The 288,358-nt window shown below is 40.8% G+C and overlaps 9 protein-coding genes across 11 annotated transcripts; 8 read left to right on the top strand and 1 right to left on the bottom strand.

The window, feature by feature from the left end:
* Positions 1 to 15,625: 15,625 nt before the first annotated feature.
* Positions 15,626 to 27,327, top strand: xpc (xeroderma pigmentosum, complementation group C). Its single transcript, XM_063464681.1, has 14 exons — positions 15,626 to 15,905; positions 17,051 to 17,347; positions 17,482 to 17,578; positions 18,131 to 18,215; positions 18,305 to 18,462; positions 18,647 to 18,767; positions 18,870 to 18,959; positions 20,209 to 21,066; positions 21,355 to 21,515; positions 21,929 to 22,010; positions 23,511 to 23,642; positions 23,767 to 23,936; positions 25,270 to 25,363; positions 25,621 to 27,327. The coding sequence occupies exons 1-14, from the start codon at positions 15,794 to 15,796 to the stop codon at positions 25,951 to 25,953; spliced, it is 2,790 nt and encodes a 929-aa protein (XP_063320751.1). The 5' UTR covers positions 15,626 to 15,793; the 3' UTR covers positions 25,954 to 27,327.
* Positions 27,328 to 29,139: 1,812 nt separating this feature from the next.
* arih2 (ariadne homolog 2 (Drosophila)) lies at positions 29,140 to 46,051 on the top strand. The gene is made up of 15 exons (XM_063464434.1): positions 29,140 to 29,260; positions 34,987 to 35,538; positions 37,758 to 37,825; positions 38,330 to 38,402; positions 38,769 to 38,910; positions 40,195 to 40,316; positions 40,683 to 40,792; positions 41,451 to 41,568; positions 41,773 to 41,823; positions 42,141 to 42,162; positions 42,602 to 42,753; positions 43,047 to 43,190; positions 43,711 to 43,779; positions 43,973 to 44,089; positions 44,488 to 46,051. The coding sequence occupies exons 2-15, from the start codon at positions 35,275 to 35,277 to the stop codon at positions 44,557 to 44,559; spliced, it is 1,524 nt and encodes a 507-aa protein (XP_063320504.1). The 5' UTR covers positions 29,140 to 29,260; positions 34,987 to 35,274; the 3' UTR covers positions 44,560 to 46,051.
* Positions 46,052 to 50,680: 4,629 nt separating this feature from the next.
* Positions 50,681 to 68,546, top strand: impdh2 (IMP (inosine 5'-monophosphate) dehydrogenase 2). The gene is made up of 14 exons (XM_063464537.1): positions 50,681 to 51,152; positions 52,800 to 52,848; positions 55,495 to 55,596; positions 55,685 to 55,759; positions 56,027 to 56,233; positions 56,547 to 56,634; positions 58,921 to 59,120; positions 59,486 to 59,576; positions 59,867 to 59,962; positions 66,060 to 66,203; positions 66,470 to 66,614; positions 66,958 to 67,101; positions 67,808 to 67,891; positions 68,180 to 68,546. Exons 1-14 carry the CDS (start codon positions 51,055 to 51,057, stop codon positions 68,199 to 68,201), a joined length of 1,545 nt encoding a protein of 514 aa, XP_063320607.1. The 5' UTR covers positions 50,681 to 51,054; the 3' UTR covers positions 68,202 to 68,546.
* A 13,326-nt stretch (positions 68,547 to 81,872) lies between these two features.
* dalrd3 (DALR anticodon binding domain containing 3) lies at positions 81,873 to 94,130 on the top strand. The gene is made up of 13 exons (XM_063464196.1): positions 81,873 to 82,302; positions 84,061 to 84,368; positions 84,670 to 84,980; positions 85,609 to 85,667; positions 85,782 to 85,883; positions 85,978 to 86,042; positions 86,374 to 86,432; positions 86,520 to 86,602; positions 86,688 to 86,814; positions 87,908 to 87,966; positions 88,118 to 88,234; positions 88,314 to 88,382; positions 89,126 to 94,130. Exons 1-13 carry the CDS (start codon positions 82,066 to 82,068, stop codon positions 89,243 to 89,245), a joined length of 1,716 nt encoding a protein of 571 aa, XP_063320266.1. The 5' UTR covers positions 81,873 to 82,065; the 3' UTR covers positions 89,246 to 94,130.
* A 34,950-nt stretch (positions 94,131 to 129,080) lies between these two features.
* celsr3 (cadherin, EGF LAG seven-pass G-type receptor 3) lies at positions 129,081 to 248,289 on the top strand. 2 transcript variants are annotated; one of them, XM_063463627.1, is made up of 37 exons: positions 129,081 to 135,122; positions 154,310 to 154,653; positions 157,783 to 158,071; positions 176,024 to 176,246; positions 182,031 to 182,146; positions 182,504 to 182,592; positions 182,914 to 182,928; positions 183,286 to 183,443; positions 186,504 to 186,667; positions 187,757 to 187,882; positions 188,903 to 189,072; positions 194,245 to 194,430; positions 196,916 to 197,026; positions 197,177 to 197,345; positions 208,510 to 208,651; positions 210,657 to 210,777; positions 212,505 to 212,688; positions 213,809 to 213,910; positions 214,013 to 214,107; positions 214,476 to 214,685; positions 219,869 to 220,067; positions 223,793 to 223,981; positions 224,068 to 224,260; positions 225,077 to 225,244; positions 227,465 to 227,591; positions 228,552 to 228,758; positions 233,854 to 234,028; positions 235,822 to 235,934; positions 236,426 to 236,505; positions 236,938 to 237,064; positions 237,195 to 237,314; positions 238,441 to 238,538; positions 239,062 to 239,153; positions 239,317 to 239,490; positions 241,479 to 241,673; positions 243,819 to 244,637; positions 245,268 to 248,289. In XM_063463627.1, coding segments are annotated over exons 1-37 (11,703 nt in total). In that variant the 5' UTR covers positions 129,081 to 129,511; the 3' UTR covers positions 245,270 to 248,289. The 2 variants fall into 2 exon arrangements, with proteins under 2 accessions (XP_063319697.1, XP_063319696.1); XM_063463626.1 differs by having other exon boundaries at positions 243,819 to 244,881.
* An 889-nt stretch (positions 248,290 to 249,178) lies between these two features.
* On the bottom strand, positions 249,179 to 254,334 carry LOC134618290 (uncharacterized). Its single transcript, XM_063463632.1, has 4 exons — positions 254,073 to 254,334; positions 251,906 to 251,949; positions 251,613 to 251,781; positions 249,179 to 250,177 (listed from the first exon to the last, which is right to left on the bottom strand). The coding sequence occupies exons 1-4, from the start codon at positions 254,275 to 254,277 to the stop codon at positions 249,816 to 249,818; spliced, it is 780 nt and encodes a 259-aa protein (XP_063319702.1). The 5' UTR covers positions 254,278 to 254,334; the 3' UTR covers positions 249,179 to 249,815.
* A 500-nt stretch (positions 254,335 to 254,834) lies between these two features.
* Positions 254,835 to 261,369, top strand: wdr6 (WD repeat domain 6). 2 transcript variants are annotated; one of them, XM_063463628.1, is made up of 7 exons: positions 254,835 to 254,935; positions 255,214 to 255,365; positions 255,640 to 255,774; positions 256,114 to 258,862; positions 259,070 to 259,147; positions 259,942 to 260,058; positions 260,288 to 261,369. In XM_063463628.1, exons 2-7 carry the CDS (start codon positions 255,296 to 255,298, stop codon positions 261,237 to 261,239), a joined length of 4,101 nt encoding a protein of 1,366 aa, XP_063319698.1. In that variant the 5' UTR covers positions 254,835 to 254,935; positions 255,214 to 255,295; the 3' UTR covers positions 261,240 to 261,369. The 2 variants fall into 2 exon arrangements, with proteins under 2 accessions (XP_063319698.1, XP_063319699.1); XM_063463629.1 differs by lacking the exons at positions 254,835 to 254,935; positions 255,214 to 255,365 and having other exon boundaries at positions 255,648 to 255,787.
* Positions 261,370 to 265,011: 3,642 nt separating this feature from the next.
* On the top strand, positions 265,012 to 267,302 carry LOC134619288 (AF4/FMR2 family member 1). The gene is made up of 4 exons (XM_063465055.1): positions 265,012 to 265,065; positions 265,417 to 265,483; positions 266,046 to 266,405; positions 267,085 to 267,302. The coding sequence occupies exons 2-4, from the start codon at positions 265,432 to 265,434 to the stop codon at positions 267,300 to 267,302; spliced, it is 630 nt and encodes a 209-aa protein (XP_063321125.1). The 5' UTR covers positions 265,012 to 265,065; positions 265,417 to 265,431.
* A 648-nt stretch (positions 267,303 to 267,950) lies between these two features.
* Positions 267,951 to 282,251, top strand: LOC134618288 (prestin-like). The gene is made up of 19 exons (XM_063463630.1): positions 267,951 to 268,061; positions 268,266 to 268,411; positions 268,510 to 268,649; positions 269,432 to 269,542; positions 269,858 to 269,997; positions 270,160 to 270,324; positions 271,006 to 271,158; positions 271,848 to 271,930; positions 272,550 to 272,697; positions 273,198 to 273,311; positions 273,463 to 273,540; positions 273,948 to 274,043; positions 274,151 to 274,257; positions 274,509 to 274,578; positions 276,347 to 276,436; positions 278,097 to 278,258; positions 279,292 to 279,346; positions 279,744 to 279,868; positions 281,121 to 282,251. Exons 2-19 carry the CDS (start codon positions 268,266 to 268,268, stop codon positions 281,148 to 281,150), a joined length of 2,013 nt encoding a protein of 670 aa, XP_063319700.1. The 5' UTR covers positions 267,951 to 268,061; the 3' UTR covers positions 281,151 to 282,251.
* Positions 282,252 to 288,358: the final 6,107 nt, after the last annotated feature.

Raw genomic sequence — 288,358 nt, 5'->3', positions numbered from 1 at the left:
TAAAATAAAGATCAGAACTTTCAAATATTGTTAAGGAGATATAAAAATTGGAATTTAGAATTTAATTTACATATGTATAATACATATTCTTAGAGAAGGCCTCTACTTCTATATGACCGCCCTGAAGAACTTTATTTATGCTGTTTTGAGCTGCGACACGCCTTACATCTGACACTCACAGTGTTTTAGAGGCTTCTCCATGCTGAATTTTGGGGAGAAGAATGCTGTGCAGGTACTACGAGGATGAGCCTGGATTTTTTACTCAATAAAAATAGCCTGGTCTAAATGCACACAGGATGTTTCTGTGTCACTGGATAAACAGGGGCAAATTGAAAAACATGGCACTATACTGCCTGGCGTAAACTATCACCAAATAATACACCAAAAACCTAAATCACGCTAAAAAACCCAGATCACTAACCTCAGTCACTCACAGATTATACTTTAGCTGGCTGGGGCTGACTATGCACTGTATCCAGAACAAAGCAGGCAGACAGTTAAAAAAAAGAAAGAAAAAGAAGGGCAGAGAGGATAAAAGAGCAAGTGAGAAACCCACAGAGGACGATTAAAAAAAAAAAAGCCTGCTAGTCATCGGCTCTGTGGAGCTGAAATCCCCGCTCTCAGCTTTCTGGCTGGTGAACAAGCAGAGAGCCACAATGGCTAGCAGATTCCCCCGGATTTGGAGCACAAAGGGTGGGCAGTCGTCCACCCAATAACCCTCCATAACCCTCCCCACCATCACTCAGTCACATGCATCCCTCCTCGCATTGCCTCCCTCACTCCATCCACATGGCCGTTCATCCAATTTACTATCACTGGCCATATTTCAGCTTGCAGAATCAGTAGCCATCCGGCTGACACGGGGAATACATGCATTAATGTATGTGCACACTCTCATCTGTGACATCTGTCACTGTCCTGCCAAGCAACAATGTCACAGCTGTAGTAATTGGAGTTTTGCTCCAGGCACACATGGTCATATGTCTTTGTGTTACTGTGGCTGTGAGGAAAATTACAGCAGTTTTATAGTTTCATTAATCCTACTCCTAATTCTGATTTTAGCCAAGTTGAGTCCAAGTTCTAAATCTCAGCTGGGTTTAAATGACCAGAACTTTGTACAAGTGTAATCTGTATCAAATTTGAGGACCGTAGCACGCTCTCACTAACCTTCCATTAACTATGAATATGTGTTTGTAAAGTTTTAAACTGTGAATTCAACTTCAGCCTTGTTGCTGGCTCATTAAAAGTTACCTGCTCTCACCACACATGGACCAGGCAGAGGAGAGCCTGTGACCCATTTCTAGTCCCCTCCCTTAGATTAAGAAACTCTTGGCTTCAGGTTTATAGCAGCCAGGTGTTTAGTGCTCTTGAGCTTGGCATAATCATTAAGTTGGTTTCAGACAATTTAACAATGAGACGATTAAGCTCAATTAATGACTAATGTCTAATGTCTCCAGCACTGTTATCTTCCAGCCTGAAACGAAGGTACGGAGACGGCAGCAGGTGGCTGAGTGGAGCACATCGATGGAGCGTCCGCTAAGCCAAGTTACTGCTACCAACTGTGTGTGTGTATCTGCATTTCCATGAGAGTGTGTGAAAACCTGACTCTAATCACCAGGATTGAGCCACTTGTGTTAGCCATGACAGCGATAGTAATTGCAGCAACATTTGGCTGCGGTGGTAATAGAAGTGTGATGAGCAGCCGGGCAGACTGTGGGACTGATCGCCTCTTCAGAAGCCGACTTTAATAAGAGATCTTTAATAAGGCTGAGCAGAGTGTTTTAAAAAAAAGTGATTGTGGTTTTGATCTTTGATTTTTCTTGTTCGAGTGAAAGTTGTGCATGAAAGAAGCAGAGAAGTACAAGGAGACTACAAAGCTGAGTTAGGAAGTGTATACAGTACAGACTCAATGTGAGTCATCCATAGACTTACTTATTTACTTACTTTGAGCTTTAACTGATCATAAGGATGAGATGATGAACTAGGAGTGTAACTGAAAAGAAGCATTTACTGTTTAATTATTGATCAGATCTGATGTGCGAATCTCTGAGAATCCTTTGAGGAAAAGATGGCGAAACTCTGGATGATGGATGTCTGCAGTAGTTTGCTCCGTTTCCTGATATTGTGGCCTAGTCTATGTTAATGATACGAAATGGAGTAGGTGTAATGCAGGATGATTCCTGTGGTTTTGCATCTTTTAGCTCATTAACTTAGAAATTAGGTATTAACCACATCACTGACAACAATTTCTCAAAGCACAGGTGCTGATCTATTTTGGAGGTAGTCATTTGTTTTAATTAATTTCATTACACTCTCAAAATCAGTTTTTCTGCATTCACAATCTGACACCAACACACAGGCACGTAGACCTGCACTGATACTAAACAACCTGCAGGAAGCCCCATTTCTTTTCTAACTCGACGTCCTCGGAGATGATTGAAGTTTTACATTTACTGAGGTGTCAGAATACCACCTCAGTAAATGTTTTGACCTCTCTTTGCACGCTCTGTGGCCGCAGAGTTTTTCCCGATTATAAATCTTCGATATTTTCAGGACTGCCTCCAACTTCTACAGGCTTGTCAGAGTTAAATTTAAAATTACTCAGCTTGAAGTGAAGCTAGACACTCAAAGGCACTCAAACTGAAATGTGCTCAGACTTGGGCATCAATCAAAGAAAACAGTAGGCTGCTAAGAACCCAAATTTTGATGTAAAGCATTTCAGTGAATCTTAAAACTTTCATGTCTAGCAAATGTGTTAATGCACATTCTTCTGTGGAGAGATTTTGGCTCTTCTAACTCCAGGTTCAGGTCGGCTTTGTGCGTGAAAGTCTTGATGGCTAGCAGCTTGAACAGCAAGTAATTTAGTGCCTTGATCTGCTTTTCATGGTCAGCTCTTGGTTTGCTAAGTTGGAATATCATCAAACGTGCTACAAAAGGTTCCTTTATGCTTTTATACCACAGTAAGACTACAGAAAAGAGTGCTCGGGGGCCAAGACACAACCAAAATTATTGCGACCGTGTGTAATGAACTTGTGATCTTGTTCCATTTGATAGGTCTGCGACTACCCACAGTCAGTTGCCATCTTCAGACCAACTCTACTGCATCAAGATAAAACTGGATCAACTTATAAACTGGATAGAGCAAAGTCTGTTACCAGTCTGAACGAGGTCAAGGTGGTAATTGTGTCCAATCTGTCTGTCATTATGTGGCGATTAACTGTGATAAATCAGTGGAAACCACAAATTTGTTCTGAATCTTGGATCTTTGGATGTGCCAGCAGTTTTCAGTAAACAAAAATTCACATTTAACAGAAATCCACATGAACTACTTACATTCAAAGTCCACATAGATGTTCACAAAATAAATTTAATTGGGCATACTCTAGAGAATGCTTGTTAGTCTGCTGAAGCCTGATTACAGTTACAAGCTGCAAGGCCCTTTGCAACCCACTTTCACCCCCACTCCTCCTATTTATGCTGATTTTGATGTAATCGTGTCATATCTGTTGTCACTGATGCCCTGTGTGTTCTCCAGGGAGGGTCTTTCTTCTGCTCGCTGTCTTTAGCTTTTCATATATGCAAGGAAATAACAGTTTTGCACTGACTGTAGTGGCTTTACTGAGCTGCACATAAATTCCCATCACTCTTTGTTGTTACAACTAACCGTTATCTTATTGCAGATCTAGATCATTCAGGACATCCATCCAGCATTCATTAGCTATTTCAGTCAGAACCACATTGGTGGACTGACAGACAGATATTGCCACCCCTAGAGCGATGCCGCTGGGTTACAGAAAACGAGACAGGCTACATGTTCAGAGTGATGTCTCAAGGACATTTGGAAGTCTGTGGAAGTTGATTTTCTTGCCATACTGAGCATTTAACCCAATATCTTTCTTTAATCAAAAATGTGATGTTACGTGTCAGTGAGATTAATTTCATGAGTCTTTGGACCCCCAAAACCTGATAAAACGTTTCAATAAATGATTTTTTTTTTCCTGGGAATGACACAGCACAAGTTCGGGAAATGGTTCCACTGTGTAGTATTTCCTCACAGATTTTATATACATAATTTTCATGCAGTTCCAAACATTCAATCAATCCTAAACCCACAGGTTAACTTAGAAATGTCACACAATTTGTTATTACTGCAGTATTATCAATCAAAACGCCGAAGGGTAGAAGCTGTTTATGGACATTTTTTACAGTCAATCCCAACTTTCTTTTTTTACAGCTGTTCTTTTCAAGGCTGTGTAAGCAGAGATGAGACTTCCTGGCATCTGATTCTCTGCTGTTGAGAGAGCGACGAGAGGATCACCGGCTCAGCTGACCCACAAAAGGTTAAAAATCTGATTTTCTGCTCTCTTGTAAATGTAACCAATGACTCATACACCACTGCCTTCAAAGCTGGCTCCCACTTCCAAACAGTTTCTGGGCAAATGACCAATGCTATCAAAGAAAAAAGCTTTGATTCCCATGGCATGTTTATTGATCATAACACTGCCTTTTGATATGTGCTGCTAGAAGGGGAGCTCTCCCCTGAATATCAATGAAGTCCCACTGACAGGCAGATAGAGTGGGAATATCATCAAGGGCCTATTCATATTTCATGTTTTTCTATTGCAGTTTATTCTCTTCTGTTGTGTTCAATTCTGCCTTGCACTATTCATTTTCTGTCCTGTTTCCCCCCCTCTATTACCTATTTCAGTCTTTTCTCACTTCTCCTCCTCTCCCGCCTTACCTTCTTTTACCCCACTAATGTTTTGTGTATAATTACAGAGCACGCAGTCACGCAGAAGCACCCAGAGTTTGTGAGGAACGTTAAAACCTAATTCTCCAAGTTCTTTTTTTTCTCTCTCCAAAGGATCAAAAGCCTAAAGCTGTGATCAAAGGATGCATCCTTTTATTTTTTCTTCACTGTGTTTTTTTCTTTGCATTATTCTGCTCTTCCACTAATGATCTTTTGCAACAGTAGATGTGAAAGTAATATATGAAAGCACACAGCCTCACCACCTAAAGATGTTTATTCTCAGTTCATAACCTCACCTGTTAGATAAGGGCATTGAGGGGAAGGTTAAAATAACACCATCTTAGTTAGCATCTTCAAAATACATCCTTCTAATGAGGTGAGCAGACTCTTGCTAGGAAGACTTTTGCAGGACTACTTACCGAGAAAAATCTATACACCATAAAATATTATTGTTCAACTCTGGTAAGACAAGAGGGTGTTTTCCTTTGCAGACGCTGAGAAACTGAAACTCTGAAATTTCCCAATTGATGGCTTTGTGTTTGATCACAGCTGTAGAGCTCAGCTATGTTTTGTTGCTGCTTGTCGCATCATCTGCAAATGCATATTAACAATGAAACACAGCCCTCAGGCTAGTATAATTGTTTTTTATGTTTTATGTTTCCTTCATGGATGTGTGTGTCCAAGTTTTGTTTAGAGACATATACATGCAATATACATTATATTAGCAAAAATATTCACTCTCCCATCCAAATCTTTGAATTCTGGAGTTCCAATTACTTCCGTGGACACAGGTGTATCAAATCGAGCACCTAGGCATGCAAAAAGAATGAATCACTCTCAGGAGCTCAGTGAACTCCAGAGTGGTGCCATGATAGGATGCCACCAATTTCTTCACTTCTAAATATGCCAAAGTCAACTGTTAGTGGTATTATAACAAAGTGGAAGCGATTGGAAATGACAGCAAATCAGCCATGAAGTGGTTGAGTTGCTGACCATCACATACGTGAGTGGTTTTTAGTTTTGAGTGGAATGTCTCTGTAAATTTTAAGCAGATGTAAAATCATCTTTTGATTCAGTAATATAATTGATCAGCATTATGATTTCTTGGTAGTACTTTGGTTTGTGACCAAGTCCTGCATCATCCTCAGTTTCATTTGAGCATCCTCATGTTAGCACTGCTGCTAAACCCCAGAATTTTAATGTGTCTCCTTTAAATTTAGGCAGCTTGTGTTGTGATGTGTATCTGTGACCTACTTCCTGGGATTTTCCTTGTTTCTGTTTTATTTCCGTCCCCCAGTCAGACCTATGTGCTAGTGTTGCTAACAACCCAGTCTGTTAGTGGAAAGGCTGCTCCGTCTTGGTTTCTATGACAAAATAATGCCCAGAAACTCACACAACACACACACACAAAGGACACTAGATGCCTCGACTACAAAGGAAAATTTTGAGGCTGTTTAAATACTTTGACTTTTCTTTACCGTCTAAAAATGAGAGATGGAGGAGACTCTTTGTCATTGTCAACTGCTAAAAGGTTCTGTTGATCCCATAAGATGATGCTTACCTAATAATTAAAATTGTGCTTTTAGAGTTCTTTGCAAAAATCGTGAGTGACCCCTCTTTTCTTCTTCATCAACAGTTTGCCAGACTTTATGAAGGTCTTTCAAAGAATTTTTTTCAACATTGGCTGCTTTTCCTTATACTGGACTGAAAATGTCCAGTCCAGTTCTTTTCGTCCATTCACACCATTTTGTATGCTAAGGTACTTAACAATGTCCTATGAATTATTCAGGCATAAAAAACAACTAACTAAAGGCACGAACTAATGTTATGTGTACACATAAGAGGCAGCTCAATCAGTTTTAAATTGTGTCTTCAGGCACTTTGTTACTAACAGCCTGTTACAAAATGTAGAATTTTTCCCCATTTCTTTTGTTGAATCTACTTTAAAAAAGCCAAACATAACGCAGTTTAACAAGCATAGAATTATATTTTTGCACCAAAAAGCTGATTCATAAAGAGCAATATCTCAGTGTGGTGTGCAGGGTGTCTTCGAAATATTTGAGGACAAAGAAGAAGTGGCAGGCATAAAAAAAACATCTAGAATGAATGAACAGTGTCTAAAAGTCATGTCCTTAAAAAAAGAAAAGAAAAAAACAGACACGACACAGGACCTGAGAGAAGCATCTAGCACTTCAGTTGACCAATTATTGACTGTAAAACTTGTTAGAATTGAACAAACTCTGTTTTTGTCTTATATATATTTGCACATGAGGGAGGGGTCAAGACCTTTGCACAGTACTGTATACTTGTTCTCTACCTGCTTACACTACCATGCATGCAGCAAGATGAATGACATTAAAACTACTTCAGAAAAACTGTGACATCAGAACACATCCAAGCACAGGAATTTAATGGAAACACAGCTGTAATTATATTCACACGGACTTGTATCCTAGTGATGGACAAGTTTTAGCCAGCTTTACTTCCTGACTTTTTTTCTTTGCTTGGGCCTGGATTATGCTTTTCATTTGTGACATATGCTGCTCTAAAGCTAGACGTGCGCATGTTTGTGATTGGTCACATGCAGCAAACACCGCCGTTTTTCACATGAATTCCCTCTTAGTTATTTCAGAAAACCTGAGTTGACTCATTGAGTTGATATCTACTGCCAAGAGGCATTGCAGTTATTAGGCTTAGTGAAGCCAGACAACAAAAAGATGCCTGGGGTATCCTGAACTACAGGCCTCAGGACTTCAGCTGTGAAAGCTTAAATTAGTGATGCTGTGAATAGCCCGTAGCAAAACGGCAACTGTTATCACTACAAACTGCCTGTTTGATGCTACAAATGATCATAATGGACTCCCCTGAATATCAGTGGACTGTTATAGTCCCTCACCTCTTATCTCTGACGGTTTCTTCAATTTGCACTTGATCTATGAAGGGGCGACTGAGCTATTTGTTGTGATGAATCCAAGCAGAGGCCACTTTAAGGTGTCCATTACTGCTCTGAAAAGATGGTCAAAATGTGAGAGAAGTCTGTCTGTGGCCTTTCAGTGATGCAGAATACACTCTTGGTGAAGCATGCATGAATATTTCCGAGCAGCTGTGAAGTTTAAAAAGCGTGCTCACCAATTCAGGTCTGCATACGTCTGAAGTTATCATTTTATTTGAGATAACGTTGGTATTTACACGGCTCCTTAAGATGCACGAACCAATGCAAGTGTTTGAGGTTTAAAATAAGAACTGGATAGTGACATCATTTGACATTTGGAGCTGACTGGTTGTCGTCAACAGGAGGAATCTGATTCTCCTGTCACACCTGCTTCCCCGGGTTTTTTTTTTTTTTACTCTGCTCCTTTTTCTCTGAGGATTTAGTCTCTTGTATTTTCTCTGCTCTTTTTTTAAAGCTTTTAAGCTGAGAACAGAAACGATTTCTAGCAAATGCTTGAATACCCGTCATTGTTTGTGGCGTAATCACGATAAAGATAAATGAGTGAAAGCCCAGATGAGTTGCCCTTTAACCTTAGTCCTCCCCTTGTATAATCCATTCCCCCCCCCACACCCCACCCCCACTCACTCCCACGCACGTGGATCAATAATACCATTTGCAATAATCCTGTTTGCTATAACCCTTCCTGGTGTGTTGGATAGATGGTTTACTATTTTAGGATCCTCGGAAGAAGCACACAGCAGCCATTACTGCTGAATAGTCTGCCCATTGTGGCCATTGTGCTGCCCAAAATTGGTCTCATTATGGTTCACGTCTACTTATGTGCAGAGTGTTTCACTGCAGATGGACACTTTCACACAATCTCGTATTTACTTCCACCAAAAACAACTGGTCTACCTGATTGCATGATATTAGTTGCTTTTGATTCCTGCTTAACATGTAATCAGGGCACATCTTTGGGGACATTTTCATGTTGTCATGTCTTTGTGCCAGATTACTAACCATTAAAGCAGACTTACTTCCATGTAATGCTATTTTTAAGAGACCTATATGTTTCGTGTTTGGGGCACAGCAGGTCAAACGTACCACCAATCTTCACATTTTCATCTGCAGGTGATTTTCCTGCTTGCTTCTTCTGCCCTGCTTAAAGGATTGTTGGCAGTCTTTGGACAGAAAAAAAGACTAACTCTCTGTGACGCGTGGCGAGCCAACCCATAGATCCCTACGAGCAAGCCCTTGCTGCTTAGACTGCCATGTGGAAATTGGCATTTCTATGAAGTCTGTTTTTAAAGCCGCTGCAGTCTGTATTGTTATTTTAAAGATGCCGCCTTAAAAGAAACAACAGGTATCTTTACTCCCACCAAAACACATCCTTGGTGTGTATCCTTGAGCTCTAGCAAAAGTGTGCATTTCTGGTCCTTTTCTCCTAAAGGCTTTGACACTTGCTTTTACCTCAGTGCTTTCTAGCTCACAGTCATCTTTCCCACCCTTCTCAGAGAACTGTTGCATGTCTTGATGTGTTACTGCTACGTTCAGGTCACTGTAATAGCATGGTGTCTTCCTCGTCTGCTTCACAGGTTACGGCTCCACAGCTACGAGAGGGTCAGAGCCTCTGTGGGTTGACATTAATAATCACTCGACCGCTTGTGTCCAAATGGGCTAAATACTGCCCCTTTAGCTCTGTGGAACTTTCAGCTTGTTGTTTTGTTTTGGTTTAGGTCATGTTTTTGTGGATTTAGTTTGCGGTGTTGCCAAACTGCACTGCAACGTTCCCATTTTTTAGACCAGCCTTCCTGGTAAATGAGATGGATGAAAGACGATGTTCCTCCCCATCTGCCGGATGTGCAACCAGCAACTGTTTGCAACGAGTCCGCATTTTTAAAAAGTGATTAACTGTCAGTGTTGCACGCACAGCTTATTTCCACTGCCGTCCAGTGGCCACAAACCCTATTCTAGAGCTCGTTTATTAAATGATACTGTATATATTAGCACGCTTTTAGCTGTCAGGCAGCTGTGCTGTGATCTATGTGCTTCAAAACATTTTCAAAGTGGTTTAAAAAGCGATTAAGACATCTTTTCGTCTTGGGTATTCAACGGAAGCACAATATTCTGCCAGACAGTGTCCAAAAAAGTTTAAAAAATAAAAGGATTAGAGCTGCCTTTAACCGTGTGAACTTTACGTGTGATTTTGATGGGGCAGGATCCCACCTGTCTGCTGGTGCAAGCATTTTAAAACTAACGCCACAACTTTCCAGATGTTACGTCAGCCATGTGCGCTCGTGTCACCGCTCCGTCTTCTTTATTACTCTACCCTTGTCTCCACTTTTCGCTTCTCCTTAACACGAGTTTATTGAACCTTAATAAAGCAGGCAGCCCAGAGCAAACCCATCTGACTTTAATGGCCTCAAGAGGAGCAAATGAGCCTTAACAGTGATTGTCCTTTTTAATTTCAGAATTAGGAAGGAATGCCATGGGGAGGGTGGTAATGTTTCTTTTTTACTTGCTCCTATTTTTTCTCACCTGTCCGACTGACTCCTCTCACCAGCTCCCATTTCCCTTTAATTTTTGATCTTATCTCTACTTCTTTTTTTCTTCTGTCCTCTTCTCATATCCTCTGCCACCTCTTTTGCTTCCTCACACCTTTTCCCTCATCTGTGACTATCCCTAACACCCCCAGCCCCTTCATTTGTTTCCCTCTTCTCCTCTCTTTGCTTTTCTCTTGTATCTATCTTCCTCCTTTTCTTCCTCCCATTGCGTACACTCATTTTCTCATCCATCCTGTCTTACCCTCCCTCTCTGAGGCACCCACCTTCACGTCCTACTCCCTCTTCCTCCTCCTCCTCCTCCTCTGCCCGGCATGACGTGGGACCAGATCAAGGAACTGTGTTGCCGGGAGTAACAGGGATTGAGAGCGACGCGTTGGAATGCAACTCCAGCCGAGTCCCTGAGAACAGGAGGAGGAGGAGGAGGAGGAGGAGGGAAGAGGTCGAGAGCAAGTATTTCTACTTTATCCCCGTACAGTGTTCCCCCAGTTCTTTTTTCTTTCTTTTTCGTTTCTTCTTGACCTTTATTGCCCTGTTTTTTTGTTTTTTATTCTCTAAATGTGTCTCGTCTGTAGACATACTAATTTTCTTCCCTTTCGCTTCCCACTTAATTTCAGGAAAGCAGGTGCCAAGGACTCCTCCTTTGCTGATCGGTCTCTCCCTGTCTGCTCAGTAATGTGTCTCTTCCCTCATCTTTTGCCTTACAGTTTGCTATAGCTTTGATTGTCCTTTGTACCTTTGTACTTTCATTTTATGTATATATAGATATATATATATATATATATATATATATATATACATATCTTCCATGTGAAGTCTGACTTTGGGGGGCTTGTGTTTATCAGGCATCAGTCGGGCTGTACACTCATCTGTCTGTTTGTCTGGCTGTTCGCAGTGTAAATGGCAGTGAAAGAGGCAGAGGGAGAGAGAGAGAGAGAGGGCAAACACACGGAGATGCAAACCCACATATTCACACATTCTCTTGCTCCAGCACACACACACACGCACACACACACACACACACTCTACTTTATCAGCAGAATGAAAGTGCTTTCTGGCAGTATTTGAATGAGACAGAAAAGAGCCCTATTCAGCCCCTCTGCCTGGCTTTTATTAACACTGCGCGTCACTGAGGCGACATAAGCCTCCCCTCCCTTGCACCCTCTCTGTTGCAGACAGACACACTCACACACACAGACATGCGTGCACACACACACACACACACACAGATAAACAGAGGGAGGTCTCCTGTTCAGGTATGATGATGCCTCCTCCTCGCTTTCCCCCCACAATCCCTCTTTTTTTTGTTAGCTCCTCCTCACTTGTGGGCTTTTGTTACCTCACCCCCTCCTCCTACTACTGTCCTTTTCCACCACACCTCCCTCCCTCCCTTCTCTCTCACTCTCTCTCTCCCTGCTCTCTCTCCGTCTGTTTGCCTCTGCCGCTGAATGAAAATACGCACAGATGCGTAAAGGGGCGGTCAAACTCCACATATCCACCGGTGGCAGCGGCAGCATCACTGACCCTATCTCTTTGAGGACGAGAGGACGGGAGCAGGGAACAACTATTCTTTTGGACAATTCTTCAGGCCCTCGAAGAGAAGCCCAAGCGCGACCCCGGAGCCCACCTGTTTGAAGCCGGACACTGTTTGCTCGAATCACAGCTCAAAAGACGCCACAGCAGTAGCAGCAGCCCGAGAGGACACAGGGAACGCGGGTACTGAGTCAGAAGAAGAACCTGCAGGGTCCCGGCTCGGATGCACGGATGCTCGCTTCTTCATCTTCTTCTACCCCCCCACCTTCCCCTTTCTCCTCCTACCTCCTCCTCCCTCAAGCTGCTGTTGCTCGTCTGTGGCGATCCAGAAATAGCAGCAGCTTGTCTGGAGGTTGTATGAGAAAGCGTCTGAGATGTGGGGTTTATTTGCGGTAGTTATGTTTTCAGCTAAGAATTGCCCGTTTTGTGAATTTGTGTTTGTGTGTGTGTCTCTCCCTCTTGTCGCCTCTATTTTGAGTTTCCAGCTTTGATACCACTTAGTGTGCTGGAGTCGTACTAATTAGCGGCCTGATTGACAGCTCGGTAATTGGATTTATTTCATATCCGCTCCTTGAAGTTGCGAAGCCTCTTAAGGCACGAGAGGAATGGTTTCTGGGGCTTTATTTCTTTAGAAATCAATAATAACATACCTACTCCAGACTTGTAGGGATTTTTTTAAGAGGGAGAAGGAGGGATTCTAATTTTAATGCAGTTTCTTGCCAAATTCTCAATCCTTTTGCTAAATCCTTCCTGGGGCTTAGGAGGATATATCAGACAGCAGATATTTCAGCATTAAAACATAAACTCCACTGTAGAAATATGTCTGTTACTGAGACAGATCTCAGTGTTACATGTGTTAGCAGACATTTGTTTATGGGGATAATCCAGAAATGGCCATATGTGGTAGAAAAAGTGGGGGATTCAAAAACTATCAAGTAATACATTGTGTTAAGTGGACTTAAAAAGTACCAAGCTGCTTTAAAACCAAAAGTGTCCAAGCGGACAACAGGTGCTCACTGGAGGAAAATCTGCCCCCTTTATAACTTACTCAAAAAAAAAATCCACATGTAAGAAGCAGCACAGATTAGAGCGTGTGAAGAGAGATCATATGGAGAACGTATGCTCCAATTACGTAAGACCAAACGACCAAAATCTATTAGCAGGCGATGTCGATTTTTATGTTTTTAAACCTATATATGTTAACAAGAAGGTAACTGCCTCATTTAATCAAAGAAAAAAATTCAAATGAACATGCATTGTAAGAATTTTCAAACACTTTCCTGTACTTGTGTTGCAAATTCACATGAATTGCCTTTGGGAAAGCTTTAAGGGGTGAAACAGATGTCCTTGTGATATATACATATATATGGATACATACAGGGTAAGGTAAAGCAAAGACCCCGTGTGGTTACTCAGTATCCAAAAACAAGGTCTTTGCTTTCGAACATGGCGTTTACTACTACTACTTATATTGTTATAAAAATCTTGTACACCATACACCGGGACACCTCGCTCTGATCATCATCAATACAGATCCAGCTGCCGTGGAGACAACACCGTGGACATAAAATAGCCCGTGTCCTTGCATTGTGGATGTCAGACCTGTTGCCACACCTCACCACCACTTGCCTTTGACGAGGCTTCATGTACTCCCCATCTGACTTGCAGGCTGTTTTCTGATTAGTCTCGGTGTGACGCTGTATCTTCAGCATACCTGGAGTGCCGTGCAGAGTCATCTCCTATAAGCTCGTTTTTCTCTCTTGGTTTCTGTGTCCTTCACCTGCTCTTATCCTTTTTCGAGTTTTTCTCGCCCAAGGGGGTTTCAATTGAATCTCTTTCCATCTATCATCCGACTCCATGCGTGTTTGTGAGTGTGTGTGTGCGTGTCCTTGCTCATAGAACTCAGTCTTCTCAATGCCCCGTGCATTGTATGGCTTTTTATTCCTATCTGACTGTACTTATGGTTCATATAGGGATGGAAGCCATGCACTGCGCTGGGAGCAAAGCGCACACGACCATGGACTCCTGCCATGTCACCTCACCCATCTACATGCTAACGACTATATGTATAAGCACACTCTTAGCCTAGCCTGCATGCTCACATATGCATGCACACATCCACATGATGGTCAAGGCAAAGCCTCTAACAGAAGTATGGACGCACACGCGCTCCACACATAAACACGCATTCATTTATGCGTATGCATGCAGTATGTATGCATATGTATGGTGTATGCAGTACCTATGGAAAGGGCCCCCTGGTTTCAGGAGGCTCATACTGCAGTGAGTCAGTCTGAAGCTGTCTGACTGTATCAGCTGACAGATGGCTCTCTGAAGTGAAACACACACACATCTGCCACAGAACCTCAATGGGATCGATACAGATCACAACAGGGCTGAATGAAAATTAAATTGAATTGAAATGAGCCGAATTGATTCAGAACCAAGAGGCAGAACTTGTTTCAGGGGAGTCACGCAGACCCCGGCGCAAAATAACAAGATGAAGAATGCGCTCAGGCATCGTTGTTTACCCACTTAAGTCTTTTTCAGGGCTCCAGTGGGATTAAAAATCCCCCCAAAAAACAGCATCACGCTCGGTGGAAGGCAGTGACACAGTTGACACACAGATGACAAAAAAAAACCCTCCCAAAAAAACCACTGATATCTGCTTGTGTAAAGTTTTAAAAAATAACTGTGAGGAAATCCATGTTCACAATACCTAGAATAGCACAGGATCAGGTGGAAAATAGTATTTGGGGATATACTGAATTGTATCAACCACTAAAAAAAGTGGTAGTAAGTATTAATTTGGACTGATGTACTATTAATTCAGTCTTGGAGTAACACAGTGGAGCAATACACAGAGCTTTGAGTCTGTTGTGTTTACTTCTGCTTCACATGACATGACACCAGCTTTTCTGCTTCTTATTTCTCTAGCCAAGGATTGTTTTTTCTTTTCAAACAAGGTGATTTTGACAGACAGCTGAACGGGCCTGTTAATGGTCTCATGTCCCTGGTGATCTTGCAGAATCTGTTCAGCAGTGTATTAAAGTCCAATCCAAATTCGTGACTGGCTTTTTTCTGTTTTCTTTCCGGTTGTTGCTTCGTCTCAACACATGCTTCCGGGCACACTGGGGTCTGTGGTGAAAAAAAAAAATCAATTTATCAAGGGAAGACCATTTAAAAAGTTCTCATGAATCATATTTGGCTGCTTTTATTGAGTAGAGCTCGGGGTGGTTTGCATTACACAGTGGATAACAGTGTTTTTCATTTTTCAGCCTCTCACTCTCATTCTCAGCACAACCACTGATGACACCGCATGCTCAGTTACAGCCTCTTTGATAACACTGAACATCAGCCCTTTCAAACATGCTTAGTTACCACTAAATCACATCAAACATGTACAGTAGCTAGAGGTTCTTCTGATATTGTGTCTCTACTGTAGCTTTTCTACTGTTGAACACACTGAACATGCTTCTGGCTAAATGCTTCATTATATAACCTAAAAGAGATCATTGGCTGTTAAAAACGAATATGAATATGAAACCTAACTATCAGGAGTATGTGGAGCTGACCTTTGTCGAGGTTGAAAACCTTATGGAAAGCACACACCACCCCTTAGCGCCCAAAAGTGGTATTACACATCCCCAAAACACCACATTATATATATATATATATATATGGTAACATTTGTTTATATAATTTATAAACAAATGTTGGTGTCAGCCTACTTAAAAATACCCAGGTTTTAGCTTGTAATTATAGGGAGCTGAACTGGGTCTATTTAGTGAAGAAGAAGAAGAAGAAGAAGACAGGAGAGCGGATATGACGTCAAGGTCCGGCCTCCAAAACAACCGGGTGCAGTTTCTTGTGTTATGAAAACTCCTGAATGGCAGTGTTGGGTAACTGCTGCTTCCTCGCCCTTATACAGCAGCATGTGGAGCTCTGAAGGACTACTGGTCGTCTAGCTCTGGATATTATTATTCAAAGAAAGTTCTTCCACTGACGGCAGCTAGCATGGCGAGGAGGAGAGAGTGCGCAAACACGGGGGGCGACACAAAGAAACTGAAGCAGGTGCTGAAAGCGAAGAGCAGCGGGGCAAAAACAAGAGCGAAGAAGAAAGATGCTGGTATGAAAAGTCGGAGTTGCCTAAAATGTGTGTCTGTCATTTAAATAAATGGAACCTCTAGCCCCCAATAGTTAGCAAACTAACTGAAGTACAGGGGAGGTTAGCTAAGCGGTCTGTGCACAGTGAGCCTGGGTTCATGAATAAACTTACACACGTTCATCTGAGGAAGAGTTTCACACAGATGACTAACATCAGCATCAGCTGTAGTAAATGAAAAATACTGCTTCACAATATTATAAAATAGTTGAAATGTAAAACACATCCTCTGTCATCCATTCCCTCTTGACTGCTTTGAGAAGCAGTTTTTGCGCAGTTATAACGTGACATAAATATAATTTATGTCACACATCAATACAAAGCTTCGGTTTATTGGAGAGAATGCATAATATCGAGCTATTATAGCCATAACCATAAAGGCACTGTATGAGCATCCAGGTGCACTGCTGAAAGATGTGCATGGTTGCCGAAGTGGATCTGCTGGCCCGGATGCACATCTGTGCTCCACATACCAAAACACCAACCATATTTTGTGCAGATGGTGTAAGTGTGTGTGTTAACTTCTTAATCCTGCTGGTTTGTCTGCAGCTTCTCAGACATGATCTCTGACGTGTATTTGAACAGGAGCATTATCTCTGTGCTGTATGTAGTAGTGATAAACCAATTTTCATATTTTAGGCTAATACAGGCATCTGGTTTAAAATAACCAATATTTTTTCTGTAATTTTTTTTTCATTTTTATTGTTGATTTTTCCTCCGTTGTATTAAAGAATCAAAAATTCATAGTGATTTCTTTATTCTTCAGTGTTAGAGGCATTTAGGTCATCCATCTTATTTACTCATAGGTCAGTATCAGCACGTCCCTTCATGCTTTGCGGTAAAGCATTCATAAACTGTGTTTTTCATTCAGATAAACAATGCTGTTGCACTTCCTACAGTGACACAAAAATGATTCTCCAGACAATTAAGACACTTTTGTCAATTTTCTGTAGCAAAAAAAAGAAAGAAAAAACATCTTCATTCAGAAAATTGGCTCGTAATATAATAAATTTTTAGGGTGGTTGTACTTCTGTTTTGTATTGACGTGTTTTCCTTTATTCTCAGTCAAGCACAGTGGCTTCAAAACATCTTCCAATCTGTTTTACCAGGTAAGGGCATCAAAGATAAAGAGGAAAAGATAGAGAGGAAGGTCATCCCTAAGCCACGTGCACCCTCAAAGCGAGCAACAGGAAATAAGTTGTCTTCCCAATCTGACACCAGCTCTGCTGTCAATACCAGCAAATACTTTGAGTCACCCATTATGGAGGAGAATGATAGCGAAGATGACTTTGATATGGTGACCTCCCCACCACGGCTGCTTAAGGTGAACACCAAGAAACCAGAGAAAGAAGAAGAAGGGGAGGACAGTGAGGAGGAAGATGAGGATGATTGGGAAGAAGTGGAAGGTAAGTGTAAAATCCGTAACATGTGTGATAACGCATTCCAAGTGTTTTGTTTTGTGTTTTTATTCCTATGCTAAGCAGGGAGCAATGGAAAACAAAGGAAATGAATAGTGTGTGTGTGTGTGTGTTTTAATCAGAGCTAGCTGAGCCGCTGGGTCCACTCGAGCCTCTAGAACCTGTCCTGCCCTCTGAGCCTGTGGAGATTGAGATCGAGACCCCAGAAGTCAGAAAGAGGTAAGTGAATATGGAATATGCACATGCTCAACATAAAATTCTAAACTTTTGAAAATAAAATAGCTCTTTAAAAAAGAGTTGCAAAACAGACTTTTTTGTGATATTATTTCTTAAACAGTTGAGGTGTTAATCTGTGTAAAATGAAATGAACACAGGAAGACATCCAAAAATCAGTCAAAATAAATCAACCTCATCATTAAAACTCAGGAATCACTAGCATAATTTAAATTAAGGCTTTTAATTAGTTTCATTGTGTTCAAGCTCTGAGTTTAGTTTGATTTTGTTTAAATAAAAACAATCTGAATGTAGCGCCAGACATTGTTAGCTGGTGTCGCCAAACTCCTGATCCTCTCATTATATTCAGGAAAACATTTTTGGGTCATGGAGTCTTATTCAAATGTACATTAGTATCGATTTTCTCCACAGGTGTCAGGAGAGGGGACCTGTAATTGTGTGTTTATGTGATTAGTTTGTGGAAAATGCGTTATCTATGGGTGTGCAGTTAATGGTATATTTGTTTTAACCCAATAATCATGATTTCTGATTGGCCAGGCGAAAAAAGCAGGCGGAACTTGAGACGTATTTGAGGCGAATGGTGAACCGATATAAGAAGGACCTGCTGATAGACACCCACAAGGTGAAAACACGCTCTTCAGTTCTACCTTTCCTTTCATGGTGCTTCACTAGCTCATCCCTGACGTTCCGAACCTTTGATTGGTCTCTTAGGTCCACCTCATGTGCCTGATTGCCAGCGGCATGTTCTGCAACAGGTTGTGCAGTGAACCAGACCTGCTGGCCGTCACTCTGTCGCTGCTACCTGCCCACTTTACCATGGTAGCTAAGGAGCGCATCGACCAAAACTACCTCTCTGGGCTGCTTAAATGGTATGTACTTATAAATGTGAAGTTCCTGAAACTATTTTATTGCCAGAATGTGTAAAACTGAGAAATTTGTACAATTGGGACAATAGAGCTACTATTCAGAAGCCATCAGTCACTGGTAGCCTTATATAATTAGCACCATATCTTATGATTCCATTTCCATTCATCCGGCTCTCTTCTTTCCCAGGTTTAGAGCAACATTTACCCTCAACTCCAGTCTTCCCTGTGAAGAGCGTCCGGACCCCCAGAGGCTCCTCGAGAGGCGTCTGGCAAGCCTCTCAGCCAGAAACCACGAGGAGATGACTCACGTTAGTAGTTTGGCATGAAACCGGTCCATTTTCTATAAAACAGTCCCCCTAGTTGGACGTACAAATAAAAAATAAATAATTATGCGCCTGTGTTTCCTGCAGCTGTTTCTCTTGGTCCTACGCTCTCTGCAGCTCTTTTGCCGATTGGTCCTTTCTTTGCAGCCGATTCCTTTCAAAGCCCCATCAGCCAAGGTACTGACAGTTTGTTGTTTTTCCTTTAAGAAGACTCTAAGGTATAATTACAACAGTCACATTTGGATTACTGCTGCAGTTTAATGTATAGAACACATTTTTAAAGCCTTCTATTAAAAAATAAACCATTTTGCCAAAAATATTCACTCACACATCCAAATCATTGAATTCAGGTGTTCCAGTCTCTCCCATGGCCACAGGTGTATAAAATCAAGCACCTAGGCATGCAGACTGCTTGTATAAACATTTGTGGAAGAATGGGTCGCTCTCAGGAGCTCACTGAATTCCAGTATGGTGCTGTGATATGATGCCAACTATGCAACAAGTCCAGTCATGAAGTGTACTTGCTACTAAATATTCCACAGGCGATTGTTAATCCCAGCTATGAACTCGCCTGTGAAGTGGTAGGCCACATAAAATCACAGAGCTGGGTCGCTGGTTGCAGTCACTACAGACCTCCAAACTTCATGTGGCCTTCAGATTAGCTCAAGAACACTGTGTAGAGAGCTTCAGTGAATGAGTTTCAACGGCCAAGCGACTTCATACAAGCCTTATATCACCAAGTACAATGCAAAGTGTCGGGTGCAGTGGTGTAAAGCACGCCACCACTGGACTCTAGAACAATGGAAATGCATAAGTGCAAAGCAAGGTCAGCAAAGACATGGATGAGCAAGTTTGGTGTGGAGGAACTGGCCTGCACCGAGTCCTGACCTCAACCCAAAAGAAAACATTTGGGATGAATAAGAGCGGAGATTATGAGCCAGGTGTTCTCGTCCAACATCAGCATCTGACCTCACAGATCTTCTGAAAAAATGGTCAAAAATTTCCATAAACACTCCCAAACCTTATGGAAAACCTTCACAGAAGAGTTGAATCTGTTGTAGCTGGAAAGAGTGGAAAAAAACATTATATGGGGTTTCACTCAAGTTCACCCTACCCTAGTTCATATGCATGTGAAACCCTAACCCTAACCCCCAGTGGAGGTACTTTTGCACTTTACCTAATACTTTAACCTGTAAAAAATGATAATGAAATAATAATAACAAAAGGTACAGCCTAAGCTGTGGTGTCACACTTGTTAAGGTTCTTATTAAAAGGATAAAGCCACCAATTTTATCACACTTACATATGCCTCTTTATACAGTATTTCAACTCATTGCAGTATTGCATATGCAGTAGTATCTGCCATTTGATTTTAAGGTTGTTCTGTTCTTACAAACATGCTGTTGGAAATCTCTCATTTCTGCAGGCCAAAGGGGCTAGAACATCCGCTGGTGCCCCAGAAAAGAGCAACACAAGCAAGGAATCATCCAAGACAAACTCCCCTGAGCCAAAGATTTCTCCTGGCACCAAGAGACCAGCAGGAGGGAGAACGATCAAAGGAGACATAGGAGGAAAGAAAGCAAAGAAGAAGGAAAAGGATGAGGAGGAAGAGAAGAAGGTTGTAGTATCAGGGGGGCAGAGACCAAAGAACTCAAAACGCCGCAGTGTCGCCTCAAAGGTCAGCTACAAGGAGGAGAGCAACAGCGAAGCGGAGGAGGAGGGAGGGCTTAGTGACGAAGATGAATTTCAAGCCACCAGTGAGGATGACAGTGAGGATTCAGAGAGTGGGGTTAAATCTAAAATGGGGAATAAAGGGAAAGGGAAGGCCAAGGGCACACACAGCAGAAATACTGCAGCTCCAAAGAGAAGAAGCAGTGGAGGTAAAAAGACAGTAAAAGATGAGGAGGATGGAGACTTGGAAGAAGAAGAAGGAGGAGAAGGAACAACGAGCAATGGAACAAAAAGGAGGAGTGGGGCAAAGAGAGAAGGCCCAGGTGCAGACGAGTGGTTGGAGGTGTATCTGGAGAAAACATCTTCCTGGGTTTGCGTAGATGTGGATCACGGTGTTGGAGTTCCTCAACTCTGCTACCGGAATGCAACCACACCGGTGACATATGTGGTGTCCGTGGACGGGGACGGGTTTGTGAAAGACCTGGGAAAGAAGTATGACCCCACTTGGATGACATCATCCAGGAAGAGGCGGGTGGATGACGACTGGTGGGAGGAAACGCTTGAGCCATTCTTGGGACCCGAGGACGAGAAAGACATAAAGGAAGACAAGGAGGTGACTCCGATTTTTTTTTTCTATTTTTAATTTTTTTTTACTGTTCTGCACAATTCGTCTTATCAAAACCAGTGGCCACACCATATGTCCTGTATGCATCATATGGATTAGCAGGAAATATTCAATGTACACGTGATTTTACTCTATTTTTAACATTGAATTCTTTCCTCCTAGTCAAGAAATTGCTGTGGCCCATCAGCTACTCCCATCGATAACAATGAAAGCATGGCATGAAAGGAAACAATGTCTTGACCTACTTCAATTTCTTTCTTTGCTCTGCTCTCCCAGCTCCAGAAAACTCTTCTGAACAAACCCCTGCCAGTGTCTGTAGCGGAGTATAAGAACCACCCGCTGTATGCCTTAAAGAGACACCTGCTGAAATATGAGGCCATCTATCCTCCTACAGCCACTGTGCTGGGATACTGCAGAGGGGAGCCAGTATACTCTCGGTAACTAGTTAAACTTTCATCACAGATGCATTTTAGTTCAAGTATGTCTCGAAATCCATCGCACATAATGCTTTTTATACTGTTTGTAGTTTGCACTGCAAATGCTGATATATGCAGGACTGTGAAGGAAAAAAGTTGCAAACCTGATTTCTTCATTTCCATCTGGTGATGCTATTTAATGATTTTAATAGCCTTGCACTGGTAGCTTTGAAACACCTTTGCTGCTCACTCTTAGACACTGTTCACATTAACAATTAAATGGATTTTATAAATAGAATTAGAATTAAGACGTCTGTTGTTAAGACTTATGTCAACCGCTAAACTAATAAGCAAGGAAAACTGGGATTTCAGTGTGAGAGGGAAAAAAGAACTGTCATCATTCATGCCATGTTTAAATCTTTATCCATCTCTAGGGACTGTGTGCACACCCTGCACTCCAGAGACACGTGGCTGAAAGAAGCAAGGACTGTCCGGTTAGGGGAGGAGCCATACAAGGCAAGATCTTTTTTGTTTGCTTCTCTTCCCTTCCTCAAAAGGAACAATTTTGTGGTTAGTTTCTCTGTTACATCAGTTTGTTTTTAACTCAGTCACACTCTGACCTGAAGGCAGTTGTAGCTGAGCAGTGTTCATTAGCATGTTTCATGACTGAGGAGGAGAGTTTATGCTGGTAATGAAAACACAGTTTTTCTAAATGAACCAGCCCTGTGATCAAGCCTGCACTGAGTATTCAATAGAGATGGATAGTTATTCATAAATATGGGAGTTTGAGGGTTCTCGGTATCTTAGCTCTTCCTACGACTTGCACTCTTTTAGATAGAAACCTCTGATGTTATGCCAGAAATCTGCTGAAACCACTTCCCCAGTTTAAGGATTACAGCTCTTAATGTTCCTGCTACCACTTGAACCACTTTTGGACTTTACCTTCCACATCTGCTCCAGCTGTTCCTTCAGCTCCTGGTACTTCTGTGCTTTCCCATGCTCCTTCTTCTTGATGTTCCTGCCTGCTGGGATTGCCACATCTGTCACAACTGTGGTCTTCTGCTTCTTGTCAATCACCACTATGTCTGGTTGGTTTACCACCAGCTGCTTGTCAATCTGGAACTCAAACCCCCACAGAACTTTATCCCTGTTGTTCTCACCCACCTTTGGTTGTGTATGCAGTACAGATGTTCCTGTACACTGTCACATTCACTTGGATGTGCCTCCCATCTGTTGATGGGCTGTGCTCATTCCTTTTCCTTTTCCTCATCACCGTCTGTCTTCAGCTGCCTGAGGTGTTCTTGTCGCAGCTCATCTCAGGGGCCATCTTCGTGATCTATTAGCTGATGCTCCATGGTTTATCTTAGACTGTGGATCTGACAATAAGCCAGGGGTTCAAATCTCGATAAGGGCATGCATGCAGTAAGGGCCCCTAGCTAGGCCCGCCCAAGCCTACCCAAGCCTACTTCAGAACATGAGCGAGAGATATAGAGCCAAAGCCATACTGGCTCAGACATTGCCCAGCTTAACAAGGTCCACATCAGGCATTTAGGAACCAGGACATACTGATGAGAAGTGGGCAACAGGAATAAAGCATACATGGACAAGGACTAATAATATGGAATTGATGGAATGCTACCAATATTGCTCCCAGATACCTGACCCCATGAATAAACTGTTATTGCTACAGATATATTTGTCTTGAAGAATGACTGATGTAATTATGAAATGATATAAGGTGTAAAATCTTGCAAACCTTTCCTTTCCTGTTATTGATGTTCTGCTGAGTGCAGATGTATTGAATTCTTCTTGTAGCACTGATGCTATTAAATCCTAGTTCGGCTTAATTGGATTAATTGGATCAATTGGATCAACGGCATCGTCAAGGTGACAGGAAGGGGGAATCATAACAGACTGAGGCTGCTGCGTACTGAATAGACACACAGATAATGTGGATACACGAAATGCTTTGGTGACTTTATGAGCTCACAATATAAACATGTCTTTTCCTTTCAGATGGTGAAGGGCTTCTCTAATCGTTCCCGTAAGGCCAGGATGATGTCTGAGCTGAAGGATGAGAATGACCTGGCTCTGTTTGGAGAATGGCAAACTGAAGAGTACCAGCCGCCGATAGCCGTGGATGGGAAGGTATATGTGTGTGTGGGATTGAGCATCACATTCAGAAGATTAAGCGAAACAAAGTTTTATGAGCAACATAAGAACCAACAGGATAAAGTGTCAGTGTCATTGTGTTTTTGTATGTTTTCCTCAGGTCCCACGTAATGACTACGGTAATGTCTACCTGTTTAAACCCTGTATGTTGCCGGTGGGCTGTGTTCATATCAGGTTGCCCAACCTGCACCGCGTGGCCAGGAAACTGAACATTGACGCAGCGCCTGCAGTCACAGGTTTCGACTTCCATGGAGGATACTCGCACGCTGTGTAAGATGACTCTGAGGAGCCTTCGGTGGGGTGTAAACACAATTAAGCAGATGGATACGATCATACGGGAGAATCTCAGGATGAACAACTGCACCGAGAGTTAGAATTTCACAATATCGAGGGACTTTCAAACGAACTCATATTGTGACAGGACGTGTCGACTCCTGTGTTTGATGCATTTTTTTGACCCGTGTGCATCATTATCGATTCCTAGACAGACTCATTAAATCGTGATATTTTCCTAAAAATCAGTTTGTGTTTGGCTACGTTCACACTGCAGGTCTTAATGCTCAATTCCGATTTTTTGATCAAATCCGATTTTTTTTGTCTGCTTGTTCACACTACAAATAAAATGTGACAGCAAACGCGCTCTAGTGTGAACCCTCAAAGCGGCCCGCACGCGCAACAGAAGACGTCACACACAACGCGCTCTGTTTAGACCCAGAGCAAACAGTATTGTTTGACTGATGGCCGTTAATATAAAGACTTGTTTCAGACTTTACGTTTCCCAATTTTGCTTTAAGTTATAAAGTTATTTTGTTATTTACATATGGCCTAATAATTATCCTTATTGCTGTTTTAGAGAGGAGCGGTGCTTCAAAGGATAGTTGCAGATTTCTGCAGATTATACAATACAAATAAAATGTTCACGTTTCTCCAACGCTGTCTTCCAAACAGTTTCACTGGATGGCCAGGAAGCGTTCGCGATGTCTTCTCCAGCGCTGATAATTGGTGTCTGTCTTGTGTGAGTGATGTAGAAGACGGATTTAATGCGACATGACCGTTCAAACAGCAGTCGCTTTCTAAAACATCAGATATGTATCGGATTCAGTACCACATACGAAAGTGACCCAGATCGGATTTGAAAATATCAGATTTGTGCCGTTCACACTGTCATACCATGATCGGATATGGGTCGCATAGGGTCAAAAAAGTTGGATTTGATGCGCTTTCGCCTGCAGTGTGAACGTAGCCTTTGTTTTCTACTTACACTCAGTTTTAGTTGTGAAGGCAGATACTGATAACAGTGTCTTCAAATTTCAATCACAACTGTGGGTTGTTTTGTTTTTTTTGGGGGGGGGGGGGTGTTGAAAGCTTAATTAGTTGCTTTCCAAATTTATCCGTATTGTTTCCAGCGAGCTTATTTTCATCTCATTAGTTGGCTTTGGGTAAAATCCCTCTCTGTGAGCATTTGCATGGAAACATTTCAGTGTTTAAAATAAAAAGATCAAAATCAGGATGTTTTTACTCCTAAAGAAAGAAATGAAATAAGTGCACTTGTTACAAACATGTCAAGGCTAAAGGGATATTTGCTTACCTGTGTGTGTTTCAGCACTGACGGCTACATTGCGTGTGAGGAGCACGAGGAGGTCCTCAGAGCTGCGTGGGTGGAAGAACAAGAGCTTCAGAAACAGAAGGAGAAAGAGGTGTGTGTGTGTGTGTGTGTGTGTGTGTGTGTGTGTGTGTGTGTGTGTGTGTGTGTGTGTGTGTGTGTGTGTGTGTGTGTGTGTGTGTGTGTGTTTTCTTTCATATCACTAATTTGACAATTATTGATTACAACCCTGTAAGATTACCAAATTATGTAGTTTAGGTGGGAACTTTAACACAAAGTATCAGCTATTACTTTCAAGTAGAAACCTGTACGTGACAGGCTTAATTTTTTTTCTTTTCTTGCAACATCTAGAAAAAAGAGAAGAGGGCCATCTCCAACTGGACTCTGCTGGTGAAAGGACTCCTGATCAGAGAAAGGCTTAAAAAGCGTTACAATAAGAAGAACCAGGGATTGGGGAGCCTTGCTCATGGAGGTGACGCCGAAGGGTTTTCCTCAGATGAGGAGGCTGCTGAGGGTGAAAGTCCGGGAGCTAAGACGGCATCCGAGACTCTAGCAATGTCCTGGCCTCAGAACAGACAAGCAGATGAGGATGGTGGAAATGCCAGCGGACTGAAGAAGAAGAAGGTAACAAAACGAGAGAAGAAGGGTCAAGAGCAACATTTATTCCCCTTTGAGAAATTGTGATGTTGGAGACCACCTTCAGGTTTTTGTAAAGCAAAGATTGATTCCATTATGCTGTTAAAGAAGCACTTTCACTGACTTCCTGCAACATTTAGTTTGGAAGATGTTCACATCACTTCAAAGCAGGATGCTGCGTGGGTCACTGAAATACCCTGGAGCCTTTGGAAGTAACGCTGGAAGGAAAGGAAAGGAAATACGGGAAGCGAGGAGAAGGTGACGACATAAAGCATCACTGTTCATAGCTCCATTTTGGTGTACACTGTATTGTAAGATTTTTATGTGAGAACTTCATGGACATACAAAATGACAGTAAAAGGGGAAAAAAAAACATGCATATGTACAGCAACAGTATAGGTTGTCATGGAGACTGTGGAAGTGTCCTTACATCTTCATGTGTATTAGGTGAGTATTAGGCACTGATATCAGGTTTAAATATTCAGTGCTTCAAACTTTGACCAGTACAGACAGGTTTGAACCTGCTGGGCACATTAATGTTGGCATTTAGAGCTTATGCTGACATGAATGGATAGCTTGCGTGGCAATTAAACACAATACCTCCTGTGCTAACACTACAAATTATAATGAATGGTAAAAATAAGCACACAGCATCTGTGCTCCTGTCAGCTGCTGCTGTTTTATCACATTCATGTCAGCAGTTTTTTCCCCAACCTGCAGGTCTGACCATATAAGAGCATAGCTTCTGTTACTGGCTCAATGTAAATGTTTTGTTTTTTTAAAAAAGAAAATCATTCCGTTGATTTACTTTTGTCAGCTGATTTTTTTTTAATCTGACAGAGCCATTGTAAGGACCCAACCACTGTGCACATTTAAGTTGATCTATCTGACTCTATGGATATAGACTCCTCATCTAACAAAGTTTATGCAGACTATATGACAGTTTTTAATGAGTGTATAACTTGAAAATCACTAAAACTGTTCTTTCATTTTTGATTTATCTTCAGTGCTTCACGTCCTCTTTGCCTGTTTAGCAGGAGGTTTGCTTATATCTCCTCTTCTCTTTGTCATTGTTTGCATTCAGTATTTCTTTTACACTCATCTGTTTTACATATTTGTCACCATTTTATAACTTTTGGCTGTATATTATTGTTTCCGACACTGAAAAAAAGACAGAAAGAAAATAAATTACCATCCTTAAGTCAAAATTTCATGTTTAAATTTTAGGATCATATTTTCTTCTAAATTTGAGCTGGTAAATAGAAATTTTGAGATGCCTGACTGTAAATTGTGAGATAATAACATAACAATGACAAATTGATGAAAAAACATTTTTTTGTAATTGTTGGAAGATTTTCCGTACTACATGTCTTCAAACCATTTAAAAGTTGCCAATTGTTCTTGTATGAAATGTATTTTTGTAATAAATGTTTAAATATATTGAAATAAAAAAATGCTGTAGATTTCTTATAGATTTTGCTATCTATACTTATTAATTGGACACTTTTAAAGAGCAACAAGATTGCCCCATTAACCACCTTGAAATGGTGAGTAAACACAGGTGTTACTAATGCAATATTAATTATGTTCTTGAAGGTTCAATTGTATTTAGGCACAGAGTCTTGATCACTGTGAACTGCCTGTGTTTACCTACAAAAGGACTGCCAGAAGAGGGCCTGACTTTGGCTTGCTTTTCTCTCAAATTTGGATTTTTCTAATTTTCTTATGAAAAGGTAATGATTGTTTACAAGGTTTTTAGGTAGACTGCAAGGCATTCCTTAAAAGTAAAGACAACATCAGTGTAAACTGCAGAGGTAAAATGTGTCATGTTGCAGCAGTAACAGCTGACTGAACATCAGCTCCATTAGAAGATCCATCTTCCTCCTCAGCAATTCCACCCTATTACCAGACCATTTCCCTCTGGGGATTAGCCCTTGACTTCTCTCAGGCACTGCTGAGAAGCACAGCAGAGGATGATGCATAGTTTATCAAGCCATCACTCCTATACCTTCATAGCAGAAGAACTGTAAGTCTAATGTTTCAGTCTAGCTGAAGAGCTGCATTAGACTGCCTGCAGTTACAGCTTTAGGAGGAATGGAAACAAAAGCAGGAGCAATTTAGAAATGCAGCTTTATGATGCCAGGGTGTATTTGATACCAAAGACTATCAGTTACTGGCATGAAACGATCGAATTTCATAAAGTGACATTCAAGGATCATGATAAACAGAATGCATATGCACATACATTTAAAAAAAAATATATATATACACACTCCTACACTGCCGCTGCACGGCCAGTAGGGGTTGTAGAAGGGCGTAAAGCTAGAATCACGTTTAACACAACGATACTCAATTGAAAACCCATTTGCTAACAGCAGTGGAGGAAGTATTCGAATCCTAAAGTACTCGGGTGCAAGTAAAAGCCTTCTTACAGTTACATAGATAAAAACAACCCGTGTATCATCGCCAAAGTACCACTAATAATAAAAAAAATAAGTACTCCGTGTGGGAAAAGATTTAATTAGATTATTATTGATCGTGCATTAATGTAAAACAGGATTGTGCTGTATAGCTAACAGAGGCAATTTCTAGCTGCAACAAATGGTAACTTGCATTATACATGAATCAGATTTTTAATAAATACTGAGAAATATCACAAGTACTCTGGCTGATAACAAGAGCAGTTGCCAGTTTTCTGTCAACCTGGCTCAATTACGAAGGTAAATATGTTGCACTGTGTGAGAGCTTTAGTCTTGTAAGCGTTTGTTAAACATGAAGTTTCCAAAAGTAACTATTTTTAGATTACTGAACGGGCATAAGGAAACACAGTCCCAGACTATACAGTTACTTATGCAATCTTTATAACCTGGATGGGATTTAGGTGTCACGTTATAAGAGCAATATGCCGGGAGAGAATTTTCTATGTGTGTAAACCATCGACTGTATACAGTGGACATAGGCTACAGTATCCTGAGAAATTTGAATTTAGAATTAAACCTCTTTGCAGCATGAAATCAATAAATCAATCTCTCTGCACAGTGAAGGTCAAACATCCGAGGAAAATTATATTGATCAAAACATGCATTTAACCAGATGCATGTTTGGAACAAAACAAAGCAGATCTTTGGTGCTTGAATACTACCGGACAAAACAAGAAGTGCTGCATCTTTCTTTACAGAGAGAGAGAGCAAGGCTGCGAGAGAAACGCGGACGTGACGTCACTGTTAAGTACCCCTGTAACGGTCTATCTTCCGCCTACCAGCCAAGCAAAAGAGTGTAAATCGCTCTTAGGATTTCCTTACTCCAAACTCGCCTCTGGTTGTCACCGCGGGCTGACTTGACTCTGCACTAAGAGGTAAACCCCACCGACTTTAAACCGTGGAAATTCACGCAGCGGTTGTGTAAATGTGCCTCTTTGCTCCCGAGCTTCTCCAGAGGCCCTTGTTTACATCTCGATCCCCGGACTAGAGTGGATGAGAGGCGGAGGCACAGCGGGAGGGGAATGAGGAGGAGGGGTGGCTACCTGGCTAGCTCTTATGTTGTCAATTCTTGTTGGGGAACACATTAAAAGTGTTCCTTGAAAACTTTTGCAAGTGTGTTATGAAGGTGCTCAACAGTCGTAACTCGTCCGAGTCATGGGTTTGCAATTGCGTGACTTCCTCTGCTCAACAGAAATACCAGCACGCTAGCCAGGGAGCTAATCCGGCTAACGGTAAGTTAGCCAGCTGTTGTGTGGATTTAACTTCAGAGGCGCTTTGAGCCGAAACGCTGAAGTCCAGGCACGACCGGGTGCTTATTTGCGTGATTTAATCTCGACTCCCCGCTACCTTCATCCTCCCACAAGACCTGTTATCAAACCTGTGCTGAGTCGCTGTAATACATTAGCCTAGCAAGATGTGTGTCACCCAGTTTGCTGCCTATTTTTATCCTGGATCGGGCGGAATGCGAGCGTTCGTCTGTCTGCCGGGGCCGACTGGCAGGCTTTCCCAGCTAACCTTGTTTTCTGTCCAGTGGATATTTACAAAGTCACATTTTGAACACCGGTGCCAGCAGTCGTCTTTGATCCCGTGTCTGTTGATCAAATCACATGTCGAAATAAGCCTACTAGGGGGGCCTTTGTGCTGTCACTGTTTTAGTTATCCTCAGTGTATTTTCCGTTCAAAAGTGGGGGGATTACTTTGTATTACACGGCGAAGACACACGTTTTCTCAAGAAGTAAAAAAACGCAGGCTTCTCGCCCATATTTTTAAAAAACGTAAAGTTATGTGCAGCGTTGGTTTTAGAAAGTAAATACAGTTTATATAAAGCATCTGTCTGTGTTAGACCCCAGCCGATATACTGGAGGTCCAATATTACTGGCTAGAATTAAGTAGGAGTTATCTATGCGTATTGGTGTTTATAATATGGAAGCTTGTTTCCAGCACTGATAATGAAACTTTGGGGCATTGTCTCAAAATTTGTAGTTGTTCATATCAGAACTCGAAATTCTGATATGACCTGAAATGATGGCTTAGCTGTGCCAGGCCCTGTGGTGCAAACAAGCTTGCATATTTATGACTCATAAATGAAAATGTAAAAAGTAAAGAAGAGTCTGGTGAAACACCTTTCGCCTGTGTTATGAGTGTTATCGTTGCATACTTTGACCACCTGAAGGGACTTGTTAACTTCACTGTTGGCAACACACATTTTTGGAAACACTAACATCAACAGCTGATGATGTTCAGCAGAGCTGAACAGAGAGTAAACGCAGTTACACTGAACAGATGCTAATGAAATCTATTTCAGGTGTCTGAAAGGTAAAACAAAAATATTGTGTGTATATGTGTATGTATAAATATCAGATAATCAGATTTGTAAATCGACTAATATCTGTATGATATCAGTCGGGCTAGTCTGGGTAAAAAAACAAAACAAAACAACAACCTGGTTTTCTGATATGTTGAATCCAGTTGTACATCACAGCTATACTGTTACGTGCTTGTGATTGTCTGGGTTTAATGGGATCTTTTCGATGTTCAGTAGAATAATATGATGCAAAAGTATTTCAGCATTCAAAGAAACATCAGGAAGGTTCATCCTTGGGAAAGATGTGAGAAGCTGAGTCATGTAAGTGTAACTGAACTATGAACCCTTGAAGTTAGGGACCATGGATTTAATCCAGTCACAGCTGTTCATCTTAACATCATCTTCCTTTTTTTTTTTTTTTTTTTCTAGCTTGTCAGCTATAACAAGATTTAATTTTCTCATTAGACCACATTTTCTTGTAAATGAACCAAATTTGGGAACTAGCAATTGGTCTGCCTGACTTGTTCTGTGGTACGACTCCATTTAAGTGTGTTATTGAGAATTTTTCACAAAAAGTCATTTCAGGCTCTCCTCAGTGTGTGAGCCACCAGGTCCTCTGTTCAGAATGACTTTAATCACGAAGTCAACATTTCATCCACATATAACGGGGACAAATTAATACTAAAATCCACCATCTACCTTCCAGTTAAAGTGTATTTAATCACATCTCACAAAGACTGCTGCCAGCTTGATGCAGTTCACCACACTCTAGGAAAGTCAGTATTGTTAACGGTCAAAAGTAATGGTGGTCAAATTCATTTGATCCAGTATCTCTATGATTCTCATCCATCTGTGTTCCCCCAGGAAGAAGACATGTGATTAGGTTGTTATGTGGTTCATTAGTTCATTCCAGTTTACTTCAGTTTGTCATTAAACTTTGGCACAGGCATTTTTTTTTAATTGTGTTTTTTTTTTTTTTTTTTTTTTTTGTCTTTTGTTTAATTTAGTAACAATCATTTTAAATCAATTGGTTTGTTGGGGAAACATTTTAATCTGTCTTTTATTTTTTCCCTTTTATCAGAACACAATTTTCTAGAGATTATGGGACATTTGCTTTCTACCACATTGAGGATGATAACTGATCATTATATTGTATTTGCTGCCATTCTTTTAAGTACATTTTGACCTTGTGAGCCAGTGTTCCAAGGTATTACTCAGAGATTCCTAGAAAAGATATCATGGTAGTAGATGTTTGACAGCTGTGAAAGCCCTGTTCAACCTTATCTGCAGCTTGTAATCATAAGCTTTTATGTCTTCAAATATGATTTCTATTATTTTATGGTTCCTCCTTTTTTCTTTTTTTTTCCCAACTAGAGTTTATTACTCAGGCTTTTTTAATTTTATTTTTTATCTTTGTTTATCTGTCAATGCGTGTTTTGTTTGTTTGTTTGTTTTGTTGTTTAATTTGGCTTTGCAGTATGTAATATATTTACAGAATTATGTAGTAATAAAAAAATTTGAAGGGATTTATTTACAGTAGTCTGTAAAAATCACGTTTATTTGTCAACACAGTCTGAACTCTCTTAGCCATGCTTTCTTGTAATTTTTTAAAGTAGTCTTCAGGAATAGTTCTCCAGGCTCCTTGAAGACATTCAAAGCTCTTCTTTGGATCTTGGATGCCTTTCATTTTGTTCTCTTGTCAAGATGATCCCACTGTTTCAGTAATGTTGAGGTTCGGGCTCTGGGGAGGCCAGTCCATGACTGACAGTGTTCCGCTGTGTATCAGATACTTTTCATCTGTCATTAATAGTTTTTTAGGCCTGCCACTTCTTCTTTGGTCCTCGAATTGTTTAATTTCCTCATGTTTTTGCCAATCTATGCCAAGTTTTTGGGTTATAGCATTTTGGGAATCACCTAGTTGGGGCAAAATATTATTTCTATGCCTGACAAACTGTTATCTTTAGCATTATTTTTATAAGTGGAAACAAATGATGTGTTTTTGTGACAGGATGCTGGTATCAAAGTGCGTGCAGGTATATTTACAATTATTTTTTGCCAAGTTGTCTGTTATGTATAGACACAACACTGGTTCATATCCTGAGTTAGGCGCCTTCTTTAGTGCTTGAATGATTTGTAGGTCAGTGTTAAGAAGCTTAACAATCAAACAAACAGAAAAGTCTTCTGGAAATAGTCAAGCACAAGGACTGCATTGAAAATAAGTGAAAAGCAGCCAACCCCCCCCCCCCCCCCCCAAAAAAAAAAAAAACATTCTTTGAAAGATCTTCAGAAAACCTGGAGAACTATTGCTCGAGAGCACTTTAAACAATTACAAGAAAGTCTGGCTCCTTCAAATGAAAAAATAAAGAAATGATGGGTGGCTGAATGCTTTTGCACAATACTATAGATTATTTACGTGCTCACTAGGGCAGGGCAATATGGCCAAAAATATTTATCACAATATATATTTGAAAATTTGCCATAATGATACAACTGATGATACAATTGATGCGAGACAAAATACTTTACAACTCCACAACTTTATTAGTGCAAAAAAAACCCCATCAATGTATTTTCACATAAACAAGCAGCTGTGTTTTATGTGCATTAAAGCTATATAAAAATTTAACAGTGCAAATGCAAATTCCTCACTGACAGTTTAACCAAAAGGCATTTCCAGTGGAAATTGGCCGACATATCCTGAGCATAACCATGTATAATAGGGCTGGGTGTCGTCACTGATTTCTAGAATCGATTCGATTCCGATTCACAAGGTCCCGAATCGATTCGATTCGAATCGGGGAAATTTTGACTCAGACAGTCAGAAATATTATAATTCTGATCACACATCAGTACATTTCCATATTTTTTTGTCTATAAAAAGAAAGCTGACACTTGCGAGACTTTATCAAAGGTGTAAGCATCACAGCAGATGCCTTTGTGTCAAAGTAACTGAGGATAAAACACAGAAAAACATGAAGAAGATTTTCCTGGCCTGGGATTTTATAGCAGATGACCTTAAAAATATTCTGCAATAGATCAAAAACAAAAGAAAACCATTAGTCAACATATGAACATTACCTGATGCTGCAGATGTTTTATTAGAGATGCAGCTAAGCGTTTTGCAATTTTGCATAATTTTAAAAAGTTTAAATTTGTTCAGTAGCCTATTGAACGGCAGGAATGAGGCTTTCTTGTCAGAAGTAAGTAAAAGGAAAAAAAACAGCGGCCGACAGCGCTGTAAACAACACTAGACTTTTGCGTAATAAGTAAGCGAATAATGCAGAAAACAGATTTTTAGATGTGAAACTGTTCTTGAAGTACACTGAGAGAGAGAGAGAGAGACAACGAGCTCTGCATGAAGTGTGATTTTTATCGTGGTGGAAGCAAAACAGGAAAAAGAAGAGGGAATTCATGACGATGTTTATGTGAAGCGTAGTTTGGATCTTCTTTTGCTGCTGGTTCAGTTAATATTGTTTGGAGGGAGATCAAACCTGCAGCTTCAGAATCTAGCGCAAAAGGGACGTAAACACAAAGCGCGGACATCAGAATCAGTGAGCTGTCAGCTTTCAGCCCCAACTGTGTCCGTGCCGTCGGGTGAGAAAGGCGACATCTCACTGATTCTGATGCGTCGGCGGGTCCGCGCTTTGTGTTTACGTCTTTGTGCAGAATCCGTGTACCTGCTCTCATTTACTGTTTTAGCTGTTTGGTGGTTGTTGAAATTTTGTTAGGTTTAACCTGAGGGCAAAATAAATTTATATTTAAAAATCGATTCAGGATTTTAATGAATCGATATCACGTTATCCAAGCTATGGCTGGGCTAACATTATACCAGTATTACCGTAAACGGTATGATATGGCCCAGCCATAGTGCTCACTTCATTGTACATTTTTACTTTGTTGAAACGGAGAAAATGGCATTAGAGACTCTCACCAAAATAAGAAAGTCAACATTGAGTGACTTATTGCGTATGTTGTGTCAGTGTATTTTACCATGTGATAATGCAGGCATCGTCTCTAGATTTACTTATGTATTTATTGTCTTTCATGCACACAAATGGTGTTTGGAAATGAAACTTGAAGGGAGAGGGCAGGCGTGGACAAACGGCTTGTTTTGGGTTAAGAAGCTAGAATTGCTCATTCTTAAAAATAAATAAATAAATTGTCTATAATTCCAAAAAACAAATGATCATCAGGAAATGTTATCCACCTTTTATCCACTTTTTTTCTAACTCTGTCTTTTTTTTTTTTCCATTTTCCTTATTCAACTTTCTTTTTCCCCATTCCCCTTTTCTCCAGTCTTTTTCTCCTTTTTTCTCAGATTATCCAAACAAACTTTCCAAATGAGTGACGGGGAGTGTGATTTCTTTTGCTTCTTCCGCTGCTGCTGAGCGCGCTGTGTATGCGCTTCAGGCAGACGGGAAGGCACGGTGTCTCGTAGAGTGAAGTGGCACGAGAAAGTGGAAAGAGGGCGGGGAGAAACGAGGAGGTGGCGCATCAGTCAAGCCATTTCAGCTCATTGGACGAGTAGGATCCGACAGGTAGGCGGGTAGTCTACCTGTCCGGGTTATCAAATCAGTCGACTGGATGTCTGTGGACATGAATAGCCAGGCGTCGGATAGCAACGAGGAAGACTTCGGGGTGAACTCAGAAGAGGAGGATGAGGATGATGGAGGAGAAGAGGAGGATCCGGGTGATATTGCAGGATACTACGACGGAGTGGCCAGTGATGTGGAGCAACAAGGCGCCGACTCCTTCGATCCAGAGGAGTACCAGTTCACCTGTCTGACCTACAAAGAGAGCCAGCGGGTGCTGATGGAGGAGGTTAACACTGTGGCTGCCGCACTGAAGGTGAGTGGAGCTGCACTCTTCTCAAAAACTTTTGTTTAGTATGCGAAATCAAAATCTGAAAGGCAAAAGCAGGGTGCAAGTGTGTTTTTTGTTTGTTTTTTTTGCTCCCCCCCCCCAAAAAAGTTTGATAATTCAGTATGGGTGACCGTCATGCCTCATAAGAACTTATTTCTTGTTTACAAAGTTTCATAAGAAACAGTAAATCGCAGGTACAAAGTTATCATGGATCACCAACAAAATTGCAGTTGGGTAAATTTATCAAATGAAGCAAATTATTATTTATTTATTTTTCAATTGGAGAAGAATCTATTGGAACGGTGGATAAGAGAGAAACAGGAAATGTTGCAGAAGAGTCAAGGAAGGCATGCGGTGGCATGCAGTCTTGCATCCTTCCTCATGCATGCTTTACTCATGCAGCCCCCTTGGCTTTAAAAACAAAAGAAGAAAAAGAAAAAGGCAGTGTTTCCAGTAGTTAGAATTCAGCTGATGCAGACTAGCTTGTGGTGTGTGTTACCTGTGGGAAAACGCACCTTAGAACAATGTTTCGCATGTTCATGTGTGAAAATAGATGGCACAGCATTTTTAGGGGCCATTTACTCTGCTCCTTATGTCATTAAGATGTAGTTTTCAGGAATGGTTGAAGTCTCAAACTCCATGTATAGCATCACTATATAGTCAAGTCAAATCTCCTTTAACCTCCTAAGACCCGAACTCTTTCATGGCATGCATTTTTAATTTCTCTTTGCTATTTGGGCTGATTGGGACCTGATCAATGTAAAAACAAAGACTTATCAGATTTTTTTTATTTTTTTTTTTTTAAACATGATTTTTGTTCTTGAGAAAAATTTGATCCACATATGAGGACATTCGCTTTAAATTTCGATAGAACAGTGGCAATATAATGTTCTCGTAAGTGGATGTCAGGCTCTTGTAGAGCAAAATTTAGTAATTTGGTCTAGACAACCTGAAATGTGATGTCCACATATGTGGACACCAGGTCCTAGGAGGTTAACTGCAAAAGACTTTTTTGAAGGTCTAGTTCACAAAACTTGCTGTCAGAAGGTTCCAGGTGAACATAAAAAACAAATAAATCACCAATACCAGTCTTTTGAACTGATGGAATGTAAAGTAAAACATTTTGACAATGAGTGAAGGTTTGATTGTCGGAAAAAGGGTGACTAATTGAAAACATCTCCCCTGCTGTTAAGTGCAGGGATGGATTTGGGCGTGTGTTGCAGCTAGAGGCAGTGGATTTACTTCAGTCGTATTTCAATAAATTCTTGAAGCAATTATTAGTATGTGTTTAAAAATAAGACAATGGCTTCAACTGCTCTTGTTGTAAAAGTACTTCAAAGTCTAAAAGAGGCAGGGTTGCAGATCAAAAATCAGTGGAGAGACCTGAAAAGTGCAAGAATCTTTCAGAAGGTGTTTGCAGTCAAAAACAGGCAGAAATTCCCTAAACAAGAAGTGAAAACATTTACAAACTGTGATACTTGTCAGTGGGATGTTATAAAGAACGGAGTGAAACTTTTGGTCTGGGCTTTTACCCTTTTTCTCATTTTTACATAATCTGTAAAAGATTTAAAAAAAAAAAAAATCTTTATTTCTTCAGGTCACCTGTTTTGGGTAACATTGCTAAGTCGACAGGTTGTTTTCCATCAACTTTGCTCACAGTTCCACACAGTCAAATTTGACAGCTGCACAGCACAACTGCAGTCCCCTGTTAGCAGAGCTGAGGCATGTGTTTTTCTTGATGGCACTAGGTGAAATAAACAAGTATGTCTCAGTGCTTTTGCTGGAATAAGTCCTAAGGGTACTTTAAGAGTTTAAAACACAAAGACAGCGTTACATTTAAGAAGAGTTGGAGTGTCTTTTCTTTATTATAAAATTGTAATGGCATTTTTTTTATCGTAAGCTCAGTTCATCAAATCTCTACATTCACTACTTTGAACGAACTGTCTACTTTTGTGTTTTGCCACTAAGTCGCTTGTTGTGTAGCAGAGGTATTACTAAGGAGGAAACCTTTGTAGGTCAGGACTATAATGCAGCGTTTTGACCAAATGATCTGAGTCATTTGTAGAATTACACACAGAGCTCAAGTAGCAGTCTTTCAACAAAGGAAGTCACGCACCAATCTTTTAAGCAATCTTTTATTTCTTAGAATTGGACATCATCGAAGCAACATCTCAACATCTCTGTGTCCCTTATTTCTCCCACAGGTTGTACCGTCAGTAGCAAAACTGATCCTAGTGCATTTCCACTGGCAGGTTTCACAGATATTGGACAGGTATGTCTCCACTGCTTCTCATCTTTGCAGAATTTCTTTTACACTATCTGTTCTTCACATCCCTTTCTCAAATTTATTTTCTGCCCTTGCACTTTCTCTTCTTCACTGTTTTTATCTCATCATCTTCCTGTGTAATATCACTCTGCATCTGCCCCCCCCCCCCCCCCCCCCACACACACACATACACACATTTTAGTTCACTCTGACACTCTTTTCTTTTTCATTTTGTGTTTAAACTGCACAGACTACATGGTTTTTGTTTGTTTGTTTGTTGTTGTTTTTTTAAGCCTGTCATTTTTTTAACAACTTACGGCAGACGGTATCAAAAAAGTTAATAAACTTAAATTACAGTTACTTTTAGTACTCATTGATACTTAGTAACACATTCAACTTGATATCTCTTCAGGCATTTAACATCCACTTCTTTGTTGATCAGCTTTAATGTGCTTGTTTGTGCTGTTGAGTTCCTCATTTGACCTCTGCTTCTATCCACGTTTTCCACAGATATAAGTCCAACTCGTCTCTGCTTTTGTCAGACGCTCTGGTCCAGCCCAGCAGCACGTGCAAATCAGTCACTGTGAGTGGGGTATAATCATTTGTTGTCACTGATTCAACTCTGTACTCATATCTGCATCAAAGTAACTGTGATTGTAATGCACCAGATAATCCACTTGTACCAACACAGCTGATCAGAGTACTCTGGCTTTATATTAATACGTGAAATTTGTCTTTATTAAATCTTTATTTAAAAAATAACTTCTACTTACCATTGAGCTAAGAAGTTTATTGTATTTTTATTTTCTTTATTGTCTTTTAATGTGTATTTGTTGTTTTAAACGGACTATATTAATAAAAATGACCTTTGACTGCTCTTGTCAGAAACTTTGAGCTTACCAACAAGCTCTCTGGTTCATCAGGCTGATAATCTCGATTTCTCTTTCAGGCCCCTCAGTCCCTCCAGTGTGGTGTGTGTCTACAGGTCGTACGGAGAGACTCTCTGCTGGCACTGCCCTGCCAGCACTCCTTCTGTAAAGCATGCTGGGAGCAGCACTGCACCGTACTGGTCAAAGATGGCACGGGAGTGGGTGAGTACACAGCAAGCGTGTTTGTAAGCATCTCTCTAGTCATCAGAGTGGTTATTAGAGTGGGAGTGAGTCACAGTTTGTTTGATCAGAGCTCCCAAACGTCTGTTCAAGAATCTGTATGTCTGCACTTTGTATATTTATGCGCTGGTATGTGTATTTGTCCACTAAGGGTTTCATCACAGTTTCAGCCTCTGATCTGCTTTGCTTTACTGCCAAACCAGCGTAGTTTGCAGAGTGGTGTTTAATTTGCGCTACATCAGCCACCCAGCAATACCATGTTTACCAACAGAAAACACTGCACATCCCGGATGTCCATATTTATTTGTGCTTCTACATGTGTGGAAAATTAAAGAATGTCTTTGGACTTGGAAGATAAAGGTGGTGTAATGTGACCTTTTGATGATTTCCATCTGGTGTGGAGTTAAACAGGCAGACATGCTCCTGCAGAAGCCTCATTTATCAGTGTGTGTCTGTGAAAGAGTGTGCTTGTGTCAGCAGGATGGCAGATGGGTGTGTGGGTGTGTACATTGATCGTTTCTAAGTTTTTTGAGCATTATACTGTAGACCTGTGCCAGATACCTTTCTTTTCCATGAGCGGTTACTGCTGCTCCTCACTGTTACTCACTCAGCAGACGAAAAAGAGAAGCAAGCGTAGCCGCAGGACGAGAGGAACACCTTACACTCTGACAAAAAGTTGGTAAATGTAGTTACGAACTTGTGTTAGCAACAACTAGATGAAGTGAAGCCTGACGATCGCTCCTGTGACTGAGAGAGAGGTCAGACACCTAAGCTGAGATCCAAATGATCAGAATAGTCCAATATTTGGGTTCAGCTCTTGTACATTTTATGTGTGATAAAGTGCATAGTTTACCAGGCTCCCTGTAGCTGCATGTGTGTGGGAGTGCAAATGCTTTAGCAGTGAGATGTGTGAGGATGTTTGTGTGCACGTCCCTGTACTGCCTTTAACAGTCTCTCTGATAAAGTCAGTCCATGTAACCAAGCCCTCCTCAGTCAGATAAGTGTCTCTATATCAGCTGCACTAAGGAAGGGTCTGCGGTGACAGATGACCCCAGTCTAGTTGTAGGTCAGTGTAACACAAGAAACCAGCCCACTTAGGCCAAACATGGCTGCAGTGGAACTTTTGGATGGCTGTAATTAAATTTAAAGGGTGGGTTTATTTGTACTATTAAGCACACAGAGATCTCTGTAGTCACTGTCTACATCTTATTTGTCTCACTGTCGGTGATTTAGGACTGTAATAAATGTGCACGTGTTTGTGTTCAGGTATCTCGTGTATGGCTCAGGACTGTTCCCTGCAGATGCCAGAAGACTTTGTCCTGCCACTGCTGCCAGGAGAGGAGCTCAAGGACAAATACAGACGCTACCTCTTCAGAGACTATGTCGAGGTCTGTGACAGTCTCTGTGTTTGCTCAGATACTGTGTCAAAGTCTGCATGTATAGTGAATGAGAAGCATCTGGAGAGGCAGTGAGAACTGAGTTGGCCTATTTGTGTTTGCTTTGAATCAGTGAATGTTCCACACACAGCATGAAATCTGACTTCTTTCCTGTATATATGTCTGTTTCACCAGCTAGGTATCTTTGTTAATGCCAATTCTTATATCTCAATCAGACAGTCATTTCCAGCAATCATTCCCTCAGATGATAAAGAAATACATCATCAGTTGAAATTAATTACCAAGGTTGTCTTATGTCAGATACTTGTGCCTACATTGGAGGTGAATTCATTAATTGTGTCTTTGTGCTTTCTGCAGAGTCACTTCCAATTGCAGCTGTGTCCAGGTGCAGACTGTCCCATGGTCATCAAAGTGCAGGAGCCACGGGCACGTAGAGTGCAGTGTAGCCGCTGCAGTGAAGTCTTCTGGTAAGTGACACATTGAAATTACAGTAACAATTTCACACAAAGTAGATTATTCATAGTCTCATTACTATACTGTTGTTAGTTTGTTTGGGAGGGGGGTGTTGTTGTTTTTTGATATATTTTTTTTTCTTTTTTTCTTTTTTTGTGCTGGCTATAAATCCTGCTAAGTTAGTAGAATAACATGCTGCTAAAAATAAAAATAAGACACAGATTACTATTATTTTCTCTTTATTTTCTCACAGATTTCACCAGCTTTATAACTTGTTTTTAAATATGTTTTTATCTAGGCTCAAAACATTAAAAACTTGCACATTTACAGATATGCACAGAGCTAACATCGTCTTTCATGAATTAGTAAATTGGATCATTGTTTCACATACAGATGTTTAACTAAAAATTATCCTCTGAAGTTTTTCCCCTTATGTCACTTTTTTTTTTAATTATTATTAGAATCTTTATTTTATGAATCCAGAAGCTATGGGGTGAATTATTTGCAGAATCTGTTACTTGTTCAGACTTTATATGGTGGAATTGTGTCACTACTGTAATTGGTTCATATTTTTTTCCTGAGAACTTTACTCAGTTTCAACTTCGGTCTGTTTTTTATGTCACTGTAATCAGGGAAGCTTATCACTGTCTTTGTTTGTTATCTTTTCCTCAGTTTCAAATGCCGTCAGATGTATCATGCACCCACAGACTGTGCAACAATTAGGAAATGGCTGACCAAATGTGCAGACGACTCAGAGACTGCAAACTACATCAGCGCCCACACTAAAGATGTAAGAACATCTGCATGTAAACACACTGATATGCGCATGTACTGTAACTGCTGTTGCTTGCACACACTTGTGCGCCTGCACACCTACTTTCGTTTTGAACTCTCCGTTGGTCACAAATCTTGCACAGTTTGAAAATGTAATTTGTATAAACACTGCAGATTTTCAGCTCGGAGTAGGAAGTTAAGAGCTCTGTTTGTCTTCTAGTGTCCTAAGTGCAATATCTGCATTGAGAAGAATGGAGGGTGCAATCACATGGTGAGTCAGAGCTGAAATTCACACTTTCCCAGAACACAGGAAACACTAAAAATACATTCACATTCTGAAAGCTGCTGTCCTCAACTCTAATCATTTGCCACTTGAGTGAATCATTCCAGAAAGATGTTACTTATTTGTGTTTGCTTTTCATTTATTAAAGTCTCTAAGCTGTATGTGTGACAGCATTGTGTTCATTAGTCTTGTGTGATCTGCCGAATGGCTTTGATTCACGGTCCTAGTGAATCTTAAATTATTGTGTTTTCAGGTTTCTGGTTCACTAATTTGACTTCCTCCTTTTTTTTCTTTCTTTGTTTCAGCAATGCTCCAAGTGCAAACACGGTGAGTTGGCTGTCTCAAAATGTCACACCTCTTCTATGATTCAGAGAAGGATTCTGTGGAGCAATTTGCATCCATCTGGGATAATGATTGCATTTCCAAGAAATTCCCAGTCACAGCTTGCTACTGTGTTCTTGAAAACAAAACGTTAGAAGCTGCGGTTTGGCGGACTAGCAGACATGGCTTCTTCTGAGCTACTCCAATTATCAGTTACACAAAAATGTGGTTAAATCAATCTCTGTGTCATTCATTGACATAACAGTATATTATCCACGACTCTATCACATCATCCTCTTTAGACTACTAGAAATAAGAACTGAAGTTATAATTATGGCTTTTTTCTCTCTCTCTCTTTTTTATTTTGGTTTACTTGTGTGTACTGTGAAGTCAACATGTGCTGTGGAGAGTCCATAAATCTGTTTTGTTTTTTCTCCTGTGAAAGACTTCTGCTGGATGTGTCTTGGAGACTGGAAGACTCATGGCAGTGAATACTACGAGTGCAGTCGCTACAAAGAAAATCCTGATATAGTCAACCAGAGCCAGCAGGCTCAGGCCAGAGAGGCCCTCAAGAAATATCTCTTCTACTTTGAGAGGGTAAGCTGTTTTTCAGTAGAAAGGCTCCAGGTTAAACAAACCTGACTTTTTATGTCCTGTTTCCAAACACTCTGATACAAACCTCTTTTTTTTTTTTTTAAATTTCATTTTCTCTGAAGCTTTACTGGGTTGACAGCTTCTTACACTGTCAACAAACCTACATTTTTAGACAAGAAGGAGCTTAACATTGTATAAAAGCTTTGTGGGACATTGGAAATTAAAAGATTCTGCACCCCATTTAAAAAGTGCCGTACTGCTAGAAACAAACTAATATTTAATTTTTTTCCCACCAGTGGGAGAATCACAACAAATCTCTGCAGTTGGAAGCTCAGACATACCAGAGGATTCAGGAGAAGATCCAGGAGAGAGTAATGAACAATCTGGGAACCTGGATCGACTGGCAGTACCTGCATAACGCTGCAAAGCTACTGGCAAAGGTACTGTGGCTGCATGTATGCGTGGGTAGTGAGTTACAGAGGTGGAAATGCAGAAATGGGGAAGCAGATGCACATAGGGGAAAAAAAACAACAAAAAATATCAACCATGATCTATTTATTCATTTCCTTTGGGCTGAATCATAGTTACAGTCAAGTTTGAGCTGCAAATAACTCAACATCTTTGATTAACTAGAATTCACAAACACACTGAGCATGTGGTCTCCCAGCATGTGGTCAGTGTAAATGTGCAAATACACTTTTAACACTGCACTGATCAACTGGTTCCTTTCTGCTTTTAAAGGATTTCAAAGTGAAAATCTGCTTTGTAACATGTCTATGAAAATGCCTCACATGCAACATATGTGCTGCTTGGGTTGAGTATATACAGATGGTGATAAAGTTTAACTTTGTGATGCTTAAAAATTTTTAAATCAAGTTTTTACAAATTTGAGTTTTTGTATGCAAAGTAAAATAACTCAAGCCTGTGCAGTGTTGTGATTGCATGTTGTCTTGTTCCTAGTGTCGCTACACACTGCAGTATACCTACCCTTACGCCTATTACATGGAGTCAGGCCCGCGCAAGAAACTGGTGAGAGACAAGCTTCAATAAATGATATAATATCAGCTGTGATTTCAGTGTCTTCCTTTTACCTTTTACTGTCCTACCACTGACTTTGTATCTGTTCAACAAACATTATTGTGACTTCAGGCAGATTTCTCTTTAGGTGAGGGAAGTGATTCTTTTGACCTGATGTTTGTGTTCCTCCATGTGTCCTCTGTAGTTTGAGTACCAGCAGGCCCAGCTGGAAGCAGAGATAGAAAACTTGTCGTGGAAGGTCGAGCGAGCCGACAGCTACGAGAGAGGAGGCGAGGGAGAGCTCAGCGCCAGTGACAGAGGGGTGAGAGAGTATACTAAACAATGGGAGGGAGGGGAAATGCATTATGTCTCTAAGACGAGAAAACTACAGGAGGATGACAGCCATGGGAACCTGTTGCTGGTTTCATTACATCCAAGTAATGACAGCACATGAAGCATGGTGGAGTATTTATTTGTTGTTGAGTTGATTTCCAAGTAAAATAGGTGACTTTTTGTTTTAGGCAAGTCCATGGCTCATTAATTTGATAAACATTGGATGTCAGACACAAGGGAATAAGTGATCCTACTGAGATCCATTAGATGGTTCAGTTCACTGATGAGTTTTGGATTTCAGTGTTTCATATGATTTTTATTGACAGAAAAGTATTGTTTTTTTAAATAATAGTGAGTGATTTCTTTTTTCTTTTCTTTTTTGTGCAGGATCTGGAAAATCAGATGCACATTGCTGAGCAGAGGCGACGCACGCTGCTGAAGGATTTCCACGACACCTGAAGCTCCATCGCGACTGCAAAGCACCAGCATCTCCCTCTTTAATTTCTTCCTTCCCTGCCTCCTAACCTTTACTTCCTTCCATGACCACGCCTCGGTGCAGTCATACTTTACCCCCTCCTTTTGCTTCACTGCACTCACTTGTTTGCTTCCATCTTTCCCTCCCCCTCACTCCCATAAGGCTGCAGGGCCACAGAGTGGCACGATTGTATCAGCCGTACCTCTTCATCATCCCCGCCCCGTTTACAGGTTTTTGCCTCAAAGCATCACATTTACCGCGGTTACACTGGTTTCAGCATTTCAGATCTGATCGTGTAGGTCAAAGCTCAGAGGTATTCTGTCAGCTGCTTTGCTTTTTATTTGTCAGTAAACATCGAGACACTGGCACCAGCACCTGAAAGCAGAGTGAAGCCTTATGAAAAGAGAGCAGAGCTGCTTTTTGCAAAAAATTGCTGGTGACCTTTTGTGTCATAATCTCTAGTCAAACTGCCATGAATGGAGAAGCTTGTGTTCTGATAGAGATGAGGAAAAGCTGGGCAGAGGATTTTGTTTCTTTTATTTATTTTTTTCTTTAAGCAGAAGGTGCAGATGGGTGGTGTTACAGCGACCATAATGGCTAGATTTCACTTGATGGTAGTTGCACATGCAAAGCTGAAATTTAGTTTCCTCTCCAGATATTTTTATGGGGGAAGAAAACACTGAGTGTAGAAGTTCTGTTGTTGGGGTTTGTAGTGCATCATCTTCTCGCTGTTGGAGAGTGATATTTTCAATGATGGGTGCCACAGCCCTCTCATAGGATGCAAGAACCTGCATCATGCTGGAGGGAAGGTTTCATTTCTTTAACAAACACTTGTTTGAACATTCAATTCTTTAGATTCAGTCACTAGTGTTTTATAGTAAACACACCTTCCCTCCACTGTTTTGTCTTTTGCTCCAGCAACCGCTGCCAGCAAAGAGTCGTTATGGCCGAAGTAGAACTACCGAATCAGTCCCGTTCTGGTCTCCACATTCTGATGCTGTCGCTCAGTTGTGCTCAGCTAATCTAGATCCAAGCCGGCATGATCCCTTTCTATTGCAAATCTAGCATTAGCACCTCCGCTGATCAGATCATGAAGTTGTTATGAAGCTGTGAGTGTAATCTCTGCCATTTACACACACTACAGCACCTCCCACTGACATGGCATGCACACGCCCACACACTCACGCTCAAACACTCCGCTGCAGAAAACAAACTGTTAATTTTTCTCCTCGTCCCATCTCTCCTCTTTCTTTTCTATCATCCCCCTATACTTTATTTTGCCCTCGTTTTCTCTTTTTCCTTTCCCTGCTGACATTGTTCACTTTTCTTCTGGAAAATGGCTCTTCATAGATAGATTGTTTTAAAAAAAAATTGAAAAAAAAGAAAATACCAAAAAAAAGCTGTAATTTTCAACGGTTGTACATTAATACAGAAATAGAGTTACTGAGAGAGTTTTTAAACCGGATCCTGTCTCTTGTGTGTTAATTACAAACAACACTTCACACAGAATTTCACTTAAAGGTTTAAAGGACAAAAAATCAAGTCATTGTTTTTTCCACATTTATTCAGTTGTTTTGTTTTGTTGTTTTTTTATTTTAAGGAATTTTAATTATTTTAGTTTTTTACTAAATTAAAGGAGAAAATATGATTGAGTTAATGATCCATCCTTAACAAGAAGTTACACTCTGCTTTCTAAAAACAAACAAACAAAACCTCTGAAATGTATAAATACACTTTGTTTTTATAGACACTGCCAGCACATGGTGTCTTGCTGGAAGAAGGCAACTGCCATCAGGGTGTACACTGCAAGCAAGACTTGTTTGTGGTCAGCCACAATGTTGATGTGTGGGGTACGTGTCAACAGTTAGATGAATCCAATCCAGTGACCTTTTTACTTCAAAGCTAGCATCAAGGTTATTTGTGCTACAGTAGCACTCCTGTGGGCCTGGAACGTTTTAGTACCTGCTTCCAAAACATTAGGAACCTCCTGGTCACTTGCTGCCTGTTATATCTCACCCCTGGGTGACACAGCAACCAGGTAATGTTACCTCACCTGCCAGTGATTTCAGTGACACGACTGATCTGTATAGGACTTAAGATCTAAATGTTTTTTTCCTGCACATTGTGCTGTCAATGTGAATTAGAGGAGTCTTGTACACAGCAGGGGGTGGCTGTAACTCTGAAGGTAGAGAATCATCTGCTAACAGGAAGTTTTGATCGACTAATGGTGGTTCAATCCCTAGCTGCTCCAGTCTTCATATCAAATATCCTTGGTCAAGTTCCTAACCCTAAGTTGCTCTCTGATGCATCCGTCAGAGTATTAATGTGTGTGTGAGAATGTTAGATATAAAGCACTTAGGCATACAAAAAAAAAGCTTTGATGAATGGGTGCATGAAGCGTGTTGTATAAAGCACTTTGAGTGCTCTCAGAGAGTAGAAAAGCGCTATATAAGAAAAAGTCCATTTACCAGAGGTCATTCCTACACCTGCAGTGTGTCATTATTTTGTTTCCAACACAGTCATACCGGTAATAAAGCAAAAAAACAACAAAAACCTTTTTAAGGTTCAAAGGTTTTCTGTATTGGTATATTAAAAAAATAATCTGATAAATGCAACCTCAGGTGAACTAATCTTCTAATTATTAGGAAAAATACAGAAGGTAAGTAGGAGTTTGGAGTCCACAGGACATGGACACCTTGCAGTCATTGGTATACAGAGGAGGCAATTGTTGACTCAAAGTATTCTAGTGTAGGATGTGAGGTTAGACACACACAGTGAAAATACAGAGTGCAGCAAACATTCAGTCCATTAACACAAAAACAAATAATGCTGCTAAACAAAAGCTTCAGCTGAGACTGTCGCAGGATCTTGTAACATGACTGATCACAAGCACAGCAGCTAATCTACAACAGAATGACTGACAAAATAATAAAGGTGCCTCATCTGAAACCTCATGACTGCACTGCTGTAGCTGGACCTACAGAGAGTTATGCATACAGTGGCTTGCAAAAGTATTCGGCCCCCTTGAACTTTTCCACATTTTGTCACATTACAGCCACAAACATGAATCAATTTTATTGGAATTCCACGTGAAAGACCAAAACAAAGTGGTGTACACGTGAGAAGTGGAACGAAAATCATACATGATTCCAAACATTTTTTACAAATAAATAACTGAAAAGTGGGGTGTGCGTAATTATTCAGCCCCCTGAGTCAATACTTTGTAGAACCACCTTTTGCTTCAATTACAGCTGCCAGTCTTTTAGGGTATGTCTCTACCAGCTTTGCACATCTACAGACTGAAATCCTTGCCCATTCTTCTTTGCAAAACAGCTCCACAGCTGCCCTGTGACGGCCTTTGAGGTTGTCTAAGAGAATATTGGGAGCAACAACACCATGAAGTCCAAAGAACACACCAGACAGGTCAGGGATAAAGTTATTGAGAAATTTAAAGCGGGCTTAGGCTACAAAAAGATTTCCCAAGCCTTGAACATCCCACGGAGCACTGTTCAAGCGATCATTCAGAAATGGAAGGAGTATGGCACAACTGTAAACCTACCAAGACAAGGCCGTCTACCTAAACTCACAGGCCGAACAAGGAGAGCGCTGATCAGAAATGCAGCCAAGAGGCCCATGGTGACTCTGGACGAGCTGCAGAGATCTACAGCTCAGGTGGGGGAATCTGTCCATAGGACAACTATTAGTCGTGCACTGCACAAAGTTGGCCTTTATGGAAGAGCGGCAAGAAGAAAGCCATTGTTAACAGAAAACCATAAGAAGTCCCGTTTGCGGTTTGCCACAAGCCATGTGGGGGACACAGCAAACATGTGGAAGAAGGTGCTCTGGTTAGATGAGACCAAAATGGAACTTTTTGGCCAAAATGCAAAACGCTATGTGTGGCGGAAAACTAACACTGCACATCACTCTGAACACACCATCCCCACTGTCAAATATGGTGGTGGCAGCATCATGCTCTGGGGGTGCTTCTCTTCAGCAGGGACAGGGAAGCTGGTCAGAGTTGATGGGAAGATGGATGGAGCCAAATACAGGGCAATCTTGGAAGAAAACGTCTTGGAGTCTGCAAAAGACTTGAGACTGGGGCGGAGGTTCACCTTCCAGCAGGACAACGACCCTAAACATGAAGCCAGGGCAACAATGGAATGGTTTAAATCAAAACATATCCATGTGTTAGAATGGCCCAGTCAAAGTCCAGATCTAAATCCAATCGAGAATCTGTGGCAAGATCTGAAAACTGCTGTTCACAAACGCTGTCCATCTAATCTGACTGAGCTGGAGCTGTTTTGCAAAGAAGAATGGGCAAGGATTTCAGTCTCTAGATGTGCAAAGCTAGTAGAGACATACCCTAAAAGACTGGCAGCTGTAATTGAAGCAAAAGGTGGTTCTACAAAGTATTGACTCAGGGGGCTGAATAATTACGCACACCCCACTTTTCAGTTATTTATTTGTAAAAAATGTTTGGAATCATGTATGATTTTCGTTCCACTTCTCACGTGTACACCACTTTGTATTGGTCTTTCACGTGGAATTCCAATGACATTGATTCATGTTTGTGGCTGTAATGTGACAAAATGTGGAAAAGTTCAAGGGGGCCGAATACTTTTGCAAGCCACTGTAAACTAATGCTACCAACCCTCAATGAACTGAATCAACTCTGTAAAAAAAGTAGGCCAAAATTCTTCCACAACAATGTGAGAGAGACTAATAAACCCATAAAGAGAATGAATGCTTCAAGTTTATGGCTGCCAAACTTTCTACGTGCTACTGAATAGCATGCTCCCTTTACACACTGCTGAAGTTAACTCAAACGATTTTATTTTTGTCCTGATACATAAAACTTGACAATTAAGAAATGTTTTGAGAGAGTCTTTCAATGAAGACATACACGTTTTGTTAATAAATATACATATAAACAGGATTAAAATGATATATTCACAATCACTGTAATTTCTTGGGCACTGCATTGTTGACACACAGTGTAGAAACCCTACGCTGACATTATCAGATTGGCACCTTGTTAAGTGCAAGGCCCACAGCGTCTGCTACAGCCTAAAATAGATAAGTGTAGTAGTGGGCCAAGATGATATCCACTGCCCCACTGCTCTGCTTGACCTTGCATGTGTCCTGGTTTCATATTTACACAGTAACATAGCTTGTATAGGGGGAAGAGGGCACCCTCAAGTGTTTACTTGGAGCAGGCACATTTTTCACTTTACAACAGTGTGTGGGGCTGATGATTGAGCTCAGCATATATGGGTAAACTATTTTATTATCTCTGTATGTCAGCAGTGCCCACTAGCTGAAGAAATGTAAGGCAACACTTCCTGAAGAAGAAGGATTTAAAAATAAAAAAATTATTTTAATTAAAAAAAAACCCAGTCATTTATAGACTACTAACTGACCAGCAAGCTCGTTGTATGAGCTGTCAACTTGACGAATAAACTTACCAGATTAAAGAATAAACTTTGTTACTATTGTAATAATTTAAAATATGTAACCACCATAGGTTACAACTTGTAGTCTAAGCATTTATTTAAACATGTCCTTCCCTCCTTAGCAACTCTTGTTTCCACCTGGAACTTTTAAAAGGTGCTCAGGATACCTGGGGACTCTTTTGGTTTGAACACCTTCGGAAAAAAAAAACAACCCCCCCCACCCCCCCCCCAAAAAAAACAAAACAAAAAAAACAAAAAAACAAAGGTTGGAAAAGACGCTATCGCATTTAATGTGTCACTCGTTAACTTGTAAACTCCAGCCTTGTTAGGCATCATTACATTTAAATAATATGAATTGAAATAATTATTTTCTGTTGGGATAACCTTGCCATACTATGTTTTATCTCCCAGTGTACCCTGTAGGCTACAAACTAGAAACACAAACAAACAGAAATCAGTGCAGCTGGATTTAGGCAGCATTGGAGCCCTAAAAATGTCAGAAATCTGTGTGTTATCTTCAAAGGGTCTACAAGTCACCCGTATTCGAGTAAATACAACTTTGTGTGAATACTGAAGAGAAGCTTCATTAAATCCTCCAGCAATTATATATATGAGGGGGCGGGTCTTCCGGATGTGACGCCAGTGTCGGAAACGCTGTCAGACGGGAGTGATGCACGTGCTGGAGTTAGCTGCAGAGAGAACATGAGCACTTGTCTGTTGGGGTTGAAGAGGCTCGAAAAAGCAGCGAATATCTCTCACGGTACCGTTTTCTGGTCCTCTTCTTTTCATTAGCACACGCTCAGACTGCTAAGAGGGCGCACGGAGGAGCCTGACGACGCACTGAAGGGTAACTGAACGAGGAGGAGAGCAGCTCGCGGCGCGAAAGAGGAAAGTTCTCGGTGTCTGAGCCGGTGCGGGTTGAGAGAGTGTTTGTGTGTTTCTGTATGCGCACCTCGGCAGCTTGTTAGGGTGATTTATTTATAGTCGAAGGCTGATAAGAGGACTGGTGAAGGCTGTTTGAACAGCATGGCGGACTACCTGATCAGCGGGCAAACCGGTTACGTCCCCGATGACGGGCTGACGGGACAGCAGCTGTTCAACGGAGGAGACGGACTCACATACAAGTAAGGACCTTATCTCTATACCTGTATCCCTGGTAAGCAGGCCAAGTTAACGCCAATCCTTTTGTATGGCTTTGTGTGCACCTCCCTGTATTAGACGTGTTGCCAAAGTCGGACTGGGCTAGCTAAGTTTGTACGTAAGTGGTTCATGTTTCTCAAAAGACATTCTACTAATATTATCAAGCGAAAACCAGGGTGTTACTTAATTGTAGCATTTATTATCGTGTAATAGGTGCATTATTGCTAGGGCTTACTTTTAGCTCAACGGGGATAGCGCCCCCTCAAAAAAGAGAGGATCCTACATTTCCCAGAATGCAATCAGTTTCAAGAACAAGAATTTGTTTTTGTGTGCCTGTGTTTTGCGTTGTTGTTGGGTTTTTTTGTTTGTTTGTTTTGTTTTCAAGCAAGTCTAGTGGCATTTAAATATGAACTCGCTGTTTAAATTTCGCGCCTTTTGAAAATCTGCGCAGGATTGAACGTTTCACGGTGAATCCACTGCCACTGTGTAACTGTGCAGCTGTATGTATTAGCAGGGAAATCCCAGCAAAATTGTTCAGTGAGGTTTTGAAAGTCTCTATAAATTTTAATTGTTTTCACTTCATAAATCGCGCATTGTGCGTCAAAGAATCACTGGTGCCCTTCTAAGCTAATAATACTGGACCAATCTGAGTTGAAGCCTATTGGAAATTAGAGGGGTGAACAGTCCTTCGGTGCACACACTTGCCCTAAATTTAGGCTCTGGCTCATGCAGTCCTGTGTTGTTATGCTGGATCCTGTGGACCCTGGCTATATTTAGAACGTCGGCCCGGTAGTCCTCTGCACAACAAAAACTGTTTATTCTTTAATGAAATTGCTTTTTACTCAGCAGGAAAAACTAAGAATCTGATTCACTGATTATCAAATCATCTACAAGATGACTCTGAAACTTTTCAGCTTTTTCTGTTTTTCCCCCCCAAAAATCTGAATGTAATTATTTCTGACAACCAACCAGTAACCAAGCAATCCAAAATCCAGTGATGAATTAAAACTATTTTTTAAGCAATTAAAGATTTCAAAACTGTTATATAATACAAACAAAATAAAATGAAAGCAAACACTGTGTTTTAGTGTTTTTTCTTTTTTTTCTAAATGGGTAAGAAAATAAAGCTGTATCAGCGAATCCTTTGACCCACTGGTTTAATCGATTTTAAATGCTGTTCATGCATAATAAAGTGCAGTGGCTTAATGACACACATTTTCTCAGGTCGCATGGATGAACGTGCTTTCATACCCTTAGTCTGTTTCTGGGCCTCTTTGCCTCTACTCTGCTCCATGTATGCTCTGCAGTCTTGTGAACATGACACTCACTGACGATCCCCGTCCAAGAAATTCATGTTATGTCCAGTTTGCAGTTGCATAAGATGTGTTCTTTTCTCAAATGCCATAACTATTTCTGAGCTTAAAAAATCACCTGCTCAATATTTACTCAGTCATGTTCACTATTTACAAAAAATACTTACATTTACAATTAGTGTATTATTCCTTTTAACTCTTGGAGTGAAGCCAGTTTAGTCAGACATCGGGGGTTAAAGTGTTTGACATCTCAAAAGAACTGTAGGCTGAAAAGATCTAAACTTTTTTCTGCCTTAACTGTTTTTGTTTCTCCCCCAGTGACTTCCTGATTCTGCCAGGCTACATTGACTTCACTGGTGATCAAGTGGTGAGTTGAGTCGACAGATGAATAATTGCCAACATGCAAAATCTGGTTAAAGCTGATGTTGTGGTATTATACTAATCCAAGCTGGATAATGTTCAGGGTGGGAGCATATGAGGTGAGAGTGAGGATTATGAGCTGTGTGCCTCCCATCTCTAATGTTATCTCACAGTGCTTCCATAAATCGCACAGTTTGTTTTCACTTTAAAGAGACTCTGTAACTTTTTCTAAATGCTGTCACTGTGACGTTCAGGGGATACCAACTAACTACAAAACTGGCAAACCGAGGTGGGGGCACACCTATCTAAAGTTTACTAACTTTAGCCTTCATGAGCTGCTGGTCATACCAGACCAAGTAAGGTTGTAGCAGAGAAACTCCTGTGTTTATTGCTCTGGAATGTTGTGCTCTGAGAAATGTCACCAAAGGCTGCACCAGCATAAACCCATACAGCACCGTGGCTCACAAGGTTAAAGGCGTCTGGGGGGGCAGGAAAGCTGATAGTGTGTTTGATTGAAATGACCATTCCTCTAAGGTGGTTAAGTTACTTCTACTTCTTTTTATCTTATTACTTCTACTTTTTGTCCTTCTCTCTGTAAACACAATAACTTGAGAAGTATCGAATGAGTTCTTAGTAGAGGTGTAGAGTGGGGTCATGTTATTAGCTTAGTCATTGTCTTAATGATTTGTTGGTTGAAAATTGACAAAAAGCCTTATAACTTAGAAACTATGATTCTTACAAGTGTGGTGTGTATTCTTAACATATAGAAAGTACATTATAAAGATTTAAATTATGTCACCTTTGTCCTTTGACTTCTCATTCAAGGTCAATAGATTGATCTGAAGGTCTAGAGCTACATAAAATGACAGGCAACATTTTGTCGACATGGGATATTTTTGAGTACATTGATTCATTTTATTATGAACTTTTTATGTAGAGTACAATAACAGGTTATAACTGTTTTAATACAAAACAATTCGAATACATGTGCAGCATTCCTGAATACATTTTTCTTTTTTAAGCAAAAACTCGTCATCTAAGCTTTTAATTTGCTCTTTATTATTAAACAGTTAAACTAATTTTACCAAACAGTACAATGAATGTTACAGATGTACTATAGCCACATAAACACAATTATTCTTAAAATTAGGTGAAGTATATTAAAATGGGTTTCAACAGTGCAAAAACCAAAAGCATGCACTTTGCACTTGTTTTTACTGTACTACACACTCCAGTACGTTGAAAAAGAACAAAGGAGAAAAATGAATACATAGAAAACACAATACTAGTCCTAAAGTAAATACTGGCTAGAGACTGAGCTGCCTTGGTGGAGGTTTGCGCTCTTGGAGTCTGTCTTGTTCATCTTAGACTTAGTTCATGCAACATCATAACCACATTTGTGTCAGAGCTGCAGTTCCCTTTTGTCATTGACATAGAAAGCAACAGTCCGACCAAATATATGTGTAACTTGGTTAATATGCATCCTTTTTACAATGCACATTTAAACAATAGCTCTGAACTATTTTCCTTTTTTTTTTTTTTTTTTTCTTTTTAGCTAGTTTTGGTGTGTTCATGTTTGGACTGGACTGTTGTAACGAAGGAATTTCTTCTATGGTGATTTTAGGTGGCTCAGCATGTTGAGATATGCTGTATAAGCATTCCTTATGTTCTTTTAGTTTTAGGGTGACTGATGCATTGCTCTTGCATTTCACTGAGCAAGCATTCACTAGGACTGTTAGAGTTTGGAGGCCTATCACCATGACCCCACAAAACAGGTTTTTGGGTATAATTCAAGAGTTTTGCACAAATGTCTATTAAAATAAAAGTAAATAATAGACAATGTATTTCAAAAAGGATAAAAGTCACTTGCATCTCTCATGTGGCTTTGAATTGAAACTGAGCATTTAGTCCACTTTGTCAAAAATAGTTTGTATCAGAAGATGTAAAATAAAAAAAATTGTCTGGTCCTTTTCCACCATAAGAACATGTTAAATTTACTCCACAGTCACACGGATTAAAAACAGTATGTTGTGTCCTACTGACATATACTATTGAAGCATAGCTGTAAGTATAAGTACTTCTCTCAGCTGGAAAACAGTCAGATGGCGGTAAAACACCTCAGACGACATGATTGTCCTGTAAGTTGAAAGAAATGTCAGTGCCATTCAAAAATCTGTTTAGTTGCCTTTCTTCGCTTCAAATATTTAACTATCTAAACCAGGGGTCCCCAATCCCAGTCTGCGAGGGCCGGTGTCCCTGCAGGTTTTAGATCTCACCCTGGGTCAACACACCTAAATCACATGATTAGTTCATTACCAGGCCTCTGGAGAACTTCAAGACATGTTGAGAAGGTAATTTATCCATTTAAATCAGCTGTGATGGATCAAGGACACATCTAAAACCTCCAGGGACACCGGCCCTTGTGGACTGAGATTGGGGACCCCTGATCTAAACACGCACAGAACATGACATGACATGTTTTGTGCTGGTATGTTGTAACAAACTGATACATAGCGTCAAGTGTTTTAATGTCCAAAAAATGTGATGATGTAATGCCACAACCATTAAACTGAAACTGGTTAAATATTTCCACCTCTGCTTACCCCACTGTGTGAGGCTTGAAAGGTTAAACTGAGTGTTTCTATGTATGTAGGACCTGACATCAGCGCTCACCAAAAAAATCACCATGAAGACCCCCTTCGTCTCCTCTCCTATGGACACTGTCACTGAAGCCAACATGGCCATCGCTATGGCAGTGAGTATAACAACCAAAGGCATTTATTGTTCTGCCATCACATCTGGCCATCCTCAGGCACACACGCATGTGTTATCTCTCCTTGCAGCTAACAGGTGGTATAGGCTTCATTCACCACAACTGCACTCCAGAGTTCCAGGCTAATGAAGTCCGCAAAGTCAAGGTAGTGATTCTGTGTTCAGTCTCTCTCTCGTCTTTTTTTTTTTTTTTTTTTTGCATGTTTATTTTCATCTTTCTTGACTCATGTGTCTTTTTTTGTGTGCACGTGTAGAGCAGTGTATTTGTCAGCTTCCCAGCTTATAGAGTATAGGCAGTGATTCCTTTATGTTCCCTTCACTGCTCCTTTTTTTTTTTTGCTCCCTCTTTATTTTTCCACATCCCCATCCTGTTTTTTCCCCTCCTCATTTCCTTCCTTCCCTTCCTCCTCCAGCGATATGAGCAGGGCTTCATCACAGATCCTGTGGTGATGAGCCCCAACGAGCGAGTAAGGGATGTCTTCCAGGCCAAGGCACGCCATGGGTTCTGTGGCATCCCTGTCACAGATAACGGCAAAATGGGCAGCAAGTTGGTGGGCATCATCTCATCCAGAGACATCGATTTTCTGAAGGTGGAGGACCACGACCTTCCACTGAGTGAGGTGGGCATGCAAAAAAATTGGCCTTGATGAACCAACATTTTCATGACGTTGTGAGACTTCCGAGTCTTTAATGTTTTTTTTGCATTGTTGCACTCTAAGTACATTAAAGTGGAACGAGCAGAGGAACCCATTCTCCAATTTCCATTTAATTTTCATAATCATGCTGACAGAGTGGCAAACACATGGCACTTAAAGCATACACAGCTACAAATATATCTGCAAGATTTTTTTTTTTTTCTTGATCTTGAAATTTTACATCTCAAACTGCTCTAGAGACACTTTCTTAGAAACCTTTGTAATATTTTTCTCACAGGTGATGACAAAGCGAGAGGATCTGGTGGTCGCCCCCGCTGGAGTGACTCTGAAAGAAGCCAATGAAATCCTCCAGAGGAGTAAGAAAGGTGTGTAGGTTGTTTCGTGTAAGACCTGATAATATGACGATTAAGTCGGGCCAGTTGATCAGATTTTGTCCTTGATCATAATTTTGGCTTTCCACAATTGCGGGAACATGATTGACTGATAATGTGAATGTGTGCCCTGCTGGTTGAACACAAAGCAGTCCCTAAATCACTGCCTGACGGTGTGCCAGCACATACCAGTCACCGCTGTTTCCTGCATGCTGCAGCTTGAAGTTTCCTGGATGTACTCTGAATGAGTGACACTACAAAGACAGATAAACAACAGATATCAAACAGTCATAACAAATAGCAAAAGGCAAAGAGGTTGTTATTCTAAACAGATCTTCATCCATTGTTTGGAAATACTTTGGATTTAGTGCGATCTGCAAAGCAACAAACTTCTTCAACCACCTGAAAACACTTCACTAACTGTTAGGGCTGGACCATATCATACCGTTCACGGTAATACCGGTGTAATGTTGGGCAACGATAAGAAAATGAAAAATCACGATAGAATATGGGTAAAACGCGCACGCGCAGTGCCTTTGATTTCATACGCACACGGCGGAAAAAGCATGGCGGCGACGGAGAATGAGAAGGGCGAAGCGGATCGTTGAATGAAACAGATGAACCAGAATTGGTTTGTAAAAATGCTGCAACTTCAGTGGTGTGGAACTGGTTTAGCTTTCGTCCGTCAGATACACAACAAAGCACTATTTTTGGTAGAGCATGCTAGCGGGCCGTCGTTATTACCGTGTTTTTTGGAAACTACGGCACACTTAAAATCAATCGTTTGATTTTTCTGAAAATCGAAGTGCCCCTTATAATCCCGTGTGCCTTATGTATGAATTCTGGTTGTGTTTACTGACCTCGAAACGATTTTATGTGGTACACGGCGCTCGAAAATCTGTCAAATGTTTTAGTATGACTTTGCTAAGCACAAACCCCCACCGCTTGATGGATTGTCGGAGCATTACGGCTATTGTAGGCAGGCGCCTCGCGGAGTGATACGTACTGTGCTTCAACATAATATTACCGTATTGTGTGTGTATAACCTCTTTTTAAGTTTTGTGGATGTTATACATGATTATGCTGAGGATATGTCAGCCAATTTCCACTGGAAATGCCTTTTGGTTAAACTGTCAGCAAGGAATTTGCATTTGCACTGACTCATCCAGTGTCAGCGCAGACATCCATAAAGGGTGAACCTGAGGAGTCCATCAGCACATCTATCCGGGTTACAAAGACTCAATGAAATCACCAATACAACTGCATCGTCCAGTCAATGTAGGGGACAAAAGATATGTTATCCCCTCATGAAATTATTTTCCCAATGTGGGGTAGACCTGCACTGTAAACAAACTGTGGAAGGGGAAACAAATGGGATCTCACAGCCACTGTGTTCTGCTAGAGCTCCACCGATATATCAGCTGGCTGATGGATGAAATCGTAAAAACTAAAAAACAACTTTCAGCCATGTTAATGTTAATGTTGCACTGTTTGTCCACCAGAGGGCACTTTGTAACATCCCTGTTGGGGGCACCTAAGATCAAGCTGATCTAAGCAGAATTTTGCAGAGTGTAAATGAGTAACCCATGACTTGTAGTGACAGTAAAACAAGATCATTTTTAAACTGCTTTGTCATTATTTTCTCAGTAAGGATAAACTATGATCATAACTACACATAATAATTGTTATGGGAATCAGTTTCATGTGTCTGAAAGGGGAAAACCAAAATCAGCCAATGTTGGTTTTTAAATCGCCAAATATAGAGTAGAAATATTGTTATTGCTCTTAAAATCTTGTATCTGTTGGGCTCTCTTTGCTGAATTTTATTCACATATGTCATGCTGGTACAGTGAATAGAATGAGACTATTTTGCTTTGTGGAGATGTCTTTAGGTGAGATGAATGAACGTCTTATTGTTTTGCAAAGATTCTTAATAGGAATATAATGCAGTGTAAAAGTGACAGCAGTATTCTGTTTTTAAAATGATTTATTTTTCTTCCAAGAGATGCCATGACTCTAGTTGATGAGGATCAGTTTTATTTTTCTGTAATGATTTGTACATTAGCTGGAATGTAGCACAACACTGGATGTTAAAGCAGTGCTTTGTTTACATTACAGTGCAATAAGTTTTTGGCACAAAAATCTGTGAATAATCATGATTATAATTTTGGCTATCATCACGAAGCCCTATGATGGGGAAAAAATGTACCAAGGAACAGGGTAAGCTGCTTCTAAGTGCACAGCATGAGCATGCTTTCATGCCTTTGGTTCCTCCTGCAGGTAAATTGCCCATAGTGAATGAAGAGGGGTCCCTGGTGTCCATCATCGCTCGCACAGACTTGAAGAAGAACAGAGACTTCCCCTTAGCTTCCAAAGATTCTCGGAAACAGCTGCTGTGTGGTGCAGCCATCGGCACACACGATGACGACAAGTACCGGCTGGACCTGTTGGTGCAGAGCGGAGTGGATGTGGTTGTACTAGTAAGGACTTCTAATGTGCTTTTTAAAGGCGTGGAATGTTTGTAGTGCAAAGTTTGGGGGTAAATTAAGTCGTGTTGAAACTGGGGACGGGGCTTAAACTGGGACCAATTTTTGGTTTTGTCATGCAGGTAAGAGAGCTGCCTTGGTCCCCTGACAAATATTTAACTAAAACCACTTAATGAAACAGTGCATAACCATGGAATCAGAAAAGAAAATGCAGTCGCTTGGATGAAGGACAGAGTAGACCTGCCAATTACTGTTTAGAATACACTGTTTTTTGTTGTTAAGGGGTTATCTTCGATCTGGGTGAGTCTTCATGTCTTTGAATGGGAAGATCATGTTATGTTTCATCTCTCTACCTCCAGGACTCATCTCAGGGCAACTCGATCTTCCAGATCAATATGATCAAATATATTAAAGAAAAGTACCCCAACCTGCAGGTCATCGGTGGCAATGGTAACTTCACTTTACACACACTAACATTTTCATATGTAAAATATTCAGAGAAGGTGTTTTCTTTAATCACTATAGAATGGATGCTGTTTTCTATGTATGCACTTGTCAGAATGGTCTATGATAAAGGCATATTGTGGAAAGGGGGAGCGACACATCCTACATTTGTTCACAGTCAGTGGGCTTGAGTGTTGAAAACTCATGTCTTTGATTGTAATCGATGCTCATTGATCTGTTGCTTGTGGTGAAAATTACTGTTTTTTCTCCTCTGTGTCTCACCCTGTCTGTGGCAGTCGTGACTGCAGCTCAGGCCAAGAATCTGATTGATGCAGGAGTGGATGCACTGAGAGTGGGGATGGGCAGCGGCTCCATCTGCATCACGCAGGAAGGTGAGTGACTGAAGGCAAAACTGTACAGACAACAGGCACATCACTTCCTGCTTCCTTTTATAAAACGGCTCTCAGCCAGTCTGAAGCCTTTGATCTGTATGGTATAGCAGCTTCTGCTACAAAACAGCAGCAGTAAAGTTCTTCTGCAGCAAAAAACAATACTTAAAGTCTGCTTTGCTCGATGAATCCTAAAGCATGGACCAAACCAAGAATGGAAACCTAAACTTTCACCCTGTGTAGTATATCGTATTGAAGGACAATCAATTCTGTATTTTTGTGTACTTTATGAAATTCCTGATGGAAACGTGAGCATTTCCAGTTGCTTAGTTTGTTGACATTGTTTTGTTGCATTCAGGGGTAACTGTTGTTGACAGTTCTGACCCTTTCTACTATCTAATGTCTGATCATCTTTGTACATCATAGGCTGTGAAACATTTATGCTGCAGCTTCATTTTATTATAGAAAATATTGATCAATTATTATGGTTTCTGCATTGATTACTCAAATTGGGCATAAAGCTGCAGTGCTAGTGGACTTGAAGTCATCCTTTGTGAACTTGTCCTCTAAGTTAGACAATGTACAGCCTGCGGTACATGATTATGATTTTAAACTAATGTTCATTGAGATGTTTTATTTACACTGGGACATCTATTTAGTACTTAAGTTATGGTTCTGTGGAGCTGCTATTACTGTGTAGCAGGAGTTTGGGTTAGGAAGTTGAAGTTGTTGGTGGATATACTGCGGTCACTTTTTTGGGGGGAATGGGGCCTAGTGGGTGGGGGTGAGAGGTACTCCTCAGTTTGTTTGTTTTGCTTTTTGTATTTGTTTTATTTTTAATTTATTTCTTTAATCATGATACTGAATCTAGCCTGCTTTTCATACACTCCTTTTTTATTGATTTGGTGAAGAGTATCAGCATTACCCCATTAGCATCAGTTTTGTACTAATACTGAGATTCTTTTACTTAAAACTTGGTACACGTCAGGCTTTCCCACTCTCACCTTTACTTTTCGCTTTAGCAATAGAGCCTCTCGCAGCCACCTCTGTTCCAAGGGGTGACTTGTAGTGGCATAGTGCACAGGATTGCCTTATGTGCAGATGATTTATTATTATTATTATTTATTATTATTATGTTACAAATCCAACGATTCACCTATCTGCTATTAAGGAATCACTTTTGTGTCTTTCTCCCATAAACCTTGATACACAGGAGCTTAAACAAAACTGAGCTACCTTTCCGTCTAACTTTTTCTGGCTTTAAGTATTTAGGAGTGCATATCAAGCTCTGCAAGCTGCAAAGTTTAATCCTTTGTTGTAATAACCCTGTTGTAATTTCCTCTGGGGGGGTGGTATCAATTCCAGTGCCACCTTAATTCTGTCTCTGCCTTTGCTCTGGCCCCAGTCTGTAATAATCAGCCCCCCTCTTCCTTTCATATATGTGCAAGAAAATGAGTCAATGTTTCCATTATAATTTATTTTTTTTTTTTTTTTTGGAAAGACAACAATGTTCTCGGTTTTTAGTGATATGTCTTTTGTACAATTTGCCCTCATATTTATTCAGCTATTTTCAAATAACTGCAATTCACTGCATCCTCTGCTTCCCCAGAGTTTCCATGTCAGCCCCCCAAGCATTTGTGGGAGGACTTATTTGAGTTGAAATCTCACAGTAAGGCTCTTATCTCATGAATATATACTTTCATTACTGCACTGGGCAATTACTCAACCAAAAAGATCACTTCCAGTTGAGAAAAGGAACTGGGTCTTAAATTTGGGGAAGATTACTTGGAAAAAGTAATTGATAGTATTCATACCTCATCCTCATGTGCAAGACTCTTCCTTACTTAGTTTAAGACAGTAAATAGTCTTGATTTTGACAAATACAATCTAAAGTATATTCTGACAACCTCGACCTGTGCGGCAGATGTATTACCCCTCTGTGATTTAACTCGCCTGCCTTACACTTCAATCATACTGGACTTTTTGTTGGCACATCGTAGAATTTAGTGTTCCTCGAAAGCTCTTCACCCTCCAGCTACATCACTTTGGCTGAAAGATCCAATTCAGACTCAGAGGGTATGCTAGTGAGGTTTTATAGATGCAGCAGCCTTTTATCATTTATTTTAATTCCTTGAAAACCTTTGCACCTGGCTAATTGTGAGTATCACATTTTTATTTTATTTTTTTAAATATTAGGTCAGACTTTGGGATGAGGATTGGTTATAAGGTGTTTAGTTTGGTTTCCACAAAAGCTTCACAATGTTAATGGCTTGAACTGTATTGATTTATACCTTTTTATATCGCTTGTTTTTGTTGAGCCTGATATGTCAAACTAGATTAGATAAGAAAATTCTATAATTGGTATTTAAAAAACAAAACAAAACAAAAACGTACGAGCTGATCAGCAAACTCCAATGTAAACTTTGTGTAAAACAAACAGCGGTGCTACAATGAAAATCTACAGTAAAGCTACAGAAGTTAAAAAGCGTACGTGTGCAGACTGTGACTGAACCTGGTATGTTTAAATAAGGCAGCTTGTGGAAGGCTGACAGCAGCTGTCCTACTTTATATGGCAGCGATACCTGCAACAACAGGGGTGCGTCTAAAGGGGGGTATGGGGTGTACTAGAGCATATTTATTTCAAGACTAAAGTGACGTTATACTGCAGATTTAGATTAATATAAAATGTAAATTATGACTTAAATTGTACCAATATTTATGAATACAAATGAAAGCTTTTTCTTAATATATAGGCCACTAAGAATATACAAACCACTAAAACTCTCAGCCACTGACCTGGCATTGTTAGCTTGGACACTGAATTATAAGTAGTTGTTGTTATTATTGTTATTATTATTATTAACGTCACTCATCTGAAGGTCTGCTTTCTGCAGCAGAAAAAGTATCAAAGCACGGGGCCTCAGAAGATCTGAGAATTTTTATATGCTCGTGTTTCTTCATTGCACACAGCACATGCTCCTATAGAGGCTTACACACAGGCTCACACATCTACCTACATACATACATACATATTGCTATGTTTCTAATGATTTATTTTTGTAAATAAATAATTACAAAATATTTTTGTTAATGAGACAATACTTGGTTGAATTGGTTGAATGATTGATAGAATATGGAGAATATAAAATAATTGCTAGCTGCAGCTCTAATCCTGACTGTTTGCCTTTTGGAAATGAGGAAAGCTTTTCATTTAAACTCGGTTTAAATGTTGAAACTGAATCAGTCTGTCACTTTTATGAGTTTTGTTTGTCTGGTGTAGTGAAGCTCTGTCTCTGCTCCTTGTTTCTGACTGCACTTGTCTCTATGTTGACTATGATTCTTGTGATATCATTAGGCATTTCTTGTTCATTTCCTTTTGCTTGTATTCTGTTTTGCTATCATCTCCATCTTGCCATCTTCTTACCTTCTGCCTTCCTTTCTGTCTGCTTCCTGTTCTCTCCCCTACTTCTCACCCTGGTGTGTGTGGGTGTGTGCGTGTGTGCGTGTGTGTGTGCGTGCGTCAGCTCCCCTCAGTGTACCACCAGCTATAAAGCTCCACAGCCCCAAAACCCCAACCACTGTTACGGGATACTCCAGTAAGTTCCCCTGCTGGTGTGCACTAGGCTCGGTTTGGCTCCATCATCACAGTGTGTCTTTTCCCCCCACCCACCCCCACAGCCTGCTGCATTAATTGGGGTTCAGCTTTGCATCTGTAGGTGTAGTAGGGTTTTAGAAGTTGGCCTTTGGGGTTTTGGGGTTTTTGCTTGTTCGTGTGTCCACACTAATTTGTCGATCATGCTGAGTGAATGTTGCTCTTCTTCCACCCACTTTCCTGACCTTTTGATTTCTGTTTGAAGCCATCAGATCGAGACACAAATGTAAAGATACTATTGGTGAGATAGTGGCTGGGTTCAAAGGCCACTGCTTATTGTGTTAGGCGTCTCATCCATGTCTAACACACATTCCTAACATTGGAACAAAATCAAAAGCAGAGGATTACTAGATGGTGTGACTAGCTACCACAGGGTGTCTCTGTTCAGCACTTGTGGTCATGTTTGTGGGCTGGTTGGGACAGACTTTGCTTAAGGACATAAATGATAAGAATTAATCACCTTTGTCTACAATGTGTGGAAAGATGTTAAAGAAGTCGCTGCCACTGTTTTTGGCTGAAAATTAATCTGCACTCACCTGCTTTGTGGGCTCATTTCTGCTTTGACCCTGCTTTTCATGAGTCAAAACAGAGTAGAATAGTAAAGATTTGTAGCTTGAACCTGTTGAGCTTCATTGTTTTAGAGTACGGCCATTGCACATGATAACAGGTCCCTCTGAAACGTTTTTGGTTTTTTCACTTAATAGAAGCAGAGTAGAAAATAAATAGGGATCCAGTATTTCCCCACATAATCAGATTAAAGAACTGCCACTTTATTGAGCACTAGATTTTGACTCGTCTTGGTCTTAAGCTGGGGACACGAGTCCTTCCGCTCCGCAGCCTTGGTGAGCTTGGCAGTTTTTCTAGTTGTTCACCTGCTGGAGGCTGTGGTTTTGGTGGTTCTCCAGCTTGCAGCAGAAGCACTCTCTTCGCCAGCTGCAGTCCAAGATAGAGTCCGAGATCCTCTGTAGAGGGAGGCAGCTGATTGATATCAAGGGCTGCAACAACGACAACCCGGAAAGATTGAACAGCCAAAACCTGGTTGGCAGTAAATATACCTTGCTGGCCCACTCATCTAAAGTCTGTGTGGGGAAACACTGGAATCATTAGTGCTGGTAAGTACCTTGCAGTCCTGAGTTGGAAGGAAATGACGAGTTCAGCGGTTTAATAAAAGGAATTGGGATGTTGGGATATTTGTGTTTTGGCACTTTACTACTGTTGCTAAATATTAGAGTAGTTGATCTTTTGAAAAATGGCTTTGAAATCCACTGAAGAGTCCTCTGCAGCTACAGGCAGCGTGTATTATGAGAGTTTGATTCTTAGAGCAGTGTGGTATTTCTCTGCTGATGTGACAAATTTAACTTCCTCATTTTCACATTTAACAAACATAACAGACATGTTCCCAGTTTGTCTGCTCATTCACTTTGTTTCTTTTTTCTAAACGTTGAACAGTTTGTCCTATTATTAGTCAGTGGAGATTTTTTTCCTCTTGCCTACTCAAACTGTCAGACATATGAAAGAACAATGGTTAAATGATGGAAAAGCTGAATTTTCCAAACTGAGGCCAGTTCTTTAGCTAAATCTGTCATTGCGTGGTGTTATCGGCTGATTTTTAAGCAACTTAAACCACTTAAGCTTAAAGCTAGTTCTCCATACAACATGTGAAGAGCAGGTGTAAAGTAAAAATGTTGGCCATCACACAGCCTCTGTCACTGAAGACAACATTCTGCGTTTTCAAATAACAGACTGAAGCAATTCCCTGCATTGTTTACAGTTTGAATTCAATTCAGTTTTATTTATATAGCGCCAAATCCTAACAACAGTCACCTCAAGTCGCTTTATATTGTAAGGTAGACCCTAATACATTCAGAGAAAAAACCCAACAATCATATGACCCCCTATGAGCAAGCACTTCAGCGACAGTGGGAAGGAAAAACTCCCTTTTAACGGGAAGAAACCTCCAGCAGAACCAGGCTCAGGGAGGGGCGGTCATCTGCTGCAACTTGTTGGGGTCGCAGCAGATGGCCGCTGCGACCCCAACCGGTCGCATTGATGGACTGTTTTCTTCTGCTGGCTGTAAAGCTTGATTGATTTTTATTTTGATTAGAGTTTTTATTTTAATGACAAAATTACTTTTCATAAGGTTTTATCAGCCTGAGCTTGCTGCTAAAGGACACATTAGCAAGATGACGCATACTGCTAGGCTTACTCACAATTACATTAATGTGGATAGCTGAGTTGTGCTTGGTTTGGTGGTTTCAAGCTGCATAAGATTTTTAAAAGGCTCATATTAGCTAAAACCTCAGGATCAAGCTTAGTGAAGACCAGTTGGTGCATCTGGTTCCAGTTGTGTATTTACAGTAGTTGGAGGTTCTTTACAGGGCACCTTCCTCAGTTGTACCTGTTTAATCCACCTTCATCTGTTTTTTTTTCCTCCTCTCGCCTCGTCAGTGCTGGCATGTGGCAGACCCCAAGCCACAGCTGTCTATAAGGTTTCAGAGTATGCCAGGCGTTTTGGCATTCCGGTCATCGCTGACGGCGGCATCCAGACCGTTGGCCACATTGCAAAGGCCGTAGCACTTGGAGCATCCACAGGTATGGATTTGATCGTCAGGTGAACATGCACTGAAGCCATGTCGAACGAGAAAGAAAAACTTGATTTTTATCTTCTCGTTTTAACACTGAAGAACTGATTAAAGAATTTTAAGATGCTGATCCTGACTGTGGAAAGAGCAAATTTAAAAAACCCATCACCTCATTGTTGTAATCTCGGCACAAAATTTTATCTTTGACTTTTTTTTTTTTTTTTTTAATATGATAGAGTTAAATGTTTCAGTAACTTTCTTTTTCTGTGTGTCCAGTGATGATGGGTTCTCTGCTGGCTGCTACTAGTGAAGCTCCTGGTGAATATTTCTTCTCTGATGGCATCAGGCTGAAGAAATACCGTGGCATGGGCTCCCTGGACGCCATGGACAAAAACCTGGGCTCCCAGACCAGATACTTCAGGTATCAGTAATATAATAAGGGGCTGTCCAACTTACACAGCCAGTCTGCCTGTCACGTTGTTGGGCCTTTCTTTGCCAGTTTTCCCCAGCAGACAACACTTCCTCATTTCATTTTCAGTGGTTTGCAGAACACAGCTGTTGTACTGCTATGTGGTGGTAAAGAATGATGAGCCTGCTAGAAAAGTATGGCGCTGGCAACCCCAAACAAGCTTACAAAGATGTTCACTGAACAAACTGGTCTAAACAGGCTGTTGAAGTTGATATGCTATCAGTGAGCAGTAGGTTGCCTAACAAGGGGTTCTCTCTACACTACTCACTCCTTTCTCCCTCCTCTCCCCTCACAGTGAGAACGATAACATTAAAGTCGCTCAGGGTGTTTCCGGAGCTGTGCAGGACAAAGGCTCCATCCACAAGTTTGTTCCTTACCTGCTCGCTGGCATTCAGCACTCCTGCCAGGACATCGGAGCCAAAAGCCTAACCCAACTCAGGTAAAAACACAAACACGGATCTGTCAGTGTTAACGCTGCACTCTGAGAGCACTCAAACAGCCACACGAGAAGAAAAATGAATGTTTAAATACTCAGAAGCAAGCCAATAAAGCAAGTGATTAAATGTCCAGTGATATTTGAAGCACAAATCATGATCGATCAATCAATTATAATGGCTGTCTGGGCTTTCCCTGCAGTATGAATTTTACTGTGTCTAAATACACTGCTGTAAATGAACACTTTAATTTGTACATCATACAGAAAGAAGGTTTTTGAACTTTTTGTTGTTGTTGTTGCTTTTATCAGATAGCACAGCGGGGAGTAGACAGGAAAGCTGGGAGAGAATGTGGGGGAAGATGGGGGGCCAAACTGGTGCTCAACAAAAATCTTTGTTGTAGTTTTATTTTTATTTTTTTGCAGAAATGTTTTTGACGACAAATACATTCACAGTTATAGGAAAAAAAGAATTCATTATGAAGATTGAATCTGATGTGCTTGACACATTTTGTAAATCACATTCGTGTGATGTGGCTAACTAAGTACAGTCAGGTCTATTACAAATTGTATAACTTGACCATTAACTTGTATTTCACAGAAATTTGATGTCCAGCTTTATTCTTATTTCCTTAAGCTTTATATTGTACTTAATTTCTTACCACTGATATCTGCTGTCATCTAACAGCTGTTTTCTTTTTTCCTTCTCCAGAGCCATGATGTACTCTGGAGACCTGAAATTTGAAAAGAGAACAACATCAGCTCAGAAAGAAGGCGGAGTCCACAGCTTGCACAGGTACACACACACACACACACACACACACACACACACACACACACACACACACACACACACACACACACACACACACACACACACACACGGGTTTTGCTTAGTTTCATATTTCATGGTCTTCAAATTTCCTAGTTTCATGTCTTACCACAACCATACAAGCCTTCAGTTAAACTTCCTCTTTAGCGCCTGCATTCAGGCCACTGCTGCGTCTGTCTTAACAGGAAACCTCAGGGAGTATCGTGGATAAGTCGTGTGATCTTTTCTTCTCACACTCTCTTTCTCCCACAGTTACGAGAAACGTCTCTTTTAAGGAGAAGCTTGTCTTCTGATGGAGAATCCTTCCAACAGACATTATGCAAAAACACTACTTGCCAGATCATCTGATAGCTGTATTTGACGCACACCCACAACTACACTTCTCATTAGAGTAGTCTGTAAAGATCAACCTCTCTCAAACTCCACTCTTCCAGTGATCCATTAGTCTTCCTGCCAGTGTCATCTATGCATCGTCTGTTTTAAATGTGAAGGACGGAATTAAAGCATTTCAATGAGTGCACGGGTGATTGTGTCATGAAAATATCCAGTGCTTTTCATGTTGTTTCAAAGTATTTGAACCCTGCTGTGTCCATTTCAAGATGAAAAATGTCCAGTAATAAAGCATGTGTTTTTCATAAGTGGCTGTGGTCTGTTTTTGTTTAATTGAACAACTTTGCTAAAACTTTAAAGAATCCTTATCTAGTAACTCGTGCCCTGCACATTCTCATGTTACCTGAGGGAAGAGAAAAGAAAAGGATGTGCTGCAGCTTGTAGATGAGAAACTGTCTGTTCTAAACCGACCATTTAGTTTCTGTTCATCTAATGTAGGGAAGCAGTGAAGCCGACCCATTCATTTCAACTTTGTTAGTAGCGAGAGCTGACGGCCATCTGTGTGCCAGTTTCTACACACTTTATATCATCATCCACTCAATTTACTCCATTTAAATCAGACCTTAAAAACAGGCTTGTTTTAGATTAATTTCTAATTTTATGTTTGATAAAGAGGTCATAGGGATCTATACGAAATATTCTTTTTCAATCTGATTTGAAGAATTGTTTAAAATTTGTACATTTATATACTTAGCTGACCTGAGTAGGTTGCACTGAAGAACTGGAACTAAACATCCAACTTCAAAACTTAATGTAACAAACAGTTAAAAGCCTTTCAAAGTAATTCTTTGCAGTTTGCATCGGGACAGAGAATATTAATCAATCTTTACATGCTGTAAAGTTAAGGAGAACACACACACGAAAGCATCATGACGTTTATTTTGGTTTCCAGCAGTCCTGTGTGATTCTGCAAATTCTGGTATCAATCTGATACCTATCAAATACAGGGCCAGTATTGCCGATACAAACACAGGTACTGATACTTTAACATGTAAACGCAGCTTATTTAGGGGAGAGCAGTGTGTCATAATTTAAGAAATCCTCAATTTGCAAATTCTGAACACATTTTAATGACCACTAAATCCTTTTAATAAAACAGTTTAACACAATTCAGTGAACTTAGTATCAGATCGATACTCTTTTCCATCTGTGCGGGTATAGTATTAACATTTGGATGGATCTGCCCACCTAGAGTTTCCAGAGAAGCTCAGTTTGTTGCCACTCAGTCCAATCTCGCTTTTCTCCACCTACCTCCACATCGTCCTATCTGCTGGAGGTCTCCAGAGAGCATCAGGTATTCCTCTGAATCTCCCGGACTTTCCAGGCTGAAACGCAGACTGTCTGATGGGAGTTGTCCAGTCACACTCTGTTGGTCACACCTGCCCTCGGTTCATCCATCATGTCGCACACAGACGTTTGTAATTAACACACAGGAAAGAGTCAGTTTACATGCCTCAATTAGCACAATGGATAGATGAAGGTTTTACATGTGAAACCGAACCCCGATCTGTGAAATAAAGCGGACCATTTGTACTTAAAGTCACTTCTGTAACTTCTCCTACTACTTCTGGTAAGGGTGCAGTGGTCATGGCAGAGGCTGTTTTTTTGTTTAGGGTTTTCATTTGTTCCAAAAAATTTAATAGGCGATACAACTCCCACAATGTCTCCTTTAACCTCCTAGGACCTGGCGTCCACATATGAGGACATCACATTTTGGGTTATTTAGACCAAAATACTCAATTTTGCTCTACAAGGGCCTGATATCCACTTACGAGGACATTATACTGCTACTGTTCTATCAAAATTTTAAACGAATATCCTCATATGTGGCTCTCATTTTTCTTAAAAACAAAAATAAGGTAAAAAAAAAAAAATCTGGTAATTCTTTGTTTTTACATTCATCGGGCCCCAATATGCCCAAATATCAAAGAGAAATTAAAAATGCATGCTGTAGAAGAGTTCGGGTCTTAGGAGGTTAATGCTGAGTGACCGTCGTCGGGTACGAAGGCTCACTCTGGTTATAAGAAACCTTCAGATGAGAACACGTTTGAAAGGGTTAAGCTTATTTGTATGTTCATATTACATCCTTTTCAGCAGCATTTCACCGACATTGTGAGACATACCCCAACAATACACAGATAAAGCAATGGTTACGATGTTACAATGCAATTAAAGAAATCCAAATTAACTGATTTTAGCCCATTTTAATGGTTAAAAATTAAATGGGCTAAATAAAAAGTATTAAGTCATTACTACAGCTACTCATAGCTGTAGGAAACATTAGAAAACTAATAATGCATTTTATGTAGTCTTTGGAATAAACAAATGGTTATACAGTTGACATGATTAATGGTTACAAAACTATATATCATTTTCACACTAAAAGTAAGGTAAGGAAATGAGTCACTTAAAGAACTGTATCTCTCATATATTGTGTTTCAGATTCTAATTATGACGGTTTTTTTTAAGGTGACTGATTCCTTTCCTTACCTTACTTTCAGTGTGAAAATGATATATAATATAATATACTCTGCATTCTCTTGAAGTGGAAACAATTGAGTATAATTTCAGTCAGATGTTGTTTTATTGTATAAAACTGAGTCCAATAATTATTTTACTAAGGATGTTTGGTTATTATCTGTGCATGGTGTTAAAACCTGATCTACAATAACAGTTCATGAGATTAAATTAAAAGTGCACCTTTAGTTATTTACGACACTCTTATGCCCCGTTTTTTAACCCAAACAGGACTGACTAGGTTTTAGTTGTGGAGATTTAACCATCCACCAAAACAAAGTGAAGGAGAATAACGTTTCTTGTGTAGGCTCACAGCATTAAAAAAAAGGAAAAAAGTAGAATATCTTCTGGTCCTGGATAATCCAGATTTTTCCAGTTTTATTTTTTAAGCACCATAGAAGTGTTTTCACTGAAAATAAAGTCAATTTGTTTGAAAGATATGAATCTGACTTTTTAAAAATTACATCAGCACCTCAAACTAAAACCTACATGCACTTAAACTTGTATTTTTTAATCTGAATAATCTGATCCTTTATAAAATATAAAAATATGTTAATTTACAGTCACTACAGGAGAATGAAAATGAATGTATTTAAGTCATAAAAACTGATCGTGTGACACTTATATGTACTACAGACAATAAAACAATGTATAAAACACATGGCTGTCTCGTGATAAATGAAAGCATTTGAATCAGTTAAAGTTTAAATACACTGAGGTTGTGCTTACTGTACAACAATTTTAAACAGAAAAGGCACATAAAAGTGAACTTTTACACCAATTGTGTGTGTTTTTTTGTTTGCCTAGAATGCATTTTAAATAAAGAAAACCTGTGCAGAGGGCGAGAGGCGAGTTGGGGCAGTGGGAGTGGATAAAGGAAGGAAAGGAGGAGTTTTGCCCTCAGGAGAAGTGAAAGTGAAATGAATCTGTGGAGTATTTAAAGAGGAAGTTTGGAGTCCCAGAGCTGTTGGCAGACGGGACTGCAGAGGACGACGCAGCGCTCAGACGCACAGGTGAGCCGCACGACATTTAGGTAAAAGCTTTTTAAATTTCAGCAACACTGAATCTAATGATGAGCCGTGTGTCTGACAGCTCCGTGTGTACACTCACTTTGCTTTCATTCTCTTGCTTGGCTTCTGAATGGCTCCACCTCTCTCTCTCTCTCTCATTATTCAGTTTAACTTTAACTCTTTCCTCACATTCCTCCCACACACCGTTTGTTTTTTTAATTGATTGTAACGGATGGGTTTGTTTAATTCTCCCACACACTGTAGAAGAGCTCCAAAGTCGTCAGGTTTAAATCAGGGGTTTAAGCCGATAAGACAAACTGAAAGTATCTTTGAGCTGCTGCTGTTTTGTCTCCTTTGCGAGGCATCTTTCTTTCAGTGACTTCGTCTTTTGTTTTCCTGGATTAGCTGTTAATTACAGGGCAGAGCGAGGCTGTGAGGCGTATTTAGGCTTCACAGGAAGAGTCCCACGATGGAAATCTCTTCCTTAAAGTTTTCTCGTCGGCTCTCTTCTTCCTTTTTATCGTTTCTATCAGCTCTTCCTTGTCAGACTGACCTCCCGCGCCCCCTCTGTTGTTTGCTTTCTTTTTCTTTCTGACAACTGATAACACAAAACTGGTTTTTCAAGCTAGAATACCTATATAGTCCTATTTATAACTGTAGTTACAGTAAGTGATGGGTCTAAAAAAATTCCCATTTTCAATATCTAATGGATTTAAAGCTGACAAGCTGAACCTCACGTTGTTTTGTGTGTTTTTTTTTTAAACATATATGCTTTATTTGGGCCAAAACAAAAACTACTTTGTTTTCCTCTTCTGGCTCCTGCCTCTCAGGAAAGCTGTATGATTGTTCTGCTACCTTTCCCCCTCAAGCAGACCAAACCTTTAAGGGGAGTATTTCTTTAAGACGCACTCTCGTTTAAGAGCGTTCAATCAGACAGCAACACAGTAAATTATCTAACTTAAAAGAACAGAACACTTTACAAAAGCATCTATTATCAGTTCCAGAAATCTGTTTTGGTTAATAAGAGTTTTCCTATAAAAAGCAGTTTGTATCCCATAACTCTCGCCAACATCTTTGACCATTTTATTACAAATTTAATGGTGAGCCTGTAATCTTTTCTTTAAGCTACTGTAATGAGCCAGCTGCTGTGTGACTGGGAGGTGTGTCGTGTTTGGAGTGATAAACTAAATCTCCTTGCATCGGTCTGAATCTGTGTGGGACTTTTAAATCACCGAGTTAGACCTGAGTGGCTGGGTGATTTTAATGGTTGTTTTTATGTTACAGCATAAAGAACACTGGACTCTGATCGCCTTATAGGCTTAAATGTCTGCTTCTGCAGAAGCATAAACCAGCAGTTAGAGAGTTGGAATAAACGGCTGAAAATGACAAAACTTTATCAAAAAAAAAAAGAAAAAAAAAGAAATGTATCACAAAGTGGGTTTTCACTTGTTTATTGATGAAATACATCTTTTTTTTCTTTAAATTGTTCACATTTCAGCAAAATAACTTGAAGTACATCATGGTGGAGGTTACACAATTTCCATTCAGATCCACTATGAACCACTGCAGGTCTGAGATCAGGTCGTATCAGCGCCCAAAAACCAGAACAAAACGAGCCAGAGGAAGTTACAGTGTTACGACTGCCACTGAATCATCTACACCCTCAGCTGCTCGCGCAGCCCCACAATGGAAACAAACCACACTTCTCAATTTCAAATCACTAAAAAGCGCTTTACCCAAAACAAAATCCCAATTACTCATTTGTCAGTGCAAAACAAACATAATGCGATGTAATGCATCGAAAAGCTCACTCATGTTTTTCCGTTTCAGGTCATCTAAGTGAGTTTGATCACTGCTCTTAAACATATCATGTAAATTCACCTACTTTCTGTTTCTAACTTGTTCTTTTTTTCCCTTTTTTACTTTAGCCCTGCTGACCTGAGGCCAGCCCTGCTGAAACCCTCTGTTTGTGGGTGGGATTGTAACGGAACCCATAATGCAGCTGTGATTCTGAGCCCCAGCTGGTTATGGGGTCCGTTTCCATCCCACGGCGCACAAGACATCCCCCGACCCATCAGCCCGGCGGGGCATCCTCCTTCCTTCCACACATCAGACATTACGCTTCAGCACTGCAGGTCACCTTGAAATGTTTTTAAGACAGAATTCATGTCACGTCAGTTCAAAACTCTCACACGAAGAACAGAAACCATGTTTAAACAGTAAAAGTAAAACACCAGTGGCAGTAAAGAACGCTATAAAAGCATCTGGGGTAAAAATACCCAGCTGAGTCACTGAGAAAACCCATTTTTGATAACAGCTACTGTCTCGCTGTTCACCATCACGGCCCACGCAGGGCAGACCTGTGGTTTTGTTTCTGTTGAATCAGTGAAGAAAGTGAAACTAACGCCTGTAAGGTCATGTAACACTCTGTCACCAGTCTGCAAAAGGAATATATAATGGTTCGCGACTGACTGATGCAGAGGTGTTTTTCCTCAATGACACGTTTTCTCCCGGATTGCTGCGAGCAGGAAACGCAACCGGGAATTTCGTGTCAGCCAAGAATGACACCTGAAACAGCAACTGAGGCAGCTGAAAATGATTTTTTACTTTCAATATTTAAAATGTGTGTAGTTGTTTTTTTTTTTTTAAACTAATTGTATTGCTAAACAGGTATTTCTAATAAACCTCAAACTTTAAACTGACAGTTATTGTGCATTTTTCTTGCAGTGCCCATTGTGGCACGTTGCTTATGATGCACTCTACCACAGACTGTTTCAGTGGTACATATGTACAGTAAATAACAGTGGTTTTTCTCGTCCTCTTGGTACTACTACCTGGTTTATGTATGACAACAATGCTTTCTCGGAAAGCTCGTGACAACCCATGTTGTCCTGTAACTGTCAAATCACATTACAAGCTTTTACCATTTCCTCCAAACACATCACAAAGCAGCAGCTGCGATTTGTTCTGCTTTTACAAATGAGTGTGGCCCACTGTTTCCACAAACCAGCACACAATATGTATACGTGTTCTTAATATCCATTGTTGGGTAAGGCCCATGTGTCTGGGCTTGGAGGCTTCATTGGCAAAACGCAATAGTCGGGGATTACATAAACTAGGTGAGGTCCAAAACACAAATCATCAAAGACGACACTCGGCTGCACGGCACAAAGAACAAGACAGCAGGCAAAGGCGGCCGTGAGGAAATCATCATGAAAGAAGTAAGGGTAAATGACATTAAACATGTCAGCAGGCAAAATAAAACTTTACAAGACTCTGCAGATATAACATCTTCCAACAATCAATTATCTGCCTTTTCAAGCCTGCTTAATCTATAAGAGTGAGGAAAAAACTGCCCTCAATTATGCCGAACAGCATCACCTACAGAGGAGTACCTGTAATTCAACAGTTCCACAAGGTCGCAGGAAATGACTGAGCAGCAGGTTCCGTGTTTAGCGCACGAGTCCACACCTGCCATCACCGACCCTGTAAAAGAGGGTGAAACCTTTCAACAAGCAGAGCACATATTTGGCTTCATAAGAGATTCTGTTTTGGTCGGTTCAAAATAAAGACAAACATATTGGGATAAAGCTTCATACAAGTCGATTAGATTTTTATTCTGCTATAGCTTATTGTAGTATTTAACTGTGGATGATGACGTGATGTTTTTTGTTTTGTTCTTTCATGGCAGTTTTCTCATCTGGGTGGTTAGCCTGCTTTCTATCGTGCCCGTGTGTCCTCTTTGTTGATTGGTGATTGGACCTCACCTCATATTTCTATATAATTATTATACTATATTCTAAAATATTATTTCATCTTATTATACATCAGACTATCCTGATGATGTCTCAGCCAAAATAGGCTTTCAATATTTGGTAAGTAAGATGAATGTTTCTCGTCTGGTGCCTGTATTCTGTTTGTTTTCATATTTGTCAAGACCGGGCACGCGATGCATGTTTAAGATCTGGAGCTGAGCGCACTCCTACTTTGTGTTACATTTCAGTGTTCACTCAAACATGTCCGGCCTGGATGGTGGAGGAATACACCCACCCGCGTGTCAGACGCTAGACTAACTCAGCTATCTTCTATTTTATGTTCACGCTGTGGGTATTAATCCACCAAATGCAGATTTTCAGACTCACACAACTCAGATCCCAGAAGCATGATGGTGAAGCTTAAAAGGTTCAAAAGCACTGAGAGTGAAGAGGAATGTAGATCACAACCACCCGCATTTCTATAGAAAAGAATTTTTCAGAAAAGCAAACATGCCTACTGAATTTTCTTTCTTGCTTACAGTCATTTGTAGACAAGATGAAAATCTGAGTTACACACAGATACACAGAAGGTGAGAGCGCTCAGGGAAATTTAAAAGAAAAGAAAACACACAGCACTCTATTTAGTCTTCCACAGTAGGCTGTGTTATCAAAAAGCAAAGGCAGAACCAGAAAGACCAGCTATTCATTTTCTACGTTTGCTTTGCTAGTACGATAAAACTGAATTACAGTATGCATCTAAAAGCATGTACTGGTTAACTAACGACTAAAATCAATTCACAGAAAACAAAAGTGTGAACATGACCTGGATCACTAGTAGCTAAAACTGAACAGAGTTGAGGTTAATTTGGGCTGAGGCACTGGACAGCTGGTGAAAAACTTTGTCACAAGTGTCATTTCTCACAAGAACGAGTCAGTCAGCAGCCTGAAGGAGCCAAAGGCAAAGGAAACTTGGACAGTAGTCTTTCACAGGTTTGAGGTGTCACGTCCTATTCTTTATTTCCCTCTCGTGCTCCTTTAACCTCTGCAAACAGGCGTCCATCTCTCTGATCTGGGCGACCGTTGCCAACACTGATGTGGAGACTTCCTCCATCACCGGTGTTTTCCTTCTCTCTGATGGAATTGCGTGTGCTGTAAAACAAAGACATTGCAGCATGCAATTAGAAGACAGTGACACCCTTTCATCTGTCTGCTCAAAGTGAAACTATGGCCACCGTTCTAACAGTCATCCGTCCCTTCAAATCTACTCTGGTGAATAGAACAAACTCCAGCAATAAAAGAGCCTCCTGATAAGGACAGAATATTGAATAAAGTGATACTGATCCTTATGCAGATTTCCTACAGATTAGATAAAGAACTGGAGACCTAAATACTGGCCAGAGGTCAGTTTAAATGCGTGCAGGAATCTGATGGCATTCTTTTAAAAACTAGCTTATCTGACAGAGTGGATCCAACTGTTTTATTCTTACAAACACGCTGGTCTGACTTCATCAGTTAAAATTTGTGTTCAAAGACAATGTGTGTGCAACAATGAAGCCCACCTACACCTAAATACTGAGAACATCCAAGGGCATGCCGATCAATTTCAGAAAGTCCTTTCCACTAAACCCCGACATTAAAAGTATATGGGAAAATAATAAACACCTCTGCATGGTCTTTGCTGATAATTTGAAAACTGACGAAGAGCCATGAATGCTTGGGCTTTGTTGTAGGTTTTCAATGTGCACAGAAAAAATGATGTAGCTCCCACAGACCTCACTACCTGCTGTAAAAGGCTTGAGCTATTCTGTGGAGCCAGACCTGTATAGAGAATATAAACAGAGTAAACTGTAAATGGACCAAAACCTCCTGTGCAGTAGTGTGTTTAAACCAGTCTATGTGATATCTGCACCTCACGACCAATTCAAACTCCATACCATTTTAGTGATTTTTACTGTAATCTAAATGTACTGGTCTCCAAAGAAGTTCAAACGTCAAACAAGCTTGTTGTTTCAGCGTGCTGAAGGCTATAAATAAAGACATTCAACAGAATGGTTCAGACATTTTTTTAGAGTGCAGTTTAAAGTTTTTTTTTCCCCTTCTTAAAAAATAAACATTAACAATTCGGTTTAGAAGTACTGAACTTCGAGGACAGAAACTAAATATTGACCCTATTGCACTAGAATCGATCTGATACTGATACCAGCGCTTGATTGATAGCATCTAGCACCGCCCCTGCAAACTTGCCCTACAACAGAATCAAACTCACGGGGCTGATTGTGTGCACGTGTTCTGGTGGGCTGTACTGGTCCTCGTCGTCATCCACCTCCGCCGGACTCGGGTGCTTGTTGAGCTCTCTGTCGTCCACTTCGTCCCTGACTGCACTTCGGTGCGGAGGTGGGCGTGGCGGGTGTAGGTGCTGGGGATGGCGCTTCACCGGGTTTCCCGCCTGGGCATTTCGAAGATCACGTCGCTGTCTACGTATCAGCTAGCCGACGCGCTCGGTCCCGCAGCGGGTCTTCTGCTCGTGGTACAGTGACCCGCGGACAGCGCCAGCAGCTGTTTATCCGCCGGTAAACCGCGGAGTTCTCGCCGTGCCCGCGATCAAGTTGCGGATCCTCAGCAGACTTCGGATTTCGTTCTCCTGCCAGTTGTGCATCCTGGGGTTGCGTTCAATTACCCCAACAACACGTCTCAACTTACTAAAAACCAAAAACAAACAAACAAAAATCACACAAACAGCGTTTTAAAAAGATATATTTATTTATTTATTTAATCTTTGCACCCCGTGCGTCATACTGCTCCGCCGGAAGACGACGTGCAAGAAGAGGAGAATTTGCGTCTCCCACCCCCTCATCCCCCCTTTTAAACTCCTGATACCGTCATCCACGTCACGCCAGTCACTCTCAACCCTAGTAAACACACTAAAAACACCGATAAACAGCCAAAATACTGCGAAAACAAATAGTCATTTACAAATCTCACCTTCTAGCAAAGTTATCACAAATTTGTAGCCTTATTCGTATTTATTGGATTCTATTATTGTTCTTTAATTTATATTTAGTTTCCAGAGGGTGCTTCCTTATTTCATGTTTGTTTTTATCGTTAAAAAAAAAAGGTTTGTTTTAGTTTCGGTTTAATTAGTTTCACTCTTGGTTTAAGTCTAATTATTATTGTATGGAGGGCATGTGTCAGAGGCTAGAGTTAGGAAAATTAGTACAGGTATTACAATAAAAACAACTTTTGGAAAGCAGTTCACTCAAATTGTGTCATAGTATTGTAGACATTCAGAGTCTCCAACAGTCTTTCAACACCTCATGACTCAAGTTTTAATACTTTCTTTTTATACTAAACTAACAGATACTAAAACTAGGGATATTTTCTTCACAGCTTTATTTTATTTAATTATTGTAGTGCACAAAATTGCTTCAGTTAGTTTTAATTGCTCTCAAAAGTCATTTAAAAAAATATTACACACAACAACACACAAACTAAAATATTTCTTCACATCTAGTTTAATTTACTTTTATTTAACTATAACAACCTCTCCTAATGGATTTTATGTTGCTAAGCAAAGGACATCCCAGTATCACATATTGTTTATGATATGTATTCTGATTGTACTCTGACTCTGAATGAAAGAAGTCAAAGTCTAACTCTCCGGCTAAACAACACTAGAAAGGCTCAATAAAACCTAACAATGATGAGCAAATATATCATCCAATCAGAGCAGGTCTGTCTGCAGGTGTATGGTAACACATGGCACGCCTACTTGGTGTAAATATTTGCATTTTAAGTTTAGGCATGTTATTTAATGTGCTTTTAAGGCAAGTCTTATGTTACAGCAATGTTTGGGCTAAAACAGGTTCGTGATAAAGTGAAGGGTTGTATTGTGTAATCTACTGTACTGTAGATGGACCTTTGTGAACCAATCAGCTGACAGATCAGGTACTGCCCAGAGGCAAAAAAGTAAATATAGGACAACAGGCCTGGACATCATGCAAATGCAGAATCAGAAAACTTGACCCAAAAAAAACAAAACAAAACAAAAAAAACCCCAAGGCGGGAGCAGTATTACAGCACAGCTGCTGCAGTCGCTCTGCACTGCCCGGTTCCAAATCATTCCTTCAAAAGAACAAATCTTCAGGATAAGGGAACGGAGTCTTTTGCTGAAATGATCCCTTCATTTCTCAGATTAGTTATGAGCTCTCAGTCAGTTATGAGTGACAGTGAGGGTTAAACTAACCAAGTGTGTGATTCAAGTCAGTAGTGTATTCTTAGCTATACTCGTCCTACAGAGGGCAGTCTTTGTCTCTGAGCCTACGGCTAACGTAGCCAGAGGTTAATAGAAGATAGGCTCATTTCCCTACTTTACATTTAAAAAGTCTTCTTTTGTTTTAACAAACTTTAAATGTTAGAGTTGCCTGTATCAAATGAGAGTGTAGAAGCTCTCTGCTGCTGCTGTAGCTTTAGAACATCAAGAACTATAAAGTGTTTGCCATATTTATCTGACCAGCAGCACTTAAGGGAGCCGGGATAAACAGAAGTAAAGACACTTTTTTTTTTAAACCTTATTTCAGTTCAGTGGGCTTAATGCAGCCAGAGTGCTAGTCAAACACTGAACCATTAAGCTTCATTTTGTTTTTAGGACACAGGAAAGCAAGACTTTGCACGTCTAACTGCACACCATCAGGACATCCAGACGTCAGCGCTATACTGACTCATCTCTTTCCTGTGAACCGAAGGTTGCTGCATGTTCACAGGAGAGGTGTTAAGCCAAGTCAAACATGAAGTCCTGTTTGTTGCTCACATTTACTAAATCCATTTTGTCTGTCATTTCTGGAGTGAAATCAAATTTCCAAGCGTAATGTGCAGTACATCATCTGCCTCAACAGCAGCTCAGACAATTAAAGTTCCTTTCTTACACTGACTTATTTCTAGCCTATAAAACACCTTACTGAGAGTTAAGTATGTTTCAGTGCTAAAACAAAAAATATGCATTCATCTTTCTCCTCCATGACAAAAACATTTTGATGTCATTGAATAGCACCTTAGTAGTTTATAATAAGAAGAAATGTGGACTGAGGCACTTGACAGCTGTCAGACAGTCGGCGGTCTGATGAGGCAGAAAGTGCAGGGAACTAGATAGCACTCCAAGATTTCATGCTTTTTCTTGTAGTTTCATCAACTGATTATTTCAGTCATGGTTGTGAGCTGACATTATAAGGCATTTTCCTGTTATGGTCAATTGACCTCTGCAGATGGATGTCCTCCAGCACCTGTGTGCAGTTGCAGGAGGACTTTTCTCCAAGCTAGGTGACCGTCACTGACACTAGCTTCATCATTGTTGTTTTCCTTTTCTTTGCTCGAAATGCAGTGTGTCATTACAATGACAATGACACATTTTCTGCAGTTCGTCTCTGAGCTTCAGCACAGTGGATGTGAAATAATACAATGACTATAGGCTAAAGCTTTCAGAGCATTTGCAGCTCCTATTATGGTGGCGCTTTGGTAGAGCATCGATACAACATAATCTTAAAAAAAAAAAAAAAAAAAAGCATTAGAGGGTTTATTATTGTTGTTAGTTCATGTTGGAAACATACTTCCATTATTCAGACAGAAATCTTTAAATCATAGAGATAATAGGATCTCCATGTCTTTAGGTCCATAATTTATTTGACAGAGACAGAATAGAATAGAATCACCACTTCACCTAACCGCACTAACTGCATGTCTTTGAACTGTGAGACTACCCAGAGAAAACTGATGCACACACAGGGAGAATGGGGGATTCGAAAACTGGACCTTCTTGCTGTGAGTAAGGACCTTCTTTTGTGCCACCCATAACTTTATTTACAATATTTAAAAAAACAAACATCTGCTTAGATGACCGATGTGAAAATTGCTGCATGTTAAGTTTCTACACACAAAGCTATTTATGGTTGTATTAGCAAAAAAAAGTAAGCAATAAGAAAATGATCTAACTGTAAACTTCACCCCTGATGGAAGGATTTCATGATGTTGGGTTTCTAAGACCAGGGTCAACTTTTGAGGTGTGGGCTCACCTTATGATTGACCTTTCTCCCTCACTGGATCAGAGGTGGCGAGCTCAAACCCTAACAAAATTCCAGATTCTCAGTACAGAGAGAAGTATGCACAAATTTTTGGGCACATCTACTGCAGTTACTTCACCTAACACTGGATGGCGCCATGCTGGTCCGACACGCGAATGTATGTCGTAGGTAAACACAGATTACATTTCACTAGTTCCGCAAAGAGAAAACAGGCAATGCAGCGCAACATCTGACATCAACCAGCGAGCAACCGTGCGGCTAGCGTATCCCAAAATCTGGCTCATCATCGCCCGTGTCAACGCGAGCAGCGGGACGACGCCTTGACACAAGATATGAGGAGAGGGTGAATGAGCTGACTGGTAGAAAGCTCACCTGTTTGTGCTGTGGTGGTGGTGATGATGGAGAACATCGAGGAGCTCTCGCCCCTTCGCATCACCCCTACAGTCCGGGCTCTGAGCTCCGCGCTGCGGGGGAAGCGTGAAGATGTCCACGGTTCCAGCCGTGTAAACGGTGACAGGGTATTCCCTGAACCGGAGAAGCTTTGGTTTAAGGAGAGCAGCGCTAAAAATCTACGAAACAGGGACTTCTTGTCGCCGACCACGATGCTTAACACGCTGTACGCGGACGGACAGGTTGGTTTGACTGATACCTCTCGGATATATTAGCCTCTGTATGACTCCATGCTAATTTCAGGGTGTGCTGTTTTATGTTATTTCAACATATCGCAAAATAGTATCTAAGCCGCTCAATGCGCTTTCTGAACACGCTTCTTAAATCTAGTCAAACCGGACGCTGTCACCCACCAAACAGCGGGAATACCGCTGCTTAAACATATCGAAGTTCCGAAAAACAGCTCTTTATTTTATTCTTCCGCTAAGGGATGTAGCTCCTCGGCACTAGTGTGTTTGGTGCCTGTTCGTTTCGCGCTGTAATACAGTGATATTAAAAATGAATAAAGGTGTTTTCAGCTGTTTCGAACGTGACTCGACCAATAGGAGCGAGGGACCGGAACTATCTGCTTTAAAGCGCTCAGCTGATTCCGACTGCCCGTGAATGCCACACAGTATCACAAATAACACCTAAATTCGCAAAACAGTAGGTACATCTGAATGATACTAAGAGGGACTGGTACCGTGGGTTGATCAGGTTGCTGACTTTGCTCCAACATCATCATCGACCAGGCACTAACAGCCTGCAGCAGTAATTATTAACCCATGACTGACACATACAATATAGGTCAGATAGACAGAAAGGCGAAGCTGGCTGTGCTGCAACTTGGGTTACACAGAGCACAAAAAGACCCCTTTTAAAGCTTGTTCTCTTCAGCCATAAAATATGACAATGCAAAGATGAAAAAAGAAACAGATTAGTGCATATTTGTTTGTATCCTTGTGCATGTGTTATGTTCCACAATTCACTTGTGTTGTTTACAGTGTAGAGATGCACTGGCATTGATTTCTAAAGCAGACTCCATTATCTAATGTTTTATTTTCCACTGAGACATACTGAGAATGGTATGCAATTTTTTTTTTTGCAAAAATGTGTGTAGAGCAAATAAAACATGAAGCACTTTTCAAAACAATGTTACAAAGTGCTTAGCAATAATAAAAGCAACAAATATGAAAAGTTGGAGTTAAGCATGACTACAGTGGGAATTTAAAAACAATTAAAAATTCAAAAGATTAAGGAAAAAGAAGGAAAAACAAACGTTTATACACATTTGGGTCTTAAAAATGAAAAAGATTCCGCATTAGCAGTTATAGAAAATGGATGATAAACATGTGCTTTAAGAGATTTAAAAGAGGTTACAAAATTAGCCTGGATGAGATGCTCAGGCAGGGAAATTCAAAGTTGTGGGACCTGGACTGCAAAGCCTCGATCATCTTTAGTGACTAAACAAGCTTTACAGACTACTAACAAGAACATGCTTTGTTAGTGGGCAGCAGCCATGGTCATTTAAAATAACATCTCATAGATATAGGCAGGGGACAGACTGTGTAGGGGTTTAAAGTCCAGGAATAAAATGTTAAAATTAATTTTTAAAGCTAACAGGTAGCCAAAGAAGGATTGCAAGGACTGGTGCCTGTCAGCAGGATTTTGAATTAATTGATTTTTGATATCTGTCTAAGCTGAATGAAGCAGGATTGCATGACATTCGACTCAAATGAGAGGTCAGAGTCAAAAAATACCCCCAAGTTGCAAACCTCTTTGCAAATATTCTTTAATACAATGCTAATGCTAGGGGAGGAATGTGTGATTATAACTGCATGACTGTATCATGTATCAGACAACCATTAATACTTATAAAAACAATAAAAACGCCCTTCATACATTATACTTTTCTTATTGCATGTATGTGACATCCCATATCTATTTTTACATCCACCCAGGTCCCTCCAGCAGTGATGTCCAGAGTGCTGTCCCTTCGTGGTAGTGGGGTTCTCCCTGTGGCTGGTGGGGAGGTGATGGGTGAAGGTCTAAGGGTACGGGTGGATCGGGCTGCCACATTCAGGGCCGTTCTGGGGGGTGGAGCTGCAGAGTACCTGAAGCCCTTGAGTCAGAGGCAGGGCTGTGTGGTGCTCAACTGCCCCGCACTGCACCCTAAGCCCAACACACCCAGTCCTGACACAATGAGTTTAGGCCAGCTGAGGACTGTTCTTCTGGCTGACCACATGGGGGCACTGCTGAGAAGACAGGGGTGAGTCTGGTTTAATGGAACTGGACCTTCTAAGCCTTGCCAGAAATGTCGGGCTTTTAAAATCCTCTTGGTTTTAATTTTTCTCTCATTCAAAATTTATTATAACACAGTCATCATAACACTGGAAAATTCCCGTAATTAACTGTTTTCTGCTTCCCAAATGTGACAATTAGCTGATTTTTCTCTGTTTTGCATTAGTGGACATTTGAAAGATTTTACCATTGGCTACTTGATAATCTATAGACTAATCAATTAACCATCAATGGATGCAACTGTTAATTAATCCCTTTCCCTGTCTTAGATATGCCGTGTCCTTCTGCCCCACACTTCCTGAAGACAGCGACATCATCAGTTTCCTCCGAGCTCTGGGAATTGATTGGCCGACAGCCCCGGCTAATTGGACGAATGAAGAGCGGGAGGAGAAGATTCAGGACTCGCTAGAGAAGTCTCAATACAGAGAGAGGGAAATGGAGAGAGGCAGGAGAGCTAGCGGAGGGGGAGGGAGGAAAGCAGAGGAGGGAGAGAACGAAGGAGCACTCAGGATCAACCTGAAGCAAGTTTTTCAAGAGGAGGGGCTGCCGGGATACGACCCCAGCCTTGGCACCTGCACGGGTGAGTCTGAGTGCTTTCCCCCATTGTTCCCTTGCTTACCACAGGCCTTCATTTACGCCTCATCATGAAGAATGATCAGTTTATCCAAATCCAGGGCAAATATTTTTGATCAGTTGTTGCTTTTTGTGTCAAGGTCTAGAAATCTCTATATCTCATCTTCCTGCTTGTCCAAAAAAAAAAATGAAGCTGGCAGTTTTGTCTTTACTGAAGCTAATTGCAGTCCACTCAAATAAATCAAGCTCCTTTTTATTTTTATCTGAGGATTTGTGCCAGAAATGCTTCTTGCTGAGCCAGTGACCTCCTCAAACCTCGTGTTTCCAGTTTGGTTGCCAGGAGACTCGGCAAGCTTCTCACCTGGCCAAGAATAACTTGCGGCACTTATAATTATAACATTCCCGTTTAATTAGTGAGCTTAGAAGACTGTTTTATGTTTATGTTAAGCTAAGCCAACTTTCTCCTGTGTGTGTGTGTGTCTGAGGGGTACCTACTTATTCCAAGAAAGCCAGCAAGCTTAGTTCCCAAAGTAATAAAACTGCATTGATGCAGCTTAGCTTAGATAAAAGATGAATGAGATAACAGAGATTTCATATTGTATAATAACAGCTGACAGACTGTTGTCCTGTTTTAGTTAACAGAGACGGCATTTCCCAATTGGCACAACTGGACCTATCCACAGCTGACTGCACAGTGAGACAAACACGCTCCATGTCTTTGTTTTTAATATAAAATTATTAATAAAAAACCAAAATAAAACGGGCAGACAAAGCACTGATTTTAATTTTGTCACTACCTCTTTCATAGGCAGCCATGGTAACAGCGTTGCATGTGACTTCCTGTCAAGATGAGTTCCGCCAGCAGCAGATAGCAATGCTGTGGAGAGCCAGCGGAGCCAAACACACACAGGTAGCTGCACACACACACGCACACACACACACACACACACAATGCAGTGATGAAGGGTTCCTATTTTTACCTGTTCTGCTTTCTGTTTCTGCAGAGGCATCTTGTTTGCGGGCCTGTGAAGACTCCTGGTTCACACCTGACTGCTGCACAGTACTTGCAGTAAGACACATCAATTCCTCTGTCTGTGCTTCTGCCTCTTTTTTTTTTGTTTTATCCCTTGTCCTCTCTCGTCCTTTTTGCGACATACTCATGTCATTAGGTTTTCTGTTTTCCACATCTCTGTTACTCCTCCACACCCTGCCCAGATCCCCACCAGATGTGTTTGTTTTCACGAATAATACTCTTACCATCAACTTCCCTGCACCGTAACGTTGCAGATGTGATGAATAAGACGCTGTTGATGCTTTTCTTCATCTGCGTGTAATTGTGGTGTATTTTTAGCTCGGTTTCCTCTATTAATGAGCCTTCTATTCTTCCTTCTCTCTTCCAGGTTGAGAAGAGGTCAGATGAAAGAGGCCTCCGAGATGAAGTATGGAGATCAAGTAGAAGGTGTGTGTGTTTATGTACATTCTCAGTGTGCATTTAGACTGCAAATAAACTGAATTAACTGAAGACAAGTGCTTCCTCCTCTTGAAGGTCAGACGTGGGATGACATCATCAAGGTCATGACCTCTGCTACAGTCAGATTCGAGCTGCTGTCGACTGTCCACACTAGTCCTGTGAGTCATCAGTACAGCACTGTCTCCTTTCAAGCAGCCATGCTCTAATGCGCTAAGTCAGACTGACTGACAGCCGTATGTTTAGGTGACGCTGGACGTCAAGAGGGAAGGCGGTGTGTCGACCAAGGGGCCCAGAGGAGGAGTGTTTGTGATGTATAACTGCGCCCGATTGCACACTCTGTTCGAAAGCTACGAGAGAGGAGTGGAGAAAGGTGAGAGCTGTGCTTTTCTGTAAATAAATGTTCCAGTAACTCAGATCATTGTGGCCAGTGATCGCAGTCTTCCTTTAACCTCGCCCAGTCTGAAGGGAAAGAGAGACTTATTAAAAGCCAGAACGAGCTTTATTTATAGTTCAGCGGGACTGTGATGTTTTGTTGCATAAATAAATCAGAAATCGATATTGCTCAGTGGGTGGATAATGTGACATGTGGAGCATTTTATTTCTGTCACAGTTATAAGAAAGCAAGGTTAGCTGCTTTAGGGTGGTATCCGAGGACATGCAAAACACAAAATGTTATTATGAATATTAAGAAGCCGTAACAAAACAGAACAAAAACAATCATAAAAAATAATAGCAAAGAAAAAAAAGCAAGTCAGACAAAAAAGTGCTTTACACACTCAATGAGATCTTAAAAGCAATGAGAAGCCAGGAGATGAGTGATGTCATCTGATAAATCTGGAAAATCCAGCTCAAGGCTTAGCCCTACCTAAGCTTTGAGCTGGATCAAATTGTTCCAGAATTGTTTCTTTTTGGAAGTGAGCTCCACGTTAAGATGTGGTTTGAAAAAAGGGAACAATAATGATGATTTTCAGGTGTTTTGCTGAAGAAGAAGCTGGGTCAGCTGTTCTAAGGGTTGACACCTTGGCAGCAAAGTGGTTCTGGGCCCATCTCAAGAGTTTCACTTCCTGGTTAAATAAAGGTTAAAAAAAAAAAACTAGCAGTGAATAGGGATGCTGACATTGGATGATTTGAAGTGCCATCATTTAAACAGAAATGTAAATGTGGCCTAAAACTAATCCTTGTGGTACACCAAAGGTAATGTGAGTTTTAGACAAAGAGTAAATGCCTGTGATGACTGGGAGAGTTATTTATAAAAGATGAGAATAAACCTAAATAAGTGCAGAGTCCTTGATATGCAGGGTCCAAAAGAATGAAAGCTTTCATCCACAGCTAAATGAAGGGATACTTGGCTTATTGCTTGGTCTCTTGGGTTCAATCAATATGTCTATAATGTTGAACATGTAATATAAAATCTATGGATCACAATGTTTCTACATTTAGTTTTCCTGACTCTTTATCTGCAGGTCTTTACCCAGAAATCCCAGAGGCCTCCCAGCTGGACTTCTCTGCTCTGAAAGAAGAGGTGCCACTTTAGTGTTTTCTATGATATGCCGTTCTCTACAATTTGATTATTTTTTCTTAATTTTAATTAGATTAGAAACTATAACTTCAAAATTTCAGTAATGCAGTGTTAATCCTACAGCGCTACCACGTGACTGTGTTTTAACTGACAGGGTGAATGGCTTCTCCTGTTCAATTACCTCATTCCATTCTCGGAGCTGCTTGAACAATCGGGACAGGCTCTGGATAGCGAAGGGGGTGGAGCCAGAGTGAACATAAAAACTGAACAAGTAAGAGCAGTAGCAGAAAAGGTGGATACGTCCGCTGTTGCAGATGTTTATATAACTCATACACGTTTGTGTTCCTCAGATCTGTAAATTTCTCGTGTCGCTCAGTAAAGACTTTAGCTCCTACTACAACCGGGTCCACGTGCTGGGGGTAAGGATGTACTCATATATTCATATATGTGTGTGTGTACTTACAGAGGGGAGTGTGTACAAATTAACTGATTTATATTATACATATTGTCCCACAAGAAGTAGATTTTATATTTGTACTCAGTCTGTATACGTACACTTAATCATTTTCTGAATTATATATTACCACAGCAAATATGCTTACAGTAGGGTTTTCTGATTATGTGTGAATGCTACAAAATCTATTTGCTTATGCGTTTATGTGATTTTTCTTGTGTGTTTGTGTGTTCCCTTTCTTCTTGTACACTACATTTACATACAGCTGTGGTCGGAAGATTGCATAGACTCATTCGTTAATGCATGAACATCCTAGTACTTTGAGGCTTTTAATGATTTTTTTTTTAAACGGGTCTTTTTCCAGGGCGGAATAATTAATTTTCTCTAATTGTGCGGAGGATTAGAGAAAATCCAAGATAAATTCAAACTTATGTACTCTGTTCCTGTTTTCTTTTAAGTCATTAAAGATCTATGCTGTGCATTCATTACACTCTGGAAAAAGAACACGTCAAAGAAAGCCTGAAATTACCATGATATTCATGCCCATGATGAGCCACCTCTGACCATATCTGTGACAGACAGAAAAGAACTGAAGTTTATTTTGAAGCCAGCAGTTGTTTTATTGTTATTTTTGTTCCTCTGTATTTTCACTCCCTCACATACCCTTGCTATATTCTCAGTCTTTCTTCTTGTCTGTCTTGCTTGCAGGAGCCACTGCCTCATCTCTTCAACCAAATGTTTTGTCGTTTGTATCTGCTGAGAGCATTGAGAGAGCTCTACCACAGCGCTCTGGACACCCTTAACCTTCCCCCCATCAGGCAACTATAGCCCCGACATAATTCACCCACCCTTCACTGTTGGCTCTACCTCCCTGCCTTCCCTACACACACACCATATCCATATCTATTGTGTGTGTCTAGCTGACACCTTTTTTGGCAATATTAAAACAAATTATGACATTTCACTTGCCCACTGTCCCGCTTCTGCATTTCCCTGTCAGTGTATTGTGACATATTCTAACTGTCTGGTTATTTCAATGAATAGTGTAACTACAATATATAAAGTGGACCCTGTTCTGTTTTTTCTGGGCTGAAAGATTTTCTTGGACAATTTGAGCTGCTTGTATGCTGTAAAAGAAATATTTTGACATTTGGGTTGCTGCTTATTTGCTTTCTTACTGACTGATGAGAAATTCTTCCTTGTCTCAAGCTGTGTGCCTTTGTACTTAGAATCTCTTCACACACTTACAAATACAGCTACAGAAGTGCTGCATAATTACCTGTCAGCATTTCAGTTGTGTCAGTCTTCGGTACATAGAAAAAGGGGCGATGCCACTAACCAGCAGTCATTCACAGTGATGGCATGCCAATTGCTAGTTAGCCAGCAGCGGCAGCTTTTTTTCTGATGGATATGGTTTGGTGTTTCTTGGAGTATATGCCTGTTACAGTGTCATCTTGACTGTAAGAAATTTTGGCAATATATGTGCGGTCAGAAGCTTGCAAAATATAGCTGCTAGCAGTTCATGTTCTTTAACATAAAATACACACTACACCACACTAAACAAGTACTTAAGCAATGTTCCCTCTAATTTTTCATGTGTCTGAGCGAACACACAAACTCCCTGAGCGGTCCCTTGGACCACTGTGAGCAACAGCAGACGTGTGCACTGTGGTCACGCCAGCATCGAATCCATCCAAGTCACATGGTTTATTAAAATAATGAAATTACAGCATTTACATTTATGTTAGACTACTTTTAATTAACTGCTTTAGCGCACTTACAATGAAAATTTAAAAAAATCTTGTTCATGACCTGTGTAGTATGTTAACACCATTGGAAGTAAAAATAACTTGAACTCCAATTTTGAAAACATAACTTTCTTTTTTATTTTTATTTTTTTTTATAAAGCTCTGACTTGTATTACGAGTATGAGTCTGTGGTCTGGGAGAGAGTCCTTTAACTCTCTGTCTGCAAAATACACTATATAATGACCAATGCTGGGCAATTAATTATATAGTTACTTCTTCAAAAAAAGTAACTGAGTTATGCAAACAACAAAGTTTTTTGCAGCTGTTTACCTAAAAATGCAGCCAAGGCGTTTTTTAAATAAACATTTCAAAATATTTACAGAACAATCAGCTGTTCTGCATCAAATTTGATGCCACACAAATTATTTGTGCCACTCCAAAAAATAATTTCTGTCCACTATGAGATAAAGGAGAACAACAGCCTGATACCTGCAGGCCTGACAACAGGAGATGTATCACTCCTGTAACACCTGTAACATTCAGCAGTCGCCTCATTGTTCTGACACACGCAACAAAACTATTGACTACACTACACACTAACTACACACGATTTGCGCTAAACGTCGCAAATCTCTCACATCTCAAAACACCGCTGTCACTCCTAAAACTTCCCTCTTCCTAAACAACTAAATGCCATGTTGCCATATCATTTTTTTGATTGGTCGACATGGTAAATTTTTCCACCAATAGGAAAGGCTGGGGGTGGGGGGCGGAGAGTGCTTTCGAGCGTTTTCCCTATAAAACGCCGTTTTTACCGTTTCTTCCTGCAGTAAATATAAACAACGATAGTATTCAGGAAGAAAACCAAACATTGCATATATTTTTATCATAACTCTGGTTTTACGTGGCCTATCAACACAATTTAAAAACTGGTATAAAGTCCACACTTTTTCCGTCAATTGTTCCGTCTGTCCTGCTCACATCTCCAATGGTTGTACACGTTGTCATTAAAGTGGCTTCACGCCACATCAGCCACACCGCTTTGCTAGCTAAAACACCGGTGTCGGCACATGAGGACGCTGTCATAGCCTGTCAGTGACTTTGATTAGCTGCGTAAATACGAATGTGAATCGCATTATTGGCTGGACTATGGGATAAGGTGGCATCGTTCTAATCCCATACGGGAGCAGCCAGTCACTTACTGACTAACACTGCAAAACAGAATTGTTAAAGTTTTAATTTTAATTTCAATTCAGGTTAGATTTTTTTTTTTTGTGCGCAACGCAGATTTTCTGTGCACAGAGCTCCAGCAGTGCGCAACTGCGCACGCGCAGCTTAGAGGGAACATTGTACTTAAGGTATTTAGTATACTACACTATGATATACATAATATGCTACGCAAAACATATTGCTTGACACCCTTTGGATGTATAGAAATTTGAAGCTACTACAGCTAGTTAGCTTTCCACAGCTAGTTAGCTAATTATTTTAATACAACGAGTGAGAAAAGAGCGAGCCTGGCTCTAAATCAAGATAACAAAGTCCACCTATGAATTTTTAAAGTGTGCTAATTGGAACATTATAACTTGTTTGTTTCAGTACAAAAACTTGGCATTAAGCTCAGTATTTGGAAGGGGTTGGATGGTTTCCTGGAAACCTCCAGTTGCCTGGAGACACGAGTAAGCTACTGGTGATATCAGTCTGTTGGGGTTTTTTGTTTGTTTGTTGTTTATTTTAACTCTCAATGAGAAAGCAAGCAAGCACATTTTCCCATAATTTCAGAATGTTTCCTTTAATTTTGGTTTTGTTACTACATGATGGAGAAAATGTCTTTCCCTTAAGCACAGCAGGCGTCAGGATCTAAATCGGTTAGATTGGCAGAGCTGGGATGCCCTTTTGAATCTGCTAACCATAAATTAAATGTATTTGTCCTTTTCACATAATAATCCCCAAATCTGAAATAGCCGGTAGCTTTAATTTATATTTGGTGCCAAGTTATAATTAAGGTGTTTGTCTCAACTGATCTGTATTAAGACTTGCCTTATTACTTATTACCCGTCTACTCAATGTCACCAACAACAGTTAAATCCTCTTTAGAACACATGTAACTGTTTAGTCACTGCCTAAAGGAAGAAAAACAAGTTTTATGAGTCTTCTCCAAATGTTAAAGGTCCCCATTCATGGAAATCTACCACCTGATATTTATCAACACTTAGAAATATTTATTGTCATAAAAAATAGAGAGAAATGTACAGAATATATATTCTTCATCTGAGTCTTAATCACTGTGTTCACATGATTATTAACCTGCTTGACAAATCACAGATGTTACTATAAAACAGCTGTTTCAGACAGTTATGGACAAACATAATGCATCGTGTCACAATCTTAGGACATGCATGAAATGGCATGATAACAATATGTATGACTTTTATGCCAAAAATGCTATTTGTAAATTTTGGGAGTGAAATGATAAGGATCTAACACTGATCCCTCAGTTTTTGTTGTTTGTGACCAAAAAATGTGCCATAGCATTTTTTTTTAAATTCTATGATAGTACAGTCCAGTGTTATTGATCACAAATATCTGACAGATTTACTTTTCACTGCATGAAATGTTGTTTGACCCTGTAAATGTATGATTAAAAAAAAAAAAAAATCTTTTCCGTTAGTTTTATATTTTCTTTAGAAAGCGGAATGAGACGTTTACAATGTGTTGTTTTTATTTTAGTAGCTGTCCTGTTAGCTGCTGCTGTAATTACCACAGTATTAAAGCAGAGGATCTGCAGAGAGACTGTCATGTTTTCCTCTTACACTCTACACTGCTGCACTGCAACAATGTCTAAGCAGAACTATGCTGACTTATATTAGCTTTATTTTTCTCTTGCTGCCATGTTTGCTGCCTCAGGCCCCAACACCTGACCTCGGTCGCCCATCCTTCATTCTGTTCTCCGTCTTTTATGCCGACTCCCTGCTTATAGGCCCTGTTTGTTATTTTATTCAAGGCGGTATTATACAGTGTAGTCGCACAAATAGTCCAAGGACTTTCACGTTATTTTTCCCCATAAAAATTTTGACACGAAGGCTTGTTGACTGCAAACCAGACAGCTATAAAGATGACTGCAGAATTGTCAGGAATGCAGTCAAACACTAACTTCATCTGTTGAATCTTTTGATCATGCCAAGTGAAATTCCATCTGGAGACCTTGCTTTGCATTTGCTGCATGCATTATTTACAGCCGAGCTCCCACTAATTCCCCTCTAATGAAAATCTCTGCACCTCTGACCCTTAAGTGTATTTGTCCATCTGAATGTAAATAACACTGCCAAACTCTCGCCTACACACATCTGTGCACCCACAGTTTGTGTGTGTTTTTTCCCCTTCTGCAGACTTAAAAATAAGCATGACAGACTCTCTCGCTGTATGTTTGTCTCGAGCTTCAGTGTCTGACAGATGGTGATACTGATACTGATGTTTTATAGATAAATCCTCTCGTGCTCTGCTCCCCGCTGCCCTTGGATTCAACAATAACTCGCTCACTGCACAGATATGTACACTTCACTGTGTGCTGCTATCAGTGATCCTTCACTGAGGATACAACCCCGCTAGTGTCATGTGTAATTTGTCTTTTTCCCTTGTGTAGCCCCCCTCTCCCTTTTGCTGATCATTTATTTCCTCTTCTGACCCTCATTTATAGAAGAAAAGCGTTCGTTAACTCTGACTCAAGCCAAACCGATGGTTTTATTTGCTTTTATGAAATAGTTATTGAGTCTGCAGTGCTCCAGGAAAAATAAGACACCATCTTGATATTTTATAAGTAAGGCCCTGTGCTTTGTTGATACCTTGCGACTTTAACCCCGCGCTTTCTTATATATCTCTGCTGTCGATGTATAGCTGTATACCTGTGTACTGTAAATGATACACAACTCTGTCATCCTTGTTTTGCTCAGTAAACTGGTTTGAAAACTGGAGCATTCAGTCATTTATAATTCTATACAGATGCAGATGTGTGATTGTGACTTTATGAAACACGATACGGTTGGAGAAATATGCAATGTATGTGTGAGTTTGAAAGAAATGAACAGACTCTAATTGTTATGGTAGTTTCATTTTTAATGCAGAGAGACAGAATATGAACCAAAAATCCAGGGAAAAAATGTTATTGAGTGAAATATGTATTAGATCCACTACAACCCAGCTTGAATTTTGGCTCCCACAGATTGGTTCTGTGCCCATGTTGTGTGCCCATGTGGCAAACATTGGACAAGAGCCTCCTTCCCACAGCCAGAACACTGAAGATGGGTTACGGATGGGTCTTCCAGCATGACAATGACCTAAAACATGACCCATCTGTAAGACAAGTATCTGTGCTTCTACTTACGTAAAGAGTGCGTGCACTTTTGCCAGCTCAGGCTATATGTATGAAAACTTAAATAACTACACGGGGTTAGTGACTATCTAGTGGCTGCAGGAGCGACCATCACATGGCCTCTATGTGGACTCGAATTAGGAAATTTGAAGGTCACATCCGATTTTCTGTGCAATTGCACGCTGGCCTGCAACTCAATTAAACTGTTGCTTGGCTGGAAATGCCTCACCCAAAATCATTTGTCTACTCACACACATGCGCATGCACACTGCACACTCTTGCTATTAGTTTTCCTTCTCACTGTTGAATGTAGTCATGACTTTAAAAGCTGTGGTACTTACACGTGTGGGAGCAGTAGATTATTAATGACTGCATCAGTTGTATTTTTTTAAACATGCTTTCAAGGCGAATCAAAGAGTCGGGGATGTGAGTTAGTGGATATAATAGCTGCATGATTAAAATAAATATCTGTAAAAAGAAGTGATGGTGATGCCTTGGATAATTGGTCTTGTTTTAATTAATGGAGGGAGCACAGACAAATCAGTTTAGCGCATTAATGATAATGCCATTAGTGGAGAATTTCACTATTGGCTAAGGTCAGCAATTAGCGTGTAGCTTAGATAAGAGCCCATGCGGTCAATTACGGGAAATTCCATGGAGGTAAGAGAGCATTAATACAAAAATTCCACCACATAAATGATTCCTAATCATCTCATCTTAACAACAGATTAACAACAGATTAACGAAACAATTATAATGATCAGATAAACTTAAAATTAATTTCATCAGTTTACAACCTTTTGGATGTGGAGTTGAAAGCTTAACATGTTGTTTAAAGAAGCTATAAATATGTTTCGTTCCCAGTGTTATTTGCAACATATTGCTGGAATAAAAATCGAATGAGTTATCATTTAAAAATGATTTAAAAAACAAATTTTCCATCTTAAACACGTAATTTGTTGTATCATTATAATTAATGGTCTGCAAATTATTCTGGATTCACATTTTTTACATTTTATAGCTGATTTTCGGGCGTCGAGGTTATATTCACATCTTTTTATTAGTAGATTTACAGGCAGAACGCTTTCTCTTTAAAAATGGTAAAAATCATTTACGTGGTTCATGGATTTTTCCAGTGACAAGATATCTTCTACCTCCTGTTACTGTCAGCTTTTTCCACTATTACTCCCAAGACAGTAGGGACAGCGAGTGATGGTCAAAGCCCACGCAGTGGCGATGCGTCTTCCTGTCGAGGTACAACACAGAACAACTGAGTGACTTTCACAAAAAGCCACAGCGTTTATGATTCTGAGGTGCTGAGCCATTTAAAGCCTCACAGAGTACACGATCTCATCAATAAAAAAGTTACTATAAACGCGTGATATTTGCAGCCATAAATGATGAGCGCCTGCCAATAAATGCGAGCCAACGGAGCAATTTAATGATGTGCTTCCTACTTTCCATAAACTGTCTGTAAACTCCTGTAATGAGCCGCTGTCAGCGCTATCTGTCATGACATAGTTCAGTCACAGTCAGCAGCAAGCACGTAGCCGCTGTATTACACTTGTCAGGGAAAATTCCCAGAAAAGTGTGAATTTAGACAGTCCAGGAAAACTGCTCCAAGGCCGAACACTAATACTGAGCAGTTGGGATCTTTACGCATTAAGAACAGACATACAGATTTGTTAAGCTTATGATTGAGTGTGAGAAAACTGCTCACAGGCAGAGGCTCAGCTCATTAGGTGTAAGATGTAAGCCTCTAAATAAGTTAATAAATATATTAAAGTTAACTAGCTATCTAAATGGTAACCAGTGGGAGTCCTCCCAATACTACACAGTCTTATCTTTTGGATTTTGATCAAAGTCTGGATCCTGATTTTTGAGGCGAAGGAGGGAGATGGACTTTGGCTGAGACCTGTAGAAGGAGTAGAGGGAATTACAGTAATGCAAACATGATGAGATGAAAGCATGGGCGACTTTTTAAAGGTCCTCTTGGTAATTTAAAAGCATTTTGTTAATGTGTAAGGATCACACTCAGGTTTCCAGTGAATGTAGGACGATAGATTTTCTTCAGGGCTGATTACAAAGACCTCAGATTGACTCATATGACATCTGTGAAGGCACCGTTAATGGCAAATAATATGTTCAGGATTTTGAGCAATATGCTGCCATTCATGCAATTGAAACCTCTTGTTTTTAACTGAGGAGGCGATTCAGCACAGCAGCTGAGACAGTCCTGTCAAACCATTTGTTTTTTAACTGATCGATGCCACAAAAATAAAATGAGAATATGAAAGATTTCACATTCAGCATTTGATGTGCTCTGCTTTGGTTTTCATTTAACATACATCCCACATGCTTACAACACATTTTGTCCTATGAAGCCGTGTAAAATATTTTACAATCATGAAACGTTTCCAGTGTAGGCGTAAAAATGAACATTCAAGTTTAGGTTGAATTTGGTTTAAACACAAAACACTATCAGTGTATTCGACACTTCTTCAGCGAGCCTCTTGTGAATTAGTAAAAGTGGATTTGGGACTTGGAATTGAGTTTGATTTCCTAAAGTGTGAACCTGATCAGGATTCAAGCCCGCAAGACTTGCAACTCAAATAAAAATGGATTTTTTGATCCATCCAATAGATCAATGATAGAAATGATACAAAACTTTTTTATGCTTATATTCTGCACGCTTTGCAGTTATGCAAAAATGTGTACTAAACTACATTTAATAGTTTTGCTCAATTGTTATTTTTCCTGTTATGTTGCATCCATGCATATACCAACACACACATATACACACACATACTTCTCTGGCTCATGCAGTGGGGGACAGGTGGGTTTAAGTCTCAAAGGGAGTATGTTTAGGGCTGCTGTGTGTATTTGCACTTGTATGAGTCATATGATGAAGACGTCAGCAGAATCATCTGCTCCCGAGGTCTGTTCTGTGCTTAGCAAGTGCAACAACACAGCTGTTTCCAGACCTCTTTGCTTGCTCTTGTTGCATATTTATGCACTGATTCTATTAAAGATGGCTGCACTCAACTGCATTTTTCTTCTTTTATTTCTTATGTTATTTCTTATTATGCATTAAAGACATTAAATTTGTTTTATACATACATGGATATACCATAAACTATATTTATGTTGGATGCACACTCTGTTTTTGGTCGCGACCTCACACACACCCCATATCCCCGAACAGTCAACATAGGTCAAACTGGCATTAAGTTATGAAGATTAAGTAATTAAACTGTCGTACACTATTTTGACCAGGTGGTGGCGGTGTTCAGACAGTTTTAACTGAACCAAGGTAGACATACACACACACAAAAAACCTAGAAGATGATGTTAGTCACTTCCATCAGTGTTAACAGAGAATATAGTTTCACTGCATAATATGCATAATATGTACTTCATATACATTTTTTGTGTCAAAAGGACTACTGTTGATTCGTTTTGAGAAATCATAAATTACACATTTTGTGAGGTGTCTCGAGCATAATGGGAAGAAAAGCCAGAGAAGCAGCTGAATGTGCATTGCTCATTTTATTGCGCTCAGCTCTCGAGGCTGGAGAAACTGCTGGCTTTCCGATTTCAACATCTGTTATTGTATACCCACAAACCCTCCAGTTTTAGGGTGATTTCCTTATTCTGTTACATCATTAGTTTTAATTAGCTACATCTGTCTTAAAAGAGCACAAACAACCCTCCTCTTTAAGCTCCTTTTGTTGGCCGTGTTAACAAATCGGAGTGCATCACTGTTCAGTCAAGTTGCATTGAAGATGGTATAAATCAAAAGTCCTGCTACAACATGAATTGAGCTGCTTGCGTTAAAATGTGTGTAATTTAACAAGTGGTGGGAGGCATACAGAGCATAAAATGGCTTAGACTAACAGCAACTCAGGTTGCAAATCGTTTCAAGCTTGGCGCACACTTCGCTGGGTAAGAGTGAGAGTGCCAAGCCATTTAAATATTACATTTACTTTTGCCGGCCTCCCTCATTTTTTATCGTTTTGGGTTTTTGGTTCCATCTAAATTTTGGATGGTTCTTCCCTGAACAAACACAGACAGCTAAAACTCCAGTGAGCCAGAGAAGCTTGTTGAAACACCTTCATACTGAGCACAAGATGAGTCACAATTAATACTTTTTTGTTTTTTGCAGTGTAGACGGGGCAGGTCCAGGAGGCTTTCTCCTTTTCATCTCCCTCGCCACCAATCAGAAACTCCCCTTTACAAGACCCCCGCTTGCTTGTCAATCACTCCCCTCGGGCAATAGGTTGGAGCGAGACAAAAGAGAAAGTAGAGAGAAAGGGAATGGGAATTGTGTGTGCGTGTATGTGTGGGGAGGGTGTGTGTGTGTGTGTGTGTGTGTGTGAAAAGTGGTTGGAAAACACAGGGATGGGTTGAGAGAGTGGGGCATGTAGAGTAATCGCTGAAAGCGGATCCACTGTCTTGAAGAGAGATGAATGAATGGGGTCAGGGACGCCCCTGAGAATAAAGAGGTAGAGGAAGGGAAAAGATTGGAGGTGGGAAAGAGGGAGGGAAAAAAAGAGGGATAAACAGAAGGTGGGATAGAGGAAATGCACAAGCTGGAAATGGACTGAGGGTGACGGGAGTGAGGGATTAAATAAGAATAAGACATGGGGGGAAACATGGAAATGAGGAGAGAAACTCTGTTGCAAGACAGAATGTAAAAGCTGGCAGGGAAGCAGAAGATAAAAAAGGGAAGAGTGAGAGAGCAAGTGTAAGTGGGTGAATAATCAAATACACACAGGAAGCAGATTTTAAAAAAGGAGGGAAAGGAGAGAGGACAGGAGGTATGACGGGAAGTTTTTGGAAAAAGTTTGGGAAGAAGGAAAAACGAAAGAGAAAGAAAATGGATGGAAGTATTGAAGAAAACCAGCAGGTAGAATAACAGAGGGAGACCGTGGTCCAATCCTAATTCCCCTCTGGCCCTACCGCTGGGCTCTGCCCCTCGCTTTTAATGCTGCTGTGGAGTTTAGCATATCGCATTTCTTCTCTACGCTCCATTTAGAAGGCTAGAGGACCAGTACTAGTTAATGACGTCTCATGATGGGCCTGGCTTTAATAATCAGATTTCACAAGGCAAATTTGGCTGCAGACCTCTCAGAACCCATCCCGAGATCAAACTGTGCTGCTGTAAGTGCTTTAACTACATCCTCCGTTTCCCGTGCATGTGTATCCAGTACTGTGCACACGGCAGCAAGTGAAACACAAGATAAAAGAAAGAACTGCGTGTACTAAAGTGCACGCACTCTGATCTCAACCAGCAGCCAACAGGGAGCAGATTTATCTCCCCTCTGCTCCCACGAGGAGACACGCAGCTGGGTGTGACGTCCGCCTCGTCGGGGCCCGTAACACATTCACGTCGACAGATTTAATGCACTCCTCGAGACTGAACGCAGCTCATATCTTTTTTGGCGTAGAAGCTAAGGCGCTCTATTTTGAGCTCCTCCATCCTCTGTAAGCCAAAGAGTTCCTTATTGACTCAGCAGGAAAGCTTAGAGAGAGAGAGATGGGGGGGGGGGGTTGTGGGTAGCTTGGTGCAGTCAGTCAGGCAGGTGGTCAACTGCTACTGGGTTTGGCCGGACCACACACCTCACATGATAAATGGCTTCTAATTTTCTTGGTTTCCACCTTGAGCCAAAGACAAAAATGAATAAAACCATGAAAATGAACAAAATGAAGATTTAGGAGAATGAAACTCTTTTCTTGTACTTTTATATTTCCATCCATCAAATATTATTAATGTGAAAAGAACTCCCTAACTTTTACAGTGGTTTACATTATGACTGGTTCTTGATCTTTTGTACTTTTGGATTGTTTTATAGGAGCAGTGTTACCTTTAAATTTATGGGTAGTTCTCAAGGATTTTTAGGTATTACTCTGCCTTTGTTTTGGGATTTAAACCATGAAGCAGTGCACATTCGGTGAGGTGGTGAGTTCAGTACAACAGAAGGGCAGTGGATGAGAGATCAGCACATGTTAATTATTGACTGCCATATTGTAAAAAGTGCCCACTCTAAATAATCACTTGTGTCAGAAAGATAATCACCCTAATTAACTCTCTCAGTTATGAATCTGTCTGAATATGTTCCTATTTTAAATATTAACTGCTGGACATTTGACGTCCTGTCATATGTGCAGTTTTTGATTTTGCTGCAGACTGGCAGCAAAGCGCTGGTGCACTGAGTTCGAGGAGTGCTGCATAACACACAGACCTCCTGCATGCCCTAATAACCCTTTCAAAAGGACAAATTTGAGGCCTAGCACACACAGAATCAGCGGAAACAGCGCTGCACTTAAACTGATTTGGTAGAAGGATGACAGAGGGACTGATGGGAAGCTGTAGAGATCCCTGTGGGTGCTGGTGTGGCTAAATCTTTCCACAGCAGAGACTCAGCACTCGGCTGGATTCAACATGTGGAGCGCTTTCTGAACCTCGGCCCCTCCAGTCAATTTCCAAAACAGTCGCAAATGTGCATGCCAAGTGCAGCAGCAGCGGTGTGAGCGACAGGCATGAGATTGGTGGTTGTTGTGGGGAGGGGGGGTGGGGGGTGGGGGTCATGTGATGAATGGAGGAGGGGAGACAGGGTTGTAGAGGCAGGGACTGTGTTCTTCAGTAATTGAATAAATTGAGAATTGAATTAAATTAAATCATACAAATTAGCATTCTGGCTACACCAAATTGCTATGAACTGTGGCTGCTTGCCTAGGGCTATGGCTCATGACAGGGGCTGGGTGCCAGCACTGGTAGCGATGACTGGCCCTTGGGAGAAATTATTCTGCAGTAGTTTGTTCCATTATAGGCATCAATAGGCAAAGGAATAGCCTGTCATGCATTCATTATAGGTTTAAAGAGGGTTAACGGAAAAATCCACTTCATAAGATTTGCAGAATACCCCACAGAGCTGTGCTGTCATATTTACACAGATAAGAGTAAAGTGCTTGGAAAAAGAAGTATTACTTTTACTTTGGTAAAAGAAAAAGGTCTGACCCTCAGATTTAAACAGTGAGGACTTTCCAGAGAGGCCATTTGGCTCTGATGTCTAGCAATCATATGGAGCAGAACTCCATCATAAAAGCAATTTCCGCTTGATAGTCATAAATATAGACCAGAATCCAATGAAGGCAGGAGGACAGGTTGTATTTTGAGTAGTCGCCTGACTTTTCTACAATTCCTGTTAATTTCTCATTAAACATAAGTGAAAATTAATCAACTGATGAAATAACTCATGCTTGTGCAGACTGTTTAACCTAGTTCAGCAGAAGTAAGCGAGACAGGTCAATGGGGAAAAAAAAGGGCAGAAAAGTCGGGTGTAGCAGAAAGAAGCATTTACCTTCTTGGTTTAAAGTGAACCAAATTAAACTGAGAATTCATAAAACAGTAATAAAAACTCAAGACAGAGGTGCAGCTTTTGCTGAGACAGAATCCCAAAATAACCTCAATCCATCCTAATTTCACAATGCTGGAAGCTGTTGCGTAGCATAAGTAAATACCTGCAATATCAAACTGACTCTTGGTATTAGATCTCTCAAACAGTTTTAACTGAGCGATTTGTTGTACTGAAGCAAATATCTGATATTCAACATGTTCTCAGAGATTCATTTGAAAATATGAATACATGATAATTAAATTCCTTTTTCTGCCCTCACCTCAGCTCGCTGGTTCTGCTGGATTGGTTCCTATTAAAATTTTGCTTTTTCACCCAAGTTTCTCCAAGTGATTAGTTGTAGAAGACTGCTGAGGGTCTTTATGCATTACCACATAAAATGATTCGGAGAGACTTTGGTGCATTTGTGGTATCTAAATAAAGCTAACTTGAGCTCAGATGAAATAACTTGAGTAAAGACACTAAAAGAACCAGCGTCCACATTTTGGCTACACCTTCTAGCACTGGGTTGGACCCTCTTTTAATGCCTTCAGTAGTTGCTGGAAAACATTGTTCTGAGGATTTGGTCCATTTTGACATGATAACATCACACAGCTGCTGGAGATTTGTTGTCTACACTTCCATGATGTGAATATCCTGTTCCACCACATCCCAAAGGTGCTCCATTGGGCTGAGATCCAGTGAATGTGGAGGCCATTTGAGTACAGTGAACATTTTCATGTTCAAGAAACTAGTCTGAGCTTTGTGCCACGGTGTGCTATCCTGCTGGAAGCAACCACCATGGGCATAAACAGATGGACGTGATCAGCAAACAATATTCAGGTAGGCTGTGGTGTTTCAATGAATGTACAAGTGGGCCCAAAGTGCACCAAGAAAATATCCCCCACCCCATTACACCACCAGGAGAGTGGTGGTGTAATGATGGTGTTTGTAGAGCAGCTGTGCCATCTAAAGCTGTTAACTGGGTTAGAGTCTGACCTGTGTGACATCATCATCCATAGCTGCCATCCTCAATAGGAAATGCTTGGCACAGGACAGATTTGTCTCCTTTTTAGCCTTCACAACATGCAGGGCACACATCAGTGCTAGTATGGAGATGGAGTTGTGTGTGCAGAATAAATGATGCTGAGTTCATGTATCGATGTTCAATCAAGCAGTGAGAGAACCACACGCTCAAAATGTAGGTTATCTTGACTTTAAAAGTACACCTGAGTGGACCTGTCTGCGTTTTTACTTACTTTAATATCCTGACACTATGATATTACGTGCTACACTAATCTCATCACGCAGAACTGAGACAACAAAGAGTTTTAATGTCGCTGCTGCGTCTAGCTTCTTCTGCACAAAATTCTGAGCAGTTCTTAACTTTTAATTTATCACAATTTACCCCATCAGTGGAGCGACTGCAACACGCTTTCCTTTGTTAATTTACTAGGACAGGAACTTATTTTCTTCTGTAATTTCAGCTCTTTATCATGTGATAAATATCTCTCTCTTTGTTTTTTTAAACATTTGGACAGCTCACAGTATAAAGCGTAAAATGTGTCGACCATGGTGTCTGTGTGTGTGTGTCTGTGTGTTTAGGGCATCAGTTAACTGGGTCCCTCCCTCCCACAGCGGAGATGGTCAGATTTAATCTGATAAACTCTCGATACAACCAGCTGTCAGACCAGACTCGGCCTGTCTATGACCCAATCTCCCCGCCTGCCCTTCCTCCCTTCCTTTCTCTCTACCCCTCTTCCTCGTCTCTCATCTCCACTTAATGGCTCAATATCTCCCCTCTGTACCCAGACCCGTTCACTGTGACAGATAAGCGAACCCATCAAAGTTTAGCTACACGAACATGGATGCACCCATACACACACATTAGGTCAGAGTACTGGTCACGTAGCATTCATTATCCATCTTAGTCCCTAATCCAGCATCTGAGAATCTTCCTCAGTAAACATTTCTTTACCAACGAAGAGGAAACACAAACACGGCGACACACCAAGAACATGTATTGTTTTTTTTCTTCTTTTCTGTGGTAGTTTAGCAGATGTTCTGATAAAATATCTATATGGGGATTACAGGTGATTCAGTGTCTTGCTTCAGGACAAATTTCAGACGATTGCACCTTTGACCTTTGCTTATCCCTGCTCAGTGAGCTTTACTTATCACTGCTGTTGGATTATAATGACTATAATGATAATCCAACAGCATAGCATTTTTTGACTGCTATGCTAAGACGAGTAAATAAGGTTTTGCTCAGTAACACTACAGGTTTGAATTTGTTTCTATTATTTTTGTGTGTGGTAAGAAAAAAAAGTGAGTTCGTGACTTGTTCCAAGATAAGAAACTGTGTTTATTTGTATCTCAGTCTGTCAGAATGAACAACCCTGAACAGCCCCCCCCCCCCCCTTTTTTTTTCCAAGCCTTATCTGCGGTTAGTCAGAAAGAAGCAGACTAACTAACTCACTAAAGGAAAAACACAGTAAGCTACACAGCAGTCTGGATTGTAAGTAATGCTTTTAATGTTTCTACTGCGTTTACTCCACACACGCAGATGCAGAAGCTTCCAAGTGCCAATGCAAAACTACAGACATCTGTTTTCCACACCAAGGAGCTCATTTAGAGAAGCTGGGCACATGAAAACATGAAGTCTGATTCTAAACAACAAGGGAGGAGCATCAGTGAAATCAGTGACTCAGTTAAAAAAAAACAAAAAAAACAGAAGAGGTCATTTCAGGGAAATTTGGGGCAACTTTTTTTTAAAATTCACTACTTTTATTGAACGTCCTTGACTTTGAAATACCATTTAGCCTGGAATTACATGCCATTAAGCTATGAAATTGCATTTAGCCTATTTTTTTTTCCCAGTGTCCCAACTCATCTTCAATTTGTCTCTTCAGTTCCTTTCATTATGATTTGTCTCTAGAACTGAACATCTAAGCTTCCTGCCAGCTAACGCGTGCTCACTGGCATGCATGTATGCTAATGAACACAGTTTTCCAGCTCCTATTCCCTCACATACAACACGCACACTAACTCTATCAAAGAGTATATCCAGCTTTAGCAATTTGGGAACTAACAGCGGGGAGTCGAGGGGTGTGCACGAGTATATAATGAAGTCCTATCGAGCTTAAAGTGCTCTGCAGTTTGTTTTTGTGTGTGTGTGTGTGAATGCATGGAAGGCTTCAGAAACTGGCCTGAAACAGTGCGATACAACAGTTCTCACTAGGCTTCTACACACTCACACACATGCACACAGACTTCACTCCAGTATCCACTTTCAGACTGCTCTCAATAGGACAGAGTCACTGTGTCCAGCTTAATCAATAAGATCCAGCCAGGTAAGAAAGTAGACTTTATTTACACACATACTGAGTAAGATGATTACCGTTATTGGTGAAGTGTTTAAGGGTATTTGGATTAATTGAGAGTGCGAAAGATTCAAAGGTTAAGTAATTAAAGGTTATGGCTGTACTATGGTGCAGTTTCAGTTTGCTAAAAATAATTTTTGGTAAAATATTTAATTTAAATAGCAGTTTTGGTTAAAATAGTAATATTGCATCATATTAGTCAGTAAAAAAGTCGAACAGAAACCTCTTTGTAACTTGAGAAATAATCAGTGGCTGCACTGAAATTTTTGTTGCCGTTGTGGACTGACTGATCAAAGGTTTAACAAATAATGTCATTAATTTATAAATGCAGACATGTTGCAATCAGTCAGAGTCAGTCTGCACTGATGATGTACTGAACTTTGGTTATATTGCTATACAAAGCAAGCTGAGGGTGCCTGCGTTACTTTGGTGTTAGTTTGTTGTGGAATTTTTGCATTTCTGCTGCAAAGCCATGAACTCGGACTGTCAGTAGTTAATATCAGTTTCTGTGTATAGAGATGACAACAGATTAGCAGTTTATCACAGTTAATCACTATATTGTCACAAACAGATTACATGTAATTGCCAACTTGACCCAACTGAACTGTACAGAGACAGCAGACCCTTTCCCTCATATTGCTATCACTGTCTTAACAAATCAAAGTCCTTTTAAAAGTGGCAACTGTGAGACGTCGCAGACACCAGACCCCATCTTTGAAGAAACCATTGCCCATAGTTGCAATAATTTTGGTCACAGTGTGGTCTCAACCACTGTTTTCTCCAGTGTGAGCGTAGCAACAGCTTGTTTAGCTTTATTGTCGATGCAGTGAAAGTGAATTGTACAAGAAAATCTCATTAAAGTTTAAACCAGATTTTAAACAGGGAAGTTGAAGAGATCCCTGGTTCATTTGCATTTTTATCAGCTCTATTGAATAATTACAGTTCAATTAACCACAAAGAATAGATTTTTTATTTATTTAAACTAACTCCTGAGATCAGAACACAAACAATCAGTCCTGAAACCTTGTGCGTGCATGCCTGTGAACCCAATTTCTCCCCAAATTTGCCATGTAAACGGCATTTCTTGTTTCTTATTAGATGCAACCAGAGGGAAAAATAGTGTGAGTAATAAATAACAACAGAACAGCAAAAACCCATTTCCTTTGTGGTGACCTAATAAAATCAAATCAGGTGTAGATATCATTTCGACAGGTGAATGAAAAATGAAGATCCGGAGTCACAGAGTCAGTGAGACCTCTTGTAAATGTGTACTGTGTTTTATTAGGACAGGACTTCCTCAAGTCTTGGCCACATCACTCAGGAACAGCAGGAGAGCAACTCTAACAGCAGGGTGGAGGCAAGTCGGTGCTATATTTGATGTCCTGACAATTTGACTGGCAGGTTCAGCATGGACTCGCCTTGTTTTATTTAATGGACTTCTGCCCTCTTTTCTCTCACACACACTTGAGCATACAAAGACCGTTATTATCTGGTGATATATTTTTTTAGTTTATTAACATCAGATAGTCCTGGAAATCCTCTTCACAGGAAAACAGATTAAAATGATTTGTCAGTACACGCAACACAAAAACAGCAAATCTGCAGATGGAGCTGCTCGCCGTTTGCTGTATTTTACTGTGTAAATCATTTCTGGCTTCACTAATCAACCAATCAACAAAAGGTTTCAGGTCTAATGGACACTGTTATCAGTGACGCATGTAAAACTGTCTCCACACACCTTCCTCTGGCTTCTATTACAGCCCAACTAATGTCTGAAGATTTATTGAGGGCATAGAGTAATTTCCTCTTTTGGACTGGGGCGCAGGGATCTGATTACACCTGCCACAGATCATACGCAGCCATTTACACAGAGCTGTCTCTTAAGTGTGAATCAAACTGTAAACACTTTGTCATATGTTCAGCCACTTATAGCAAGCAGTGAGGCACACGTGGCTCTTTACTGGAAAAAACACGCGCAGATTCTCTACAGTCACCTAGTTTCTGCAGTTATTTATAGGACAGCTGACCGCTGGCTACGTGTATGTAGGCCATATAGAAAAATCAGCAGCAGGATAATACAAGTAATCGGTTAAGCCTGTATGATTTAAACAATGTTAACATTTGTATCATTGTTTGGTAAATCTCTGTGACACACACACACACACACACACACACACACACACACACACACACACACACACACACACACACACACACACACACACACACTTGTTTTCATATCTCAGCCAGGACATCTAATTGATATAATGCTTTCCCTAGCTGCTTACCCTAACCATAACCTAATTACAACCCTGACACTAAAACCACATTTTGAGTCTCAAAATGCTTTCAAACTCCTGGAGACGGGCATTTTGTCCCCATAAGAGACTGTTGGTCCCCGCAAAAATAGTAGCATGCTAATTTTCTGTCCTCACAAAGATGTCTAAACATGTACACACACAGAAATCACCCATGTCAAGGATATCTGTCCTTCACTGATTCGTGAACATACATGCACTCACAGGTGTTGCCTTGCACAGCAACTGTGTTCAGATGATCATTGCACCTCCTCAAATCACCTTCCTAAAGCACAAGGATACGTACCAGCTCAACATGTGCTGTTGGCTTACGTTTGAATGAAGGGGGGGGGGGGGGGGGGGGGGCTTTAATCCGAACAGTAATACATAAAAAATTGCTTGTTTTTTGCTTTTCAGCTTAAAAAAAAAGACAATGCAAATTCAAAATGTCAGGAAAAAAAAACTGGACTTGTATAATGTGACCATAAGACTGCTCTTTCAATAACTCCTCCTGCTAAGAGAAGAGTAAGAGCAGGACTGTCGGAAACTTCTAAAACAGAAGTAGACTGTAAGCTGCAGACAGTCAACAATGACTCTGTGACAGCCATAGCATAAAAGCAGATGAGTGCACTGCAAGGAAGCAAGACGTTCATCCTTGCTCAAGAAATAGCTGATCAAAGTGGGTTGTCATATGCCATTTGAGTTGTCATTATTTGGTTGAATGAACTAAAATTGAGCTGAATTGCTGGACCAAATGATGACAAGGATATTGTTACCAAGACAACCCTCTGTTATGGAGATAACCAGAGAGGTGGTAAGGCTCTTTAACTCTGACACTGAGATGATAGATGGTAAATTCCAGGTAAATGAGTCCACTTTACACCCGTATTTTTTCTTTTTTTGAGGAAAGCTCCCTTTTTGCATGAAAATCTCAATTATTTCTCTGAAAGGTTTTACAGTAACACAGCAATCTTTGGAGTCTCACCAAAGTCCTGCTGAATACACTTATCTTAAGTTACTGTGTGTGGTAATGGGGCTAAAATGTAAATGTGGAAATGTAAATACACTGTGATGCCTTGCAGTCTAGGGATACCTATAAAGAATACATGATGAGCCGTTCCCTCCCTCTTGTTGAATACTCGTTTCTGTTCTGCTCTAATGCATGTCTCAAGGCCTAAACATGCCCACTCATCCAGTGATCATGTTAAAAAGTTTATTCCTTCTCTATCCCTATGGGGGGGCTGCTGTTCTGCCATAATAAGAACACTGCTATTGGCTTCAATTATACTGTCAAGTGAATGATTGGAATATTCTATATGTAAGTGGTCTACTGTAAAAAAGTATAATGGGATGTCTATTACTGTGTCTTTTATTTTCAAAATTGGAAGCTGCTAATGCTGAATTGGTGGTTCATAAGTGCTCTGCTGAATGGCAGCTTGTCTTTGGAGAAAGAGACTTCTCAGTGAGCTGTGAAGGTAAGCCATTAGAGGGCATTTAAAGGACCATAAAAACTTTAAAGATAAATATTTCACATGGAAAACATCAAAAGCTGATAAAGCAAGGTTGTGTGATTTAAGTCATGGTTTATCTCACTAATTTAGACTTTTTCCCCCCTTTTAGTCTTTATTAGCAGACAGAATGGCATGCAGTAAATGGCCCAGGGCAGAACTGGGCCATTTAAACTGTTGCAAATGACGTGTCAAATATATAGAGAGAGATGTGTTTTGTGTGTTTTTCTGTGTTTTTCTAAGACATTGCAACAAATATCACATCACAGATCTATAAAGAAATCTGAAATGGACAAAAAGGATTGGATAGAGTGGCCGAGTAGTTTGTTTATTCACTATATAACATCTTATATAAATCCTGGTGACCACAGTCTATTTTCCAAATTTATTAGACATAAAAAACCACAGAAGCAACATCAGATCTGTAGCCTTCTGAAACATGCGTCACCTGCTTAGCCAAGTGAGTTGGGCTTCACCACCACAAGCTAACCTTGATTTAGTGTGTATATTCTATGTGCTGACATCGTACAGCTTTTACATTCAATCATATGTGCGTGTCTGTGTGTGTGTGTATTTGTGTATAAGAGCCTGTGTTTTTTTCACACAGGCTCTTCTCCATATCAGCATCCATTTTGGCTTTCCAAGCATATGTGATTAGCAGTTGCTGCTCTTATAGCACGGTGGCCAAAAAATTGGCAGACACATGAAAGTCAGCACAGGGCCAGCGTAGACCCTTTGATGATAACATTTCCATAAATCACCACTGCTGACAAAGCACAACTTAGACTCACTGATGTTACACCAAGTTTAAAGGCAGTGAGAGCAGTATTGGAAAAAAAATATACAAAGATCATGTATCCAACTATTTTTGTAACCTTAAATCTTGTAATCCTATTACTCATGAGGAGTAACTTCCCAATTCTTTACAGCTAAAAATACATATTCCTGCAGCTGGAGTAAATAGTGATCTAATCCAGTACAATACCACCTACTGCTCTGTATCTAACCATGAGAGCAAAAATAAATTGCTAAAAGTGTAGTTAGCTCTTTTCCCTGTGCACGACTGTAATCCTGTTGCAGGTAATCAAGAGCCTAACTTTCCAATACTGTGATGTAATAAGACACAGCTCTCCCTCTTGGATTCACTATTGATCCAATTTTGTGTGATTTCCATCTGAGCTCTGGCTGCAGACCGACTCGGCTGATGCCAAACAGACAGCCTGGGTGATGAAGGAAACAGAGCCAGGGCTGCACAAAGCTAAGCTTATCTGAATATGTATGATGTTTGACTCAAGTCCAGACTGAAACAAATCGAAATTGAATGGGATCCAGTGATGAGTGGTACTTAGACTCAGATTACAGATCTAGTTTAGAGGTTGATTACCAGTTTGGTTGTCTGATGTGAGTGTCTCTCTCTCTCTGTGAGTGCAGGAGGGATGTGAAGCAATGCTGGGTGAAATCAGGAGCGAGTAAAGCAGTAAGGAAATTATCCACCAATCCAAAAGGGGATATGTGTTAGACAGAGAGAGGATTTCCTGTGATCTGCAGTTTTAAATAAATTAAGAGAAAATCAGAACAGTCTTAAGAAAGCTTTTGTGGACTATTGTTCCATAAATGAACAGTGAAATGCAGAAACCAAATCTATTTTGTGTGCTTTAAAGGGAGGAACTGGAACAGAGAATAAAACTCATAAAATAACTAATGGTTATATATTGCTGTTGCAGATTATAACAGGTATATATTATATTTCTAATACAGTTGTAACTATTGATTGTTAATTTTCAGCCAAAATATGTAATTTATTAAAGAAGCATTTCAGCTTTAGGTTTTGTACATTCTTGACTTGCGCTTATTTGGAATATAATAAAAGAGGTAATTACTAATGAATTACTGAATAGATAATCCTCTGAAGGTGTTTTATTTTCTAGTTTCAGAAAAAAACTGTTTGCACAGTGTCATTGCATTACTGTCATATGCATAATTTTTGCAAATATAGATTCCTTGTAGAGAGCGCTTGCTCTGTCCATCATACAGCGCTGTCCCTGTAACCATGTGTAACTAATTTACAACCAATCTGGGTTCCTGAATGTCACGCTTGCTCAGTGGGATATGAGGCCTGCCACCTACTCACAGATTGGAACCAGTTTCATGGAAAAATGTCAGGTGCCTTCCAAAGACTTGCTTCTCCTGTTTCTTGTGGAATCATTGGACTTCAGGCTTGATCAACCAACAGTGAGAACAGAGAGAATACTGACACCACTTTAGTCAAGCTTAGAGTATTGATAGGAAAAGATGAAAGTTGATTTAAAAAAATAAAAAAAAACGCATCCATTTCAATAATTATTAGTATGTGACAGGAAGGTAACTTCAGTCTGCATTTGCAGGTAAGATGTGCAATTCCCCCAAAAATGGGGACACTTTGTTAAATAAAACCAAAAAATGTTTGCAAATATCATAAAGCCTCATTTTATTCATAATAGATCACAGAGAAAAAACAAACAAAACAGATGTTAAAACTGAGACATTTTACTATGTCATGAAAACTGTTAGGTCATTTTGAATTAGCTGGCAGCAGCATGTCTCAAAACAATTAGGTCAGGAGTGAAAAAAGTCTGGGAAAGGAGGTGATGCTAAAAACAAAACAAAACAGGGGAACAGGAGAAACATTTTACAGCTAAAAATTGGGTTAATTTCTGAGTCTCTGAGAAGTAAAGATGGGCAGCAAAAACCTGCATCTGCAAATTGTGGAAGAATTTCAGAATAATGTTTCTCAATGTAAAATCGCCAGCACCTTAAATCTCTCATCTCCATCTAAAAGTCTGAGAATCAGGAGAAATCTCTTTGCACAAGGGACAAGGTGTGAAATCAATAGTGGATGCCCGTGATGTTTGGGTCCTCGGGGAGCACTCCATTAAAAAAAACAAAACAGATATGATTCAATCATGGAAATCAGTGCATGGGCTCAGGAACGCTCTCAGAAATCACTGCCTGTGAACACAGTTTGCCATCACAGCCACAAATACAGGTTATTATGCAAACAAGAAGCAACGTTTGAACATAATCCAGAAACACCATCATCTTCTCTGGGCCAATGGAAATTGGAAATTCCTTTTTGGAAAACATGAACATTGCATTCCTCTGGACGAAAAAGGAGAGGAACCATCCAGCTTGTTATCAGTGATCAGCTCAAAAGTTTGGAGGTATGGAGGTGCATTAGTGCCTATGGAATTAGGAACTTTACATCTGTAAAGGCACCACCAATACTGAAGGGTATATATAGCAACACTGTAAAACATAAGGCCTGGGGGCCAGAATGGGCCGGCAAAGGAGAACAGAAATTTGGGACTTTTTAATTGTATTTTCATAAGTTTTACAGGTTTTTGTGCTGATAAAGACCTCCTCATTAATGCTACATCAAAGTAATTAAGATTTCTGTAATTTTACACACTTACTTCCTAAAATTTAAGCCCAAAGAGTTGTGGTAATAGATAACACTTTATTTTTTTATAAAATAAAATATCTCGGGTATTGAATGTGTAATTAAACTTCTGTACACTGGCAGAAAGGTTAGTTGTATTTGTCCAGGCCACATAAGCTCAAAATGGACCGTGTGTTTAAAAGATTTGATGCATTATGAAATGAAAGGAAAAATAAATATGAATCTGTTGGTTTTACATCTGGTAATCATTATCTGTCATTACTAAAACCTGTGCAAAAAACAAGAACAAAGAAAGTAAAGACCTGAATTGGTTAAAAAGGGTTTAAATTTGAAATATTTAAAACAGTATCAGTATGAATATTTATTGGATTTCAGCTTGAAAGAGATAAAGTTAAAAGAACTCTGCTGCTCTGCTTTTTAGACAATAAAATGTCATCCACTGCCTGGAGGTCAAATTGCTGCTGAATATTAAGCGAGGTGTGTCACTGCTGTATGTGATCCTGTTGAAAACATTTAATTACAAATGATTTTATTTGTTTTAAAGAGGCTTTATTATAACAATCGAACCCCCTCACCTTTGAGTAATCACACGAGTGAAGCCATTAAATGAAAATTTGATTTGGCTCGAACTGTTAAAAATCCATCTGTGTTTACAGGCTGATTTGGACTAATTCCAGTTAACGCATTACACAAGCTGCCCCTGCCCTCACTTGGCACTGAAATCTGTCTGATGACATAAGTTTGCATCATCTGACCTGTCTGAAAACGCTAATAACACTCCATATTTGAATATCAAACTGTGTAGATTTAATAACACGAAGCCTTACATGTCACAGACTTCACAAGCTCTTCCAACCTGAGCGCAGAAACAGGGAAGAAGGTTCCCCAGATTTTGGTCTGCTCCCCAAACCTTTGGACTGCGCCTGAATGCTCAGCTGGAAATATGGCAGAAAGCAGCACACGTGGGTGTGGAGAATGACTAAGGTTGTTGTCTGTAATCTCTTTTTCTGCATGAAAAGCACTACACCTTGCCATCTCTCACATGTGACCATGAACACTTTTTTTCCTTCGAGAGAAATTATATAAAACTGTCACCGATGAATGAAGCAAAAATAAGAAAATAATTTAAAAATTCCTATTTTTTTATTTTTATAAAACTACAGAGCCCCATTTTGCAGCTTACTACTTTCAAAAACTACATTAATAAAAGTCATGTTTCTCACTTTATTATTATTATTATTATTATTTTAATGCAACAACACTTTTCGTTTATTGGAAAGTGAACCTACCATAACTAAATTTAGTGCAGGGGACCAACAATAAAATAAAATAAATTAAGTAAGTTGGCAAATATCAGAATTTAATGGATTAAGTCCACTTCCTGTATATTTCTTGTATTTCCTTTATGTCGTAAGGTAGACCCCACAATAAAACATACAGAGAAAAACCCAACAATCATATGACCCCCTATGAGCAAGCACTTTGGCGACAGTGGGAAAGAAAAACTCCCTTTTAACAGGAAGAAACCTCCGGCAGAACCAGGCTCGGGGAGGGGCGGCCATCTGCTGCGACCAGTTGTGGTGAGAGAAGGAAGACAGGATAAAAGGCATGCTGTGGAAGAGAGACAGAGATTAATAACAGGTACGATTTAATGCAGAGAGGTCTATTAACACATAGTGAGTGAGAAAGGTGACTGAAGAAGAAATACTCAATGCATCATGGGAGTCTCACAGCAGCCTACACCTATTGCAGCATAACTAAGGGAGGATTCAGTTACTTGATCCAGCCCTAACTATATGCTTTAGCAAAACGAAAAGTTTTAAGCCTAATCTTAAAAGTAGAGATAGTGTCTGTCTCCCGAATCCAAACTGGAAGCTGGTTGCATAGAAGAGGGGCCTGAAAACTGAAGGCTCTGCCTCCTGTTCTACGAAGTGCTCTAATTGGGTGATATTGTATTATAAGGTCATTAATATAAGATGGGGCCTGATTATTTAAGACCTTAAATGTGAGGAGCAGGATTTTGAATTCAATTATACAGTCTACATATAAATACAATAACCTTGTATTCAGCTGTTAAAAGTCCATTAAAGCTGACAACTTCTGATCTCAACAACCAACCAGCTTTCAAGTGTGTGAGTACATCTCAGTCAAACAAACGTAATTCACATTTTCTTTTTTTCTACTATCATCAGAGCAAAATCTCTGCGTGGCCCAAGCTGAATTATCGCCTTAGAGAACTGGCGCCTATAGGCACTGATGCTGTATTGAGCTTGTGGGGCAACGAGAAGATACGAAGCCTCAAAGTGATGCTAATGGATTCTGCCCTTGTTTCTGATTCCTCTTAGCTTCCCTGCTCTGAATCACAAATATAATTATTTGGCCATGGCGCTATTTACATGGAGAAAAACACTGATTCTGTCTCTTTTCATCTGTGTAGGTTGTGTATGTGTACAAATGCTTCTGTATAATGAGCCCCAACACTATTCCAGCAATTTATTTATTTAAAAAGATGAATTTCTTTCATTTGCAACACGGTGATAAATAGTTAATGTGGCATTTTGTGTCAAGGGCACTTTACTATCCTAATGTAACTAATTATCCCTCTGTATGGCTTCAATTTACAGCCTGGCATGCTTTAGATATTTGTTCTTTCTTTATGCATATTATGTTGTGATGCTGCGTTGACAGAAAGAGAGAGTTTTGGCTGCAGGGAGCAGTTGTGTGTTTGTGTTGTGAGCCGGTTAGAAAGTTTTTTGTGCTCTGGAAATGTAAAAGAGGCAAAGAATGAATAACAAGCCCAGATATTTATATCTGCACTGCATAATTTCAGCTGCATAAATGTCATCTCTCTCTCACTCTCTTCTCTCATTCTTAACCCCCCCCCCCATCCAAATCTTCCTTCCTTCTCTGTCAACAAGCCTTTAAAAAAAACTGTGTCATATCCCTTTTTCCCTCCTCCTTTCATTTGATTCACTCCCTGTTAAGTTACCTCTTTCCCATATTGATGTATCCATAACCTGTCCTCTTCTCACTCTCCCTCTCACCCAGTCTCCTATTATTCCCTCTCTCTCTTTTTATTCTGTGATTTAGGTCACCGACTGACTAAAACACTACACACAGCTGGCCTATAAACCCTCCTTTCCGTCCCCTCCCTCCTCTCTGTCTCTCACACACGGGATGATGAATCACAATCTTCCTCTGACACTGACGGCGTCCTGAAACACATTTGTTTATCTGTTCAGCCACGTGTTCTGAACCTCACACCCTCAATCTGCATTCATTTCTCCTGTCATTCCACTTACTTTTCTTCCCCACTTCAATGTTTCATGTCTTTCTGTCCTCTCCTCTTATACTCCCTTAGATTGCTCCTTATCTCTATTTTCATGAACAAAACTTTATGACCTGAATAGAAGTGTATAGAAATTCTGTGAGTGTGTGCTTGTTGTTCTTGTAGTGTTGTTTTTTTGTCCTCTAAAAGATCTCAGCTGGTGGTCTGGAGGTTTGATCTTTGGATGCCAGTGCTTTTTGAGTCTTTATTTTTTTTATTTACTCAGCGTCTTTTCAGCAGTTACATTGTTCATACATGTCCGTACATGCAGACTCTCCACCCTCATTTAAATCCAATAACTTGTTAGCCAGATACAACACACATACACACTCAGCCACACATTCGGTTGCAGGCAAGGGCGCAGGCACAGGCGCACAAACACACACTTAATCACATAACCTCTACCAGAATAATTAATGACATCATTTTTGGTTGGAGCCACTACAATGGCGGCCAATTGGACGCCAGAGGTAATAAAGAAAGAGTGAGAGTGAGAGACAGAGGATGAAAATGGGAACAAAGGAAGCATGTCTGAAAATTAAAATTACAGAGAGAGGGTGAAGCGAGGAAAGGGCCAGGTAAGGCAGGAAGTGTGGTGCAAACCTATGACATCTGTAAAATGAATAAAAATTCATATATGAGAAAAAAAAAACCTCAGAAAAAAATAGAGAAAAAACAGCACAGCACATAATCAGAAATAGAAAATTAACTTATGCAGTTGCAGTAGCTGCAATAAATTAATTCTGACAAGCAGAAAAGGAACATAAAACAATTTTGCGACAGCTAAGCCTGAATGTAGTTTGTCATAGTCAAATGAATGACTTACATTAAGGTACTACTACTCACACATCCAGCAACCGAGCAGCTTTCTTTAGTCTTATCACCTGTTAGTACATTCAGTGGGTTTTTTTCTGCAGCAACAATAAAATGTCTGGCTTTTTAGATATTCCTTACTGTTTTTTATTACTTTGGTGCACCGCACAGTCTGTTGCAGAGATATGCTGCCTGAGGAAAATCTATTACGTGAACTGTTTGATTAAAACTATTTTTTTCCTCTCATACCCACCAAAAAATAAACACACTTACAGCTTCAAGTCATTTCAGGGTGTTTTATATCAGAATATACACCATATCATCAAAATAATAGCAACATACATGAGAAAAATCGACATAATTTTAGCTAGCAGTTAGCTAGTGCCTGGAGTTTAATTAGCATGGATTAGCATGGTAGCTAATTTAAACATAAAGGATATCTGTGCATCTGATCATGCTCGATTTTCACAGCCAATTACAGAAGAAACTGGGAATTTATAGAACTAAGTGGAATATTAACAGTAACCCTCACAATCATAGATACGTTCTTTTGTATTTTAACTCTGATCTTGCCAAATGATTGAGCAATGTTGGAAAGGGGTGATAACAAAGCAGACCTATTACAAAAAACTGGATTTTTCATTTAAATAATACAAACTTTTATTATTGCTTATACTTAAAGTAAGTTGTGTGCTGTAGGATGGCTTCATTAAATTAATATTAAACACTATTATAGCAGATTCATGTTAAGGTAAGTCCCAGTTCAGGTAATGTATCACTGAACAGACAGCGTGTGGAGGAGTGCCATATGCAGCGTACACCTCTGTAGAAATCTAATAAGACTGTGAGTAATTTTTTTTCAAAGGACAAAACTAATTTGTTATACAGGCAAGTAATTATGAATAGTTATGAAGAGTTACTTTTCCCAGTGCAGATAAGTGCCTACACTGGGAACTAGTGGACAAAACATTAGTTTGACAAGGTTATGGAGCAGTTAAAAAAGATGACCGCTTTTTGCAATGACAGCGAGTTTTGCAACCTAATTGCTTCTGGCTGAGAGGACACCTGATACTACATCCACACTGAGCTGAAGTGAAGCAACGTAAAGTGAGCTCATTTAAACTGAATGGGAACAAGGCAGAGAATGAGAAAAGATGAACTGAGAACAGAGAGAAACGAGTAGCCAGCTGGTAAATCACAGTTATGGATCACAGGAGAAGCTCCACGGGAGGTTTTCACCTCTTTCCTTCCCATCATTCTTTCTTCTTTTCATTATGAGAGGCGCGTCCCCGAAAAGAGGCGAGGCTCATTATTCATGTGCTCGCGATTCTGCTTCTAATTCACACAATCGCAACACACACTGGGCAGCTGCTGCCATATGCCATGTAAAGTGTGCGTGTGTGTGTGTGTGTGTGTGTGTGTGTGTGTGTGTGTGTGTGTGTGTGTGTGTGTGTGAAGGATGTTAGAGGGGGGCTTTTCCAGCAAGTGGCTTTTCTGTCATTGACTGCCTATCTGAATAGCAGGACGTGTTCACCTCTCACTCTCTCTCACTCTCTCTCTCTCTCTCTCTCTCACACACACACACACACACACACGCACACACACACACACACACACACACACACACACACACACACACACACAGTGCCACCTCTGTCACCTCCACCCTGTGTTAAATATGCATCACTACTGCATCACTTCCAAACTGGACAGATGAGCAGCCGGCCAGTGGCCACCTGCTGGCCTCCTCAGGATCTCATTGGGTTTTTGAGGGGGGGTTGCTGGGAGGCGGAGGCAGGGTTATAAACAGCCTGTGGCCTGCCCCACCACATTCACAACCCCCCCTTCATACTCTCTCTGTGGAATGGATCGACGGAAAAGCAAAAGGCCGAGGGCAGCAGGCAATCAGAGTGTATGCGAGCGGGAAAAAAAGCAATGAGGACGCCAGACGACCTTAAGACTGTCCCTTTCATTTTTTTTGTTCCTGTCTGATGCTTATCTGTCTCTCTCTTTGTGCGTGTCTATGCATGACTGTGTGTGTGAGTCTGGGCGCATGTTTTTCTGTACTCGTGTTTCCTCTGTTTTTAGCTTTCTTTTTTTGTCATCTCTCCTGACCTCCGTGCTCACCTTTTCATCTTTCCTGTCTCTCTTTCTTTCTCTGTTTCAGTCACACACACACACACGCACACCCATATGCATGCACACATGCACACAAGAGCAGTAATTCTCCAATCTGTGCATCCCCTCCAATCCTCACACACATGCACAGTGCACGCACAGTTTCACTGGCTGTTCCCATGGAAACCCACACCGACAGAAAGAACGCTGGCCTCTGCCTGGAGGCTCGAGGCAGCGAGGAGACTTCCCATGAGGAGTCAGACGGTTATTGATCCATCACCACATGGAGACCAGCCTACTTGCATCGCACACACACACACACACACACACACACACACACACACACACACACACACACTGCTACTTCGGCCAGAAGAAGAGATCCACTTAAACAGGCCTCAGTTTTAGCTTTACCAGAGTTTAAGAACAGTAAAAAGTCGCACTTTGGAAAAACAAAACATCATGTCAGGAGTCATCACTGATAAACAGTAACATCCCACCAGCTGTGTCTCGAAGCTGTTTAGAGATACAGTATTTTAAGTGTTGGATGTCACTTTTCCAGCCCATGTATGGGTGGAGGAAAAAAACAAAACAAAACCGCAAAGCTTTCATAATGATCATTCCAACAAAATCTCCCAGGAAATGCGAGAAAATGTTACAGCTGAGTAATGAAAGAAAAGTCCCCGAAGTCATGTGAAAATTCCAGTTCATGAAATTTCTTGTTGTTGTGCGTAACATACAGGAAATGCAGCACCGCTTCCCCCCAAGCAGAGCGATTTTTGAAACGCAAATGAACGCCTGCTCTCTGCCTCTACTGATTCAATTTGAATGTGGGTTCATAGCACGTCTCTCATCGCACACTTGCGCTTTATTCAGCATAATATAGTTTCTGTCAGCAGCCTTTTGTTTTGTAGGAGTTAACAAAACATCAGGCCATTTCAAACCCATCAAACAATCAGATGAAACTGCGTGAAAGACACGTTACTTTCCTGTTTAGAGAATACTGTTAGATATTCTGTTCATGTGTGCATTAATGCAGCTATTAATGGGTTGCAGAGCAGACGGCAGCAGAGTTGATCTGCGGCAGCACCCAGCTGTTCCTGACCCACATTACCTCAACTAACCCGGGAATAAGATTTTCTCATTTGAATTAGGTCTGCTTAATTCTGACTCCATGACGAGTGGTATGCTATTAAAGGCTGCACACTGACTCATGATATTAACAAGCCAGAGCCAGAGAGTTCATTTTTTAGGGTACTGCCAGTGTCGTGCAGCAGGCAGCTTTCCATGGTCCTGAACGACCAGAACAAACAGCACTGTAAAGTATGTGTCTGCAATGCATCCCTGTTTTCTGTTTGGTTTTTTGCTATTTGTGTGTGTCTATGTGTTGTTTTAGTGTCAGTGCCATCACTTTGAACTGACATGTAAAAAATTAGCAGTTGCAGAAATGACAGCTTCAATATTTTTCTCCACTGACATACAAACCAAAAAATGACTGAAAAGTAAAGAATACATCCTTTTCAAACATAAATAGCTAGCACTTTTCACCCATAATGATACCCCCTGGTATAAAAAAAACCCCTTGAACTGTACCTGTGAAAAAGAAATCTAGGGGAAACGGAAAAAGAAAAAGGAAAAGAAAAATATTCATGTGTTGAGCAACACTTTGTCAGCCTCGTCCTGCTCACTCTATAATGGCAGACCGGTCTAAAACAGGAGTCTGCCCCACTTATCTAGATGCATTTGGTCCATTTATATTAAAAATATAGCTTTTTAAGGTTTTTTCTCAGACTTTCAGATAGTTGGATATCTTTATGTAATTGCATGATCTGAGTGAGTAGGCTTCTTTTTGTTGTCAAGTTGTACCTGTAATCATAATACATAATACATAAATACATAATACATAATGCAGCCGACAAGTTATGGTGTAATTTCCCTCCATTTCACATGTAAATACAGTACTGTGCAAAATTTTAGGCAGGTGAGGAAAAAATGCTGTAAACAAAGAATGCTTTCAGAAATATAAATGATTGTTTATTGGCCTCAAATTTATTCTGCAGCAGGACAACGACCCCAAACACACAGCCAAAGTCATTAAGAACTATCTTCACCGTAAGGAAGAACAAGAAGTACTGGAAGTGATGGTATGGCCCCCACCGCACTGATCTCAACATCATCGAGTGTGTCTGGGATTAGATGAAGAGACAGAAGGATCTGAGAAAGCCTACATCCACAGAAAGTCTGTGGTCAGTTCTCCAAGATGTTTGGAACAACCAACCAGCCGAGTTCCTTCAAAAAACGTGATCAAGTGTACCAAGAAGAATTGATGCTGTTTTGAAGGCATAGGCTAGTTACACACCAAATATTGATTTGATTTAGATTTCTCTTTTGGTCATTCACTGCATTTTGTTGACTGAAAAAAATAAATGATTAACACTTCCAATTTTTGTTTACAGCATTTTTTCCTCACCTGCCTAAAACGTTTGCACAGTACTGTATCTAAAATTTAAGGTGCAATTTGTAGTACCTAAAATTATCATTTCTAATAAAATGTCAAATTTAGGAGCAGTTAGAAAAATGAAACAATAACTGATAGTTTTACAGGAGGAGTTTTTAAGTCATGGAGCTTTTTAATTAAACTATGAAGAGCTTTGAACACAAATGAAATAAATGCACCTGTAAATAAAATAATTGATTTGTCTCACTGTGGAGGGCCACAAGTACCAAATGAATTAAATAAATACACCATTAAGTAATTAATTAAAATGGTAAATTTATAATGTATTAAATGTTTCAAATGAAATGAACTGATATTTAATTAATCCTTTATACTCATTAATTACTTATTTCCGATTAGATTTTTTAAAATTTGAATGACACGTTTAATTCATTATGTAATGATGTAGTTATTTAATTCATTTGGACACTCATGGTGCTCCAGCCCTCAGCCCTAATAAATAATGCGTATTGACAATTTAAGACATAAAAGTCACACTAATGCAGCACAATAGCCTTAACAACAACAATGTGTAATTACAAGCTAAGAAGGAGAAACCTTTCCTTAAAATGTCTTTAAGGTACAAAAAGAATGCTCACATATTACAGTTGATGTCTGCTTTCTTTTAAAATATCCCTAAAGTATTTTGAGTAGTATTATTAGTAGTATGTTTTTCTCCTTAAGTATGTGTAAGTTTATGCTTACACACCACTCTGCATCATGAGTTATTATTAATCTCTTCTTTCCCTCACCCCCATCTGCTCACGGCAGAGCCTGAGCCTGGTTCTGCAGAAGGTTTCTTCCTGTTAAAAGGGAGTTTTTCCTTCCCACTGTCTCCAAGCACTTACTCATAGACAATCATTTGATGGTTGGGGTTTCCTCTGTATTATTGTAGGGTCTTTACCATACATTATAAAGCGCCTTGAGGCAACTGCTGTTGTGATTTCAAGCTATATAAATAAAATGTATATATTGAATTGATTTGAAAATTACACCCTTATTTCATAAGAATTACATGGTAAATGCTGTGAAGTTACACCATAAATCATAGGCTGTTATGAAGTGGTACCATTGTTGACAATGATACACTCAAAATTAACATTCTTTATTAAATCTATATTATGTGGACTTCACCCCCTTCTTTTCCTCTCCTCCATCTCACTCTTTCCTCTCTTCCCCATTCTATTTTTTTAACCGTAAGCTACTATTTCATGTCTCAGATTAAGCACTTGTTGCAGCTGTATTTCTTGCAGTGGTTACACTTTCTTGAATATCAATATCCACATTCATGTTTAAAAATGTTAGCTTAGCTATTTCACAGATAATAGCCAGTGTGGGCAGAAGGAAACCTCCGGGGGGAAAGAAAAAAAAATCCCACTGAAAATTTTCAAGATTTATGCGTTACAGCAGCTTATCATTCTGCTCCTTTCTCGACCCTTCCACCCTCCTGCCATCGCCCTCTCTCTCCCTCTCTCTGATGTCAGTGTCCCACTGGGTCCTGCAGTAACTGTCTGTCAGTCATTTTCGTTTAGTGTTTATAGCCAGTACCTCCTCTCTGATCCATTATAAATAGCTGTAAGTGGCACAGCACTCCCTCCACACTGTCACTCAGCGCTCCGTCAATTAGACTTCACCTAATTAATCTGTCCAGTTGCTCAGAATAAAAATAAAGGTACACAAAACAGTTGCACATGCAAGAATGTGAATGGTAAATCCTATTAGGCTGTCATTAGAGAAATAAAAAGGAATTATCAAATAAAATGTAAACACGCTTTTTTTAAATTTTGTGTTTATTTAATGAGGCATGCTGAATCATTTGTGTTTGCTTAATTAGAGCAACAAAGAAGCAGGAATCGGCCGCCGCTGATTTACGTCAGATTTTTATTTGATTTGACAGCCAGAGCTATTTATAATGTCGTTTTCAAGGGTGGATTGGGGATTCTTCAAGGTCTTAATATCTGTGATGTAATAAGACTGACTATTACTGAGGGCTAAACACACGGAGTTATCGCTAGAAGTTCACCTTTTCGGTAGTTCACGCACTCCTCTAGGAATGTGTGTTTTTGTACTTCCAGTGTGTTGTTTAGGTTTAATGAAGGTTTGTCAGGTCACTCGCTCTTCATTAGAGTCTCTGAGCAATAAACTGTTAATTAGCCAATGCCGTACCAAGGCTGTAACCACGGAGTCAAAGTGGGTCAACAGTAAGTGTGAGTGTCATAGGTCTTCTATAGGACCTCTGCAAGTTACATAAATTATACATGCATGGCAACATACAGTAAATGACTGAAACTTCATTCAGGCTACACGTGGGATTTCTCAGAGATAAAACAGAGTGAAAACATTACATTTACAATAAGCCTGTTCTTAGTTGCTGGCTGAATCTCCAGGTTATTAACTTTCCAGGTAACTTTACTATGACAGCTCTGTGTTGGAGATGGATTGAATAACACCATTTCACCTGAACTGACAGTAGAAATGGCTGTCTTACACCTTTAAGAGAAAATATCATTTACTTAAAGGAAAAAAAAACATCAAAACTAAATTTTTCATGACTGCTCTGGCTGAAGTATGGTGTTAACTTTCTCAACATCAACAACTGGTGGCAACATTAATGAAGCTTAACTTTCGTTAGTGGAAGTGTCAAGGACCTGGGTCTGGGGACCCAGGGTTCATGAGCAGGCTATGGACTTGTTTATTTTGGATGGTCATGTGTGTGTACTGTGCTGCTGTCCCTTTGTTCTGGTGTGTGTGTGTGTGTGTGGGGGGGGGGGGGGGGGCACCAGAACTGTCTCGCTGCTGCCGGACCCAGGGCAGGGCACCTAAGATGATTTGTTATTGTCGCCGCCCACCGGGTCAACCGCTTGATCTGTTTTGTTACCACTGCTGGAAGCGCGGTCAGGCATCTGAAATGTTGAACTGAGATTCTTTTCGTTAGCTTGAGGAAATTGGTTTCTGGCCCTCTGTCCTGGACCCCCCACCCCGCCCTGGGTTGTTGGTGACCCTGGGTCTGGGGACCCAGGGTCACTCTACTTAGGGAGAAGCATTTCCTGTATGTTACGTACAAGAACAAGAAATTTCATGAACTGGAATTTTCACATGACCTCGGGGACTTTTCCTTCATTACTCAGCTGTGACATTTTCTGGTATTTCCTGGGAGATTTTGTTGGAATGATCATTATGATCGTTATGTTACTGTTTATCAGTGATGACTCCTGACATGATGTTTTGTTTTTCCCAAAGTGCGACTTTTTACTGTTCTTAAACTCTGGTAAAGCTAAAACTGAGGCCTGTTTAAGTGGATCTCTTCTTCTGGCCAAAGTAGCAGTGTGTGTGTGTGTGTGTGTGTGTGTGTGTGTGTGTGTGTGTGTGTGTGTGTGTGTGTGTGTGTGCATGCGTGCATGTGCGCGTGTGTCCGTCCGTCCGTCCTGGTTTTCCTGGTACACCAGGCCTGGAGGGTTGTTCCTGCTATGGGGACCTGCCGCACCTGGAGGCACAATCGCACACCTGCACAGCTGATCAAGGCTCGTCGGGGAAGCTACTTAGCAGTGTGGCTGAGCTCCCATCAATGCTGGATCATGGCGTGAGACTTCGCGTCAGTTTCCCAGCTAGTCATTCAGTGAGTGTGAGCTTGCCACATGGAAAGTGTTCTGAGATTTCCCAGGAGGAGTGCGGAAACAAGAGGGCAGCGAGCACGGGGTTCATGGACACTAGGAAGTGAGGACACAGAACATGAACGCTGGGAAGAAGACACGGCACGGGAATCTGGGGTGCACGGGAATTTATTGTTGTGTGATTATTTGCTACATTGTAAATAAACGCAGTGTCTGAATCAAAGAGTCGTGCATTGGGTCCTCTTTCCCCACATCCCCACGGTTTGCCATTGCATACCACGACAGGAAGTGAATAATGTTTCTATCCTTGCTTTCGATTTTTGAAAATAGATTTTTATTATCTCAGAATATTTTGGAGTCGAAGAGTGTGGCTGTCCCCTCCTATATATATTAGGATTATGTCCTTGGTTGATGGTGTACTCCTCAGTGCAAATGAGATCTTTGTTGTTTAATGGGCAAATAATTTTATTTTGGTATTCAGCCGGGGTCTGTTTACATCTCAGCAAGTTTCTAAACCAACAGGCTGTTCAAGTTTTCACATTCTGCTGTTATTAGAGTCGGTATAATTGACTGTCTATCCTCCAGAATAGGATCCAGAATTACTTCATGCCAGAAAATTTCCCTCGGTGGATTCGCTGCTGTCTGGATTTTATGTGCCCTGATAAACCTAGGCTATTAATACCTCAAAGACTTTCAAGGGCAAATCGGGATTAAATAGTTATAATGTGAAGGGAATTTTTATTTACGTGAAATATGCATTTTAAATGGCACCTCCCATGGTATTGGTATAGAGAGTATAAGATGAGCTGTACATGCACACTTTGATATTAGCCTATCAAAGAGCTCTGTTACTTTGTAGTGTGTGCTCTAAAAGTGGTTACGTCTTAATATCTCAAGCACAAACTCTCATGCCGCCAAAAATTTGAATGCCTCAGATTGCTTCATCCTGAAAACAAAGATCCCTAACTACCAGCGATCTTATGGTCTGGCCCAGTTTTAGGACAATAAAATTTCAATTTAAGAATTTAGTGTTAAACGGTTAATGTTTTCTTTGAAATCTACAGACTTCTTCTTTTGTCAGCTGCAGACACGGGAAATATAACGTAGCTTTTGCATAACTGAGCTGCATTCGCACACTGAAAGAGGATAACAATGAGATTTAATTACTGGTAATTGTGCTGCAGTGACTGAAATTAAAACTGTAACAGCCTTAGTGTGGTAATTTCCTAGCGAGGAATGCTGTAACAATATGCTATTTCAGTTTCTGTAGTTTTGGCGACAGTGCAGCAAAAAAAAAAAAGACCTCGGTTTAATTGGAGGCTCAGTCTCCCATGTCGGCAACCACCTGCCCTGATTAAGTGCGCCATGGGCCACTTTGACCTCTGACCTTCACTGACGGGAAGCAAAGAGAAGCTTCCGCGGTGTTTCTGAAAAAGCTATCATTACATCTAAACTGTCATTGCTGAATGGGTAAACTGCATAATACCTGTCACACTGTTTCTCACGCTGCCTAGTCACAACTTGTCTAGACATCCTCATGCTCCCCCGACACGTACCCCTTCCAAATCCTGTTAACGCCGCCAGCCTGCGCCACAATAACCTACATTCCACAGTAATCACACTCACTGACACTGGCGTGCGAGGATGTTGGAAGCACGACAGGAAAAAAAAATGGCAGCAAATCCCAGGGACAGAGCGCGAGGGTGGAGGCAGGCTGCTGACACCCAGAGAGGGAGGGAGAGGACTTTTCTTTTCTTTTTTTGTTTATTTTTTAGTGCATCCAAATCTTTTCTGGAAAATGAGGATATGCATTTCGGAGTACCATATTGCTGTGGCGGTGCTCCAAGCTTCTATCAGCTTTGAGGACAAAAGGAAAGAAAGAAAAAGAGAGGCAAGGCTCCAGGCTGACTGAGCCACACACAGACGGATAAACCCACAGTCACTGCAGGAACGTTATCTGTGACATTTGTATTTGATTTACACAGCTGCGGTTACATCTCAGCTTAAAGAGGAAAGACAGCTCATTACGATATTTGACCAGTGTGTTTGTGTGTGTCTGTTATAACTGAGGGGTAATCACGTTACGTCATGCCCACTTTGAATGTAACGTCCTGTACTACGTATTCTAACTAAATAATAACAGTAAGTCAGAACAATTAGAAAACAATGTTGCATGCACATAGATGGTTGACACAGCTGTTTCACTAGTATCACAAAATAATTCATATCTCTATATTACCTTTGGTCAATCATTTTTAACACCCGTTTCTCCAGTTGCCTTATAAAAGTCCAATATATTAAATGCTGTCTAGTTAAATAAGAACAAAAATCAAAAAGGAGGTTCAGTTATGCCTGAGCTTCATGTAAGGGTGGATTCTCATTTTACATTTTGCATGCTAAGACCAGGGCTCCTCAAACTTTTTAGGGCAGGGATTCCTTTGCAAAATAAAAAAATCCAGTTCCCACTCTCACTGCCCAAAACGCCAATTAAAACAGAATGAACTGACTTGCAAATCTTATAAACTTGCATTTTATTCACAGTATTCTATGTTTAATGTGGAGAAAATTATCATGTTAAGAAAAACATTGGCTCATGTTGATTTTAATGGCAGTAACATATCTCAAAAAAGTTGGAGTAGGGCCATTTATTGCCGTACCATCCCCTATTGTTGTTGTTGTTGTTTTTTAAACAACATCTGGGAGATGAGAAGACCAGCTGCTGGACTGTTGGAAAGAATTGAATTGAGGTTGTCTCACACAGGTGACTTAATATGCTATTTGGTAAGCATTCCCCATCTGCACATGTGCAATTTTATTTAATATTGCAGGATATTTTTCAACTGGTGGAAAAATTATTTTCATACCATGTTGAGAACCACTGAGTCAGACAAGACTACACGACTAAAACCTCAAGGGAATGAGATATGAAAGAATTGCTCCGGTTTGGGGATTTCCCCTCATCTTTCTATCACCTTCTATCAAATGTAATAGAAATCAGTGTAACATACAGACTCAGACACGCAAGGAAGGCAAGGACGTGTGAATGCGCATGCATCCACAGATGCTGGCAGCACCATAGGGCTCAGATTTTGGATGCCTTTTTTTTCTTTTTTTCTGGGCTCTGATGCCAGAACAGACTGACACGCCTTGTGCATCTCCTCCCATCAACAGGAATAAATCACATTCAGCTTCATCCGTGTCATTAGAAAAACTGCACCACCCAGCCGGCATTACAAATTGGTACTGAATGGGAAGATGGTGAGTAGATAGGGGAAATTTGTAGCCAGCATATTTGCATAATTTTTTTCTCAATAAGTATCAGGAAATGGATCTGCCCATTTAACCATGAGCGAATTAGTGTTAAATTAGGAATGTTGTCGGATTGCGCGCATGTGCCTTTAACACTGATATCATCACAATAATCTTAGAGTAAAAAGTGGAGGTGACACCTCAGGGACTCCCCCCTCTTTCTCTCTCTCTCAGTGTGTGTGTGTATCTGTGACTTACTCGTGGATGCAAGAGAGAGATGACGTCACTTTTCCTTGAGCTAACCTAAGCTTACATCACCGCACTAGAATATAAGATGCTGCTTGGCAGGGTGAGACCAAAGCACATGAAAATGGAGAAGAAGAAAAAACGGAGAAATTGATGTATTTCCAGGAAATGAAACATCCCGAATATATCAATGAAGCAAAATGATTTATTACAGAAGGACTAGACTGAACAGTCTTTCCCCTTGAAGTAAAGTTTCTAAAAATTACTTTTTCTTCTATAATCCATCCAAAACTGCTCGTGTAAAATTTTCTTTTTTAGCATGGAAAATGAAATAAAGTCAAAGTCTAATTTCTAGGACTTCATTGCTGAAGTCCTAGAAGGTGAAAGGTGACAGACCTGGGGGGAAATGTGTTAGGACGACAGTACGGCAGATGATACGGCGATGACGGCGTGATTGTGTAAGATAAGGGTTTTTTTCTAGCTCATATTCCAGTTGTGGACATGGCGACCGCCGCGGGTGCTGTGTAACAGCCCTGCGCACCGGAGCCAACCATTATGAGAGAGAGAGAGAGAGAGGGGCTATAGAGATGCAAGCAATAGGGGGAGGGGTGGAAAAGGAGAGAGGAGGAGAGCGTGATTGTGTGAGTGTGTGTGGATGGATGGATAGTAGCTTGCCACAGCCACTGCTAGAGGAGCGCGCACACACATACATGCAGACTCACACACACACACTCTGAAGGCTAGTGTGTGAGCCAGCCAGCCAGTCAGTCGGTGTGAGTGTGTGAGCCATGTTGGATGTGAATGAACGGGAGGAGAGATGCTGCTGCCGCGCCGCTCCTAACGCTCAGACCTCCAGCTCCACGGACCACAGCGGGTAGATGCCAACTCTCCAGGCCGACAGAGAGACGGGGGAGCCTGGGGGAAGGTGTCGGGCGGTGCTGGCGGTCCTGGAACTGGCCACATAGCCGGAACGAAGGACAGAGAGAAGTAACGGGGGAGAAGGGAAGGCACACTCGTGAGTGAGAAAGAGAGAATAGGCAGAGGTGGAAGAGGGAGAAAGGAGGGGAGACACAGAGAAAGGAGAAGACTAAATGGCTGCACCGCTACCGGGCTTTACCCCGCTCCTGCTCTCATCTCTGGCACTCCACCTGCTTCTCCTCGGCCCTTTGTTCGCCTTCACCCCGGGGACGGTGAATACAGGAGGAGTTTCCAACAGATGGACCCCGGGCCTCTGCTATCGAGACGCCGGTAAAGTGAGCCAGCAGCAACAGCAACACCAGTGCGAGGAGGCAAGGGAGTCGCCGAGGGGCAGCTGGAATCTACGCCCAAGCAGGTGGACCGTGGAGCGGATACAGAGAGAGGGATGCTCGGGAGTGCAGCGCGCGGGAGAGACGCTGAGAGGATATCTGCGGGATGGAGCGAAGGGGAGGCGGAAAGAAGGACCGAAAGGAGTCGGGACGTTTTGGAAGACTGCAGACGGCCCTCCGGCTCCATCGCCACCTACTCTCCAACTCCACCCTGGTATTAGGAGCAGGTTGAACTCCGATGGCGTCGGTGGAGGAGAGAGAGTGGAAAGAGGAAGGCTGGGCAGAAAGGGCGTTGTTTCACCTCCCACTTCACCTGTTTCCACCCCCTCGCCGGTTCAAAACGGTAAAAAACGGCCAGTACAAAGGACTAGAGCGTGCGCGCAACGGTGGCCGGCGTCGCGACCACACCTCGCCAAACGTGGTGCCGCCGGAGCCTTTGTGCACGCCTCTGGCCTGAACGGGGCACCCGGAAGTGGAGGGAGGAGAGGGGGAGAGGTGTGGGAGAGGGCTCCTGAGGTGAAGAGACTGCTTGCTGCATGGTGCTCCCCGACACACTGGCCGTGCCCCGACAAACCACCCCTCTCCGTGGCCAGCACTCCCTCACCTGGCCTCTTCCCAGCTGGTTTCTCTCACTGCATTCATTCTCTTTCTGGATACATTTCACCCCACGCTGATGCTTCAAACACATTCAAGCCTACTTTTACCAACAATTCAGACTGTGTCCGGGCATCTCAATTGGATTGCGTGTGTAATTTTCACAACATTCAGCAACAGCTAGTTTACAGGAACGGCAACAAGGCGAAGCGCTGGGATGGCTCAGTCAGCATGAACAGGCGGGCTGGTAATTGTTCTCATTTGGGCTGGCATAATGTTATCGATCCCAACAGGAGCAGGGAGAGGGGTGACGATAGCGGTTTGACGGGGTGCATTAGAGAGAATGGAGGAGGGCCGAGAGGTGGGGGAGATGAGGGGAGGGAAGCGTACAGGTGTAGCGCGCTGGAGGAGATTAGCAATCTAGGTTGTTGGTTACCTCCTCTCTGTGAAGCAAGGTCTAAGCGTGCCAGAGTTATTCATGAAAGGAAGAAAAGAGAGGTAAATGATGGGAGAGGGGGAGAGATGAGCCACAGCAGCAAACACATTCATTTATCTAATTATCCGGATAATGGTTTGGCTTTTCTGATACTGAAGCTCTCGTGTAGTACTGATAATGAGCTTCAGCGGGGGAAATCAGCACCAGAAACCGAGGGGCAGAGCAGTCAAACCCGGAGAGAGAGCAGGGCGGACAGGGTGGGTCCCAGTGGTGGCTCTGGTTGTTTAGACAGAGAAGAAATGGGGGGTGGATATTTAGCTGAATTTACGACACCCGAGGGAGGCATAGCTCCGAGGAAGCGCCTCATCCAAATTGCCCTCAGCAGCATTATTTCAGAGACGCCCTGCCAGCAGTCCCCATCCAACAAAACCACCGTCCCCCAAAACGCGTCAAAATACTCTGAATACTCTGGCTCTGAAGTTACTGAAACAGCGCCCACTCAAACAGAAACAGACGAGAGCTGGGAAAGTGGGAGACGAGTCACAGCGCTCAGTCTGTCTGCTGGAAAAGTGAGAGCAACTTCAGAGACACAGTCTGCCGGTGACTCAGGCTTTTCCTCGCCTGCTAAGTTTCCCGCTACATCTCCCAGTCACTCTGAAGCAGCAGTGCAGCCTGCAGCAGAGTACCTGTCGCTCGTCTCGGCAGTTAACCTGACCACATGGTCTGCGCGTTCGCTACACTCCCCCCGTGTAGAGGAGCTTTCAGCACGACGGACAGCTCCTCCAGACGCTGGGCGCGTGTTTTTGTGGAGCAAGTCCAACACTAATAATAATAATAACAATAATAATAATAATAATAATAATAATGAGGAAGAGGAGAGAGGCGGCGGGGGAAATAGATATGAGTCTGAAATAGAAAATTCGCTGTGGCGTGGTCAAACGCAGTGGGAAAGCGCGCAGAGAGCGATGGCTCACCCAGGATGCTCTGGTAGCATTTCCACTGACTGCTCAGCTACCCCGCGCGAGGACGGTGCACATATGCAATTAAAACCCGGTAAGCAAGTGCCACTAGAGCCCGAAGGTGTCAGACAGGCAACGGGGCGGCAGATGGGAGATAAAGGAGAAAGGCAGAGGGAGGAAGAGGGCTTTGAGGGGTCCGCTGTTGCTGCTGCCTCTGTTTGGGGAGGAAAATTACAGGTGGGGGAGGGCCAGAGAGAGGCGCGGCTGATGGGAGGGAGAGAAACAGGGGCAGAGGAGGAGGAGGAGTGGGAGAGGGGAAGGAGAATAACAAAGGCAAGCCAGGCAGAGGAGAAAGAGGCAAAGGGAGAGAAGGGTCAGGACAGGGGCAGTAGCACCACCATCACACAGCCAGATAGCAAAATAGGGAAGAAAGAAAGCCAGGGGGATGAAAGCCACCAGGGAGGAGGCAGAGGGGAGGTGGAGGGGGAGGAAAAGAAAAAGCACAGTTCAAGGGGAGAGAGGAGCCTGGAACGACTGATAATCGTAGCAGATGATGATACCTCACAGAGAGAGACTGAGAGAAAGATTTTCATGCCATGGTCTCGCTCGAAACGTGCAGCCAATAGGCATCCCCATTTCTCCCAGTACACCTACCAAGTACATGTGGCTGAAAACCAGCCGCCTGGCACATCAGTGATCATCATGTCCGCCTCAGACCCAGACGGAGGAGATGCAGGCAGGCTGAGCTACACAATGGCCCCGCTGATGAACAGTCGATCGTCCGACTACTTCCACATTCACCCAGACACCGGCCTCATCACCTCCACTCAGATTCTTGACCGAGAGCACATGGACCTACATTACTTCCGGGTCACGGCGACTGATCATGGCTCCCCTCGCCTCTCTGGCACCACAATGGTGTCCATCACTGTTTCAGACCGGAATGATCACTCTCCTATATTTGAGCAGTCAGAGTACAGGGAGACGATTAGGGAGAATGTGGAGGAAGGCTATCCCATACTACAGCTGAGAGCGACTGATTCAGACTCCCCATCCAATGCCAATATTCGTTACCGGTTTGTCGGTGACTCAGCTACAATGGCACGGGCGGCCTTTGAGATTGACCCTCGCTCTGGCCTCATTACAACCCGTGGGTCAGTGGACCGGGAAACGAATGAACACTACACCCTGCAGGTGGAGGCCAGCGACCAGGGGAAGGATCCGGGGCCGCGCTCTGCTACCGTTAAAGTTTTCATCACCGTGCTGGATGAAAATGACAATGTGCCACAGTTCAGTGAGAAACGCTATGTGGTGGCAGTGAAGGAGAATGTCAGGCCTCATTCTGAAATTCTCCGTGTCAGCGCCACAGACCGGGACAAGGACAGTAATGCTGTTGTTCACTACAACATCATCAGTGGCAACAGCCGTGGGCAGTTTTCCATTGACAGCGTCACTGGTGAGATCCAGGTGGTGGCACCACTAGACTATGAGGCCGAACGAGAGTACACGCTCCGCGTTCGCGCACAGGACAACGGGCGGCCACCCCTTTCTAACAACACTGGGATTGTCAGCGTCCAAGTGACAGACGTCAACGACAATCCGCCCATCTTTGTCTCCACACCATTTCAGGCATCCGTGCTTGAGAGCGCCCCAATTGGTAGTTCAATCCTCCACATCCAGGCCATTGATACAGATTCTGGTGACAATGCTCGTCTGGAGTACAGGCTAACTGGCACAAGCTCTGACACGCCATTTGTTATCAATGCCGCAACAGGCTGGGTCACCGTCAAGTCTATTCTTGACAGAGAATCTGTGGAGCACTACTTTTTTGGCGTGGAGGCCAGGGATTATGGCATGCCCCCTCTTTCCGCTACAGCCAGTGTGACTATAACAGTGATGGATGTTAATGACAACCGCCCTGAGTTCCTCCAAAAGGAGTACTATGTCAGACTGAACGAGGACGCAGCGGTTGGCACCAGCGTAGTGACTGTCACAGCTGTGGATCGTGACGTCAACAGTGCGGTGACCTACCAGATAACAGGAGGAAACACCAGAAACCGCTTTGCTATCAGCACGGCGGGAGGGGGTGGGCTTCTCTCTCTAGCTCTCCCACTAGACTACAAACAGGAGCGGCGCTACGTTCTCACTGTCACTGCCTCAGACAGAACCCTCCATGACACCTGTCAGGTGCACATCAACATCACAGACGCCAACACACACCGCCCTGTTTTCCAAAGCGCCCATTACTCTGTTAGTGTGAACGAGGACCAGCCACCTGGAAGCACCATAGTCGTGATCAGTGCCACAGACGACGATGTTGGCGAGAATGCTCGAATCACGTACTTCCTCGAGGACAATATCCCGCAATTTCGCATCGACCCAGCAACAGGAGCCATAACGCTCCAGGCAGAGCTTGACTATGAAGACCAGATGACCTACACGTTGGCTATAACAGCCAAAGACAACGGCATACCGCAGAAATCAGACACGACATACGTTGAGGTGAATGTCAATGATGTCAATGACAACGCACCTCAGTTCCTCAGTCCCAGGTATCAGGGAACAGTGAGTGAAGATGCCCCTTCCTACACCAGTATTCTCCAAATCTCAGCCACCGATCGGGATGCACACGCCAACGGTCGTGTTCAATACACCTTCCAAAACGGTGAGGATGGGGGTGGAGACTTTACCATTGAACCGAAATCCGGGATCGTCCGAAATAGCAGACGTTTGGATCGCGAGAACGTGCCATTCTATGAGCTCACTGCCTATGCTGTTGATCGCGGTGTACCCTCTCAGCAAACTCCTGTCCACATCCAGGTGACAGTCCTCGATGTGAATGACAACGCCCCTGTTTTCCCCGCTGATGACTTTGAGGTTTTAGTAAAAGAAAACAGTGCTGTGGGTTCTGTGGTGGCACAGATAACAGCCACCGACCCTGATGAGGGTGCCAATGCTCAGATCATGTACCAAATTGTAGAGGGCAACATCCCAGAGATCTTCCAGATGGACATCTTTTCAGGAGAGCTCACGTCACTCATTGATCTTGACTATGAGACGCGCAACGAGTATGTCATTGTGGTCCAGGCCACGTCAGCACCTTTAGTCAGCCGTGCTACTGTCCGAATCCGATTGGTGGACCAGAACGACAACAGGCCAACTCTACAAGACTTTCAAATCATTTTCAACAACTTTGTGTCCAATCGGTCCAACAGTTTCCCCACCGGGGTAATAGGGAGGGTACCTGCTCACGATCCTGACGTGTCAGACAGACTGTACTACACCATCGAAAGGGGGAATGAGCTTCACCTGCTGCTCCTGAATCACACCAGCGGAGAGATCCGACTGAGCCGAAAACTGGATAACAACAGGCCGCTGGTGGCTCCCATGCTGATCTCCGTCACGGGTAAGAGACCATGAAGGGAAAAAAGTGAGAGAAGGGAGGGAGGGTGCATGTGTGTGAGTGTGTGTTTGCAGTCAGTTTAGGTTGCTCTGCAGCTTTATTCAGTGTAAAAAATATTGTGACGATAAGGAGTCCAACGCCACAGGTTTGTAAGTGAGTGAGAAAGTGGGATGATAAGGCTGCATGTCACTTGGCTGAGCTCTTTGCATTACTTCTACCTTTTCCTTTTGTGTCTTTCTTTTGTCCTTATCAAAGATACATGTTTTAAAAAGTATTTTTAAGTGGGCTGTCTGAAACTCATCCCAGGTGCATGTATGCCATGCTGACGCAATGATTTACTGGAGACAAAGCCAAAAAAGAGTAGTATAGACAGATAAAAGAGAAATATTGATAGAAATCGAGCTGTTATTCAGGTTACATTTACCTGAAAGAATGCAAGATAAGAGACTGATGTTGGCCTAACACATTTTCAAAGTGTAGTGAGAAAGACATGTTTTCTGTGTAATGGGGACTTTCTGTGGAAATGAAAACACAACTGAGCAGTGAAAACATTCAAAGGATGGGCTGCTAAGGATAATCTTTAATGTGATGTCATATCTAATTTTTGTATCAGTCACCATGGTTTCCATTCTTCCAGACTGTTGTTAGCATTTGGCGTAAAACTGGTGTTTTATTTTAGGCATTTTTCTTGGTGGAATGGGAGCTGCGTGTAGTTATAAGCAGAGATCAATATCACAGCACTGCAAACACAGTTTGATTGGCAGGATCCAGGCTAAGTGCAGTCCAAGTTGCCATAGCAATTTTGCACAATTAAAAATCTATCGAGCCGGGAATCGAGAGCGTGCATGACTCTGACAGGAAGAGTCAGATATCCCTGATATCCCATTAAATTGTCTTACTGCTTCGCAAATGTGCTGTCTCTCCTGATGACATATGCCACAGGATCAGCCTCCGTCAGCTTCTCAACATAACTTGTTCATCACGCAGCCGTGAGATGCGCTGAAGAACGAGATTAAACTGAATTCCCGTTTTGTTTTGTATTTTTCTTGAATTAATATTTTAAGCTATATTTTTCACACTTTGTTGATTGTTTGTGTGTATTTCTCTCTTAGCTTTGGGATAAAAGAATAAAGCCCTTTTAGGGAGTCAGTAAAGATACTGATGTTAATGATCAAAGCCTTTTGAACACAAAGAAAGTGAAGAGGAAAAGAAACGAGTGCAGCATTGTTGTTTTAAGGACCTGGATAGTGCTGTGTTTGTATTCTGTCACAAAGCATTAGTAGATGAACGCTGGCTGGGGACTGTGTGTGACCTCCTACCCTATTTACACTGTTCTGATACCAGCGATGATCACGGTTTATACATATTCCACTTGATGTCATTTTGGATGAGCGAGTGAGGGATCCATTGAGCAAAGAAGGAAGTAAGGGGAATGAGTAAATTAAACAACCAAGAAATAAGTGATGGAGGAGGTGAAGGGATGAACATGGCTGAGTGAATGAGTCACTCATAGTCAGAGCTGTGGGCGTGAGATAACTATATTAAGGATATCTGTTCTCAGTGACATCATACAGGTCCAAGACTAGAAGAAACTATCTGAGCCAGAGCATTTGGAGCAGTCTGAAGCTTCAGCTTGTACACACACTGACCTCCATATTTATGACTTTGGCCATGTTTAATATTGTAACAACAAAACTCATAATTCACAATATTTGAAATTTAAAATCCAATATTACGTTCTTAACTTAAAATGATCCTAATAACTGCTCTTTTAGTGTAGGATAGACATAATGTCCTAGGATGAGGTCCTGGGCTGAATTATTATCTCAGTCCGCCCCTGGGGCTGGGGATTTACTGTCACACTCAATTTAAACTGAAGATTAAAAAGAAAAATCATTAAAAAAGGCCAGTTGAGTCAATAAATAAGTCACTGAGTAAATGAGCTGGAGTGTGAGCAAAAGTGCAAATGAACAAAGGAATAAATATGAATTTGCACATTTTTAACAAATGAACTAACTTGCGATTAAAGAGGAGCAACGGTGAGTAAGTGAAGAAGTCCGGCAACAAGCAAAACTGCTGAGTGTGTGTGTGTGTGTCACAACTGCATGTATGTTTGTATATTTGTGTGCATTCACCCTTGTCTCCATTGGCGTCTCACAGTGTGCGCTCAGCTCGCTTGAACCAGATGTATGGATTCATTTCCAATTTTCTCACTGTTTTTCTCTCACGATGAGCATGCTTTGCCCTCTCTCCTCGTTCCTCTCTCTCCCCTCTCTCCCCTCTCTCCATTGCTCCAGGATTTGACAGTCATGAGATTATAATGAAACAACAGTCAGCCAGAGTCAAGCTCGGAGCAAAGCTGTCACTTTCATTGTGTGCTGTGTGTTATCTGTGACTGCCCGTCCCTCCTCTACCCACCGCTTTCTTCTTCTTCTCCTCTTTCATTCTACCCATCTTTGGGTGGATGAATGAATTCTTCATTTTCATCCTTTGTAATAATTCTTCTGTCCATTTTTGTGTCTTTCCTCCATCAGCCATCTTCTTTCTCAGTTTCTCCCTCTTTCTTTCCCTTCGTCCTCTCTTTTCTTCTTCTTTTCTGTTTCCCTTCTTACCCCTATTCCATATTCACTCATGTGTTATCCTCTCCTCCTCTTCAGTTTCCCTCCTGGCATTCCTCACCTAACTCTCATGGGCTGTTCCTCTTCCATGGTGAAACCCTTTCAGCTCTGCTCTTCACTCCATTTCTCCTCTTTCCAGTTTTCCTCTTTCCCTCCTCCCTCTCCTGGTGCGTGGCTGTGCATGCACTGAATGTGTTGTATACTATCAGCAGGCGTGTGCGAGTGTGGTTTATGTCTGTGCTTCAGCAGCTTTTCTTCCTACTCGTGCTTGCGCATTATTTGCGTGTGTACAGCACTTCTGTGTGCTTCTGTGTTCATAAGTACGTGTGTGTACTCTCAGGTGGCTCAAAGCATTGCACTTGAGGGTGTATTCATATCTTCTCAATGAATAATATCTATGTATGCCAGAGTTCTGGGACGTCTCTCCTCTCTCTGCCCGTCTTGCTTTCTTACTTCCTCACTCGTCCATACTTTCTTTCCTCGCTGTCTTTGTCTTCCTTTTCCATTTCACTCTCATGCTCTCTTTGACAGTTTGTCTCAGTCTGTCGGTTCTCTGGGTAATTCTTGTGTTCGTAGAGATTAAACACACCATTCATGCACGTGCTGACAACAGTTTAAGGACACACGAACACACATGCATGAAACTGGCTTTAGGGTCAGCTGGTTGTGGCAGCAATAGCACTGTTTGGCACCCCAACAGGATCAGTTCAAGGTGCCCTTGAGCAAAGTAACCCCCACCCCCCAACTGCTCCAGTAGCCAGCAGCAGAGACTGTGCTTGTACTGGCAAACTCCCAGTAGTGAATGTGTGTAGCAGTTTTGACTGCACAACAGAGCTTCACTGGAACAGCAAACTCCAGTCTGAGACAAAGACACAATGGCGTCATCATGTTTGAAGGAGTTTGTTGAATAGTCCTTTTCCTCAGCAGACAGTTTGAAAGGGCACAGTAAAACCTCTGATACTTCATAAAACAAATGACGACTAAATTCTATTTTACTGCTTCAATTTCAGGGTTTTGATATTTTACATGTTAATGCTGAAATTACTAAATTATATACTACTTGCACTGTGAAAGCTAAACAATAACCCAAATGAGACTGTAAAGCAAAAAAACAAAAAACAAAAAAGGAGTTAGTGATAATTATTGGCATGTTTGTCACCGTATACACATTGTCTCTGGATGATTGACTTTAGAAATTAAGGATGTATTGATAGTGATGTATTGACTGCACAGATGTTGTGAGCTGGGGCAGTTTGTGTTGTGGATAGGTGGAGCACTGACATACTCGTATGACATTTACTGTGATTGTGGTACATGGAAGACACACGTGCACTGGCGACTTCATTAGTTACATCAATACTGCTTTATAGTTTTTGTTGCATGCTTTCAAACAAGTTTGAGATGATTTGAGCTTCATGACCCGATGTGTTGTCAGAAGATAGGTACACTGGATACTCAGGTCAATACTAAGCTATGCGGTGGCCTTTAAACAACAGTCATGTAGTACAAAGGAGCTCAAAGTGTGCCAAGAAAATATCCCCCACACCATTACACCACCAGCCTGCACTTTCAAAAGAAGGCTGGAAGTATCTGTGCTTTCATGTTGTTTACACAAAATTGTGATGTGAATGTTGTAGCAGAAATCAAGATTCATAAGATCAGGCATTAGTTATCTGTTCTAAGTCGTTAGAGGTTGCTGCCAGTGTGGTCTTCAGATGCTGTAGCACATCTGCTTCAAGGTTTGCTGTGTTGGGTTCAGAGATGCTCTTCTGCAAACCTTGGTTGTGGTGAGCGGATATTTGAGTAGTGGTTGCCTTATTATCAGTTTGTAGCAGTTCTTCTCTGACCTCTGTGCAACAAGGCATTTTATTCCATAGAACCGCCGCTCCCTGGATGTTCCCTCTTATTCAGATGACTCTCTGTGAACGTTAGAGATGTCTGTGGAGGAAAATCCCAGCTGATCAGCAGTTTCTGAAATACTCAGTCCAGCCCGTCTGTCACCAACAACCACGTCATGTTCAGAGTCACTTAAATCACTTTTCTTCCTCGTTCTGATGCGTGGTTTGAACTTTAGCAGGTTATCTCAACCATGTCTATATGCTTAAATGCATTGTGTAGCTGCCATGTGATTGGCTGACTTTTGCATAAACGAGCATTAAAGCAGTTGTACCTAATGAAGTGGCTGGTGAATGTATAGGAACTTCCACTAAACTGATTTTACCCTGGAGCTTTGTAATGCATGCGTTAGCAACTAACAAACCAAACCCAAATTAGATTACATCAACGTGAACATACATACACGAGTTTAATTTATTTTGTGGTGCATATGGCACCAATATGCATCATATAAAGTACAGTATAGCAAGCGTACACAGAGGTCAGTGCACAGTGAATTCACTTACTGTACATATAGGCCACTGCACTGATGTTAACTATAATCTCATAGATGAGTACACTGATGTTTCATGTGTCAGGCACATTTACATGAAGGTCTGCTGAGAAATGTAAATGCCCCAGAGCATATGCATTCTGAATGTTTATTTTTTTACTATATTATAATGTGTTTTTACACAGTGTTATAACCCCTGAGGTAAAACAAAATGAAAATGGAGTCTACATCATTCATATTTAATCATTATTGTTGATGCCATGGTTGAAATCTGTTCTTGCTGTTTCTATTTTTTTGCCTTTTCTATTTTTTCTATTCCACATATAGCAGGTTTTTTAAAGGCTATGTTTCACCTTTTAGAGGACAATACACAAATTGTGCTGATGAACAAAATTATTGCTTAAGTAGTTTTCAATGGCATGACATTATTTCATAGTATTTTATATTCAGATTACATTTACAGCTCACTACACAACTACTGCCATTCTTCATCTTCTTCTTCTTCTTTTTTAATTCTGTACACAACTATTTTGGTCACTTTTATGTGTCTTCCAGGAATCGAAGTAATAAATATCTTCCTCTATGAGATTGACTGACTCACGAGTATGCCTTGGAGCGAAGCTTTCTAGTGTCACAACCTGGCTCAGAAGGGCCATGACTAAAGGAGGAGGCACGCTGTTTATCAAACGCAGCCAAAAAATAAAGCTTGAAGATCAGAAAAATCTGTTGTGCAGCACCTGCATTAGATTGAAATTGTGTGCGTGTGTGTATCATGAGAGAATGAAAAGATATAACCATAAAGAAGCACGACAGAAGAGCCAGAGATGTGCAAACATCAGTTTTATAGACTGGGAACACTGGGTGTCCTCCAAGTGTTTAACCCTGAAGTTTGCCTTCAGACATATTTGGATCATGTCATCTAAATGAGTCATTATGTAGCGTAAAATCAGCTTTATTACCTCCTGCCATGGTTATCCGATCATGGGAAGCTATGCTGATGTTTTTTGCTAAACCATACACATTACTCGCAAGACACACACAGAGCATGACCGTGTACAAAATGTGCTCAAACCCATATCATCATGAGTCCATGACATGTACAAAAGCCCACTTACCATCCACACTGTACTACATGTACAGTACATAGCTAACCACAATGTAGCACTTTAGAAAAAACTTCCACCAACCCATTAAAGTCCATTAGATGTCCTCTAAATGTCTCAGTCTGAGCATAAGACTGTGGAGTGTCACATACTTTCTTCTCAGAGCGATGCAGAGCCAGATGGCAGGTTTCTCCGGTGGGTAATTAGTGTCATGTAATCATGACATTAAACCTGTAATCTGGACAGGTTTTCATACCGGCCAGTTTCTGTCCCATGTTTCATATCAGTATGTTTTTAAGCTTTGCTCAGGTCTTAATTATGTCATAATTGCAGATACTGGGAAATACAGGTGGTGACTGGTTTTGGCATAAGACCAGAGCCTATTTATGAACATTCATCTGATTTCATGCAGTGGCTTTTCGCTCAGTGAACGTCAGAGGCATTTAGTGGTGGATATTAGCTATTTTATGCAAATAAACAGATTAATGAATTGCAGTTGTGTCTGTTCCCCAAGCTTTCATATTTGCAGGATTTGCAGTGAAGGATATTTTAAATGTCAGGTTACTTTGCAGTCATGCAGCTCTACAGGTTGCCACCTGGGATCTGCCCTTTATGAATGAATGAAGTCCACTTGATACATATCTTTCTCTCTCTGCTAAGAGTGTGGTTTGAGTGGCAGAATAACTGCTACAAAACAGCGATAAACAAGGCAACATTATGCACAGGAGGATTTCCGAGGACATGAAAGAATATTCTGACAGACATTTTTACGGAGTTGAGAGCATTACAAATTCATGCTCCCTGCTGAAAGACTTGCAGCTGCTCTGGGAATCCTCTGTTCCTGAAATCTGCTTTTTACACCTTTTTTTGGCACCTACACTCATTCTGAGCAGCCTAACATGAAAACCTGTCCACTTAAAAGCGTCTTATTAATATACCTTCTTATACTGGAGACACATAGTTCTTATCTGTCAATATCTGTCCAGAAAAGAGCTTGAAATAACACAATTTTAAGGCTGAAACTGGTGTAGATTAACCTTTTATAATGGAGGAGCAAAAATCGAATCTTCACATGCAGCCAATTTCTCCAAAACTAGTTGAGCACCCAGTCCTCCACAAGTTTTTTCTTTGAATGCTTGTAACGATTCCTTATTGCTGAAGAAGAAACATAAAACTCATTAAAAGTGCTTCGCAAACTTCAAGTCTCCTAACCTTTGAGGCATGAAGGAGCCAAGTACCGAACGGCAAGAGGAATCATAAGATTTCATAAACAGCAGGGCTTTTTTATGACCTGTTTATGCTCATCTGGGGCTAAAGGAGGATGAGAAAGCACAAACTGGAACATGCTAGAATTTCGGTGCTATGTTTAGCGTTGACTCATCAATAAATCATTACCGCATTAGGTTTACAACTCTAACAGGATTATTGTAAACAAACAAGATCACTGCAAGGGGAGAAGCTGGACAGTAACCCAGCCTCTCGAGACGCAGAGTTGGATTTAAAAAGGATGTAGCAGGCTGTTTGGTACCACCTTCGGGACAGCTCGGTATTGCTGTCACTTTTTATAGTGGGGGAAATAATTATTTGATCTCCTGGTGAATCTGTAAGTTTGCAGTCTCTTATTTTTATGCTCATTTCATTTTAATGGAGAGGGACCAAATAGTTAACATTACACAAAAGTTATGAATTGATTTGGATGTCATTGACTAAAATAAGTATTTGATCTCCAAGCCAAACATGACTTAGCACTTGGTGGAGAAACCGTTGCTGGTGAGCACAGTGGTAAGACATTTGTTTGTAGTTGCTCACCAGGTTTGTGCACATCTCAGGAGGGATTTTGGTCCACTCCTCTTTACAGAAATCTCTGATTCCTTCAGGTTTCTTTGCTGCCAGCCGTCAACTTAAAGCCTGTATAGACGCTCCTCTGGCTGTATGTTTTAAGTCATTGTCATGCTGAGAGACCCATCTGCAACACTTCAGTGTTCTGCATGAGGAAAGGAGGTTCCTGTCCAACATTTTATGTTACACTGGCCCCTCAATTTATGCTGTACCTTCAGCATAATGTTTCCACCTCCATGCTTGACTGTTGGGATGGCGTTCTTTAGGAAATACGCAGAATTTGTCTTCCCCCAAACACAAGATCACATCTGTGGGAGCCAGAATTCTGACTGGGTTGCAGGGGATCAAATGCGTATTTCACTCAATGACACACAAATTAATTTATAACTTTTATATAATGTGTTTTCTCTGGATTTTTGGATGATATTCTGTCTAGAGACGGTTCATTTCTTTGGTTCAAAACTAACAAATTCAGTGGGGGATCAAATAATTTTCCCCCACTGCACATGAACTGAACTGAAATATACTTATGATGGCGTTTCAAATTTGACCTCATACGAACACGTTTGTTATTAATTGGTACTCGGGTGATCAGCTTTGATCACATGGTGCTCCGTAATTGTATCCCTGAATTATTAGCGAAAGAATTGTGAATCACAAGGATATGACACATATTGCTGCTCTTGTAAACAGGGTTTTAATTGGTAGTTAGTTGTCACTGCGTTCTCTAATTCTTTGGGCGTGTTCAGGTTGGCTGCGTTTTGGGTTGGCTCTAATTATCCCTGCATTAATTTGGATTTGGCCTGGGTATATGTCACACCAACCCACAGAGGTTTATTTGGCATGGATTGTCTTCCATGCCATAATTTAGGATTACATTTTGACTGTATAATTTACGCTTTTCTGTTTTCAGCTTTTCTCTTCTGATTGACGTTGAAGTAACGAGAAAAGACATGACACATGGTGCAATCGGACTAATAAATAGACACAGACACATTTGATTTTTTTCTTAATTTGATTTCAACCTTACCATATAGAACATGTCTTTAATGTATTTTTCATACATATTTATTCCATTATCTACTTGAAAATTGTGTTATGTAATGCTTATATGTGTGTTTTTGTGGCTCTTATATGGCCCATATTGAATCATAACAAATCTCTGAAATAGAATTTGAAAAGATGAAGTTATACATATAAATTTGGTTTAATTCAGAGCAGATGTCCATAACTTGGGGATTTATTATTGCATGCAACTAACCCTTATGCTAACTAGGTAAGTGGCTACACCTGGAGCATTTTTCATTTGCATTTTGCTGGTTAAGCTCCTATCTGTTTCCCCATCTGCCGCTTGGAGGTGGGGGTGGATGTTGACTTGCAGAATTATTTGGAAAAAACTGCACAAAAAAGCCAGCAAAAAGCGCTGATATGAACACTACATGATGTTGAAGTTGAAGCAATCAGGGTCTTCTACTGAGAGCATAGTTTCCACTACCTTTTCTCTTTACGTTAAAAGCCGAGTACCAGTAATTATAATTTAAAGCATTAGTGGGCATTCTCTCTACATGTGTTTCAATGATTGGCGTACATAAGTAAGCGTCACAGTTGTCCTTATTGCTGCCCCTACTGTGCTGAGTGGACCATTACTGCTGCACTATTACACCGCCCCACAGGAGCAATTGTTTGGAAAATTTAAATTTGGGATCTTTTCAGCTGACAGACGGTCCTAACAGTGATAAGAGCAATGAAAAGCTCCAACAGACACACCCAACCTCAGGAGTTGACTTTAATAGGACGGCAACTGTGCAGCCATAATGTTACGTTCCAAAAACAGCAAATTATTTAACATAAAAGCTGCACCGGGCAGTACCCACAAAGCTCTTTTTTACACCCTTCACTTATTCCCACTCAAACATAACCTTTCTGTTTGTTGCACATCTGAGAGAAAGAGCTGAAAAAGATGCGGGATAAATCTGCAGGATGGAGGACGATGGCTGCTGCTACAAACAGCTGCTAACCAATGTCACGTCTGCATGTCAGGGAGGTCACTGCGGATTTCTTTATAAGTACAATAAGCATGAGGGGATGTACAAATGTGATATGGGCTAAAAAGTGAGACGTGTATGTGTATCTGGTTGAATGTAAAGGATTAGAGCTTCTGTTGTTAAAGGGCGGTTTAACCCATCATGCTGCTGATGGTGCTGCGTGAGCTCGTGTGTTTGTGCGTGTTTTTTTCATGCTGTGTTCCACTTTACACTGAAAATAATGAGTGCCCAGACCTCAGGGGCGGAAAGGCTTTAACAAACAAACAGAGCGCAGAAATCAGCTGTCAAGCCAACGCCTGGGTGCATGTGATTGGTAATGATGCATACATCCTGTTGTTCACGCCTGTATTATTTTATCAGCATTAATATACAGGCTCCCTCTCCATCTATTTACTGTTTTATTTGTGTGCGAGCGCCACTTTGCCCGTCCGTACTCTCGCGCGCGCCCTGGGAGGCAGAGTCATTACTTTTAGGTGACTGTGCTTCAGACGCTCTTTCCCGCGCTCTGTTAGCAACTTCAGAGAATTTATGTGTGTTCGAAAAGGGCACCATTTGTTCAGCAGCTACCGCGCCTATTTATTTTCCTGACCTAAGGGCATCTTACGCAGCTTAAAAAGTCCACGCAATTTTTTTGTTACATAGCGTTTCGAAATTTCAGCCTGCCCTTGTATTTTGTTAAGGCTTTCTGAGGAGGGTGAGCGCGGAGGAGAGGGAGGAAAAAAGGGCAAACAGAGGGATGTGACAACACGGTGTGAAATGGGATTTAAACCCTTGTGGTTGTGAATACATGCGCTGTGAAGTAATGGGCTGAAGGCACCATGACAGCATTTAGCGTTTCGGAGATGTGGCATATGGCTTTTGTTCAGTGGAAATCCAATTTGAGTGTTTTGGGTGTTGCATGGTTGCTGTAATATATCTCCCCTTTTGGGGGTTTTCTTTTAATCTCAACTCCATTTACAGTATTGAGAGTGCATACAGTTTGAGCCAGACACTTAACAATGGTGGTGCTAATGCCATGTGTGAATGAATTAACCGTGCGCGGATTTGAACGACTAACCTTGCCAGTGTCAGCGTTCGCACACAGCCACAATGAAAATAAAGAGAAAAATGTCTGCATATACGTACACCACAATCCTCCATTCAAATGTCGCCTTTTAAAATGAATATTGAGTGTCCATCTGTAAGACATTAACTGAAATCACTATATGCTTATGTAACTTAATGGGTGTTTTCTCCATCAGCGGCAATGCGACGATTCTGAATGCAAGACACACGAATTATATAGTCTAAATACAAAAGAACAGTTTACTTTTGCAGCACGTTCAAGTTCTTTAAGACATGTGGTCTAATATCCAGTGACTAAAACCATCAACAAAATAAATATTACACTACAGTACTGTGCAAAGGTTTCAAACCGCCCCTCACTTTTTTAATATATGGGTATCAGATGCAGTGACTTATTGAAATGTGCATGAAAGTCAGAACTCTTCTTTGGATGTTTCTGCCTTTTGTTCTGTTTTCTGTCAAGATGATCAGACACCGCTTTAATAATGTTGAGGTCCAAGCCCTTGGAGACAAATCCATGACTGATAGAGTTCTTTTGTGTGTTTTGGTATTCTTTTACTGTGTTTGGGATCATTGTCATTATGAAAAATGAAGCTGTTTTCGGTCAAACACTTTCCCATTATATTGCATCTGGATAAAAACCTGATGATACCTTTCTGTTTTAATTATTCCATCAATTTTGACAAGATCTCCAACACCACTGGCTGAAATGCATCAGCAAACCATGAGAGATCATCCACTGTGTTTTACAGATGGCTGTAGACACTCAGTGTTGCATCACTCTCTTGTCTTCCGTGCATATTGGCAACAATTTGAACCAAATTCATCACTCTATAAGACCCGTATGTGGTTAGTCTTGTCTGATTTGGCATACCTCAGCTTCTTGATTGACAACTTTCCACTGAGATCATTTCTGATGAGGCTTCAGTGAACGGTAAAAGGATCACCAGAAGGGCCAGATGCTCAGGTCCTGGAGCTCTCAGGTGCTGCGTCACATGTTTGCTGGATTCCTCAAATTTTTTTGAGGACTCACTGCACAACAAGATATGCCAAAGTTTTTTAGCCAATAGATCTTTGGGGATCACCTTGTTGGTGCAAAAATGTTCTACCTGTCAAACATCATTTGCAGTTTCGGTCAAAGAAATTAGATCAAATTATGTTCTCATTTCAAACAAAAGCAGCCGAAGAATACCTTTGAAAAACCTCCTGCAAGCCTGTAGAACTACAGTATTGCTCAAGACCATGTTAAAAAATTACCAGACTTTTGCACAGTGTCCTGTCTCCACATACTAACTCAGTGCAGTCTGTTGTACATACTTATATACATACTTATATAAACTATAATATTCCCATTTCTTCACTTTTATATTTTATATTCCCATCGACTTCTACAGAATCACCAAGGCAGCCCTCCAAAACACTTAACGTCCCACTATAAAACTACAAAAGTGTGTCACTGATATTTCCATTTGCTTTTCAAAACACCTGCGCGTTTTGTGATCTTTTGAAAAAAAAATAATGAAGTCCATCCCAGCAGTATCTCCAAACCTTTGGTGATGTGGCTGTCCTCTTCAAGGAAAATGCCTGGGCTCTGCTTTGTGGCCTATCCTTCTTCCATGTATGGCAGCTTTTAAAAATGCTTCTAGGACTGTTTTTTAACTTCAGCTGTGGGTTTCAATTGTACGCTACTTTGCAGACTATTTCCGTCCGGATTTCCAGGAAGCGAGCTTAGGATGCTCTGACATTCAAGATCCTTTGAGTGTGCTATTAGTCAGGCTACCTGGTGCAGTGAGATAGCACTGAACCCCTTCAACCCTTTGAAACGCTGGGGACCCACAAAGCATCTTAGAACCAGAGCACCGATCGGAGACCAGCCTCTCTTTCACGGTGTGTTCATGTTCAGGAATCCATGGGACCGCACTGATGATTTCTGATCAGTGTGTTTATTCTTAGAGCCTTTATGCACGCCATCCCCAAACTCTCCACCCTCTTTGAAGTGCAGACACACGAAGGGGGAAAACGTTGGCTCAAAGCCCAAAGGAGCCATGAGAGCTTGCAAACACATCTCCAAGTTGTTATTTACAAAATGCTTTGTTTTCCCATGGTCCGAAAGATGCCAAAATAACCCTCCATTTGTGGCGTTTTCAGTTTGGAGTTTATAAATGTTTCATTGTTTCTATGTGAGCTAAAGTGCAGTGGCGTGAAGACATGGTGATGCATTAGTTATGACTTCCTGGCTTACAGGGGAAGATTACCTTTACTCACCTCTCACCAACAAATCCTGCTCCGTAACCAAGTGGAAGACACGAAGAGGATCAGTTCAAAATTACACATCAGGGTCACAGAGTTATGATGCCTGACGTCTTAGAGTTGTGGGAGGAATTTAAAGGACAGTAAGTCACTTGTGGTCAGGTTTGATAAACTGTTACTTTCACACAGCGGGTTGTGTCTGTTTACACTTTCTTTCTATCTTAAATTGAACTCAACATCAGTTCTGAATAGATTCCTTTAGTTGTAGAAGTCAGACTTGAGGTGAAGTCAAGAATTCAGACGTGGCAGAAATATTCTTTGACTCAAGACTCATTTGACTCAAACAGCCCAGATTTCTCACTCATTTATTAGTTGCAACTTTTAGCCAAACTCGAGTTAGGATGCCAGGTCACGTACCTGTATAGAGCTGACCTTACAGAAGGAGGTGATTAGTGAAACGACCTGGTCTGTCAGCACACGGGCATGGTTTGCTGTCTTAATTGGTCGTAACAGTCGTGCATGCTGAATTGCTGCTCTTTTCAAGCTCAGTATGTCTGCGTAGAGCGATGCGTGAAGAGCCTCGTGCTAAGTGCATGCTACTCAGATTATTTAAAGTAACGAGAAGGAGCCAAATGAAGATGTTTTCTGTGTACATTTATGTGTGTCTGGCAGGTTTAGCGCACAATGCATTGTCTGCTGGGGGGTTGATGCTAAAACCATCAAGACAAACAGGCAGTGGTACTATTGAGTGTTTCATTTGAGACTGTTAAATGATTTGTTGAGTTGTCAGATGTTCCTGTTTGAATGCCACTGTAGTCCCCAGTGGGCCAATGAAGGAGGTTCCTAGGAGGCAGTGAAAATATTCAGCGTGTCTGGCAGATGAAATTGTTTTTTTTTTCCTGTCAGAAAACATTTGAGAATACAGTTTGCAGGAGGCTAACACAATATGACTATTACACACAAAGCAGTATGCCAACAAATAAAACGAATCAATCGAGAGTTCTGTCAAGTCTTTGTGGTGCAAAGGTTCCCCATCAATATGATCAATAATAAAAGGGCATGAAGCAACTGTGGAAAAAAGGTCAAATAATCAGATGAACGGTCACATTTATTCTCCTTTTTTGTTCAAAATTAGACATTGTTTTGTAGAGAATGTTTGTACATTTCTTTTACTTTTGCCTCTGCCTTTTTATTACCTGTGCCAGGAGGTTATGTTTTTCATAGCATATGCATGCGCCTGTGCGTGTCATCATTTCGTGTCTTTGAACGCGTGATCTCGAGAGGTTTTAAATGAATTCTGTTTAAACTTCATAAGGTTGTAGAGTGGGGTCATGTTAACAATCCGTTAAAATTTGGTTTACACCAAAGTCTTCAGGGTCAACGTGATTGATGATTTATTGGTCGAAAATGGACAAAAACCCATTTAACCTAGAAACTATGATTCTAGTGTGATGTGTATTGTCTACATACCGTATAAGGATTTAAAATATGATGTCACATTGGACCTCTGACCTCTCCTTCAAGGTCAGTAGATTAATCTGATGTTTCTCACTGCCATCATTTGTACTGACAACATATAGGAATATAGGGACTGATAAATGGGGATTTTAAACATAACGTTACTTGGTGTTTATTACTGTTTTAACATTTAAAAAGATAATACTAAACAATGAAATGAATGCTACTCAAATGTAAAAACTGCACTCAAAATTCTGTCAACAGGCTTTAACAGAAAAAATAAAAGTCTGCATTTGCAAATGTTTTTTTTTTCCCACTTTAAACTTCTTAAAGTATGTCGAAAAAGAACATAGAAAACACAATGCTATTCCACTCCTTGGTGGAGGATTGTGCTCTTGTAGTGCTTCTTGTTAACAAATGTTTTGGGAAAGAGAAAAATCTGCCATGTCCTCACTTCCTGAAAGAGCAGTTTGAGTTTTAAGGTGATAATTTATAGCTGCTTTTTCTCATAGAATTAGATTGATAGCAATCTTAGGTACACGGTGTAGTTTACAGATTTTGCAGTTGTTTTTTTTTACCTAATTAGTAAGCGTTGGAAAAGCTGGAGTAGACATTGTTTAAACTTTGAACAGAACTCCGGGCCAGATTAGAATCCAGACACGACAGTCGAATCCGTTTTTCTCATCTCGCTCTCAGCAACACTCACATTTTTATCTACTGGATACAAGACATCACTGAAAGCCCGTTCTCCGTGTTTGAGCAAGAGAGGCTTAAAGTTCATCACTTCATGTCACAGATGTCAAAGTTGGCTGTTGGACCAGGATTGGCTTCTAAACTAGTTGTAATGACACAAATCCTGCCCAAAGGTACATGGCTTAAAATCAGACTTTATAAGAGCCTGGATTAATTTAAAAAGGGTCTCCTGATGTCAGATGCTCAACATACATCATGCTGAACAGCAATAGGGTGTGTGTGTGTGAGTGTGTGTGTGTCTATGTAAAAGAGGGTACTACTCGAGCAGATTATCCTGGGTCTTTTCATAGATCCCTGTCTCATTTCAATGACAATGGGAGATCAGTGTCAATTAGTGCCGTGTCTTTGCATTGTGATCCGGAGAGGCGATAATAAAGCTGGGTTTTAGCCCCAGAAGACGAGGTGACATTTAATTATTTCACCTAATGTATCCTGTATGTGCTGTACTCTATGACCGTATCAGTTTGATCCAAATGTGTTTCTTTGTGCGCATTATTTCCTCCTTATGTTCTCTTAAAATGTCCCCTACAGATTGTTTGCTAGGTTTGCTCCTCCGTCCCCTTCACAGAACCACTCTTCCCTCTGGCTGTTCATTTGTTATGATGGCCTCTGGATTTGAGTGTGTGTATGCGTGCATATGTGTGTGTGTGCTAGAGGTCAGTGGGGAGTGAGGCTCCTCATAATCCGGTAATCAAACCAGCTGCCACCAGACCCAACCCCCAGCCTCCATACATCCGTCTTTCCATTCTCTCTCGCTCTCGCTGTATGTCCTCCTGCATTCATTCTGTTCTTCTGACAGTTTTACGTTCTGCGTTTTTCTTCCTTTTGATGTCTTTTTTTTACATGTTAGGGAATCGCCAAATAACCATACATAAATCAAAAATCTAAATAAAAGAATTAGATTTTTTTCCCTTTTTAAAACTTAAATAGATTCAATTAATAGCATCCTGAAATATTTTTACTAAAGCATTAACAAAGATAAAGATTTGTGTTTATTTATAGTTGTGTAAACAAATAAAGCCATAATCTCTCCTGTTTTATTAATCCCTGGTTAAAAGCTCTCTCGCTCTCTCTCTCCCCCTTTTTTCCATTTCATTTTTCCATTGCTTTTTTTCAGTTTTTAATAAACCTTCTTTGCACTCCTTCACCCTCCACCGCCTCTCTGTCCTCCTGCTCATGTCCATGTCACATCTTCCCTCTGTCTCTGTTCACCCCTCACCCTCCACCCATAATGCTCCTTTTTCTCCCTTTCTTTATTTCATTCTTTCCTGTCATTTTTTCCGTGTATTGCTTTCTTATGGTGTGTTTGTGTACATTTGTGTCCCTTTATGGCTTATTTGCCAGCTTGTTGGACCAAATTGCTTTACAGCATACAACACCGCCCAGCAATACATCCAGTATAGATTAAACACACTTCGTGTCTGCGAATAAAATGGGTGTTTGTGAGGGCTGTGACCTGCTGCGCTTCCAATGAGCTCATTTTGTGGACTCCCAGCGAAAGGAGTGCCCTGTCGAATCTGTAACTAAAGCTGCGTGTGGGAAGAGGATGGAAACCCAACGCTTCCCTACATGAGAACGCTCAGTTTGCACGCCACCTTCTGTGTGACTCACAAATAGATGTAGACTTCAGAGGATCACTTTTCTCTTACTTAACTGTAACACATGATAATGAATTGCATCATCCTTTCTAGAGACGAAAGTGGACCTCAGAGGATTCAGCACTTTTATGCTGCAAATCTCCTATCAGCACATCTTATGCCTGACATGTAGGTTCACAGATGATGACTACATTCACACATACAGCAATACAGAGTGTCTACAGCCATGCTGTTTGATCTTCGGGGCTGTAGTGGAAGTGGAAGAAGAGCAAAAAAGCAGCACTAAAATACTTTGTGTCATGCTGTCTCCGCAGGATTAAGAAAGTGTCAGTGAAACCTAATGCAAAAAAATAAAGAGTTTATGTGGAGCTGCTGCCCATGTTCATACTCATCGTCTCTGCAACATATACGCTCATTGTATCAGATTTTTCATATTTGATGTTATGAATTTGCTTAAGCTTAGAAAGATTAGTGGTGCTGGTTAAATATTAAAGGCAACATTAATTATTAGACAAAAAACCTTTGCTAAGGCGAGCTAAACCAAGGATTTTAATACTCTAAAAAACACAGTGTGAGGCTTCTGTGCTTTGTATTTCTAACGAGTAGCACCACCATAAGTCAGTCATATTTTACCGTTCCCAGTACATGTAATCCAGTTGTTTCCTCCAGTGCTTACCTAGACATTCAAGCAGACCACAAATCACCTAATAACAGCTGATCTGACTGCCAGGCCAGCCTATATCAGCGGCACTTCCTGTTTTTCCATGGGGCTCACTAATTTAAGTTGCTTAAGCTTCCCTGCAGTCACTGTTGCCTGTGCTACTCACCTTCGCTCCAGCTCCTTTAATGCTATAACTGACTTAATCAGTGTCATATCGGTTGTCACAGATGCCTGCCTTCTTGTTTTTCCCCTGGGGTCCTCATGCTGCTGCCCCCGCCTTTCTATCTTTGCATATTTATTTGTTGAAATTTTGTTATGGATAAAAAAAATATATATAATATTTATTACCATAATCCAAGTTAGGTGGTATCAAAGCAGACTGCTATATTCAGGCTCCATAAACTCATTTTCTTGTAAATAGACAATCATATATAATACTATTATAATACTGTATAATGTGTCATACAGTAGTAATTTATCTGTTAGATATCTGTGTGAGAAACTTTCAGTGAACTGCAAATGTAAAAGAAAGTGTAAATTATGTAATTATCTCATAGTAAGACTTCAATTTTTAATTTTTTTAGGTTAAATGTCAATACAATATTAGAAATTAGGTTAATTTTAATTAAATTTTAAATATGTAAAGAAAAAGATACAATTAAACATTAATTGTATCTAAACAATTCAATGAATCCAGTGGATCAGATAATGTTCCTGCTTAGACATTAAGACATCAAAGCTTCCTCCTTCTTATATGAGTTCTAATGTCACAATTCCAATAGATTTTAAGGCAAATAAGGATTATTTATGTTTTTGCATTAGCTGTTTTTGCTTCCCTCAGACCGTACTGTCATAAAGCTATAATATTTTATATGTTGTCAAATCTACTTCCAGTGACCAGCACCTCATGGTAACCTTTGGTGTGAATTGATTGTAAACACCACTTTTGTTACATGAATATAAAACTAAAATGAACTCCACCTTTTATCAAGATCAGCCAATGAGCTTCAGTCCCAGTCCAGTGATAGAAAACGTAGTTTCTGTGGTATCATAGACACAGAAGCACTGGTAGGATCAGTTACCTGTGACTTTCTCTCCCACTCTTAATCAATTTAAGTAACATAAAATTACATTAATTACATTACGTTAACACGGTTGTGACTACTTCCTGTTTTATCTTTGCATTGGTGAATGTCTCTGCTCTTCTGTCGTCGCTGTCGTTCCTCACCTCTTCCTCTGAAGCTTCCTCTCAAAGCTTCTTCTTTCACTCTGTGCCCCGTCCACATCCTGGTCACTCACTGTGCCACTCTGACTTTCTCTCTCTCTTTCTCTTTCCTTATAACCCGCATAAGTTCCTCTTCTATCCGTTCACCTAACTGGCTGCCCTCTGCTTTCTTCTTCAACTCTTCAGATGGCGTCCACAGCATTTCGGCTCAGTGTGTTCTCCGCGTCCTCATTATCACAGAGGACATGTTGGGCAGCAGTGTCACTGTCCGCCTTCAGAACATGTCCCAGGAGCACTTCCTGTCACCACTGCTGGGAACCTTCTTGGAAGGTGTGTCCGCTGTTCTCTCAGTTCCTGTCGAGGATGTTTTCATCTTCAACATTCAGCCGGATCTGGATGCGGCACCCGGAGGAATCCTGAATGTCAGCTTCTCTGCCGCATTGCCGGGCGGACATTTCTTTCCCTCTGAGGCCCTGGAGGAGCAGCTGTACCTGAACAGGCCGAGGCTGACGTCACTGACACAGATGGAGGTTAGTCCATGTGCAAAAAGACACACACAGAGGAATCACACCTCTGAGTGTCTGACTTTAACTCCTTCATCACATCACAAAGGCAAAAATGTTGGCAAGCATATAAATACCATTTAACTCTCTCATGTGGTGTTTCTCTGGTTCAAAGCATGGTCTTTTTGCTGTATTGAAAACAAGAATTTTCTTTGAGATTAATGAATGTACCTTTGATAATAAAAAGAGCCTTACGCTCTTTCAGGCTGCACATGCACTGCATGAAATTATAGGAAGTCAGTTAATAAATATTAATCATTTATGAGGTATAACATTTAATATTTCTTGAAATTATTTATTTTAAAATGTATTGACTTATTAATTCACTTTATTAAAAAGAATGACAGTAAGCCTATGTAACAGAGAAATATTCATTAGCTACACCTGTTTAACTGCACATTAATGGAAATATTGATTCAGCCAAACACATGGCAGCAACTTAATGAATTTACGCCTGCAGACATGGTGAACCCGACCTGTCAAAGTTCAAATCAAGCGTCTGAATGAGAAAGAAAGAACATTTTAGTGACTTTTTAATGTGGCATGGTTGTTTGTGCCAAATAGGCTGGTCTGAGTGTTTTACACTCTGATCTCCTGGTATTTTCCTACACAACCATCACTAGAGTTTATAAAGAATGGTCTGAAAAAGAGAACATTTCCAGTGAGTGCCATTTGTGTGGGTGAAAAATGCCTTGTTGATGTCAGCGCTCACAAGACAACAGGGCAACAGTCAACTCAAATAATCACTTGTTGAAACCAAGGTATGCAGAAGAGCATCTCATCAAACCTTGAAGCAGATGGGCTACAGCAGCAGAATAACACCCTGGGTGCTACTCCTCTCAACTAAGAGCAAGAAACTGAGGCTATAGTTTACATGGGCTCACCAAAAGTGGGCATTAGAAGACTGAAAAAATTGTTGTCTGGTCTGACGAGTCCCAGTTTCTGTTGAAATATTTGATGTAAACATAATCAAAACATGTTTTCATCCTGCCTTTCATCAGGGGTTCAGGCTGCTGGTGATAGTGTTTTTTTCCTTGGCACACTCTGTACCAACCCAGCATCATTTAAAGGCCTCGTCTGAGGGTTACTGACCATATCCATCCCTTTATGACCACGGTGTGCTCTTCCTCTGATGGCTGTTTCTAACAAGATAATGTTGATTGTCACAAAGCTCACATCATCTCAAACTGGTTTCTTGAACATGACAGTGAGTTCACTGAACTCAAATAGCCTCCACATTCACTTCATGGATGTGCAGCCGGCATTGCTGCAGGAACTGTGTGATGCTGTCATGTCAATATGGAGCAATATCGCTGAGGAATGTTTCCAGCACTTTGTTGAATCAATGCAATGAAGAAGACAGCTCTGATGGCAAAAAGTACTAGCAATGTGTAACTAATAAAGTGGCCTGTGAGTATACATCTGAGCTTGTTGGATGTGAACTAGTAATAACACAATACAGCTTCCTGTGGCACATCAGCCATGTGACTTTACAGAACAATGGACAAATATGACCATTAAATGTTCTCATGCATGAAATCAGGAACACCTGGACAAGCACATCAGTTATGTAATGTTTACACAACCCAAGGGAATCTCGCAGTAAGAGAGAGATAGACAGAAGCAGAAGGAAGAAGGTGAATCCAGAAGAAGAAAAGATTTATAAAGGGGTGGGAGAGACACCAGTGGTGAGGGCAGAGTGCCTTTGACCTTATCTTAACAGGCACTGTCACACAAATGCACATGCAAACAGGATCTTCGCTCTTAAGAAGACACAATCTAGTGAATATATCTGGTCCACTGGCCTTAACAGCAAGCAAAAGCTGTAAATATACTATTTGGGAAAGTGACTGGTTATGCAAAGAAACACAGCCCACTGCTGTCACTGTGTCCAAGGCAGCATGCTGAATGACTGATAGCTGGAGAGGGTTGACCTGTGGAGAAGGGTAAGACTGCTAGTATCAGGTGAATGAAGGTAATATTAATATTGAAAATACCCCCCTGCAAAAAAAAAACAACCCCACACAAAAAAAACCAAAAAACAACAACAACGTGATAATAAAATTACATTGTTTAAAATGGAGTCAATAGAGGCATTCCCATTTTAAATATGTATGTCTAGCATTACTGAAGATTACCATTTTGTAGCAAATGATAACCTACACCAGCCAGAAGTGTGAAGCCACCTAACAAGTCAATCAGTGAGAAACTCCATGATGCAGCTCCTTCCCCAAACTACAGGTATAGACTTTTATAACCAGCCTATACATCATAGCAGAATTCAGAAGAAGGTGGGTTTACCTTACCTGCCTGCACATTTACTGTTTTGATTTATGTGCCGGTTTGACAGTAAGTATAATATAGTAAATAAACTTTAAAAGGCTGTGTAGCATTTTTGTTTTTTTGATGCTCCTACCAGTATGACTGTGACAGTGCCTTACAGTAACATGTTTATATAGCCATGAGCATGTTTTAGTATTAGCTAGCATGCTAGCATTCAAAACATTAGCATGTTAGCATGTTTAAAAAAAACATAATTTTTTTTCTTTCATGTTATTATTTCTACCAGTAAAGGATTTTAAAATACAAATTCAACCAGGAACAGATACTGATGGTTGCTTAGTTTGTTTTTATATTGTTTTTTCAATTTATGCATTTCCTCGTTTGCCCAAATGATACAAATTAAGTATAAGAAACTGTTTTGGCATCTTTCTTCACTTCATCATAACATGTTACAAATTCATTAAACTGTATCTTTATGTAATTGTTAAAAATGATACTTTTTAAAAGCTACTTTAATAATGATCAGGGAGATTTTTACTTAATTAACTTCAGTACTAGGTGCTGATAATATTTAATGTACTTTTAGTTTAGTTGAATTGTTATAGTGATGCTTTTACTTTGAAGATCTGAAGACTTTTTCCACCATTGCTGAAATAGATCACTGGAACACAAAAACAAGAATGATTTCACCACTTATAAATATTAAAAAGTAACTTTATTATGAGTGATAAAAGAAGCCCTGAGTGAGGACGCTTGAAAGTCTAAATTGAGAATATTCCTCACACTACACTGTTTCCTCTGCTATTGCTCCAGGTCCTCCCGTTTGATGACAACGTGTGCTTGCGGGAGCCTTGCCAGAACTACATGAAGTGCATCTCAGTGCTGCGTTTCAACAGCTCTGCCCCCTTCATCTCCTCACCCTCCATCTTGTTCCGGCCCATCCACCCCATCGCAGGACTACGCTGCCGCTGCCCAGTGGGATTCACGGGTGATTACTGTGAGACAGAGATCAACCTGTGCTACTCCAACCCCTGTCTGAACGGAGGGGTGTGTGCCCGCAGAGAGGGAGGGTACACCTGTATCTGCCGCGAAGACTACACCGGTGAGTAGCGAGGGAGTGTGTGCGTGTGCTGTGTTTGAAAGTGTTTTGTGGAAAAGTCTGTTTTTGTCTGACGAACAATGTGATATATTCATACCGATGATAAACAGTTTGTTTCAAGAAACTGTAGAATAAACCAGGTTTAATATAAGACTGAGTCATTCTTGCCTTGTCAGTTAAATTTAATAGAACTGATTTATATCTAACCAGCTTAGTCCTGATCACTCTTGTTGCCCACGTGCACCACACACTGTACTGTCGACAGGGTATTTTTTTTTTCAACTAATTGACATTTCCAGTAGTGAGTCTGCTTTAATGAAGATGTGCTTGGAAAATGAGTGCAGGTCTTATTAGCAGTTCTTCTAGATCAAGCTTTGAGGGAAATCCTCAGAGGAAAGCTTTCATATGCTTGGTTATGATACAAAAACCAGACTGCTTAAAAAGCTTACAACGCTTAAAAAGAAGCACTTTCATCTGCTTAAAAGTGGAAAATTCTACTGCAAATTACTGTTTGTATGTTCCCATTGTGCCTGCATAGATTTCCATGAGGTACTCCAAGTTTCCTCCCACACTCAAACTTGTTAGCAATGATTCTAAATTGTAAAATTTGAACCCTGTATTGGCTCCAGCCTCTAAGTTCACTCTTAGTGAAGTGATGAAGAAATTGATGAATAAACAGTCTGTGTTAAGGAAAGTCAGCTATTTATGACTTTCTTATTAAAGTATCTTCTTTAATTTTGAATTATGCGTGCAGTATTTCCTGTTTTATTTTGATAGTCTCTCGTCCTGTGTGCATAGAGTTGAGTTTTGCTTGCTCTGTCTTGTTAGTGAGTAATTAGTTACAGCTGTGTACACCTGTGGTCCACCCTCTCGTTATCCTGTGTGTGTAGTTAAGTCTTCAGTTTTTCTCGGTTCTTCGATGTCTCATCACAGTTTGCTGTGTCTTTCCATGTGTTCAGTGGTGTCTGTCGTTTGTTCCTCATTCCAAGTTCCTAGTTTCTAGTTTTTGGAGTTTTGTACTATTGTATTTCTTTAGTGTCTGGTAGTTACAGTAAATAAAGCTGCCTCTTTTAGTTACCCCTTTGTTTCCGAGTCCTGCCTTTGGATCCTACCTCTGGCTACCACACAGCGCTACCTTCTGTTATGCAGCAAGGTACTATAGATGTGCAAAGATTAGCAGCTAGCTGTGAAATGAAGTAAATTCTCTGTTCTCCAATCATCCAGAAGTATCTTCACAGCATCTTCTTCCTCTTTTTACTCTTGTTGCTCTCCCCCCAAACACATCTGGCCAATAAGCAAACTGAATATTCTCACATGGTTTTTAGTGATGCATTTTGGTTCACTTACAGTTCATTTGGATTTTTCTATATGTGAAAGCAAACCAATCCTCAGGGAAAAGCTACAAGTTTAGAAACTCATCAACTGATCTTTTTGTTCCGTAGTATTCACAAAGTCACAGTGATCTTTCGAAAGTTTCAAACCTTCAAATGAAATGCTTTGATTTTTTAAAGTTGGGTCATTATGAATACACATAATAATACAATGATCAAAATGCATATATATATATAATACACATGCTGTAATGATAGGCCGGAGGCAGCATTTGTGTGTTCAAATTGTTTTATCTGCCTGTCATTGGTTTGAATGCAGTGGCCACAGATAAGAAGAGAGGTGTATTTTCAAAGGAAAAGAATGCAGTGGAGTGTGTCTTTGTGTGTTTGTCTGTTTGTGTCTGATTCTAGCCTTTAATGCTGCGCTCTGAAAACTAAAACTGACTGTGTGCGTCTTTGTTCATGTCCCACACTGACTTCCGTTTTGATCTGTGCTGTTTTCACTCTTTTGTCATGTTGAGCTGAACAACATGAAAACACACACTCTGCCTCCTGGGAGAGCTTTCTCCTCCTCAGCCCTCTACCTGTTACTTAGTCTTTTGTACTCACACACACACAAACACACACATATGCGCATGCACACATGCACGCTAGCGCCACTGCCACGCTTACCGTTTTTTAATCTGTTGCCTTTTCATACACACTCTAACACACACACACATACACAGTGCTTCGTTCTTTCTTACCTTTCCAATACACCGGACTTATTTCAACACGACTCCGATTTTTCCCTTCCCTTCATACTGCTGCATTGCTTCTGCTATTGAGTGGATGTGGGAGAGGGTAGAAGCTATGAATGTCAGCGTGTGTGTCTGGGGGATATTTCACATTGCCTTTTATTTCGAATCAAAAGAGAGCTGGGGGAGTGAAGCAACACTTTTCTTTCATGAGAGAGACAGAGTGTTTTCCGAACTCCCACCGAGGCAGACAAGAAAAAAAGAAAAAGAGATGAGGAGAGAGATAGGAAATGAGCAAAGGAGAAACGGAGGTAGAAAGAGACGTAGAGCGAGTGGGAGGGAGACAAAAAGTGGAGTATGATGAGAAAAGGGAAAGAGAGATGTAGAGAGGCGAGAAAGTTTAAGAAGTGGAGAGAAATTTGTAAAAGATGGATAAAAGGAACTTGAAGAAGAAGGAGAGGTATTAAAAGCATGAGGAAGAGAAAAGATATTTTTTTTATAGATCACTGGATTGCAGATGATACCAGAAAGAAATTGGTAATTGAAATGGAAATAGAAATTTCTGACAGTATGTGATCCATGCTTACAGCGTCCACAGGAGCAGAAAACACATTTAAGTGAGGGGGCACAGGGTGGACAGAGAGAAATGACACAAAGTGTAAAAGATTGGACAGCAGAGCTTAAAAGATGAAGGAAAAGAAGGAGGGGAGACAGCTATGGCAGCATAGTGAAAAATTAGGGAGATGGATGAGAATAACACGGACGAGGAGCTATAGGGGGAAAAAACGGAGAGGCATCTATGAGAGAGTGGGATAGAGCGCTGAAAGAGGGAGTGAAGGAAATCAGATGGATTCTGGGCAGTCATTGTTGTGCTTTTCCTGCGTAGGCGTCGGGTGTTACAGTGTCTTGACAATACCCTAGAGCTATTGGGAAGAGGAAAAGAAGGAATACAACAACTAAACAGGGACGAATTGATTCCCAAACACTGAACTCTCCAGATATCTCCTGACTAAGTTTGTGCTGCTGCTCATTTTTCCATCCTGCCATTATCCATCCCCCCATATGCTCTTTTGCAGCTTTGAATTGGGTTCCCCGAATATCTGTGGATTGCTCACACAGGCAGGAGGTAGGCCCGAGGTTTTGACCGAGTCGGAAAACTTTCTGTTTCCATTGAGGGAGAAACTCAAAAGATCTGAGTCAGGTGTGATCTCTGAAGCACTGTGCTGTTTCTTAAGGGTAGGTGGAGCACAGTATGCCCATCACAAAGAGCATAAGCCATATCTTTATCATGATTGAGCATCTTCGCCTCCTTCACCAATGAGGCAAGGTTTTCATAGTACATGTAACCTCAGGCTAACCTTTCTCTAAACTCCACATTTAACCTCGGGATAAGTCATACTTGACACTTTAAAGGTGGGTTACCGCTGCTTTTTACCCAAGCTGCGTAAAAAGGTTCACACTACCTTTGTGGTGCCAACTCCAGATCTACAGCACTAAGAAAGGTAGTGTGAAATACTGCATCAGCAGGGGTCATGTACTATTCAGCTGAGTACTGAATCCCCAGGGTTAGCCCGGGGTTTTAAATGAAACCGTGACACCTTATATGTTAAACCCAGTGGGTTAGAGTCAAGGATTAAAGAATTTTAGATTAAAAACAGGATTTTGTTTGGACTTTGCTGATTGGCCTTTTTCACAGAGGATCCTCAGGTATATCTAATAAAACTAGTGAATCTCCTGCACCCTTTCAACCCAGTTTTACCACCTATTTCCTTTTCTTACTGTTACATGTTAAAAATTCTTTGTGGAAAAGTATCAATGAACTTGTATTTATAGTCTCTTGTCTCAGTCTTGCCAATGCTACTTCGCTGCGTGCACCACTTTGCCCCTCCACCGAACACATGCATGGTGACCTCGAGGAAACAAACTAAAGGAGAAACCAGCACAACGACAAATTACTGCAGAGTGCTGTAACCACACTGCATTGAAATTAAAACTCACAAAACACAATAAAAGTAGAATAAAAGATAACCAAACTGTTTTTGGGGAGCCAATAATGTGAATGAACAGCTGCAGAAGTAACAAGCTAACAGTAAACAGCTAATAGCAAGCAAATATGTATCTGTAGTATTACATGAATTGTGATACTTTGTATCTTTTTCTCTCTCACACCACAGATGATCCATCTGTGCTTTTGCAGCGTTTATCTGTTTGCTGGTGAGTCATTAGCTGAGCCTTCTGAATAAATTTGTGTTTTTAGAGAAGCGCCCCACATTTTTACCAACTAGCATTAGCATTTGAAATTCTAACCTCTGATTTATACCTCTCAAAACTATTTCCCATCAGCCTTCTGCAGATATCAAAGACCTTCTAATTTGAGCTTTAACAAACTTTTTGTGACCTGAGATCTCTGAACTTTTGTAAAATGAGTTTAAAGTGGGAATAGAAAAATTTTCACCTAACTAGCAAATGGGTAAGCTTCTTTGTACCTGCCGTCCATTCAGATGTCTGTCTGGGGAATCCAATACATTTAAGCTTTAAATTGAAACTGCATGCTCCACAGACTGAATTGTGTGTGTCTGTTGTTCTATTTATTTATTTATTGAATTACATATTTCTTTTACCATTTATAGTATTAAATGGTGGTCTTAAAAAAGACTACCATCTGAACATGAAGAGATGCAGGTTGTGGTGATAAAGAGTAGAAAAAACAGGGGCATTGCCACTAACTGAAGTAATTGAATGCTTTTTAAAGCTTTTTCTTCTCTAATCACTTTTCCCAAGGTGACATATATAGCAAGGAAATTGTAGCTCTTACCTTTACTTGTACAAAACTCAGCTGAAGCTCTGTGTTTCTATTCATAAAAAATGTAATATTTCTTGCCTCGAGCATTCATTTCTTTGAAAAACATGCTAAGCTTACAGTGCTGACAGGGACGTACAACAGTCATTAACCCTGAAAACAGGAAAAAGACCTCAGCGGTATAAAGACAAGTTCCCGGTACACCTTAAAGGCAGAGATAACAACTGACTAAAAGAGCGGATATCTGATCCTCCTTACAAAGTGAAAGAAAAGACTCAGAAGCGATAAAGACAGATGCACATTATGCAGATTTAGTAAGATATACTACACCTCGGAGAGCTGGGACATGCAAAGAGAAGATGACAAAAAGAGAGAAATTGGCATGGCTGCAGACTAAATACATTTGTGAAAAGATAAAATGGGGAGAGTTGGCATACGTAGAAATTAAATCTCTTGGTTGTGGGGAAGCAGTTTGTATGTTAGAGGAAATCTGAAAAACAGAAGAGGAGGGAAGGTGATGCGGTAGGCAGAGGAGAGATTAGTTTTGGGTGTGATAAAGAAGATATGCATGTTACACGGAGAAATTCAATCCAGCAGGCAGAGATGGAAACCAGAGCACACACTAAGAACAAATAGGCAATGTTTAAGCTTGTGAAGAATAATCTAAATGTATATGGAGGTTTTACCTTTTTGTAGGAAGTGGAGAAGGTTTAGAGAGAAGAAGAAATGGGATGAGGAGTGAGTGACTGAGAAAGAATGGGTTGCAGCAAGACTGAAGTTCAGGCTGTGAGACTAAATTAGTTTGAATTAGGAAAGAGAGAGAATAAAGAAAGGGAGAATGAAGAGGGAGGGAATTAGTTTGGGGAATGAAATGAAGAGTTGAGCATTTAATGCAGAAGAAGAGTGCATGAAATTAATGTGTGTGAGACAAACTGGAAAGTATAGAGGATATATAGAAGAGATATGAACTAAAGCAAATAATGAATATAGAACACCTCAAGCAAGAGAAAGAAAATTTGAGAAATGAAGTTGCAGTTTTTTGTAGCACTAACCTTTAGAGCAGGCGTGCATGGTGCACATCTATCCTGCTGTATCATTGAAAGGAAATCAGTAATTCTCCTTAAATCACTTTGACAGAGCGCTTCATACAAAGAGAAAGAATCCGTAATGTTGCACATTTTGAGGCTCAAGAACATTAACAATGTGCATTAATTATCTTTGCTCATAGAGACCACTCTACTTATTTGGTTTCTTGGTTTTAATCACACCGTTAATTGACACTTACTTATCTGCATCAAACTTAATTAACCACTTTTATACACCGGTATAAATGCTGTTCCAATACTAGAATTTCAAATGAAATAGGAAACTACTCATTACATTATAAAAATCTTTTAAAGCTGTATTTTTTTTAAAAAACATGAAAGTGAAAACAATATAAACATTTACATCAATGATGGCACTGCTTTAGTTTTCTGATTTAGTGTAAGGTCGTCTGCCTTTGTTTCTCTCTAGTTAAACATATTTCTCAGCTTCAAATTCAATATCAGTTTTAGACACCAAGATGGACCTTTGTTGCTGTTTATGTGAACAGTTTGAACAGTTTCTATCCTCTAGGAAATACATTTCAAACTGAAGGATGGCATGAGCACCAAAAACAGCTGTATGACTGGCCCCCTGAACAGCTGGCGTTCTACTGTCCTATATACCTGCTTACTGTATCACATATGCTGGGGGAGAAAGAGCAAAAAGAGGGTTTGGCGAAGAACACCTAATCTAACCAGAATGCAAACTAAATTAACAATAGAGCTCACAAAAACAGTACACAAATTAAAATTTTATCAAAAGTCTGGTGTGAATTTTAAACCAACAATCTGTGGATTATTCTCTGAGGGGAACATTTAAGTGAAGCAGAAAAGATATTCACCTAACTCACTATACTCCCAAAGACAGAAGAGACTCAAAGTTAGCACAGACAACTAAAAAGCAATCCAAATGAAAACGAAATTAGTTTTAAAAAGATAAGACCTGACAAGGAAAACGAATTAAGCGTCAAAGACGAAGAGCTTTAACGATAAGACAAAGACAATATTTGAGGAAAAAACTGATGAGAGGTTGTAAAAGGTGGAATTAAGATCATTTACCACAATGGGGAACAAAAAAGACTTGGTGCTGAGTATTCTGTAGAAAGATGGAGTTAAGAGAAGAATACATCTGATAAAGAGGAGTTTTGAAAAGTTTCTGGAGAGGGTTAAACTGGGAGAGTATGTGGAAGAAGAGAGCTTTGAGTTTTGTGGGGAAGATAAAACCAGGCCGGATGGGTTAGAGTGCAGGAGAGAGAGATAATGGCATAAGATGGATTATTCAGACAGTGACATGTGTTTTAGAGGTCATTAATAGAATAAAAGTGTGTGTGTGTGTGTGTGTGTAAGTCAGAGGTAACAAAGAATAAAGTGTTTGCCAGAGCAATAAGACCAATTGGTTTCAGGAAAGAGCACAGATAGCACGGGAGGAAATAGAAACATATAAATACATAACATAATAGAGTAGGTGTAATGGAAATATGTGCATTAAATGGGGAAAAAAACACACTGCAGGGGATGTGATATGTGGAGTCGACTAGGCTAAATGCATTAAACAGTGTGAGAGGAAGGAAAAAGGAGGCTAAATTAGTTTTAGGAAGATAAGTTGGGGAGCAGGAGGTAAGAGGAGAAGTTCACATATCTTGGATCCTCTCTGGTTTTACACATGCATATAAATAGTTGGGATTTCTTCATGAGCGGAAGCGAATGGGTTTCTTCATGTACCCATAAATGCATGGTTGACAGCTGTAATTCAAAATCATGTTTGGTGATTCGGGCGTTTGCTTACTCTGTAAAGCGAGTGTGTATAGCGCTGGTATTTTTAGGATCCTCTGAGTTTGTTGCCTGATCTGTTTGTACCATCAGTTTCTTTACATCACAGACCTTCACTTTAGTGGTCCATGCAAAAGTCTAGAAGCAATTATGTGGTTTAATGAATCAGTCTCACCATTGGGTACACTGATCACTTTCTACTTCACTACATAAAACTGGTTTAGGTTAAAGCTAGTGATGTGCGGGTCGATCCTGAAATATCGATTCCTCCGATACCAGTCATTTATGTTCTAGAATCGATTCTCACATTAAAATATCGATATTTTAGTAATTTAGGGTAAATTTGTAGTTTATCATTAACAGGAACACAGTGGAAAGGAACTATAACATTCGGATTGTCTACATTCGAAGGAACTACTTCCTCTTTCGCCTTTCATAGTCATGTGCGAAATACGGCAGCCCCTTGGCGTGCGCACTCACAACAATGGCTGAGCATAATTGGAGTCATGTGCGGACGTATTTTACCTCCACAAACAGCTGAGACGTGGTTTGCGATACATGTGGCAAAAAAGTGAGGTTTTGCCGCAACACCACAAACCTTGTCCTTACCTCAGAGTAAATCATATCACAGAATATGACGAGCGTATGTTGAGGCGAACTGAAGAGGAGGAGAGGGACAGGTGCTGCTAGGGCGAGACAGACGTCTCTCACGGAGTCCTTTAGTGCTGCGGGCAGGCAACTTGTTCAAATAGCGCACAACTTCAGTTTTTTATTTCTTTATGATGAACTCTGCATTATTAAGTGATAAGAACAAGTAATCTTATGTCCTGTAATCATTATGACGCTATAATTTGAGATACAATAAATAAAATAAGTTTTTGTACAAAGTATCGGTATCGGATCAGTATCGTCGATACCACCCTGAATTTTACTTGGTATCGGATCGGAAAGGAAATCAGTGGTATCGCACATCACTAGTTAAAGCTAAATTTAATCTTGTGTAAATCTTATATTTTTGCAGGTTCTTTACCTCACAAAATAAAGTGCCTAAAACAATTTGCATCTAAAATATAGCTGCAGCTATAACATTTACTTTAATACACAAATAATTGTTATTAAAAATTGTGATAATTTGTCCAGTTGCTTTTGAGCCTTGGGAATTGGGGTTTGTATATAGAAATGACTGTAATTCTTAAACTGTTAATGCAATACCATTTTAAAACCAGTGAATTCATGCTGAAAGTCTGCAGTTCACAATTTGATTGTTTCATTTAAAACCTACTGTAGTAGTGCACCTATAAAAAAGAGGAAAATAAACATAATTGTTCAAGTTCTACTTTACAGTACCACATTTATTTATGTTCGGAAATATATAACGTTGTGCAATATGACTTATTTGGGCAGCACGGTGGTTAGCACTGTTGCCTCACAGCAAGAAGGTCCTGAGTTCAATTCCACCATCAGGCCGGGGTCTTTCTGTGTGGAGTTTGCATGTTTTCCCCATGTGGCTTCTTTCTGGGTACTCTGGCTTCCTCCCACAGTCCAAAGACATGCAGTTAGTGGGGATAGGTCAATTGAAAAATCTGAATTGCCCGTGTGAATGGTTGTCTGTGTCTGTGTGTTAGCCCTGTGACAGACTAGCGACCTGTCCAGGGTGTACCCTGCCTCTCACCCTAAGACAGCTGGGATTTGCTCCAGCCCCCCTGTGACCCTGAAAAGGATAAGCAGCAAAGAATGGATGGATGGATTTGAATACATTAATTATCTTTTTGTTTTTCAGTCGTCACTCTCTCAGCTTCAGCTTTTTGAAAGTGTTTTAAAAGTGGATCCTAGAAATAAGGACTAAAAAAACTGATGTTACACAAAGCAGTCAAAATCACTCTATGCATCCCTAATAACTACTACATTAATTTATAAAATAACTCTTGTAATGTGCGGCACTCGTAACAGAAGTTACAGTTTCTGTTTACACAGTGATGTTTTGATGGTTATTTAAACTCATTCAGATGAGGACGGGAGGGTGCAGAGTCGTAGAAATTATGTATGGCGCAATAAAATGGAGGAATAGAGAATGAAAAAGAGGGGGAACAGAAGAATAAGCAAGAAAAGCCTAGAGGCTGAAGAGAGAAGGTTAAAGAGAATCAAAAATCAATGTGGGAAGTGATTGTTATCAGTGTCCGTCATCTGATCTCATGAAAACGGAAGAAACACAGGGGCAAGAGAGAGTTGTGACAGAGATGGCAGCAGATGAAAGCTGAAATGGGAACACTGAAAAAGACCGAACACGTGAAGGAAAGAGGGGGAGCAAACAAAAGAGGACAAATGCTCAAGAGTTAAAATTTTGTTTAAAAAAAAGCTTTGAGAGGGAATACATGTGTATGGGAGGGAAATACAGCTCACAAGAAACAGAAATAAGTCAATACCAAGTAAATTAATAAACAATATAGGGCAGAGGAAGAGAAATACAAAAGCACGATGAAGAAAAAGTGCCTGAAGGAAAGAAAAAGGAGAAATTTAGAGACTGAAGAGGAGGAGAGAAAATATGGGAGAGGGAGGAAGTATAAAAAGTGCAAATCGAAGTTGTTAAGTAAGGAACAAACAAAATGTTTTCACAAATCAAACCAAATGTGTTGAATGGATGTTTTTGCAATGGCTGAGGACGAAATTCAGCCCCAAAATCAGTGTGTGTGGAGTTAAGTTCAAGAAATGAGCGCAGAAGACTGATTTTCATCTCAGCTTGAGGCTAACGGCTCGAGGCTACATTAGAAGTGCTGCTGGTGGAGTTGAATTCTGGGTAATATAGGGACCAATTTTTCTTTTCCTAAGAAGCAGACGATATCTCCCTCATCTATTGTGATCCTGCAGTGTTAAATTGGTGGAGCACTTCTCAGCAGAGGCACACGCTGCAGCGATATCACACAAACAAATCTTGAGCTGCATGACATGCGGTGAATAATCGAACAAATAAGATGTTATGATAAAGGCGTTCCTTTAGATGACACATCTCGGAAGATTGATGGACTATCAGCGGGCTGAAGTCACCTGATGATGTCATCCTGATTCCCATCCAAGCTTTGATTTCCAGTTTAAGGTCTCAGCAGCGTCTATTGACAGCTATTGACTTACTTATTGATTTTTATTTAAGCTGTAGCTTTAACCTACACCCTTTCTGTTTGCCATATGAGTTGTTTTTTTTAAAATGGTTTAATTTCTTGTGATATAAATGAACCTAATAAAGAAAAAGATTTTAGAATTTCTTCTTTCAGACCCCACAAATAAGGGTGGGAACTGAAAAATAATACGTTCGGTAATATAGGCTGGAGCCCGTACTTCCATCAGTGAGTCAGAGTCCTGGCTTGCCTATTAGGTTTGGCCCCTTTTATCAAGTTTAAATCTGTAATAATAGTCTTTCAGTTTTGTGTCTCTGTGCAGTGCGAAGCTTTCTATATGTGGTGTTGTTTGCTTTTTTTCTCATGGCAGCTACATGACCTTTTGTCAGTTTATTCCAAGTAAACACATCATGATAAAATCCATTACTTCTTATACATGAAAGCAGTTTTTTTCTAAGAATCCATCCCTATTGAGTTACTATTTAGAATACAGCTTGTAAGATAATTCATAAAGAGTATCAGCATAATGGAAGCTATCGCTGTTTAATATCAGATTCATGCAAAACATCACAAATTGGATCATATATTTTACTAAATGAGGAATTTTTCCTGTGGGTTGTACACTATAAGTAAATAAACACCAAAAATAAAGGAGCACAAGCAACACCTATAGAGGTGATACAACAGGAAGAAGAAGGGGGAGACAACTGGGAGCGCGCTGGCCTCGAGGGATGCACCATGTGTTGAGGTGGAGGAGGAGGGTTATGGGGTGGGCGATTGGGCGGAGCGAACTAAGATGCCGGCGGTGGTTGAAGAATACTGGCTTTGATGAATAAAACATCTGAATGAATGAAGGGGTGGTGTGAATGCATTAAGCCTGGCATAGAGGGGGGAGAGGAATAAAAGAAGATGGTATAAGATGAAGGGAGGAAGGAGAAAGGAAGAGCAAAGCGTGGGGCGTTTTATATATAGAGATATAAGGTGGAAGTTAGAAAAACGAAGGAAGAAACAAAGGGCGGGGAGAGGATGCAGGGAGGGGAGGAAACAACGAGGTGATTGAAAATAGTGCTCGGTCTCAAACAACAAAGGGAGCGTGGAAGCTCAGACAGAAGTTTTCAGACTTGAATATTTTTTTCTCTGAATTGTTTTGAGCTGGTTTGTTTGTGAGTAAATGGCAGAAATGGACTTTTAAAAAATACAATAAGATATAAAAAAGTGCGGCTATTTAGAAGATAAAATAGAAAAATGGGCCTAACTATCAAAAGTGAAATTACACATTGTGCAAAAGGATCCTATTAAAACCCGTCCCTGTGATTCTAACTTCTAAAATATGAAGATTTGCTGCGTTTCTCTGATTCATTTCATTGTACATGTAATTTTCAAGCTTTCACTTTGACCTTTGTTTTCTTGTCATGTTATTAATTTTTTTTAAAAAAAGAAGAAGAAAGAGTTGCATCCCTGCTCGGTGCAGCTGCAGCGGGTTGGCGTGTATTACCTTCTTAAAATGTAAATAACAAAGCAGGAAATGCACTTGTTACTTTTTAGTAGTGGGATATTTTCATGATGCAGAGTTTTGTCTGTGTGTGATTCTTTGTTTGGCTGGGTGTATGTATTAAGGTAGCAGTGTCTTATTTGTGTGGGCGTGTGCATTTCCATTCTTGTCTGCTCATTAAAAACCATCTGTCCATGTTCGCAAAGTGTTTGTGGGGAATTTTAAGTGCTATCTTGCTATCGGACACCCACGTTTTTAGCAAGCGCTTGACCTTTCTGTCTTTGTGTGAGTTAAAACGCAGAGCCAAATGAGGAATTACAAACTCTCTGTCCTGCCTTCTGTGTGTGTGTGTGTGTGTGTGCGTGCGTGCGTGCGTGTGTATCACCACTGCTGATCAGCGTAAGTGCTTTTGTCAAGTGGACGCCTTCACCGTCTGGGCAAAAGACCATTGTTGAGTCAGTCTGAGATCACATCTGCTCTGCTTTACTTCTTGTAATTCCAGTGTGTGTGTGTGTGTGTGTGTGTGTGTGTGTGCGTGTGTGTTATTTTTGGTACTGTAAAAATGTATACAAAGGTTGTTTTTATTTTCTTGTCAGTCTTCCGTCATCAGTTTACTTTCAGTCAGTCAGCTTGGTGTGCATAACGAATCAGCATGTGCCTGTGTTGAGTTTGTGTGTGTGTGTTTGCAGGTGTCTGTAAGTCTCACTGCCTGCATAATTCATGAGTATTAATGTCTATTTATTTATTTTAATATTAATGAGAGGGTCTGTACGGGTGAGTGGGTGCAACAGACAAAAGCAGGGAAATGGTGCTGCGTTAGTGAGTGTGTGTTGTGTTGTGTGTCTGTGGGGTGTCTCAGTTTAATTGGTTCCCTGTTGTGTGCGCTTACATTGAAGTATACGTTTCAGGTGAAATCGGAGAGAGGATGAGAGAAGCCTAAACAAGGACAGACACGTGATAATTTGAATGTCCTTGGGCTGTTGTAAGATGGGCTGGGTGTTTGACTGGGCATCTCACTCTGTGTGTGTGTGTGTGTGTGTGTGTGTGTGTGTGTGTGTGTGTGTGTGTGTGTGTGTGTGTGTGTGTGTGTCCATCCTCAGGCTGATTTGATAGTGTGTGAGAGAGTATGTTTGTCAGCCAAAACCAGCAGATATTGGCTGCCTGGTGGCACATGGGGGAAGGTGTTGTGGGAAAACGGGTTGGATGAAATGAAAAAGATGTTAAAATGACTGATAGGGAAGTTATCGTTTGGATTTGAAGTCAAGGCGAAAAAGAGCATGCAGTGGAGGACAGGCGGATGCTGGAGAGGTGGAGGAAAGGACTAATGGCAGGGGAGAGTGACATGTTTAGCAAATTATATCACTAATTCTTTTGCGAGCTTAAAATGCTTAATCACTGTTCCTTTCAGTTTATGTGGTGTGCGTCACACGTAGTCAGTATCAGTGTGTATCGAGTCTGACTGCTCGTGCTTTTACAGCTTCTCCTGTCTTTGTGTCTCTGACTGGCAGTGCATTTGTGTGTGTGGTCATGACTCACCCTCAAATGCCTGTGTGTTTGTGTGTGATGTGTGTCAGATATTATTTGTATCTGCTGAAAGGTGAGGATGTTTATTGACTTACACACGCATGATTTATTGTTGTTGTGTTTTTAGTTGTGTGTGCGATACTGTTATGATGTGAGAAGTTTGCCAGTGGGCACGCTGGCACAAACTTAAAGCAGTGCAAACATAGTGCCAACAGAGACAGTTACACGATAAAACCCGACAGCCTCGAGGGCAGGAGCGATGATCCATGTGTGTTTGCATGTTTGTCTGTGCGTGTCCGTGTGTGTGTGTGTGTGTGTGTGTGTGACACAGAGAAATAGAGAATCGAAGAAAGGACATGAAATTGAGTGTGTGTGTTTATGTGTTAAAAATAATGAATTGAATTTATTATTTAGATGTTTGGTTATGTGTTTTGTTTATTTGGTATCTTCCTGGGTGTGTGTGTGTGTGTGTGTGTGTGTGTGTGTGTGTGTGTGTGTGTGTGTATGTGTGTGTGTGCGTGTGTGTGTGTGTTTGAAGCCATCCCCAGGTTCTAAAGTTGGTCCTCAAGGAGCCATCTATCTTAAGGCTAGTTTCAAACCCTGTCTGCTCTGGTGATATGGAGGCCACTGGGTGTGGGTGTTTTTTGTGTGTAGCTGCTAAATGTCAGACAATGTGTGTGTCCAAATATGCTCCAGGAAAGGTGAAAGCCTGAAAGAGAGAGCGTATTCCTTCATACCTTTTTATGTGGTTGATTGAATATGTGCCTGTGTGTGTGTGTGTGTGTGTGTGTGTGTGTGTGTGTGTGTGTGTGTGTGTGTGTGTGCGTGCGTGTGTGTGTGTGTGTGTGTGTGTGCTGTGTGGGTGTTTATGCCTCTTGAGACACTCTAGACTGGAGCTTCTTTGACTGGCAGCCAAATCTGTTTATTCTCGTCTGCAGATTTGCTCATGTTGTTTTTGTTATTCAGCATCTAAGTCAACAGAAAAATCCCCCCCGCCCTCCCTCAACCCCCTTTTCTGGCATAAATTGCAAATGTTATACAGAGTCTTATTGTTGACAGGTGAAATCTTGCAGCTGTAATTTTGTTGTTTTTTTTTTAAAAATACATGCAGTTTGTGTTTGTTTGAGTGATGGTAAATGTTAGTTCCTGCGCAACAGTTACTCTTACTACTGCTTCTCAGGAATCAGCACCCTGCCGTTCCCATCGGCTAATCAGGGAATAATTTACATCGAAAGCGCTTGATGAATGTGGTTGAATGCTTGATAGGAAAGGAAATCTGCCACTGCCACTTAAACCTTTAACATGGGAAAAAGACCTGTTGCTGTACAGGAAAGGTAATTTTCATGACCCTCATTGTACCACCTGTAGAGAGACATATCTCAGGCGACATAACGTATATAAGTCCTGTGCTGAGAGTAATGAACCTGCGCAAACCAGCAGCGGTGAGCGTGAAAGCTACATTTCTCTGATTCATTTCACTGTTGATCATATATGATGATGATCAGAGCTTGATGTACAATGTTATCCTAATTTAAATTTTATGCCCTTTAAGTATTTATTATTGCCTGTGCTCCTTTGCAGAATTAAATCTGAGGGTTCCTAAAACAGGAACTTCATGTCATTTATTTTTTCTAAACTCATTCTTCAGAGACCTTTTTTTATTTCAGTTTCTTTGCCTTTATTCTTATAATATCCCCAATGTTTCTTTTGGATTCAAGTCAGGTTATATACTTGGACAGGTAATATTTTTTCTTCCTTAAGAAACTCTTGTGTGACTTTGGCAGTGTGCTCTGGATGATTGCTGTGATGGAAAAATTCAGTCAGGCTTCTGGAGGCTGTGGGAAGAGAAGTCGTCTTCTCAGACAGTATTTTGGTATATCCACAGGCGCTGCCAAAAAATGCCAGTTTGCAATCATTTTACCCTATTATTGCACTACTACCTCTGTGCATTCACTGCAGTAGTCCTAACCAAGTTCACACTTAACATGCTGGATCCCGTGTGAGCCAGAGGAATACACCACACGTTTGAGCTAATGTAATGAAAAAGTGTGATACCATTAACCACAAGGCCTCTTGTTAGCTGCTTTAGTAAAAATTTAAAGTTGTAATTTTATGCTGAAGAGCAGTAAAGTTTAGCTGCAGTACAGTGATGTTGCTGTTATGCATCATTGTTGTTGCATGGAGTTTCTACTGTATATTAGGCCCTGTATTTTCTTACTCAGGAGGCAATTTATGGGAAAAAATAGAAAAAAGATGTTTTTCCTGAGTTCACCAGCAGATTTTCAGACCTTGAGAGTCAATAAATATCTGAAATGACTTGGCACACTAATGTGTTACAGCACTCTTCCCTCCCCAGCGGGGGTAAAAAAAATTTAGCAGAGGCAGGGACATGCAGACCAGAGTGGGAAGAGTGGGAAGAGCATTTCCCTCGGCCAATCACACCCTGGTCTCAATGAAATATTTATTTTGATTATTCATAATGATATACACTTACCAGCCACTTCAATAGGTACACTTTGCCAAGACTGGGTTGGATCTCCTTTTGCCTTCAGAACTGCCATTATTTTTCATGGCATAGACTCAACAAGGTGCTGGAAAATTACACATATTTTGTTCCATACTGACTAGGTAGCATCACAGTTGATTTGAGCTTTGCCACAGGATATATTCGCCGTTAGCTCTAGAGAAGGTTGTGCAGAAAAATTGCAGCAGATCAGCAGTTTCTAAAATACTCAGAACAGCCCGTCTGGAGCCAACAACCATGCCAGACTCACTTTCTTCCCCATTCTGATGCTCAGTTTGAGCTTCAACAGGTCGTCCTGAACCAAGTCTACATGCATAAATGCGTTGAGTTGCTGAGTAGATATTTGCGTTAACGAGCATGTGCCAAATCTGCCTATTTAACCCTGTAAAGCCTAATGATTGCCAGACATTTGTTTTTAAACTGAGGTGTTTATTGCTACATTTGAGCAGCTTATTGCCTAAAAATGCATTGTGCAATTTATTTTTGATGTGTGGCATTACAGGGTTGTAGAGAGTTTACGCATTTCTCACCATATGTTTCAGCCTCTTTTGGAGTTTGATTGAATATAAGACATTGTTACTTTAGTGCTCAGCCCCCAAATTCTAAAAGGTCAGGTCAAAATATTGGTGATTTTAAAAAAAAACCTCAAGTGGTGTTGCTAGAAACTAATATTACAGCTACCTGTCAACATTGATGAGACAAACACAGCCCACCCTGTCTCCAGCAGATGCATTAAAAGGTGATGATACAGCACTATGAAGCAAATCCCTTTAATCAAACTCAGACTCTAACTTTACTGTAACACACTGACTATGCATAAATTCTAAAACTTTCTGAAAGTTTGTGTTTTATGTGCGGTCTGTATGAGTAAGTGTATTTAATGTGGAATTTTGAACATTTTCTCACTTAAACCATGAGGGAGTAAAGCAAGGGAGTAAACTGAAAACAGAAAACAGCTTACTATAAATGAACAGGAAGTGCATTTTTGATTTTACTGTGGGAGAATAAAACAAGCTGTATTCACACAAAATATTGCTGTAATACTTACAGCATGTTGGGAAAAACTTAAACGGTGGCTCATATTTCCCGCTCATTATCCCCACCATGCTCAGATCGGTAAATTATTTAAATCAAGACAATGTTTTATTTCAACTTTAATCAGGGATTTGTTGCACTGGAGGTTTAGTGGATTTTTCAGTTGTGCTCTGCTGCTCTGAACAATGTTTTGTCGCACAGCACCTGTGTGTTTTGACAGACCTGCCAATGGGAGCAGTGAGGTCAGATCCTGTGAATATTAATTGCCTGTGAAACAAGCTTTGAAATGGCAAAAGTGGTAGGATACTGATGGGAATTGATTTATTTGTTTATTTGATGTTAGCCTTTTGAATTGGTGCAGAAAACAATGGTGGAAATGTTCATAAATACCAAGAATGTTTATTTTTATCAGAATCTGTTGCTTTGGTATTTCTGCATATATACAGAAACTTTGAGTGAAAGTTAGATTAACTACTGAGAGATTTACGGCTTTTATGGTCGCTTTGGTTGGCTAACACTAACATTGTGGGGTTTTTTTCTGTTTCAGGTGATCGTTGTGAGTTTGACCACCGGCAGGGCAGGTGCATGCCAGGTGTGTGTCGTAACGGAGGGACGTGCCGGGAGCTTTCGGGTGGGGGTTTCCGATGTGAGTGCCCGGCAGGAGCCTATGAGCGACCATACTGCACCGTCACCGCCCGGTCCTTCCCGCCCAAGTCCTTTGTCATGTTCCGGGGGCTCAGACAGAGATTTCACCTCTCCATCTCATTAACGTGAGTAGACTTGAGTAAACATTCTGTCATTTCCTTTCCTGTCTTTTTCTCTATTATTTTTTTTGTCTCTTCTTTCAGCTTCCATCAGACATAGCAGGATGGATCACTCTCTGATTCCCTCTTATAGTGTCTCCACTTTTCTTTAAGCTGTTTTTTAAAATTATATCATCTCCATCTTGGAGAGTGATCCTTTTATTTATGGCTTCCCTGTATCCTCCCTCTACTTCGCTTCTTTAAAAGCATTGCTTCTCCATTCAATCCCATCTGCTTTGCTTTGCTGTCTTTCTTTCTTTCTCCTCTATGTTCTTATCTTCCATCTGACCATCCTGCTGCAAAAGCTCTGAAAGGAAATGACTTCATGGTTGGAACGCTTCTTTTTAATATTAAATTATTAAATTACCAAGTCAGAAAAAAAACATGCTTCTTAGTCAGTAAGGCTATTAATTTAAAATGCCCAATTAACACCTAAAACCACAGACTGTATATGAAAGATGGCCATGGCACCATGATGTCACGTTCTGGCTAATAGACCCCTCTTTTGAAACTTTGAGTTTAGCATTACGGCTTGATTTTTGGGGAATGAAATGACTATGTATGAATGAGAAGGTAAAATGTTAAGTAAGCAGCTAATGTTAGCGCAGCATATCAGGACAAGCACCAACTATCAAGCATGATGGTAGAGGGCTGATGGATTGGGTTTTGTTCATGTGAGGTTATATTTGAGCCCTGGTAAGGACCAGAATATTTTTTTATTATGTCCTGATATGTAAACACAACTTTCAGCCGCTCCCTCATCGTGAGTCACCACAGTGGGTAACTGCATGTTTGATTTTTACAGTAGATACCTTTCCTCACACAACCCCCAAGAGATATGTGTCTCCTCCTTAGATTAAACCAGGGATCTTTTGCTTGTCAGGGTAGGCTGACGTGTAGTGCACCACAGTGTGGAGCCACATGATGTCCTGATATGTGTACATTCTTTTAATCATGCGTGTACAAATGTGTATGGGGCACATTTGCAGCAAGATTTTAGTCAAGGTTTTCAAGAATCTCACAGCATTTCAACACAAGTTTCATCATATTTTTTTTATTTACTAAGATTGTAAATTAAATCGGGGCACTGACTTTACCTACAAGAGAATTTTTGCAATAGTTTCCGTTTTGCTTGGCTCGCTCGCAGCACATTTTTATTTGAGTTAACACTTTCTGCCTGAGCATATATGTAATGCTAATGTTGTGGCAGAGGTCAGTGACTCCTTTTACCCATCCAAAATCATTTTTCAGTTGCTGCTTGCCTCTAGACATACCAAGCCCACAAGAGATTTGAAGTGGTGCTTAAGAGTGGTCAGGCAGGGTTATGGGATGGATGGTTGCCATGGGTGATGTCGTCTAATGATAGTTGCTAGGGTGATGTTGCCCATGGGGTTGTTGCTAAGCTGATGTGTCTCAGTTGCGGTCATTGTATTGCTTGCTAAATGAGCATTATTGGTGCATAAAAGCACTACATGTGGTTTCTTCTGTTGATTTGTGGTCACCATTAGTTAAGTTAAGGAATGAAGCATGAAGGGCATGTTTTCTTTTTTAAGAGAAGCTTGCTTTATGAGCATTTAGCAGGTATCGTGTTAACATTTCTCTGTGTGTTGTTGCTGCTTTAAAAGAGTCCCACGCTGGGTGGAAAAATCTGTGTATAGAAAGGAGTTAATCTTCCATTTTCTTTTAGTAATTTTAATCAAGGACTTCTTGAGAAAAGCATTGATTTTTTTGAACAGATAATGTGTGGTCTTTTTCAGCACCATGCTTTCACATTCGTTCAAACCCAGTCAGATCTGTGAGTTTTGTTCTTAGTCTGTAGCTCTGCTTTATGGCAGCACCAAGCAGCAAGGCTGAAAAATGAAGCCAGCAAAGTGCCAAAAAAACCTGCAGTTCCTTAAGTCGCCACTAGAGTCTGAGAACTTTAAAACCTGGTACAAAAAGCAGCTTCGGTTTCTAGTAAAATTCCCCCTTGATGATTTTTTTTTTGATTTAGAATGGTCTTTTATTAGTTTTTGTTAAACTTTAATAAGGCTTAAATCATTGGGTGTAGTCACATTTTAAATGGAATTAAATTCAAATAAATAGCATGGTTTGCTTTGTGCGCAGTGGTACCACAGTGCCAGAGGTCTGTGCTCCAGTTTTCATGAAGAAAATTCCAGTATTTTATTTACATGTTACTAAATAGCAGTAACCATTCACAACTGGTGGGGAAATAATTACTTGGTGGTTGCCATCTGGTCTCTGGGACTGAGGCCATGTTACCTAACCAAAACATGTTTGCATTAGCTGAGAACTTACGGCTTCATACTGCCATCCAAATATGTTTACTTTTGGCTCCATGTGAATAATATGGCAGCTTCCTACATGCTAATCCTGAAGCTTGAAGGGAAAGGCTAACAAACTAATGTGTGACATCATATTGGCTACGTCCATCTTTTATGTACAGTATAAGGGGGACACAGACTGTATGGAAGTCAAATTATTATGAAAAGAGATAAACATGATTTAAATTTAAGCTCCTGTTTCATGTGTTAATTGAGGGCAAAATAGACTTCCCTCCACAAGATGGCTTTTTTAGGTTTCTATAGATCTAACTGCATATGAAAGCATAAGCGACAATATGACTCTGCTCTCTATGAATACGAAACAACTGCTATGACTTGAGTTCAAGTTTTTAATGCATTTGAAAGGCAGTTGCATGAGAGAGAGTGTGTGCATGTGTGTTTCTGACAGCGTTTGTTTTCTTCTCTTCAGCTCTGCTTGAAATTGACTGCTAAGCTAACCGAGTTTAAGGAATAAAAATGATCATAAACACATGATATTCCATCTTGTAGTTTATTGCTTTTGGGAATAAGTCACATCATATTAATTTGTTTAATGCAGTTCTTGGCGGCACGTAATGAATTTCACAAACAGCAATAACACTGACAAAAACAGACACGCTGAACATATAAAGCATGCTTCTTTGCATTTATTTACTCCTTCAACTCCTCTGTGTCTCCGCTTGGCTGACTCCACACATTATCTCCAGTTACTCTATCAAAGCTCAGGTTACAATTTTTTTTTTTTTTAGCTATTTCTGGTGGCACGGATAGATTAGATATGCATACTAGATATTTTGGCACAGTGCAGTCGGAGCGACAGCAAATCCATACAAAGAAGGCACATATCTGCTAGCCAGAAACCCTGGGTTTATTTTAGACAATGGCAGCGTCCTCAGATTCACCAGAACAGTGATAAGATGCTCTTCTTTCCTTACAATTCTACACTGCTGGAATGATTTCCATTGGAATTTAAACCAAGAAAATAAAATGCAGATATGATAATTTTAACTCAACAAAATTGCAAACGGTAGAAGAATATTTTTCTTCAACAACTTAAAACCGTTTGAAAGGCAGACATTTATAACCATGCTGCTCTAGGGCTTCTTTCCTGTTGCTGAACCTGACCTCCTGCATCTGTGCACTGGATTTATTTGACTCTCTAGCGGGGTTGGGCTGGATCCAATTTTTGACACCACTGAACCTCACTGAAGGTAGAGAAACCTTGAATAAAAATTTCAGGGCCCTGCAGGTGCTATTTGTCAGCTGCCTACAAATTGCAGTGTACGATTTTAAAATTGAGCCGCTTAGTTGAAGGGAATAGTAAAAACAGGCAAACTGTTGTGGTATCATGTTTAAAACAACATCTCGGTACTTTTTAATGTGGACATTTTATGCAGTGAGAATCTTTTCTGTATCTTGCCACCAGGACAGAGTATTTCTCATCTGTTCTGTGCAAAATAGACTTTTTATTTGCGTCTGAGCAGCTGAGGGAGAGGAAGGTTCCAGCAGTATGGTTTATTAACTCTGGCATAGTCTGAATACCTTTTGTTCTTCCGCACTAAGCAGGAGTCATTTTTGTTCTGCTGTGTCTGAGATAGTTTTTTGTTTCTGTTCCTTCCTGTATCGGAGTGAAAAATATAATTTAAAATGTGTCATATTCTCTCTGCATGCATATAAAAATGTACAGCCATGGTAAAAAGAGAGTACACCCTCTATCAATTCTAAGGTAATAAAAATTCTGATCAGGCTTTAAAATTATTTAAATATCGCTGCTGTGGTCTGGGGTCATTGTGTTTTGGACTTTCAAATCTTCCTAATTCATTATTGTTTTGTACTTAGATAGTAGGTTTTTGTTTCTGTCTTTGGTTTTCTTGTCCTTTTGAGTTTTTGAATTCCCATCAGTTTCCTGTTGTATTATTTTATGTATCTGGTGTAGTCACAAATTGCGTTAGGTTTCTTAGTTCTCTCCCTGTCCTCTTAGCTTCTTCTCTGTGTTTTTGCCTTTAATATCATGTTGAGTCAGTCTTGCCTTTGTGTCGGTTTGCTCTTTTGTATGTGTCAAGCTAATCTGTCCTAATCCTGGTCCCTGTATTAGTTACTTCCTGTTTTATTTTGATAGTCCCTCATCTCTGTGCTTTATGTTTAGTTTTGCTTCCCTTGCCTCGTTATGCCTAATTTGCTCCTGCTGTGTGTCGCAGCTGACTTCACTCCCCTAATCACTCTCCTGTGTATATATTTTGCCGGTCTCCCTTTGTCCTTTATTGGAGCATCAGCTCATTTTCCCATTGATTCCCAGTTACTTGTGCTGCCTAATGTTTTTCCAAGTGTCTTCATTGTTTAGACGTTTTCAGTTCCTTTTGTATTTTATGCTTACTTTTGGTTTGTGGACCATTCAGCCTAAAAAACAGCTCGCCTTTTGTTAAGATTATTTCATCTCCAAGCACCTACATTTGTGTCCTCAACATCACACTCGGCCTGTTCATCCCACAGACCATAACAGCAACCTTAAATGCACAACAATGCACGACATATTACACCACGTCATTATGTATTTAACAAGAATTAATCCAGAATGCGTTTTTGGCAGCTTCAAAGTTGGTATGAGGTGTTTGTGCTGATATGCTGTGTTTGGCTTTCTCTAACTTTCTAGGTTTGGCAGGTCTGCAAACGTAAGCCGGGCTGCCATGTTCTTTTTAGAGAGAAGAGACTTTCTCCTGGCAGCCCTTCCAAATATCCATACTAGTTCAGTCTTTTTCTAATTATACTGTCATGAATGTTAATATTTAAAATGCTAACTGGGGCCTGTACCTCTTGGGTTTTTGCAATTTCTCTGAGCATGACACAGTCTGGATGAATTTCCAGTTATGTCCACTCCTGCACATCAAAGATTCTCAGCTGTCTTGAATGTTTTCCACTTGTGAATAATCTTTCTCTGTGTATGCTTGGATAAGGCCTTTTAATGCTTTAATGCTTCAGAGGCTGATGGGCAGAAACAGTTGCTTCTTTACGATCGTTGCTGATGTCCTTCGTGTTTGGCATTGTGTTAACACACCTCAATGCTTCAGACCAACAAACTGCCAAAAATCTACTTTTGTAGGAATCACTGATTATCACAATTTGATCAGTGATGCTACTTAACCTTGCAGTTCCAATTTAAGCATTAAGGGTGTACTTAGTTTTTCCTACCCGCTTCTTAACTTTCACTCAATGTTTGTTGAGTAAATAATGACAGTGTAATATGCCATGTACTGGTGTCCACTTGAGATTGCGTTTACCTAATTTTAAGACGTGTCAGGACCACATGATCTGGCAAAATGAACTTCAGCTAACAGTTTTCTTTTTCCTATGGCTGTGTTAATGAATTGCTCTGTACTGTATACAGCATTTGTCAATAAACTTCAAATTTCTATGTGCATGCGTCTTTTAGATTTGCCACCCTGGAGAACAGTGGTCTTCTCTTCTATAATGGACGCTTTAACGAGAAACATGACTTCATTGCCTTAGAGATCCAAGAAGGACAAGTGGTGTTCAAATACTCCACAGGTATTGTATCTTTATGTGTGCTCTAGTGTGGTTTTGTTTGCATGAAATTTGTGCTCTATAAACAGAGACCATATGTCTGCTGTTGTTGTATGCTTTTCTTTTGACCCATCAACATGTGCAGCAGGCCTGTAAAAACAAGCGTTCCTCCTGAGACACAAAAATCTGTTTATCTAAGTGTGGATTCAGGTAATGAATGCTGCCGATTTGGGCTTTGCAAACAATGCTTACAGGAGTTTGGGGGTAATTGTAAATAAAGTGGATGTATTTGGAGCATCCACACCCTAAAACAAGAGGAAACATACAAGAGCTACATTTGAATTAATTTTAATGACATATTCTTCATTTACCTGTCTGTAGGTGAGTCATCCACCCAGGTGAGTCCCTTCCTGCCAGGGGGTGTGACCGATGGTAACTGGCATACAGTTCACATCCACTACTACAACAAGGTGGGTTTACATCTCAATCCCATCTTCATTGTGATTCTTGCATTTGAGCTTCCACTTTGGATTCTTGATGTCTGTATGATTAGGGTTTGTTTTTCTTATGTGATTTTATTTTGCACTTTGTAAATTTGACTTGTTTTTATTGGTACTTTTGATGCGTCAGCAGAATAGTTTCTCAGCCTTTGAGCCGACGAAGCACTTTGAATTGAGCCAAAGTGTTTGTGTGCGCACGACTATGTGGGTGTTTGCGTGTCATCATTTTTATTCATGCATATTCGCCGCACATCTCCTTTAATTTTCTTCATGTTCTTTTATTTTCCTCAGCCTGCTACACGTTATGTGAGTATGAGCGTGTGTCAGAGTGCACATACACTTTCTCCTTTCTTAGCTTCTTTTGCTCCTCCTTTCTTTCACCAGCACACAGTAAGGAGAATGAATGCGCTGTCTTTCTGCTCTTAGTCTGTTCTCTTGTCCATGTGTTGTCCTGTATGTCCTACTAACCAAAGCTTCTCCCTTTTTTCTTCCTGTCATTGTGCAAAGTATCAGTGTAAATACTAATCTGATGTGTTTACTGCTATGTTGTATCTGATGTAGTGTTTTAATGCAATAATGTAAACTCTAGATTTAGTGAATGCTCTTGTATTTCTTGAATGTTGACTGGTTTTCTGTTTCTTTGGACTGTGTCTGGATGTCCAGCCCAAGCGCAGTATGAGTGGTGAGGCTCAGGGTCCGTCAGATGAGAAGATTGCCGTGGTGAGCGTTGATGACTGTGATACAGCCTTGTCGCTTCGCTTTGGTACGCAGCTTGGAAATTACAGCTGTGCTGCACAGGGCAAACAAACCAGCAGTAAGAAGTAAGTTTTTTTCTTTTTTCACTTCTTAATTGCAACACTTTACTGGGACCCAAACTTTTAATGGTCATATACCAATGTCAGCCGGTTTCTCAGTCATAACCATAGATGGTACAAAAAATGGATGCAACTTACAGAAAACTGTAAAAAAAAAAGTGCAAATGCAAGTGCCGTAAACCTGCATTCTTTGTGAAGGCAGCCAGACAGTGTTACAAAACAACTTACGGTCCTATAGAAGTATATGGGATGGGTATGTGTTCTGTAAACACTTTCCTGCTGACTTTCTGGACTCAGTCACTCATTTCAGGCATTACTGAATAAAAAATATCAAGCTTGAGCTAAAAAACTTGCAATCTGGGATGCAGCAAAGTACTATAGATGACCAGTACAACATCTGGCTAATGACCGGACTGAACATTCTCATGTAATTTGTAGTGACGCATTTTGGTTCATTTGGATTTTCCTCAGTATGAAAAGAAACTAAATCGTAGGGAAAAGCTACAAGTTTACAAGCTCATCAACTGATTTGGACCAGAGTAAACAAACTTTAGGTGTGAAAACACCCTAACTCATACTGTGTTTTAAAATATGTGTGAGCTAACGTACAAAAGACTGTCCTGCGCTATCATGCTAGGAGTACCTTCTGGCACACGCCATGACTTTGAGATCAGTGTTTATGCTGTGTCAGTATGCTAATATCAGACACAAACTGCTCAGCCAGGTTACAACTAGCTGGTCATCTGCACGCAGCTCACTTTTGAATCTTCATTTTCGGTGGGAAACAGTCTGTTGCTGACTTGAGTGATCGAGTGACTCAGTTTCTAAGCTAATGTAAGCTGGGTTTGCTTGCTTTTAGCGCTGTAAGAGAGGCATTGTGGCAAAGCTGGAGAGGAAGCATAAGTATCGCATCCTTTTAGGTTTTATCACAACCGTTTGACTGAATTCAGGCTCTTAAATTCGGAGACTTAAATTTCTCAGTTGTAAGATGTTGAAGCAGAGCGTAGGAGGACTACAGTGTAACACTGTAGCTTGTTCTGTAACATAAACTTTGGTATACTCATACTGAGATAATTCATATTTTAACATGGAATAAATCTATGAATTTTTTTTGGTCAAAATGATAAATAAATACTCAATGATTAATTTAAAAAAAAGAACCTTAGGATGAATTCCTGCAGGTAAATTTGTTCTTTTGCCATCAGCATTGCAAATGAAAGGATGAATAGTAACTGACCCAGAGCTGTGGGAGGTGTTTGCACAGGATTTGCCAGCTTCTTTGCAAAGAAAACTTTCATTAAACATAATCTGTGACTGAACAGAGGCTTATCAGATATTCAAAGACAATTTCCACTGAGTAGAAAACCAATAAAGCTGGTCATTATGTGCAGCTATGAGCAACATGCTGGCCAGCTGGTAGCTTTTTAAGCTATCTAAAGGTAAAGTAAAGTGAGTGTGTGAAGTGACTGAGGGTAGCAGCATTACATTGGGAGATACATGCATTCACTGAGCATGTCTGTGTTCGCTTAATTACCAATTAAAGTTTCATACATCTGAAATGCTAAAGTTTAAACAAAATATTTATCCAGGCTTGTAATTGCAAATGTCGTGGAAAATTGCCTACAGCAGAGATCAATATTTTGAAAAGAAAACAGAAAGGTGTTACATGTACATCTGTTAAAAAACGCGCTGAAAGTTTAGAAATCTGACAGAATTTTAAAGTAACGATCAGGGTGATGAGGCGACGGTAGGGGAACTCTGCGGGGGGCTCAAGGCTTTAATGAGGCACGACTTTGACGTCTTTATGCTCCTTCATGTCTGTCTGTATCTCTCTGATGGTCTTGTTACCAGGCGTCTCATTCTGCTGCACGGATATGTTCGTTTCTTTTCATTATCTCCGCTCGTCTCTCCGTCTCTCACACACAATCTCTTAGGTGTGACTAAAAGATCCAAATTGTTGGTTTTAAATGCGTTGCACTGCCTGTTTCATCTGACCTTGTCAAAGTTTTGTTCGTTCTTTCTCAGCTACAGTTTGTGTGTGTATAAAAAACGAAAAAAAAAAAAAGCGTATCCGCACATGCACTGAAAGAGCAGCCTGTCATAGTGTTGATGTCTGGCCTCGCCTCTGTAAGCTGTAATCACGTTTGCCGTGTCTGTCAGCACTAAGTGAGGCTGAGGGAAAAGAAGACGGATCAAAGAGGAAGGCCAAAGACTAACACGTCAACCCTCTCTTCCTCCCGCTCCCCTTCCATTTCTCCACCCGCCTCTTGCTCAGTCTTGACATTCTCTTCCAGTGATGTCCTCTGCTGATATTAGCTGAAACAATGCGATGACAAAACTTTGTCTCTCTTTGGTTCTCACTCAGCGCAGTCGCGTAACTGTCACTTTCTATCCCTCCGAAATTTTCCTCCTCGTATTCCCTCTTTCCTTCCAGATACCCGTCTGTCTTGTCATCTGCCTCTTGACATTTGGTGTAACTCACACTTAATCTCTTGTTTGTTCATCTGTCTTTCAAGCTTTTTTCTTCCTTTGGCATTGCCATTTCCCCCTCTTCCTCCTAGAGCAAGCTGCACTTGTATCTACCACCTTTTATTGCCAGATTGTGTCTCCTTTCTCCTTCTTCATCTTGTCATCCACCTCTACCTCTTCTCTCAAGACGGTTGCTGTAACTCCTGTTTAATCTCCTGTTTGTTCATCTGTCTCTTAATCTGTCTCCTTTTCTTTCTCAGTGTATTTGTGTTCAATCTGTCTGTCCCTTCTCTGTTTCCATTTTTACCTTAAAAAACACCATCATCTAATTTATCCTTAACATCACCTGCTTTTCTGTGATTTCGATTCTGAATGATGACACATTTCATTTACCTCTGATGACATGTTTAATCTCTAGGTTTGTTTAATCCCTCTCTCATACCCTCTTTCATGTTCTTCCTTCTTTTCACCCCTTCTTATTTCATCCCTCTCTCCTCCCTCTCTTACTTGAAGAAGAATAATCCTGTGTTTGTTCCATAACCCCATTTGTTCTCCACTATATTTACTCATATTGCTTTCTATCTTTGTGTTTCTTAGGTCTCTGGATTTGACTGGTCCATTATTTCTGGGTGGAGTCCCTAATGTGCCAGACAACTTTCCCTTTGGCACCAGGGAGTTTATCGGTTGCATGAAAGAGCTGCACATCGATAGCAAACCGCTGGACATGGCTGGATTTATCGCCAATAATGGAACGCTTCCTGGTCAGTGCTGCGAACCATGTTTGCTTTCCTTCAAACATGTATTATTGTGCATTAGTAACATTTAGCTCCTTCTCAATAGCCTTTTCACCCATCTTGTGGCAAAACACACACAAACATTAGTATTTAAATGAAGTAGCTTTTAAGGGTTTGTGTGCTACGAACCACTTTGTCCTTCTAAATATTATAGGAAACAATAATGGGGTAGAGCCACATCTTCACATATAGTCATATATAGTTAGGCTTCATTGCACTGAAATTGGATTTTCACTGATGGACTGGGTGCTTGCATTACTTTTTATTATAGTCAGTGAAATGAAAGGAAAACATTTGTTATACGTTGTTGTTTTGTTGTGCTACTATGTGTAACTGTTTGCATATCTTTCATTTTCATATCGTATTTTTGAGGACTTTTAACCTTCCATTCGCATTCAGGGCAAATCTGTCCGATTTAAACATAAAACACTCATAAATATTGTGTTTTACATCCGATTGCCTCAAGGCCTTATGACATCCTCCACACTATGCACTTGAACTTATAAAAATGATGATCACCACTTTTCATTGAATTTTGAGTGTTTTTAACTAGACTGAAAACTTTAAACACCCTGAATTACTCCGACCGAGGAGTTTTAGAAATATTGGCCAATTTCTTTCAGGCATACCAAAAAGAAAAACATTTCCTTAACATTTGTTTTAGTGAATTATTTATTTAATTACGCTTTGCCCGACCAGTGGGTTGTTGTGTTCGGCGTTCCAAAGACTTGTTGGCAACAGGGAACTTGTAGAGGTCCCTCTGATGGACAAACAGTGTAACATCAACACTCATTACATGGTTGAAGGGTGTTTCTCCAGTCTTGTTTACCTTTTAATTTGATCATTTATTGGTCATTGTAGGTATTTGTCGTTCCTGGTGTCATTATGATACCAACAGACCAACAAATAGCCAAAAAATCGGTTGAACTTTATTTTGAAAATACTTGTGTGTGTGGGTAATGTTATAAAGCTCACAGTGACAGCATGAAGACTTATCATGTACAGTATGTTGCAATTCATTTTTATAACTTCAGTGATCTCTGCTGCTTCCACTAGGCTGCAGTGCCAAACATCCCTTCTGTAAGTCCAACCCGTGTCAGAACGGAGGAACCTGCAGGGTGAGCTGGGAGACTTTCTCCTGTGACTGTCCCCTAGGGTACGGTGGGAAGGACTGCAGCCACGGTAAGAGGCCGGGATTTTTCTTATCCTGCGGCCCTACAGTAACTACACTAATAGCAACCTTTAACAATGTTAATTTTATCATGCCACTTCAGCATAATTATTAGTAAGTAGCAAGACAGTTGCTGGTGTAACGAGCATTTTCTAGCAGTGGCTGTGGTTTTAATGTTTTATTTTTAAAAACTGATTTTCACAGGACTTTGTTTTTTGGCTGTAATTATACTAACACTTCATTAATTTGTTCACAGCTTACCTATGCTTAAATGCCCCAGATAACACCTTTTCACTTAATGTGGCTCAGTGAGTGTTGACCTGCATAATATGAATGCACTGTCTTAAATAAAAAGGAAGAATTGATGATGGAAAAATACAGTCCAACAGACTGAGCTAAGAATAAATTTAGCCCATGAGACAGTTGTTACTAGATATCTGGCTGTATTTCCTGTGTATAATTGGACCTTAATAAACCTTTTGAGATTTCCCTCTCATGAGTGGACATTCGCTAGCCCAGGTGGTTTTACTCATTTATTTTTACTGGCATGTCTTGATTGCGAGCACAGACGTCCAACTCTAAGGGGAAATAAAGCGTCGAGATTCACTTGGGGGGAAAAAAAGAAAAAAAACATGGTGTTTATTGATCTCAGTGACAAATGTTCACAAGTTCTGGGACTTAGTTTGTACTTCAGAGACTGCAGTGTAACATATGTTTCATCATTTAATTTTGGAAGCTTTTATACCTTTGATTGGTAATTAAACAACAGAGAGCAAACAACGGAGGAAGCCGTTTGGGCATGAAATGCATTAAAGATCACGTCATGCCCGTACAGACATGGTCTGTTTGTCCTTCAAACCAACAAACCAAAAGTCCATTGATCCTAAATGTGCCTTTAAAAACACACAATATTAAAGTGAACAACCACAAGAATTACGTGGCAGACTGACGGATAAGGACAACAGTATCATCTGGAAGTTGTTTCGGAAATTTCACTAATTTTCATTTTCGTTTTTTTCTCTTCGCCTCAGTGATGACACACGTACACCGCTTTCTGGGTAACAGCGCCCTCTGGTGGGACCTGAAGAATGACGTAACCATCTCCGCACCCTGGTACCTCGGCCTGGTGTTCAGAACCAGAGCCCGCGAGGGGACTTTGCTGCAGGCCCAGGCTGGCCAGTATATCAGCCTGGTGTTCCAGGTGGGCACGAACACATTTAACATTTAAGAGGCAAGGCCGAGATGGTTAGCGGAGGAGGAATAGTGGATATATTGAGGATGCTGAAGACAAAACTGCAGAGGGTTGATGTAACGGAGGAGGGATGGGCTGAGATGGATTGAGATAATCTGCTGTGACGACCTTTAAAGGGAGCAGCCAAAAGAAGAAGAAGTAGTATTAGTGGAAATGTAGTGGTTTACATTTTAATAATAATAAAAGAGTCTACAGCTGGGACTACTGTTCCCTTTTAAATAACACCAGGCTCCATGGAGTCTGAAAGCAGTTCACATTTCTTTAAAAGTATCCATATCTGGTGTTGAAGGAGCTTGTTATGTTTCACCCTCTGAAACACTGACTGTGAGTACATCTATAAATGGTGCCCTTCCTTTGACCAACCTTTCCACCATCACCAGAAACTCAAAAAGCTTTAACTGCATTTAGGCTTAAACACAATTTGATCTTGTTTATATACGTTAAGTTTCAGATGCTAAATCCAAAGAGCGTTTTAAATTAGCAGAATCTCGGTGGATGCCCACTCTCCCCTTCACTGTTTGCAATTTTTATTGAACCACTAGCAGCAGCAATTAGACAGAATTCAGTAATTAAGGGCATAAAATGCAAGAACGTGGAACATAAAATCAGCCTTTATGCGGATGATGTGCTACTCTTTCTCCAAAATTCACAAACCAATATCTCTGGGGTGATTGAATTGATAAACTCTTTTGCAAGAATATCAGATTACTCAATTAACTGGTCAAAATCTACAGTCCTTCCGATTAATTGCTCCTTCCATAATTCCTCTTCTACTCCACTGCAATCGGGAAATATAAAATATTTAGGTATTAATGTTTCTCCCAAGCTTGCAGATCTAACTAAATCAAACTATATCCCACTTTTAAAGAAAGTAGAAGGCGATCTGGCTAGGTGGAAATGTCTACCCATATCACTCATGGGAAGGGTTGCCGCTATAAAAATGATGGTCTTACCAAAAATAAATTATTTATTCTCAATGATCCCAACTAAACCGCCACAAGATTGGTTCAGATCTCTAGATTCATATATGTCCAAATTCCTTTGGAAAAATAAGCCCCCACGTATAAGCTTAAAAACACTACAAAAGACCAAGGATAAAGGAGGATTAGAACTACCTAACTTTCAGCACTACTTCTTAGCCAACAGGCTCCAATTTATCTCAGGATGGCTAAAACATACCCTCTTAGATGAACCTTGGCTAGATGTAGAACAAGCACTTTGCAACAATCTAGAGATTTCAGATCTACCATTTATCAGCTCAAACATTCAACGACATGAATGCTTCAAAAGCGTCAACATTAGCTCCTCTCTGACAGCATGGTGGGAGTTTCTGAAGTTGACAGAGTCTTCATTAATCCCATGCAAACGTACACCTATCTGGAACAACCCTGACATATTACAAAACAATAATATGATAAACTTTTCAGATTGGAGTGGTAAAGGAATCAAATATTTAGAACATATACTAGAAGGAACAGAATTTATTTCATTTGACAGACTAGTTACAAAATATGGGATCAACAAGAAAAGATTTTTAGAATATCAACAAATTAAATCCATAGTAAAAAAGAAATTTAAACCGGGTCAAGTTGAACTACAAACACCACCAAGTGTGGTTCAATTTCTTACTCTTAAAACCCCCAAATTACTATCCAAAATATACAGAATGCTTTCTAAAATAGATGAATCAATATCACTTCCTATTGCAAAATGGGAAGCGGATTTATCAGTTAACTTAGACCAAAACTTCTGGTCTCAGATTTACTTAAAAACCTTTCATCTAATTAGAAATCCCAGTCTTCAATTAATTCAATGCAAAATACTACATAGAGTGCACTATACAGGTCATCGGATGTTCAAGATGGGCTTTACGTCTACCAACAACTGCTCACACTGTCAAACCAATTCACCGGACAATTATATCCACTCTCTTTGGTTCTGTCCACCAGTTCAGAAGTTTTGGCGTGAGATATGTGAAGACTTATCGAAGTGTCTGAAATGTAACATTCCAACTTCTCCTTTAGTGTGTTTGTTGGGCAGCTTAGATAATGTCACTTCAGAAAAGAATATAGCCCACATGGTTTTCACTGCCCTATGCATAGCCAAGAAAACAGTCCTCATGAACTGGAAAAATAAAAATAATCTTAATTCTAACCAGTATAGAAATTATCTATTAGATTACATTAGTCTTGATACAGCCTCTGCCACCACATCAGATCAATTGCTCTGGGCTCCTTTGATCAGCTCCATCACCTAGTGGGGGTGGGGGGTCATAGTTTGGTCCCACCTTCACTGTTGTGATTGGTGTGGGGGTAGGGACAGGCTTAGGGCGTCGGGGGGTTCCCCAGGAGCATCTTCCTTGGGGGGCTCAACCCGGGGTAGCGGTCATGGCCAATTAAGGGCTCTGTTGGCTCTTAGGTGACGGTTTCCTCGTGGCTGCGTGCAGCGGGGCTAGGGGAGGGTCTGTGCTGACGGACGTGGGTTACTGACCTGGTAGCCTGGCTGCCCCTGGGTGGGTCCGGGACGGGCGTGAGGTTCTGGGGGCGCTCCGTCTCTGGGCTGGGGCCCTGGCCGGGCCTCGGGGGCTCGGGTCCTGGTTGGTGTGTTGCTGGGGTTGTGGGCGGGTGGGTATATGGGGGCCCAGCCCTGGCGCAGGGCGCCGCCAGTGCATCGAGCCACCTGGGGGACTCTTCAACTGGTGGGGGAGGTTGTCACATCTTGCAGGAGCTTTCCTCTCCTCAGGAATTCTCTCTGCAGGAGGGGGAGATATAGGAGAGGTGGAGGAAGATCTCAGCCTGGGCGTCTATTGTCTTGTGTAGTCTGGAAGATGAGTGGATGATGGGGTGGGTGCAGTTTTCTCTGTAGTGGGGTCGGGTGGGCTGTCCCGGGCTCTGTGGGGCCGGGCGGCGCTGCTGCACTGGGCCCTGGTCCGGATGGGCCTGGGCCCCCTTTCCCTGGCGGGTTGCAGAGTATGGAGTGCCTACTGGGGTCAGCGGGGGAGCTGGCCCCAGGGAGGGGTCACTTGCCCCTCCCTTTCTTCCCTCCCCATCTCCAGCTGCCTCCCTCTTCCCGCTCCACCACAATCACCCACACATGCAGGGCCTTGGGGTAGGGGTGTGTCACCAGGGTGCAGAGGAGGCATCCCCCCCCTCTGTCCCCTTCTGGCTGCCTCTGCCTCAATTTTATCTCACAACTTAGACATTCACATTACTCACACTCTCATAACACATACATATAGGATCTTGGGGGTGGGCTCACAACACGGACTCCAAATTACCATCAGGGTGTACACCTCACCCCTGGCGTCGTTGCCCACCTCTCAATTTTAAATACACGTAGACATTGAGGGCTATCAGGAGGGGCTATGCGCTTACCTGCTGCTCTCTGGCAGGTAGCTCCATGCCCTCCTGGGTTTTAATTGCACCTTAGAACACATATACATCAACACTACATATGAGCGGGTAGAGGGAGGTTTGGAGTCTTCTCACACCCCCGGTCTCTGCGGCCTGCTGGAGCGGGGGGGCTAGGAGGAGGAGTTGGCCGTCCGACTGGGGTCTGGTGTGTGGGGCCTCCCTGCTGCTGCGGAGTCGGGGCAGTCTGCTTCTCCCCACTGCAGGGAAAAGGGTAACACCACCTGGGTCTGGGTGCAGTTTCCCCCTCCAGGGGCAAGGGTACCTAGACCCGGTTCTTAGAGTACGCTTGGGGAGTGTGATTGTGTGTACAGCGTCTCTTTATGTCTGTCTCCACGTTGGTTGAGTGTGGAGTAATTGCCTATGAGAGCATGAGGGTGGGAATGGATGTTTGTATTTGAGTGTGCCTGTATGTCTGTGTCTATATGTCAGGTTGGGTATCAGACGCCACCTCTCTGGGGACATCTCAGGCCCTCCAAGGTTTGGAGGCCTATCTCCCCCCACCTCTTCCCCTGCCAGTGGCAGACGCCCTCAGACATCGGTGCGTTGGTGGTTCCTTGTGTCCGGGGGTGGGCGTCCGGGTACACACCGGCTCACTCCTTGGCTGCTTATCGGGGCCTGGAACCTGGGGCTCGCTCGGGCCACTTCGGGGGTGGGGTGCCCTCAGCCTCTCGGCCTGGGGCTTGGTCACTCAGGCACAGCTGGCTGCCGGCGGAGCTCACGGGCACGTCACTGCAACCCCCCCTGGCTTCTGCTCCGCGGCTGCTGAGTGATCCCTCATCTGGGACTCTCCTCAGCTCTTTCTGGGACAGTGGCGCGGCTGCCCCTCTGTTGGTCTTCCTTGGTCTCTTGTGTTCTGGGGGCCTCTGGATGTCTGGAGTTTTGATCTCCTCCATACCTGCTTCATGCCCTGGAGGATGGGACTGTGGCCCCCCACACCCTCTAGCAGATCATTACATTAAGGAACCTTTTAAATACAAGCGCGCTCATGCTCACAGGTGTACACACAGGTGATCACACACACAAACTACACCCTTTTTGGCTCCTACCTCAAAGCACACTGTGCGCTGTCGATCTTACGTGCTGCACAATAATGTTTAATATTAAGTATTTAGTGTTATATTCCCATATATCATTGTGATGTTGTTTATTCTATTACTCTCGTTTTCTTCTGCTTGTTTTCTTTTTTCTTTCTCAACAGGTGATCCAGGTGATCGATATATGTATTTTTTGTCTGCTTATTTTGTTGGTTTTTGTTTTTTGCCCTTTATCCCCGTCCCTCTTCTCCGCTGTTTTTTTTTTTTTCCCCCTCTTTCTTTCTCCCTTTTCTTTTCCCCTGTCCCGTATCTAGCAAGTAAAAAAATAAAATAAAATAAAATAAACAATAAAAGTTAAATCAAATGGACCATTACGGCAAGGCTGGGATGGTCCATTTAGTAAAGTAAATCCGTTGGGCATCTTTCTTCGCCTTTAGACAATAATTCTGATGGCAAAAGAACCAAACGGGACAGGTTTAAAAAAAAAAAAAAAGAATCTCGGTGAAAGCTGAGCCAAGACATCGGATTTCACGCTCCTGCACACAGTCACACTCACACAGTCATAGCAGTGGATAGTTTTTTTCTCCCCCTCCCTCTTTTTTTATTCTTTTTGTTTTTCTTTTAATGTGATTTGCAAATTTTATTTATTCATTTATTCTTCTCGCTCTCATCAGGTAATTAATGGTCAGCTGGTCTTTTCGGTGACCCGCGGCTCAACCAGACCGGTGCGTTTGCGGTTGGATCAGGTTCAAGTGGCAGACGGCCGGTGGCACGACCTCCAGCTGGAGCTGCGAGACGTTCGCAGTGGCCGCGAGACTCGCTATGTCGCCACACTGCGGCTGGACTTTGGACTCTATCAGGTAGTGCAAATTATCATCGAAATCTCAAAGCGTTTTTAATCCAACTTTAATGTCCAGCTATCAGGGAGCACACTTACACTAGAGGCACATAGTACAGTGGATTTTTTTTAAAGGGGAGAAAATTAAAGTCCTTTAATAGCTTGAAAAAAAAAGTAAATTAAATATTAAATTTATCCTGCAAGCATAGTTTAAATGAATAAGAAGGTTTTTTGTCGTATCTGCTTTACGAAATCAATAAGGCTTAATTTGGCTTAAAAATTAATTTTTTTGACTGTGTTCAAATTAAAAGAGGCAGTTCTTTTTTTCCAGTTGTAATTCTCCATTTATTCTGTCTGTTTGAAATCTGCAGCTCCTTGATGGCCTATATTATTCGGTCTAATTGCCAGAGAAGTACTTAATTGAAATTTTAAAGCATTTAATATGAATAGAGGCAAGCAAACTTATTTAATTTCCTCTAATCCAGAATGTCCCCATATGTACAGACGTCTCTCTCACTTCCTGCTTTGAGCCAAAGCGATGAAGGATGTATTTTAGGATGCTAAACATGAATAAATAAATAACCAATTGTATGAATTCCTTAAATGAAGAAAGACATTAGTTTATTGTAGGTTGGGCTGGTGAATTTTTGTGAAAACCACCAATCAGATGACCCCTTGTAAGCAGCACTAGGCAACGGTGGGAAGGAAGAACTCCCTTTCAACAGGATGAAACCATGCTCAGGGAAGGGCATCCATCTGCTGCAATTGGCTGAGGGATGGGTTGGAGAGAAAAGTAAAAAGAAAACATAGGGAGACGGAGGACACATGTAATGATATGCAGTGATATATAAACACATGGAGGGTAAAAAGACGTCAGTGGAGAAGAAATAATCAGCGCATTACAGAAAGTGTTTCAGCAGACTGAGCTCATTGTAACATGAGAAGGAGCTAGTTCAGGGTCACCTAATCAGCCCTAACTGTAAGCTTTATTGAAATAAAAAGTTTTATGTCTAATCTTAAAAATACTGGCATACATAGCAGCTAAAAGGAAATGGCAAGGTTTTGGCGTGCTTGGTCAACAGGGGCTTAATAAAGTACTCTTGCAGTCTGTGTTTTTGAAAGCAATGTTCTGCAGGGTTAAATTTTTAGCTGAGATTCTAATATCAGAGTTCATTTTCCTTAATTTACCTTACATATGAGCCATGGGTATAATTCGCACGACATGAAAAAAGTCTTTGGAACATACAAAAACGTATTTCACACACGTCTTAAGGTATATTCATAGTACATTTAAAGTATATTTCATCAAAAGTAAACCTTGTTATCTTCCTATCTTTTTATTTCTTACTGCATTATTACTTCTCCCTCCTTCCGTTCTTTGCCTAACAATCCTTGACAGTGTTATACAACATCCTGCCTTTTTAAAACAAATACAAAGCCTATCTCAAAGAAACACACACACATACGCACATACATATAAATGTTTAGAACATATACAGGTTTTTCTATAATCCTGCAGAGCGTCAGACTCCCCAAGATGTGGGCTCCTAATCCTCGTTTCACTAATCTCCGGTGGATTATTCTGTCAGATTGTACTGTGCGATGTTTGTTTGCGTGCATGCGCTCGTATGATGTATGCGCCTGTACATATGTGGCAGTGACATGAGCGCAGAGAAGCACGTGCAGAACCACTGTCCGTATTATAATCATCTTTGGCTCGGTTTAAGCAAACACAAACAGCCTTTGTCGTGTTTTTATGTCGTGCTATTTCCTAAATCGTCTGCCAGCACGTTATGTCTTTCATCGGTTCATTGTAGTTCACCAGGCTATTCTCCAAAGTGCATCAAGTAGCACACTGAGCAAATGGTGCAGAAAAACGTTTCAAATACAAAATTATTAAACAATTAAACGGCAGTTGCCTTTGAAAGGGGTTTTGGCACGTGTGCCGCTGTTATCAGACATATCTCAGCTTCCATTTTAGCATCTTCTACTGCTGCTGAAACGGTGATGAATGCGGCTCATTGATTTTGCTTTCATGATCCTCGCAAGCCAAGTTGCCTGTCAACATTTCTTCACAATTCTGCTGGAGTTATCACTTGAGCATTGACCTTCTCTGCAGTGATTGCATATTATGGTTTTCTTCTGTTTAATGAAGCCAATCATTCAGTCGAATCCTTTTCACGCTCCTCTCCACCTCCCCTTCTATTTGACTGACACAAGCCTCATAATAACCTGGCGCTGCTCGCTGATATATCGGTAAATAAAAATATAGCGGTTTCTGGAAATCAATAATCCTTCCAGGAAAAAAATCGTATCTTTTTCAGTTCATTTTGATGTAAACTCATAACAGAAACATCTTTTTAATTACATTTTTACTGATGGTCACTTGCTTGTAACTATTTTTTTTACCCTTCATAGCTGAGTGTGTTTGCTGCTATTAATAATCATATTCTTTGCCTTTCCTGTCTCCATCTGTTCTCCCACCTCTTTCCTTCTTTCCCCATTAGGGAACAGTGATAGTGGGAAATGAGATTCATGGTTTGAAGGTGAAACATCTGCATGTTGGAGGAGTGCTGGGCTCTGGGGAGGTTCAGAACGGGATAAGAGGATGCATACAGGTAAAGGATGGAGTTTTTAACTCATACAGTGAAGATAAAAATAAAAGTAAAAAATGACTGTGGGATAGGCCGGTGAATACGCTAATATAGCTGCTATTGTTTTTGTGTGTTGTGTCGAGGTAACGTGACCCTCGCTTTTTCTTCTTACAGGGTGTTCGATTGGGCGTGAGACCGGACGCCCCCGCTCTGCCCCGCCCCTCTAGAGCTGTCAAAGTGGAAACTGGCTGCAGTGTCGGTAATCCCTGCCTCTCGTCTCCCTGTCCAGCTCATAGCCGTTGTTCCGACCAATGGGAGAGGCACACCTGTCTATGTGAACCCGGTGAGTGAAGCAGATGGTGTGGGCTTTGCAGTTGAGCTTGAAGCGAAATATAGAGACGTCTATTTACAGATGTAAACTAACATGTAGTATGATGGGGGTCTCGAGTTATTAGCCATTTTTAAAAACAACCTTTTTGTTCAGGAAAAAATTACTAATATTTTGACTTGTGATGTAAAACTGTGCCGTTATTGGCTTGATGAACGCGCATGTACGAATGTTGTAGGTTTGTAAAAAAATTAATTTAATATAAGTGTTAGTGTGTCGTTTTCATGCTACCGTCACACTAAGGTAAACAGTTACTGGAGACCGTGGCACGAGTGAAATGTGACTGTTCAAAGTAATTTTGGTACGTCAAGACAGCGATAAAACGGCATGATTGTTTGGCAATTACATATAATCTGTTTGTGATAACACAACAGTTAACCGATAAAACATGAAAAATCACAAGTCTGTTTCCACCTGTTGCAAATCTGTTACCGTCCTCATGTACATAAATTCACTACTCACATTCAGAGTCCAGCCAGAACCAGCCATAGATTTGAAATAGAAATTCAGAAATTCCTCCACAAATAGTGACATAATTGCTACGAAAAAGATGATTTAACTGAAAAATTATATAGACACTTGGCAACCTTGCTTTTATATAGGGATGTAAGTAGAGCCGGTTAGCAACCAGCTAAATTGAGTCCTATAATGCAAAGAGATGTGTTGCAGACAAGCTGCACTCCTCAGTTCAGACAGACTTAGACTAATTGCAGATGTCTTGGCAATCTGTATGAGAGTGACTGCAGTCGATCTGAGTCAGGCCCTGATTATGTGGCGACAGGTTGTTCCCACCATGCGACCTGTGCATTGATTGAAAGCGGTCGTGCAGATGTTGAGGGTGTTGCAGTTAGTCTTTGCACCTGCTTGTAAGTGGTCTGTGATGCTGCAGTGAGGCTGCCATCATATTTTTCCTCTTGTGTGCCATTAGAGAGCGTTGATGTCGTGTTTGCAGCAGTGGGTAGCTTTTTGTGGCATCATTTTTTTTCTTTGTACAGACAGATAATTTTGTGACATAATGCTCCCCCCACTCCTAAATGAACCCCCCCAAAATTTTAAGATTGCTTCACCATCTTTGTCCCGTCTCCTGCCTTAACCAACGTCTGGTAAATGTAGTATGCATTTTTTTTTTCACCCTCGGTTTTACAGTTACAGAATAATGCAACATGGTCACAGAAATATGTGAATTTGTAACACCTAAAGCAAAGATTAGAACATTTAACAAGTCTGTTATTAAATGTGAATACACAACATCACTGCTAACTTTTTCACTACAGGTGAAACTAATAGTAATAGTACCCCGCTCCCAAAAAACAACTAAAAAATGCTAAAAAGGATTAATGTGATGTGATTATTGTAAAATGAATAGATTAACAGACAAAATGTAACACACCAAAAAGTATTTTCCATTGTTGTGAGCTAGCCTCCGAGCCAGACAAAATGGTCTAAAGTTTTGACTGTTGTAGGCATTCAATGTAAAATAGGTGAGGTTTGAGAGTAAAAGGTTAAAGAAGCTGGCTTAGTAAGAAACAACAAAAAAGGGGAGTAAATATAATGTGTCCATATGCGTAGGTGTCTCCCAGTGCTGTAACTGGGTTAAACTGATATTTGGGTTTGCATAATGAGTCCCCATCCACCTGAGACCAAGAGAAAGAGACCGACTGCAGGCTAACTTCCAAAAGCTCCTTAGTAAGGTGAATATAATGAGGTGGAATTAATGTGGAGGAAAAGAATATGATTAAAAGAGAAGGAGAGGGGTGGAGAAGTAAAGAGACAGAGGAGAGAGTAAGGAAAGTGTATACTGTATAGAGAGATGCAGGGAGGAAAAAAAACAATAGAAAGATGAAAAATGCAGAGGAGGAACAAAGAGAGTGAAAATATTAATGATTAATGAACAGAAAAAGGCGGGTGACAGAAATAGTGTAAAAAAATGAAAAACACAAAGTTTGGAGGAAGGAAGGGGAAAAAAAGAGGGCGCGAGAAAGTCAAATCAAACAGCTTGAAAACACTAGTGACACGTCTGGGAATATACGTACACAGGGATGCACTTAGATTTGAGAGAAAATTAACATGACAGCTGCACACATGAGAGAGAAGCAAGACAGAAGAACAGCGTAAGGAGGAGTGATATTCGATATTTATTTGGAGCTAGCAGTTAGCAGCAGTGCATGCAACAGAAGCTCTTCAGCTCTAAAAGTATTGATGTAACATGTAAGGGCAGCTGAACGGGAGGCGATTAAGAGAGATTATTTATATTATGGGTAAAGGGGTGAGGATACAAAAGACTGGCTGGCAAGTTAGCAGAAAAAGAACCATTAAAGAGAAAACCAGAAGAAAGACAGAAGTTGCCTATCCACGTTTTGAGATTAGTCACCTTCCTCAATATTTCTTCAGATTTTTTCTGTACTTGTAGAAAACACTATACTCTACATTTTTAACATAAAACTCAAATATTTCTTTCAGATTAGGAAGAACTTCTGTAATGTAAAGCAAACACCAGTGACAGACAGTCAATTATAATCAGGCAGCATCCTCTAAGGCTGAGACGTGAAGCTGAGACTGAAATGCAAAAAAACTCAAGTTCAACAAGTTTCTATTTGAGGCTGATTCCACATACGGGTCAATACCAGTAGACCCAATGATGAAACGTCTGGATGGGCATCTTTCTCTCTTTATAGAAAAAAAATGTGTTCAAAGCCTAACAATATGAAAACAAAGTTTAAAGCATTTTTTTATGAAAAATCTACTGATGTGTTTCTTTTTTTCTTTCTTATAACTCTTTGTTAAAGGATCAAAATTATGAAATGTGTTTTCAGTTTTCTTGTTTCCTGTTTTTTCATTAGCCAAAATTCAGTGTAGTGAATTTCAGCTTTACTCCCTCATCTAAGTATGGCCAAAATGATAAACCCGAGTCCACAAATTAAATGGTGCGCTTTTATATCCAGTTCATGGTTACAACACAAAACTAACTGGAAAAGTGAAAGTGGAGAAAACTCATCCATCCGTCCATTCATTCATTATCTTAACCACTTAGTCCTCTGTCACACAGGCCTACAGACTGATTGGTTACCTCCCCAGGGATTCCTTGACTAGTTTGCAAGTGGTTGTTAAAGGCTGCAACCTCTAGCACCAGTTGAAATTGGTCACAAAGAGAGTGGTGCCTCAAAAACCTCCATGTGATCACTTTGGTTGCTAGCAGATTCCCATAGGGACCCATAGTATGTATGAAAAGTGCCATCTTGTCTGCAAACATTCACCTTTAACTCTTTCAGCTGTAGTGAAACTTGGAAAAAGTGCAACACAGAGAATGGAAAACATTCGCCTTCAGCAAGTAAAAGTTGCGCGAACGGCACTAGCTTCACTTAAGACAAACTGAATGATGGAGATTTTGCAAATTTCACAGAGACAATCACAATCACAGCAGTCACTCACCTACAGGTCAGAGAATTACCATTTTTCCCCTTTGACTGGTGGTTGCCATATGGTTGTTGAATCTTTAGGTCTATGAGACTGGGGCTTCTTGCAGTTTGGGTTTGGGGGAGACCCTGCAACAGATTGCCAGTTTGTCACAGGCCTAAATTAGAGAGATGGACATCAATCAGCCAGTTTTGAATCACATGGAGAGGACACAAGCAGCCAAAGGGGGATCATTCAGTCTCAACACAGAAAGACCCCAACAGGCCAGCAGATTCAAACCCAGGACTTTCTTGTTATAACGCAGCGCTAACAGTGCTGTTCTGTAGAAGTATAGGATGTGATTAGGTTGCCATTCCACTCTTTAAAAACAGACAAGCAAAATGGGTCACAGTTGTCACATTTCAGACTGATTTTGCTTTGTAAGGAAAAGCAGCAAGCTTGAAATGAGATTCATGAGATTGGTAGTATGTCGTGCTTTTTAGCTGAAGATGCCTGATTGCTAGGTCAGACTACCTCAGCACACAAGAAGAAATAAATAAATAAACATAGCAGCTTACACCCTCCCACGTCTGTGAAAAAAAAAATACAGGAAAGAGCATCAGGTGTAACACTCCAAAGTCTTCTGCATAGACTGCTACCACAGCAGCTACTTTTAGAAGGCAGAAGTAGGTGATGAAAAGTTATCCAAGAAAGAAAAAGTGATGAAAATGCTCATGATGCTTGAGGGAGTGAAAGAGGAGTCAGTTTGTGACTATGTGGAGGATATAGTGAGACAGCCTCAGGCCTTGACAGCATGGTAGAGGAAGCAGAGAGGCACTGCTATCCCTGTAGCATCCTGCACCAGCCCGCAAGCTAATGCTAACACCTTGACTTATTAACTTGGAGCATCACACACACAGATGCCTTCATACCGAGACTCAACCACACATATTACCACATACACACACAGCGTTTCCACGAACTTAATATGCGTGCACTTATTTACTGTACACACATGCGCTTTCATTATCATTACATTTCATCAGCACAATGAGCATTAAAAATTGAGACTGTTATAGAATGAATGCCGCTTAGAGACAAATCAAAGTTTAATAACGGCAGAGGGAGAAAGAAGTAGATGCGCACTCTGAATAATTCCCTTTCATGTGTGTGTTTGTGTGTTTTGCCCTGGTGCTGAAGTTAGCTTAATGGGTCTCGTGTAACTGACAGCGCATCTGACCTGCAAAAGGCCTCCTAGAAGAAACACACCGCCTCTCTGTCAATCACACACACACACACACTGAAACAAGGTTCTGCATGACGACGCAAGGAGATATCTGCCTTCTCATCTCCTCACTGTCTGTGTGTGTGCGTGTGTTTGTGAGAAAGCATACAGCAAGTCTGACTTTGTGCATGTTGCTGCCAGCTGCTTCAGACTAATTGGCCGCTGTGAAAAATTTGATCTAATATGAAAAATTGCAACCATGTTGATTTATGTCCATTTGAGTTCTCGGACTGTTTAGAAGCCCACACGATCATATGCAGAAAACACAATTGGAGAACGAGAACTCTTGTAACTGCTTTTACTGCAGTAGAGAGTAATTCATCAGTGTTTTTGCCTTTTGTCAAGTTGTTAGAGACTGTAAACAAGTGCCAAATAAATATTTCTTTAAATGGAGTTTGACGGGGGAAGTGCATTGTTGGTTTGGGCGTGGTGTGCAGCTGCAGTGTATTAAACTCCGTGCCTCTGGGAAAAGTGGTGGAGATGTATGAGCTTCGAGTTGTAGTTTCCTGTGCTCTAACCTATAGTAGATGCCAAATCCTCAGGGTGCTGAATCAGGGTAAAGTTGCATTCTGTGACAAATGACTCCTCAACTGGAAGTGTCATTTATTGATCAGATGTGATATCAAAATAAAAAACATACAGGTAGACCGCTGTTATATAACTATATGAATGGTGCACTGCAAGTACTGTGTAGTGTGTACTTCTTTAATCAAAAATATCTCTGAAATGATTGCAGCTTGGAGGTATAAAGTGTGTAATAACATCATGACACTGAGTAATGTCTGCAGGGGATACAATGTCACAAGTAAAAGCACTTTAAAATAGCTTTACTAAATCAACTCTGGCTCCAAATCTCCAAATCAGCAGCAACATCTGCAGCAAAGTATTTGCTTCAGCAGCAGAGCAAGAACATTTTTATTTTAACGCCATAACCGAAAAATCTCCGTTAGCGAGTTAGTGCGGATCGCCCTGTGCGTGGGGCTGCACAGTGTCAACACGTTAGCTCGTTAACGCATTAACGCATCAAAAGAAAGAGCAGGAAGTTAGATTTGTAACACTTTCAGATGATGTGAAAACACTGATGGCTGGAATATTTCATCAATAGTGTTAATTAGTCGATGAAGCGCTCAAGAAAGTCAAGTCAAATAGTTGATGTCACTGTTAAAATGTGTGTTTGTGGGAACAACAGGTATGGCAAAAGGGTTCTGCAGAAAGCTCTGATAGAAAAGGAGAAATTAATGACTTTAACAACTGTTCATTGATTTTTGTGGGGTAGCTAGAGGGTTGGCCATATGTCAGTGTGTGGTGTTCATGGCCTCCTCTTGATACTTTCTTATACCCAGCAAATATTTCTACATTGAAAAACTATCGGGTGGAGATCTTCTCTAGATGTCTAATCATGGTTAAAAATACTCAAATGAAAGTTTGAGTAAGATGGTGGAGGTCGCGGTGATGCCAGTTGGAGGTCCTTCTTAAAGATCGCCTGTATGTCTGAATTAGAGTAGAGAGAGTCTGTTTTGTTTTTAATCAATAAAGAGACAAAGAGTAGAATACAACAAAATTAAAAAAGTTTCTTGGAAAGAGACAAACTCATTAGCAGTGAATCAAACTCTCACACACAGCTTCATGCTTTTGGGTCCACAACTGAAATGACTGAGCTAAATGACTTGTTGTTTGATTGATCCCGAGTTTATGACGGTAACCTCACGACCAGAGTGAGGATAACTGTAAGAGTCTGATTCATTCATTTCACCATGCAGTGAATGAAACAGAACTTAAATGTATAAAACTACAGCTTAACTGTGTTGTAATACTTGTCTGTGTACATGGAGAACGCATGCAGATGTTTCTTGACAACCATGTACCAACCATTTTGGTTTAAAAACCCCCCCAAAAAGATAAACACATTTAATTTCTTCCTTGTTATGAACTGATCTATATCTCTCACGTTCAAAGACACAGTATCACGTGACCTTTATGGAAACGTCGCTGACATCTGCCTGGCTCCGGTTCAGTTTTTGGCATTGTTCCACGACCAGTTTGGATCAGAGAGATGACACTGGGGTTTCAGTCGTGTTTGCTTGTCAACCTCTTGATGCTATGCAGCAGGGCACAGTGGGTTGCCTTTGCACAGAAAGTTCCTGCTAAAACATGTAACTAAAACAGCGATGCACAAACCAAACTAAAAGTTCAGTGCATATTTGAACGAGTGCTTTCTTTCTTTCATTGTGAGCCGCCGTTGTCACATAGTTACTGAACTCGGCGCTCAGTGTGAGCATTTTGTTTCGGAAATTTCGACACGCAGAATCTTTCCACTGTCAGAGAAGACAGTTGGATACACAGAGGATGAATGGACGGTTCAGTGAACAGATGACTCATTGGTCTTTCCTGATTGTAGTCATGTGGAGAAGTCAAGCTGATGTTGTGTTACAGGAAAGTCAGACGCGAAGCTGTGAGTCACGCTGAATGTGTGTAGCGCTCGAGAAGCACAACTTTTCAAACAGACTCCTGCACCCTGACTGCGAAAGATGAAAAACACACGCACACCACTCTTTGTTCTTCAGGCTCGAGCCTCTCCCTCGCTCTCGTGTTGTGTCGAGAAGGCCAGTGTCATTATACGCGTCTGAAAACAGCCAAGGCCGTTGTCGTCTCCCTTTTTTCTGTTGCCATGGTGAAACTGTAAAGATGTATAGTGCTGATAGAAGATGATTGAGTGTGCGTGTGTGTGTACCTATGTGTGCGTGTGTGTGTTCAAGAGAAAGCAACAGACGTGGAGAACAATAAAGTTAAAGGTGGAGAAGACAGAAAATAGGCACAATGTCTTTGTGCATTTGTTGTTAGAAGAAATTGTGAGATGAATAATTTTAAAACTGAACAATGGCTGCAATTAGCTTCACTGTGTGAAGTTTGGAGATGAAGCTGGGTTAGTGTCTGGTTTTTTTTAAAATTATATAGCATGTTTGGGTTTGATTATGTACAGAGAGCAGAAAAAGTTAGAAGGCAATGCAATTACTGAAAAAGGATTCATTTGAATGCTGGTGTAAGTGAATACTGAGTACTAGCAGAAGTCAAGGCCACAGGCTTGAAAGCAAAGCGCCTTCTGTATTTTCTTTAGACGGACAAGTGAGAGCAGACCTTGCACATGTTTGTCTGCTTCGCTGAGAGGAATGCAGACCTCAACAAGCTGCACGCACGCATCAGCCAGTCACACTTCGATCTGCAGAGACGTCCTTCTGTTCTGTGCCGGTAAATTAAAAAGAGGGCCTGAAAGCCAAGCTGGCTTGAGACACGAGGTGAAAGCAGAGATTTGTTGATCGGTCTGGAGTTCTGGGTAAAATATGATGAAAACAAGTTGTCTGTGTTTGTGTTGTACAAGCAATCAATCATGACTGATTGGTGAGGACAAATTGTTTGACTCTCTAATGCTGTCAGGTAAGAATTTAGATTTTCTAAAACCTTGGTTTATCACAACCTCGGCTTCACGTTGTGTTTATTAGTAATTAACATGCCTAATGTAGCAAAGACCTTTAATTCCCACAGCAGCCATAAACAAATGCACGATAGGTCCACATACAATAAAGGCATGAGTCTGTGCTACTTCATTAGATAGAAATCCAGGCATTTACATGTTATTTCTGTCTATTTGATAACTACAACCTTGCTAAACAAAAATAAATGTTAAGTAAATGAAACCTCAAATAATAAAATATTGGCAAATTTTTCTGTGGCTCCACAGTTGAAGACGAGAAACCCAGCTGTATCAGTTGGATTCATTATTAATTATTACAGGCAAATCTTAGTTTTATTTTTATTATTCATTTAGTCTGTGGAATGTTTTATTTTAAATTCATTGCTTTTATTTCTGGCTTCACGTGAGTGTAGATTCTTTTGTCATTGAGTAGTCCTGTAATATTTAAGTCCCCCTATTAAAAAAGGCTCCCTAATGACTAAATAGCACAATTATGCTCTTTTTAATTTAAAAGGATGTCTAGGTGAGAGGCCTTCACTATTTGTGCTCAATACACCGCAAAATATGCATAAAGCGCTCAGCTTTAGTCATTAGATTAAAGAGGGGTTTTTATGTGCTGGCCTGTATTACCATATAAGAGGCGGGTGTGTTTGTGTGGAGTGTCTCGGGATTGCATTGAAGTGTATGACGGCTTCGTTCCTCATGCTGCACACAAGTATACCTTGGGAGTGTGCGCGTGTGTTGTTGAAGTGGCTTGTTCAGCTGTGTTGAAGTGTACTGTCTTTGCTCTTTATGTAGCACATTTCTGTGCTGTTATGAAAAAGAGACGTTTACATTTTCTTTTCCAGTGACATTATATTTTTTAAAATCAGTTTGCTTTTAGTTTTTCTGCACGTAACTTGTTGTCCATAAGTGGCATAGATGTTCCTGTACGCTATCTCAGCTGCTTGGTTGTGCCTCAGTGCACACGCAAGGTCCACATACAGTAAATATCCTGCTACTAAGTGTGGGATAGTCTCTGGGCACCTTGGCACGGTCTGCAGGTCCTATCTGCTTTGGTAGACTCCTGCCTCTATGCGTCTGGTGCTTAGGGCCTGTTCTTGTGCTGCTGTGATCAGAGCCTCTGTGCTGTCCTTTTAGCTGTCCTTTTCTGGCCACTGGTAAGATTTCTTGATGTCAGCCACTTCCTCTATTTGTCAGTGGTTCATCCCATTCAGGGCCTTGGTCGTGTAGATTGCTCCTCTTTCTGTTCCTCACCGTCTGTCTTCAGCTGCCTGAGGCGTTCTTGGAGCAGCTCTTCTTGGGGGCCTGATATATTCACAGATGCTCCATGTTTCATGCTGGATTGTGCCTCTGACACTCACTAATCCTCGCCCTCACCATTTGCAGTGCTCATAGAGCCTCGGGGTGCTGGACTTCAGGTTGTGAGGAGTTTTTGTTTCTTCACATCAGTGGCATCTCTCTCCTCCTGTGGCCAGCTTAGTACTACAATGGGTATCTGCTGAGCAGTAGGGGGGATGTATTGATGGCTTGGATCTTATTCCTACCATTCAGCTGGCTTTTTAAAACAGTCTTATCTTCTGGAGGTATTTGGCTGTGGCTGACCTTTGTGCATCCCCATGACCTTTGTGCATCCATCATGATTCCCCTTGGATTGTGGGATACCCAGGTACTTGTAGCTGTCCCATATATCTGCTATTCCTCCTTCTGGTGGCTCCACCCCTTCAGTCCAGGTAGTCTTCTCTCTCTTTTTTACCATTTGGCCAGAATTACCAAAATATACCCACTTATCCAGGCTAAATGGCATCCTGATGTCCTCGCTATCGATCCTGATGAGGAGGATTGGTGAGTGTGAGGTGACTGATGGTCACTCCAGTCCTGAATTTATATCTGTATCCAGTCTTAGTAATGAGCAGGCTTACGGGACTGACGCCTATGCAGAACAGCAGTGTGAACAGTGATATATTTTGCACTTGATGGTGACACGTGTGATTATTACCAGGTACTTCTTGGTGAGTTTGGATGTTGGCTTTCTGCCCATCCATAGTTCTCACATGTGTGGCATATACCCTCTCATTGGGTCGGCATATGTGATACATAATAGCATCTCTGCATCAGTTCTATATTATCAGCCGTTGTCCATGGATGCTTTGTTCCAGTAGCCTACTTCCCATCAACATGTCTTGGTTCCTCCACACCTGACGTGCATGTATATTGCCGTATAGCAAGTGGAATGTTTTCTTGATGCTACTCTTGTACTTGTTTTGAACTCGAAAAAAAAAAACAAAAAACAAAAAAAGGAGGAAGCGCTGTGTTAGTGTTTCAGCGGCTGACAGTGTAGCAATGCACCGTTGCGGCATGTTTTCCAGTGGCTCGCCCAGCCGAAGTGCGTCAGGAGAATGACATTTGTGATAATCGCTGTTTGATGTTTGAGATGTTTACTTGCGAGTTGACAGGTTATTATGTGTGGTACACAGATGGAAGACGCAACGCCGTCCTGCATATTAAGATCTCAGTGTTTGCTGTGTTCTGCTTTTATTTCATCAAATTACTTGGAAGGGAAGTTCTTTATTTTTTGTCTTTATTTTTCTGTAGATGATTGTTTCCAAAATAAATCAGTTTTCTAACGTTAATAAAACTTGGACATACTCAGTGTTAATATTTAGGTGGCACTAGGATGAATGGATATTTGCTTAGACCCACTTAAATATGCATGACAAATTTCCTGATAATTTTTCTTATAAGTTATTATAGCAAATAAAATTGAGGGTTAATCAGCCTATTTACTGACTTCCTCCCTGTGTCCATAGAGTTTAAAGGATGTGCTACTTGCTCAGGTGGAAGATACACGTCCAGTGAATTTAATCAAAAATATTGTTTAATATAACCTGCAAAACAAAACAAAACAAATTTAAGAACCAAGTTTTCTTATTGTGCTGAAGCTATTTGACATCTCTCTTTGTGTCTCTCAGGTTATTATGGGAAAAGCTGCATTGACGCCTGTCATCTGAATCCATGTGAGAATGAGGCTCACTGCCACAGGAAGCCCAGCTCTTCCCATGGATACATTTGTGACTGTGGAGACAACCACTACGGGCAATACTGCCAGCACAGGTACACAGGCAAACGCCCACACAACTGATGTAACATTTGAACTTCGGGTTACCTGCGAGGTGCCAACACAGACTACAACTCTTTGTAGTCTCTAGCCCACTTAAGCTCTGTTCAGTTATGTGCGTGTCTTGGTAGCTTTAGTTCAGCCTTGTTGCCCCACATCTCCAGCGTTCCATGTAATCCACTGTGGGATGAGCGGAGTCTCAAGTCAAAACACACACACTCAGAGGTTATCTGTGGTTATGTTAAACTGTGTGAAGTAAGCGTGACCCTGACCTGACCCCGCGCCTCTTTCCTGCCTGTGAAATCCACACAGCTTAAGATTTATCTCATGAGCTGCTCATTGTGTGAGCTTTTGTCCCAGATGAACATCTTTGATCTGGTGTGTTTTTCACGAAGACACACATTTTCACCTGCAGATGAAATATCGTAAAGTTTTTCCATATATTTGATTGGCAGACAGTCAGCGTTGTATGAAAATTAAATCAGCACTAAGACTGGATTTATAATAATTTTACAAAGATTATGCGACAAGTCATATGCGTGCACACACATATATGGCTCATTAACCATAGGTGGTCATGAGAGTACCTCTTTTTCCTTTTTTTTAAGTTGTCACCATGCACTGAAGGATGATAACATCAGAAATGGATCGACATTTTATATTATGGCTTCTTTTATTTGCAGAATTGCTGATTTATATCATTTTAAGGTTCAGGTTTTTATGCCTCATCAGAGTACCTTTATTTTAGCGAGTGAAATGACATAGTGGGCTTGTTATATTTTATAGAGGACTACTTCTGTCAGTCATCGTCACTTTGGGCAATGATTAACAGCTATTTGCATGAAGGTTTCTGTAAAGGTAAATCTTGCTGCTCTAGGTCTGTTAGTAATGGTTCCCTGCAAAACAATGCATCGATAATGTTAAAATGTATTTCCCAGGTCATGAATGAGCCCAGCTTACCAATATCCATATCACAATAATGAGCAAGTTCCTATAGAACAAAAGTTCAGACTAACCTCTAAAAATTAAAAGTTTTAGCCGTTTTAAAGCAAACGTGAAAAATAATCTTAAATGACTTGCCAGTTTGAACACATTTCTCATTTAGGAAAGACCCCTACAAGGCATATATTCATCAAAGCACAGCTGGAGCAGCTTCCGCTTAAGGCCCTGTCTTTGTTTCTGTGCACCCTGAGTTATGATCAGACAAAGTATTTTGCATTTAAGCTGCCAAAAATACACAACAGGGAGAGTCAACCCTGATATTCAGTTACAAATCACTCACATCTGAATTTTGCTCTCCGAGACTTTCCACAAGGTGCAATTAAGAGATGTGCACAACAGTCTGCATTAACTGCGAGAAGCACTCATCTCCTCAGTGAACCATTAGACGCTAGACATTAGAGACCAGGAGGAAAGCACATTAGCTGAGATGTGAGCAAATGAGAAGTGTAGTGAACATAAAAAAAAGTTATTTTTATGGAGTTGAAATTCAGTTGCAGTTTAGTAGTTTGAGAAAACAGGTTTTAAAACGAATCAATGAACTTAATAAATGTTTTAAATGGGTGAAGGAGGCTTTCCTGTTTAATATGCGACTGTTCAAAGTGTGGCTATGCCAGCAATAAGAAACATTTAAAGTTTGTGGCTATTTAGGAAGTCTAATGCACCTTGTAAACCTTATTGTTAAAAGCTAATCGATATATTGTGCATAATCATATCTTGTTTCTGTGTCTCAGCAAAAGTGCAAGTTCTTTGTTTGTACATCTACCTCCACATGTCAGTATTAATATTTCCTCCCAGTTCGATCCATACCTTTGCTTCCTTCATTTCATACTTTTTTCTTTCATCTCTTTGTTCCCACCAATTATTTGGAAATCAGAGGGAACGTTGAATCCTTTGAAGAGCGATTAAAAGTTTTTGACAGGCTGTGTTGCTCAGTTGGTGTTTTTCTCTTTTATCTGATCTATCTTGTGTTAATGACTCTGTGTCTCTGTGTGCGTGTAGGATTGATCATCAGTGTCCCAGGGGTTGGTGGGGATCTCCAACCTGTGGACCGTGCCACTGTGACACCAATAAAGGCTTCGATCCTGACTGTAATAAGACCAGCGGACAGTGTCAGTGCAAGGTAACCAGGAGAAACACACAAAGTACATACAACGATGTTGTGAAAGGTAGTAGAAATACTTTTTTTCCCTCTGGGTGTGTCGGTTTCCTCTGGATATTCCTCTCATAGTCCCTAAGCTGGATACTGTGTTAGGAAATTAGATGAATGGATGGGTAGTTGTTGTATTACTTAAATCCTGGAGCTGCTCATAAAGTCATTACAACACATTTTGCTATGGAACCAAATATTTAAAATTGTCATGTTTAAAATTCATGCTGTTTAGATTAAAAATACCTAATTAGTAAATTGATCATCTGCAGACCACCCAGTAAACGCCTCTCAGGTTGATACGCTATCCAGATGTATATATAACAGCAACCATGATATGATGATCATCCATAGATGTTGAAATTTCTGATCCATAAATACACGCGTATTGATATCCTCTTCTGTAGCTGCTATATTGAATCCTGTTTTATCTAGGCTTTAATCCTGAAGATAATCTTTAATCTGTGTGATTTCCCCTAAATCCACACCTCGTGACTACATGAAGCACACATGATCACAGATCGGGGTCCAAGGGTTAAATTGGGAGGTTTTACTGAACAGTCTCTATATTGAATTCCAGCTGGCAAGTAGTGTGTAGGTGGCATAAACAATGAGTGTGTCGGAAATGTGGTGCCTTTTCTCTATAGCCGATCACCATGTTGATTTGACCCCGGACAAAGTAGTTAACAACAATTTAGATTCAATTTGAAGTTATTTTATTCTTCTCATTGTTGTGCTAACACAACAATGCTTTCATTTAGCCTACGTGCCAATCATGTCGAGGCAAGTATTGCAGTGGATAGCTTAAAGTAAGGTTTAAAATGACATCTTAACAGATTTGTCTTTCTATACATTAACAGTTACTTTGGGAGGTCCTTCAGAATTACATTACATACACTAGTGATGCTGCACCATCATCCTCTAACCTGGTATTATTCTTGTCCTTACTGCAGAGTTAGGTCCCATTCACATAGGCCTAGACACTGGCTGGCAACCTGCCTGGCAACCACTAGTTGCTAGGGAAAAATGTACAATTCCCAACCAGATGCAAGTGGTTGTTGCAGGTAGCTGGCAGATGCATTGAAAACAACTACTAAAAATGCAGTGACACAGGCCTGGAGACTGGTGAGTGACCCAGTCGTGGTCTGTTGGGAAGATGCCAACTTGTCTGCAACTACTTGCTAAGCTGTGAAGAGTGCAACGCAAACAGAAAGTGGAGAATGTTGTGTCTTTTGAAACATGTTGGTTTCAGAGGTAAAGAGCCAGCTTTTGCTTTAAAGGTGAACATTCTTACTTCCAAGTTCCACTACTGCTTGATGGTACACAGACAATTCAGTGTCTTCCGGACTTGGAAGACAACAGACAACTTTGGCAATCTGCTAGTGATCAAAGCAATCACAAGAAAGTTTTGGTGCTGTAACAACCCGCAAACACTTGCCACAAATTTTTTCTAGAGACCAGGCAGGTCGTCATCTCTAGTGATGTGTGAGGCAAAGGCATCAATATCCTCTGTATTCTCAAGCTGCGCAAACTAAATCATCAACTGTAATGCATTGATTGATGCTCTTCGCCTCTCTCTTATACACGGCTCCCCGTCTGATTCATTGTATAAGTCTCACAGTCATGCACGCTGATGTAATTGTAACACGCTGATAGTTTGTACGGTTGAGACTCATGTGTCCGTCCATGTGTATATTCAGGAGTTCCACTTCCATCCTCGAAACTCGGACACCTGCCTGCCGTGCGACTGCTACCCAGTGGGGTCCTTCTCGCGGGCATGCGACCCAGAGTCAGGACAGTGTCAGTGCAGGCCTGGCGTAATTGGTCGCCAGTGCAACTCATGTGACAACCCTTTTGCTGAGGTCACAAACTCAGGCTGTGAAGGTGAGAAAAAGAAACAGGTCAACTGAGTTTGTAATTTGTGTTTGTTTATTTTTAGCTTATTTTCTTTAACAAAAAAAAAGAAAAAAAAAGAAGCAAGCACCAGCGGGGGCTCTGAACTGTGTGTGTGTGTGTGTGTGTGTGTGTGTGTTTATTGTCATATTTTTGCATCTCACTGTTGCCTGTTGAGATTACTCCTGTTTACACAACAGGGGGCTACATCATTCATTCATTCATTCATCTGCTGATGTGAAGCTCCGTATCACATCTGAGGCGTCACCGCTTGCGGGTGAAAAAAATCAAATAAATAAATAAAAAACTTCAGTAATTCTAAAAACTCTGCCTGAAGGCAATATTAGTGTGAGGGAGTGAATCACGCGTAGAAAACGATTTGTTCTTAAAGCTGCTTTATGTTAAAAGTGTGTCACTGTCACAGCTCCATTGATAAAAACGAACTAAGTAAATGAAAAAATCAGCTGCTTTTGCTCCGAGTTGGATTTAGTATTAAACCTTTTCTGCGAACTCGTAGTTCCCAAAAGTTGTCAAAACAATTTCATCGTCCGTGTATCTTTTGTGGGACTGTCAGTAGACTGGTGGCAAACTCAAGATGACTTTAAACAAGGTGTATAATTTTTAAGATGGGTTCAAAAGCCTTCAGACTAAATTATCTGTAGAGACAAAGACATGTGAATGACAATGATGAGCCACTTCTGAGCTTTTACCCTATTTACCTTCCATTGTGTAATCACGGGATTCCTGTTTCTCCGCTGTTCCATCTTTTTAAAAATGGTCATGTTTGTCAAGTCTCTGCCTGAGCCCGGAGACACAAAGAAACTGTTAATTATAGTCATCGTCTATTTAACAGCTTCCAGTTGATTCTCTCTCCCTTTTTCCCCTGTTCTGTGCAGCTTTGTCAGTTGCAGCGTCTCCACTTGTAATTACTTCTTTTAGTGAGACGCTGCTGTTTTATTCTCTCACAATCATTTTCATTTTCTTCTCCGCAAGTCAAAAGAAAAACTTTTTTTTAAATTTATTTACATTGTGAGTCATATTTTGTCACGATTTTAAATGGAAAAGGTTGTTGAGCTGATAAGGATTTTAATTGGTGTTCTCTCTCCCGCAGTCATTTATGATGGTTGTCCAAAGACCATTACTCAGGGGATCTGGTGGCCACGTACCAAGTTCAACCTGCCTGCCGCGGTGCCCTGCCCCAAAGGCTCTGTCGGTCCGTATACATTAACACAAGTGCATTCAAACACATTGATTTTTCATGCCAAATAATTGTGAGGAGACATTTAAAAAAAAATCATGTTTCTCCTCTTTGCAGGTGCTGCCATTAGACACTGTGATGCGGAGAGAGGCTGGTTGGAGCCGGACCTTTACAACTGCACTTCACCTCCGTTTGTGGAGCTCAGTGCTGCTGTACGTAGACCGCTAATGACAGTAATACAATAACTAATTCACTTTTTAACACCATTAAAAGTAAGTTCTAAACATCTAAAATCAAAATTTCTCCTGCAGGAATATTTCAATTAGATTTTTTAATTTTATTTATTTATTTTTAAACAGTAACAGGAACCAATATTTTTAATATACAGCTGGAACGCTTTCTCAGAGATTTCCAATTTAATTCCGGTCTTGAAGTAATTCTTCAGTCTGAAAATTATTCAAGGACAGATTTGCCTGTTGGACAGACAGCTGAAATGCTCATGCATGCAAATATGTCATCTGGCATTAAATCTCTTCATTCATTCAACAAATATTTTTCCCGCGTCTGGATGTTTGTGTAGCTCGATTCCCTGGAGCGCAACGAGACAGAGCTGAACACCATCATGGAGAAGAAGCTTGCCCACCAGCTCCGTGATGTAACCGAGGCTACCACCCGGCTCTATGGCAATGACCTGCAGATAGCTGAGCGGCTGCTGTCACGCCTCCTAACATTTGAGACCCAGCAGAGCGGCTTCGGACTCACCGCCACCCAGGATGCGTACTTCAATGAGGTAAAAATGACATATTTTTGAAAATTCCTTTATGCTCTCCTGTTAGAGTCTTTACAAAGACACACTCTGCTTGAGACTGTGTATTTTAGACTGATGTATCAGTACTTGGGGAGGAGAGATGTGATGAGGATGCAGGTGTTGTGAAAAAAGGAAGACATTTTGCATTAACAGGGGCTGTTTATTGTTTCTTGATGATTCATCCTTTCTGATCTAAATCTAAGTGACGTCATGGAAAAAGTGTGGAAAGCAGCATTCACACAGACGATACAAACAATACAGCGAACACCATCATGAGCAGTTCAAGGACAACTTCTAGGTATATTGATAAAATGTTGCATTCAGTCAGGACTATTTAAAATACAGATGAAGTGCAAGCTGTGAAAGGTTGTTGGAAGAATCCAGGTGTAAAAGTAAGGGTTGTTTTCATGTGTGAAAATCAAAAGTTTTTCTAAATCTCATTTTATTGGCAGCTTTTATTAGTATGTCAATAGATTTAAGTGTAACTTAATAAGCGGATCACTAAGGGAAGCATCCAACTAACTACTCTAAATGACCTCGTGAATATGATGCGAAATTATTAATAATATCTGCTCTCTTGGTGCAAAATTAAATATTACAATAAAACATTAAGTTGTGAGTTAAAATCTGGAATGATGCGGACTTTGTGTTACTGTACTCCTGCCGCTAGCAACTACAAATTTGCACAGAATCTCCCAGAGGACATAAAATAGCTGCTGTTATTTAAAACTCTATGATTGATACACTGTACCATTATGGGGTACAGACCCAGTGACTAGATATTACAACGAGATGTCTTTTCTCAGAAATGGGAAGTAATGTTGCTATGGCGATGCGGTGACAGTAACTCATGAAGTATTGCAGCGCGTCATCTCCGCATATTAACTGACAGGATCTCGTTTTACCTGATGCCGACGCCTTCAGCTGAGGATGCACCAGCTGACAGGCGATCATTTAAAAATTGTTGGCATTCTGACATAAAGGCGGTAACCAGACATCTCTGTTTTATTTTGCCATAAATATTTAAGCTTATATATCAAACTCAGCTGACAAGGAATGAGCTGCTCCTGTTCCATACATCACGAGTAAGTGGCTGAAGAATCCAGGAATGCAGGACCCCCTCCTGCTAGCTTCAGCCTTCCAAATTGCTCGCTGACATGAAACTGACAGCTCACTCGCTTATAATACTTTACTGCAGTAGTTACACTTATTTTAATTCATGAGGTGAATTTAAATTGTAATTCCCGCTGGAACGTTTTCTCTCCACGTCACTCAAACGGTTGTAAGAGTCGTAAAGTATAATGTGGGATTTCTGCTAGAAACAAGCGATTTTTCCTCATGGTTATTAATAGAAACCTCACGACATTTTTCCCTCTTATGTCTTTAACTGATGAGTTGGCTCCTGCTTTTTAATGTTTCAGCCAGGGTGTGATTTATTCACTTTAATTAGGGACCTTAGTGGGCAATAAAAAGATGTATCTCTCTCCAGTACAGTATCCGCAGCAGACACCAGGATGCGATTCATAATTCATGCTAACAGGGAGGATTTTTAGCCACCTGATGGTAACTGTGAGCAGTAGAAAGTGAGTGGTTGTATTTTATTCTCCCGTAGTCTGAGCACAAAATGTCATTTGTGCCTATTTAGATGTTAAAGTTCCGTAATGCAATCCCCCCCAGTGTTTTCCCACTGACATTTGCTTTGTTACTCCATTGATTCTGCATAACGCGCTTGAACTAGTGCGAGTTTAAGGTGCTGGTTTTTTGTTACATCGGAGCCACAAATCTGGTGGCTAGGAGACAGAAAGTGCACGGCAACACACTGGAGTAAGACTTCATCCTCCCTTCACTTTTCTTTCTTTTTATAAAGTCGTCTTAAACCTGTGTATGTGAATTTGTTGTGGCACTCAAAAGGTATCTTAGCAAACACAGTCCACGCACGTGCACACACACAGAGACAGTTGCTATGGCAACTCAGCAGCAGTATTAATGATGTCCTAGAGTGAGTGAAAACAAAAAGCTTTCCCTGCCTGTCTTTTCATTTAACCTGACAGTAAATCAGAAACACGGCCATTAGGGCTTCGCGATTGGTTAGCTGGTTTGTAGTGTCACAAAGCCGCTATACGGTGTGTTGCCACATTAGCACATTAATGGCTGTCGTCAGCCCGGCTCACCTGACTCGTAACCTCGGCTTCTGGCTGTAAAACAGTTGTGCTGCCTGCGTCTGGCGGTAATGAGGTAGCTTTTGGTTTATTACGGCATCACTAAAGGGAAGCTACAGGCCGCCCTCTTTTTTTCTTCTCAACAATAGAAAATTTATATCTGATGATACTTGACACATCATTTTAAACAACAGCAGCTATTAGGCCAAGATGAACAGGTAATGCCGAACACGGTTTCTATAGTAACCCAGCGGCGGTAATAGAGCCCCGTGGCTTCAGCAGAGATGAAGGAAAGCAGGGAGGAAAGTAGAGTTTTCACATCAGGTATGTAGCAGTGAACGAAAGAAGATGAAAACCTTTCGTTTTCAAGCTGTGATCAAATCCATCTGAATGCTGCTGTACTGATAGGAGACGGCTGGGGCTCACATTTTGTCAAGTACGTGACAGCACAGCAACAGAATCTTTAAAATGTACTTGTAGTTTTTCTTAAATGAAGCGAAAGAAGCGCCGAAGAGCTGAATTGAAAAAGACAATTTTTCAAAATTGCATGTTGCAAAAAAAAAAGTAGCCCCTCTTTTTTTCTCTGTGTGGCAAGAATGACATTTTAACCCGTCATCCATGCTGCCTTTGTGAATCTCTCTTTCTGGATTCCCATCATCCGTGGCCTCTATACTATTTCACTCTCCTTTTCTTTCCCCCCCTTCACCCTCTTTCTTTTCAATAAAGTTTATATGGGCTCTCGACGGGTGTTGAGCTCAAGAGCCGCCAATTTTCCCTTTTCAATTTTCCAATTTTCAATTTTCCAGTTTTCTCTAAGTGCAGATGGAGGTTTAACTGGGCGTGTTTTCTAAGAGAACAGCAAGCATTTTCATTCAGAGGATAATTTATTCATAGCAGTCAGAATCTCTCACTACACGTGCTGAAACATTTACTGCACAGAGGTCATCTTCAAAAGTAGTTGTAGTCACATACAGGTAATGCCGTACGTGACTTGATAACCTCTAACGGATGATAAGAAGGGAGCACAGAAAACTAGAACGATGCCATTTTTTATGATACCGTCACATTGTTCATTTTGTCCTTTCTCCCACCTCCAACAATCCTTTTCTTCACTCCATTTTTCCATCTCATCACAACTTTCCACCTCCCTACCTCTGTGCCTTCTGCCTGTGACTTCTCATCTCTCTTATTCTCTCTTTTTTCTCCTCTTTTCACTCACTCACGCACAAGTTCTCTTCTTGAATCTTTCTTCATCTCCCCCAACAATTCATGCATTCTTTCTATGCTGCACTGCATGTACTTGTACCTTGTTTGCCTGACGGTTGTGTCATATGTTATTTTTTCCTTTCTTTTCTCCCCAGAGCAATATATTGCACTGCAGCACTTTATTAGGTCTGACTGCAAGGGATCCTCCCTGTCTCTCTCTTTCTCTCTTTTCCACTGATATTTCTCTTTGTTCAGCCCTTCTTGCAAGGCTGTGCAGTCCAGACTAATATCTAAGAGGCCTCCATCCATAGTCACCAATTCTCCGTAAAAAAGCAATGACATGGGAGCACTGACAGTGGTGAAGCTTGTTCTAATTGGGGTCAGGACTTAGCTTGGATTTTTTATCACGGTTGTGCTCAAAGCAGCCAGACAAACGGCGTGACGATGGAGCGTACTTCTCATCTGCTCAACCAGAACCAGATTCTCGTGTTCTGACCTTTAATTCCTCGTTTTTCTCCCTCTGTTAAACTTTATTGTCTGAATTGTCTCCCTGTGTGCCTTCGCCGTCTCTTATTTCCTCTATCTTTTGTCTTTCCTCCACAATTTTGTGTTTTATATCATTGTGCAGTTAAATTTGAAATTGTGTTTCATTATTTATCTTAAAAAAACAACAACATAAAAAACAAAAACAGTGCTACCAGCACAGGGACACCTTTATAGATTTTATTTATGCTGTTATAAAGACATGCAGGTTTTCACACAGTCAGCTTGGCTAAAACTAAACGTGATCCTGCCTGTTTACTATTTTTAATGTAAACTCTTCAATACTGTAAAACCTTAAATTAGTTTCCTTTATATAACTTAGGTGTAAGGTGTAGGTGTATCAGTATCACTATAACAGTAATTTTGTAGGAATGGGCTATAAATGATTTTTAAAAAATATAGAGAATATAAATTATTTATTTACAGGAGATCATACAAACAATAATGTCTTTCAGATGCAATGTGCACCTCACAAAAAAAGAAAAAAAAAGAAGAAAATAATGGTTGTCAGAACCCAACCACACACCAAAAATACAACAATACAAAATGTGTTTATTCAAATAATTATTCGTTAATGAGAATATGTTTGGTGCAAATTGAATGTATACCAATCAAATTCCATTAATGTTTCAATGTTTCACATTGTACTTAAGTAAAAAAAATAAAAAATAAAAATAATAATTTACTTCAAATCTTGGGCATACCCAGGACACGCTGGAGTGATTTCATCCCCTGGCTGGCCTGGGAAAGCCTCGGTGTTCCCCTGGATAAGTGGAAGAAAATGGATGGATGGATGCATTTTGGGCAAAACATTTTTTGAGTGCAGTCTCAGCAGGCTTTAAGTAGTATTCCAGTCATATGCAAAGCAACATAATCTGTTCCCTGAAAGTCTCAGAACTACTCCGGTATAACAGAAGTCATCAGAGGATTCAGTGTTGTTAGCAGAAAACACCATAGCTGATTTTCCTCTGTCCACAAGTCAACTTTTATTTGAGTCTTTAACCAGTGTTTAAGCAGCTGTCTGCCTCTGTGTGGGACCAAAGAACTTAAATATATATATTTTGTCATCGTCCACAGTCTCAGACCGATAATATTTAACATTTTTTAACGGTTGTTATTAACTGTGAAGCTCGTGTGGCCACTGTCCTCGAAGACAGTGCAGCGAAGCACCTCCTAAGAAGCCATGATCCTTTTATGGGCTCTTTTTCTGTTTTTGTTTCTGCTTTTATTAATTCTTTATCCTTCTGCTGGTGCCAGAACGTCCTGCGAGGCTGCAGTGTGCTGTTGGGTCCGAGCACCTCTGGGCTTTGGCGTGCTCTCGCTCAGAGTCAGAACCACATCCCAGGCGGCGGTCCGGGAGCGCTGACGGAGCTACTGGAGCAGTACGCCAAGAATCTGGCTCAGAACATGAAACTCACCTACCTCAACCCAGTGGCGCTGGTTGCTCCCAACATTGGTGAGTTTGGACTGCAGATGCAGATATGCAGGGATAATACAATAATTAATCACCGATCACACCCCAAAATTAAACGAGACAGTAATGAAATCTCAATCTTTGCAAATGATATGCTTCAGTTTTCTCACAATACTGTAAATCGCTGCTGTGAAATCAGCGATAATGAGTCATTGTAAAGCATGGGGATGAACAGCACTAATGCGAATGATGATGATGGCACAGCCAGAATGTTGGCAGCACCACAGAGAGATGGATTTCACACTCCCACTCAGACAGCAGCTAATGCTTTCAGCACATCCACAACCCCCCTGAAGCGCCGCAGCACTGGCCAACATACATCATCTACATATACAGATGCCAGACAGACACATGCATCTCACACAAAAAACACACACTGGCGTTTAACATGACTGGATGCAAAGCTCCTAAGAGTCAAGGTTATTAAAGTTTCATTTTGATTCTGCCATCCCTTCACTTGTGCTTTTTGCTCTTATCCACATTTTTCTGTCACTTTCACAGTGTCAAGAAATGCTGTTAGATAATCTGCACCGCTTACAACAAGACGAGGTGTTGAAGTAGCAACAGCAGCAGCAGCTTTGGCAGGGATCAAGCCAGTGACAATGAATTTCACACTCGGTTAATGCTCTTAAGTGCACACGCCGATTGAATTCCTTCAAAATACTTTACACCCAAGAAGTCATCAAAGTTTCCAGCTGCTGAATTTTGCCTCAGCAGCTTCTTCTTGTGTACTTTTGGTCACACAGTCACTGTAATCTCCTCATGACGTACCTTTGTTGGCTAATATTGACCTACCACTTGAACTTATGTTTGTGGGTCTCTTTGTTAGTTATACCTGCGTTTGCTCTTGGATTCTTACAAAATCCAGTTATTTAACTCTGAATCGAAGCCAAGGCGACAAGCACAGAGCAGCAGTGAAGGCAACACTAATGAGAAACATGACTGACGCAAATTTTTTCACTCCAGCAAACACACAAACACGTGGCTGATGCTCCAAGCTAAACGGGTAAAAATGAATAACATGGGAGAGGACGTGGACGAACTTGACGGGCTGTCAGCCTTCGGTTAATTTCGATTTTTGCTGCTTTTGTTGATGATGCTGGCAGTAAAACCCCATATTTACAATTTCTTAAATTTTATTTAACAAATAAACCACTTTACATGAATATTATCGGATAAACTCTCATGCCTCTCACACCAATAGTGCTTTTTGCTGGATCAAATGATTCGTCATTATTGAACGCTCCATGCTGACGTACTTCCACTCTGTGTGTGTGTTTGGGAATTTTTATATTCTCTCGCTACCTAATGATTCACTAATCCATAGGGGAAAAAATATTTTTTAATGACACAGCTAAAATGACAATTGTTCTATGACTGAATCAAAGAGGAAAAGCTAAACTTAAATAAAACAGACAAATCAAGTAGCTGTATGAGCTGTCTTGTATTACTTTTACTGACTCAAGGTCACACGGGTCTGGCACGCAAGCTGCTTCGACACTTAATGGCACAGAAGAAGATAAGAGTGCTGGTTAGGGCTGCACAATTATGGCTAAAATGATGATCACAGTCATTTTGTCCAGTATTGCAGTGAATAAACAGAACACTGGTTCAGCATCTTCACATCTTCACAAATCTCTGCACAGAAACAAAATTTTTCCTCCTCATTTACGTAAATTCAGTGCAGCTCTTTGAAGACAATAGATATATATATATATATATATATATATATATATATATATATATATATATATATATTTTAAACTGTACCAAAACACAAAATTAAATCAAGAGGTCATATTCCTTTTAATTTCTTTAAACTACCATTTGCAGACAAATATGCGTTTGTACATATACACCATTCATTGTACCTGCATGATGGATGTGAATAAAACTCATATTGCCTTTATAAAATAATTAGGAAAATACCATATCGTTTGTCCAGTGTGTTGACAATGTTATTGAAGCCTTCATTACTCTTACTGTCTTCGGCCGAATGGAGTGCGACCATGTTGGTGATTTCAGTTGGTCAGTGTGAGCTGGATGGATGCACAGGCTGCTTTTATGGATGTATGAGCTGATGTCGAATGAGTCGCGTCAGCAACCATTGCCTTGTTTTCTTTGTCCTGCATTCATCATGCTGTAGTTTGCAGTGTTTTTCCAGGTGGTTGACATTTGAATTTTGTTGTAGACCTGCCTTTTAACGTAGTGTTACTCATGGGTGCAGGGAACAGCTGTGATTGGCACATACAGACACACGGTCAGGCACTAATTTAGGGGGCGCTTGATTTGCTTTTGCTTTGTATTTTAATTGGCAAAGCAGTGCTAGATGGTCATATATGCCCAAAGTTTGAAATAATGAGGTCAGCATATGTAAAAGTAACCCATCAAGCTTCTGATTCCTCTAATTGCTTGGATTAATTTTTTTTCCTAGTCAGTTAGCTTAATGTTGGAGAATATTCTTGATATAGTTTGTGTACTTTGAGAAACATCATGGGTAGTATTATTAGGAGACAGTTTATTCCATAATGATTTCAGGGTTATTTTCAGGTAATGACCCAGTGTGGGACTTCTTTCATTATTCTTCTTCTTGATGGATGTATTTTTGTAAACTGGACAAGTTTAAGATCAGACACTTTATTTTGTACACAACAATGACATGTTTTTTAAGAGGTGTTGTAGAGAGCTCAGTGTGTTCAGTTCTGCTCCAGTTAATCAGCCATTGCAAAAAGTAATATGCAGTGTTGGTGGGGTTTTTTAAACGTATTGTTTTTGTTAAAAGTAATGCAGTATGTTACTTAATTATTCGCCAGAGCGCGTAAAAAGTTACACTACTCATTACATTACTTTCTCCTACACAAAGAAAAATTTAAAACGAACCCAAAGAGACTTCAAAGTGATCACCACAGTGAAATATGAGCAGTTATAAACGGAGGCTGTAAGCCGGACTGCCCATCACTGTCTTCACTGTTACGTGTTGATGATTAGGCTCTGGCTGCTGTACTGGGGTCAGCATGCACTCAGGTTTATCACCAGTTTGGGTTCTTGGCTAGCTTTGTGTTAGCGTGCTATTTGTGCAGATGCTTGCAAAAAGCTAAAGTTTTGTAGGCAGTGTAATGCAGTTGTTTCTCTCTTAGATGCAATTTGTACACTCTTGTCCTTTTGTGCAATAAAAGTAAAAGTAATTTTCATATCTCTGCTGTTGATCACGTCACTGTTTTCCTCCTGCACACGAACTGAAATGAGCTCATTTTAACGCAAGTGGACAGGATGAAAAAAATGTGTTTGTTTGAGGAGTTTTTCCTTCTGTCCATTTGTCCACAGCAATGCATTACATTACTGTGTTGCTGAAAAATGTAATACAATTACAGTAACATGTTTCTTTGTGACATGCGACACCCAAAATATGGTGAAATAGGGACCAGTGACATTGGTTTGCTGTGATTGTGACACTTTGTCTTATAAAGGTTACTACAATGAGCATAGCTTAAAATCAGGATAAGGACTATCTTTCCACTTTTTAACATACTTTTAAAATCAGAAAGCGAATGCATCACTGCTGCTATCTGAAGTGTAAGATACATGTTATTTTAACTAGTCATAGTATGCTAATGTAACAACATAATTACCCTAATTACCCAAGATCTGTGGGAATTTCATCCAAAAATGTGTTTATATGTGTATGTTGCTGCATGTTTGTTCATCAGTTATGAACCTGGACCGTGTGGAGAACCACACCCATGTGCGGAGGCGTTTCCCACGCTACCACACCACCCTGTTTCGCGGTCAGGCTTTGTGGGATCCCTATACTCATGTGATACTGCCCCCTGCTGCTCTGGTGCCACAACGGCAGCGGCTGCATAACTGGAAGGAGAAGGAGAGGACGGAAAAAGAACGTAAGAACAGACACACACACTGAATAAAAACCTTCAGAGTGTTTCGGGCTGAACCCAAGAAACATATTCTGACTCAAACTTTTCAGTTTCAGCCTCAGATCCTCAAAACACCGCTTCGGCGCCTGTCAGTATCTCGGCCAATCAGACAGGAGAATACACTGCAGCAAAACGTACTGCTGCGTTGCCTGAGCCGCCCATAACCATCGTGATCCTGCTCATTTACCGAAGTCTGGGTGCTGCCCTTCCTCCCAAGTACCACACAGACAGACGAGGAGTGAGGTGGGAATCTGAAACACACAGAACACTAGAGAAAATCTCATTACTGCAACTCCAAAAACTTCTGATGATTTATGCCCGTATGTCTTTGATTTGGTGCTAATCAGTCTGCAAAAATTGCTTTTAAATAACATGAGCATCACATCATTAAATAGGGATCATTATCTTTCAATTCTAGCAACAACATGCCGGGATTTTACATATATATGTGTATAAAAAAGATCCAGTGACGATAATTCATGCTATTGATCATTTAGTCTCCAAAAGTGGGAAAAAAAGGTTGAAAAAGATCCATCACTGAAGCCCAAACCCACATCTTCAGGTTGCTTGTTTGTATGCGCAACCATGAAAGACACACATGAAACATGCAACGTGGTATCAGATCTTTGCAAGTAGGACATGTTTGGCATCTTTGCTCAATAAATGATTAAAAGAAGTTGTGGCTAATTGAATTCATAGTCATATGAGGAACACTGGTAGGTCAGCAGAGTATCTGCATCAGGACTAATTCCAGCGATCTTTTCTCTGTTTTAATCATCCTGCCTTTACTTTGTTTTCTCTCTTCTTCCCTTCTGCTGTCCCCCACTTCTCCTCTGGGCCTAATTACCGAGTAACAAGCTGTCCACTTTTCAGTTGGTGTCAATAATCAGTCATTTGTGTCTTATCTGGTTTACAAAACACACTACTCTTTCTCTTGGTTTGTCTCTTTTTTTGGTTACTGTGTCTCTGCCTTTTTTAGCATCCTAACCAGGATATCAAACTCTGCTTTCTGTCTGATCTGGAGGATGTGTTGTAACTTCTGTACTGTCTCTCCTTCAGGCTTCCCAGACATCCAGTAATGAACTCCCCGGTGGTCACTATCTCTGTCTACAACAACCAGACGTTTGTGGGCGGACATTTAGAGCAACCCATCTTACTGGAGTTCAAGCTGCTAGAGACGGCCAATCGCAGCAAGCCTCTGTGTGTACAATGGAACCACAGCAGCCCGTGAGTACATAACATGCGATGTTTCGCACTGTATTGATACTGTCGATACTGAAGTCCAGGGTATTGCGGTATGTGTGGTATATGTATGCGGTATATCTTCATTCAGACTTTCTTGCACTGCTGTTGAGGCAGCTGCTCTGTGTTTTCTGCAGACCTCTCACAGAAGGAAAAGTACTGATGTAGTTTTAACAATAAGAATGTGAGGTGTCCACTGTTGTAAGTCAGGATGCACAAGAACAAGAACTAGAAATGGTCTGTCGAACACAGAGGGCTGAATTCAAAGACACCCAGAAAATAAGTAAATAAGTAAAAACTTGTGCAGCAGGCTGGTCTATTTTGACAAAATTTCATTGCAGGAACTCAAAATGATATTCAGTAGTTTGTTTGACCCCCATGTGCTTTGATGTGGGGGGCTGACAATGTTGGGGCATTTTGTGGCTCTGGCAGTTCTCATTTTATTCATTCTACACATCCTTGCACAAAGGAGCAGATACCAGTCCTGCTGATAGTAACTATAGTAACTCCTGGAATCTCCTCCATGTTCTTGAGACTGCTGGGAAACACAGAAAACTTTCAATGGCAATTGCACGTATTGATGAGCCATCCTAGTTGGACTACTTGTGCAACCTCTGAAGGCTCAAAGGTATCGCCTCATCCTACCATTAGTGACACTGACTCAAGTCAAATGCAAAAAAAACCAAAAAACCAAAATTAAGAAAGAGTCAGAAAAGCACCAAAACAGATGAAACTGATTAACAACCCCTTCTGCTACTTAATTGATCTAATATACCAATATCCTAGAAGTTGAATTAGCCCGATCATATACACTGATTAAAAAGTCTTTAATTTTTTTTAGCAGCACATATAATGAAGCCACACCTACTATCTTTACCACAGTAAAAACTACACACTAAACCATTATAAAAGTAGACAGGAGTGCCTGATCTGCTTTTAAAATACAAGACCACTTTAGCCAAAGGATTATTTCAAATGCTCACTGAACACCTTCTGACGTACACATATTTGACACAGAAGTCTAATTAGCAACTCAATGCGTTTAGGTATTTAGACATGGTCAAGACGACCTGCTGAAGTTTAAACTGAGCATTAGACTAGTGAAGAAAGATGATTTAAGTGATTTTGAACCTGGCGTGGTCGTTGGTGCCACATGTCCTGGTCTGAATAATTCAAACTGTTACCTACACAACAGGATGAACTAGGATTTTAATAGAAGATGGTCCAAAAAAGAGAAATATTGAGTTAGCAGCAGTTCTTTGGGTGAAAATGCCTTGAGGTCAGAGGAGAATGGCCAGACTGCTTTGAACTGACTGGAAGGCAAAGGTAACTGAAATATCCACTCACTGAAAGAAAGGTACACAAAAGAGCATCTCTGAATGCACAGTATGTCCAACCTTGAAGCATATTTATTTAACCTTTATTTATACAGGTAATCCCATTGAGACTCAATGTCTCATTTAGAAGAGAGGCCGGTTTCAGACAAACAATAAATGATGGCCTGCGGTGGCAGATGACCACACCCAGTGGGTGCCACTCCTGTCAGCTAAGAACAGGATATTGAAAGGATAGACCCATCTTATAGCCTTGGATCAATGTTTCAGGCTGCTGCTGCTGGTGTAATGGTGTGGGATATAGTCTTTGCACATTTTGGCCCCTTAGTACCAGCTGAGGATCATTTAAACATCACAACTTTCTTTCAGTACTGTTGCTCACTACATCCATCCCTTTATGACAACAGTGTATCCATCTTCTGATGGCTGCATCCAGCGGGATAAAATGGCTTTGGGATGCGGTGTAACAGGAGATGTTATCATGGATGTGCAGCTTACAAGTCTCCAGCAGCTGTGTGATGCTATGTCAATATGTATGGAAATATTTTTATGTCATATAAAATGCGTGAGCAAAAACTAATCAGAGCAAATAATTTAATTTCACAAGAGCAATTAAATTCCTCGCGTGTAATCTCTGAGGAATGTTTCCAGCACCTTGTTGAATCTGTGCCACAAAGAATTACAGCAGTTCTGAAAACAAAACAGGGGTCCGACCTGGTACTAACAAGGTGTACCTAATAAAGTGTCCACCGAGTGTTGTTTTGAGAGCATGTGACTTCTATTAATTATGAAAAACTGACACATGGACAGCAGCAGGACATCTTTCTTGAAATGTTGCTTATTATTCCTCGTTCCGTCTCTGTCCCTGCAGGTATGAGATTGGAGGTTGCTGGACGGTGAGAGACTGTATGGTGGTGTACAGAAACACGTCTCATGTGCGCTGTCAGTGCCAGAGACTGGGCACCTTTGGCGTGCTGATGGACAGTTCGCAGAGAGAGGTTAGTGATCAGTCAGTCAAGAGCTACTTACTTTTAATCAAGATAAATCAAGATAAGTCTTAATCCTCTGTCGTTCCCTGACCCTTTCTGTAGTAATCAAGCATTTCCCTTAAGTGAACCTTTTACTTCACCATGTCTGCCACTTTGCCCCAACACATTTTTTTTTCATTTAACAGTGTCAGCTGGTAATTGCCCAGTTTGAAGAAGGGGAAAAAAGGAAAAAAATGTCTAGAAATCCTGACTGACATTCAGAAGGCTGAAGAAAGGGCTTGTTACAGTTGTAGAAGATTTTCACAGCTTAATGTAAAACCCCTTACCCACCGCTCCCAAGCATACTAAGTTGATGATGTGTCAGATCTCGAGAAAGGGAGCGTGTGGAATCAGAAACATCATTGTCTTGACGCTTTCCATTTCTCCAAACTGGAAACAGTTATATAAGATTAAGTAATTCATCATCATTAGTCTGGTGGTATGGTGGGGTATCTTATTCTCACTCACTTGAGATGCTGCAGGGAAGCCCAGTTTGCCCAAATGAAATTCTGGTGGTGTCTGCTATGTTTGCTGGCAGCAGAGGCTTCGAGAGGAGGCAAATGCACGTGCTGAATTGATTTTATACTCTAGTTTCTCCTGACAGATAAGCTTGGTCTGCTAGCTAGCTTGGTTTGTCGTCTGATTCCTCTGGTTTTTTTCCTGACTGCTTCAAGAAAAATATATTTTTTAGATGTTTTTAATAAAAGGATTTAATCATGTACTTACCTTTCATTAGATTTCTTTCTATAGATCACATACTTGGTTGTCATATAAATATTGCCAGTTAACACTGACGGCAGACAGGAGAGTTCAGATAGAGATGTTGCATTTCAATGCAGTTGTAACGATTCATCTTGAAGTTTCTTTTTTCAACAAGTTTTCTCCCTCCGCTTCCTTTCACCCCCCTCCTTTGCATCTCTCTGTGAGTAGCAGTTGGAGGGCGACCTGGAGACGCTGGCCCTGGTCACATACTCTTCTTTGTGCGTCTCCATGCTGGCGCTGCTCCTCACTGTCCTGGTGCTCTCCTGTCTCCGGGGCCTCAAGTCTAACACCAGGAGCATCCATTCAAACACAGCGGCAGCCATGTTTTTATCAGAGCTGGTGTTTTTGCTTGGGGTCAATCAGACTGAACAACAGGTATGTACTGGCGGGGGTGGGCTTTCTGCATCCATCTTTTTTCTGTTGCCTGAAGCTTTAGTTCCTTTTTCCACACCACTGCCCAATCAGTCACCACTTTATCCAGTGTACAGTCATGGTTAATACAGAGTCCAACTTCTGTCAAGGTTTTACATATCAGGAAATATAAAAAAAGATCTAGTCCTTGCCAGGTCTTAAAATTAGATAACCTGTGATGTATTATTGTAGGGTCTACCTTACAATATAACGCGTCTTGAGGCAACTGTTGTTGTGATTTGGTGCTGTATAAATAAAATGAATTTGAATTGAATTGAAATTGAATTGAACAAAAAAAAATTATTATTTTTTTAACAATAATGGAGCCACATTGCAAAAGCACTGTTAGAAGACATTGTCTGTCTTACTTTGTCAATCTTTCACGTTGTTGTGGAGGAGTTTTGGCCCACTACTCTCTAGAGCATTGCTTCAGGTCGTTGAGGTTTGCAAGCATTTGTGTATGTACAGCTCTCCTAAAGTGGCACCACATTTCAATCAAGGTGAAGTCTTGCCTTTGACTTAGACATTGCAATAGTTGGATTCTTTTCTTTTTCAGGCGTTCTGCTGTAGTGCTTGGGATCATTGTCCTGTTTGGGACAGGCTTTAGCTGTTGGACAGATGGCCTCAGATCTGACTCTAGAATACTTTGGTATACAGAGGTCAACTCAATGAGTGCGTGGTGCCCGGGTCCTGTGACCGCAAAACAAGTCCAGATACTCACCTCTCCACCACTGTGCTTGACAGTTGGTTTGGGGTGTTTCTTCAAACATGGTGCTGTATACTATAGCCCAACGTCTCCACTTTGGTCTTGTTTATTCAAAGGGCGTTGCAAAGTCTTCTGGTTTGTTCAGCTTTGCAAACCTGAGCTATGCTGCCATGTTATTTTTAGAGTAGAGAATTTCTTCTGGCAAGCTTTCCAAACATGTCATACTTGTTCATGAGTCTGAGATGTAGCTCTTGGGTTTGTTTGGGTTTTTTTTGCAATTTGTCTGAGCATGCCCACTCCTGGGAAGATTGGCAACTATCTTGAATTTTTTTTTTTACCAATCACAAAATAACAAAGGCTTATACTTTCTTTGTTTTTCCTCCAGTGTGTTATGGGACTGCAGCCTTCCGTTGTGAGCATCCTCTTCACATAGGTCCATATCTTTGATAAAGACCGTGCTCACACTTCAGGGCATAAGTATTTTTTCTAAAAGTAGACTTGTTTGTATGTTTGTTTTGCCCATGGAGTATCACACTGCATTGCAATAGTTCTTTTTGCATTGGACAGACAGAGATTCAACATCCATCTATTCTTATTGTATTTATTTTTTCCCAATTGACTGGGAATGGCCTTATAACCCTTGCCAGACTGATGGGCAGCAAGAATCATTTCTCTAAAATCATTGCTGATGTCTTTGGCATTCAGGTGTTAGCACACAGTTGGATGCTCCAGACCAGACAAACTTCTGGTTTTATAGAGGTGCCTACACCTGCTGATGATCTATTAACCAAGTAATCAAGGAGCTGATTATTTCTACTGCATCTCAATGCATAAAACCTTAAAAACTTAAAGAGGTTGTACTTTGTTTTTGCCATGGCTGTGGTGTATATCTAATTTTTAGTGACATTTAGATTTACAAGTTCATTCATCTTCAAATAGTATCTGGCAGTGGCCATGTTTTTTCTTAAACTGTTGCCAAAAACAATATCATAAGATGTTCACTCTTTGCAGTTTTGATGTCGACAGCTCTTCTTGCCTCCTAGTATTTTGTTTTTTTCCTCTTTCTTATCCTCTGCTTGGGTGCTTCCTGTCGCTCTTCACTCTGTGCTTCTCTACATCACACTGTCCTCTTTCCTTTACGTTAAGTCCTCTATCTTTTTTCTCGTCCTCTGCCAGTTTTTTTTTTGACCACTATATCTCTCAGTTTTGTTGCATCACACGTTTCTATATAAAGTGTGTTTAAAGAGCAGCGAGTCTTGTCGAGAGGGTACTCCAAATATGTGCTCACTCAGCATGAAATCCAATTAATTAATCTTTATCCCCCACATAGTCGGCAGTACTGCTCTTACAGTGCGACTGGTTACTTCTAGCTGAACAATATGTTCTCTAATTCATGTACTCCATGCTTGGGAGAGCATTTCAGCGCTTGCAGCGGTTGTGTGTTAGTTTTTATGCGCCTGTGCATATTTAGTCTTTCCATGCTTATGTGTGTGGCTCGTAGTGTTTGCTTTTTGTGTGTGTGTGGGCGTGTGAGATTCATCAGCTGGCTGCATTACTGCCAAGGCGGCTGCTTTTTCTGTGTCATCTTTGGCTCTTCTTTGGAAATTCTACTGAGCGTCTTTTAACCTCTGGGACTTAAATGTCTGCTCTCCTTAATTTTCAGAGTTCTGAGTTGTATTCATTATAGATTTCATAAGCAAATGGGCCAGTTCATCCATTATCATCTATGATAATATGCACTTGCGATGGCACAGTCATATTTTATATTAACTTCTTTGAGACAAACTTATTTTAATACATAAATGTTTGTCTAAATCATCATTTGTCAACCTACAATACTCGCATGGCCTTTTGGGGGGGTACTTGTCTGTGTTGAGTGCAGATTGCAGTCACATTTCAGAAAATCAGAGCTTGTAGAAGCTCACGTGTGCTCAAAAGATGGTTGCTCATTAAACTGAGGGTTCAGTGAACTTGAACAACTTTGCCAGAGGACATCAAAGCAAATCTGATGTCATTCTTTGCAGTTTAAAGCAAATAGACTGCCTAAGCTTTTTGAAACTGTAATCTAAAAGACTATGCAACAGCTCCGCTCTCCTCTGTTAAAACTACAGAGCATCAGTGGTGGACCTGCCAGTTCTGGTATTTTATGGCAAATACCAGTTGGGCTCCATGGCGCTAGGCAGTAAGAACTGATCCCATTAGAGGGCAGTGGGCCCTCCGGCCACCCCAATTAAGTCTGTTTCTGAGAGGTCATTCTGTAGAGCTCTGGCAGTGCTTATCCTGTTCCTCTTTACACAGAGGAGCAGATACTGGGGCTGCTGATGGGTTAAGGAAATTCAGTGGCCCTGTCCAGAGTTACTGCTAGCCTTCATGATCTCAAGACTGTGCTGGGAGACAAAGCAAACCTTCTGGCATTTATACTTATTGATCCATCCGCTTCCATCCTGGAGGAAAACTGACACTATCAGTCATGGATTGGCCTCCTCAAAGCTCAGACCTCAACATTATTAAAGCAGTTTGGGATCATTTTGGCAGAGAATGCAATAAAAGGCAGCCAACATCCAAAGAAGAGCTTTGAATGTCTTCCACAAAGCCTGAAAAACTATTCCTGGAGACTACGTAAAGAAATTACAAGATGCCTAAGAATAAAGGTGATCAGACCAAATATTGACTTAAAAGCTTGTTAAAACTATACAAAATCTTTATTTGCCTCATGTACTATGTTTCGATTTATATTTGCACAGTAAATCACTGCATCTACATCTACATTTGCACATTACTGCACCTTGTCTTTGTGTAAGTTAAGAACACATTTGGCTACAAGGTCACGTACTGACACGCCTGTCAGGTTTCCACAGACATCTTATTTAGTTGTGCATTTTCAAGCTGCTTCCTGAGGCTGGTTTAGATTTTAAACAAACACCACTGCAGTTCTCTTAGACGAAGTTGACTTGCTTTTTCAAAGTGCTGTAATTCAGTGCCACTTGAGTTTGAATGGCATCGTCCTCATCTGGTCAAACAAATCAATTCAGACTAAAAGGCTGCAGAGTTCAAATAAACCACTTCAGCCATTCTTGAATGCAGCCTGAAGGTAATTTCACAGAAAGCCAAAATGTTAATGCTCTGCATTATTCATGGGGAAGCCAAGTATCGCTGCCAAACCAACCAGCAGCATCTAACTAAAGATGGCTTTGAAGTTTATCTCCTGCCTTTACTGGGATTCATTCCTGATGATATGCAATCTAGACGAATGACCTCAGAAATGAGTCCTGTGGCAGACTACGTCATCCTTTTATTTATACAGTGTCCAAGTTATTGTCAGAAAAGCAAAGTTTTCTATGTGAAAATGAGGCATAGATTAACCATCACCTGACACACCAGATGGTTTGTTTAACAGAACCATCTGAAAAGTCGTCCTTGGAAACTGTTTGGAAAAGGGTAGGCACGCACTTGGCAGGTATTTGGATTTGCCATCTGTCTATCACTGTCGATCATTGGCAGCCAATCAAAAGATTTGTTTTTGAACAAATAATCAATTCCCTCTGTTGTCGCCATCAGCTTTCATAAAACACATCCAGACATACCAGTAGATCCTCACAGGACGCTTACTGTGACTGTGGATTGGAAGTAAGGTCATAGCTTGAACCCAAGCGTAGTTGTCTCACAAGGTAAACACCTCGATTTATATCTCTCCGTTATTGCTCAAAAATGCAAACTGTATTTATTTCAGTCGAGCTAATTATTCCCCTTAAACAACGAATTTGCATTATTTTTGTTTTTATTGTCGTAAATACATCATGTTTAAAAATAGCTGTTAAACTTCTACAATCACAATTAATATAAAGGCGACATTACCTGTTTGGGCATTATTTACCTTCCTCTGCAGATGGTGCACATTTTCGTAGTCATAATCATAATTAAAAGACTCTCTTGGGTGTTATTGGTAAAATTCAGCTCTTACAACATCCATTTACATTCTTTATTTTTTATGCTTTTCCTGGACGAATTGTAACATGCTGCCGTTATCGCTGTTCATTAGATGCATTAGTAATTTAATCATGAACGGCTGTTATTTCATTGCTGACACCTGCTTTGCTGTAATAAAGACTCGTTGGTTGGTTGCCAAGACATCTGTATTTCAGCTGTCGCACAATCTTTGAAAGGATTATGTTTTATTGTCTTTTCACTGCTATCGCATCTTTCCTGCCTTTCCTCCTTAGCCTACCCCTTTCATTCCTCTCTCTCTCGCCTCTTAATCGTTTTTTGTCACTTTCCTTCTGCTACCTATAATTTCCTGCGCCTCCCCTTTTCCTTTTTTTAATCACTCTTTTAAAAAAAAACCTCTCCCCTCAGTTCCTGTGTACGGTCGTCGCCATCCTGTTGCATTACTTCTTCATGTCCACGTTCGCCTGGATGTTCGTGGAAGGTCTTCATATCTACCGAATGCAAACAGAGCAACGCAACATCAACTATGGAGCCATGAGATTCTATTACGCCATTGGCTGGGGCGTTCCCGCCATTATCACAGGTAACACAGTCATGTAGACATGCAGGTACACAGTCCTCGATATGGCCTAGGAACATGTTTGTTCAGCCATGTAAAAGCAGACAGTCACAACCCTGTTCTTGCCACAGCTGCACAATAATGATTTTCTTATATGAGCACAGGCACACACACACATACATGCATAGTGAGTCTGGCTGTGTAGATAAGGTGTCCTATTGACATTTGGATTAAACAGGTTTCAGTGGCATTTTATAACAGAGACAGTAAAGCAGAGATACTAATGCAAGCAATTTCTGCCATGACACAGTTTAAGCAAGTCATATCTTTCTACTTTCTTCTCTATCCCCTTCACACACACGCACAAACACACACACACAAACACACACGCCCAGATTGGTAGTTTGCATCCAGGCTCATAACATACTGTCAGCTTCCCTTTATCTGTTGCTGTTTGTGTCACTGTCTGTCTCTCAAACCTGCACACACACACACACACACACACAAGAATGGATGTGTCTCCCACCATCATAAACACACTTTAGCACATGTCTCTTCCCTCGGGCTGTGAGGTGTGTTTATCTGTCTTTGTTCAGGCTTCTTCTGTCTTTTCTTTTGCAATTTATTTCAAATATTCTTTATAGCCACGCCTGTCAAAACATCGACAGTTTCGTCCAAACAAGGATACATGACCGATAAAGATATCACAGTTCAAGTCACAAATTTCCTACTAACCACATCTGGTGCTTATACGGAGCACTGGTGCCTCAGGTTCTACACTGAATCTGTGCTGTAAGTGCATGCGCACACGAAAGAAACTTCAGGTGAAACCGTTTTTGTGTATCCCCGCTCAACGTAAAGAAAAAGGCAAGTCAGACTATCACGAATCCCTCCGGCTGCCACATATTGCCGTTATCATGCAGATCACCTATGGTGCACTTCAGACCTGACCATGAGCACCGTTAGCTTACAGCCTGATCTTCTCCTGACTCTGACAGTCAGTGAATTTTTGTTTGTGAACTTGATTCACATGATTCAACCAGAAGCTGAAAATCAGGGGGTGAAACATTTCTGCTCTGATTTGGAATAATGTGTCATATAAGTCAGCGGTCCCCAACCTTTTTTGCGCCACGGACCGGTTTATGCCCGACAATATTTTCACGGACCGGCCTTTAAGGTGTCGTGGATAAATACAACAAAATAAAACTAGTACCGGTACTGAAAAAAAGAAGATTTATTCATAACACACGTGAAAAGACCCAGGAAAACCGTGTTAACGACAAAAACGATAACAAAATAACGCTGAAAACCGATAAAAACCCTGAAAACCATACATTTCACACCCGAGCCTCAACTCTCGCGGCCCGGTACCAAACGACTCACGGACCGGTACCGGTCCGAGGCCCGGGGGTTGGGGACCACTGATATAAGTCATACGAAGTTAAATTAAAAAGAGAAATGATGGTTTGTGTCTTTGCTGTTTAATCGTAGCAGCTAAGTGCTCAAAGTTCATTTAGTCCAGTTGCAGAATTTAACATTTAAAATCTGAAGACCCAAAGATGTAATCAAATATTTAGAGAGTGCTTTCAGGAGCTAATTTTCTCTAAGACCTTGATTTATAAATCTAAAAATATTCATTTAATAAAAGCTAAAAACATACCTAACATTCATAGAAGTGTTGTGGTGTTCCAATAATGGCCTGCAGTCACTGCCTATACTGTTTCCCTATATTTGAGGCTGCTGTCTCTCTGTGAGTGACAGCAGAGGACATCACAGAGCTGATCTGTCTGATCTCACCGCACATCTGTTTGCTTTAGGCCTGGCAGTAGGTTTGGACCCAGAGGGTTATGGAAACCCAGACTTCTGTTGGATATCCATCTATGACAAACTAATCTGGAGCTTCGCTGGTCCCATCGGCATCGTCATACTGGTAAACATCTCTCTGTTTGTCTGACACATGGCAGTGAACTCTACATGCACACAGACTTAAATGATATGAATGAAATCTCAACCTGCACATTCTCAAGTAAACATAGGTTTAAACCTAATTAACATTCGCAGCCACGAGTGGCAGCCCTCCAAATGGATTTTAGAAAGGCGACCCACTTAAACTCAATCATTTCATTCAGGCCTTTCGAAACTTCACTTCAAGAAATTTGATGCAGTGCTTTAAAGTGAATGATTACAGCGTATTACAGTCAGTAATCAGTAGCACACCTGTGAATCCACTTTTTCTGTTTTTTTTCTTTTACTTCTTTATACTGTCAGAGACTTGAATGGCTTTGCTTTTATTAAACATATCTTTTCCCTCCTATGTGACTAATTTATCCACATTGATTTTGTCCCAGTCATTGCTAATGGCCGTAGTGGATTAGCTGAAATGCATTTAAATGTTTTCTGTATTGATCTTTCACTTTTCAGTTGAATGGGGGCATTTTCACCATTGTAGCCAAGATGTCGTGTAACCCATCTCAGAAGGAGACCAAGAAACTTCCTGTCATGTAAGTGTCTGCCTTGACACTATTACACTTTAAAAAAAGTGACCTTGAAGCCTACCTTCCAAAGTACAATCCTTTTCTTGTGTTTTGTGCTGTTTCAGGCTTCAAAGGGTCCTATATAAAATTCCTGAGTTTCTCTAAAGTAGTCTTTCAGATTTGAGCTGTATGATAAGAATTGCTCTGTAGTTCCTCCAGTGCTTCTACTGTCGTCCATTAGTGTGGTTTCTCTTTGTCTCTATATTTCTCTGTTACCCTAATCATGATGACATATAGTGAAAACAACATAATTGTGTTATAAATAAAGGTTTAGTGTGATATAATGCTGCAGTCGACTGGTGTATGCATCAGAGTGTATCACAGATTCATCCTGGCGAATCCAATTCTAATCTTTTTTCTCCTCCACTGCCCTCTTTGCTTCTGTCTGCCTCTCTGCAGCGCCACTATCCGCAATGCCTTCTTGCTGTTGCTGGTGGCCACCTCCACCTGGCTCTGTGGTCTGATGGCTGTAAATAACAGCATACTGGCTTTCTACTACATATTTGATGTCCTCTGCCTAGTACAGGTACGAACAAAGTATGATCAGATACACAACAAAGTGCGATCTGTACCTGTAGCTTTTGAATCTTGTTTGTCAGTCTGTGTGTTTTTGTTTTTGTTATTTTTATTTTATATCTCTTTATCATCTTTCCCAGGGTCTGTCAGTGATGCTAGTCTTCACCGTGTTCAACTCAGAAGTTCAGGAGGCATGGAGAGTCGCCTGTTTGGGTAAAAAGAGTCCTGGAGAAGATCCCCCAAGACCACCGCAGAGCACAGTAAGTCCAACATACATAAATATCCAGTTTGTGAGCATATCTATACTGCTACCGCTAAAACTAAACACCTTTTTTCATGAATTAGCTTGACTGTTGAATCATTAATATACTGCATTAGCAGAATGCATGCAAAAAAGTATAGCAAAATAAAGATGAAAACTAATTGTTATCATTTAAAAGAACTACGGTATCCAAAAGATTATTATCATTATTATTGCACAGTGATGACAAGCTAAGTGAATCTAAGATCATAATGCGAAGGCATAAATGTCCTAGCTGCATGATCCTTAAAGCCGTTTACTAAGTTTTCTCCTGCTGCTGTGCCCATTACTAGACAGCACAATAGCCCTCCTGCCCTGAATTTCTCCTTCCCTCGATCCTTCCATCAATCTTTCCTGTCGTGTCTCTGTCCTCTCCAGCTGCCCTCGGGGTTCCTAGCTGACCCACATAAAACATTATACCAGCCAGTGGATCCCTGCCTGCTCTTTAGCCCGCTTTCGCAAAAGCACTGTGCAGTGCCGATTTAATGATGCTTTTATGCGTGTGTAGGAAATGCTATCCTACTTTCACATCTTTCTTTACTTCCCATGTCTCGTGTGTGTGTGTGTGTGTGTGTGTGTGTGTGTGTGTGTGCGTGCTTGTGTGTGTGTATGAATTCTCAGCTGTCAGCATCAGAATCTTTACTATCGCTTCTGTGTGTTTGAACTTTGTATATATATACATGTTCCATATTTCCTTTGAATCTCTGTCAGTGCAGTGAACCCCATACAGTTTGTTGCCTAAATGTGTGTGTGCGTGAGATGTTGGTGTGTATGTGTGTGGAAGTCTACGTGTGTGCGTGTATGAGATGTGTTGTTTCCACCCTTTTAACCCCCATTTCCTCCAAAGCTCTTCCTCTCTATTACTGAGTCAAGACTATTATTATGTGCACTATGCTGTTTTTAGCACTGATGGATTATATGTATGGATGACCCCCTATTAGCGTCCTTTTGTGATTTATCAGCAGATAACAGAAGTCTTGTCACATCTCAGAGTCTTATGTTCCACATGCCTAGCCTCCTGGATGCAGGTTGAAAGCTGGGAGCTATTTTCTAAAGCTTCTTGCGTGTGTTTTTTGTGTGTTCAGGCACAGAACCCCTATCACAACGCTTCACTGTTGGAGCAGAGCGGGCTGCACCGCATCACACTGGGAACCTCCACAATCTCCTCCGTCAGCTCTGCCAGGTATATGAATGCATGCACGCATGAATGGACACGTGTCACAGTTTTTACCAATATATTAAGGTAGATGTGCACATCGTGGTGGTTCAATGCCATAAAATATAACGACAATAAATTGATGCTTGAAAAAAAAGGATAGTCTATCCTTCAGATGAGATGGGAATCTGGCGGGTTTGTTGGGTCTGTGGTTTTTGGATAAAGTTGCCTCAGGGAGGAAATTCCCTCCCTGCATAAAACCCTGTTTTTCATTTTGTGGGTCAGTGGGGTAAAGATGAAGAAGATTAGACTGAACAATGTACTGTACTGCATGTAGAGCAACACTAATGTACCCTGAGAGTGGCTGTTAATGTCTTCATGGCTCAATGATTGTCTGTCTTAATGCCATGTCTTGGCCTGTATGAAGAGTGCACACTAGTATTTGTGTTTGAAAGGACTCTCGCTTTTTTTCAAATATGTATCTGCCTGTTTCTGTGTGCTTCTATTGTTTGTGTGTGTTCGCCTAACTTCTCTTCTACTCCCCTGTTAGAGAAAACCTTTTGGCTCGTCAGACTCTGGAGCAAAACATCGTCCATACTGGTGCAACCGACCTGGATGTAGCCATGTTCCACAGAGACGGGGGTGAATATGCATAATGAGCAGACATGAATCTCTGAAAAACAAAGACTTTATCTCTGCCCATATTTAACTAAGGATCAAGAACATTTACTCAAGAATACCGGCACATCAGCCCTATCCTTTTCTCGCTCCCGCTTTATCGTCCCTTCTCCCTTTCTTTATCCAGGTGAAGATTCCGACTCAGACTCGGATCTCTCTATGGAGGAAGAACGCAGTCTCTCCATTCCTTCTTCGGAAAGCGAGGACAACGTCCGTCTCCGTGGCCGCATCCAGCGGCGATTCAAGCGCTCCAATCACGGCGAGCGCCTGCTCACAGAGCCCGCCAACAACGGCACCAAAGGTAGATTTTCCGTGTTACCGAGGTTTTTTTTGACATTTTTATTGTTTAAAGTCAGTAATGGAGAAGTGTCTCATTAGGAGTGCTTCATCACCGAAAGCCTAAGAGTTATGGGTCCCATCAAAATGTTCTGCAATGTCTGGATGTCTGGATAATTTGTTCACTTTTTTTTAAAGAATACATCTCAGAAAAGGTTTTGAAGTTTCAAATGTTCATCCTCGGTATGTTTGAAAGGTAATTAAAGTTTACAAAGAGCTCCTTTGCAGAGTAATAAAGCTTTAGTCAGGTTGAGTTCATAGCAATTACAAGAACACAGTGTCAGTGTGCAGACTCAAGGCAACAGCAGATTACTATAACTTCAATAGAAACTTTTAAAACTGCTCCTGCAGCATAATTCAATTATCTGCAATAAATCACTGTGTTTTTATAGTGTGTATTATGTGTCCCAACAACACATATTAAACATATGGATTCTGCCGGTCTGTGAAATAGCATTTAAATCATTTGTATATTGTGCGCTATGTGTAAGCAAGAATAGCATCCACCTCCAGGAAGAGGAAATGTCAATGCAGGCATACATTAATCAATACACTCCTTCTTGTGATACACAATGACAAGTTTATCATGCATAATATATGAGTTTATGCACGTCATAGTGTGTGATATAAATGTCACGCGAGTACAGTTTCCGTGAAACGTTTCACACTGAGAAAATGCCAAATATCTGCAAATCTATAAATCCATTTAACCAATCAATTCTTAGCTTCTTAAGCCGCTGGGGTCACACGAACTCTGTTCAGAGTCTAACCAGACCGCAGCCGTCGTTCAATAGAGGAAGGCAAGATCCAGATGGCTGTTACAGTCCGATCAATACATCAGTGCAGTCAAACTGGAGGGCCTGAAACATTTGGGCTTTTTACTGAAAGGTCACAGTCTGAAGGCGTCCAGTTCTCTGTGACAAAGCATTAACCCCTTCATCTCCGCAGTGTTCGAGGACTGCACCGGGAATGTGTTCAGGACAACAATATGAATAGATTTTCTTCTTTTTTTTTTATAACCCGGTTCCGATGATCTTTTGTTTTATTTACAGTCGCAGCAGGCTTGCTGATTTTAAAAGCCTGAAAAAGATGAAAGCATTTGATGTATCAGTGATGCTTGTTACAGCTGGAGGGAATAATCATTATTTCATTTCTTTGTAGTTCTGACGATGGATTATTTAGGAAGTTAATCATTTAAGCAAAATGTAAAATATTCTTTGGTTAATAAGTTAAAAATGAACTACATGAAGTTTTCACCTTTAGTTTAGAAAAGATTCATTTAAAAAGTACTTTTGAAATAAATTGATGAATCTTTACTTGCAGCCTAAATTCTTCATCCACACAACTTTTCACAATTATTAAATCCTTACCACTGATAATATCCTTTACAAAATGTGGGTCCAAGTAACACAGATTGGTTTGAAGGGCTGATTTTGTCACTCTGTCTCGTTTTCCTTAAATCAGCTTCTGCTGTGCATGCTAAAAACTCGAGTTCATGGGTCGATTGGAGCGGCCTGAAAAATGTCCTTTTTGACACTTTTAATTAGCTCTGGCTTCTGATTTGATAATGAACATATGCTATTTTGTATGCTGACAACTGCTATTAGTTGCAGACATCTGTTTTTGTGTTCTTGGGGACGTGCATGAGGCAATAAAATGCCTGACATCAAATTAAAAAGAGAATATGATCCATTGGAATATAGCTTTTTATGACTGTTTTTTATTGGCTATAATAATAATATTAATAATATTAATAATTAATAATAACAACGATTTTAGTGATGACTGCATTAATAGTGATTTAGACTACTTCCCAATAAGGTCTCCTTTGTTTTGTTACTACTCACTACTTAATGATCAGACTTAGATTTCGGTTAGATTTCCCTCATGAGGTGTCACTGATGTTAAGTTTGCCAGTAACCACAGAGAGTTTATTCTTTCCGTGTACGACAGAGCTGGACGGCAACGACCTTTTATCCTACTGGCCAGCTTTGGAAGAGTGCGAGGCACGCACTCTGCAGAAGTGGGGCTCAGAGCGACCCCTGGGGGCAGATTACAGCAAGGACGCAGCAAATAACAACCAGCTAGACGCAGCGCTCACTAGTGGAGACGAGAACGGCCTTACCCACCCACACAGGCACCGCAAAGGTGAACAACTAGACACAATCGGAAGGGTGCACATACACTTTGGATTGTGCCTTATTTTACTTTTATATGTAAATTAAAGCTTTCGATACAGACTCATGCAAGCTACAAACAGCAAAATGGAAAACAGTGATGACTATTCTGAAACAATGAAACTTGTTCCCTCCGGGTACTCCGGCTTCCTCCCACCGTCCAAAGACATGCAGTTTGTGGGGATAGGATAATTGATTAGTCTAAATTGCCCATAGGTGTGAATGGTTGTCTGTCTCTGTGTGTTAGCCCTGCTACAGACTGGCGACCTGTCCAGGGTGTACCCCGCCTCTCGCCCTATGACAGCTGGGATAGGCTCCAGCACGGCAAGGTCACATTCATATACAGCATCCATTCGCTTCCGCTTGGAAGCGAATGGATGAATGGAACTTTAATGTGACATTAACAGACTCTTGCTACTTTTATTTCTCCTTTTTTTGTCATCATTATAAATATCTACTTGGTAAAGGTCATTGATTGTCAGACAGCCTGTGCCTCTGCATATCAGTGCCTGGTCTGAGTATCCTAAATCTGTGATCTTCTTCATCCTGTTATCTAATGAGTGTCTCCAGATATCCTGTCTGAGTAATGCACAATGGGACATTTTGCCAAGAGGGAGATGGAGGTGGTGTCAGTTGCATGAGCTGAACCAGCAAAGCATAATTTAAACCAAAGTTCAATAACGGAGAATTTATCTGCTGTTTGTGCAGTTTGTCTTATATATGGGTTGATTATCTCATTTCATCTTCGGGGTGACTCAGAGACCCGTCACTCACTCAAATATTTATTTTATTTTGGACTTTACTTTAGCTTTTTTGTTCTTGTGGTGCTGTAAATGTACAACCTGATAGTTTTCTTGTTGTCATTTATACTTTGATAACCACATGTGTATTACATATAGATGTTTTGTATCCTAACATGACTTAGTCATTGTTGCATTTTTGTCAACTCAAAGCAGTTTGACCAGTCTCCTATGTCTGCTGACATCGACAGGACATTCTCTGTAAACCCTAGTGATGGTCGTGTGGGAAAATCCTAATAGATCAGCAGTTTCTGAAATACTTAGAACAATGAACACCATGAACAACCATGTTCAGAGTCACTTTCCTCATTCTGATTCTCAGTTTGAACTTTAGCAGGTCATTTTGACCATGTCTACATGCCTGAATGCATGGGAGTTCTTGCCATTTGATTGGCTCGTTAGATATTTGTGTTGACAAGCTGCCGAACAGGTGTACCTAACAAAGTGTATTGAGTGTATGAAATATAATATGCATACTCAGCATATAGTGCACACATAAAGTATATAACTGGCATGTGCACATGTAAAAATAAAGGCCCAATCAGATGCAAGTGAGTAAGAAAAAGAAAAGATTGTAGCCTGAAAGCATGATTGACATTTCAGGGAATGAATATAGGCGTATACCCAGGCATATACCGACAAATGAACATCCGCGTAGGCATGCAGAAGTGCTTTAATGTGAGAAGTCCTGCTTTTTGGTAAATGTGATAGTTGTGTGACTCATTTTCTGCCTCTTTCTAAATGGTTTCTCTTCATTATTTGATTTCTTCCGCTTTTCTTCGCCTTCTTCTCTCATCATGAGACTTTTACAGTGTAAATGCCTGTCCTTACATTGTAAGGCAGTTGGATTCTCTCAAAAGTCTTAAGCTTCATGAAATCACAGTCACTAGAAAAAATTTTTTTACTAGGCTTACTATGTTGTTGCCAAACCACAGTTGAATTGGAACAGTCCAGTGTCCCATGATGGATTAGCAGCCAATAAGGTCACAGCTACGACATGTTTTAGGTGTCACGACAGACTCACAGTTGATCTAATCATCAACCCAGTATTTTTTGAAAATGAGTGCCCGTGAGCACCTGTTATGTGCAGATTTACTTAAGAAGACGAGGCTAAGACAGCTTGTATTTCTCTGAAAGCTCTCTTTGTATCCTCAGGTTTCCTGATTTGATTATTTTAAGCCAGTTATTGTGATAGATGGATGATTCATCCAGTAACCTAATGGAATCTAATGTCTTCTTCAGGTTTCTCCTTCTTCTCCATTTCTACCACTAACGCCTTCCTCTTTTTTTCTTGTGGTTTCATTTTCTTGTCCCAGGAATCCTCAAGAACCGTCTTGGCTGTCCTCCTGCACTCCAGGGTCTTTCCAGTATGGGCCGGGTCCCCAGTGAGCTCAACTGGTACCGAACCTCTACTCTTGGCCACCGAGGTGTTCCTGCTGCCTCGTATGGTCGCATGTACTCTGCCACAGCTGGTGCCACGGGAGGCTCCGGCTCTCTCTCCCAGCCAGCTTCCCGCTACTCCTCTAGGGAGCACCTGGACTCGCTTGCACGGAGGCAGCTGTCCAGGGATCCACTCGGGAGGCAGACGGTCGGCGGATCAAGGGATCGGTTGGACTGCCGGGGCTCCAGGGACAACCTGGATCTCTTACCCAGGAGGAGAGAGCTGGGGCTGGGGCAGGGGTCAATGTTAGGGACCCTGGAGCACCAGCGAGTCTCATTATCCAGGGAGAACTTGTCAGGATCCAGGGACAGACTGGACAACCACCATGCTACTGGCTTCCACGGATCGAGGGAGGATGTGAGTGGAAACGGAGGGGCTGTCGGTGCTGGGATTGAGGGATACCTCGGCGGATCAAGGTTGCAGCTGAGCTCGCTGACTCGGCGACAGGCCTCATCCCGGGAGCACCTCGGAGAAGCTCTCGTGAGCAGTAGATCAAGGGAGCAACTTGACACCAATGGAATGGGAGCCCAGGCTCAGCCATGTCGGGAGTGGCTCCGCACTCTGCCACCCCGCCAGCCCTCACACCCTGACCAGCCGCCCTCCTCTTCTCCTCCTCCCCCGATATCTGAGGAGCCTCAGCAGGAGCACCTACCTCCTTCAGCTCACGCCAGAGGACGACTGGACTCAGCTTCATGTAGGTTTCCTGGTCAGGCCGCCCCCCAGATCGCAGGTTCAAATCCAAACCCCTTGGGTCGACAACCGTCCAGTGAACACCTGGATATTCTTTCCTCCATTTTAGCATCCTTCAATTCCTCTGTCCTCACTCCTCCCCCTGCTGCCCCAAACCCTGGTCCAAACGGCTCCGTCCACGGACCTTCCCCATCCCCGTCCCAGTCTGCCACCTCCCATAGCATATCTGAAGTCTCCCCTGACTCCGAGTAAGTCCTTCTGAGTGGAAAATCCACCCTCAACCCACCCTCCTCCTGTCCTTTTCTCACATGCATCTTCTTCTCTTCCTCTTTTCTCCAGCATCTATCATCTTGGACTTTTGACTTGTGCTGTTCTAGTTTGTTTATCTCAGCCTTCCCCAACCCTTTCAGCAGGCTTCCTGCGTTCCAGCTTCTTTGTCATCTCTTCCCATGTGTCTCAGTCTATTTTCTTCTGTTTTCCATCTCCCTCTTCTCTCACTCTCTTTTTCTTTGTCCTTTTGCCTCCAAAGCTCATTTCCATTTTACTTCTGTAGTTTCACTGTGAACTTGAATTTACAATTAGTGAAGTGCTGTACAGACGTAGTGATGACTCATTTTTCTTTCCTTCACCTTAGAGCCAACAGAAGTGAGGGACAGTCTTGATGACAACCTCCGCATCCCTTAATGCATTGCTACAGTGCTGGGGTCACATTGGACATGTTCAAAGGTCGCGGATGGACCTGAAGCACCGGGACAACCTGGAACATTCGAGGACAGGGAAACAAAACCGAGACAGAGGAAACGCAGAGACACAAAGACGGACAAAACATCCAATGATAACACAGATTCAAGAGAAAGTCAGTGGGCGGCGTGTACTGTGTAAAGAGTTTTCGAGTGTCACCGCCTACGGCGAACGACGATGTTTCTGTGGACGATGAGTCAACCACCTCTACTACCTACAAACTGTTAAAGGCAAAAACACAAACTCCTCAGATTTCAAACAAACGAGATCCGTCAAAATGAAAAAAAAAGAAACTGTAAATAACATTTTTATACATTTTGTATCTTTTTCATTGGAGATGAAGAAGAAATCTCTTGTGATGTTTCTTTTCTTTTTTTTTTTTAAATGACTGTGCTCATGTGAGGTTGTGAGTGAGGTTGGTGTGAGTCTTGGTCGTTGCTGAGGGGGGGGGATCCCCTCCCCACAAAAAGAAAAAAAACTCCCCAAATTTCTCCCTAAAAAAGGTTTTCCCTAGAAACATTTCCTCACACACATCAACTTTATGTATAGCGACAGGGGTCTGGCAATAGAATCGAATGAGATTATCGAAACCGCGAGATGTGGTTGGAGGGAAAATATCGAAGCAGGAGGAGGAAGTGATTGTAAATAGAAGGAGGAGTTATTTTAAGAGATTTGATGGAGCGAGATGATTGTGCAGAGAAAAAGACTGAAGGTTTAAAGTTGGCGGCTCAACAGTTAAAAAGCTCAGTCACGAGTGTCAATGCATCAGCTCTGTGCTGTATATGAATGTGACCTTGTCATCTATCTGTGTATCTTCGTGCCTGGTGCTATCTGAACCAGACCATATCAGACGGCTGATATTACAAGACCATATCTGTAGCGCTTTGGAGACCTGGTGGGTGAAGGTTGATATCTCTGTCTGCCTCTCTGGATGAGGATGTATCGCGTAACAACCATTTAAATCCCCTCAAAGTTTTGTGCACTTAGATGCCTGCCTCGAGGGACGACACAGGAGCAGCCGAACCTCAAGACCATTCGTAAAAGCTTCTCCGCAAAACTAAACCAAAGCGACTTAAAATCTGTATGAAACCCTGATATTCTTCTGTTTCCTCTGATGGAAATGACTTGTGCAGGGCACGTTGTAGCTCGGTTTTGTTAAATCATGATCTTTTTCAGTAAGAAGTCTAAAATGAAAAGCTGTTTCTCTTCATGAGGCCGTGATCAGCGCTACTACATAACCCGCATAACTGTTTGGCATTTTATTTTGCCCGTGTACCACATAAGCAAGCGGATTTTCATGTGGGAAGGGAGCGGATGAGAGTCATCGTAACACGCTCAGATATTTGTTTGAAGACATGAAAGCAGCCCTGTGGTATGTTCACAGCATGGTGCCAACCTGAATATTTAAATTGCTCCTTTATATTTGGGAAATTCAACAGAAAAGAAGCTCATGCTTCAGAAACAATCCAACACGAGCCCACAAAAAAACATGAAAACTGATTTTTATTTATTCAGATTCTCATTTAGATGGTTTCACAAAAAACGAGTTATCTTTCAAGATCCGTCAAAGCTTCTGCGGCAGATTGCAGAGGGGAGAGGAGATGTCAGCTGTGTCAGTGCTAAAAGCCTCTAAGTGGTTTCAAGATGCAGGTCTTTCCATCAGCAGCTGCACCTTTCTCGCAGCTGTTGGAGGAAGCCCAGAGTTCAGCCCTTAAGGTAACAACACATGGGCATTTTCAGGAGTGGAGACGGGGACAGGGAGGCCTTTTTCTATAGAAAACTACAGCGGGTTGTAAAAACTGAAGGAAAATGGGAGTTCTGTGTTGCCAACATGTGTTGTCTGTGTCTTTGAGCAGAAAACAGCCAAAAGCCGATGCAAAAAGTAATAAATAAAAAAATAAGGCTAAGATATTGCATAACGGGAAAGTTTTTTTTTTTTTAAAAAGATACCAAATCAGGCAAGGTTGCAAGAAGAACAAATTGGGTCAGGAAACATGACTGCAGAAATGTAGCCGCAGGGAGGAAGGCGTGGATGTTACTCATTACAAGGAGACAGAGAAAAAAAACACGTGGATGGAAACGCTCGAAGTGGAAATAAACACACACCTTACAAATAAGTGCATATCTGCCTGCTCTGACCGCTGCTCTGCCGGTCCCGTGTCCCTGAGACGTGACAAGCACAACCTATTTGCGACAGTATTATTGCCAAAAAAGTACTCCCGAGTGCAGCGCAACACCACCCACCGGTCTGTTAGCCTGACAAATCCTATTTTCTTCTCCATCTATATTTTTCTTCAGCTAACCTTCAACTTTGAAAGACATGAGATTTACTTTATTTATTGATAATTTATTGACACTGTATTGGTTACTTATTTTCGCCATCTGAATGAGAGGATGTTGAGGAAGCGCGCGTGTGTGTGCGTGTGTGCAAATGTTCTTGTTGTCATATGTAACATTTCCTGTCATCTGACTCTCACGGCTACAAATCCACAGATGAAAGGCAAGAAAAGAGAGGAATCCAAACTTACACCTGGAATTCAAATCTGAAGAGTTTAGTCAGTATTCAAACTGGATCTGTTGTCTAATCTTAACTGGTAATCTATCCAATTAATGTGCTGAAATAACAGAGGACTCTTAACTACAGGTTTAAGAGTAGTTCGGACCAATCCGAGCCACAGAAGCGAGGGCAGACAAACAAACAAACAAAAACCAACAACAACAACAAAAAAATGATTAGAGACAAAAGGAGAGGAACAGAGAGAGGTGGAGAGATGATGGGAGGTTGTATTTGTTAGCTTGTGTGTTCATTATTGGATGCCTTCTATCTTGCCGTCTGGATGGAAACAGCTGTTCCCCTGTTACCGCGGAAACAAGAGAAATGTTGGACATTAAAAAAGAAAAAAAATGACTTATTCCTACAAGGCTCTGTGTTCTTTCTGATTATTCTTGTCTGGGAGACACAAAGAGGTTTGCTGTTTCATATTCATGCCAACAGACATTTTCAGGTGTAAAAAAAGTGAGCGGAGGAAAGATCCTGTGACAGGGGGACACGTTTTTCTCTAGAAGGCTCCTCTCCCTGACTTGCGTTGACTCTCAAAGTATTCTGTCACATTCAGAGACATCAGAGGAGGGCGGAGACGTTCAGCTGCCACATTGAGACGTTCAGCTCAAGAGACGATGGGGATCAGCGGTGCATAGATAAATCTTAAGATTTTAACCTGCACAGGGCTGAAGCAAAAACTCATCAGTGCTCTTATTAGATTATTAATCTTACCGCTTGGTCACAGCCAGGTTCATTAGGCACTGATGTGCAGTAGTAAAGCTAAAAATATTTGATCTAAAACGTTGGGACCCGAGGGGGGGAATGGACATTTTTTGGAAATATGCTTCCTGCCAAAAGTTGGCTGTGAAGATCAATACCGCTCTCTCCTGAGTGTCAGATGGCATAAAGCATTTTTCAAAGCGTTGCATTTTTCATCTATTCTCTAAGTGTTTGAACTGTACCGGGGGCCTTAACAGCATTCATCAAAAAGATAATGGCCTCTTTTGGTGTTTTTGACGATTTGAGTGCGCCTAATTAGTTTGCTGCAGATACTCTTAAAGAGGGTTTTTTTTTTTTTTTTTTTTTTTTTAAAAACAGCACTATAGTGGTGGACCCCCTCCCACCACCACAGTCCCAGCAGAGAACTTAAAAAAATGGCCAAAAGAATGTGGACACAAGGCAACCTGACCTTCTATCCATGTACTCCAGTGTATTTGTAGGTAAGTGGTGTGACCCAATACTTTCCTCTATATGCTGTCTTACAACTCAAAGACAGACCTCTCATTTTCAGAAGAAGATGCACAGCAATCACAGGTGTGCACATACATCAGTGTGGTACCTGTTTCTCCCACTTATTTATTCACTTACATATTTGTTTACTTACATATCAAAAACAAAGTTAAAGCATGCACTACAAAAGTCTGTTAAAAGATTGTCCTTTTAGGAATGTCATTTCGTCCCATGTACGTGTCATCTGCGTACATTCTTCTTTTAAAATAACCTCGAACGAGCTTTGACCTTTAAAAAAATAAAAATAAAAAAATACAGCGTTAAGACGATCAATGAAAATTGATTTTTTTCAATCCGGGGCTAGATTGTGATAGATGACACATAAAACAGGGTTGTCATTACAAACCATTTCAACACGGAGTATAAAGTGACTTACAGTTATCCGTACTGTTGTGTAGTTTTTAAAGATTAGTTCAAAAAATGCTTAAAATGTTTCTCTATTAAGATGGAACTCACATTGCAGAGGGACTGGCTGCCGTGATTACAACAATTGTTGCTCAATGTGAAACTGTTCAGCAGCAACGTGTAGAAAAACAAAAAGTAGTGTCATGGCGTATACACAAAACAATACAAGAATGACACTCGGAAAAGTAGAAACATTTGAGCGCATCAGCCAGTTGGCTCAGACGTTTTCTCCGCTTCGTCACCACTACTGGAGGAAGATGGCGGCACGTCCTCGCCCATCCTCTTTAGCTTGGCCTTGTAGTAGGCCTTCTTCATCCTGAAGGCTTTCTCCTTCTGCCGGGCTGCTCTCCTCTTCTCCCTCACCAGCTCCTGCTCCCACGCAAGCACCTTCATCCTATTCTCCCACTCCAGGATCTTCATCTGCTGCTGCTGCTCCAGAGCCTCCGATCTCTGCTGGTGCTCCAGTCTGGACAGGTCTACGGAGTCATGCTGAGCTGGGCGGCGCCCGGCGTCTTCCGTCTTGCTGCCTGATGGTTGGAGATGCTGGCTGCTGAGCCTGGAGGTGCCTGAGAGGTCAAAGTTAAACAACTTCAATGAAGTTGAAGTTGAAGTTGAAAAAGCACGATCTGAGGTTTACAAGGCAACTTTAGATTCACTTTTCTTGCTTTCAAGGCTGTTTAACACCAGGAGCTGCAGTTTAGAGAATAAGGCTGAAATTTAAAAAACACAATTTAATCCCAATCAGATCAACTTGTGCCTTAATGCCAGAGCAAAGCTGATAAACCTATTGTCTTACACAGTTTTAACCTGGACTACATTTTGAAAATCCTCAGATTTATTTAGGATAATAGTTTTTCCTTCTTGCGAGCCGCTTTGCGATCTGATGCAGGCACAGCTGTGCTTACCGTTAGACTCAAAAAGCCCGAGTTGGCTCACCAAAGGTATACCTTGTCACAGGTAAAGAAAGCAAAACTAAATAAATACAGCAGGTTATAGTTTATGTTAGATATAATATGTGTCACAGGGCTTAGATGTGAAATGCTATGAATTAATTAGAAAAGTGTCTTAATAAAGTGGAATTTCTTAATGAAAACAGACTTGAACATGCTTTTGCAGTACAGCCACAGGTGTAAGCTTTTCTGGATCTATCCCCATCACTTTTGCCTAAATTTATGAAATTATCAATGCTAAAAAGTAGTGTACTACACGCGATACCATCAGGAAAGACTGCCAGCATGAAACACACACAAACAGTAAAAACATCCCTGGATAGAAAAACGTAACCTGAAGAACGATTCCTGAAGACTAGCTCGGCTATGAGAGTTCAGGCTGTGTTTGGTCACACCAAACAATGACTTTCAAGCTCGTCAGAACTGTATATACTTTACTTTTTGCCTCATATATTTAAGTAATTTAAGTAATATATGAGGAGTGGCTCAAGATTTTTGCACAGTACTGCAGGTTGTCAAAACATTCAATTTCAGCCACAAAAGGGGAGCCTCAGAGATAAATTAGAGGAAAAGCAAAGGAATGAACTAAACAGCTATTTAGTCTCATATTTATGATGCACAGTGAGCGTGTAACACCATGGTACCCACTCCAAACAGCATACCCCTGCTATTTTGGAGACTATTCCTTGAACTCTATTAATTGGGCTATCAATCTTCTTAATGACAGTAATTTATTTAGGTTGGTCACATGGGCTGCTTCTTCCCATTCACAATCTTCTAATAAGCATTCAACACTAAAGCCATCTCTGCAGCAAAACAGCTGTAACTTATTGAAGTCTGTGTATAATTACGCCCTTTCCTCCTCACCCCTAGTAATGTTAACTGAGCCAATTATCTCCTTCAGCTCAAGGTTATTGTTTCTTAATTAAGAGTGGAGTATTAATCAAGTTAATAGTAGAATATCCCACTATTTGCCCACAGAAAGTTCCCTGCTCAAGGGTTTCCAAGCAACACATGCTCAAGCAGCTTGCGGGGTGTTATTTGTTGGTACCTGGTGCTGTGAAGTAGGCAGCAGGGAATGCCACATCCTGTAGCTCTGCATTGTGGGAGGTGGAGTTTGTAGAGGGGCTGTGGTGCAGATCTGACCAGTCGTTGCCTGTTATTCTGTCCAAGGCGTCACGCTGGAGGCAGATGGCCACTTGCTCCTTGCTGTCCTCTGCCTAAGAAGGAGGCGAGCCATTTGGTGTTTCTGGGATTAATGTTTCTGTCTGAATCTAAGGTGTCATGAGCAGCTCCAGGTTTACCTCTTAAATAAAATGAAACCAAAACTTTAAAAGTAATTACCTGATTCACGCTGCCATTCACCTGTCCCGTCACCATCAAACAGCCTGATAACAAGGAAGAAAAAAAAAAGGATAAGGAGACAAACAGGGAGGGACTGCAGGTATATGTCTATCAGAAAAATGAACAAAGAGCGCCTCCCTCTGGTGGACACAAGCACAACATCACCATAAAGCACCTTACACAATCATCATGGCCATCAACAAAAGCAGAAATGAAGCAAACCTAGAAAGTAAAAAAGTCCACAAAGTAAGTGCTGTCAGTAACCTGGTGGCAGGTTCACTAAATGGAATGAAGTGAAAAGTGTAAAATGTTTAACCAACTCCCAGGCTGACTTCATTATACTGTAAGACACTTTAAGTAACTGCTGGGTTAACTGAACATTTCTTGGTGTAGATGAGCAGTATCGTGAAAAAGGGGGACAGTCATAAAATGAGCACAGTCCTTTTAATCGCTCTGTAAACAGAGTGAAACAATATTATTACAATACTTCACTTGTGACTTGATATTTTTGTGATTTTTAACATTTTACTCATTATTCTGAGTATTGCAATAACATATATTGTGATTTATCACCGTTTTTCCACTGCAAATAATGTTGCAGTTACATGCAATGTACTTCGTATAAAGCAGCAATTAACTGTGACAAATCACTGAAAATCATATATGTGCTGCTGTCTACACAGAGAGAAATTCACATCTAATTATTATATCTGTGCTCAACAACCTTCCTGTTCTTTAGGACCAGAGTACAAGCAGCTGATACAGAGAGCTGTACTCTGGGAATACTACAAATGAGAGGGCTGACGTCATGTATCACCATCCAGAGACAACGTTAGCAGAGCAAACTTACACGAAATAAACTCTGACCCAAAAACCATCAAACACACTTTTCTTGACAAAGTTATCTCCTAATTCAAAGCAAGCTCATGGCTCAGTCACATGAGTAAAAATAGGACAACAACCTTCTTACACACACACACACACACACACACACACACACACACACACACACACACACACGCACACACACACACACACACTTTTCACAGGTCAAATAACAGGAGGCAACCTTTCTGCAAAAAGTCGCAGTCTGACTTGGACCAACCACAATCACTCTTAGACTGACTGTCGAATCTGAAGGTTTGCAAAATGTTGTCTAATTTATGAAGGCGGACAGATCACCAACATGTGACCATCAGTCTGAACGAGTCTGTGTCAGTGAGCATGACTCGAGGGGACTTGAATCAACAGGCTGCAAGCTCGTTGTACTTTAGTTATATTCCTATAAAGCATGAAGGCTAATATCATATTGGAAAATGTGAAAAATCCCAATAATATCATATCGTGGTGTGTCTGATGATTCCCACCTCTCACTGTTAAACACAGTTTTCATGCCTGTGCTCCCAGGTTATTTAATTACATCAAAGACATAACAACAACAATAATAATAATAATTTTTCATTTAATAAAAAAAAAAAATTCTATAATGCTAAAGAGCTTTAAAAGAAAGAGAAACCCGGAAAAACAAACAAACCTTTAAGTTACCCGGATTTGTTTTACAGGGTCAGTAAACGAATGAATGAGATATTGGGTGTTCCAACTTTCTGTTAAACAAACACAAACATCATTACAGTCTTAATTAATTACCCTAATTAAATCCATTGCTTAAGTCCTTGAACTACGCAGTAGACCAAACTAATGCACCTTATATTCACTGTATTCTAAAAATGTATTTAATGAGCCATAATTTAATAATAATGGAAACATAGTTGCTATCCCAGGAGGAAGTCTTATTACTTCAGCGGACTCTGGCTGCTGGCTGCTGCTCCTTGCTGTTGTTTTTAGGCTATAATGACACGGGATATAAAACCTTAAATCAAAGACATAACAGACACCATATAAAGCAACTCTGAAATTGCATAAACTGTACAGCTGTGCTCGGTGATGTCCTGATGACCGCTCGTCCTGGGACAGATGTTTTTACACTCCTGTCTAGACTGGTGTAGCTACACGCACACACACCAACGATAACACCACATCACGATTAAACCATCTGAACAAACAGCGATGAAGCAGTTATCACACCAAGATCTCGTGAATTCTCTTAACAGATTTCTGTCATTCCTTTCAAGATGTTCTCCAGTCTGAAAAACTGGAAGTGACCCACCTTCCAGCAGCTTGCGGACCGCTGCTTTGTGGCCAGCTCCCCCTGCGTGGCTGGTAAGAGCAGCCTCGCCCATCGTCTGAAGTTTGATTGATTTGCAACAGGCCCTGCATCGGGCAAAATGAATGTCCTGGACGTCCTTAACCAGCCAGTCCTTGTAAACATCCTTTGCGAGCCAGGAATCTTGGAATTTACATTTGCCAGGCATAGTTAGCTCTAAAAGTTAGCTGGACCGCTACCTCCCAGCCTGGAGCGACCTCTTACCTTATATACTGCCTCGTGATGCGTTCACGTGTTCTGCGAGGATTTGAAGACACAATTACGCTGTTGCGCACGTATCTTTTGGCATTAGGTTACAAAATATCGTGAAAACGTTATAATTTAAACGCTGAGATAATTAACATGACTTTCCAGTTATGTACCCCAAATCCCACTGAAGTAGGCAACGCAGTAGAATCAGAGTGCCTGAATCTCATCACTACAGGTGCACCTGTGGAATTAAAATGATAATAACGGCTTTTTGTATAAAAAAAGTGGAAGTAAAAGCGCTTTGAAACTTCTTAGTAGGTATCCTGATATTTTAAGATCAACGCCTGCGACTGTGGCTACTGACTGAGTTTTATCGAACATCCTTAAACGCAGCATAACATAGAAGGCTGTCCCTCACGTGCACAGAGTTCACCAATAAAAATACGATTAACCTCCTACTAGCCAATCAGCGTTGAGAAAGCCGGTAGTCCAGCTTGATTGGTTGAAACCCGGCAAGAACGACTTTACAGAAACACATGGGTACCAGACTGCCTTTTGGTGGACGTTAATAATGATCTTATAACGTTTCTGAACACTTTCCTGCATTGGGAGCGTGTGTAAGTAGGCACGTCGAGATATTGTTGTTTACCTGTTAAAGTTTTCTGCCGTTGGATATCTTATTCCTTTCCAAATAAGACGAGAAGAACTCCTCCTGTTAGCTTGTTTTGCTAATCATAAGGGTAATCTTCACTCAGCATTGGACTTTAGTAAATACAACAGCAGACTGCACTGCCCGGAGTCTCAGCATGCTTTACAAGTACGATTTGTGATTTGTAAGTTAAAACTGCATATCTTCCATTCATAATGGTCTTATTTTTTCGGCTGCTCTCTTTAGGGGTCGCCACAGCGGGTCATCTGTCTGTATCGCACCGTATCCCTGTCATGTGCCTTTGGTGACCGCAGTTAATCTTTAAGTGATGGAGACGGTGGCCCTGGTTGCTCCAGTTACAGCTTTGGAGTTCCTTCAGGATGCATTTCTAATTAAAGGTTAGTGTTCAACATACAAGATAAGCAAGTAGTTATTCTTGTGATGCTCTGCTGTGTTTTTCCACAGTGCTCCTATACTAACTGCATTTTTGTTACAAGTTCTTTATTGTTAAACTTTAACTTATTCAGAACTTCTTCATTTTGTATCTGTGCCACGTTCTCTTTGTAACTCTGGTTGCTGTAATGGTTAGCTTGAACTTTAGAGTTCCAAATTTTGTACAGTATTGCACAATACAAACACAAACAAACACACACAACTTTTCTTTCGTGGCAGGTGAGGGTCCGGTCTTGTCGGTGTATAGACTCAAGCCTCGCCCTAAAGCCTGTGCCTCACTGAGCGTTCTCCATCATTACCGGATTCATGGAATAAGACCTAGAAGGTGGGATGCTGTGCCACCACGGAGTGCCGGTTAGTATAAGCTGTTAGTATGAGCTGTTTCTTGTTTTGTTTGATTGTTTTTACTATATGTTAATATGTAGAGAAAATTATTTACAGAGCAATAAGAAAGTGAAAGAAAGGCAAGTCTGGAACCAAGAATGGATTCTCAGCAATGATAAAAGTTAAATTATAAGCAGTTAAAGGTATGCTTGCAGGTGTTAGATTAAATTGAGGATATATACATCTTATCTTTATTAGACAATTATTTATTGCGTATTAAAAGTTTTTATTCACGTAAAGCCTCCAGCTATTTTTGCTCTAATTTTAAAAAATGTTAATATACGTAATTTTTTTGCTCTTATTCACCAGCACTGAGCACTACAGAGCCAAATGTCTGTGACCTTGCAGTATTTGGAGGCAAAGCTGTGAGGCTTGTAAGGTTCCGTGTGGAGGATGGGGAGCATCTTCGCCTGGAGGTCCTGGGTCCCCTCATGGAGCTACAGGACTGGGCTCTGGATGTCCGCTGGCTCTCTGGAGGCAAACAGCCACTGCTGTGTGTGGCTCTTGCTCATAATAGTGCTCTTCTCTTGGATGTCGCAAAAGGAAATGCCGTGGTGCAGCGTTCCTGTCTGGAGGGGTGTTTGCTGTACTCTGCTCTCCTTCTGGTTCATGAATCCTGGGTGGATACTGTCATAGTTGGAGGGACTGTGTTCAATCAGCTGGTTCTCTGGAAGCCTGGAGGAGGAGACAAAAGTAGCAATCCTGAAAACAAAGCTCCAATTGAAAGGCGTCTACTGGGCCACACTGGGGTCATCTTCAGTATCTCTTACCTCCAGGAGAAAGGATATTTAGCTTCAGCCTCTGATGACCGCAGTGTACGGGTGTGGGGTGTTGGCACTTTAGGTGGGCCTGAAGGGAAATGTGGGGACTTGCACCCAGTTTGTTTAAGGATCCTATATGGACATCAGGCCAGGGTGTTCTCAGTCCGTCTCTCATCAGGGAATATCTTTAGCGCTGGGGAAGATGGGACCTGTTTAGTCTGGGACTGGGCTGGAAGCGGGAAGGTGGTTCGCACGTTGAAGGGACACCGAGCAGGGGGTGTTCGTGCACTGGCAGTCAGTGAGGGAGAGGACGTGAGCTGGGTGGCTACAGGAGGGGCAGATGGAGGGGTAAGGTTGTGGAGAGTGGAGGGCAATGAGAAGAAGGAGTGTCTAGAGGAGGAGGCAGTGACAGAGAAACTGACCGACCTGAAATTTCCTGGTCAAGGCCTGCCTAAAGTTGTTTGCTTAGCAGGAGAAGAGGATGGCAGTACAAGCTGGAGTCAGTGTAAGCCTGTAGTTTGCACTGACAAAGGAATAGTTTGCCAATATAGTGTTGGGAAGTGGGAAGTAGTGTGGAATGGGACTCCAGAGTTTCAGTCCTACTGTGTGATGGAAACGATAACTATCACTGTGAAGGAGTCGACAACCAAAGTTGATTTGTGTGCTGTGGGAAACCTCACTGGGTGCTTACAGATCTTTCCCATGTCTCATCCTCAGTCTGGAATTCTGCTTACATGTGGATCAGGGAAGATCCATAGTCTTATTTGGCAGAAGGAAAAAGAGCGTGCGTATTTGTTAGCTTCAGGTGCTGAAGGACGTGTCTATCGCTGGTGTGTAGAGACAAAATTCAATGAAACCTGTTCTTTAGCTCTCAGCATCACTGCTCTACCTTCTTTCCTCCTCCCCTCGTGCGCTAAGCGCTGGCTTACAGCTGCAGTGCGCCTCCAGTGCAGGTCAAGGGAGGTGCTTTGGGTGTGTGGAGACAGGAGAGGATCCCTGCTTCTGTTTCAGGAAAGAGAAAACTCAAAGCAAAGAAAAGGAGATGGTGAGGAAACAAATGAAGAATTACTGACAGATGGTAAACAAGGTGACGATGAGGAAGTCGGGCCTGAGGGAGAGGGGAAAGGCAAGATGGAGAATGAAGAAAGCAAAGAGATGCATGACCTTTTGCTGCATCCTCTGAGCTGTCTGTTTGGGGTGCACGGGAAACAAGGTGTAACCTCAGTGTATGAGTACCAAGGCTTGTTCTATAGCACTGGCAGGGACGGCTGTGTTAGAGTTTTCAGAGTGCGTCCATCGTCACCAAAGAATCTTGAAGAAAGTGGACAAGATAACGCTGCGGAAAAAAGTGAAATGAATGAAGAAAGGCTTCAGCTGGAGGTTCTCAGGGTCCAGCGTGCCTGCAAAGGAATGGAGTGGCTGGAGAGGATTTTAATTCTTGAACCTGAAAAAGAAGTTGAGGAGAAGGAGGAGGAAGAGGTCACAGAGGAATGTGAAGAGCTGTATAACAAAGAACACCATTTGACAGAACAGGTGGAGGTTAAAGGGGAGGAGGCAGAAGAAGAGCGTTTCAGAGAAGTAGAGAAGGAAGGCAGAGAAGCCAGATTTGTAATTGTCGGCTTTCATGCAGTCCATTTTGTTGTTTGGGATCCGGTGAGGCAGGAGAGACTGTTAGCAGTGCCTTGTGGTGGGGGGCACCGCTCTTGGAGTGTGTGGCCATCCCACAAAGGGATTTGGCTCGGATATGGAGCTTTGGTGTTTATCAAGCAGGGGGCTGTCCTGGCTTCACAGCCCCCTGGGGAAGCAATGGGTTGGGATGGGAAGACAGGAAGGGCTGGAGGAACAGGACTGAAAGATGGAGTCCATGGAAGAGGAATTGGGTGTGTATGCAGGCTGGGGAGGATAACAGACTTTGGGAACGGGAATCAGGCAAACCACTGGGAGTTAGTAGTGACAGGTGGAGAGGACACTAGCCTGAATGTCCTGGCTATAGATCCGTTTTCTGGCAATATTAAAGTTCTTTCAGTTATTACTGACCACATCTCGAGCATCCGCACGGTGACTGCGATTGTTCGCCCAGAGGGGGGGAGTGAAAGCCAGTCAAAGCCTCTCTCTGCTCTGCTCGTGTCAGCCGGTGGGCGGGCTCAAATCCAAGTTTACCGGCTGTTAATTGTTTGGGACGGGCAGAGACTGGCTCCTTCCTGTCAGGTGATCCAGGTAGCCAGTCACCGTTTGGACAAAGAGTGGGAGAGGAGGCGCAACAGACACAAGATGGTGAAAATGGACCCGGAAACGAGGCAAGTTTTTTAAAGCTAGTGTTTAAATAGCCTCTGACCTCCTGTTATTTGTTCTCTGCATATGTTTTCTATTCCTCACAAAAAATCTGAGTTCAAAGACAATCTGCTGTTTTTGGTTTTTTTTAGCTGAATATAACTTCAGTATTTTTGTTTTTAACATTTAACAAAATGCACCTCTGATTACAGCTCTTGTCTGCGTGTTTTCAGGTACATGTCTGCGACAGTGGTGGATGAAGAAGTAAACCGTGTCCTCGTGGCTCTGTCCTGCAGTGACGGGGCTGTCAGGTTGGTATTCATCACAGCAAGGGTTCACACAGCTGGAATTTTCATTGAAGCTGCAGAAAAGAGAAAATCAGAGTGTCTTCGCATTGAGTTGATGCTCTCAAAAAGTATTATATTCGGTACTGGGGTGATGGTACTGGTAATTATAATAACCATAATGATGAATGTAACAGAATCAAAGGCTTTACATTTCATTTATGTGTGTCTGATTGTGTATTGTGGCAATAATGAGCTGCAATCATCAGCTTTTGTATTTTCAGGTATTTTTGCTCAATTTGCCTGTCTGTCGACTGATTGCTGAAACAGTGTCATCCAACATGTGTACCATGCAGTCACAGACGTTAACATATGTGTAGGGAAATATGCATTGATCCTGCAAGAACTTATGTGGTCAGAACATCAGTATAATAACCAGCATTATGAATTTTTTACCTAGTTATAGTCCAAAATCCCTTCCTCCCTGACACTTGTTTATTTGGGCTGAACAATGGAGTTTTTGGAGTTTAACATATTATTCTGTAAACATCTTACTCGTATGTTTATTTTGTATTCACATATAGCCTGGTATTGAATTTAGTGAAGTTATACTGTGGTAAGTTTTAGCATAGATTTTTAATCTTGTTTTTCATGTATATTCAGATAATTAAAAGAAAATATGGTCATTAAAAGTCGAGTGGAAAATTAAAGGAACTGTTTTGGTAATCATGTATATGAACCCTGTGTGCTGCTATAGTTTCTAATGTTCTCCATTAATACTCTTCTCACTGTTTCCTCACCTCCATTACTGTTTTTTCCAGACTGTTCTCTGTCAATGAAGCGAAAGGTCAAATCGATTTGCTGTGGGAAACATTTTACCATCAGCGCTGTGTACTCAGTGTCGCCACCTGCAGCCTGGAGGATGACAAAGGCAACAGGTTATGACTGTGATTGTTCATCTTTTTTTCCTGGGTTGTTATGTCATGCTTTACAGAACCAGGCCACTGCTTTTGCTGTTTAATCTTTTTAGACTTAAAGTGAAATATTTTTTTAAAAAGCGGCTGGCATATTAATACTACAGATGTACAGTATTTAGGAAAGCATGAAGAAAGTAGTTCTTTTTTTAACACTTAGTTTTATATGTATAACTGTGTGTCTCTCTTGCAGGTATAAGCTGCTGTTCAGCGCTGCGACTGATGGGAAAATCGCAGTGTGGAATTTGACCGACTCTTTGTCCTCATCAACGGATAATTCGAGCTGTGCTGCAACATCACCAGTCCCCTGCCTCGATGTTCCCGCCCACCAGAGTGGGATTAACTCATTGGCTGTTTGGGCAGAAAAACCGGGACAACAACAGGGTAGTTGCCTGGTAACTGTTGCTAGCGGAGGAGATGATGGACAGCTGACTGTGTCCTCAATCGGGGTGCAGCTCTCAGAAGGTGGGAAAATCGGGAGCCAAGTAGGGTTTTCTCAGATTTCTGAGTCTCAGCCTCTCCTACAAAAGCAGCTCCCGTGTCCAGACAGGCTTCAGATTCATCTCCACTCCCAGTGCCACATCCCACTGGCCCATGCTTCCCCTCTAACAGCACTGAAGGTCCTGAGACCAGACCTCTTGGTCTCCACTTCCTCAGATCAGAGGGTTTGCCTTTGGAAGGTCTGCAGTAACAGTATCAGCCACTATGGGGCACTGTGCTCCCACGTTGCTGATGCTGCAGGGCTCGCAGTCTGGGAAAGTGAGGAAGGAAATCAGAAAGTGAAGATAGGATTTGAGTCTGAGCAGGAGAATGCTGGGAGGCTCAAGAGGGATAAAGAAACAGCTGATGAGAAAAGCGGTAAAGAACCTGTTGAGGTAGAGAGCGAGACAGGTGACCCAGTTAGTAAGACTACTGGTGAGAAAGAAGAGACGGGCACAAGTCCAAGAAATCAACCAGAGAATGACTGCGTAGGTAAGCCAGCAAGTGCAGTAAAGCCTGAGACAGGTCTGAGGGAGCGATGGGCGCTCGTCTGCGGTCAGGGCTTCCAGCTACTACAAGTCAGGAATCTGGAGATGGATGCAGAGAAAAACAGAGAAAAGGGAAAGCTGGACGAGCGAATTAAAGTGACTCTCCAAGAAAAATGATTCTGAATAAAAAGATTAAAGATACTTTTATAAAAACTTCACAAAGGGACATATTTTTTTAATTATTTCTTAATTGCAGCTGTATACTTTGATGTAAATGTATGTTTCTGGTAATTGTTTAAAGTATTTATTCTCTAGTTTTTGTTTCTTTATTTTTTGTTGCATGAAAATGATAAAAACATATTTATTCCTAGTGTAATTAAATGAAACATTAAAAATGTTCTTTAATTTGTCTTAACTGATTTCAGATAATTTAAAAAGCTAACCATTTATTAATTTCGTAGATGTGAGCAGCTATTTCTTTTCTGGTGTTTCCTTTAAGAAAACACTGAAAGCATTCACGGCACAAAGAACATTAAAAACCATCTCTGATGTGTTTGTGGCATCTGTGGCCTACTTTAGGGAATAGTACCAAGCTGCACAAAGATGGCTGAAGTGACTGGAGTTATTTTTAATACAGTATGGTGCATCTCATCCAGCCAGGAAATAAAGGCCTTTTTGTTTTTAGATGAAGAGTCTTGGGACTTCATTTCTCCACACAGTAAAAACCTCAAAACAGAAATTTGTAGTGTAAACTAGGCTATCACCTCACGTCACCTACTCCCAAGATTTGTCCTCAAGCAAGGTACTTAAATTCAGATTGGTTTATGTTCCCAAAATGTGTCTGTCTAACATTGTGATGGGCTTAAAGCTAGACATAAAAATGCAAACTGTCAAAATAATTGTCACAGGACCAATTATTTGAGATTAGAAGTCCCAGGAATCTCCTCTGAGACCTGACTAATCTGCAGCAGAGGCTCCCACTTTGTCACGCAGAAACCATGAGGGTTTAAAAAAGTAATTGTAGTTTGAGTCAGTTCATAGTGTCAGTATGCTGTGTGTTATTGGCTGAAAGCGAGGATTTATATAACCACTCCTGCCTATACTGTGTATATTTGTGTATTTGTTTATAAAATGCAAATGTAGTGCTTTGAGATGAGATGCTAATACTGCTTAAGTGGCACGTTGATATGCGACTGTGAGTGTGTGTGTGTGTGTGTGTCTGGCATGCAAATGTAGCTGTGGAAGATGCCAAAGAGAATATTCACCTCAGGCATGTTAAATGTCAAAAAGTACAAAAGAGTGTGTGCTTAAGTGTGTGTTGATTCACTGTCACCTGGTTGGAATTTAACTATGAACACAGATGAAGTGCCCACCTGTACTGTGTGTGTGTGTGTGTGTGTGTGTTTGCTTGTATTCCTCATGTTGTGGGGACATAATAAAGTCAGTCACATGTGGGGACAGGGGGAGGGTGAAAAGCAAGTCCTCCTAATATTATTATTAGATTACTACATTTAAAGGTGAATTCCTAGTTTATTATTAGACTTCCAATAAATTATGGCAAGTCCATGTAATGTCCTCAGAAGTAATGGAAACAGGACTCTGTGATGATTACTGGTTACTTGACACATGGTCTAAACGCTGGGATTACTGACATTAGCTAAATTAGATTCCAGTGTGTGCACATATCTGGATGTGTACACACTTGGACGGCTGTGTGCAGGTTGGGGCACATGGAGGGGCCGACTGCAGGTGTCCATGAATATTTTAATATTTCAGTCTTGTCTCATATTGCTTTCTGTTGACCTCCCATCTCACTGCCTGCCACTCACAATGAAAGAAGAAGGGAGAGAGAGGAAGGAGGAAACGGTGAGTAAAAGAGAGGGAGGGTGTTGAAGAAGAGGGACCTGAAGAGAATGGGGAAGACAGCTTCTTGCACCATTTCCCATAGCTCTCTTTGTGACCACGACTGTCAGTTAGGAAGGAAGAAAAGATGAGGGGCTAGGGTAAGTGAGCGCATGAGTGCTTGCATGGTGAAGGTAGTGGGCGGCTTCTTGCTGCTGGTTTTTGTTGTTTGAGGAGCGAGAGAGGCGGGATTGTAGGATAATACAGGGGTAAAAAAAACAACAACAACAACAAAAAAAAATATTGAAATGTTCCAAATTTTACACTTTATGAAAACCTTTTTGTTTGTTTAGTTTTTCACCTGTGGTTTTCAAGCAGGAGAGTGGAAATAATTGATAAAAATTATCAATTAATCAGTGAGTCTTCTGACCCACTGACCTTGTATCAGTGTCTGGCTGATTGCAGGAGGAGTATTTTACGTCTATCAGAGAGGTACACACTCTCTCTCCTGACTTTTCATCGCTGTTTCTGATGTTGACTTTAATGGGTGATACTAAAATATTATCTCTGTACAGCACCATGCAAAAGTAATGATTACTTTATATTTTTTCCTTCCAAGCGAGCTAACACATTCTTGTAAATTTGTTCTGTCTTTAGGCACTTTATTACTAGTAGCCTGTGACAGAAGCGCATAATTTTTCATATTTCTTTAGTCAAAGATAACGCGGTTACATGTGTGTGTGTTGGATATAAATTAAACTGTCTGCCTTAATTTTAAGCCAGACACTACACCTTATATACAGCTCAACTGCACTAACTATAAGCTAAAAAGAGTTTATAGTTAGTGCAGGTGACCCTGAACCATTCCTTAATTATGATCCCGTAGGCCCAGATTGCTACAGGACTTGCACAGCACTCTTCTCTCACTTCTTTTTATTTCCCACCTATTTATATACCACTGCAAGATGTTGTTAAACTTTGCCTGTTTTTCCTTCTCACAGTTACAAAGTGCTTGCTTTTAGAGAGTAATTTGATTCTTGGGCTTTTCTCTCAAATACTCAGGGCTCTTTAAGCATCTTGAGGAAAACTATTTTTGTGATTCGGTGCTTTTTCCTTCATTTGAAGGAAGTGGACAAGTGAAGGACGACAGAAGTAATGGTAGGCCGGGTGGGGGGGAAGCTACAGCAGACAAACAGTATGTGAAAGTCATGTCCCCAAGAAATAGGGGGTAAAAATCCAGCAAATACCTGACACAAGACCTGAGAGATGCATCTGGCCCTTCAGCTGATCCATCTACTGTTCACTGAAGGGCCACCGCAGGGTCTCAGTGAAGGGTGGCTGTCAAGAAGCCATTCAGAAGAAGGGAAACAGGGAGAAAAGGCTGACATATGCAAGGGTGCACAGAAGTGGTCCGCAGGTGCGCACGCGCTGTCAAAATAAAAGACGCGCACCAGATAAGAAGTTGCAACTCGCGTTTGCGTACATATAAAAGGCACTGTTTTTGTCCGCTAGAGTGGGATTTTCACATCTCTGTGCGTTCATAATTTGTTTGAAGCCAGCTCACCTCCTGCAACCACTTTTCCGAGAACACGCGCTTCTTTTGCGGTTCGGACTCCTTCTGACATTTCCTTGGAGGTGGAGGAACACCAAAGTAATTGCTTAAAGGAGCTTGCTTCTTCGACATCTTTAAGAGTTCTAAAAAAATGTCTGTCCTCCTCCAGAAAATCTTATGTACGCAAACACGCGTTGCAACTTCTTATCTGGTACGCGTCTTTTATTTTGACAGCGCATGCGCACCTGCGGACCACTTATCCACACCCCTGGACATATGACAAATTACAAAAGGATTGGACTTAAAATCAGTCACAACAGGCCTTAGGAATGAATCTCAATTTGAAAGTTTTGGTTCAAATCATCATCAACACGAACAACAGTGAGTCTCTACAGCCATCTGTAAAACCTGGTAGAGCTTCCATCATGTTAGACTTCAACATTACTGAAGCAGTGTGGGATCATCTTGACAGAGAACGGAACAAAAAGCAGCCAACGTCCAAAGAAGAGCTTTGAATGTCCTTCAAAAAGCCTGGCCACGTGTACCTGGAGACTGCTTAAACAGATTAGAATAAAGCTTGCCTAAGAGAGACTGTACTGAAGAATAAAGGTAGTCTTACAAAATATTGACTTTCATCCTTATTCGAATTGTACAAACAGTTTTTGGCTTGTAGTTTGCACATTTCAACAAATCACTGCAAATCCTTCTTAATTCCCTAACAAATATAAAGAAATGGGGGCTGGGAGGAAAGCTTTGCACAGTCCTGAATAAATTTGGTGTTAACATGTCTATTAGTCTTAACAATGTTTATCTTTTGTCTTAACCCAAATCCAAAAGTATGGTATGAAGGGAATTCCATCCAGCAACTGTTTCTTTCTCAAAAAGTGGACTGCCTTGCAGATAGACGTAGTGTGATCCCTACAGCTACAAAGATTAAAGAAAATGTATATTTGCTCTCAGGCTCCTGGACTGGTAATGTCACCTGACCGCCTGCCTTCCATTGGTTCATCTGGGACTAAATCAACAGGTAATCAATGAGATTCAAGGACTATATTACTGAAGAGTTAGACAAAATGATCTAAATCACAACTATTATAATTAATGAGTGTTTTATTTTGTGCAATGTGGTTATTTCTGTGGCAGAGTTGCCCTTTTGACAGTGCAAGCTCTCCAAGAACAAAATGCTAAAAGTGATGAAATCATACAAGCAGAAACTTTCATGTAGCATAAATCCAACTCAAATTGTGTCACCTCTTTATAGACATGTACTGAAGGTTCTCACCACATGACAATATTCTGACACTGGTCAACAAATGCACTTTGTTGAACACTGTCCTTTTCAATGTGCTATAGAAATTTCAGCATTTAAGAAATAAGTTTTCAAGATTAGACTTTCCATACTTTTTTCCAACAAATCAAGGCGACGTCAGTGATAAGCAATGGGAAAGATTTCATCAAAATATGAAAGTTATGGAAAAATTATATTAGGGAAATCAAATCAGTTCTTGTTAGTGCATCAGTTCCAATTAGAAAAAGTTTATTGACAAAACAAAAGTTTCTCTTACCATCTCCACTATTTTTGTTTACAGCCAAGCCAACCCACTCCTCTCCAGGTCTCCGGCACCCCCACCAGTCCAGTCGCAGAAAGCGTAACAGACAGCAGAAGACTTCTTTCTCCTCTGACACTCACCCTCATCCAGGACCCTCCTCCATCTTCCTCTCAGACGCCACCATGACTCCTTGGGGAGGGCTGGCTCTGTCTGAGTCCTCCTTTGACTCAATTCCCAAAATACTTACTCCACGACCCTCTCCACCTCCACCCCCAGCCTCTCCTGTTCCCGAGCAAATACCATCAGCTACCCCATATCATAGCAGGAGACAAGAAGACAGCTCAGGCTCAAGTTTTAACTCTCAAATTCCACCTGTGGCAGTCACGCAAAACAGCGCAGGTACGACTGCAAAAAGGGACAGCCATTACCAAATTAAAACCAGATGACAATATTACTTAAAGTCTAATGAGTCCAGCTACACACATAAGGTCCCTGCAGGAACACTTGGTAGTGATTGATACCTAAAAGCTGATAGTTAATTTAATGGAGCCTGTAAAATTTAAAAAGAATTCAAATAAGATCACTCACACACTTTAGTATACTGTAATTATGCTTTACGATACAAAGAAAAAGTTGGCAGCAGACAGATTATTTAAAAAAAATGTTTTTCATGATTAATTATTGATGCTAAATGGATCTTTGTGTGGTAACTACACACCCAGTGTTATCACATGTAACACATTAATTATTATTAATTATTATGTTTCCTTGTTATTAACTATGATAACTTTAGTGCTACATTGTGCGTCTTATAAAAATACTTTGACATGTTACATTATACAAAGCACATAAATAGAGTGAATGCAGGTAAAAATCATGTTAGCCTAGCTTTGAGTTACATTGTAAGAAGAGGAACAGAGGCATCAGTTATCAGTTAATCTGACTCATTTAACATGTATCTCCTGTTAATATTATTGTGATATAAAATATTTCATATTATATATTTAATATTGTCCTTTAACTGTCTGTGTTTTAATCACTACTGTCCCTGCTCTAACCAGAACATCTTCCTGCACAGGTGGAGCAGCTAAAGATTTGCAGTTGAGGCGGAGGGTGTTGCCTCAGTGTCGGCTTCCTCGTGCCCCCCGTCTCCCACCGCTTCACCCCGTCACTGACCTCAGTTTCTCTCGGAGCTTCACTTTCTCCTTCTTCGAGCTGCCGCTGCACCAGTCTCCTCGCTGGCGTGCCGAGCGTGTCAAAAACCTCTTATTGCTTTTGAAACAGATACACTACTGAAGACGCAGAGCTGCGTGTTCCTACTGATAGTTCAAATCTGCCTTTCTTGAGTATATTATTGTATTAGTGAAATGTGATATTTTATTTTCAAAGTAAGAGTGATGGGTGAGGGATTTTTTTTGGCACAATAGGATAAGACAATTCGATCTGTGTTCATTGCTTTTCGAGAGCTGGATTTTATTTATTTGATGTTTTGAAATTTATTTAAAAAAATAGTTTCTAAGGGTGTGAGTTCATTCCTCTGGTTTTCAGCTCCACAGCGATTTACTAACTTTCCTGTTTTAGATATATATATATGTATATTTATGAAATAAAAACAACTTTACTATCACTCTAGTTGCTCTGTTTTATCAGCTTTCTCTGTTTTAATGGCTTCTGTTTCATACAGATAGACCTCAGGTAGAGTCTCATTTACTCTCTATCACCTTATCCCTGAATACCTTTCTCACCCTGTTCTCTCTCTCTCCCTCTCTCTCTCTCACACACACACACAAACACACACACGTGAGTCTGTGGAGGCTGAGCTGGAATAATAGAGGCATTCAGAGGTACTGAATGAGCTGGTGAATGGGAGGAGAAAGGGGCTGTAAACTAACTGTAATGTCCAGAGTTCAAGGCTCTTTTCCACTTTCCATGACTCACATGTGAAAGCGTGTGAAAGCGTGTGTGTGTGTGTGCGTTACCCTAATACATGCAGACTCTCACTATCACCCAAGTGATCTCTTTGTAATAATGCGGCTTCTTGCTGATAGAGATTAAGTAAGTCTTTTTTCATTCACTGCTTTAATTTGTTTAAGTTTTCCTGAAGAAGTGCTTCTTTTTGCTTTTGTCATGTGACTTTATTCACAGATTTGGCACACATGAAAACAGGTCAGCGAGGCACATTAAACAAACACACAGTGTTCAAACACAGGCAGAATGAAACTTCACTGTGCTCTCAGTAATCTTCCACAGTTATTTCAGATGGACAACGTTGAGCAAAATGACCGTCCACGCTCCAGGCAGCTTGTTCTCGCAGACGCCCTGGACGAAGCACAGCTGGATCTCCTCGGGCAGAGGCTAGAAAAGAAGTCTCTGTCACTTTCGGAGAGGGTAAAGTCACAATGTTGGTGAGTCAAAGGATAATATTTTTTGGCCTTACTGCATTTGACCCAGCCGTGTCTATCTGAGGCTCTATAGCTGATAGCTTGTGCGTGTTTTCCTCCAGGTGTTCTGGTTCCAGGATAAAAAGCTTCGTGCTGGAGGTTATTCCCGTCCTGTCATGGCTCCCTCATTACTCCGTCAGACACAACGCCATCGGAGATCTGGTGTCTGGCATCAGCGTTGGGATCATGCATCTACCACAGGGTGAGGCTACAGCAACAGATAAGAGTTTCATAAAAGTCATAAAAGAGTCTGAACTACAATCTGCCACAATACCTTCACTCACAAATCTATAAAGGCTTCCTTTTTTTTTTACTTTATCTCATTAAGATTTACAATATGACTTTGATTGATAAAGACTAAAGAACTATAATAATCTTTAACCAACAATAAATTATTAAATCCATCAAACTTTCACGTAGATCTTTGTGGCAACTTTGTGGCCCTAACCTTAATTTAAGCACTTAAGTGAGCTGTTTCTTTCTTGTGCATTTTAATATGCTGAATCCAAATATAACATCTAAAATAGCTAATTCACAATCATATTTAAGTTTCTGCATTTTACAGCCTGTAAGGTTAAGGTGTAGTGTGTAGGTGGGAGGTTGTGATGCAGAGAAACATTGCTTTCATTGGATAAATATGTAAGCCTGGCCACACGTTTTAATTATTTAAAAATGGAAACTGCAACTGCCAATTCTAGAGGTCACAGCACATTGTGAAAGAAAATAATTTAAAAACATATAACGTTGCGTTGAAGCATTACAGACTTCCTCCTAGTAGGAAGATCAAGTTTGATGTTAAGGACAAAGTGTCAAACTGAGCTAAGATTTATAATTTCAAGTTCATATCAGACTTCATATGAACCCAGTTTCATTCAAATTTGCTGAATGGTTTAGAATGAGTGTAAATGTGAAAATTGGCACCTATGTTATCCACAGATTTATTCAACAATGATATACACAGCCGCCTCCTTTATTCTTTTCCAGGTATGGCCAATGCCATGTTGGCAGGAATTCCTCCAGCATTTGGTCTGTACACTTCTCTTTATCCTCTGATCGTCTACTTCATCTTTGGCACTTCCAGACACCTCTCCATTGGTGATTCTTACATTTGACGCTTTTCTGGATTTCCCCTACAGTCATTCCATACAGTGACGTTTCCATGAGCGCCTCTGAAAATCTCTTAGGAATTTTTTGTGTTGCAAAAAAATAATTTAATCGTTTAAAAAATATTTTTCTTATTCAATCGTGTTACTTGTGAAATTAAAGCCTAATACAGTAACTAAGGATACTTCAGGAAAGAGTAAAGTAGTTCTGCTGCTCTGTGTGTGTGTGTGTGTGTGTGTGTGTGTGTGTGTGTGTGTGTGTGTGTGTGTGTGTGTGTGTGTGTGTGTGTGTGTGTGTGTGTGACAGGTACCTTTGCCGTCCTGTCCATCATGATTGGGACTATGACAGCTAATGTGGAGTTGCTTAGCGACGGTGATGAAGCAGCTGTTGAAGCAGCCAAAGTAAACGTAACGGTGCAAGTCACCTTCCTTTGTGGCCTAATACAAGTACGCACAAACACACACATACACACACACACACATCCAGAATTGTGATTCTGATATTTTGTAAACTACCATTCATTTATTTTTAATTAATTAAGACTAGAGTGGCACTCAGTCAAAATGGAAATACTAAACCTTCTTGTGTCTGCGTTTGTGTGTCTTTAGCTCCTTTTGTACCTGCTGCGGGGAGGTGTTGTGTGCCGCTGGCTGTCGGATCCTGTAATCAGAGCCTACACCACAGCAGCCGGCCTGCACATGATCATCGTACAGCTGCCGCTAATGACAGGAGCACCAGTACAGAAACATACTGGACTGCTGGCTTCACCTAGGGTCAGTTGAAACATCTGCACTATCATGCACACATTCAGGCATGCCACCTTTGAGCTGAAATAAGTAAGCCCAGAAACAAGAAACAGTGGAAAGCATCATCTCTGTTTCTAGATTATCATGTAAATAAAAAAAAAAACTCACTGTGACCTTTTTTTTTATCAGGAATATAGAAATAATCTAATGATACCTCCTAACTGCCGTAAATTACTTTCTTTTTCTTTGGCACTACGTGGTGCAAATTAAACTCCTTCAAAGACACATCATGTCACCTCTACACTGACAGTATTGCACTTCTTAAGTGTCAGGGTGTTTTATCAGCACTTTGCAGGTGGTTGATTTCCTCCAGAGCCACTGAACTGTAAGGTTTGATGTGCACTAGAGCACATGAATCTGAAAATGTGAAAACCATTTAGTTGGGCATTTCGACATGTGAGTATATTCTTTTGGAGCTACCTCAGGTGGCCGTAAGAGGAAATGCAGTTTCCTGCTGTGTTATTAAAGCAGGTTCTATAATTTGAAAGTGCAGCTGGAAGGTTTGATGCAACATTTTCCATTTTCACAGTAGTGCTAGTCAGCCACTTCAATGAATGTGAGCCGTTTTGGTTCCACCTTCAGAGAGGAAGCGTTTCTCCTGAATCTCGCAAATCATGGGATAACTGTGTGCGTGTGTGTGTCTTGCAGACTTTCATAGATGTTCTGTATGGAGTGACCAATGCTGTAACAGGAACTCTGTTAGTCTCTTCGGTTTCTTTGGTGATGCTCATCGGAGGCAAACTGCTGAATGAGCGCTTTAAGAACAAACTGCCTGTCGCCATACCATGGGAGCTTATACTGGTGACACACACACAGACACACACACACGCACACATACACACACAAACACACAAACAGTAGACTCATGTCCATAAGATGCACCCAGATGGACAGATGCCACGGTGATGAACTGATGAATGACTCATAATTATATAATAATCTGTTTTTAATCTCCAAAGCCACGATTCTCCACATACAGCAAATATGTGCACCTGGACACTGGTTAATCATCATTCTCTTGTCTGATGTGTTGATAAGAATTGAATTTGTTTGTTTTTACTGCTTCTCAGTTCTTCAAGTAATTTAAAGATTTCAATTTAGGATTACTGTAACATTTTTTAATGTAATTACAGCTGTGTAATTACACAGCTATTTAATTTTATAACAAAAAAAGAGAGCGAGAGAGGTAAAAAATGTACTGCATGCAAAAGAACTCTGGACATTTGATCTGTTTTTTATGCTTCATGTTTTCAGTTATATACAATTGTAGGTTTTGTAGTATATCGTGGGGGGGAAGCTTTAAGACAAAAGCTAGTTTTATCAGACTCATTTATTAATAGATGAGTCTCTGATCATATATCTGTTTATGTCAATGTGTACTTGAACTGACCGATTTATGTGATATTAGGATGCAGATTACTTTATATTCTTCTTTTCCAAAGTGAACATTCAGTGCAGAAAATGTCACTTCCACCGCTTTTCTCTCATAGATTGTTCTCAGCACCCTCCTGTCAGTACAGATGGATCTGGCTGGACAGCACAGAGTCCAGGTGGTGGGACACATACCCAGTGGGTCAGTAGAACTGGGTTATTATTTGTTTGCTTTAGTCATTTAGATTTGCTTTTTCTTTTTTCTTTTTTTTCTTTTCTTTTTTTAAATCAAATAGTCACGATTGTCAATGATTGTCAAGCTGGAAATGCTAACTTCTAACTGTCAAATGTAATATTCCCTCCAACACAAAAGCAACAAAAAGACTCTGAAAAATCCTTTTAGAAAAATGGTCTGAAATGAATCATTTTAATGTGACTCCAGAAAAATGTAATTCTCTCTAACTCAAAGTGAGTCAAGTAGATTTATGACAGAAAAAGACATTATACTGCTTTTATTTACCTATTAGCTTTAAAGCAATATTATGCAAAGAAAATGACACATAACATCTAAACTGTAGCTCACAAATATTTCTATGAGAAGAAAAGTATCAGTTCTTCATGCTTTTGTTGTCATATATCAAATGTGCTGCTAGCTTTGTCACACTGTACCTGATAGCTTTAAGAAAATGCTGTGTTATGATGAATAATTCACAAGGTAGTCATAATTCTTTATAATACTGTATATTATAATTTCTTTCCTTTTAATAATATCTTAGTCACTGAGTCAAAGAACCTCTCCTCCTCCTCCTGCTCCTCTCCAGCCTGTCTCCCCCAGCTCTTCCCTCCTTGTCTCAGTCCAGAGAGCTTTTCATTCCAGCTCTGTCCTTGGCTTTGATTGGCTTCAGCTTCCTCTCAGCCATGGGCTCAGTGTTTGCCAACAAACATGGCTACTGTGTGGACCCGAGTCAGGTACATTCACCCCAATAACAGTTTAACTCAGATCAGAAAATACATACTATGTTATTTATTTCAATATTGTGCAGAGAAACTGAGAGAAGTAAAGGTAATTAAAGGTGTTTTAATGAAACTGCACTTCCAGTGCCTTCTGGAGATTAAAGTGGTGTCCCCTGATTTCTGCAAATGTAGGCACACTTGCTTAACCTCAGTGATGAGGCAAGCTTTGGTTCTCTTCAAACTCTTTTTTTGAAGGCATAATCTTCTTTGAACCATTCACTGCAACTACTTCCTTTTTGAGCCTCATTGTTAAATCTGCTGTAGAGATGACTGAGAGTAAGTCAGAGTTTTCTGCCCGTGCATCCCAGTGCAGGGCAAACATGAAGAGTAGGGTCTGGTTGGGTGATGTACTGTAGATACAGAACATGTAGAAATCAAATATAAGTGATAAATGTGATGTAGCTAGTCATTTAGCCATTTAAAGATGTGGACTCAGCTGTATGTCCCTGCCTCAGGACCTGCTGGCCCTGGGTCTGTGTAACACCATTGGAGGGATGTTTCAGTGCTTTGCTGTCAGCTGCTCCTTTTCTCGCAGCACGGTCCAGGAAAGCATCGGCGTCAAAACACAGGTCAGTTATATATTTCAGAAGTCCAGCTCCCTTCAGCTAAACACATTTTTAATCAGGCTAAAATAGCACCTACTAAAACTTTATGAGTCTCATAACGTGCTGTAAGTCATTTTCTTCTTTGTTTGCGGTGTTCTTTTGTTCATATTCTTAGATGGCTGGTCTGGTGTCAGCTCTGTTGATGCTGACAGTCTTGTTGGAGATTGGTTATCTCTTTGAGCAACTGCCAAAGGTAAAGCGAATCTAACATAACAGGTGTTATTAATGTTTATTATACAAGTTATTACAGCTAGAGTTCAAATCACCAGACTCTCACCCATGGCAGTCACATTTTCCAGACAGCAACAAAGAAATGAAATATTTAAAGTTTTTAGTATTTTTTTGATGATAAGTAAGAACTTCTTTCTGGCAAGTTTACACGTGATTACAGGACATGAAATGAGGTGAGTCAATGTCTCGTAACGCTAAGAGAATGAGACAACAAAGCAATCCACTGTTTTTGTAATGGAAACAAATGCCGCAGAAGTTTGTGTTTGCAGTTCTGCAGACACCTTTACTTTCCCTAAAGCATGGAAACGATCGCCAGGGTGATTCACGTGTCTAAGCCAATGTTGGGTAATGGTTTGCTGTGTGTACCAGGCAGTGCTGGCAGTGATTATCGTGGTGAACCTTCAGGGCATACTGGCTCAGTTCAGAGATGTGCGTCTGCTCTGGAAATCTGACAGATTAGACCTGGTGGGCTTGGCACACACACATCATTAATCATAGCATAGACACAGCTACAAACACCATTCCGGGACTGATCCAGGAATTTTCCCTCTCCTCTCCCTGCGTTCCTTTAGCTCGTGTGGATAGTGTCACTGACTTCCACCTTCATTTTTAACCTGGATCTGGGTCTGGCTGTGGCCGTCGTCTTCTCTCTGGTCACACTCCTTTACAGGACACAACAGTCAGTGAATGTGATTTTACAAACCTTACATGGAGCATTTTGGACCAAAAGAAAAAAAATCATCACTGTATTTATTTTGGAGTGAAATTCCAGAAGTCCCTCCCAACATTTATTATGTTTTCACAAAGTCATTGCTTCACATACTTTTATATGGTTTAAAAGGTTCGACTGTCTGTTTCTCTCCCCCCTCAGGACTCATCAGTATTCCCCTCTGTCTCGCTCACGCTTTTCATCTTGTCCTCATCTTCCAGCTCCACCACTGTTGTTTTGGGTCACATTCCTGGTACAGACTGTTACAGAGATGTGGAGCTCTACCTTGAGGTAAACTTCAGAAAAATATAAATCCATCTCACAACAACAAAAAGAAGAAATAATCCGAAAATCATTAAAACACAACCCCAGTACTGTCCCTGTTCTGTTTTGTTACAGTTTTAGCTTTGAAGTCTTTTCCAAGCGACTATAAACGTTGAGAACATGACTGTCGTTGATCTAAAGAAGAGATTCTTTGAAATTCTTATAAGGTCAGAGTATAAATGAGATTTCAATATACAGCTGCAGAACTGACTGAATTTAAACTCTCTTCAGACTTCTTATTACACTTTTATTTGGGGTTTCTCCTCCTTCAGCATCTTTCTGTGATTTAAGCCCATTTCCATGATCAGGTTCAGTTTTACACACCCTTTATATTTGCTCCTTAAGCGAAGTATTCCTCGTGTCCAGATGTTTAAAATATGTCTGTAGGATGAGGGTTAATAATCCAGTCGTTCATAATTGGGTCATGGGCTATTAATATGCGAAGAGCTACAACGATTTATTGATTGGCAGAGATGAATCACGCTGACATTACATGACTCCTGATGATCCTGGCTGGCTGCAGCCTGTGAGCTAGCGTATGTAAAGTGGTATCAGTATGAAAGTCAGTCAATTATGAATTCTCCACAGCTTGTTTTGTATCTGCACATCAATCTTTCAGACAGCGGCTGGTGTGCAAATTAGCATAAACACAGCAACATCACTGTCAGCGTGAAAGACTTTTTGTAGATTTTTTTTGACATAATGGAAAAGCCTTTAGGAAATACGTAGACATATTTAAGCTGGAATATTTCAGTAGCTGTGTATGCATGCATCACAGCTATTAAATCCCTTTGCCCTCATCAAACAGAATTTCCGTTGTTTATGTTGATGATATAAAGTACTAAACCCCCCACCGTGTAAACTGACACCCAATAACAAACCACGTTTTCTTCCTCAGGTCAGATTTTATTAAGTAAAACTGTCACAGAGCCAAAACCTACTAAAAATATACCCCAGGCTGAAACCTACCATCTGTCACACATCAAAATACCAAACTGCAACCCAAGGCAATCTGTCTGGGCACAGAGCATCAGTGACTTCCTCTCAACTTCTCACTCTCTGTTCCCTCCACTCGATTCTCTCCTCAGTCTGTTACTCTGGTGGCTGCTGCACATCTCCCCTCTGTGTATATTCTTCATCTTACATCATAGATGCTGTGGTACTGTATACAGTGGAATTCCCTGTAGAAGACCCTCCATGAATCACTGATTCCCCAACAAAAGATCCAGATTAGCTGACATTAAAGAACCCATGTCTCTAAAGTCTAAATACAAACAGCCATTTTCTTACTCTTTAACTTAGCGGTTAGCAGTTAAGTCTCAGGGTCATGTTTTATTTAAGCAATAAGAAACAGCCTTTTTTCTATAGCTATATAGACTTAAACAGTTTGACCCTAAAATGAAGAAGAATTTAAGTCTTTATGTGTATAGATATTTAATGGTAATAATATTGAATATTAAGTCTGTCCATACATCTGCTGAAAAAGGCAAAATATAACAGCAAAATAGAGAACATATACAAATACCTTCATCAATATCTAGTAGCATCATTTTTTAATGAACAGAGGAGATGTCACAGGTGTTACCCTATCATACCGCGCACATCTGTTTTTCTAATGTCCCTTAAAGTGAGTGCACCAGACTTTTGCTGTAAGCACTGCTCGTGTGTCACTACAGTTACCTGTTACACTGTGGATGCTGTCCACTGTTAAATGCATGTCTGTTTTTCTTAACAGGCGAAGCAAATTCCAGGTGTGACGATACTCACATGTTCAAGTCCACTTTACTTTGCCAACGCTGAACTGGTGTTCACAAAGATCAGACAGGTGCCAAAACACACACACACACACACACACACACACACACACACACACACACACATGTCTGGTTTGCTATCCTCGTGGGGACATCCCATTGACATAATGCTTTCCCTAGCCCCTTACCCTAACCCTAACCATTAAAAATGAATGCCTAACCCTAACCCTTACCATAAACCTAACCATAACCTAATTGTAACCCTGACAGTAAAACCGCATTTTGAGTGTGAAAATTGCTTTCAACCCCGAGGGGACCTGGATTTTGGTCCCCACGGTGCAGAAAGTCCCCACCAGGATAGTAAAAGTCAGATTTTGGTCCCCACCAGGATAGTACGAACCCGTACACACACACACACACACACACACACACACACACACACACACACACACACACACGTATGCACGCACACATTGATCTCCTAGAGCTCTGTCCTGATATGTAACTATTAATCTTGAATCTTCAACCTAATGATAATCAAATATTAAGTCTATACTTTCATTTAGTTGCCATTATGGGGATTTATTTTCCCCATAGTGCAACTCTGTAAACAGAGTTTATAGACAGTCTGTGACAGTAAAACAAAAACAACTAAAAAAACTTATGAGTTAGAGATATGCTTCTTTGATAAGAAGAATGAATGAATCCTTATGAATGGTTATTTTCTCTATCTCTTTGTAAGTTAGTAAGTAGGCATAAACTTTGTTACACATGTTTAACTGTTTTTTAACATAAAACTCTAATCAGCCAATCACATAGCAGTAGCTCAGAGACAGGTGATCTAGGTGACTTTGAATGTAGGATGAGAAAGATGGGCTGGACTGAGTATTTCACAAACTGCTGATCTACTGCGATTTTCCCACATCACCATCTCTACAGTTTGCAAAGAACAGGATGAAAGAGAGAAAATATCCTGTGAGCAGCAGTTCTGAAGGAAAAATGCCCTTTTCATGTCAGAGGTCAGAGGAAAATGACTAGACATGGTAGACATGGTAACAGAAAAGTGACAGTAAATCAAATAATCACAGATTACAACCATGAAGAGCATCTCTGAACACAAATGTCGAAGCAAACGAACTGCAGCACCACAGGACCCACACTGAGTACCACTCCTGTCAAATAAAGACAAAAAACTGAAGCTGCAATTTGGCAAAACTGGACAGTAGAAAATTGGAAAAATGTACCCTCATCTGATGAGTTTTGATTTCTGCTGCAACGTTCAGCTGGGAGGGTCAGGATTTGGTGTAAACAACATGAAAACTTGGCTCCATCCTACCTTGTATCAACAGTTCACTGTATTCAAATGATCTCCATGGTCACCAGATCCCATAGCGCACCGTTTGGATGTGGTGAAATTTGAGATTCACATGAAGGATGTGCAGCCGACAAATCTGCAGCCACTGTGTGATGCTGGCATGTCAGCGTGGGACCAAAATCTCAGAGTAATGTTTCCAGAAACTGAATCGGTGAAAATGTCCAGTGAGTGTAACTCTGAGTTTCATGGCCAGCCCCATGCATTATGCAATGTGCTTGTGTGTGTGTGGATTTGTGCACTGGATTTGATCCCTCTAGTTGAAATAGAAAAATCTCAAAAGCATGTTTGAAGCACTGAAATGTGAATTTTTCACTTGTAACTTTTCCTCTTCACTTCTTTCCTCTTGCAACTTGGAGACGGTGAATCATGGTCAGAAGGAAAACTCAGCTGGAGTTCACATCGCTGCTTCTTCGGTTTCTTCCCCCCCAGTGCAGACACACATGCACACCTACTGCTTGGTTCTGGATCTCAGCTCTGTTACCTTTATGGACTCTGTGGCCATGACGGCACTTTGCAAGGTGAGGAGAGAAGTGCAGCATGAATGCAGCCAATGCATTTTTATGAAGTTTCATGTTGAATAAATTACGTTACTTTAAACATGGAAGAAATAATTTATTTGTTTGATATATTTATATTTACTCTAAACAGTCTAAAGGGAACTTATTCTCTGAGGCACTGTCATAGTGGGCAGTGTTGTAGGTTTTTTATTTGCTCTCTGAAAAAAACTTCTCTTTCCACTATCACCCAGAAAAAAAAAATTACTGAATAAAATCTACAGAAGCCAGTAACATGCTACGAATAATGCTAATGCTAATGTAAATGGATAAGATGCTAAATAATGACAAGATAATTAAAATCTACAAGACTCCAGGTCAAACAGAGTCCAGATATATTTTTCTGAGACAATATTTTTAAGTTCCTGAAATTTATCTTCATGTTTGAAAGTAAAGTGAAATGTTTTTTTGCAGGTTTTTTTTGTGTGTGATGGAACAGATCAGTGTTGTGTGGCAGCAAATGTGGAGAATGTGATGGAAACTACAACAGACTGAAGCTGAATGAACAAAATAATGACATTTTCTTTCTCACTAAGCTAAAGCTTTTCTTTACCTACAACGTTTTGTCACATTTGTCACAGATAAGACAGAAAATATAGTTTAGAGAAATATTCAGTCAGTTGTTTTACGTCAATATCACTAAAAATAAATTCAGCTTTAGAAATTGGATCACCAAACACATGTATTCACTAACTTCTCAAGGCTTCAGGAGGGAAAAAAGAGCTGTCAGCCTGATATCTTTTTGCTTATCAAAAATATTAGCAAGAAATGATTATGTAAGAAAAGACCAGCGTACTGATCGCGTGTGAGATAAAAAAAAAACACACGATTAACGTCACATGTGTGCATGTTGACGCAGAGCTTTTGCATAATTCTTATCTAATGGATAAAAAGAATTGAAATGTATTTGTCACACTATGTAGACATGTGCTTTTATATGATATTGGTAATGTTTATATGGTCACAAGATCCCTATGTTTGTGTGTGTATTCACCAGGTTGTAGAAGTCTTGGACATCCAGGGTGTCGGTGTTTTTCTGGCAGCTTGCCCAGGTCAGCCTCATGTTTCATGCGCTCTTACTGTATCTCCCACAGAGTGACTTATCTTCTATTTCTCTCTCACACACTCATTCACGCACACACCCACACACACACCCTCCGTTTCTCTTGGGTTTGGCTGTTACTGTTTCCACAGGTCAGGTTCTCACAACCCCTCCTAACTGGAGCTTTGCTTCAAGCTTCTTTTTCTTTCATGTTGAACTTCATGTAGCTGCCACATTTTTTTTTCTTTAGGAGCTTTTTTTTTTGTATATCAGTGCACACACGACAGGTTGTGTCTTTCTAATGATACATGGGAGTGTAGAAGCATTTTCCATGTGATTAACATCAGTAAATATTTCAAATTACGCTGTAAATTCTGTAATTTCTAATTCTCTCTGCATGTTTACAGAGAAAGTTTTATCCCAGCTCCAGACTCAGGGTTGTATACCAGACAGCCTGCCCCGCTCCTGTCTCTTTCCATCGGTCCATCATGCCATCCAGCACTGCCTCACCATCCTGCCCAGGTCTCTGGAGGTACGCACCATATATATATATCTTTCTCTATATATAGAGAGATATATATAGATAGATAGATAGATAGATAGATAGATAGATAGATAGATAGATAGATAGAAAATTCTTTTATTCTGCCTATCGCAACTGCTCAACTCCACTTTCACGAGGAAGCAGAGCTCATACACTCCTAAAATCATTCCTATTGTTTCTGTAAAACTGTACAACAGCTCTCATGTTTCTGACAGGTGAAGACACCTATCAGGACAAAAGGTCTCACAGACATATCTGTATCAAACTTTCTGGCTGCTTTTGTTACTGTTGTATATAAAATTTTGCCCTTACATATTAAGGTCATCAGTATGAGTCTATGGTGCTTTTTTCAATCTTGTTTTTATTGTAAATTATTTTATCTATCTATCTATCTATCTATCTATCTATCTATCTATCTATCTATCTATCTATCTATCTATCTATCTATCTATCTATCTATCTATCTATCTATCTATCTATCTCATATTTTTTAAATATGTGTTTTGTTGAGCAGCAGGTTTTCTGCTGTGTTTGTGTAGCCACATCGAACATGTAACTGTTTACAGCTCCTCTGTACTGTACTACTGCATCTGTGAAACTGACTCACTCACTTGAGAGTGTAGTCAGTACAGGCTGAAAAATACTAAGTGTGAAAATGCAAATTGAAAAAAGAAAAGACAAGAAAGAAGGGTAGGGGTGTAGTTAGTTAGAGGTGAATTTAGCAGACTGTAGGCTGGTACACTGTCTCTGATTGAGGCGGGAGGATTGAAGCTGTGTTACCTGGATTTGCATGTGAGTCTTTTCAGTTGCATTTTAGATCATGTATGAAGGTGGTTGGATCTGGCTGACCAGAGGAGACAGCGTGAATCACAAAATATTATTTCTGTGTCCGAAAACTCTCCTTTGCTCATTCAATCATTTCTCCCAATATAAAATTAAAATGCTTAGTCATAGTTACCAGTAAACTGAGATTTCGGACACTTATTGTCACTTTGTGCAGTCACAGCTCTTGGGAGACTTGTACGCATGTTGTGAACACTATGTTTGTTTTGTTCTGTTGGGGGGATTTTTACACTCTAACTATTGAACTGTAAATCTGGTGAATTGATATTTTGCTGCACTGGTTTTCTTTCCTTTAAATTGCTCATTTAAACTGTAATCTGCTATCGTGTGCGTTTGTGTCAAATAGCATTTCAACATATTTAAGGATTTTCTCTGTTTATTCTTTGCTTCTAATCAGGAAATCAACTTGGGCACAAGCGTTTGTTAAAACGACAAAGGGACAATAATCCTGCATAAAGCACACCCCAAACACAACCCTGGGGTGGACGGCGCCCATTTATCGGTGGACATCGGTGGTTGCTCTCTGTCCAATGCGATTTCTTCCACGCCTTCTGCCTTTGGCCAGATTGAAACCCGCCTCATCAACGTATATGAACGTGTGCAGTGGTTCCTCTCCCTTTAGAGAGAGAGAGCGAGCGAAAATGTAACAACTTTTCCTGTGTAACATAATGCATTTTGTATGTTCTGTGAGTATATATACAGAATTGCTAGTCTACTGCATGAAACTACACAAAGTAAAACAGTTTACAGTTCTGAACGTTGGAGTATACATAGAAGACATGTTTTACCTGTACATACTGGTGACGGATCTCCTTCACTCTTTCACTGTTCTGTTCAAATGGCACTTTGTACAATTCTTTCATGCGCATTTCTTTTCTCTTGAGCACTCTGTCAGTTGTTGCAATTGACACAGATCCAATATTGCCAAATACACCGTTATCCTCTATGACTGCGCTTTGGGTTTCTTTCAACTTTATTGCATTGTTTGCAGTCACCATTGCACAAATGGCTTCCTCTTGCTGCGGGGTAAAAAGGGGCCCTCTTCCACCTCTGCGAGGTTGTCTTTCAATCCTTTGTGGTGCAGATTACAGTAAAATTACAGTAATCTACACTCAACATGAGCTATTATGAGATGTTGGATTACTTTCCAATACTATACATATCTGTTGTCCCTATGAAATGTTTGAATGATTGAATTCCCAGTGGTTCTTTCAACATTTGGTTGCACCTTCCGACCAGCCTCATCCATTGTGAGGCCGTGATTGACAACATGGTCAACAAGTGTTGCCCTAATTTCATTAGGAATCGGCTCATGGATTTTGGCGTCTTCTCCCTCTTCCCCTGTTTTGTCCCCCCCGCATCCTCACCCCTCTTCCACGATGCTGACCTTCCATTTTTGTGTCACAGAATTGTAGTAATGGTACACACTATGTCCTGCTCAGTTCATATATGCTTGCCAATTGAGGGTTCATGGGATTGATCCATGAGTGATTGTGAACAAGTGGCTTGGCATTGGTTACAACTAATACTTCACACACCTCCTTGTCAGTGAAAGCTGAAGTTCACCTGAGAGAAATTGTTCAATTTCCAGGACATTTCCAGGAAAAAATAATAATAATAAAAAAAAGTGTAACATTTGCTTGACAGCATTTGAAAACTAATTCACCAATTTTGTATATAATGACTCAAGCAATGAAATGAAGACAATTAGTTTGATTGGGAACGACTATTCAGCATCCAAAAGTATAGTTCATTTTTGACTGACATGACATAAGCAAATGATAATTGTATGAATTGTATGAAAAGCAACTGATACATGTCCAAGAGCACTTACAATTTGTTCAGAGGAAGGAGAAATTGCTACTATGATGTGCGCAAATGTCTAAATGTTGTTGAGGTTGCACTAATGGCTTTGAGAATTTTCATTCTGATCTGAGAAAAGCACCAAAGCAACCGAGAAAAACTGTAAACAACCTATGCAATATAGAATAACCCATAAAGATATAAGAGCTTTGAACGTGATGCACAGTCTTCAGAATGTGGTAACAGCATGCCTATAGCCGCACAATAACAGAAACGTGCTCCTGCGCTCTTAAAGCTACATGCAGTAGACGGGAGTTGTTTTTATTATTATTCATGATCACAATCTCAGTCTGTCATTGCAACCTGAACTTTGCACATATCAGTAGGGAAAGAGACAGTATTGGGTTGGTGTAGATAACAGGGATTTTGTTATTACGCACACCTTACTAGTATCAGGCTGTTTTCCGGCCTGCCTTCAGAACTGCTTTAATATATTCAACAGTGTGCTGGAAACACTCCTCAGAAGTTTTGGTCAACGTGATAGCCCCATACAGCTGCTACAGATTCATCAGCTGAGAATCTATTGTTACATCACATTTCAGTGGTGCTCTATTGCAGGGGTGGCCAACTCCAGGCCTCGAGAGCTGGTCTCCTGGAGGTTTTAGATATCACCCTGGGTCGAAACACCTGAATCAGATGATTAGTTCATTACCAGGTCTCTGGAAACCTCAAAACAGGTTGTGGAGGTAATTTAGCCATTTAAATTAGCTGTGATGGATCAAGGACATATCTACAACCTACAGGACACCGGCACTCGAGGCCTAGAGTTGGCCACCCCTGCTCTATTGGATTGAGATCTGGTCAGTGTGAACTCACTTTCATGTTCAAGACTCCATATTGAGATGGTGTGAAATGTTTGTTTGTTGCTCTTGTGACAAACAGCCATCAGAAGATGGGTACAGTGAGGTCATAAAGTGATGGACATCGGCTGTGGTGTTTAAATGAACGTACTAAGAATGTATCACATATGCATACCTAAATGATTGGATGACTGATTAGCTAATCGTGTTATTGATCAGTTTGACAGGTGCGAATGACAAAGTGGCCAGTGAGTGCACAGGGCTGCCCCTCCCTCTGCTTTTTGTTACTTGTTTGTTCTTCGGAAGTTCAAGGATATAAATTTATGGCTAAAGATGACTGTCTGAATACGTTTCTCATTTTCACTACAGACTATAGTCTTTTCTGTAAATATATGAAGTGTTTATTTGTGATGAGACACAGTGACCAGTCACTGGGTAAAACTATGCAAAACTGAACAAAAATAAATTCTCTCTTTTTTCTTTAGAAAATGTTTGATGAATTGTAAATGTGTTCAAATGTGTTTACACATCATGATGTGCAGCTGCAATTAATGATTCACCATTTCAAACATAATATCCAAGATGATTAAACTGATATTACAGCCATAACAGATCCCCTCCCTTTACTGTTCTCTTAAATGTCAACTTGATTTCTGGTGGCAGTCATGTGTCTTTCCAAGAAAATGTTCGTGAGTTCAAAGATTAAATCTGAGCAAAGTTCATGGTTTGAATGCTGCTATGTTCAAATGAACATGCTGCTATAGAGATTCTCTTTACTTTTCATGTAGATCCTTCTCATTAAAATATGCTGATAAAAGTTGTACAAAAGGTTAGACCCTTCTCAGTCTTATCAATAGACAAAGGGGCCGCATTATAAGACCTGTTAATATTCTTTCCTGAGGAAGAAACCTCACCAGATATGTCTGCTGTGCCTTTTGCGAAACACTGAAGACAAGAGACAATCTCATTTGTGAGCAGGAATGAGAATTGATAAGAATTACATCCGATTCCATTATCGATATTACTTATCAATTCAATTCCTTATTGATTCTCGATTTTCGATTGGGTTGTCACTAGCTCTGCATTTAGAGTTACTACCATCACTAAGCAGCATATCAAAGACATTACATTTGTGCAATTTAATTGCATGTTGTCTGGTCAAATGTTTGCGTACGCTGGAGGTATTTCATCTCTTTGTTAAGATCAGTGTCAGGTCAATACTCAAAAAAGTAACACTTTTATTAAAGGTAATTCAGTAAGTTATTTAATTACTCCAAGAAGAAAATAATTCATTATACTCCTCATAACATTACTTTCATCTTACTCTGTAAAATGACCTGAAGTACACTGTCTTATAATAACCATTTCACAATATAAACTTGAGGCTACAGCCCCACACACCAACACAAATCCCTATCCTGATGAGGACACATATATGAACAGAAAGCCAACAGCACAAATGAAAGAGGAAGCACATGTTTCTTCTACTGTAGAAACATGAACTGATAGAAATGGAGGCTGCAGCCTGACTGCTCATCCGTTTGTTACCTGATGAAGTTCAGCATCAGCTTCACCGCAGCTCACAAATGATGGCTCACTTGAGCGCAGTCCTGGGCTGAGGTCAGCATTCACTCAGCTTTAGCATCACTCTGCGTTCTAGGCTAGATTAGCATTAGCATGCTGTCTGTGCAGGTGTTTGCAAAGAACCAAAGTTGTGTTGGTAGCATAATGCGGCTGTTTCTGTCCTGGATGCAGTTTGCACTTTACCATTATGCCCTTGTCCTTTAGAGCAATAAAAATAGAAGTAAGGTCCATATATATTAGCGCTCAGTTACACAGGCCTAAGGACTGATCAGGTTTCCCATGGCAACCTCCAGACAGTAGAACAAAATATGAATTCCCCAGCTGGTTTGCGAGTACTTGCTGGGTGAAATCGGCCACAATGTGGGTGCTGTATCTCTTTGTGGCCTTCCAGTTGCTTTGGCTGCTAACAGATTGCCACAGCAGTTTGCATGGAAAATGGCAACTTGTCTGCAAACACTTGCAACATGTTTGGCAATGAACAGCGAAACCGCAGAATGTCTAAAGCCAACCACAAATTTTTCTCCATCAGAGTAAAAGTTGTCTCTTATGTGCAACCAACACAGTTCAAAAGGCATAACTTTTACTTTGAAAGTGAACAGTCTCTGTGGCTGGATTTGCTCTTTTTCAGGTTTCACTACAGCTCAAGCAGCGAATGGTAAATGATTGCAAACGAGTCTGGGTGTTCCATGCAAACTATTGGCGACTGTCACCAATACTTATGGTATACTTATACTTGTGTTTAGAAGTTGGACAGTGCTAGATTTTAACCAAAGCATGTTTATCTAATGTTCACACACACACCTACACTCCAATGGGGCAACTCTGGCTTTACTATCTTGCCCAAGGACAATTCGACATGCAGACTGGAGGAGCCAGAGATTAAACCATCAACTTCCAATTTGCAGACAACTGTGTCTGTCTGTGTGTCCCGGTACTCTGAAATACTTCACTCCAGATGTATGTTCACTTTGAAATAACTATATGCATGCTGTATTAAACTGCCAAACTTTGGCTTTTCTTTGAGAGTAACTTCCTATAAATAGATTGTGTACATAATGTCGAGATCAAAAAGTAATTGGACACGAAGTCAGTAAAAGTTATTATATTTAATATTGTGTGGAAAATGCTTTTACTTTTTGACCCACAGACATCAGCAGATGGTTTGCCTCTTCCCCGGTGAAGCTCTCCCTGTCATTCACAGCAGTCACTGTCAGCTCTTGGTTGTTTGGGGACTCAATCAATCAAAAATATGCAACCTCTTCACCATGTGTTCACATTGGCAGTATGAATGATGAAATGTCATCTCATGAGTTTTGATGAATTTGGCTGAATCTGAGCACTCATTTTGCTTGTGTATATCTTGGCATTCACCCCATTGCTTCTGCCAGCAGTAAATCCCCAATAAATGTCATGTTGCCAGTGTCTTTGGCAGCTATACATGCCCAAGTAACTTTGATGTCTCTCTATCAGAATAATGCTTTGATTGAATCACATTATTCATATTTTTTACTTGTATGGTCAATTTTTTAAATTGACAGGCAATTCCATCTCAGCGTAACGTGACTATCAACTCTCAATGAGCTTTTTCCTTCGTGAACTTACGCTGAAATAAATCACAGCTGCCCACAATATGTTATATTGCAGATGAAGTACTATTCATTAACTGCACAAATATTGTGTTCTGCATGCTAGGTGTAGTACTAGCATGCAGAATTTAATACCAGTATTGTGCCATACTAGTACTATTGTTGCAGTACTGGTATACTGCAATAAACATAGTGGAACATACATTACAAACAGTGCATAGTGGAAGCTAAATGGATCTGAATGGTGTCTAAATACACTTCAGAGCTTCATTACAGAAGAAAAGCACACAAGTTTGTAAAAATCTTTGTGTGTGTGTGTGTTGATTTTTGTGTGTGAAATTGCTTCCCATTGTAGTTGCTATTAACATGACAGCGATGAGGAAAGCTAAAATTAAAATGTATATAACTGCTATCACAGTTGGTTAACAGTTATCTGGATGAAGTTTGTGACGTGGGTTTCCAAATACAGATCATTAACTTTGACTAAATTATCTTTTTCAGAGACACTGCAAATCTAAGTCACTGGGTCAGGAAGCAATGAATAGCCTAGCTTCACGCCGTTGCATTCCTGTTGCAAACTAATCAGTAAGACCCAGTTGAATATCAACCAGGTTTCTGGTACTGGCTGTGCGTGTTGTTCTAAGAAAATGTCCATGGGTGGAAAGATTAAATCTGAGCAAAGTTCACTGTGATGTTAAAAACCCTTCTAGATAAAATATGCTGGTAAAGTTCGTAAAGAAGGTCAGAGCCTTTTTTTTATCAGTCAACAAAGAGGCTACTTTGAGAAGTTGATATTCTTTCCTAAGGACAAAATCTCACCAGATGTGTCTGCTGTGCCTTTTGTGACATGAAGTAAGAAGCACTGAAAACGAGAAACTAATTTGTAAGTTCTTAACCTTCTGGGCTCTTGGCCATTACTGCTCTTTACAGATGTGTCTGATGTTTCATGTTACTGTGTAAAAATGTATAAATTCAAATGATTTTAACAAAAACGTAATCATTTTCTTTTTAACACGAGTTCCTTTGCAATGCTAACACAAAAAGCTTCTTTAGTTTCTTTAAACGGTGCATTATGTTTAAAGTAGTTCTATATCAGCCTGTCAAAAAATCAATACAGTAAAAAGTGTTGTTGCTGTTGTTTAAACTGTGTTGAATTTCAGTTTTTTTGAAGTGCTATATGCTCCGTTTACTATTAACATGACAATGATGAGTAAAATAAATGTATATACAATACGATGTAAAGGTCTGGAGTCATCCTTCATTTTATTACATTTTATTTTTAAAAAATGGGAAATAGGTGCAGTGGTTTATTGAAAGATGTGTATAGATACATAGAAATACAGTATATATAACACAATCGGAGCTTCTACAACTCTAATAATCATCAATATTTGGTATAATTACCTTTATTCTTCAACACAGTCTGAAGTCTCTTAGGCAGCTTTCTTACACTTTCTTTAAGTAATACTTCTCCAGGCTTCTTGAAGGGTGTTCAAAGCTCTTCTTCAGATGAAAGACATGTGGATGAGAAAGAAAGAACCAGTACTTTCTGATGAATGTCATTGCTGGATTTATTAAAGAGGAAAAAGACATACATGTTTTAGCGATGAGCCATCCAAACGTCTATTCGAGTCCTCTCATCAAACACTGAATAATCATATATCTTTGTGAGAATAATATGAGCACACTCCCAATGTCAGTGTCACTTATTAGAAACATAATAAAATTGTGCATTACAAAGTTTCCATTGATTCTAAAAGAATGTATGTAACAATCTCTATGTGAGTTTTCAAGGTTACTGA

This window comes from Pelmatolapia mariae, linkage group LG20 (genome assembly GCF_036321145.2).
Source record: "Pelmatolapia mariae isolate MD_Pm_ZW linkage group LG20, Pm_UMD_F_2, whole genome shotgun sequence".
NCBI classification, from domain to species: Eukaryota; Metazoa; Chordata; class Actinopteri; order Cichliformes; family Cichlidae; genus Pelmatolapia; species Pelmatolapia mariae.
This window is presented reverse-complemented; position numbering and strand designations above follow the sequence as displayed.

Bases quoted from the DNA above. Each gene is read 5' to 3' on its own strand.
- xpc (XM_063464681.1), top strand. From the start codon at position 15,794: ATGGCGAGGAGGAGAGAGTGCGCAAACACGGGGGGCGACACAAAGAAA. The intron at 18,960-20,208 runs GTACTGACAGTT...TCATTTCTGCAG, and splicing joins TCAAAGCCCCATCAGCCAAG to GCCAAAGGGGCTAGAACATC. The intron at 23,937-25,269 runs GTAAGATGACTC...TGTGTGTTTCAG, and splicing joins GGAGGATACTCGCACGCTGT to CACTGACGGCTACATTGCGT.
- arih2 (XM_063464434.1), top strand. From the start codon at position 35,275: ATGTCTGTGGACATGAATAGCCAGGCGTCGGATAGCAACGAGGAAGAC. The intron at 40,793-41,450 runs GTAAGTGACACA...TCTTTTCCTCAG, and splicing joins CGCTGCAGTGAAGTCTTCTG to TTTCAAATGCCGTCAGATGT. The intron at 42,163-42,601 runs GTGAGTTGGCTG...CTCCTGTGAAAG, and splicing joins ATGCTCCAAGTGCAAACACG to ACTTCTGCTGGATGTGTCTT.
- impdh2 (XM_063464537.1), top strand. From the start codon at position 51,055: ATGGCGGACTACCTGATCAGCGGGCAAACCGGTTACGTCCCCGATGAC. The intron at 56,635-58,920 runs GTGTGTAGGTTG...TTCCTCCTGCAG, and splicing joins CCTCCAGAGGAGTAAGAAAG to GTAAATTGCCCATAGTGAAT. The intron at 66,615-66,957 runs GTATCAGTAATA...CTCCCCTCACAG, and splicing joins TCCCAGACCAGATACTTCAG to TGAGAACGATAACATTAAAG.
- dalrd3 (XM_063464196.1), top strand. From the start codon at position 82,066: ATGATGGAGAACATCGAGGAGCTCTCGCCCCTTCGCATCACCCCTACA. The intron at 82,303-84,060 runs GTTGGTTTGACT...ACATCCACCCAG, and splicing joins CGCTGTACGCGGACGGACAG to GTCCCTCCAGCAGTGATGTC. The intron at 84,369-84,669 runs GTGAGTCTGGTT...TCCCTGTCTTAG, and splicing joins GCACTGCTGAGAAGACAGGG to ATATGCCGTGTCCTTCTGCC.
- celsr3 (XM_063463626.1), top strand. From the start codon at position 129,512: ATGGCTGCACCGCTACCGGGCTTTACCCCGCTCCTGCTCTCATCTCTG. The intron at 135,123-154,309 runs GTAAGAGACCAT...TCAACTCTTCAG, and splicing joins CATGCTGATCTCCGTCACGG to ATGGCGTCCACAGCATTTCG. The intron at 224,261-225,076 runs GTGGGAATCTGA...TCTCTCCTTCAG, and splicing joins ACAGACAGACGAGGAGTGAG to GCTTCCCAGACATCCAGTAA.
- LOC134618290 (XM_063463632.1), bottom strand. From the start codon at position 254,277: ATGCCTGGCAAATGTAAATTCCAAGATTCCTGGCTCGCAAAGGATGTT. The intron at 251,950-254,072 runs GTGGGTCACTTC...CCTTGTTATCAG, and splicing joins GGTCCGCAAGCTGCTGGAAG to GCTGTTTGATGGTGACGGGA. The intron at 250,178-251,612 runs GTACCAACAAAT...TTGACCTCTCAG, and splicing joins TGCCTACTTCACAGCACCAG to GCACCTCCAGGCTCAGCAGC.
- wdr6 (XM_063463628.1), top strand. From the start codon at position 255,296: ATGGAGACGGTGGCCCTGGTTGCTCCAGTTACAGCTTTGGAGTTCCTT. The intron at 258,863-259,069 runs GCAAGTTTTTTA...GCGTGTTTTCAG, and splicing joins AAAATGGACCCGGAAACGAG to GTACATGTCTGCGACAGTGG. The intron at 260,059-260,287 runs GTTATGACTGTG...TCTCTCTTGCAG, and splicing joins GAGGATGACAAAGGCAACAG to GTATAAGCTGCTGTTCAGCG.
- LOC134619288 (XM_063465055.1), top strand. From the start codon at position 265,432: ATGTCACCTGACCGCCTGCCTTCCATTGGTTCATCTGGGACTAAATCA. The intron at 265,484-266,045 runs GTAATCAATGAG...TTTTGTTTACAG, and splicing joins ATCTGGGACTAAATCAACAG to CCAAGCCAACCCACTCCTCT. The intron at 266,406-267,084 runs GTACGACTGCAA...CTTCCTGCACAG, and splicing joins AGTCACGCAAAACAGCGCAG to GTGGAGCAGCTAAAGATTTG.
- LOC134618288 (XM_063463630.1), top strand. From the start codon at position 268,266: ATGGACAACGTTGAGCAAAATGACCGTCCACGCTCCAGGCAGCTTGTT. The intron at 274,579-276,346 runs GTAAACTTCAGA...TTTTCTTAACAG, and splicing joins ATGTGGAGCTCTACCTTGAG to GCGAAGCAAATTCCAGGTGT. The intron at 279,869-281,120 runs GTACGCACCATA...GCTTCTAATCAG, and splicing joins TCCTGCCCAGGTCTCTGGAG to GAAATCAACTTGGGCACAAG.